The sequence below is a fragment of the Gopherus evgoodei genome, chromosome 3 (genome assembly GCF_007399415.2).
Source record: "Gopherus evgoodei ecotype Sinaloan lineage chromosome 3, rGopEvg1_v1.p, whole genome shotgun sequence".
Lineage (NCBI taxonomy): Eukaryota > Metazoa > Chordata > Testudines > Testudinidae > Gopherus > Gopherus evgoodei.
In genome coordinates this window covers 180110518-180327314 of record NC_044324.1, presented here as the reverse complement: position 1 = coordinate 180327314, position 216797 = coordinate 180110518, and the positions used below count along the sequence as shown (strand labels likewise).

The following is a 216797-nucleotide window of genomic DNA, read 5'->3' as shown; positions in this document are numbered from 1 at the left end:
TTTTAAAAAATTCCCCCTCCCACCATCTCCCAAGTTTGCTGCTTTCCATACTTCGGCCTCTGCTAGCCCAAGGACACCCATGATAGTCTTGTAACCATGGAGAGCATGGCTGTCGAGGCTGGAAGCCTGATCACCCCTTTTAAATCAAGTTTTGTCAAGGTCGGTTAGAAGTTATCAGATTTTAGTCTATCCCAAACAAAATTGGCTTTAGGAGAAAGCATTCCATACTAGCTTATTGACCTTTTATGGATGTAAATTGTAGCATAACTGTCTTGATGTTAGAGGCAGAAAAAAACACCCCACTATACAGAGTTTAGGTTGTAATACTAATATTAATGCTTAAAAGGCTTGGATTGGAGAATTATGTATATAATTGTGTCGTGTGATTATGGTAGGCTGTCCCAAATGGGATCAGGATTCTGCAGCTAAAGCTCTTTGTCACCATTGCTGGTTGTTCAGACTGAAACATCTTGCAGGTGCTAAAACGTAATGAAGGGACACTGAGATGTAATGAGCCAGACAGAATTCAAATAGATATGTTACGCTAATGATGATTAACTCACAAGTTACTTGTTCAATACAGGAGTAACTGGCTGAAATTCTAAGGTCTGTATTTTACAGGAGGTCAGACTAAATGAGCTAATGGTCCCTTCTTGCCTTAAAAATCTATGAAAGTCTGTCTATTTCAAGCCTCAGGATTGCAGACCTCCTGAACATTATTTAAAGAAACACAACAGAATTAAGTCACATTTCTGTCTGAAACTTTTGCACCTACTAATGTTAAATGACATATTTCTATAACTGAAATGGATTAGAGGAAAAAAAGTTGTATATTTTACTGGTTTATATTTTACTGTGTGCATTGGAAAGCGCTTGATGTACTCTGATTAACTGAGTCTCTTCTATCACCAGTTTCTCTTTACACAGCAAGGAGGGAGAGAAATACACTGTTGTTTTTTTTAAAATGTGATAGTAAACCTGCACTGTTGGCAGGAAGACTCAAAGACAGGTATAGAGCCTGAAATTACTTTCTATTTTTTGTAACATTGACTCAGTTTCAAATTGACAGCAGCCATCTAGCTTTGGAGAAATATCAAACTAACATTAAATTGGACAAGTAAAGTAAACTTCAGCCATTTATTAAACCTCACTTCAAAAACTGGAACCTTTAAGTGGTGTCTGAGTCAATCCAATATCTTGAGCTAACTAAGACTAAAAAAGCCTGACACTTTAATGTTCAAAAGTAGCTCACCATTAAACTTGACCTTAAAGGGTGGGAGGAATTGAAACTTAACATAGAGGGCAAACTAAAATCAGTAGGACAGTTTAATGTTCTGCTGAGTATCTTACACACTTATAAGCAAACTCTGCTGATTTGTATTCTGTATTATGAGCGGTTTCATTGGGGCTGCATAACAAGTATAAACTCCCACAGAAATTCCATGGGTGTCCCCCTGCCCCAACTTTGTGAGAGGTTACAGTTGTGAGGGAATAGGATGGTGAGGGTGAAATTCTGGTCCTTTTGAAGTGAATCCCTCTCCTACTTGTCATAATATCTTTCACTTCTGGGAATAACTCCCACACCTAAACCCTTACTCATCTCAACTTCTCAGCTGATTATTCAGGGGTTTAGAAGTATAAATGGGCAAATACCTGGCCAGATAATCTTCAGTGGGAATGTGAGAGCCCCTCTCCTTTCATGGCAGCTCTGCACAGCTTCTTACCCCAAGCACACAACATCAATTTGGCTAACATTATGAAGACACAAAACATAACTCAATCCCTTACTCTTATGTCGTCAAAGTGACACAGTCTGATCCTGACAAAAAGCTTGGCTCCAGGGGAATAGGAAAGGAATTGTTAGTATGAATCACTTGGTTTGTTTTCAGACTGCGGAGAATTGCATAATGTGGTTTAAGACAACTAGTGTCTTTACCTGGGGCATCTGCTTAAGCATTTAATATGTATGTCCCCAAGGAACTGAACCCACTTGCCTGTCTTGAAAGAGCCAAATGTATTTCTAAAACAGATTTTCTCCTACATGATCCCCAAATACTCTAGCCTCAGATGTCACAAAAAAAATTAAAAATTCTCCATAATAAATTATTCCAAAATCCTAGTATTCTAGCTCTCTGCCATTCCCTGCAGAAGTGCTGGTTCTCTTCCCAATAGTCTTATGTGGTGTGCCTTACATTCTTTGCCATCTTTTTCACGCTGGGAATTCTGCTGCAGATGTCACACATCCAGTCTGAATTGTCTGGCCTCTTAATTATGCCTTGGTTAGTCCTCCTTGTATCTTCCCTCTCCCTAGAGATTGATTTCTATAAGCCATCTTTCAGAACTATACTGTTATGGTATTTGGTGAATATTTGCACACCTATTCTGTTGAACGCGGCAAAGATATTTGCAAGAATTTAGATTGTGATGTGCTTCCTGAACCACTGGGCAAATAGAACTTCTTCAGAAATGCCTAAGTGAGACTATAGGTAAAATTTTGAAAATGAGACTTAAGAGCCTAAATCACTTAGGCTTTTTTTAAAGTGTGACCCATAATTGTGCTGACAATGATATTGTGTTTCAGATGCACATCCCCTTTTAAGACTACTTATTTGTTTCTTTTACCAACTGAGAGACTGAAAAGAATTAGAGGCTGACAATTTACCTCTCATACAGACAAGTGCTCAAGTCAGCATTAAAATGTCTTGAGCACAATAGACCTGGGGACAGACAGACTCCCAAACCCTGCTTCCCACCTCATGCCAAAGCAGTGGAATCTACACCTTTGGAACTAGTGTCCATTTTCCTGTTAATGTTTGTCAGATTCTTCTGGCTGGTTAAATTAATTCGTTCCCATATGACAGTTTTGAATGGTTGAACCTAGGATTAAATATCTATCCTGTTCTGTATTTGGGAATTTAATTGTGTGATACAATTTTGCTTTGGAAACAAGCATTCCCCAACCAGGAATTTGCCACGAGAATCCATCAGACACCCCCACGTGCCACCATGTTCAGAGGTCCCTTTGTTGCGGTCACAAGCACTTGGAAGTCTCTTCCAAAAGTGTCTGATCTTTCAATATTTGTCAAGGTCAAGTCTTAAAAAGACTTGTAGATTCCACTGCTTTGGCATGAGGTGGGAAGCAGGGCTTGGGAGTCTGTCTGTCCCCAGGTCTATTATGCTCAAGACATTTTAATGCTGACTTGAGCACTTGTCTATATGAGAGGTAAATTGTCAGCCTCTAATTCTTTTCAGTCTCTCAGTTGGTAAAAGAAACAAATAATTTCTTACCCCAGTGGAGCATTTTTGTGCCATCATGCAGAAAACTATTGCTCATTGACCTCCTTTGGATTTATTTGACTTTCCAGCCTGCAAGATAGACCAAATGTCAGATTTGGGGCATAGAAGGTGTTTTGTTACTCAGTAATCTCTTTCATGGGTTTGGAATAGCCATAGAGTGGCTTTGACCATAACCAGTGCTCTGATTGGACAGTGGAAAAAGCCAGAGATCATAGAAAAAAGTGAGTGAATAAAGCCAGTCCCAAGGATAGGAGGGAGCACACTTCCATGGTTTATTTTAAAGTAGTTTGTCTAAAGGGATGCTGAAGGGGAATAGACCCAAAGTTCACTCTGGGGATTTTTTTTCTTTGAAAAGGGGAGGTGGGGCGAGGAGTAATGCTAGTAGCTTTCTAGCAATGAGCTCTACCCGGGACAGCTCCAGGCACCAGCTTAGCAAGCAGGTGCTTGGGATGGCCACTCCAGAGAGGGGTGGCACGTCCAGGTATTCAGTGGCAATTTGGCAGAGGGTCCCTCACTCCTGCTGGGAGCGAAGAACCTCCTGCTGAATTGCCGCAGATCAGCAATAGCGGCTTTTTTTTCTTTTTTTTTCTTTTTTTTTTTGGCTGCTTGGGGCAGCAAAACCCCTGGAGCCGGCCCTGAGCTCTACAATACTAAAGCAGCATGAACCTAGGAAGATGAAACCAATATTCTGCTTGGGAACTACATTTCATTTCTAAACTTCCAACTGGTTGTTTTTAAACAGAACAAAAATCTCTTAAAATTATGTAATTTTTTCTTTTTGCTTTTTCAGGTTAAGGAAAGAACTCTCAGTCTGAGGCAATGAATCGATTACTGTAGAAAGATCCTGTTATCCCAAGCTTTCGCAGATATTCATAGATTTTGAAGGCCAGAAAGGACCATTATGATAATCTAATCTGACCACCTGCATAAAACAGGACCCAATAATTTCTGCATCAAACCCATAACTTCTGCTTGAGCTGTAGTACCTCTTCTAGAAAGATGTATAGTCTGGATGTACAGACTGCAAGTGGTGGAGAATTCACCACATCCCTAGGTAAGTTGTTCCCATAGGAACTTTGCTGTTAAAAAATCTATACCTTATTTCTAGTCTGAAATTATCTGACTTCAGCTTCCAGTCACTCAATCTCATTCTGCCTGTTTCTAGGAGGTTGAAGAACTGTCTTATTGTCAGAAAATCTCTTCCTTATGTAGGTATTTGCACACTGTGATCAAATCACCTCTTAACCTTCTCTTTGAACTAAATAGTTTGAGGGTATTTCAGTATTTAGCAGTTTAAAGGCTTAAGTGAAGTACCTGAGGGCCTCCCCACCCCCTGCCATAATATCACAGCTGAATGCCTCTGGTGTCAATGAGAAGGAGCTGCTGGCAGGTCTCCTGGGGGGGTCCTACAGCTTGGGAATTGCTTCCCCAGTGTTGGTCTGAAAAAGTGCAGGAGGACTGGGCAGGAGGTGAATAGTTGGGTAGTGAAGCTTTAGCTATCCAGTTGCCTGGATTTTTGGTTTGGATCACAGAGCATATAGCTGCTGTCTAGTTGCATGGGAGGTCTATTGCCCATGTATTTAATGCTGAGGATGCTCAGAGCACAGGGATAAGTATGCCCTTTAATTTCTATATATCTAAATAAGTAAAGGCCAAATTGACCTAGCAGAATATAGAATGTTGCAATACCTATGCCTATACAACAAGACATTCCTGTTATTCTTGGCTCTCACCCTCCCAATTGTTTCATCATTGCGATAAAACCTCACTTCAGTTTATTTTTCTATTATTGTTCTTGCAGAAGGTATTTTAACTTGCATCTTATAAAATCATTTAATAGTAATCAAATAAACCCACCCTTCCCTGTAGTACTATAGCCCAGGCTCAGATTGTATGGTACAGCAATAACAGAGTAGGCCAGGAGGCCTTGCTGTGTTGACATGAGTTTAGCAAATATTGTCACACCACATTCTTGAATTATTCAGTGTCTCCATTATTTTATCTGTCACCAACTTACTCGGATATACTGAGGGAAGAGAGGGAGAGTGTTTACTAAGTGTGATTATGAAATCCAATGGATTCCAGAAAACACCATGTGACAGATAAAAAATAAAACAAGCCTTGATTTGCTTGAGCAGGCTCTGCATTTTGCTGTAGGTGCACTTGTCATGTGTCGTCATTGGTGGGTAGGTAACAAAGTTAGAAAAGTTGCATCATCAGAAGCTTAAAATGCAATCATTTTTAGACAGGAGTAATGAAGCAATCGTGTGAAGTAGACAAGAAAGATGCCTGGCTATGCAAGAATCAAACTAAAGTCAACAACAAAGTCTATGCGAGACACAGGTAAGAAAGTAGACAATAAAATTCCCATTCAGATACTTATTCCAGTGAAGCTGCATTGTTTAGCAGTAAGAGCAAAGGAGTGGAAGGCATGAAGTCTAGGCACTATTCCTGTATCTGACTCTCATTCCTGTGCATTGGCTTCCCCATCTATGAAATGGCAATAATGGTTATTCACCTAAGTAACGTGGCTTGAGATTGTTAAGTGAAAGCTACTATGTAAGTGCAAAGTATCAAAGTACAATTCAGAGGAACAAGGCATTAGGAAAACTTCCTCCTAACTGAAAAGGAATTTGCTAAGACATGGCAGTTAGTCCCTGACAGACTCTGGAGCAGTACCCAGGAGCAATCATGGAAACACTATTGTATATCAGAAAGGAAACAGTAGCAATAAAAACGGCTTGATGTTGTAGCATGGGCTTGGCAGTTAAATGTTAAGTATCATGCCTAGGTCATAGTTGTTTGCAATGTTCTAGCCATGTTCGCCCCAAGATATTAGAGCAGGGGTGGGCAAACCACGGCCCACGGGCTGGATCCGGCCCTTCAGGGCTTTGGATCCGGCCTGCGGGATTGCCCCCTGTGGCGCTGCGGGCCCCACACTGGTCTCAGAAGCGGCCAGCACCACTTCCCTGCAGCCCCCCGGGGGCGGGGGGGCAAAGGGCTCCATGTGTTGTCCTTGCCTCCAGGCACCACCCCCCACAGCTCCCATTGGTCGGGATGGGAAACTGTGGCCAATAGGAGCTTTGGGGGAAGTACCTGGAGGCACGGCAAGGGCAGCGCATGCAGAGCCCTCCGCCCTCTTTTCCCCAGGGGCCGCAGCGCTTCCCAGAGCTGTGTAGCGTGCGGCCAGGTCAGGCGTGCAGGGAGCCTGCCCTGACCCCAGTGTGTATCGCTGCCTCCCCAGAGCTGCATTAGGTAAGCGGCACCGGGCTGGAGGCCAAACCTCCTGCACCCCACCCCACAACTCCCTGACCTAAACCCTCTGCCTGCACCTCTCACCCTTCCTGCACCCCAACCCTCTGCCATGAGCCCCTTTCTGCACCCTGCACCCCAACCCCCTGCTCTAAGCTCCCTGTTGCACCCTGCACGCATGCACCTCAATCCTCTGTCCTGAGCCCCCTGCCGCACCCCACACCCCTCCTGCACCCCAACTCCCTGTCCTGAGCCCCTTCGTACACCCCTCCTGCACCCTAACCCCCTGCCCTGAGCCCCCTTCTGCACTCCGCACCCCTCCTGCATGCCAACCCCCTTCCAAGCCCCCTCATATGCCCTGCACCCCTCCTCTGCCCCAGTCCCTTGCCCTGAACGCCTTCCTGCACACCACACCCCCTTCCACACCCCGCACTCCCTCCTGCACCCCTGCCCTGGCCCTGCATACAATTTCCTCACCCAGATGTGGCCCTTGGCCCAAAAAGTTTGCCCACCCCTGTATTAGAGAAACCAGGTGGGTGAAGTAATGTCTTTTATTGGACCAAGTTCTGTTGGTGAGAGAGAAAAGCTTTCAAGCTCCACAGAGCTGTTCTTCAGATTATAGTGACTAATATTTGCACCTTTCTTACTTCTTGGCTGAGAAGGGCCTATCTCACTTTTGGATTTATGTAAATAATATTACAGTCTGTCCTACCATGTGCATTCCTGCAGCAGCTAAGCACTCGCTGTCTTGCTACCACATTTCCATTCCTGATATCTTTGTACTTGAATTTTCTTATAGGAGGGGAGAAGAGGCGTTCATTTGAAAAGCACTTTTGTGAGGTTAGTGCTTGTCAAAAGAGTGTGCTTGACAGCCCTGGATCCTGGAGCTCTGCTTAGCTGTAGTACAGATACCCCCCGGGGGCAAAAGCTTCCCCAAACTACCCTTATGTGAAGAGACCATTTCTAGAGCAAAGAGGTCTAGTATTCAGGCTTACTCATTCCCTGGCAACAAAGCTGCTACTTGATGAGTTGTGGCACCGTGACTGGTTTGTTTTTTTGTGAGGTGGATGCGTGGCACCTTAGGCTAAATCCTAGCCTAAGCCCAGTCTCACTTCACGTACCTCATGTGGCCAGCAGATGGTCACTTGTCCCAGTCCCTTTTGGCACCTAGTTTCCTAACATCTTCAAATTTTAAACAAGGCTTTCAAAAGAGCACTACCCAGTTTCAACCCCCCCCGGCTTTGCTGCCATGCTGAAATGCTTCTTTCCTACACTTTCTAACTGGGCCAAGTTTATGATAAGTTCAAATTCAATCAAGTTTACAAATACTATATTTACATTTCATAATATACTAGAGCTCCTTCCCTGTGTATAATAGGAGCAAGGTCTTACAACACAGAAATTCCCCAGTATATACTTTAGACAAGGGCGGTTCAGAATTAGCAATGAAAATTATTGCAGGTCCTGAAGGCAAAATTATGCTAGTGAGAAGACACAATGTAAGCAAGATTAGGTGGAGACTTGACTGTATTCTCTAAGGCCCTATTCAGCAGAAATGATACATACCCTTCCACATTAGCATAATGTAGGTGTGTGGGAAGTACCAGAACATGTTCCCAGACCTCTTCAACCCTTTCATTGGAAAATCTAGCCACTTGTGCGTATTCTATTGAATAATTAAAGTGATGGAGATTGTGAGAGTGCATCCTTTCACGTACACATATGGCAAAATGCAGCCCTCTGCAGAACAAAATACAGCCTCTTCTGCCCACAAAACTTCATTTTTCCAGTAATTCTGTCTAAAAACTGGATTAGCAGTCGATTATCTTTGTGATAAGTAGGGCATAGACTTGAAGGCTTGCTGTTCCAGGCCAGGACCTCAACTCCTAGTAATCAGATGTTGCTCTCATTGATAATATGTTCTTTGAGATTGATCCAAGGCCTTTTACAAGCTATGTGTGTATAAATTATATAAAATAAATGGTTCATTCACTACTGAAGGGCAACTTCCTTGGGATTGAAACGTAGCTATTGTTTAATAGCATAAAGTAACCTCACACACTCATTTCTGTAGCAACCTCCACTCAGGTCCATGAGTTATAGTGATATCTCTACGCTTTGAACGTTTGGCTTGTTTGCTAAATAATTGCTTTATAATGCTGCTAGTGATCTCTCATTTGTAGAAAATCCTGCTGCCAGATCAGTCCCCCAGCTGTTTCATTATTCAATGACACTGAGGGGCCACCAATCATTCCTATAGCAAAGAGGTTCATTCAGTGTTACAGCGACTAGGTCCATAAACCATCGTGCCGCTATGGTTTGTAAACTAATTGATGCAAGCCTCTGCTTTCTAAATAGTAAGCAACTAGCTGAAAGCTCATGACACAGATTGTGCAATGGGGCAGCAGCAAAGACAAAAAAAAGATGTAGATGTTGATTCTGTCTGAGGAATGTCCTTGATTGTATGGGCTTTAAGTGAACGCAAGATCAGAAAACAGATCATTTTGCTCTTAGCTACTTCGTCACTTTTTAAAAAATTCCCAAGTTATTTAGGAGCTTAAGTCTTATTGATTTTTGTTTTTAATGAAACTTAGGCTCTTGATTCACTTTTGAAAATGTTGCCTCCAATCAACACTAAAGTCATAAGCTTGGGGACAACCATAAGGATACAGAACCTGCAAGTGCCTCTGTGTAGATCTCCTGCAGGCCCAAGAAACATGCATGTTTTCCTCTCCTACAGGCAACTTCTTGCTGTCACACATGACTGGAGAGTGTTCCCCTTGTATGTTAGCTCTTGTCCGGCACCTTGTACATAATGGGGGTGGAGGGGGCAATTTTCTGTCCTGGGATAGAAGATGAGACTCAGCATTCTGCTCTGCTGTGAGTTGTTGTCCAAGCCTGCTGTGTGAATTCCATAAACAAAGGGCCAGACTCTCAGCTGGTGTAAATCAGCATCTCTCTGCTGGTCATGGGAGTTGCACCAATTTACACCAGTGGAGGATCTGGCCCACTGCATACGAAGTTGGGATTCTAAATTCCATCACTGTCTGCAGTCCCACAAGCCACAATCTATTTAATTCCAATCTATTTGAATAAAGCTCTTAAAGATTACCTCCCATCTCCTTTAAAGAAGTAAAAACCATTTTACATAGTCCTTCCAAACTATGGCATTCATTCAAAATACATAATAAAGCTTAAACCACTGTAAAAATACTTACAATGCTAATATAGGCTGGCAATTTAAGAGCTGTTAAGAGATGAAGCTTTTCCATGATCATGTTTGTTTGTTTTGCATATTTTTGTTTTCAAATAGGTTCAGAGTTCAGTGCAATGAATTGTCATTTCAGATTTTTAGTAAGACCAAACACCACCAGATGGCAGTTCTTAGTTTAAATTAAGCTGTGCTTTCATGCTCCATTGCAGTCACCTGTCTTATTTGCTAAGCCTCTGGCCTATGCAACCTCATCATAACTGAACCATGGAAACTTTTTTCACAATAGTAAATTATCTGTTTTTATTTATCTTGTTTTCCCAATAAAAATACAAATCTCACCTCAGCAGATCGGCAGGAAGCAAAAGGCTAGTGTCTTCAGATAAAAACATCTGCAATTTTTCTGGGTTATTTTAAAGGTAAAAGCTATTGAACTCTGATGCAATAGTGGAACAGCACACAGATTACATGCATGAAAACATTTGCTTCTCTCTCATTTTGATTTATCTATGCCCTGCATTTTGCTAATTTTTCATCACTGCAGTTGTTGGTTTGCAAATCAAACATTTGTCTGTGAGATTGTGACATTTTTCCCATGGAGAAATGATGCCTTAACGGTGTCTCTTTCAAACATATGTGAAGTACTGCTATATAATTTGGATGCTTCCACAATTACTATTTACTAGATTCATACATAAAACAAAGGACAAATAGACTGGTAATTTGCAATCACTGCACTTTTCATTTGAGAATCTCAAAGTTCCTTACTACGGTGGGAAGGATTAGCTACATGTTACAGATGGAGGAAGTGAGGCACAGTGATGACATCAGTGCTGTGTAAACACAATAGATTAGTCCAGAGTTGAAGATGAATTTCCCTGTCTTTTCTTTGTTTGATTTAAAGCTCAAACCTTTTGTAGCACATCATTAGCATGAAAGAGAACTGCTGCCAACATAGTTTGAATGCCTTTTATGGTACTGTATGTGACTCTCTTTATTTATACCACCTTTGCTGCACAAGCTATGAGATTCTATCAACAGAGTTCACGTTTTTCACGGCAAAAAGCTTCACCTTTGTTCTTTCTTGCCAGAGTGCCTCTGCTTAAATTGTGCCCAGCTTTTAAAAGACAACTGGGGAGGGAGGGAGAGGATATTTCTCTTTGTGTTAAAGCGAATCATTTCAAAAGGTTTATTTGTTCCAAAGTGCATCAGAGGCATGTTGGGAAACTCGATGGAAAGGGGGAAAAACCCATGTGAACAAAAGGCACAGTTTATATTTCAAACTCTATCTCATGTCAGCGGTAGTTCTGCTTTATCTGTGAGCCATGAGATAATCACACTGCAGGCAGCTAAATAGGAAGTACAGTTCCGTGGTATTTCAAACCCCACCTTGAAATAGACTCCAACGCCTACCAAAAACTGTGTGTTAAATTAGGTCTGCTGTAACACAATTTTTCCTCTCATGATTTTCCTCCAGGCTCTATTTGTCTATTGAATTTCTCTCCCACTCACTCACACAGCAGGAGGCCATGGCCCATATTTGCATGTATGGTAAATATTCTTCCTCGTTACCCTGCCTGCTGGTAATTAAATTAACTAGTTCAAGGGAGCAGCATCTGATGAAGTGGGTATTCACCCATGAAAGCTTATGCTCCAACACGTCTGTTAGTCTATAAGGTGCCACAGGATTCTTTGCTGCTAGTTCGCGGGAATATCTGTTGCACTCCTTTAAATCCTGCTGGGCTCTCACCTTCAGGAGCCATGGAGAGGATGGTTGTGTAGATAAGGTTCAGGTATGAAAGCAAGGAGCTCTAGGTGCTATTCCTGGCTCTAGCAAATGCTTAACTGTGTGACCTTCAGCACTGTAGTTAATTTCTGTATACCTGTTTCCCCATCTGTAAAATGACGATCATGCTGTCCTACTTAACCAGCATGTCATGGAACCCAATATTTGTAGAGTGTTTTAAGATCTTTGTACAGAGGGAGCTATAAATGTACAATTATTCTATGTGGGTAGATAGTGTGACATCCAAAGGACCGAGGCAAAATCACATTATCTAAAAATCCAACAAATTGTCAGCGCCTGCCTCCCTTAGAGCCAGGGATGGCAAAAGAACACTGTTTCAATTCCCAATCCCCCAGCCTTCACCCCAGCTAATAGAGAGGGGTAGGCCATTACAATGGATTCCTTCATACTTGGATTGATTACAATTGATACATGATATTTTAAGAGAGTAAAAAGGAGATTAATTTACAGTATAATTTCTTCATGGTGAAGATATGCATTTTTTGGTTGTTAAATTGTCCAGCAGAATCTTATGGTCAAAACGCCAACTCTGCCTAGTGAGTGGATAGGTCCCGTGTTATACTCTATTCCATAGGAAAGCTAACTTCTGGAGCAACAACACAATTCCCTGTTCTTTGGCCCCTTTAGCTAGAAGAACATTGCTGAGATGATCCTCTTGTCTGTGATAGCAGGGTCAGTTTCTCCAAGCTGCTGCTCTTAGGTCTTCACCATGCAGCTGTGTGCTGTGCCTCTAACTGCATAACTGGCTAACACCACAATTTGTGTCTGCATGATGTGATAATAACTGGTGACTCTGCATTGTGCTCTGGCCCTGCTAGCTGCCTACTCCTCTCTGGCATTGTTTGCAGGAAGCGGCTAGGTGATTCTGCTGTATGGATAGGGAATCCCCAGCCATGCCACTGTTACCACTAAATTTTGTCCTCCTTTAACTGTGCTTCCTTTGCCTCTCTTCAGCACAAAGTTTCATACAAGCAGGCTGAGCATGTTTAATGGCAGAGCTACTTTTGCCAGCTGAAAACAGAGTTCATTCATCTGAGCACTGCTTGCTCTCCAACACACTTCCTGCTGGTTGCCAGGCAACAGTATTAGTACTGTTGCGCTTGGATGTTATGCAACCTTTGCTGTTCTGCTTTTTTTTTTTATTATGAGAATCTACATATTCCCAAAATAGGATGTGTCCCTCCTCCCTCTCACATCCCGGAAAAACATGGAAATGTGTTTTTTAAAAGCCAACACAGTGAGCAATTGCATTTTATTAAATGCATCAGATTTTTTACAAAACCCTCAAACATAAATAAGCCTCTTCCTGGAATTGCTTTGCAGAAACCAGCACCCTAAATGGCACTCTAGGTTCATGTTGTCAGAGCCCACAGTAAGAGGTTCTCACAATAACATTTCCTTTCTCCTTTTGCACTGCCTGGATGTTGTTCACATTATACATTTGCAAATAATGTATTTGCTTAAAAAGCAACACAGGAATAGAAACTGCAAGATTTAGATAACATGATTTATTTACAGTGATGCCCACTACATGCTTTCCAAACAAGGAGGATGGTTGCTGCTCCCAGGAACTTACTTTCTCAGAATAGACAGACAGACAAAGATTTGGGAATGGACACACCACCAGGCAACTTGTGTACAAGTCTACTCAAGTCTCCCTGTAAGCAGCACAGCAGAAGTGGGTCCTGAAAGGAGGAGTCTCATAAGTCTTTCTTTGTTGCTTGACTTGCATTAAGTTTAGATCAAGCAAGATATAACATTACAAAACCTTCTAACTTATTCTTATGGATTGGATTGGATTGGATGTTACAGGTGTTACAGAGAAAGAAAAACTACAGCACTGATAGGCTGGAAACATCAACTGAAATTGCACTGAAGAAATGGGAGTTTAGGAATAAATCCTACCCCTCCATTTATGGGTGCAGAGGCCCTTGAAAGTGAAACCAGTACAGTTCTGCACTGCAGATAAGTGGAGGTAGGGGAGTAAGGGAGTCACATGGGGGATACTTGGGAGCAAAGCCAAATGCCTTGTGTAAATCTGCATGACACTCATATATTTGATAGTCCTGTCACACCTGCCTGCACTCAGATCAGAGGGCATAAGGGAAAGAGATCCTCCCCCTCAGAACACCTTTTGGCCTACAGGAAGGTGCACTGGGCTGGGATCAAGCAGACAATCATTACTGCTAACTGACTCGTACCCAGGGGCTCCAGGAATCAGCACGCCAAGTGCGTGCCTGGGGCGGCAAGCCACGCAGGGTGCTCTGCTGGTCGCCGTGAGGGCAGCAGGCAGGCTGCCTTTGGCAGAATGCCTGCGGAGGGTCCGCTGGTCCCGCGGCTTTGGCGGACCTCCCACAGGCTGCTGCTGAATTGGCGGGACCGGGGACCTCCTGCAGGCAAGCTGCCAAAGGCAGCCTGCCTGCCATGCTTGGCGCGGCAAAATGCCTAGAGCCGCCCCTGCTCGTACCCATACTCCAAGAGGTGAACAGACAAATATCATTCTTCCCATTTTACAAATAGGGCAAGAGAGCTTGCACAAGGTCACTTCAGTCACAGCTGGGAATAGAATTGAGCTCTCCAATATGACAGAGCCAAGTCTCATTCACTCAGTCACTGCCCTTCAGACTCAAATCTATGGACTTGGCTATCTTCTCTCTAACCAGTGATATAATGACTAGACTACACTCTGCACTCACAGCCCGGAACAGAACCCAGGAATCCTGGTGCCCAACATTCTACCCATTTCAGAAATTATTGTGCAGCTCTGTGGCAAAATGCCTTATTCCCCTTTAGAAGGTGGTCCACTCCGAGAAGAATAGTCTACTTCTGCTACAAGCTGTTTCTTTAGCTCAAGTGGAACAGGTCTGTGCCATGCATCTAAAGGTCTTGCCTGGGTTCAAACACCACAGATGATCCCTTTGGGGGAAAGTAGCATGTAATCATGTAACTAGAGGCTGTGAGATAATACAGAGAAAGAGGCAGAATTATGGTTTCACGGGCAACCATAATCGTGGCATTTCCTCACTTCTGAGCACTTGACATTGTAACTTTAATATGATTTTAAATAGTTTTAACTATAGCATATATTACATATAAAAATGTCAAAGGAACATTAAAATGTAACTACTTCCCAACCTCTATTCTAGAACTTTTATTCCATTTTTGACCCTGTTGTTAATGGAACATTTCTTTATTTTGGTTCTGAAATATAAAAGGGATGCTGGGTTCTATGATTTAGGAGTAAATCCATTGTCCAATTTAAGTAACATAGCTCCTTTACTGGGGGTGAGGGTGGGGAGATGGGCGAGGAGTAATCCTCTCCCAAGCATAGCTGCTGAGCTTTGTGCAGCTGTCACATTTTATGCAAATTATTGAAGTTACTTGTAAATTTGCCACCCCACCAATGCTCTACGGATGAGGAGTTTAGTCTCTAGACCCATTTTTTCCTGAGGTATCTGTTGAGACTGTCAGTAAAGGTACCCGTTGTCTCATTAGGAAGTGTGCACTGTGGAACAATGCACTAGCTTTTTCCATTCAATTTCCACTGTTGGAGACAACTGCCTGGGTTCAAAATCCTAACTGTATTTACACGTGACAATGAGTTGGATAGCCTCATCCTAGTCCTGATTTGTGCACCTCAGAAAAATCCATGCTGCGATTAGCAGTCTGCTAAAGTGAAGTCTGGAACTGGCCAGTAATGTTGTGGCTAATCAATAGCAAGGTGCATTGACAGAGGTAAGTGAAGGAAGTTTACACAGTTCCTTCCTAAACTATTCCTCGTTCAGCACTTTATTGCTTTAATTTTAAGGGTACACATGTTGAAAATAATTTAGAAATTGCATACGCCAGCCCATGTGCAGCTTGAGAACTCCTCAGATTTGTCAGACTGTGCGTAGGTGAATTTTTTAAAGAGTAATGTACTGGGGTTTTTTTTCCGGATATAAAACAAAATTTCTCAAGCACACTAGCTCATAGTTCTTACAGAGAATCGTCTCATTCTTCAGCTTTATGTGCACTCTTTACTCATAGTAGGAAAGATTTTTTTTTAAGACTATAGGGTGGGAACATTTAATTGGTGAAAGCACAATGTTGGAGGCTGATCAGTTTGAAAACTTGGAGCCGTTCAGTGTACGAACAGAGAGCTACTGTAGGTTCAATATATAGAAGCAGATTTAAGACCTTTCAGAAAATCAAATAATATACGTTTGAAGGATTGTTTACTGATCACAGCTGTTTTAAGGCTCTTCCTGTGTGCCCTATTAAATTATTACTCGCCATCAGCATGTGGGTGCTGACTTCTTCACAGCGGCAGACATAGTCCCTAACTCTAAGAAATTACATTCATGGTTTCCTAAAGGTCACTGAATATTATATATTGCCTCAATACATCAAGAGATCACAACACTCATTTATAATAAACCACTTATTTATTTTAACACCAGTCATTAAACTTCTAGACATACCTGTAAAGTTACCCATTTCCTTTGATTTCATATTGCTGTAGCACATCTATTTGGCTTAAGCAAGGATATGCATGTATAGTATATGTCAGGGGTCAGCAACCTTTCAGAAGCGGTGTGCAGAGTCTTCATTTGTTCACTCTAATGTAAGGTTTTGCGTGCCAGTAATAAATTTTAGAAGGTCTCTTTCTGTAAGTCTATAATATATAACTAAACTATTGTTGTATGCAAAGTAAATAAGGTTTTTAAACCATTTAAGAAGCTTCATTTAAAATTAAATTAAAAGGCAGAGCACCCTGGATCGGTGGCTAGGACCTGGGCAGTGAGTGCCACTGAAAATCAGCTCACGTGCCAAAGGTGGCATGCATGCATAGGTTGCCTACCCTGATATACGTGAAAGATACTGTTAGGCTTATATGTTCCCTCAACTTGTTTCTGGAACCCACTGGCTATTTTGAAACCTGTGTGCTGTTTCTTTGTCTCCCACACTCCCCAAGTAACAATAGCATATGTTCAGTGACAATGCAGTGTGATGGCTCTCTGCATACAGTACATTTTAACTACACAGCATTCAGACATCTTTTCAAATGTTAAGGTACTAAAGCACGGTCTACACTAGACAATAAGTTCAGATTAACGATGTTGGTCAGTGTGTGAAAAATCTGAAACCCCTGTGCAATGTAGATTAGCCATTCTAAGTCCTGATGTAGACAATGCTAGGTCAACAAAGGAATTCTTCTGTCAACCTAGCTCCCACGTCCTGAGGAGGTGGATTACCTACATGGACAGGAAACTCCCTCCTGTCAGCTTAGGTAGTGTCTACACTGAAGTACTACAGCAGCAAAGCTGTGCCACTGTAGCATTTTACGTGTAGGCAAGCCCTAAGACTCATATCAGCCCTTGTGAGGTAGGCAAGTAGTGTTCTCCCCCTTCTTATATCTGGAGAAATTGATGCAAAGATAAGGCAAGTTGCCCAACATGTCCTTTACACAGCACTATTCAATCAGCATAAACGGGCCTTTAATGAGTTGGGCAAAACCTCACGGAAGTGGGAGGGTGTAACTGTTGCCCTTCAAATAAGATAGCTGTAAGAAGTCATTAAGCTCATTTATAGAATTAGGTAGCTAAAACAATAGGAGCTTTCAGCCAAAACACAGGCACATGCAACAACACAGAAATGGAGCCATGTGAGCAGAGAGGATTTCACTGGTTATTATTTAGTGGAGGGGTATGTGTGTGTGTGTGAGAGAGAGAAAGCAGGAAGGCAGCAAAAAGAACAGAGAAGCTCAAAGAAAGAACAGAAATCCAAGGGCATGGCCTGAATTAACACTGGGAACACGGTCCTGAGAAAAGACTAGAGAGAATGCATTTTTGGTCTCAGCACTGGCTGAAATAGCAAAACCGATACTTGCAAACAGTGACTCAGAGTTGGCTTGCTGACTGTGAACAGTAAAGGGCAGGAGAGGAGAGTTGGGACTATTGGTGTATCAGGGATGTCTTTCCCCACCCAAGACAGCATCACCACCCTCCAGACTGAGGGTGTCCTCCTGCAGGGATAGGAAAAAGTGGAGCCCTAACTGGGGAAGATGTCCACTGACACCGCTCCACTCCAAAAAAGCAGTGGACATTGATGACGGTCAATTTTTTATCAAAGTCAACTGCAGCACCACCTGCACTGTTGTGGCTATCTCTTGTGCAGATGTGCTGATGGGGCAGAGGGGCTTCCTCCAACCTCTAACACACCTGCTACAGTTTGGCTCATCTCATTAGATAATCCAGTGCAAATATCGATGTTGCATTGTTCGCTTCACTAAATCTGTCACACCCTTCCTTCCCCCTTTGTGGCATTCTTAGGTTACATTACTGTGTTGATATTAAAACATACCCAATGGAGTTGCTTGGACCAAGTCCCATATTTGTGTAACACAGATATTATTGCTATTATCAGGAGCCAGTTATGTCTGCACACAAATCACTGGAATGTAAATACCAAGATATCAGTGTCCTGCATTGTCACAGCTCTCATTAACTACTCATAGTAACATACTCTGTCTGCTAGTCAGCTTCAGGGGTCGTTTTATGTATGTCTACACTGCAATAAAAGACCTGCAGCATGGCCGCAGCTAGCCCAGGTCAGCAGAGTAGGTTTTGCAGGGTGTAGCACGGTGGACCCCTGCTCCTGCCCTGAAGAGCTTAAAACAGCCCAGGAGAGGGCTGTGGCTGGGGCAAGAAGCCTGGGCTGATTGGGGAAAGTAGGCTCAGCTGTGGCCATGCCCCAATCAGGCCCAGCTGGCCCCTATAAGAGGCTGTGAGCCAGAAGCCCAGACAGTCTCCCTCTGCCTGTAGAGGGAGATGGGCCTGGCTGGGAGCTAGAGATCGGGTACCTGAGTGGAGCAGGGCTGGGGAAAGGCAGAGGAGCTAGGGAGCCCTAGCATTGGGCCAATAGGTACTGGGGTTGCAGAGGGCAGCCCAAGCGTAGGCCAAGGCAGCAGGTCCAAACCCAACCTTGCCAGTGATGAGTAGGCTGATACTGCAGTCTGCCCCAGGGCATGGGGCTAGATGATGACTGGCAGTAGCCTGATACTGAGGCAAGGTGAGGATAGTGGGTGGGAGTTTCCCAGGGAGGGGAGACTCTGAGAGAAAAGGGTTACTGCCAGGGGGCAGTACCCAGTTAAAAGGGCACCGGATCCAGGGGAGTCAGAGGACAAGTGGATCACCGGCCTGCAGAGGGTGCTCCGGGTGGAAATTGAGCTAGTTCCCAGAAGTCACCAGCAGGAGGCACCATGGTGGTGAGTCTGCACGTCTACACAGGGCTATAAAATTGCAGTGTAGACACTTGAGCTCTGAGACCCTCTCACCATCATGGGGTCTCAGAGCCCAGGCTGGAGCCCAAGCCCAAACGTCTGCAATTTTATAGCCCACAGCCTGAGTCTTGTGAGCCTGAGTCACCTTACCCCAGGACTGAGAATTGGTGCTGTGGGTTTTTTATTGCAGTATAGTCATTCCCTGCGGGTATGTCTATGCAGCACTCTAAGCCTGGACTTTGGCTTGGGTTTATGCCCAAGCCTCCCTTCCATCCACACAGCTATCAGTCTGACTTGGGGCAGGACCCCGGATCCTGCTGAGGGGGTGGGCAGAGCCCAAGTCCTGTTGTGATGCAGGTCAAAGCCCAGGCATGTAGACGCAGCTCAAGTGAGAGTCACCAGATTCATGTGTGGAGTCTCCCAACACTATTTCACAACCCTCTGGGGCTGTGCTTCCTAGCTCGTCTGTGTGTTGATGGGCTAAAACCACCCAAAACACATCCAGAGAACTCATGCAGGCTGGGCAGACTTGTGCTCCCACAACTCATTATGACTGAAGCCCTAGAGCAGCTACAGCTGGCTAGAGTGCTAGATATGCTAGGACGCAATGGCATAAGCCCACAGAAGCTGAAGCTCTCTCAGGTTTACATAGTGCAATATGGATGTCTCAGCACAACTGGGAGGTGTGGGTTTCCAATGCAGTGTGGACGCTCAAATGTGGGCTTGGAAACACTGAGTCTGCAGGTGTGGGTCTCACAGACCAAGACTATGCTGGGTGTACTTACCCTTTTCCTCCTTCAGAATGCTATCAGCACAAATTCTAGTGACAAACCCTAGAAAAGAGCTTGATGAATCTCTTTGCTTTGCAGCATTAGGTATTTTGTTCCCCAGCTCTTTTACGCTAACTTCCTTGTAATACTTGAGAACTACATCCTCTAGGTGGCTGATGTGAAACAAGATCCTGCAAGCTTCCAGGCTGCTGCAGAGGAATAGGCAGAGACAGCATCCCAGAGCTTTGCTATGTGATGATGGATTGGTCCAAACAGATTCCAGACAGCCTTGTGCTTTGGCAGCTCAGTTGTGCAGCATTTGGCCACGAGCATGCCCATGTTATCAGGAACATGTGTGACTCAGCAGAAGATACAAATGCAATTGAAGTAATGGCAACATTTGCCAAGTTAGACTATTTGCGTCAAAGTGGTATTCACACAAAATCCTCTGGGTATTACTGAAGAAATGTAAATCAACAGACATTGGACCAGACTGAAACATACTCTCCCCTTTCATGTTGTTGAAGGAAAGCTCTGGTAATCAGCAGATATTTTCTTGAGCTGGCTTTCGGTTAGCAAAGTAAGATTTTCTCCAAGTTATTTTTGTAGATGTTTTTGTAGCAGTTTTTAAAAGACCCATCATTGTTTCAGTACCTCCATGAAGTGAACATCCAGGTTCTCTCTCTCTCTGTGGGGGCTTCCTTTTTAAGGATACAGCACGTTGCTTCCCAGCAGAGCCCAGTTTAAACCAAAATAGGAGTGGCTTTACGGTTAGAAAACACGGGGGTGGGGAAGAGAAAGCTGGATTCAGAAAGCTTCAAGAGTAACATGCAGTTCCATAATTTTCTATTATCAATTAAACAATTCTTAAATTATCTTTTTTTAAAAAAACCTAAGGCTTATCTACTTTGAAATCTGGCAATTTTCCATACTTTCTAACTAGTTTGCATCATTATATTGTCAAGATGTGAACTTTCTAGTAGATTGTAAAGAAAAGAAAAGTTAAGATATGTAGTTACTGGAATCTCTTCTATTCCACTGAATTTTCTTTAAAGCTGCTAGCAGTCCCTGTAAGCCCATGTTGGTTGTTGTAGCTTTGGAGGAGTATATCATTCTAACCATCCTCCAAAGAGGATGATAAGTATGTATTCGGACAAGCTCCATCCCCCTTCAGTTTCCAGACTGTATTGGTGATGTTCCTCAATTGCATTTTGAAAAGCTCTTCAGAGGTCAAAAGCCATGCCCACCCTGGAACACTGCATCATGCAACCTGCAAGTTTTCAGAAACTGATGTCAGCTACAATTCTGCTGCATTATAAAGCAATATGCTTAAGAACTGCTTTAGACATCATAAAGCAGCAAAAAGGATTCAACCATCTCATTCCCCCTTGCAAGTCATCTTTTCTACACAGCAACTTTACACAACTGTTGAAGGAAGGAAGTGAAGAAAAAGTGGATTGTCTTATATATCGTACCAACAACTCTCATAGCTAGTAAGCCCCTGTCCTCATTATGGCTTGTAACAATGTTTGAAACAACTTTAAACACAGATCTACTCTAATAGGATGTATGTCCATATATACAGCACAATAACACTGTTTAGAACTATGTGGGGATAATTAGAGCATGATTTCCACTAGCACAGTAATCTCTAATGCCATTTTATCCATGTTCTACAGTCAAACTGTACTAAAATGTTACTAACTACAAACATATATGAAAAAGATTATCACCATTGAACATGCCTGTAGTTAGCACATTTCTGCTTTCAGTAGGAACTAAATAGTTTTATTTACACTAGTCTTTTCTGAGATGTCTCCAACTAGCACAGCTCCTCTGGTAGTAAATATGGGAGTGCGAGAGTAGATGGGCACAGGAAACCAATGATGTTTTTTACCACTGCATCTGCTAGAACTTCTCTGAGCAGATCTAAAAGACAAAGTGGTAAAAACATCACTTTCCTCCCTACACTCCCACTTCCACTGATGTTACCACCAACACCGGTGGAGCTGCACAGTTGAGAGATTTTTGAAGAAAGATTGTCAACACATCAAGGGCAGATCTACCTGAGCATAAAGCACTGCAGATTTACATGACAGAAAGTGAGTAGTGACTCTGTAGTATTAGAACAACTTGTTGTTATTATATATTATAGGTAAATATTATGTGTTTTTAATGGATCTGCACAGCTGACCACAACACTTCAAGGAAGCCACTGTGACATCTCAGGTTGTTAATGCTTGGCTTTGAAACACATTTCAAAATTGGTCTGAAATATGCAACTCATCTCCACATTCGTATTTTTAAACAAACATTGAAAACCATCCAAAGGAAACTCCAACACAAAACAATGGTAAGACTCTGGCTTCAGCTGACTGAAGCTAGGAAATGAATGCAGGCTGCAACTCTGTACTGTCCTGTACTCTTGCCATACCTAGGTGTGGCATTGGTATGGTGCTTTTACCAGGGGACCTCCATTTTGAAGGGGGGATGGTCTTCTACCATGTGTGCTAAAATACTAAGTCAAACTGAATAGCACGAATCAAAAACATTAAGGAGACTCTCAGCCATAACTAGGAGTTTCCTCTCGTTATCCATTTAAGCCACTCTTTAAATTTGCTTTCAGTATAGCTGATGTGTATGCAAACATCAGAGACATGAACAGAAAAGCATGTCACATGTAGTTCCTTGACTAAGCTTCTGAATGGGAAGAAGGATAGTACCTAGCAAGACTGCTGCCTGAACTTGTGTTTATAACTTAGACCAAATTCATCCATAACATAAGCAAGCACAACTCCCACTGAAGTAAAAGGGAGATATACATGCCCTGTGGGACTAAATTCAGCCATGGCATATGTATCAGCTTAAATGTATCAGGCAAATTTGCAGCCAAATTGGGGCTGCTCACCCAGTTGCTGCAGTGAGTCAGCTCTTGGGCATGCGGCTGCACCTATCCCTGAGCAGAGCATGGGTCATATGACCCAGGGTCAGGTATTTCTGCAACCTCACCAGAGCTGCAGATCAGTCTAAGCAACAGCACTACCTGAAGTAGTGAGGTTTTTTTTACCCACGAAAGCTTATGCCCAAATAAATCTGTTAGTCTTTAAGGTGCCACCAGACTCCTTGTTGTTTTTGTGGCTACAGACTAACATGGCTACCCCCGATACTTGACACCATGTAGGTACTTAGTCTGTTAAGTATTTTAGAATGAAAGACAAGATGTAAAATATTATTTAGTGAGATTTAGTTAAATTGATTGTTTAACATTTTCACTAACAGAGATGATTTTACCTGCACAAACATTTCAAGATTCATGCCTCACTTAGTTGCCTGCTGCAAGTTTTCACATAAAAATGTTCTCAGCATCATGGCATAAAATAGGCTGTTGCCTGCAAAAAAAATATATTTTGTATTTAAATGACTTTTTGTTGTTGTGAAAAAATAGCCAAAAGTTCATGGTGAAACTACAAAGTATTTTACTGTTCACGAAATGCGAGAAATGCTACTTTTTTCCTGGGCTTGTCAGCACTGCAGTCATTAAAGATGTCTTAAATCAAGAAAGAACTACTGTCTAACAGTTTCTTTGAATAATATGGATTAAACACTCATCATTTCTGTAGTTAACAAGGTCTGAAAAGCCAGCATTAAGGAATGACTTTCATGCATTACCACCACCAGATTGTTGACCTAATTCCTCAAGACAACTGGACGCAATATAGAACCTGACAAAAAAACAAAACAAGAATGTGTGCATCAAAAAAGCCAGCCCCACCTTTACGACCTCTATCGTCTGATTAGCCATGGGAGAGTCTGTTAACAAATACTCCCTCCCTCTTTTGGAAATAAATGGGAAAAGTGAAAGATCAGTATATCCACCCTTTCCTGAAGTAGCACAGGGAAATGCTTCCAGGAAGTTTCTGCACATCCTTTCTATAGATGAGAAATAGGCAGGTTTACAAAACCATGGGCTGTGCTCTACAGGGTTATAATGAAAGTGGTCCAGGGGTGGCATGCAAAAAAATAAAGCCTCCAGGCTGCCTTTATTTAACCACAGGGGCTACCACACCTACTTGTAACCACTGATTACACTACCAGGTTGCCTTTTCTTACTGGAATGATTGTGGATACACATATACATACACACAATTTTGGTCTGGGGGTTTCTGTTCAGTGCAGTGCATACATTTTTTATATTAACGTTCTCTTAGTTTAGCATATCAGTTATGTTCTGAATACTCTATTGCTCAAATTAGCTTTCTCCAATACACTCAGACTCTGAATTCCTATTGTCTAGAGCTATCATTTAATACACCATTTATAATGTCCATCTTCAGTGCTCCTCATAAACAGTAACTAATTAATCCTCACCATACTTCTGTGAGATATAGGGAAACTAATGTTTTGACTACACTCTTATTTTCTATGGTGTTCTGAAACTCTTTTAAAAATAAGTTACTTAAAACTTGCTTCAGTCAATACAGTTGTGCCTGCCAGTGTGGATGGGGCATAACTTATTTTAAAAACATTTTAAGAAGTGGATAGCAGTGACCTAGTCTCACAAGGACATGGAAAAAAAAGTTAGACAAAGAGTGACAGGGTGTATCAGCTCCGCACTAGTACAGCAGGGGTTAACCCTTCTCTCTTAGCTGAGGAGGCCACACATCCTTGACTCTGCTGGGCATGCTCCAGCTGGAAACAGGGTATAAAAGCAGGCAGAGCAGCTCAGTCTGGGCTGACCGCTGGTGGGGAAGGAAGTGCATTGTTAGCTCCTGAGGAAGGACTGCTGGCGCTCGAAGGTGCGGAGGCCAGCCAGTCAAAGACGGACCCTGACACACCAGTTTGGAATGGTGTGGAGAGACTGGAGAATCCCAGAGACAGATAATCCCTGAGATTAGGGTAGGAAGTAACCCAGGAGGTTTTGTAGGGGAAATGGTCACAGAACCGGAGCAAGGCTTGGTGTGTTTTTGTTGGAGCCCTGCCACCGATAGGGCCCTGGGTTGGGACCTGATGGAAAGGGTAGGCCAAGGTTCCCATATCCTGGCCGTCACCCAGACTCTGGCCGCTAGGCTGCACTGCCCTGACAGTAAGGGCCTTAGCATTGGCTCTGGCCATTCGTCTGCACTGCCCTAAGAACAGGGGCCTTAGTAATGACTTTGGCCACTAGGTAAGACTGCCCTGATAACAGGAGCCGTATCATTGACTCCAGCCATCACGATGTGCTATCCTGATCACATGGGTTGTTGGACTAAGGCCACAGGGCCATGCAGCCCTGAGACTAGGGGCAGCCCTACAGACACAACTGTGGGGTCGGAATCCCCATCACCACCCTCCAAAGGGCGATGGGTGTACCAGCCCCATAACACAAAGCCATTACACATTCATGGTTTTTAAAAAATATATGTATAATAATATGGCAGAAATTGGGTATACATGAGACCTGAGAGAGAGGTAGGTTAAAAGGACAGGCTCAGAACAACACAGCTTTCTGGGATGTGTCCTTAACTCATTTTAAATGAAACCCACAGTCAGCTAAAACATTAATATCAGTATTATCTTTCTTGTCATAACTATCACCAAAACAAACTAAAAAATGCAGTCATTTCTCACCCTTAACAGTTTGTTATCAAGGTAAGATAGCATTTGCATAAGTCATCTTAAGGTCTCATTCTTCTCTGTGTAGTCATCATTTTTGTTTCCAGCCCTCAATGTAAAGCTCCTATGCCTTTTCACCCACATAGATTTGCTCAGCTGAATATACTAATACCTCTTCTTAAAATAATTTAAAAGATATGTCTCATACAACAGCAAGACTTGATTTTATTTTTAACTATTGGTGGATGTGTTTAAACAGTTTTCTAAATTTAGGATTATTTTAATTTATTTGTGGTTACATAATGATAAATCCACACATGTACCTGATACCACTTCATTTTAGAATTTTGCTCCATTTCAGGCAAGACTGTAAAGCTCAGGCTGAATTCTACCCTTTCACTGGTGTTGCTCTGGAGTAACAACTGCTGAAGACAGTGGAGTTACTCCAGATTTACACTGATGTACCCGAAAACAAAATCTGGCCTCTCAGCTTTGAGTCACAGGCTATGGCTACACTTGAAACTTCAAAGCGCTGCCGTGGCAGCACTTTGAAGTGCGAGTGTGGTCACAGTGCCAGCACTGGGAGAGAGCTCTCTCAGCGCTGCAAGTAAACCACCTCCTCATTGGGTGTAGCTTGCAGCGCTGGGAGCCACGCTACCAGCACTGCACCACTGTTTACACTGGCGCTTTACAGCACTGTATCTTGCAGCACTCGTGGGGGGGCGGGGTTTCACACCCGAGCGAGAAAGTTGCAGCGCCGTAAAGCGCCAGTGTAGCCAAGGCCACAGTCATTTTTATTTAACCTCCACTGCTGCGATGAAACTATATGAAGAGATTTTCAGTGTGAGTACTAATTTATATGTTGTGATCTAGGAAAGCAAGAATATAACTTGCCTTCTACACCCACTATGAAACTCTGACAGATTTCAGAGTGGTAGCTGTGTTAGTCTGTATCAGCAAAAACAACGAGGAGTCCTTAGAGACTAACCAATTTATTTGGGCATAAGCTTTCATGGGCTAAAACCCACTTCATCAGATGCATGGAATGGAAAAAAACAGAGAGGTATAAATATACAGCATATGAAAAGATAGGAGTTGCCTTACCAAGTTCAGGGTCAGTGCTAACAAGCAAATTCAATTAAGATGGAAGTGGGCTATTCTCAACAGTAGACAAGAAGGGAGGAAAAATCACTTTTGTAGTGCTAATGAGTTCAATGTAATCAAAGTGGCCCATTTCAAACCGTTGACAAGAAGGTCTGAGTATCAGTGGGGGGAAATTACTTTTTGTACTGAACCAGCCACTCTCAGTCTTTATTCAGGCCTAATTTGATGGCAAGAAGTTTGCAAATTAATTCCAGTTCTGCAGTTTCTCGTTGGAGTCTGTTTTTGAAGATTTTTTGTTTAAAGTCTGTTATTGAGTATCCAGGGAGATTGAAGTGCTCTCCTACTGGTTGTTGAATGTTACAATTCTTGATGTCAGATTTGTGTCCATTTATTCTTTTGCATAGAGACTGTCTGGTTCGGCCAATGTATATGGCAGAGAGGCATTGCTGGTACATGATGGTATATATCACATTGGTAGATGTGCAGGTGAACGAGCCCCTGGTGGTGTGGCCAATGTGGTTATATCCTATGATGGTGTCCCTGGAATAGATATGCAGATAGAGTTGGCACCAGGGTTTGTTGCAGGATTTGGTTCCTGGATTAGTGTTTTTGTTGTGTAGTTGCTAGTGAGTATTTGCTTCAGGTTCGGGGGCTGTCTTTAAGCGAGGACTGGCTTGTCTCTTCACTCTCACAGACCTTGGGAATCATCCTTCAAGACGAGTTGTAGATCCTGGATGATGCACGGGAGAGGTTTTAGCTGAGGGCTGTAAATGACAGCTAGTGGCATTCTGTTACTTTCTTTATTGGGCCTGTCCTGTAGTAGGTGACTTCTGAGTACCTTTCTGGCTCTGTCAATCTGTTTCTTCACTTCACCAGGTGGGTATTGTAGTTTTAATACTTGATAGAGATCCTGTAGGTGTTTGTCTCTGTCTGAGGGATTGGAGCAAATGCACTTGTATCTCAGAGCTTGTCTATAGACAATGGATCATGTGATGTGGTCTGTATGAAAGCTGGAGGCATGTAGGGTAAGTATAGTGGTCAGTGGGTTTCCAGTATAGTGTGGTGTTTATGTGACCATCAGTTATTTGCACTGTAGTGTCCAGGAAGTGGATCTCTTGTGTGAACTGGTCCAGGCTGAGGGTGATGGTGGGGTGGAAATCGTTGAAATTCTGGTGTAATTCCTCAAGGGCCTCCATCCCATAAGTCCAGATGATTATGTCATCAATGTAGCGTAAGTAGAGTAGGGGTGTCAGGGGATGAGAGCTGAGGAAGCATTGTTCTAAGTCAGCCATAAAAATGTTGGCACACTGTGGGGCCAGGTGGGTACCCATAGCAGTCTGAGGATCCCATGCCCAGAATAGCTCATGAATCTGCATCAAAAGCACTCCCAACCTGGGTATGGATTCCTTTTGGAACCCATTAATGCTACTATAGAATGGCACGGTGAGACTATGGGGCCAACAGGGGTTCAGTTTTGAATTGGCATGTAATTCCCTGGCAAGTAATTTGGGATGTAGGTCAAAGGAGTGAGACCACAGAACTAGGAATTAGACCTAGATCTCTTAAATGACAGTACTGATTGAGCACTCAATGAACCAGATCATTGCCAATCACTCAGCTGAGGCAGAATAATCACACATTCTTGAGTGCAGATGAGCAATTCTTGGTTTTGGAGGAGATGTAATATTCAATATATTAAACTGATTGCTGAAGTATTCATGAAACAAAATCTGCTATTCTTGGCAAGTCAGGAGCATTACCTACTGTGTTCCTCGGGTGGCAGAAACTCTCAGCTTCACTTCGCACTTCTCTCACCTTAAGAACATGCAAGACAACACCCTTGATTTTGCCAAGAAATATAGAAACCTGTTAATTGGCTTTTATGTGATTACATATTAATTCATGATTAGGAAGTAGGGGGAGGTGTGAACACTGAGGTGGCAAAATTTTCAGATGACAAAGTAATTTAGTTTAGTCAACACTAGAGAAGACTGAGAAACATCAGACGGACCTAGCAAAGCTTAATGCATGAGCATCATGGCAGTAGATGAAGTTCAGTGCTGAGGAAATGACACTGACAGCGAGGTAATGCACAGTGCATGAGTAGTTCAAGTTATTCCTTCTGGGAATTCCTGGTTGGTCCCAAATAAACTGTCATCATTCCAGGAAAAGATTTAGATGTCATTGTGGATCATTCACTGAAGATCTCAGCTCAGTGTCAGACGCATTCAAGAGCAAACACAAATTTATAAATCATAGAACAGAGTTGAAAATATTAAAATGCCATTATATGTCAATATATACCCTCACCCTGAATATTGTGTTTAGTTCCTATAATCAGATCTCAAAAAAATCCCACCAGAAAACAGAAATTCAGGAGGTCAACAGTACACAACAAAAATGACTAGAGGCATAGAATGACTACCATATACAGAAATATTTAGAGGAGGAGAATAAGAGGATTTGATTAGGTATATACAATAAATGGCATAGAAAAGGTAAACCAGGAGTTCCTACACACTTTATCATGATACAAGTTCAAGACAATATATTACAATTTATAACAGAAAATTGGGTTTTGTTAAAAAAATAAAACCCACTTATTTGTGGAACTTACTGCCCCAACATATCATTGTCCCCAATAAGTCTGCAGAATTCTAAAACAGGATAGTCCATTTATATGGATGACAACATCCACAGTTATAGGACAAAAAAGTTATAAGGGATATGAACTCTGATGTTTCAGGGTATATTGTTAGAGGGCTTTCCCTGAACACTCCCACTTCCCCGGTTCTTGTCAGGCAGATAGCAAGCAGCAAGAGACCAGAAGGCCGAAGAGCAGACAATGCAATGTTTATTGGTATTAGTTTCCAAAAGAGCATATTCCAAAGCCCTTCACATCAGTCAGGCTTATCTCTATATGCTGATAGTCTGTTTCCCAGTGTCCCCCTTCCCAGCTCTGACACCATAGAGCGTTTACCCCGTGTTCCCCTTCCCAGCTTTGATGCTGCAGAGCCTTGCCTGTGTCCCTGTTCCCCATACCTGTCCCCACCCTTAGCAAACACGACTCCAATTTCCCTTCCCCCCATATGTTTGACCTCAGTTTATATAGTCATATTCTCAGCTATATCTTAACCAATCATTTTTACTGAAATTTAACTAACCAATCCTAACATATTGTAACAAAATTCTCTAACCAATTATACCCCACTACCCTAATTAACTTACACCTAGCAAAATTAATTATACTGCAGACAGAAATAATTAGAGAACCAGAGATTAACAATAGAAACGTGGAGGCCATAAAGATAAAATATACAGAAACGAGGGTTTCACAACCACAACTATTGATAAGTGATTTCTTGCCAGACAGGATTGTATTCCTAACAGCCCAATACCACCTTATTTCAATGCGACAGGTTTGGAATGTGAGGATGTGACCATTTGCTTCCCAGTTTATGGCTGTCCCTGCTGCTTAGCCAAAGACCTTAGCCTAAGAACCAGACCTCACTCTATTCTAGTGAGAGAAGGCCCATGCACATGCAGATTTGTGATTTTGATTCTTTGTTTTATACCTTGATAACCAACTAAGTGATAAAAATACACCCAAGTTCTTAAAGTATAGGCCTTTACAGGCAGGCCTGCATATCTATATTCTAACATATATGTCAACCCCTTACTGCTTGGGATTAAGAAGAAATTTCCCCTAAAGTCAGATTATTCCATGGTTGTCATTAGGGAGATTTTTGCACCCTCTGAAGCGGAAGGTACTGGCTAGATACAGCATACCTACCTAGAGGGTTTGTTGATTTGAGTCATATGGCAAGTCCCATATTACTCCCCACTAATGTAGTGGGATGAAAGCATGAGTGCTACTGAGGGTTTCAGCTTTTTCCCGTTAGCGGAGGCACAATATGCCTCAGGTGGCACATGACCAAGATTCATCACCTAATTTGTTCTGCTGGTTGGATCGTTAGCATCCCCAGCTTGGGCTGGGTACCGATGAGGAGTGCGATATGAATGCTGATCCATGCCCTCTAGAGTTTCAGCTAATAGCAGGTAATCTTGCCTGAATGATGGTTAATAAACTAACTCCTATTTGTTAATGGTGATACTGCAGTCAGCATTTTTCAGAACTGGCTTCACACAAACCAGAAATGATTTAAAAAAAATTGGTATAATTTAATTGGTATAATTACAGTTGCAGCAGAATTCAGATTCTCTATTTTTTCATATTACTTAAGTGGCATTTCTGTCCCAGCATACACACACACACTCTTACTTTGCACAATAATTCTAGGCACTGTATTATAACATACAAATGTCCATTTTCAAAGGCTTGTAAATTCTCTGTGCCTTAAACCCAGCTCTGCTCTCAGATTCCCTGGTACTATTCTTGCCAGCTTATTGGCACTTGCAGTATGGAAGATTTCCATTATTTCCACACACCAAATACAATAGAGGAGTTAAGGAAGGGTGGTGGTGTCCCCTCCAGTGCTGGGTGTTCCTATTTGAAGTTCAAAGCCCGTTACATGGCAGCTGACTGGGAGGCTTTCCAAAATCTACAGGAGGCTGGGAAAGAGTCCAAAAAAAGCAAGGAGTGTCCCAGCTGAAAGAGGTCTGGCAAGTACATATACTTGAAATACACCCCTCCTACAGTCATTTCCCTAAACAGCCACATTGCTCTTATAAAATAGTATTTACTAGATTTCCAGTGTGCTTGACTCAGTTGACCTAGCCAAAGACCCTCTAAAGAACAACTGAACAATCCTTTCACCTTTTACATTACGGTACTTCTATCTCTGTCTTCCATCCCTGGTGTTGCCAATAACAACAGCTGATTTGTTCTAAGAGCTTGATCCTGCAGCCCTTGGTAATCCTTCTGAAGTGGGGTTATTTGCATGAGTAAGAACTACTCATATGAGAATGAATTTTATAGGATCAGAACCTAAATTTCTTCCTGAAGTGCTTGCAACACTTTAGTCCCTGCCAAATCCAACTTCCCACTCTGTTCACATGCTGCTCTTACATTCAAGCTCAGTTTCCTGCAGCTTTGGTTTGGCTTATTTTTTGCTCTTTCTTTTTCTGCTTAATCCCTCAATTTTCTTTTACCATATTTTTCTGGCTCTAGAGCTTGTGAAAGAATTTCTGTAGTCAGACTTTTTTTTGCAGGACTCCTAATTGCAAAACTAGATGTATGGCTCACACTTGAAAGAGCTGATCTGTGAACTTGGGAGAGTAAAGGGATACACTCCATGTTTACCTTAAAATCCAACCATTCTTAGCATTACTACAGAGGGTGTTGCAGAGGTGAACTAAAACGCTTTAAAAAAATAAATGTCAGAATCCTAAATTCATGCACAGACTTATAAATCACAGCTACATTTTAAAACTAGTTCCTCCTATACTTCATACCCAAGACCAGAGTTCAGACCTGTACTATTCTGCATTTCACAACTACAGTGGCTAAACAATACTTAAGGGCAATTTAGAGAAGTCAGTCTGCTCCTGATTAGCTTTATATATTAGTTAGAGGCCCAGATAAGGGATTGGGGCTACAATATGTCAGGCATTGTGTATACATAATGAGAAAATGGTCCTTGCTCTAGGGGGCTTGCAAAGTTAGTGATGCAATTGTAGCAGGAAAAAAGTCATAGAAACCTGGGGATCAGAATTCATGTCTTGCCAAGTAAAAAACCTGTAAGTTTACCTTTAAATTATAATACTGATTTATCTAGAGCCTTTCCTCCCAAAGGAATGCTGTACCATATGCTGAATTGAGTCTGTGGTCACCTAGCATTCCACAGATGTCCTTTTGCATACTCAGCATACTATAGGGATGCAAAACTTTTACAGCACCAAGGGAAAAAACTAAGATCTTCTTGCTCCAAAAGCCAAACCCCAACCACTTGAACTAAAAGCAAATCTCCATTAGCTGTTAGCAGTATCTGGCCTATAACAGAGTTGGGCAGCTCTAATTCTATCCACTAGGAGCTGTATCTCTACCTGTAGTCAGTACATTTCTTGCTCTAAAATCCTCCCAACTGCTTACTGGTTCCTTAACTAAAATCCCTTTAGTAGCTGTTTCTAGAACTCCTCCTTAACAGGTTACATATTTCTTAAGTGCCTCAGAGAAAAATATGTCGTCTGTTCATTAAGGATGTACAAATACCAGTCATACTTTCTTGAGCTAGCTTATCTAGTCAAGTGTTGAGGCACAATGGCTCCTGGTCATTCTTTCAACAGGTTTCCCCCACTGACTGCAAAGGAAGTAGGAAGTTTTAAAACAAAAATACAGTAAGTTATAGTATTTCACATAAGTTATTTACGACAAAGATTTTTTAAGATATCTTGTCTTAGGATAGATTTTTAATGCCTTATAATATCAACTTTATTATGAATCATCTAAATGTTTCCTTTGAAGCCAGAGATATGGCATAATGCTTGGGATCTTGGGAACTGCCAGTGTTTAACATGTATTTGTTGATAGCATTTCCTTCAGGAACTTCAGGTTTCCTAGCCAGTCTTTAGATTCCATTATTGGATTCCTCCACATCCAAAACTCCCAGGAAAGTTAGGATCTGGTTAATCTTTGACTTAATTATTCCCCTTGTTTTATCAATCTTTTCCCCAGCTCTTTAAAAACTGAGTCAGCATTTTCCTTTATTTAAAAAAAAAAAAAAAAAAAGCATCAGCAGCCCAGCACATCAACAACCCCACAATAACAAACCAGCAAATGCAGTTAAGTACATACTGCAGAGAAGAGTGCATTTTGCTAAAGAAACATTTTAGTGTGATAATAGTGAAAAAAAAATCTTTGAAAAAATCATTACAGAAGTACTATGTAAGCAGGGTCTTGTTTCCCACCTGATGCCATACAAGACTCCAGGTTCTTCAAGATTTTGTCTACACTTACAAGTTTTGCTGCTTTAATTGTGTTAGTATAGTTAAAGCAGCAAACTCTGCCCAGACCCTCCTAGCGTGGATGCAGCTGTGCTAGCATAGTTTTTTCCAGTTTCACAAAGTAAAAAAGGATAGCAGTATAAAACACCATTGTATTGGTATAACTGCCTCTATAATAGGATTTTTCACTATGTTAAAATTTAATATCTATCTAATTTCTATCTATCTATATCTACAGATAGATATATATTTATCACACTCCTAACTGACATAGTTATGCCAGTAAAACTTTTTAACCATAGACTAAGCCCAAGTCTTAGCTGGGTCCTTATTCACAAAAGACACCACAATATTAGAATCACAACTCCTGGGTTATGGTCTGTTCACCCAAATTACCCTCTATAATTAAAGTCCTCCCAAAAGTTCTTCTCAGAGTCATCCTTCCTTAGAGCTTTTGGTTTCCCAGAGCACTATACTGCCATTGTTACACCTTCTCCCCCAGGTTGGACCCACTCAGGGCTCCTGTCCCAACCATACTAGTATACTGCAGTCACAGCTCAACCCTCTCAGATCAAACAAGTCTGTTCAAACCCCAATTTTATTCCTGAGAGCGACTTTCTCTTCCTTCCAGTCAGGTGAGTTAACAAGCCAGCTGCAGAGGAGGGTCAACACAAATTCAGTTAACCCTTGCTCATCCAGCTTCAGAGCCACTACTAATAAGGTGAATGTTTGTTAGGCAACACTGCCAGCTTGTTCATACCGATCTTTTCCCTCATCAGAGTATATAGAATTGCTCTAGTTCAAATGTGAATGTAACTTCTGTTATAAGGGTTCAGCATTTCAAAGTCATAAAAGCATCATACCACCCGACTGGCCTACTTTTCATTACAAAGAGGTTTCTCCAAATATAGATCTGTTCCCCCACCCTACCCTATACAACCGGCTAAGTTTTCCTCCATACTTATGTCTAACTCTTCTATTGTTTTCCTGTTACTTGGTTCAATTATTTCTAAACATTCCAAATAATTGCAAATATTTTCCTACACATTCTCAAAGAATCAGTCTCAGTCATCAATAATAGTAATTCATTGTGGGGGAGGAGGGAGAGACACAAAGTTAGGGAGCCCAGACACTTATGTGTGAACTTTCCTGCTGCTCTCAAGTTACTAAAAAGAAACTCGCCACCACTAGATATGTCTTAACTTGAACTTGAGCTGATACTTCAAGCATGGTAATCTACACTTGAGTTAAGTCCTCTTGAGGTAGCCTAGCTCAAGTGAGAATGATCACACTGTAAGAGAACACTCAGGCTAAACAGAGTGGTTGTGTTAGCTGATATGTTGTGCTAACTCAAATTTTAGTCTATATCCCACGACTTCCAGCCAACTCGAGTTAAAAGCGCCACCATACTTTAGTTAAAAGTTTTTGTGTGTAGACAGGACTTGAGTGAGGCATAATTTCTGAGTTATAACTTGAGTACATTCTGCACCGAAGACAAGCCCTCTGGCATATTGGGCTAATTATTTAACTTTTTTTCTCTCTTGCTCACCTCACCTGAAGGTACCAGCCATTACACAGACTTGCGCATATGCTTAACTCTGTACACTGTGAGTGATCTGCAGGGCTATGCACAGTGTGTAAAGTTCAGCACATGCATAAAACTTTGCAGGACTAGGTGCTAACTTGTTCTGGAGCTTCATTAAACTGCTAAAATCATCTTAGCAGATGTCTACGGAGTATGTTCTGAAGTGACTTTTCAATTTGTAGTTTTCCCTCTCCCCAGAGGCCTAGCAAAGTCTCTTCTCCTTGTTAATGGCCACCGATACCAAAAGCTTCACTTCAGCCATTTTCACTGTACCTGTTTCCTCTAGTTTTTTAAATAAAATAAAAACTCACCTTTGAGCTCAGATCAAGAACAGATCATATCAGCCCATCAGACAAGTTTCTCAGAAGATTAAATGCCTCTGAAAACAAGGAACAATGGAAATCATTTTGTAAACTAAATGTATTGTAGTCTTTTCTACAAGCAAAAGCTGTCATGTAACATACTGGTGATACAGATTCTCTAGGTGATTCCGATGGTGGAGATGCAAAATATTTTCTAAGTGTACAGATGATGCAAAGGATCAAAAATATAAATGCTCAGGAACAGCATAAAATACAGAAAAAAACCCCAGACAGTTTAAGTACAGGCTAAATTAGGGCAATTATATTTGGATAGTGGTAAATGTAGAATAAATATAGGTGCAAAATTGGTGAAACAGCTGTGAAATGGAGAAGCCACAGCAGCATCAACAGTATATTGATTTGAAAAGAGATTTGAAATCCCTGTAGAAAAGTCTGTGCCCCATCATGCTGCTTCAATAAAGAAAGCAAACACAATGCTGAGTTATTAGGTTGCAGCAGATTGAAGAAAGATCAAAAGCTGAATCTGGCAAATCAAGCATAAGAAGGTATTTTTTCTGTAAATGTAGTGTTTTAGATCTCAGCTAGTATATGGCATGTGGGGTGAGGTGATCCAAAGTCAGGGCCGGCTCCAGGCACCAGCCCAGCAAGCAGGTGCTTGGGGTGGCCAACGGACCGGGGTGGCACGTCCGGCTCTTTGGCAGCAGGTTCCTCACTCCCTCTCGGAGTGAAGGACCTCCTGCCAAATTGCCACCAAAGACTGAAGCAGCAGCGGTAGAGCCGATTGCAATCGCGGCTTTTTTTTCTTTTTTTCTTTTTGCTGCTTGGGGCAGCAAAAGCCCTGGAGCCGGCCCCGTCCAAGTTAAGATTTTTCCAAGGGATAGTAAGCATTTTAGGGTAGGGACCTCCATCTTCCTTTATGTTTGTATAGCTCAATGAGGCTCCAGTCCTGAATGAGGCCAGTAGGTGCTACTGCAAAACAAATAATAATAAAGAGTGCAGTGGTGAGTAATGAAAAAGTTTATTAGTTAATTATCAGGGAAAAATGAATAAGAACTGCAGTGGTCCTATTTTCATCTACATCCTGAAACAGATAAGTGAACAACAGCAATATAGGTAACAAAGAAGCCACATACAAGTACTCTGTATCATATATGCAGACACAAACATACACCATACTTCGTACATTCCAATTCTACACCTAGCATAAATTATTTAAGGCAATAGTTGTTTAGCACTGAGATACTCTGATGGTTGTGGTGTACATGCTTAGCTGAAAAATGGAGAAGATTAGATACATAGTCATAGCTATTAAATTCTCTTTCCGTTTTTCTTTCAACCCTTGTAAGCTACAAAGGACCTCAATCAGTAGAGGAGATTGTTCAACAAGATTAATCTGTGGCAAAAAAAAGGTTGTTTTTTTTCTTGGCTTAGACCCTTTGGCAGCAAAGGGAGAGACAAGAAGTGGAGTATAATATATTTGAATTAGTCAGCAAGTCACGTTATAAACTGAATACTGGGGGAAATCCCCTTTGGACATCACAGACATGTGCATCATCCTAATCATTAATATGGCTGGCACACTTGAAAACACTAGTAGTCTATGGGTTAAAATCCTGAAGACTGTGGTTAGCTGCCCATCCATTTGGGCCTTTAGTTTTAAGAAGGGAACGTTCCCAGCTATGAACATGATGATTAAGCCTGAGAGCAGCAATTGCAAACCAAGATAAATAGTAACCAGCTGACACATTTCCAATTCAAAAATATCCTGAAATATAAATTAACAACATACAGAATAAAAGTCTTTCTTCAACAATTAAGCTTTTCTCTTTTTATTCTACATACAGAGAACTAAGTCTGCTATGAACAATTCAATAACCTCAGGAATATGTTTCTCAAAGGTCAGTCAAGGAGGAAACTGTGCTTTGAGAGACTGATAAACATAATATATCTTCCAAAACAGTTCTATCCAGCCAGGTGATCTGTAATTCACCTCTGTGTGTTGTTAGCACAGCTTTGTACCACTATTTTTGTGCACTAACTACATTAAGAGCAGCATGTTATTGTGGGGTTTTTTTTTTAATGACTCAGAACCAAAGGGATCAGTTTCAAAACAAAATTAGTTTGCTGCAAGAAGGTTCAGCGTTAAAGGCTAAGTAAATTTGGAGTATGACATAATCCACACCCTTTAAAGAACTCTGTTTGTGTTTGTGAAGGGCTACACCCTCACACAGGGCTGGAGGAGGCTAATAAGCTCTTCTGGGCCTGTAGTGTGCTAACAAGGCACACTTGCAAGGCATGTTCCGCTTGGAAGAAAAGGTGCTTAAAAGGGGAAATTTTCCAGAGGAAAGGGTGGTGAACTGGAAGAAGATTACTTCTCCCAAAGACTGAGGGTAACAAAGGCAGTCCAGCTGAGGAGGAGACAGCTGTGGGACATGCTACTCCCAGAGCCATCCTGGCTGCCAGCAAAACAATACACCGCAGGAAGAGGGGTAGGAGATAGTTTCTTAAAGTCTATTGCCCTTTTGCAGAGACTAAGCCAAACAGCCAGGGGGTGTCAGAGACTGGACTTTGTTCCAGCCAGCCCCAAGTGTTGCCAACTGGGGTAGAAGAGAGGGTAAATGATGGATAGTGTTAGGGATGGGCGTTAGGAAGCCCCCTTCCTCCCCCTTGCCCCGTTCAAGAGAGAGGATTATTCTTCTTCATGGCAACCTAGCTGTAGTGGCTGAAATGGAAAGGCTTCTCTGCAACAATTTTGTTTAGGAAAAAACTGCTTTTAGTAGTAGAAAAACAGATTAATTTCTTAATCTACTCTTTTGTATATGGGCATTGAGTGGACATAAAACAGAACTGACTCCTAGAAAGGGAAAAGAGGACACTTGTTGATATGGAGCCTTCCATACCAGTCACCACCAACACCTGAAGGTATTGTCCCAAAATCAGTACTGCAATCTTTTGACCAAAAGCAAGCACCTAAAAGGATCCAGAAATTGGTGACTACATAGTGAAAAATGTAGCCCAAAACATCTATGGCCTACAGAAAACAGGATGATATGCTGTCTCCCAGTCAGCAGGACAGATGCTACCAAATAAAGGTATCAGTTATTCTAAAGGATGCTGGACAGCTCCCATCAATTATAATCCAAGTTGCAGCAAGTGATGCTAATGAAGAAAGATTTTTATAATCAAAACATCACGTCGGGGAGCTGGAAAGAAAACTGAAAATGTGGTTAACACTGGATCCCTTGATACATCCTTCAGGGGACAAACATTAGCAAAGAAAGGAGGAGACTGGTACTGGAGACCAATTCATGGGTGCATCAGTGATGCAGTAAAGGGAGGGGTTGAGATTCTCAGAGTGCCAGAATACCAGCTGAGATGCAAGACTATTTGGGGTTAAACAGTCTTCACTTACAGCAGAACTGGTTCCAACCTGGTTGGTTCAAAATTGCCAGGGCTTCTTAAGTGGCCTTTAAATTATGTAGGAAATGAGAAGAGGGACTTTCTTTAGCCCCAAATAATCTGAACTATGCCTTGAAAAAAAACACACAGTACGATATCAGAGCCAAGTTTTTAGAAGTAAACTCTGTTTTTTCCTTGCCCCCACTCAGACACAACTTGCTGGTACTGATCAGCCAGCAGTACTATCAGGCTGCTTTCTTTGTAAGCATTTTAATGTGTAAAATGAATTTAAAGAACAAAACTCCCTTATTTATTAGGGATGAAATTCACTGCTGTGCAGAGGACATGTGCAAGACCTATGCATCACTGTCACACAAACCTTAATTTGAGTGCTTAAGTGGGACTTAAGTGCTCCATAGGTCCTGTGCTGGCCCTCTGCACAAGGTGAATTTCATGTTAATTTTTTTAACATATGTCACTCTGGTGGTATTCACTAGCGCAGATGCACCCACAGAGTTATTCAACATGAGAAAAAAATACATGATAAAGAAATTGTCAGGATGATCTAAACTATCTACTGTACTGATTTTAGGAGAATAAAATAAAACATGTTAACGTAAATACTTAACTGTAGAGTGTGGAGCAACAGTTGTAGCATCCATGGTACTCCTGTCTTACCAAAAAACCAGGTAACTTACTTTAATAGAACCTAGACCAAGGGAACATTACTCAGGATCTTAAATTAGAGAAGACAAAAAGATTGAGATTTTCTAAGTTATTTAAAGAGATGGATTCAACCTTGGAGAAATTCAGCTTGTGGGTTTGACCAATCTCTAGTCATGTGATCTCATTTTTCAGCAAGTGACAGTGGACTTCAGCACCATCTATTAAGAAGCCCATTCAAAATGAGGAAATGTTCGAATAGCTAGGGTAATCAAAATGACAAACTTAAGCAAAGAGAGATTACTACTGAATTTATGAATTAGTAGGTCCATTCTTATGTTTACATTTTAGGGAACTGGTGACTATTCCAGCATAGCATCATGTTTAAATAGAAGAACCAGTACCAAAATAGAGAGCAGAACAAAATACAGATGAAAGTCCTCACAAAAACATATGATCTAGTACATTTTTGGCAAATACAAGCAAGGGTGTGCTACTCTAATTTAAGATTATTATTAACAAGATTTTTGCAAATATTTTGGACTATTTTATCTAGTAAGAGAAAATAGACATATTAATATGCAGTAGGAACTGTAATGCATCTAGGGCCTTACATTAGAGCAGCTGCGGGGAGCAGAGCCCCTAAAGCTTCACTTACTCACCTGGCTAAGGGTCAGTTCCAGTGCAACCTATGAAATGTCCCGGTGTCCTGAACTGATCCCAATTCCCATTACCAGCTGCAGTGGGAGCCTACCTATCTTCACGCTCTTAGTCCCAGAACATCAGATTTGATATCTGGTTTTGAACTTTTAACTCTGTTCCAATCTGCTGCTGTTCAGTCTCCTGCTGGCACTTCCTCCCTTCTCTTCTCCCCTCTCGCTTTCACTCCCTACATTCTTCCCTGTTATGTAACTTATCCCCATTAAAAACAACAGCAAACAAAGAAAAAAGTTTCTGGATCTAACAAGACATTTGCTAGACACTCTGATCTCTTGTATGTTGTATCTCTTTCCCCCATCCTTCATCTGTCTTGTCTGCTTAGGTGAGAATTCAAGGGGCCTACTCACCAGCTTAGAGTTAAGCACATATGTAATGGCTTGGCTACACTTGTGAGTTAGAGAGCATTAAAGCAGCCCCAGGTCTCCTAGCTCACTTCCCGTCCAGACTGGGAAGGCACGTAAAGCGCTCTGACTCCAAGGCTAGAGCACTCCTGGTACTCCACCTCAGTGAGAAGATTAATGCTTGGTGCGCATTGGATGAAACGCGCAGGTGTCAGTGTGAACGAGGTGTTGCATTACTGTGCTTTGATCAGCCTCCGGAAACATCCCATAATTCCCTTAAGTCAAGTGGCCACCCTTGTCATTGCATTCCTGCAGCAGTTACAAAACAGATATGCCCTTTGAAAGCTCTGTTTCTGACAGCCGGCAACTTATCTGCTCCAAGACAAAGCAACCATTACTGTGGAATGCTGTGTGTGAGAGAGAGAGAGGCAGGGAGGAGGCAGGGTCCGTTGCTGTCTGAACTTACAAGACAGCATGCTGACATGCTTTCAGCCTCACAAAAACCCATTCTCTCTCCCCTTGCATACAACAACACACTCCCTGTCACACTCCACTGCGCCCCGCATTTGAAAAGCACATTGCAGCCACTTGCAAGCTGGGATAGCTATGACAATGCACTGCTCTCTGTAGCCATTGCAAGAGCTGCTCATGTCGCCACACCAGTGCACTTGCAGCTGTCAGTGTGGACAGATTGCAACGCTTTCCCTACTGTGCTCTGCGAAGGCTGGTTTAACTCAAAATGCTCTACATCTGCAAGTGTAGCCATGCCCTAAGTCTCTGGAGGATTGGGGTGTAATCTGGAGCCGTTACTGTATTTCTATACATTTGTAGAGCTCCCAGCATAAAGGGGATCCAATCAAGGCATTTAGGTGCTACTGGAATATAAATAAAAATGATTACAGTGCACAGAAAATGTATATAACCTACAGAAGTGCAATTTCTCAGGCTTCTGTAGGAGAAATGGTTTTTTTCTTCAGGTGTCTTCTGCACACTTATCTCATCTCAAAACCACATAGTACGGCTGGAGACTGCATGAAGAACAAGTCTCTACTGGGCTGTCAGCAGAGATCTCCTCAGAGCCTAAATTCTCCAATGTGAGCTAATGAAATGAAGGAACATTTCAGTTGGAAGGAACTCACTTTGTAGACCATCGATGCTATCAGCTGAGGAAAGGGAGGGAGATTAGTATTAAGAATCTTCTGGCACTTTCCCCATCACAGTCGAGAGCCCTGCTTCCATTCCACTTCCAGTCCTGCCCAGCCCTGACAATCAAACCTGGTTCTCTTATGTAGCCTTACAGTGATTACACACTAGATTACTGAGCCAGCCCCAAACATCTTATTTGCTTACAATCTGCCAACAACACTGAGATTTTGAAGTACACTCTGGTTTTCAGCTGTTCGATAAATATCACAACGGTTAGGCTGAGTCCATTCTATCAGGAAAGAAACCATAAAACAGCAAATATCAGAGCCTACACAACACAAAAAGAGGGCCAGAGTGAAAACTAGGGGTAAAGAGTGCAAGTGTAGCAAGGAGATGTGACCTCCCTCAGAGAGTGACAAGGAGGGACCACAACACGCCCCCTGCTGGGCTGAGCCAGGAGAGCCACATCAATCCTGATGGAAATGGAAGGGCGGGACAGCAAGCGGAAGTACAAACAGTGGGCCTGCAGCTCAATTATGGTGGAGCTGCCACAGGAGATGGAAACATCCTGCCTTTTGTTGGAGCCTGCAGAGGAGTTGCCTTCTGAGGACTGGCCAGAGCTCTCAGGACTGCTGGCCAACCAAGGCATCGAGGAGCTGCTGGGGCAGCGGCCTGGGGACTGGCTGGATTTCCCTGGGCTGCCAGCTGACCAAGATGCTGAGAAGCTGCTGCCTGGCCAGTGTTCCCTGAGATAACAGACACAAGTACACCTGAGGAGGAGAGTAGGAAGCAGCCCTGGGAAATCAGGCAACAGTTTCATTGGGAGCTGACCTGATACAAGGTCAGCATGTTGTATGTGGATCCCTGCTGACCAATGGTGGGCCACTCTGCCACTATTAGGGCCATGGACTGGGATGTGATAGAGTTGGGTGGGCCTGCATCCCTCCTGCCCTCTACCCTGGGGGGTGGCAGTACTCCCCTCTCCTGAGGCCTGTGCTCCTCAGGCAACTGTTACCTAAGCCCCTAGACTTTATTGGTGCCCTGCCCTGACTGGGACTAAGGCTCATAGACTGCCCGTCTGCTCTGCCCTGCTTCCAGGCCAGAGCCTACCCATTGCTTGGCTGCCCCACTCTGGCTGAGGGCCTGGGGCTCAGGGACTACTTAATCATTCTATCCTGCTTGTAGGTCAGAGCCTACTAATTGTTGGCTGCTGTCCTGTTCTGCATGGCTGGAGGGCCAGAACATTAGATGTAGCTAATTCACCCCCTGTGAGCTCAACTTTACAGGTACATGACCGTGAGGAAGAGTAGCCTCTGAAGAAGGGACAGCCATGCAGCCTACAGTAAGGCAACAACATAATCAAGAAAGGAATGAGAAGTGTAGCAGAGGATTAATGCCAATCCTTTAGTCAGATCTATATGGAAATAAGGAGTGAAAGGAAATGTGACTTTTCACTCCATGCATCTGAAGAAGTGGTTTTCTACCCACAAAAGCTTATGCCCAAATAAATCCATTGGTCTTTAAGGTGCCACCAGATTCCTTGTTGTTTTTGTGGATAAAGACTAACACAGCTACCCTTGATACTTCAACAAATACTGTTGCTCCTTTTTCTTCAAAGCAACTAGTCAAAGTTCAGGCTCTGGGATGTTCAAGTTGGAAGCAGAAATTGGAGTCTGATTATTTTATTTGCAATCTTGCTTATTTACAAGGCATATAAAAAGTCTTGCTTCTCCGAACACAGGGGGAACCAAGAAATAAATGAGCAATTTCTTAGCTTACAGCCCTAAACCTCTTCAGCTAACTACTTCTTCTTATATGGCATTTTCATTACTGGATGTCTGCAACCATGATAGCCCATTCTGTATGATCCTCTGTTAATTTCTTTGTGGATTAATAGTCCTTTTGATCCACTCAGTATACCACAACATGCATCCAAGATCTCTTTCTGCCTCGTGTTTTTCTGCTATCAACTTTTCCCCTTCCACTGCCCATAAACATGCATCACCCATTAAACCTCTTAAAATGGGCCCTGCAAATTGGATCTTTCTCTTCATAAGATTTCTAACTAGCGTTTGCCAAGTTCCAGTCATCGCCAAAAGTTTATTCAGAGCTGAGCTTTAGCAAACACCAGACCCAAAATCTTTCTCTAGCTTTTTCCAGAGTCACACTGTGCTCACAGGTTACTGCTTGTCATTCTTGCTTTTTACCTCTTGTCTGTTTGGAGTTTCTGTGTGTTCTCCTTCTCCTTTCTCTCTCTCCCACCCCACAGAAAACAAACAGAACTCAGTACAATAACCAAAAAAACCTCCACTCACTTAGTCCTGGGCAGGTTCACAACCCTTTTATCTTAGGTAGGGGCTTGTGATTAATTTATCCTTAGTTATGTTAATTGAAGGGTGAGTTCACACCCATCAGTCTCAGCGCAGTTTTAACCCGACCCTAATAAGGTTTCACTCACCTCATAACAGTAACATTGTCTGGCCACAAATTCAAAAATGCATGTTGTTTCTCTGTTATGAATGTAGATCCAAAGTGTCATGTACAGTACACCATGAAAGACAGCCAGTTTCTATCTGTGTTTAAGTATTCTGGACCTGGAACAAATCGTCCTAATAATCTAAAACCAATTCAGTGGAAAGACTCTGGCTGTTCATAGCAGGTGGGATTTGTTTTTAGAGAAACCAGTGTGTACTCTTCTCAAAGCAGATTTGATCCATCTCTTGCTAGTTTACAGGGATCAGCATGCAAATAATCAACTTATTTGATATCTCATAAGCTCTTATCTTTCGTGCCTCCAGACGTAAGGGCAGATGAGAGAAAATTACTTACCTTTGGAAGATACCTTGAAGGATTTTTACTCCTGGGTCTTAGCTCTTTAGCTATCAAGACTCTAGGAAGAGCCTAGCTCTTAAGTGTGTGGGTGGGTTTTGGGGTTTTTTTTTGTTTGTTTGTTTTTAAACTTTTGAGGGCAGTGGTAGCAGAACAGAGCAAAAGCCATATCTCGAACAGGCCACAGAAAAATCTTACGGGAAAAAGAATAGGCTAGGTTCTAACATCAATATCTTACTGCTTATCATAAAACATCTCCTAACGTTCCAGATCTCAGATTTTAAAGATCAACATCTGAGATAAAATTCTAGTTTACTGAATATATCACTTAATTAAAGCTAGAAGAATAAAAAGCTGATTCCAATTTTGGATAGGTGGCTGTGGTACCACGAATTACGCTTGTAAAATTTCCCACTAGGCACATGTGCTAAAACTGTCCTGGAGTTCTCAAAGATTAAAATTTAACCATATATTCCCTTGGTTATTTGGAGTATCCAGTACATCATTCTAAAATAGCTAGATTTATTCAAAATTACTAGCAGGTCATGTTTAAAAGCACAAATCCTTGACTTTGGCCCTGTTTTCAAAACAGCGTTGTGCCTCTACCTTGTATGTGAAGTAAAACCCTGTCTAGTACTGACTGTTCTTATCTCAGCCAGAAGGAATTCTGATTATATTTTTACAACTCTTGGCTTGTGAGAAATAAGAGCTCTACTAGTTCATAAAAACATTCTTTTCCTAATTCAATGTTAGATGCTGGATAAGTTTTTTACAATGATAAACTTACTTGTAATAAGATTTATACTACAAATCAAACACACTTTTGCCCAGTGCATAAGAATTATAGGAATTTATAAGGAACAAAAGAGTCTTGTTTGCAAATTTGGAAAAAAAATATATCAGCTCTGATAAATTAAATTGTGTATTTGAACAATCAGTGGGTTGTATAATGTTCCATAAATACAGATATGACATTTTCTTACTATGTGGATTGTTTTCAGTTCTTATGTAGATTTTTCTCATGTCTACGGACAAGAGTTGACATCGGCGCTGCCGAGAGCAGGTTCGGGCCCCCCAGCAAGGGCATACTGGCTAAATAGGGCCGACAGAGCTGGGGAAGTCAGGCACAGGGCCCCTTTCTGGACCGCTGGGCCGCAGTAATTAGTAGCGGCTCCCTTCCCCCCCCGCCCCGTCGTCCCTGGTTGACATGACAGCAACTTAGCCACAATATGTCCCTTTAAGGCAGTGTAAGTAATCTGAGGTAGGATTAATTTCCAAGTAGAATTCTTTGGTTTTCATTTAGGCTGAACAAAACAAGTAATTATCAAGTGATCCATTATTTGTTGCCCATTCCCAGCTTCTGGCAAACAGTTCCCTAGCCTCTGTTTGCTGGAAGCTGGGAATGAGCGACAAGGAATGGATCACTTGATGTTACCTGTTCTGTTCATTCCCTCTGGGGCACCTGGCATAGGCCACTGTTGGAAGACAGGATACTGGGCTAGATGGACCTTTGGTCTCAAATAATGGTCTCAAGTTGCAGTGGGGGAGGTTTAGATTAGATATTAGGAAAAATGTTTTCACTAGGAGGGTGGTGAAGCACTGGAATGGGTTACCTAGGAAGGTGGTGGAATCTCCTTCCTTAGAGGTTTTTAAGGTCAGGCTTGACAAAGCCCTGGCTGGGATGATTTAGTTGAGGATTAGGTCCTCCTCTGAGCAGGGGGTTGGACAAGAACTCCTAAGGTCCCTTCCAACCCTATGATTCTATGACTCAGTATGGCCATTCTTATGTTCATATTTAATGAATTATAGTTACATTATAAGCTTTCAAGGTTTTTCAGTATATAAAACCTGACCCCTATACTATATTTCAATCAAACAATGACACTTTATACATTGAAGTACCTTTATTTGAGGATCACAACCTATTTCACAAACAGTAAGCCTTATAATACCCCTGTAAATTAGGCACATATTATTATCCCCATGGGGAAAATGGAGGCAGAGAGAGGTTAAATGATTTGACCAAGCTTCTGCAAGTCAGTTGCAGAGCACTTTTTTTTTATCCACCCAATAAATAAAGGCAAGGAAATTCTCTGATTAGTCGTCATTAGCATAATTAACCTCCTTTACAGCTTCAGTACACATTACAAACAAACATCACAATACCCAAATGGAATCATATACTCCTCATCACCACCTCCCTTTTATTTTCAGATACAATCATCCACAGTACCCACTAATTCCTCAAAATCAGCCAAATGCACCTTAACTTCAACCTCAGAAAGCTTCTCATTGACACACATACTTTTACTTTAAAATCACTATTGTATTATTACCTTCTAGAGGAAATTAGAAGGCACTTATTTTTTCCTGTACTTTAACTTCCAATCTGCAGTAGAGCCTTTTGTAGTAATCTCAACAGAGAGCAAGACTGCAAAAAAGTGATGTCATGAACCCACTCATGCTTTAATGTGCAACAGTTTAAATAGATCGCCCACTGTGACGTTACATTATCTTATGATGATATTCTACTAACTATTTTAAAATAGTTTGTGTGAATGCCAGAAATTATCAGGCCCAATCCTGAAGTCCTTACTTAAGCAAAATTCCCACTGTTTTCTTACTGACAGTTTGCCTGAGTAGAAACTGAACTGGTAGTTCAATACTGGGCCCTACAGTGACCTCAAAGCAAACAAGATGATGGCATGAGGCCTGGTTCTGTCCTGTCTTGTTTCTGATGTAGTCATTTACACCTGTGTAAATTGAGGCTCAAACTCTACCATTCTCTCCTGATAGCATTTTGCACCCACTTTACATAGATATAAATGACTAAACGTCCTGCATCCGACGAAGTGGGTATTCACCCACAAAAGCTCATGCTCCAGTACGTCTGTAAGTCTATAAAGTGCCACAGGACTCTTTGCTGCTTAAAGAAAGGCAGTGGAGAATCAGGCCTATGGATTAAAGTACTGTATATCCTAACTCATAGAATTATTCAGTCACTTGACCCTATTATAGTAATGTGGAATTCAGTTTGCATTGAGAGCCAGATTCTGTTCTTCCCTCCCGTTAGCACAAGGAGCAGGGCAGCCAACCTCTTTAGTGCATAAGAGTGCAGTATGAGAAAAAGAGGGTGACACACCAGCCCAAGCATACCATCCTCAAGAGAGCATGAGCTGTTAGCTGATGTGTAGATAGAGTTTCTGGCTGGTTAGCATGTATGATGCAGCAAACAGCATCCAGGTCAGCCAGGAATCCCCGCTGCTCCTTTTCAGCGCTGCAGCGCATAAACTCCTGATTTCTAATGTCAGCTCTGAACAATTTTCTGGGTAATCTTGGCCAAGTCACTTAAACGCTTTCTTCCTCAGTTTCCCCACCTGTGAAATGGAGATAAAAATACATACTTGCTGGGAGACTTACTTAGGCCATGTCTACACTACCACTTATGTCAGCAAAACTTATGTTGCTCAGGGGTGTGAAAAAACACATTACTCTGTGTGGCATAAGTTTCACTGACATAAGTGATAGTGTGTACAGCCGCTCGTTGGGGGTGGTTTAATTATGTCGACGGGAGACCTCTCTCCTGTCAGCATAGGGCGACTACACAAGACATCTCATAGCAGCATAGCTGCATCGGTACAGCTGTGTGCCACTGTAAGGTTTCTAGTGTAGACATAGCCCTTTGCAGACACTTAGGCTAAGTATTCTTATTACATTACACAATATGAAATGCTAATCAGTGATTCAATATATATAGCCCAGTAAAATATTAGAGCAAAACAATACCCACATTTTATGGTCTACGGTGTCAACAGCAAAATTTAAGCAAATAGTGCTTCAATTTCAAAAGTCACAGACTGTTAGCAGTGAGAAGAGATCAGTGGTCAATGAAAACTATAAGTTTATTATAATAAAGATGATTTGAGAAGGAAGAGGAAAGAACTTTTTTGAGGCCCTTGCTATGAAAGGAGATATTGAAGATCCACAGCCATTGTAAGTCACTGGAGCTATGTAAATTTAAACCTGCTAAGGAAATGGCCCCAAATATTTACTAGAAATTAAATTGGGACTGAAAGATTTGACACGTAAAACAATAGGATGAGCAACTAGCTTCAGCTTGAATCATCTATTGGTATGATACTATTTTAAGAATAGTAGGATAAAACAGTACAAATCAGCTGAACAGAACTTTATTTGAGGAAGGCTACAGCTACACCAGGACCACTGGGAACCATGTCATATAAACCATTTAAAAATCAGTTCAAGCTCATTTGTATATTACAAGTTTTGTCCAGCTTGTGGGCATGGGATCAAATAGTGTTTAAACCAAGTTCAGAAACAGTGTTTTAGTCCCCTATCTAGAAAGAATACAAAACTCAGTTGTAAACCTGGTTTAGCCTTGTGTACAATGGCTGATCAAGTTATGTTTAAACCAAATTAACCTGAACTGGTTTTTAAAACTTAAGTTTGAAACATGACCTTTTTCTACTGCTGGGAATGGAATAGTCAGCAATGTAAATAAAATTGCAGAAATAAGTCTCATGGTATTTGAAATCCCCACTACTCAGTCAAATAAAGAAATATTCAAGAAAAATTTGACTTGCACATGACAATATGACTTGGTAATATTTAGCAGTTACAATATGAAGAATATTAACAGAATGTACAAGTATCATGCATTTCATGTTGCAGTGAATTTTTTTTTAAATGCACAAGAGCCTGTAGATCCTCTGAAATACCTCTGCAGTGAAAAGCCTTGCCAACAGAGAGTAGCAATTCATAAGATAGGACATATCAATATCCCAATGTAATTTCTAACCAGAGAGAGCAAGTAGGGTGTATAAAGTTTCTTGATGGTACCCTGGAAGTGCAGAGAATATAAACAAAAGATTCCATAAGATATACTCCCATCTTCGTATCCCATAGAGCAGTCTACAGAACAATCAAGCCTGTGTGTGTGTGTGTGTGTGTGTGTGTGTGTGTGTGTGTGTGTGTGTGTGTGTGTGTGTGTGTGTGTGTGTGTGTGTGTGTGAAATAGGAGACAGCCTTTTAAATAGACTCAGTCTTCTTATTTTTGAATCCTGTCAGTTTGCAAAGATTACACAATATGAGATCTGAGAAATGACCACGTAGAACTGTCAACGTTGGCAGGATGAATAAATACTACGCAAATAAATGCAGGGCAAGGTGGTACTACCTATCAAAATACTGTTCTCAATAAACAGACTCAGTAGTGGAACACAGATTCAGAAGGGAGATTAATCTATATTTGTGTGAGGAAAGACAATAAGATCCCTATGCAACAAAGTCTATTCTTGGGGGCTATGCTGTTGAAGTCACTGATAGATCTGACTAACAAAGTCTATTCTGGGGGAGCTACACTGTTGAAATCACTGACAGATCTGACTATCTCAAGAACTGATGGAGGTCCTGCTATGTTAGGGTATATTTTTAAAGAATGTATGACCTCTTTCTGCATTATTTTTCACCTACCATATACCAAATGCTAGCTCAGATGCACGGATACTTCTATAGTGATATGGTTTGGAACCTGTATGCAAAAATGTATTTAATTTACATCATTAAGGGTGTATCTAATTACAAAACAATCACATTCTTTCCTTGATACCAGAATGAAAAATACCAAACATACTTCCCAACACTTTATAGGCCAGGTTGTGCCCTGCTACTTCACAGTTGCATAAGGGAGGGCATAAAGAGACTCTCCTCTTGCATTATTGTGCAACAGTGAGATGCAGTTGGAGGCCCTGTGCTCCAAGAGGTCCTCCAGATGTTTCCTGGAACATAGCATCCCAAAAGCAATGAGAAGGAGATGGGGGTTATTCTTGGCCAGCAGAGTAGGCTGTTCACATGATGTGACTATGCTACCATCCATGTGGGGCTGTGCCTTAAAGACACAACTGAACCCTGAATCAAGGAACATTAGAAATGCTATATCTGAGAATACCACTGGCCCTTCTGGACAGATAGTCTGCCTCCTGGTTAATACCTGGTACTTCGGAGGAAGATGATTTTCTATCTTGCCAAGATTGCAATGGTGTATCATGGAGATGTAATGGGACTAGTCCTTTGAGTATTTTAGGACAACCAAGTAGACCCAGCCACTGTAAAATCCATATCACACTTTATAAGCCACCCAGTCCATGATGGGACAGTATACTCGGTGACCATTTAATTAACTGTAAGTATGTGTTCACCCATAATAGATGTATTGAATAAATCTGCCAGGTTTTTTTGTCTTATATTGAGTCTTACGGTATTATTTCGAGGGTCCTATACATCTGGGATACCTAGCACCAAGCTTTGCAAGTAATCAGCACATGCTCTGTAGTACAAAAGTTGTTTTCTTTATGCTATGCTATTTCATTCTATGCCATATAATTGAGGAGCTAGCTAAAACTCAACTAAATCATAGTAGGATAATGAAGGTCAACATAGAGTGTAAAATTAAAATAAAAGAACAAAGATTGAGCTATGCTGGTAAAATCAGACACTATGATGGGGCAATGTAAGCACTTACATGCTTCTAACTTGATAGCTAATGAAAGTGGTATTGGTCTATGAGGCCTGCTATATCTACATATCTGCTTCAATTCCAACCCAAGCCAGCAGTGAACAACAGTTGTTACCAGATGATTAATGTTTGGTGGCCTACATGAAAAACTTTTGTTGCCTCAATCCAGCTTCAACTCTGCTGGACAAGTGTACACATAAAAAACCACCACCACACCACATTTGGCTGTAATTGGCAACCTGCTGGCAGAAAGGCCATGGATTGAATGGGCACAGAGACTAAGTCACTCTAGAATGGATCTTTTCAGAAGAGCATTGAAGCATATAGGACCCAGCAATGTGGAAAATGGTGCTACTGTTGCCTACCTGTTCTGTGGATAAATAGATGACTATATTCTCCAGGGCTGGCAAACCAACACTTTTCATGAGAACTAAAAATCATTACAGTTTTTAAACAGAGAATTGTTTTTAAGCTCAGAAACTGCAGGATGGGGTACTCAGTACATATTTACATTTATTATTATAAAGGGTGGCCTCTTTCACATTAGAGAAGTTGGTCCTCAGTGGCATAATTCTCCTCTCATTTAAATTAATTTTATATCAATGTAACTCTCTTGACTTCAGTGGAATTACTTCTGATTTACACCAACAAGAGAGGAGAATCAGGTCTCTTACCTTTAGAGCAGAGAATAGCGGGAAGAAGAAGCCAAGATATCCCTAAGCAAACAGCTGAGAATATTTTTGCTTTACTCTTTTCAGGTCTGATTTGTGCTTTAACTGGTTAATCAGCAGAGGAAGTTTGAGAAAGAATCAAGGGAGGACATACCGAGGAGTCCTGATGAGCTGCACTATAACCCTTCTGCTTCCCCTCAAACAAATCTCAAGTATATTACAGAAAGAAAAAGTCCAAGAAGTCTTCCCTGTAGCCTCTTATTGAAAGTTGGTAGCTCCACTAGGAAGAGGAAGACAGGAGCAGTATGTATAGGGTCATTGCAATCTGTTACGATCAACTAAATGCCAATGAAGGCTTCACTTAATTGACTTTTGAAAAATTCTCTCAGTGGTAACATGCAAACCCTTGATTAGGAATATAAATTAGAATTAAAAAACATGTGTTAGTCCACAAATGACATAAAACAACACTTCTTTAAATAACATTAATGGAGGCTGCAGGTGGCACTGATGGCTGCTGACAGTTGAAGATATTGCAGTAACAATTCTGACTCAGGGCAAACTATCACCACAAGTGTGGAATAGCTCACTGATGAGCTAATAAGCCTCAAAAGGGGTGAAAAATATGGAGAAATTCTAACTAGGAGGAACCTGTGCAAATCTCGCTGATTTAGGGGGAAAATGGGGAAAATAAATTTATTTTGTCTGATACAGTAAAAACATGCATTTCATTACTTTCATTAGTGGTGCAGAATATTTCTCCCAACAACTCTAACTGGCTGCCTCTGCTAAGGAGATACTGATGAATGGAAAAGAAAGCTTCTCCAGGCATAGTTCTACCACTGTTCTCTGGTTTTGTCTTGGAAAACTAAGGAATAGTGGCAGAGCTGGGGCGGGGGGAACTTGCTCATTCTCCAGTGTCTGCACTAAGTCTAACTCAAGTCAGTGTTGTCTGTTCCTCATGAATATAATGTGTGAATTTAGTAATTAAGAAAAAAGAAACATTGGTTAAAGATAAGCCCTCTACCACTAAAAATGGATTATTAGACAATAAGTCCTATACAGTTCTAATAAAATCTTCTTCTGATTTATCAGCAGCACAGCAACAATGAAGAATCCATTGAAAGTATATTCTTAATTTGTTTAATTATATCCTGTCACTTGAATGCCAAAGAGAGGATATATATTGGCATAGAAACTAGACTACTTATGTACTACCCTACATTCTGATCCTGCATTTGACTCTAAGATCTTTAGGCACATCCCCTAAAATGCAGTTCCCGCGGGCGCCATGGTGCTCGCCGGGGCATTTATGTGCGCCTACCTAGTGCCCAGCAGGTGAGAGAAGCCATGGCCCTGTGCCTGCTGGGGACTGAGAACTCCGGGGCTGCAGGCTTCATTCTATGTTAAAGTAAGAATAATAAATAAAATATATTTGGACCAGCAGTTCAACAATGTTTAACTTTTTAAAAATAAATAAGATGAAAACTGTTTGATATTTATTTTGTAAAAACGCCTTAATTTTTCTTACAGGTACATAAAAAAGAGCAAATTCACATGGTAAGGTGAAAGAGTAATTGCCGAATAATTCAATTAATACCTTTTACATGTAAAATTACCCTTTTTATATTATGGATTCATATATTATGTATATTAAATATGATGTTTTTCATATTATTTAATGTACAAATACAAAATAAACCTTGAAAAATTGTTGGCGTCCACCACACTCTTCTGAAAACATGAATGTGCTACTGGCCACAAAAAGGTTGGGGACCACTGCCCTAAAACCTTTCAAGTTGATTCTTATGGGTGGAGTATTATGCCTGCACGGAATCTCATACACAGATTAGCTTGCACATTTAAGGCTTTAAAGCATATAAATGTAGGCCCCAATTTTGCAAAAACTTACATGCATGCTTAAAGCTAAGATTGGGCCATAATGTATAACCTTTGGGCCATATATTGCTATTGATATCAATAGAAGTTGCTTACAGATCAAAAGTAGAGCTGCTGTAGAAAATGGAAGGATAAATGTTGCAAAGATTTTTGTTTCTGATTTGTGCTGAAATTCCATTAAAAAAAAATTAACCAACTCAAGCAAAAAGCAGAGTATATCCCTTTGTTTCAACCAACTCTGCAGCTCGTAATTTATGAACAGATATTTACACAATCTTTTAACACAGTGCTGTGCCGTGTGGATACAAGGCTTCTAAGGTGAAGCAGCTTAAAATAGTGTACATGCAGCAGTGAGATCTTTCAATTGGTGTGGTTACACTGGTTTACTTAGCTCCATATACGCTCTATCACGATAACTTGTGCATAGACAGGCTTTAGATTTGAACACTTAGGGTTATGTTGTTTTCAGTGAAAGAAGGCCTTTGACTCTGGAATTAATTTCCTTTTTGGTCTGACAGAGCACAGATCTGTCGTCCTTCAGGACACAAACATCACCTTCTCTCAGTCTTTTGCAGACGTGGTGATAGAGTATATTTACAGCATAACTTCCAAGTTTGAATCTATTATATTTAGTTTGAGTTTGATCAACTAATTTTATAGTTTTAAGAATGTTATTTATTCCACAGATGTGATGGGCACATCTTTTAAGAATACATAAAGATGTGCTAAATAATCCCTCCATTTATGCTCCCTATTTATTTTCACATCACTCATTCTGGACAGTGAAACTAGACGGGTATATTTTCTAGGCAGTTTCACGCTCAAGTTCTTATGCATTAACGCAATACTGTTGTTCAGACTGCAAGCAGAGCAAGGAGAATGTTTAAGTCTCTGTCCCCTCGAAGCATCTGTTTAAATGTAATTACTTTTTAATTCATTAAAACGTTTCTATAAATATTAGGGTTTGTAAAAATAATAATAAATAATAAATAACAAAACCAGAATTATGAACCTAAATTACAGGGACATTGTGAAAGCTGTGAGTGAGTTATATTTGGAGGTAAAATTCATACTACATAGATACGTTCATTGGTGATTCAGGATTAGATTTAATTGCGTCTAGAATTGAAAAGGTGGCACACTATCTAATTAGCCATTTACAATATGAGGCTTTTTTCCCCTTGGATGTTGATTTTTTTAGTTAATATTGTTCCAAGATGTTAAAAATGACTGCAGTCTGCAGCAATATGGGAAAAAAAACAGTGGTTAAATATGTCTGACTGGTGGAGATAATTCAAATGGAAAAAAATCCAGGTCATTGGCCTTTTTAAACAGACCCCGGGCAATATTTACTCCTCCATAAATAGCAAAGTCACATGAATTGTGTTCAGTAAAGCCTGCAAAACAAAAAATAATAATTTACAGACTGAAACACAAACTGTGGCTCATGTGTTCACTGGGAAGGATTAAGAGAGCTTGCTGAATGCTCTGTGCTTAGTGATTGGGGTGTCAGGTCTGTTGGAAAGAGGGTGGATCATGTCACATCCCCATACAGCAAGATGGAAATGCTAGGGTTCTTCTGCAGATTAAGTGCCATATGGGAGGCAGTCTTTGCTGTTACATTTCAGTGTGGCCGAAACAAGCACTGCTGCTTTTACCACCATGACTAAGGCCTCTTCTACACAGGGAAATTTACCAGAGTATGTCCACACTACCCGCCGGATCGGCGGGCAGTGATCGATCTATTGGGCATCTCATAGACTCATAGACTCTAGGACTGGAAGGGACCTCGAGAGGTCATCGAGTCCAGTCCCCTGACCTCATGGCAGGACCAAATACTGTCTAGACCATCCCTAATAGACATTTATCTAACCTACTCTTAAATATCTCCAGCGATGGAGATTCCACAACTTCCCTAGGCAATTTATTCCAGTGTTTAACTACCCTGACAGTTAGGAACTTTTTCCTAATGTCCAACCTAAATCTCCCTTGCTGCAGTTTAAGCCCATTGCTTCTTGTTCTGTCATTGGAGGCTAAGGTGAACAAGTTTTCTCCCTCCTCCTGATGACACCCTTTTAGATACCTGAAAACTGCTATCATGTCCCCTCTCAGTCTTCTCTTTTCCAAACTAAACAAACCCAATTCCTTCAGCCTTCCTTCATAGGTCATGTTCTCAAGACCTTTAATCATTCTTGTTGCTCTTCTCTGGACCCTCTCCAATTTCTCCACATCTTTCTTGAAATGCGGTGCCCAGAACTGGACACAATACTCCAGTTGAGGCCTAACCAGCGCAGAGTAAAGCGGAAGAATGACTTCTCGTGTCTTGTTTACAACACAGCTGTTAATGCATCCCAGAATCATGTTTGCTTTTTTTGCAACAGTATCACACTGTTCACTCATATTGTCTTGTCTTGATGCAATAAATCAATTCCCAGCGTGCTCCCATCGACTCCGGAACTCCACCAGGTCAAGATGCGGAAGCGGACTTGACGGGAGAGCAGCAGCTGTCGATCCCACCCATGAGGATGGGAGGCAAGTCGAAATAAGATATCCCTACTTCAGCTACGCTGTTCTCGTGGCTGAAGGTGCGTATCTTACATCGACGCCTCCCCCCCCCCAGTGTAGACCAGGCCCCTGGGTTACTATACCAGCATAGTTATACTTATACAGGCGTATTTCCTTATGTAGATCAGCCCTAACATGAATGTATATTCTCCCGTAACTTCAAGAATAATGTTTACTTAACTTGCTGCAAATAATGTGTTATGGATGGTATGAAGGAGAAACCAGACTGATTGTAATTAATATCACCGGCCTCTTTATAAGCGCTTTTCATCCATTGATCTCAAAGCACTTTACAAAAGAGGTATCATAATCCCTATTTTACAGATGGGTAAACTGAGTAACAGAGAGTGAAATGATTTGCCCAAAATCACCCAGTAGCCTAGGGCCAAGCCACAAACAGAACTCAGGTCTCATGAATCTCAGTCCAGTGTTCTATCCACTTGGCCTAGCCTTACCAAACAGGCAAAAAGACATCCCTCAGAACTTTGATTGCTATTGTTAAGTGTTGCAAACTCTCATGATTTTATCCTGAGTGTCACAATATTTTGAGTTTAGGACCCAGCTTCTTGACTCATATTGTTGAGAATCTCAACTGTCTTTAAAAAAAAAAAGTTTCTAGCTCACTGTTGTGGAGGAAAACTTGAAAACATGAAGCAAGTGCACGCTAAAGGCTCAGAAACTATAGGGCAAATCAAAGGAATCCAAATTTATTTTTTAAAACATCATGATTTTTTTGGCCTGGACTCATGATTTTTTAACGCTGGGGACTGGCAATACTGCTTCTTGTTTTTATGATTCTGCAGAAAAGTTTCAAAAATATCCTTAAGCAGACTATGGAATAGGAGGTGGTCCATAAAAAAATTCTACATTAAGACATGATCTAAATTATGAAAGTGTTTGAAACCTGTGTATACTGGACTTCTGGCATCCCACCATGGGATTTACTAAGCATATCCATTCTTCTAGTTTGTTTCTCTTTGTTATGGCCTATATATCTATTTTATTTGTCCTGGCCATTTTTTGCTTTATATCGGCTGCCACAATCACTAAGTTTTCTGATCAGAACTTATTTCTAACAAGCATTAACTCATGTCAGGAACCTGCTGAGAGGCAGACAGAATTCCAATTGGTAAGCTTTTTGATTAGAACATAAGAGTGACCATTCTGGGTCAGACCAAAGGTCCATCTAACCCAGTATCCTGTTCCGACAGCAGCCAGTGCCATGTGCCCCAGAGTAAATGAACAGAACAGGTAATCATCAAGTGATCCATCCCCTCTTGCCCATTCCCAGCTTCTGGAAAACAGAGGCTAGGGACACCATCCCTGCCCATCCTAGCTAATAGCCAATGATGGACCTATCCTCCATGAATTTATCTGGTTCTTTTTTTGAACCCTGTTATAGTCTTGGCCTTCACAACATCCTCTGGCAAAGAGCTCCACAGACTGACTGTGCATTGTGTGAAAAAATACTTCCTTTTGTTTGTTTTAAACCTGATGCCTATTAATTTCATTTGGTGACCCCCCTAGTTATTGAGTTATGAGAAGGAGTAAATAACACTTTCTTATTTACTTTTTTGCTGTTATGGATTGTGTATGTATTGAAAACAATTAAACTCAGCAAAGCACTTAAACACATCACACATTAAGTATGTAAGTCCCATTGAAATCACTGGCACTTCAGCACATGCTTAAAGTTAAGCAGATGCTTAAGTTCTTTGCTGAATCCGAGCCAAAACTGTAAAAAATAAGAAAAACATATGCATATATAGCCAGTCCATCATCTGTATTTACATGACCATGAACTAAGACATTCAAATGTCTGTCTCAAAAGTGGGGCAATGTGTGTATGGGGAGGAGTGGAATCAAATTTTAATGTGGGTGTACACATTACTGTACACAAACACACTTTCCATGTAGTCTAGCAGTTAGGATTGCTGTTTTTCACCTAGAAAGCCCAAGTTCAACTCCCAGAAAGTGAATTACACAGGATTTCTACTTTTTGAGAGGAGTGTAGATTTTGTGTTTAAGACATGACAGGGATTCAGTTTCTAGCTTGTCATTGACTTCCTGTGTGACATTGGGCAAGTCACTTAATCTCTTATCCTCAGTTCTCCACCTGTAAAGGGAGACTAATGCTTCCTTTCCTCCACCCTTTGTCTGTCTTATCTATAGACTGTAAGCTCTTCAGGCCAGGCACTGTCTCTTAATACATGTGGGCTCAAGCCTGCAAGATGCTGAGCACTTTGGCCCAGCAAAGCATTCAAGCATGTCTGTAGTTCCACTGACACCAGCAGACTATTCATGTCCTTAAAGTTAAGCATGTGCTTTGCTGGACTCAGGCTAAAGTGCTGCTGAGCACTTTGCAGTGTCAAGCATGTGTGTACAGCAATTAACATCATGGGGCTCCATCTCACTTAGGGGCTCTAAGGACTACTGTAATACAAACTAATAACTCACACTGCCTAAGTCACTGCAGTCATCAATGAAAGTCACAGTCAGTATGTAGGGATAAGAACAAAAAAAGTACAGCACAAGAATAGCGAGCTACAGGAGTAGCTCCACTAGGCCAGTTACTGGAGAGAACTGAGAAACACCTGAAGATATCGGATATGGGGCTAGTCGAGGACAACAGTAACATACACACAAGTCAGTCCATCCCTTCTACCATAACTAACCGTGTACACTCTTCTTGGTCACTCAATGTATGAGCAGCCCCTGCAGTTGATGCTGGAGGCCCTGGATTCCTTCTAGGATGATTATAAGTGACGTGTGATTTCACTGCCAGAAATCTCCGCGTGCACTGCCGTTTGGGACACCTCGCATCATACCGCAGCCATTAGCTCTGCCTCGCTCAGCACTGAGCGACGTGCTCCGCACACCCCTGAGAGGTGCTTGGCATAGATCCAACCTGAGGCCTCGGATACGCTGGCCACGATCCCTGCAGCCGGCGCGGGGCAGGTGCCTGACACCCGGGCGCACGGCGCTGCTGACACGCCTCACCGCTCCCTGAGGAGAGCAGCCTCCTCCGGCTCCCTCCCTCCCTGACAAGTTTGACAGACGCGCCCCGCCAAGAGGGACCGAACCATACAAACACAAAGTCTCGCTTCGAAGAGTTCCCCACTCTGGATTGGCTCCCGCACACCCCGCCTCATTACTGGGTTCCTATCACTCTCCGGCTCACCACAAGACATGCCGCCCACATTGCCACCTTCTGTTGGCCAACCCTGTTGTCGATCACTAAGGCCGGAGGTCGCGCGGCATCGGCGCCCCCACCGCCATCTCGGTCTTTTAATTGGTTGCTCTTCTCCCGTCAATCATTCACGCGCATGCAGCAACTGCCACCCCAACCACTCCCCCTCCCGCCAATCTATGCCCCGCCTCTTCCCCCTCCCACCTCTGGCAAGTTCAGCGGGCGCTCTAGCTCGCCGGCTCTGGGGGTTTCACGGCGCGACGGGGTCGGTGCTACCGCGGCCCTGGGGAGACACGGAGATACTCGGGAAACCGCGGTCTGAGCTGGCCGGGCCACGTGGGAGCACGATGACAGCGGAGGCGCGGGGGGCTCCCGGCGGTGGCTGAGGGGCGGGCGGGGGGAACGTGCCTCTCAGGCGAGCTCGGCCCATGACAGCGAGCTCCGCGCGCACTGGCACAGGCGAGCCCGGCGGAGGCGAGGAGGGCAGAGGCGAACCCAGCTCTCGCGCTATCTCTGGCGGCTCGGGTGGCGCTCGCTGCGGGGAGAGCGTGAGCCGCGCGGATCGCTCCGCTCCCGTCCCGTCCTGTCCCCCGGAAAGTTTAGCGTGTGACGGCCGTGCCCGCCCCGCGGCTCCACTAGGGAAAGTTTCGGGAGCCGGTGTAACGTCACTTTGAGCAACCCTCCCGTTTTCCAACTACACCGGCTCCGCAAGGAGGAAGTTACACGCGAAGCAGGAGCTTGGGAACGACGCGGCTCGGACTGAGGAGTCTCCCAGCGCTTGGATAAAGTAGGCTTCGTCAGCGAGCCGGGCCGGGATTGGGCCGCTCGGAGGAGGGGGGGAAGCGGGCCGCTCGCCGTCGGGATCCCCTCCGTTTTTTGGGGGGGATCTTGGCTCCTTTTCCCGCCTCTCTTCCCCACCGCTTTGATATATGCTTCTGGGGAGCGGCGCCCCCCTCTTCACCGCCCAGCCATGTCGGCGGCCATCTCTGCCTCGGAGAAGGTGGATGGCTTCACGCGGAAATCGGTGCGCAAGGCTCAGAGGCAGAAGCGCTCGCAGGGCTCTTCGCAGTTCCGGAGTCAGAGCAGCCAGGTGGAGCTCTCGCCTCTGCCCCAGCTCAAAGGTACGGCCCGACACTCGCCAGCCCTGGGCTACAGGTGCTGCACTGCTAACCACCTTTCCAATTCCGAGCTCGTTCTAGTCTGCCCCCTTTCTCCGTCTCTGGGCTTCTCCCCGCTCCAGTCCCCAGCTCAGGCTTATCTTCCCTCCTTTTCCTCTCCTGGATCTCCCAGCCCCGAGCTCGCCTTCTGCTGTCCCCTTTAGTCCTCCTTGACCGTTCTCCTTGCGCTTTTCTCCCTGTATTGTTCAAGTAGTGACTGTCAGGAGGTGTAACCCTCCCACAAATACTTCCAGACCCAGAGCTTGTCTCGCCGGGGGTCCATATTCGTCTTATGTAAACAAACGTCCAGCAGCTCTATTACAATTTGCTGCCCGTTGAAGGATTAACTCAGCTAGTGGTTCAAGATTACTTGCAACCCCTTTTCTGAGTAATTGGGATTAAATGCTTGGCTTTGACCCGGCAAATTAGTGAAATTCCAAATCCTCCTTTCGTGACTGCAAGTTGTGCTTGGGGGGGCGAGGGGGGAAGGAAACTGACTGTTTTAAAAATCATGGTGTGAATGGAGTTTCCTCTTCCTGTGAGATTTTAAACTGGCAAACACTGTATTTGTGATATAGTATTCTAATTTATCCAAGAAAATGTGTTCTAGATCTGTGTCACTTGTTTTGGCCTAATTGCTCCTTCCCACCAGTGTTAGAGGATTTTGAGTGAACCATTTCTCTTGTTTCAGTTTAATTCTTCACAAATTACCATTAAAAGCTCTTCTACTGGTACAGTCTCACATAGTTCACCAACCTTAAATTGGCCAAATTACAAAGTATTTGTATGTTATCTTTTAAGGTAATATTGGAGATATACCAATCTTCTAGAACTGGAAGGGACCTTGAAAGGTCATTGAGTCTAGCCCCCTGCCTTCACTAGCAGGGCCAGTTTTTGCCCTAGATCCCTAAGTGGCCCCCTCAAGGATTGAACTCACAACCATGGGTTTAGCAGGCCACTGCTCAAACCACTGAGCTATCCTTCCCTCATATTTAAATGTTACATGGAAATTAGTTTCATGAGGCTATTGCAGGACAGACTCTAGTTTCTTACCAAAACAAACCTAAATCTCCATAGTCTTGCACATATTTTAAATATAAAATTAAAGTTATGCGTGGTCTTTAAAGCCACAATCATACAAAAATGTTATTAGATGGTGAATACAAATTTGATTAAGATAGTGGTTGACAAAATTCAAAAGAACCTTAGAGGTAAAGATGAGTTGTATTTTAAAAGTTATGCAGTTTATTGATAGCTTCAAAAGAGTATCATGCTTGTCTTGTAAGCAGACTAGTAAAGAGGGGAGAGGGAGGCTCAGTGGCTTGAGCATTGGCTTGCTAAACCTAGGGTTGTGAGTTCAGTCCTTGAAGGGGCCATTTAGGGAACTGGGGTAAAAAACAAAAAACAAACAAAACCACTGTCTGGGGATTGGCCCTGCTTTGAGCAGGGGGTTGGATTAGATGACCTCCTGAGGTCCCTTTTAACCATGATATTCTATGACAAAGCTCTTGTGAAAAATCCCACTATTATCAGGATTAGACTTGCTGCAAGGTTCAGTATAACACAGTTAACATAAAAGTTTCAGTTACTTGATTTTCTCTGAATCTCCCTATTTAATTTTTTTGCAGTCACAGTTGTATATTTTAAGAAAACACAATGAGAGAAATGTTTAACAGACCCACTTAGAGGAAAGTGACTGACTGTAGGGGAAAAGAGTGAAACAAACTATCCAAGTGCTGCTAAATGCAAATAAACAGAGTGGGGGATTTTTTTCCCCACATCTGTTAAAGTCATTACAGCTCATAAGACAACAGGAGAGGGAAAAATATGTTCAGACAGTTGAGTATTTGACAGATCAGTGACTTTTTCCTGTTCACTATATTATGCAATTTTTGCTAACTAGTATAATTTGCAGGCAAGATAGTAAAAAACCTGGAAAAATTGTTTGAAACATGAACTAAGTTCCTACAGTTCATAAGTCTAAACTCCATTGTGCTTTAATAGTCAATACTTGATACATTTTGCTCCAATGGTTTCTGATTTTTATATCTCTAGTAAACCATATTAAAAACTCTCAATAGCTGATATCAGAGCCCTTGAATTAGAGATCACGTATGGGTGACTCTTTCAGCAGTATGGTGACATTTTACACAAATCTTAGGCCCTCATCCTGCAAAGACTCAAGCACGTGCTTAACTTGCATGTGTGGTCCCATTGAAGTCTGTGAAACTACGTACATGCTTGAAATCTCTGCTGAATTGAGGCTTTAATGCCAACTGTTCAGTCTAGTGAAGCTTTCAATTTTGTGTGTGCAGTTTTGTGTCCACAATTACTTGTACTTGCAGTTTAGGTCACTTAACCATCTCAATCCCTGAAAAGTGCCAGAATTGGGCCAGAAGTCTATAAAGCCTTAAACCTGTAAACTGAATCTGCACGGGCAAACACCTGCAAAGAGCTTTATGATTGGGTTTGAAGGGACCTAAATTAAGGGTGTGAAATTGTATTTATTTGTGCTCCCAGTTTATACCTGTTTCTGTGGATTAAAATTAATCTCAGCTGCTTCAAAACATAAATTGACCAAAATGTAGTTTCTTTTTAAAAAGACGCTGTCATTAAACTATTTTTTCAAAACTACAAACTATTGCTCTATGCTAAGTGCCCCAAATAACCAATCTGAGAGGCAGGTGGCACACTAGTAACATAAAACTTGCATATTCCCACCCACCCCCATTTCTTAGGAAATTTGTCTAAACTGCAAATCACTGGCTCCTGCTCCATGTGATTCTCCTGAAACATACTCTGTACTAATAACAGCACACTTCTCTCCCCCTCCCCCTCAAATACGCTGGGCCTCCAAAAACACATGGTTTCATAGAACTTTTGTTCCCAATCATGCATTCCGCGCCCCCTCCCCCCCCCCCAAATAGTTTGACCTCACTCTAAGACCAGTTCCAAACAGAGTTCTGTGGTAGGTGTGATGCTAAGACTGTAGTACATCCTGGGTCATTGCATACAGCAGAGGTCCGTGGAAGGGGCTAAAAAAGAAAAATGGCATTATGTTGGTTGCCTAGGGGCATTAAGTGCACACTTCTGAAATTAGGTACATTTTTGTTTTCCCAGACAGGTTATGTTTTTAAAGAAAAGTTAACCTGCTGTGTTAGGAGGAAGTATTAGGTAAATAAAGTGACACTTGACTACTGTACTCTTCTTTATACCAAATATATAGTTAACCTAGTTTAGTCACAACTACTACATCATTTTACAGAAAATGCGATCATAATAAAAATTCCAAAACAGCCTGTAAGTTTCTGCCAGACTAGTCTAGAATGCTCATGCACCAAAACCAATCAGGCTATCATTATAAATGTGTTTGGCTAAAATAATTTAAAAAGAAACTAATCTAGGAAATGTTGGTGGGTGACTGGAATGTGAACCTCCTTATCAAAAATTGTCTTGTACGTTTCCACAAGGATATATGTAGTACTGTTTGAAAACCTGTAGACATTTGTTATATTTACTCCTGGGGGAATTCTGCACCACTGTGCATTTGCAGAATTCATGTCTCCTGCAGATTTCTTTGCTTCTCAGCCCCCCCCCAAAAGAGACTGGCAGGGAAGCAAAGAGAAGCTGCAAGAGCAGTCTCGCAGCACTCCCTTGCAGTGCGGGTACATTGCTGGACCAGACGGCACAGAGGTAAGTCACCGCAGGGCTAGGGATGCCCCAGCCAGTGGCTCCTACTCGGATCAGGTGCTAGTCCCAGTTTGGTTGGAGGCAGGAGAGGATGGGACTTCCTCTTCCCCTGCAAGGAGTGGCTAGAGCTGGATCAGAGACACCTCCAGAAACCTCCCCCCCGACTGCAGGAAGCTCAGCTTCCTCCCCTCCTTCCTGTCCCCATTGCTCCCCAGCTGTGGGGGGCAGGGTCGCTGTATAGGGAGCTGCTCACCTGACCCTCGTGCATCTAGACCTCCCATACCCAGTCACACCTGCCAAGCCTCACCCTGTACACCCAGGCCCCCCCCCCAAACCCAAACTCCACCCCATTGAACCTCAACCCTTGCCTCCGGAGCCCCACCTCTGCGCCCAGACCAACCCCACTGAGCTCCCTGCACTCAAACCTCCACTCTGACTAGCCCCACCCCCCTGCACCAACCTGAGCCACCACATGCAGACTGACCTCCAGTTAGCTGCACTCAGATCCCCACCCCGGTAAGCTCCCCACACCCAGACCTATCTGCTGAGCCCCAACCACTTTCACCTGGAAGCCCCTGCACCTGGAACCTCCTCAAGCAACGAGCATCCAGATCCCCCCATGCCTAGAACCCCCACTGGACTGCATGAACCCAGATTGTCCCACACAGAGTCCTCTCTCCCTACACCTGGACCCCCCCACACTTGGATCCTGCCTGGTTGAGCCTGCCTGTCCTATATCTGGTGCTCCTGGAGCAGAGGGGCAGGGCCCCAGAGTGTTTCTGGGGCAGGCCCAGGCTTGTGCTGGGTCAGGGTTGGGTACAGCCTCACCACTGAGTCCATGTGTCCGGGAGAGAGAGCGGGGGCTGCAGGGTGATCTCCACCTTCATGTAACCAGTGGCCTTTGCTCCCCACTGTCATGCTGGAGCCTCTGCATTTATTTAACAAATAAAACTTGCAGAATTTTAAAATATTGTATGCATAGTTTTTAGGTGCAGAATGCCCTCAGGAATAATAAATATTGAGGTTAAACACATTACTATGGCTGGGCAGTACCAAAATCTGTTAACTCAGATGTGTGTCACAAGAGTGGGAGAAATCTGCTCAGGTAGTATGTAATCTGCTAGTTACCGGTATAACGAAGACATCCTATGCGAAATAGCTGTTAACTTGATTTTTTTATGAATGGTTTCATTCTGGATGTTCTTTCAGGTTGTGATTGTGTGTTGGAATAAACCAATTTTGCCTCATTTTAGACAAGAGGTCAGCAAGACCTTACTAGTGGCAGAGTATTAAAAAAATAGAATTATGCTCTCCTTTAGTCAAATTGTCTTATGTTTTCCTTGTACATACATGATGCAGGCAGAGTCCACTTTGTGATATTATTTAATCTCAAGAAGCCAACTGTTCCTGGGTAAGGCTTTAAAAATAGTTAAAACTGTGGCAGACTTAAGAAAATTTACATTAAAACAGTCTTCCTGTTCCTGTTCACTTTGATTTTTGTGAAACTTTAGACAAATGAGGAATTTGTATTATGTACTTATTCTAAAATACAGTGTTGGATAACACCCACTTTCAAAACTAAGTATCATCTCTCATAGTGTTAAGGTTAAACACGTGTATTGTTAAACATGTATTATGTAAATACATGTATTTGATATATTTAAAACACATACTGCAGTTTAGCAACATACAATCATTGAATTCTTAAACTTTTCTTTAGAAAGAATTATTGTAATTTTACATCAAAATCTGCTATGAGCAGTTTTGAAAGTAGTGTATTGGCTTGTGTTTATGAATTGAAGCAAGAAAACTTTTTTTTACTGATTTTAAAAAAAGTGGTGAGACATCAGAAGCAATGAGACAAGCCTTTTTGCAAAGCAAGCAACTCATTGCTTCTGGAGAGCAAAATTATTTAAGATTAAGTACAGGCAGTAAAGTAGATGTACATATTTCCTATACAACACTCTCCCTTTGTACTGTATTTATAAAGAATAAGAATTTCCTGATGGCTTTTTGTAATCTTCTCAAACTGTAAATCTAGAAAAAACATTTTCAAACACTGCATGATGGAAATAAAAGAATAATTAAAATAGTAAAATCTAATGTTTGTTTACTTAAGTTTGTTTACAAATGAGCCTGGCTTCTGGTGGAAAACGGATTGGCTGTTACAGTGGAAGAATTGGAAGCGGGTCAAAGAATCCATCAGCTGCAAGGCTTGGGAAAGGCAATAGGATCTCTGTGCTAGGGATGATGACAGTTGGGGGAAGAGAATCTGTAATTAGAGACTTAATAAGATTTTTCCAGTATAAAAAAAACTTGAATATCCAAATATGGGAACTAAAAAATAGTAACAATAGTATTTACTCCTCAACCCTCCAGGGAGGTAGTTTAGACTTCATTGAAAACCAGATGCTGCATCTCAGCTAAGCTTTAATGGCTACATTACAAAAATGTAAATATGTAGAACTTACATTAAAGTTGAACTTGTACACAACTTAAATCCATCAAGATCAGACAACCTTAAATTTATGTTTTGGATATCCGTAATCCATTGTGTTTCAGAGTAACAAATAGTTCTATTAAAAAAGATAGCTATAAAAGTTGTGTAGTGGGGTCAGCCTCCACAGCACCCCATTGTGGCTCACCACCTGTCTCAGCATCATCAGGCAGGGCCAGGAAAACAAACTTAAAACAATAGTACTAACAGAAACATAACATAGCAGGTCTTCCAACCCGATTTTTTTTTTAATAGAATTCTGACCCTCCAGACTGTCCTTGGAGGTCCAGCTCCTGCCTGAGCCATTGACCCTCAGGGCTTTGTTCCTGGAGTCCTTCCCCAATCTGGTTCTCCACAGGCTGGAGTCTTATTCACAGTCTACCTCAGGCTATTGGCCTGGACTTTGGCCTTCTCCAGTGCTTGCTGTAGGAATCTCCTTCTCTTGTCATCCTCTCCCTTCAGGGCCAATCATAGGAGACAACCTCCCCAGCTGAGGTCTCCCAGCCTTTTATGGGCATCAATTGATGCTTTCCAGCTGGGTCTGATAACTTAACCAAGCCATCTGATCCACATCTAATTAGGATCAGTTGGGTATGTGTGTATGTGAGGGATAACTGATCCATAACAGGTAAGGCTGAGCCCAACTCTCCTTAAAGGGCTGGTGAGCCTGTCACAAGTTTTTGAGTAATGTTGTGTTGTCTTGTGCTTCCCCAAAGAAAGCATCCATCAAAAACGCTGGTCTGGTCCACTGTAATGTCAACTTAATAAAAGTCTGTCCATTGTACATTAAGGAAATGTCTCTGATTGGTAGCTCTTTCATAGATTTGGTGAATTGTTTCCTTTCCTTCGGATTCACCCTATTATTTCTCTATTTTATATCTTTTATCATGATGGATAAGATTTCCTTTGAGGGGAGAAAACTCTTAATTGAGTGGAGGATCTGTGAGGTTTTTTTATATAAATGTTACAAATATATTTACAATACACACAGATGTAGCAAAAGTTGCTCTTCAGTCTAGCAAGAAATTCATAATTTTGAAAGAGAACCAAGAACAGTTCTTTAGCACTTGATGCAGAATTCTTTTTTTGGATTGGTATGGAGTGCTGTACAAAAACCTGAGCAACTGAATTTCTTCCAAGTTAAGAAACTATTACTAGTTTATCAGGTAGAACATCTGGGCTCTAATTCTTACAAGAAGTAGCCTTTCTTGTCCTTAGGCTTGGATTTTTTAGTTTTTAGAATATACTTCCATCAAGTGTAATTCCTAAATATAGAGCCTAATGACAGTCTTCACATGAAGAACTTTTCTATTTAAATCTTTTGCATCTTCTACGTGCCAACTTAGTATCAGATTTCTTTTCATATTCATTGCTTTATAGTTTTAGTCAGATATTGGGTTTACAGGTGCTAGGTTTAAAGTAATTTAGCTGTCCAATCAAGAAAGCTAATTGTAATATTTATTCAAGACATGCTGCATTTATCTGATCAAAAGAACATTACATGTGGGAAGGATATGTGGAACTCTCTAATAAATTTTAAGTGAATTCTGTGCTTTTAAACAGTGCCACATTAACAGCTCTTGTGGATAAACAAAAATGGTCTCCCAACAGGTGTAGGATGCACAGCAACTTTTCAAGATTCCTCACCAATATTCTTCTAACCTGGACTTGAAAGGGCCTAATGGCCATTGAGGGATGATGTAGCTCCTCTTTTGTGCCCATGTAATCTTGACACGGTTATCTTGACTGGGAGATAATGCTAAGGTTGCAGGCCTAATGGCAGGAAGTGAATTTTGAAAAGGGACTTAGAGAAGAGGGTGGGGCCATTGCTTTATTGGGATAATAAATATTAAATAATGCCAATTTTCTCTGTGGTGGTGTGAGAAAAACTGCTAGGAATTGGACTGAACCCATCAGCTTATTTTTCATAGGCAAATTAATAATATTGGTCACTGTGTAATTGGGCTATTGCTTTTCCTTCAGTTTTGCTGCTTTCATGTTCATGGAAGTTTATATGTCGTAAGGATATTGCTAGTGGAATACCTCTTGACTTACTATATGCAGATCAAGCAGGACTGTCTATGGTAGAGTTTTGTAACACTTTCTTTTACAAGGTTCTAGTTTTCAGTTGCTTATAACTTTGCTATAACTGTTTGGACTGAAGTTTTCCATGCCAAGTATGGAAAACTTTTTGAACCATGCCTCCGGTTAATTTTTTTAGGCCTTTTCTGCACTACACAATTTTGTTAAGTCTGCTTTTGTCAACAGAATAGTGGAGGAGTACACACTGACATGCTCCTCCCACCAGTGCCGATGTAACTCCCCTGCTATGCCAACATCATAAAACCACCTTAGCAAGAGGTGTAGGGCTTGTGTTGGTGTAGTTAGGGTGATGCAGTGTAGACACTGAGTTCCTTACAATGACTGCTGTTCTTATCAATTTCAGGTCTCTGCTGGAGCTGTGAAATTGACAAGAAAGCTGGCTCCTAACTGCTGCCCAGCCTCTGTGCCAAGCCAGGCTACTGCCTGGGCTCCCCATTGGGAGCCTGCTGTGCATACCCCTCCCCCCCCTTCTCAGCTGAGAGGGCGGAGGTGAGAAACCCAGGGAGGCAGCTGGGCTCCCAGTGGGGAGCTAGCTGTGTGGAGCTGAGAGGGTTGTCTCTCAGTTCCCCTTGCTTCTCTTCTTGAGTTGGTGGAAGTACTCCTGGTGAGGACATGCACCACTGACAGAAGGATGGTAGTGTGGACATCAGCTACTGTAGTAATTAATGCGGTGGCTGTAAGTCGACCTAACGTAGGTCAACTTATCTTTGTAGTGTAGACATAGCCTAAGTTTCAACAGAAACAGTTCAGCTGTTTCTCGGAATGAGGTATAGTTAGAGTCATAGAGTTTAAGGCTAGAAGGGTCTACGAGACAATCTAGTCTGACCTCTTATATATTAGGCCACTAACACCATCCAGCCACCAAGCCCACTTGGAACTATCTTGGAGGAAACTAAACTGTTACGTGCCACAGGTAGAGAATAGAAAGGATTATGGTGCATCAATGCCCAAGGCCTCTGCGATGACAGGGAATTGATTATTTGAGAGAGACCCAGATTCTAACAAGTGACCTGCTTCCACACTGCAGAGAAAGGCAACCCCTCCTCCACCCTTCTCCAAGATCCCTGCCAGTCTGACCTGGGAGAAGATTCCATTCCAGGCATCACTTTATGGCAGTTAGTTTGACCCTGAGCATGTGAGCAAGAGCCAGCCAAGCACCTGAGAGAATTCTCACTACCACCTCAGAGCACCGTTCCACCCCATCCAATGTCTCATCTCTGGCCATGGCCATCTCCAATCCTTCAAAGGAAGGAGACCAAAAAACCCCTCAACCCAAAATACATTATGGGTGAAAAATTCTCTTCCTGATACCTATAAGTGGCTGGCTGAAGTCCTCAATCGTGAGATTTTTAGGACATAAGACATGAACCAGAGGAGACCCCCTATCTCCTCCTGGGATGCTGAGCCCTGTGCCCCACCACCTTAGGCAACGCTGTCATACAATCTAACTATAATTACCTTTAGAGCTTGACAAATTTAAGGTTTATCCCACAGATCCTATTGGGAGGCTGTTTTAGAGCCTTACTCTCTTGTTAGAAACCTTCTGATTTCCAGCCTGAATTTATTCATGGCCAGTTCATACCCATTTGTGTTTTTTCCAACAAAAAAGCTCTTCTTCCTCCATGGTATTTACCCCCTGATAGATTTATAGAGTGCAATCAGATCTCCTCTCGCTCCATTTTGCTAGGCTAAACAAACGAACCTCTTTAGTCGCCTCTCATAAGACAGGTGCTCCATTCCCCAGATTGTCCTTTGAGCCCTTCTCTGCACCTGTTCCAGTTGGAATTAATCATTTTTGAACATGGGTGGCCAGAATTGTATACAATATTCCAAATGAGGTCTTACTAGTTCTGTGTGCAATGGTATTAATACTTCTCTATTGCTGCTGGAAATACCGCTTCTGATATATCCTAAGATCACAGTTTTTCACAGTTGCATCATGTAGGTGGCTCATAGGATGGCAATGATTGGCCCATACACCCAGGTCTCTTTCCTCCTCTGTTGCTTTCCATTGATGAACCCTCTGCTTATGGCAGAGACTCTTATTAGTCCCATTTCTATTACTCCGGTCTTCCAGTCCTTCCTGTATGATATTTTGATTCTCCACTGTATTGATAATGATTCCAATACTTAAAAAAAAGTATTGGAAAACTTACAACTGTTTTTGTTGTGAAGCTCTAGCACCGCTGTACTTTGGGGGCAGGGGATTTGAGGTGCTCCATGAAAATCAATCCAAATTTGGCCAAATTATACAACTCTGCTATGTAGAAGCTTCTTGGAGATTAGCAACAAAATTATCTGAAGATTCCATCTGTACTGAGCATGTGTCATCCCCCCTTCAGGGGTGCTGCAGTTGCTTCTCTCAACTTCTGACAGGTCACGCACTGGAACAGAGCTCTTATTGCTGATTGCTGCTGGAGCTCAGGAATAGGAGGAAATAGCTTGACTTAAATGCTAGAGGAGAGTGTGTTTGGGAATCAGGCAGGCTGGGATGATAGCAGCAGAGGGAGACAGGCATGAGGAAGAGAAGGACAGAAGGGTCTTACCACTACTAGCCCATACTCCCCTCAGGAACCTGAAATAAGACCAAGGATTGAGAGTTTCAGCATTTCTCTGCTGTCAGAAGTTAGCAGTTAAACCTTCTGGCAAAGTGGTTGTCATCTCCCTCTTTGTTAGACTCTGCATAGTTTTCCATTATGAGTCTGATTTTGAACTTCCCATAACTTTTAATAAAGCTCAACCAATCTGTCTGAAATTTCACAGGCATTTTTCTTATGCCGCTGTACGATTTTTCTGTAAATCTTTAAAAACAAATCAGACAAGGTGTTTGGAGATACAAGGCTTCATAAAATGAATGAATTTTACTTAGCATTGTTCTAACTCTTTGTTTAATCATAACTTAGAAACCTCATGGTTTCAGAGCACCAGATTTGGTTTCATCTGTTTGTTTTAGTGAGAACTGGTGCAGTGTGTTTGTGAGTGAAGAAGAGTGGAGAAAGGAGGAAGGTTGATGGAAAGTTAGATCCAACATGCCAGATCCTAGTCAGCTAAATATTGTCACTACTAGCCAGAGGTCACTGTCAATTTAAAAAAGGAACATGAGAGGGGCCAATACCAGTGATGACCAGGGCAATAGCATGGTGAGAATTGTAGGGGATCCCTCTATCTGCTAAAAAGTGGGGCATAATGCTGTTATGAATGCTGGAAGTGGGGGGAACAGAGGATTAAGAGTTGAATTATTCTGTGTCTACTGGCTTCTAGCAAGAAAGGGGCTTCACTCTTCAGCCTCTGTCTTGAGTCCTCTCACCTCACATTGAATAAAAATGTACATTTTGCTTTGTTGCTGAAAGGAAAATCTGTACCAAGCATAAGTACTAGAGCTGACTGCAGATTTCAGAAAACAGCACTGCATCAGTTAATATTTGGAAAGTTTTTTAATTAATGTATTTTCTGAAGAATTTAAGATTACATTTGAGTTATTCCTTCAGTTATTGGTAAAAGTTTTCTGTTGTTCATGAGTGAGTGTTGAACGTTGACTAAAAAAAATTTCCTCATGAGTAGTGGGCCCTGATGAGGCATTTATAAACTTCCTGATGGGAAGAGCAGTAGAACAGAAAATTATGGATATGCTTAGGAGAAGTGTGTGTGTAAACACATGTGAGAGAAAAGGGGAGGGATGGAGGATGCAGTTGGGTGGGTCCAGAGGAGAATAGGTGTTGCATGGGATGGGAAAGCTTGTCTGAAGAGGAAAGTAATGCTGCAGCAGTTAGTCTAAGAAGGAAGAGGGGTCAGTTTTTCCCTTACCCCTAACAGCGCACAGAACAACTGAAAACCAGGGGATATGCTTATCTTCAAACAGTTTCACATTATTACATAAGTGATTGAAAATTGAGATGTAATCTAACTGGGCTACTTTATTCTTGCTGTTAATATATCACATTGCTACATTTAAACTGAAGTGCATCTTTCATGACAACTACTCCTGCCTTCTTTAAAGCTTTATTGGGGAAGGGGGGGAAGGCTTTTAAATCTCTTTACTAGAATTTATTACGTTCAGGATAGCTGTTAGTTCCCCAAAAGTATATGGGGGTTCAAATAAAAAACCTTCTGCTTATGTAAGATTTGGCATAGGCACATCTCTACTGTATTTGGAGTTAAAAAGCTCAGGAAGATTGGATCAAAAATTAGGTTGCTTATGTGTGAGAAACACAGTGGTGGGGAATTACTTTTATGATTGTATAAAACCAAAGCTGTAACATACTTCAAGGTTGCTTGAGTCCACAGGCAAACCACAAATAAAGTAGACTTAAGATGTCCTTGTCAGAACATCCTTACCAAAATGTGTCCATGTCCGCATTTTCATGTGGACTTCAGAGAGAGGCCACTGGAGAGAATGGAGAGGGCAAAGTTCAGGTTGTTTTTGTAACTTAAACTGGGTATTTCTGTACTCTTAACTTTTTTTGTTACTGTAGCTTTGAACTTACAGCCTTTCAAGTGTGTTTTTTGAGACTGTATTATTCTCTAGGGGTTTTCCCTTTAATAACGGGATAGTTGAGATGGAGTTAAGGTTGTCAATAGCTAAACTTTGTGCTTTGGATCACTTCCATAATTTGAAAAACTAAAAAGGTTCCAGGTTTCTATAGTATAAAGGAATGAACCATAATGAGGCACCTTAAAATAATAAAAATATGGAATATGGTGTTACTGGTGGGGGTGGGGGGAGAATGCCTTTTTTGCTTTCTATGATGTGTACAAGCTGCCTTGAAGATTATTGTTCAAAGATTTTTTTTTCTGCCTGTTTTGTACTTTAGGGTTTAACTGACCTAAAACCTCTTGATGATAGAAGAACTAGATATCACAAAAATCAAAAGTGAAAGCGAGTAATTGAAATAGAGAAGGAATTTTTAGTTAATTTCATCTTTTTATAAATGCTGATTAAAGGATGGCTTTGTCAAAGATTCACCACCATGCTCTCAGTTAATATATGAGGGTCTACAATAAAGATGCACAGAGACATCCAGCAGGCCTGCTAACAAAAGGTGGGAGGATCAGATTTGATGCTAATATTTAAGATAAAAAATAAGGGAAAATAACTTTAAGAAAAAAAAATCTAAGATGTCATCTTTATGTGACATCATAATGATCACAGGCCCAATTAAAAAAAAAATCCTTTGCAAGCCACCCTTACAAATTTGAATCTTATTTACGTGCAGTATCCATCACTACTGAACTCTGAAGAACCATTGTGAGTGTGGGGAGGGGAAAGGTGGACTTCAGTGCTGATGAAAACTAGTTCAAACATAATCTCTTGTAGGACTGGATGCTTAATTTCAGCCCCATTTGTAATGAGGTCCTACACTGATTTAAAAAGATTGTGCATATTTATCTGTGCGTATTTATCTGCTAAAGTATCCCTCATTAATGACCAGGGATGAAAACTTGTCCCCACTGAAGTCAGAGGGAGTTTTGTCACTGGAAGCTAGATTGATACCTGAGGTGAAATTCTAATCTCAAAATTCTTGTCTACTATAATGAATTATTCTCTCTTTTTTTGTCTTGGAAATATTTTGAAAATAATTATATTTGGCTATTTTCTAAAATTGATCCAAAAAGTCTGTTTTCTCCATATTAAGATTCATATGTAGCGGAGTGGGGTGGGGGAGAAGGACAGTTTTGCAAAACAGCTCAGGAAAACTGGATCTTTCCTCTATTAGCAAAATGTTTCTGCTAGATTAGACCACATGCTTCCTCTTCCATGTTGATTTTTAAGTACATCTGCTAACTTAAATAGAATCCTAGAAATATAGGCCCTAGAAGGGACCTCGAAGTCACCAAGTTCAACCCTTACGCTTAGGCAGGACCAGGTAAATCTAGACCATCTCTGGCAGGTGTTTGTCCAACCTGTTCTTAAGTACCTCCTGTTATGGGGATTCCCCAACTTCCTTTGGAAGCATATTCCGGAGCTTAAATACTCTCTTATACAATAGTTAGTTTTTTCTACTATTTAACCTAAATCTCCTTTGCTGTAGATTAAGCCCATTACTACTTGTCCTACTTTCACTAGACATGGAGAACAATAGATCACTGTCCTCTTTATAACAGCCTTTAACATATTCAAAGACTTTCGTCAGATCCCACCCTCAGTTTTCTTTTCTGAAGACAAAACATGCCCAGTTTTTTTAACTTTTCTTCATAGGTCAGGTTTTCTAAACCCTTTATTATTTTTCTTGCTCTCCTTTGTTCTCTTTCCAATCTTTCTTAGGGCTTATCTGCACTTGAATTTTATAGCATTCTAACTTGCTGGCTCAAGGGTGTGAAAAATCACCCTCTGAGCACAGCAAGTGTGAGCGCTTTAAAGTGCTAGTGTAAACAGGCTCTGAGCAGCGCTCGGAGCTAATCCCCTCTTGGAGGCGGATTACCAGAAGCATTGGGAGAGCTCTATCCCAGTGCTCATGTGTGACCACACTCGTACTTCAAAGTGCTGCTGTGGGAGCATTCTCGTGGCAGCGCTTTGAAGTTTCCAGTGTAGCCATGCCCTTAAAGTGTGGCGCTCAGACCTGTACACAGTACTGCAGCTGAGGCCTCACCAGTGCCAAGTGTGGTACTTTGCGCTTGTCTTTATTGAATTTTATCTGGTTTAATTCAGATCAATTCTCCCGTTTGTTAAGGTCTTTAGAATTTTAATCATGTCCTCCAAATTAGTTGCAGCTTCTTCCAGTTTGATGTCCTCTGTGTATTCTGTAAAAATACTCTCCACTCCATTATACAAGGCATTAATTAAAATATTGAATAGTACCAGACTCAAGACTGATCCCTGTGTGATCCCAATAGATATGTCTTCAGAGTATAACAGCAAACCATTGGTAATGATACTTGCAGTATGGTCTTTCAACCAGTTGTGCACCCACCTTATAGTAATTTTATTTAGACCACATTTGCTTTTGAGAATGTCATGTGGGACTGTTAGTATCCTTACTAAAATCAACATATAGCTATTGCTTCCCCCCATCCACTAAGCCAGTAACCCTTTCAAAGAAGGTAATTAGATTGGTTTGGCATAATTTGTTCTTGACAAATCCATGCTGGCTATTCCTTATAACCATGTTATCCTCTGGATGCTTACAAATTGATTGTTTAATAATTTGGTCCAGATTGTGATTCCCCAATTCCCCTTTATTCCCGTTTTTAAAGACAGGTACTATGTTTGTCCTTTTCTTATGGGACCATACCCATTCTACCTGAGTTCTCAAAGATAATGGCTAACAATTCTGAGATTGCTTCAGCTAGCTCCTTAAGTACCCTAGGATGAATTTCATCATGCCTTGCTGACTTGATTACACCTAATTTATCTAAATATTTTTTAACCTGTTCTTTCTCTCTTTTGGCTTGCTTTCCTTCTCCCTTGTTAATATTAATTGGGTTAATTATCTGGTCACCATTCACTATTTTAGTGAAGATTGGAACAAAATAGACATAAAATACTCTAGGGGCAAGAGAAAGTTTAAGTGTAGGCCCTCTACTCAGCTGGGCAGGACTGCTAATTGATAATATCAAGAAGGCTGAGATGTTGTTGCCTGTTATGTCCCTTGCTCAGTGTAACTCATTCTGTGCCTTAGCCTTTTAGATTTTGTCCTTATATTCTTGTGCTGTTCATTTGTGTGCCTCCTTAGCAATTTGTTCATGTTTCCATTTTTTGTAGGATTCCTTTTATATTTCCAGGTCAGTAGAGAGCTCCTCATGGGACCATATTGACCTGTTGCTCTTCTTCCAGCCTTTCCTTTGCATCAGGATAGTTTGCAGCTCTGCCTTTAATATTGTCTCCTTAACAAACTGCCAGCTCTCCTGAACTCCTCTTTCCCCTTATATTTTCTTCCCAGAGAACCTTACCTACTGGTTGTCTGAGTTTAAAATCTGAAGTCCATTGTCCTTATACTGCTGCTCTGACTCCTTTCTTTCCTTAGAATCATGAAATCTTTCATGATTACTTTCACCCAGATTGTCTTCCACCTTCAAATTTGTTACCACTTCCTCACTGTTTGGAATGAAATCTGAAATGGCAGTCTCCCATGTTTCCTCAATTTCTGAAACAAAAAGTTGTCCCCAATACATTCCAAGAATTTACAGGAAATTTTGTGTTTTGCCATATTACTTTTCCAGCAGATATCTGGGTAGTTTAACTCCCCCATTACTACCAGGTCTTGAGGTCTAGATATTCTGGAAATGCATCATTCACCTCCTTATCCTGATTTGATCATCTATAGTAGACCCTACCATAACATCACCCCTATTTTTTTTTTATTTTTTTTTTATCCCTTTTATCTTTACCTAGAGACTTTCAACTGGTCTGCCTCTCACCTTCTGAATCAGAAGAAGTGTGTATATTGATGATGTATAATGCAACAGCATCTTTTTATCCTGCCTGTCCTCCCTGAACAAGGTATACCCCTCTGTACCGATATTCCGGACATGATACTTATCTCACTAAGTCTCTGTGATGCCAGTTAAGTCATAATTTAGTTTATGTACTTGCATTTATGTATAGATGTAGAATCATAGAAATTTAGCACAGGAAGGGACCTTGATAGGTCATCCAGTCCCCTGCACTGAGGCAGGACAATGTCTAAGATGTTGAGCAGAGTTCTCCACGAATTTCCCTCTTGTTGCTCCTATGACTCTATTGTAATTTTCCATGTCCTTCCGCTCCCAACATCTAGCCCTCTTTACTTACCTGTGAGGTTTTGTCACCTGCCCCCTTTGAACCTAGTTTAAAGCCTTCCTCACTAGGTTGGTGAGTTGGTGTAGGAAGATGCTCTTCCCTTTCTTGGTCAGGTGAACCCAGTCTCTTCCCAGTAGATCACCTTCTTGGAACATCATCCTGTGGTTGAGGAAACCAAAGCTTTCCCATTGACACTATCTGCACAACCATGCATTCATCTGCAGGATGTGCATGTCTCTGCCTTAGCCCTTACCTTCACCTGGGAGGATGGATGAGAACACAACCTGGACCTCTGATTCCTTCATTCTTGCTCCCAGAGCCTTGAAATCACTGCTGATCTGCCCAGGGTCATACCTGGCAGTATGACTAGTGCCCACATGGATGAGCAGCGTAGAGTAGCAGTCGGGAATGGATGAACCTCTGCAGCCTTTCTGTAATCTCTGGAACATAGGCTCCAGGTAGACAGCACACCTTCCAGGATATCATATCAGATTGGCAGATGGATGCCTCTATTCTACCTCAGAAGGGGTCTCCAACCACCAACACACTACTCTACCTCCTCGTGGATGTGGTGGCTGTGATCCTCCCAGCCTTGGGGGGTAGATGGCTCCTCCTCAGCCATTCAGGTCTGCTCTTTACCTCCTGTTGCCAGTACAGCATACCAGTTCTTCACCTTGATGGATGGAGGACCTGGGTAGGGGGTGGAGCACTGTCTACTGCTTGAGGTGGCCAGCAGCCAGTGTCCTCCCTATAGAGCAGCCGATTCCCCTTCCTCCTCTAGTGCTGCTATAGTTATCGCTATTTAGCTAATATCCTGTCGATGAAGTTCTCATACTCCTGGAGGCTTCACCGACAAGCCACCTTCTCCTGCAGCTCTCTTACCTGCTTTTGTTGGTGAAGTACCTTAGGAAACCTCTCTCAGAAGGGGTGATTTCCCCCTGCCTGGCTTTCTTCGGTGGGAACATGCAGGGCCACATTCACAGGAAATCAAGACCAGGGCATGGGTGAAGCCTCCAGGGTCAGCCTGCCTGTCTAGCAGGGAGGGGGCTCACAGGTGCAAGCAGAAGAAGAGCTAGCAGTGATGTTAGTGACGTGCTGTCTTCCTCACATTGCAGAATTATCCTTGTAGAGTACCTGTGAGTTAAAGATTTGTGTGGTATTTTTTGCTATCTTCCTGTACTACTGTGAGCTGTCACTGTTGCTACTCCTCCCTTGCAAAAGAAAAGGTTCTTCTTTGAGTGGTTGTTCATGTCCATTCAAAGTAGATGTGTGCACGCCAGCCTGAAGATTTTCCCCTAGCAGCGTCCGTAGGGTCGGCCCTGGCGCCCCCTGGAGTGGCGCCACTACGGCACCCTATAAAAGGGCCCGCCGACCCTCCACCCCCTCAGTTCTTTCTTACCGCCGGTGATGGCTAGCTGGAACTTCTCTTGCGCATAGCAAGTTAGCAGTGTCCTATCCTTGTGTATAGACCATGTATATAGTTACATTATAGTTAGTTTACTTAAGTCATTGTATATAGTTCTTGGTAGTTGGGGGGCATCCTCTCCCAAGTTTTCGTTGCCCACTGGAGCATGCCTGGGTCCCTTGGGTTTAAATTCTGCAAGGACTGCGGGAAATTCATGCCCAAGAGTGACCTGCACTCTGCTTGTTTGAGGTGCCTCAGAGAGAGGCTCCAAAAGGACCGGTGCTCTGTCTGCAGAGGCTTCCGCCCGAGAACTCTCAAAGACAGAGCTCAAAGATTTAAAGTCCTCCTGATGGAGGCTGCCCTGTGGCCACGCTCGGACCCGGAACTGGCCGAGGCGGTGCCCAGCACATCTTCCTCTGTGCGGAGCGCCCCGGCATCAGGACTTAGGGCCCAGCCCAAGTCGTCTAAAACCTGGCACCGGACGGAGTCGGGTGATAGGAAGTTTGCCTCAGTGCGGCACCGCTCACTGTTGCCGGTGCCCGCTAAGAAGGGAAAGCCGGTAAGGAAACGGTCACCCCACCAGGACTCGAGGCTGACACCGTCCGCGGGTGCAAGTGGACAGGCTGGGCTACAGCCCTCGGCTGCTCCGTCGACTCCGGCACTGCAGAGAAGGCAGTCGAGTCCAGACCAGCCTAGATCCCTGGACCTCAGAAGAGACTTGTGCCTCCCTTTGACACCGGAGGCGTTCGAGGCAGCCTTAGACTTGATGGGACTCCCGGCGCCGGCCTTCCTGCACCGTAGGGAGTTGCCTACCGCGGCCCATCTCCCAATACAATCAAGGGGCAAGCAGGCCGTGCTGTCGTCCCCCTCCCCGCATGCGCCGCTAAGGTGGCACCGGACCAGCGCCTCAGCACTGCTCTCCAACGGCACCAGGTGCTGCTTCCCCCCAGGTCCTCGTACTCAGAGACTTCAGACTCATAGGCAGACTCCTACCGCTCCAGCTGGTTGCGGAGCAGGAGATCGGTTTTGGGGGCGAGTCACCAGCGTTACCCACAGTGGCAGCAGCAATGGCATCCGCCCTTGTAGTGGCCGTTTTGGACCCCCTGGGCCTACCACCAGTTGGTAGGACAGGCGTTTGATCCTCGATCAAGGTCGGCCTCGTCTCCTCGGCGTTGGTGACCCCGGCGCAGCTGCCTCCTCCACTGGCACCGTCGCCGGGCAGGGGTGTGCCGTATCCAAGTTCAGCACCCCCTAGCCGAGCAGCGGCAGCAGCTATAATTCAGGCACAGCAGGCACCGCCTGATACGCCAAGCCGCTCACTAACGACCCCGGTATCAGTCGTGGTGCCGCATTTAGAATCGGAACTGGCCCCGCAACCACGGTACCATGTGCCACAGGACCCCGAAGGACTGCATACACCGGAGGAAGGGCCGATACATGTCATTTCCTTGTCTTCCTCCCCAGACGAAGCGGTCTCGGGCACGGCTGCGGCACTGGCCCTGGAGGACACTCGAATCCTCCAACAACTGCTCTGGCGAGCAGCTCAGAGCCTCGCAATCAAAGCTGAGGAAATCAAGGTGGATGGGGACCCTGTAGTAGACATCCTGGCTCCCTCAGGGCCATCCAGAGTGGCTTTCCCGCTGATAAAGACCATAGCGGATATGTCTCGCACCTTATGGCAAATGCCAGCCTCACTGGCCCCTATTGCCAAGAGAACGGAGCAGCGCTATTTTGTTCCCTCTAAAGGGCATGAACACTTGTCTTCCCCCCTCACCCCCCTGGACTCCCTGGTGGTGGATGCAGCCAACCAACGGGAGCGTCAAGGGTTTCAGGCGTCAACACTAAAGAGCAGGGACACTAAAAGACTCGACCTCTTCGGTAGAAAAGTGTACTCCACGGCAGGCCTGCAACTCTGCATTGCATTGCCAGCCAACAGGCAATTATAAGCCAATATGGTCATAACACGTGTTCAGCCATGTCGAAGTTTACGGAGCTCCTTCCCCAGGACTCAAGGTCAGAGTTTTCAGCCCTGGTGGAGGAGGGGAAGCTGATCTCCCGAGACTCTCTCCAGGCTGCCCTGGATGCAGCGGACTCAGCCTCATGCACTCTGGCCATGGGCCTGGTCATGCGGCGGGGAGCCTGGCTTCAGGTCTTGGGCCTGCCCTATGAGGTCCAGCAGACCATTCAAGACCTCCCCTTCGAGGGGCAGATGTTGGTTTCAGAAAAGATGGACAAGCGTCTGCATAGCCTAAAGGACTCGCGGGCCACACTTCGCTCACTAGGCTTGCATACCCCTGTGATCCAGCACAGGCAGTTTAGGCCACAGACGCCCCGATGCCCCTACTAGCCTCAGACTCGCCAGGAGCTGGGGCGCAGGCGGGGCAGAAATGGCAGGAGGCGTCACCAATGCCACCCCTCTGGCCAGGCGTCCGGTCATCGAGACCACCATCGGGGCCTAGACCCCCTATTTGATGGTACGGTTGAGGGCGACCTACCTATTGAGACTCTGGATCCTTCTACCCCTACCTTTTGGGTCACTTCTGTCCCCCCTGTACTGTGCCTGGTCCTGAATCATGTTGGACAGCTGGGTGCTCTGCACAGTAGAGAGGGGATATTCTGTCCAGTCCTCCTCCCTCCCGCGCCACCAGCCCCCCTCCCCGTCCCTCTTCAGGGGCCCATCTCATGAGCAACTTCTAAGTCAAGAAGTGAAGTCCCTCATGGAGGCAGGGGCAGTGGAGGAAGTCCCTCGGGAGCTCAGGGGCAAAGGCTTCTACTCCCAGTATTTCCTAATGCCGAAGGCAAAAGGGGGCCTGAGACCCATCCTAGACTTGCGGCGGCTGAACAAATTTGTACAAAATCTCAAGTTCCGCATGGTCTCCCGGCCTTAATTATTCCCTCCCTGGATCCAGGAGATTGGTATGCCGCCGTCGACTTAAAGGACGCTTATTTCCACATTGCCATAATTCCCCAACACCGTCGGTACCTCAGGTTTGTCATGGCCGACGCCCATCTGCAGTTCATGGTGCTCCCATTCGGCCTGTCAGCTGCTCCAAGGGTCTTCACGAAGTGCATGGCAGTCGTGGTGGCCTTCCTGCGCAGGCGGGGCATCCAGGTATTCCCCTACCTGGACGACTGGCTCATAAAGGGCCGCTCCAAGGAGCAGGTGGAGACCCAGATGTCATTCATCAGGCGGACCTTTCTCAATCTCTGCCTCCTCTTGAACGAAGCCAAGTCCACCCTGTCTCCGACGCAACAAATAGAGTTCATAGGAGCTGTTCTGGACTCCACTCACGCCAGAGCGTACCTGCTGGAATCCAGGTTTCGTGCGATTTCTGAGGTCATCCTCGGACTGCACTGTGCCCCAATTACCACGGCGCGAGTTTGCCTCCAGCTGTTGGGTCACATGGTGGCGTGCACCTATGTGGTAAACCATGCCAGACTCCGGCTTCGCCTGCTACAGTCCTGGTTAGCGACAGTATATCGCCCGGCCAGGGACCCCTTGGACTCAGTGGTGTCCATTCCTCACTTGGTGCTAAGCTTGCTGCAGTGGTGGCTCGACCCGCAGAAAGTGTGCATGGGTGTCCCCTTCACTGCCCCTCGACCCTCCCTCTCCCTGGTAACGGATGCCTCAGATCAGGGTTGGGGAGCGCACTTGGGACACCTCAGGACGCAGGGCTTGTGGTCGCCGGCGGACCTTGAGTTGCATATCAATGTAAGGGAGCTGAGAGCGGTTCGCTTGGCTTGTTTGACCTTCTGGTCCCACCTGGCGTGCAGATGTGTTTCAGTCCTCTCAGACAACACGTTGGCAGTCTTTTATATCAACAAACGGGGGTGCACGCTCCTCTCTCCTGTGCAGGGAAGCCTTTGCGCTGTGGGATTTCTGCGTCCACAATCCTACCCACCTGACAGTATTCTACCTTCAGGGGGAGCAGAGCTGTTTGGCGGACACCCTCAGCCGCTTGTTCCAGGATCACGAATGGTCCCTCTGATGGAACGTGTTATGTCCAGTTTTCCAGCTCTGGGACTTTCCCCGGTTAGACCTGTTCGCCTCGAGGGAAAACAGAAAGTGCCGACGGTTCTGTTCCCTCCTGGGCCGCAATCAGGAGTCTCTGTCTGACACCTTCCTACAGTCTTGGGGGGTCGGTCTGCTCTACGCCTTTCCTCCGATCCCCCAATACACAGGGTGATTTTGAAGATTCTCAGGGACCACGCATGGGTAATCCTGATAGCTCTGGCATGGCCGCGCCAACATTGGTACACGTCACTCCTGCACATGTCTATTCAGGCGCCCCTGACACTGCCCCTGCTCCCGGACCTGATCACACAGGACTGGGGCTCCCTGCGCCACCCGAACCTGGAGTCCCTTCACCTCACAGCATGGATGCTCCATGGCTGAACCCGATGGAGATGAGTGCTCCCAGCAGGTCAGACAAGTGCTGCTCGGTAGTAGGAAACTGTCAACTAGGGCCACCTACCTGGCCAAATTGAAGCACTTCTCCATATTGTCAGGTAAGCGAGGTCACAGTCCGCTGGGGATCCCAATCCCCATTGTCCTAGACTATTTGCTCCACCTCAGACAACTGGGCCTCTCCCTCTCTCGATTTGTGTTCACTTGGTGGCCATCTTGGCTTTCCATCCGGGAGAGGGGGGTACCTCGGTGTTTGTGAACCAGCTGGTCGGGCGTTTCCTCAAAGGTATGGACAGGCTATTTCCACATGTTTGTCATCTGGCCCCTGCTTGCGACCTGAATCTGGTCCTCTCCGCCCTCTTGGGACCTCCCTTTGAGCCTCTGGCTTTGTGCTCCCTGTTGTACTTGTCATATAAGACCGCCTTCCTCATGGCGATCACCTCCGCCAGGAGGGTGTCGGAGCTCAGAGCGTTAACATCCGAGCCCCCGTATGCTGTGTTCTGTAAGGACAAGGTCCAACTTAGACCTCACTCAGCTTTCCTACCCAAGGTCGTCTCACAGTTCCACATGGGTCAAGATATTTTTCTCCCGGTGTTTTATCTGAAACCACACTCTTCCAATGAGGAGCGGAGGTTATATTCCCTGGATGTCCGCAGGGCCTTGGCTTTTTACATCAAGCGTACCAAGCTGTTCAGACTCTTGACTCAGCTCTTCACTGCAGTGGCGGATAGGATGAAGGGGCTCCTGGTCTCCTTTCAGTGAATCTCTTCGTGGATCGCGACCTGCATCTGGAAATGCTACCGCATAGCTAAGACCCCTATCCCTCCGGTCACGGCCCACTCTACTAGGGCTCGGGCCTCTTCTGTGGTGTTCCTGGCTCAGATCCTGACTCAGGAGATTTGTAGAGCAGCCACATGGTCCTCCATCCCCACGTTCTCGTCACACTATGCCATCACGCACCAGGCTTGAGATGATGCAGCCTTCGGTCATGCAGTACCCCAGTCAGCAGTGATCTCTGACCCTGCCACCTGAGGTTAGGCTTGTGAGTCACCTACTTTGAATGGACATGAACAACCACTCAAAGAAGAAAAAACGGTTACCTACGTTTTAGTAACTGTTCTTCGAGATGTGGTGTTCATATCCATTCCAGTACCCATCCTTCTTCCCCTCTGTCGGAGTGCCAGCAAGAAGGAACTGAAGGGGTGGAGGGTCAGCGGGCCTCTTTATAGGGCTCCGTAGTGGCGCCACTCCAGAGGGCGCCAGGGCCGATCCTACGGACTCTGCTAGGGGAAAATCTTTTGACTGGCGTGCACGCGGCGCGCGCACGCCTACTTTGAATGGACATGAACAACACATCTCGAAGAACAACAGTTACTAAAAGGTGGGTAACCGTTTTTTCTTTTTGCCTTGTGAAAAAAGAGTATAGGAGCATTTCTTCACTTAGTAGTTTTTTTTTTTTTTAAATTTTCCAATACTATAGAAACAAAGTAATTGTGACCTTGACTTGTATTTTCCAGTGTGTTTCATTTTGCTCCTGCTTTTTACTTAAAAGGTTAATTATATTCTTAGACTGTGGGGACAGTTATTGTTTGTTTATATAGGCTTTCAGAAGCAACTTTTAACTTGGAAAGGTCCGTTTATGGCATGTTTCATTGGCAACACGAGTATCCTTATGAAATGTGCTATGATTTCAGTCAAACTGGAGTTTTACAGTTCACTTCTTAATGAAGAGAATGTATTCAGATGGTGTAAAGAGTTCCCTCTTTCAAGCTTAAATGATGCAAAGGAAGAAGCAGTTCACTTAGGCCATGATTCAGCAAAATATTTATGCATGTACCTTTGCATGAAGTACATGGATTTATGCATATGCTTGAAATTAAGCCTGTACTTAAGTACTTCGCTAAATAGAGATGGACTTAATCACATGATAAAGTGATTTCTGAATCCAACCCTTTAGGGTGTCAGACACCCAGTCCTTGGTGTCATTTTTGTTTTCTTAGGCCTTTCAGGCTTTGTCTTCACTGCTAAAAGTGCAACTTTTACATTATGGTAATTTAGGATTGGTCTAAACTGAAAATTTTTACCAGCCTAGCTATGTTGGCTAGAAGTATGGGGGGGAAAATCACCTCTCCTAGTCAATATAGCTCTGCCAGCAATACCTTGGTGTAGACCCAAGTAAAGTGACTGAATAGTGCTTTTGTTAGGGTAGCTAATGTTGTTCAGGGTGATGCTGTAGCTATGTTGGTCTTCCTTATGCTTAGAGTTTCTCTAACCACATAGAATAAAACTTTAAGACTGTTGTGAAACAACCTATGCTCTCTTCCTACCCTATCAACTTCTCCACACTCAAAAATTCTGTAGCATGAATACTGTCACCATTTGACTATAACAAAGTGTATTGGGGACAGAGAGCTGGGCTGGTGAGGAGGGCCCTCTATAAACCACATAGCATCCTTTACTTGTCCTCAGTTCTCTGCAAACCCACGTAACTTAACACCATCTCCTACCTAAAAACCCTTTATAATGGCATAATTAAAGCTACAAAAAGTATAGGCAAGGCCTTATATACAGTTAAGCCCATTGTCTAAAATGACTCCTGAAATTCCATTTGGTGACTACCATGGTGTCCTCTCATAGCAACCCAAGATAAATGTGCCTGACCCTCTGCCAAATGGGAATTTATTGTGCATAAAGGCCTTGTCATGGAGCAGGTAGCATGCTGACTTGGCAGTACTAGCTTCACAAGAGCATTTTACTTACAGTGATTGCAGTTTAAAAAAAATTCTAACAGTTGGGGAAAAAAAAATTAAATGATATTTTTTAATGTGTGTATAGGAAATATATAAAGGAAAATATTCCCACTGGTGTTAGTGGCATCACTGTATAAGATTGATGGCAACACTGAAGAATTCAGTGTGATAGGAGGAAGAATTTCTCTTAAGAGAACATGTGTGAGAGGTATATTAGATCTCTAGAGAGTTGGTGAGGACAGATAATGGTCATTTCAAACTGTCAAGTGCTGGGTTCTTCTTCAAGTGGTTGCTCATATCGATTCCAGTTAGGTGTGCGCACGCTGTGTGCACGGCCGTCAAAAATCTTTCCCCTAGCAGCATCCGTTGGGTTGGCTGTGGAGCCCCGTGGAGTGGCGCTTGTATGGTGTTCAATATATGACCCTGCCGGCCCAGTGCCCCCTTGGTTCTTTCTTACCGCCCGTGACAGTCATTGGAAATGTGGCATCTTGCTCTGCAAGTTCTTCATATTTCCTTAGCTTTGGTAGATAGTTTTTGTTTGGTTTTTTTTGTTGTAGTTAATGGCAGTTGGGTTGGGGGTTACCCTCCACCCTGACTATTTTTCTTCGGAGCTTCATGCCCAAGTCCCCTGGCTTCAAGCCCTGGGAGTCCTGCTCCAAGCTCGTGCCATCGGGTGACCCCCTTTGACTCTTGTCTGGGGGAGGCTCACCAAGCCAAGAAGTACAGGATCTACAAGGGATTTTGTCCTTGGACTAAAAAGGAATTATAAAATATTAGGGTTGGAAGAGACCTCAGGAGGTCCTCTAGTCCAACCCCCTGCTCAAAGCAGGGCCAATCCTCAGACAGATTTTTACCTCAGTTCCCTAAATGGCCCCCTCAAGGATTGAACTCACAACCCTGGGTTTAGCAGGACAGTGCTCAAACCACTGAGCTATCCCTCTCCCTCCTCTTTTGTCTGAAGCAGCTCCTTATGGAGGTGGCACTTAGTCCCTAGCCTCCTTCAGCATGGCAGGACCTGGCATTAAGTTCTTCGGTGTGCAGTGCCCTGGTGGTAGTAGTGGAGGCGGCAGTAATCCAGTGGAAGCACTTCAAGTCCCAACAGCTGCAGCAGTGCTCCTAACCTCCTTGGCCAAGACGGACTTTTACAGGCTGGGGGGGTGGAATGGCAGGAGGAAGCCATCCAACCCCCTGTTTTGGTAAAGCCAGGGACCTACCAAATCATTGTCAGGTTCTAAGCAGGCGTTTTGAAGGGATGCCTGAGGATGGTGTACCGGACTTACTCTTGGATCCTTCCCCATCCTTTTTTAATCGTTTATCCCACTTCCACCATGCATAGTCCCAAATAACCTCGGACTGCTGGGTCCTTCGCACAGTGGAAGTGGGATACTCTCTCCAATTTTGTTCCTTCCCACCCTCCCACCCCCCTTCCTTGTCCCTCTCATGAGCAACTCCTTATTCAGGAAGTTCAGGCATTCCTCGCCATGGGGGCAGTAGGAGGTTTCACGGGAACTAAGGGGCAAGGGGTTTTACTACCGATATTTCCTAATCCACAAGGCCAGAGGGGACCTCCGGCCCATTCTGGACCTGCGCGGGCTCAACAAATTTGTGGTCAAGTTGATGTTCCGCATGGTCTCCCTGGGTACCATTATCCCTTCCCTGGAGACTGGTACACTGCCCTTGACATGAAGGATGCGTACTTCCACATAGCAATTCATCCGGCACACAGGCACTTCCTGCGCTTTGTGGTCAACTGCAAACATTACACCTCTACCTCAATATAACGCTGTCCTCGGGAGCCAAAAAATCTTACTGCGTTATAGGTGAAACAGCGTTATATCAAACTTGCTTTGATCTGCTGGAGTGCGCAGCCCCGCCCCCCCGGAGCACTGCTTTTACAATGTTATATCCGAATTTGTGTTATATCAGGTCGCGTTATAGCGGGGTAGAGGTGTACCAGTTTACGACCCTTCCATTTGGCCTTTCCACAGCCCCCCCGAGTGTTCACCAAGTGTATGTTGGTCGTGGCTGCCTTCCTCCATTGACGGCGGATGCAATATATCCCTACCTCGATGACTGGTTGCTTTGGGGCTGCACCAGAGAGCATGTGCAGTCCCATCTCTGCCTGGTCAGGTATATGTTCGAATGGCTGGGTCTCCTCCTCAAAGTAGCGAAGTTGACCCTAGAACCGACCCAGAGGATAGAGTTCATCGGGGCAGTCCTGGACTCCGTTCAGGCGCGGGCCTCCTACCAGACTCTCGTTTCCAAGCTATTGTGGGCATCATTCAAGGCCTTCAGCACTTCCCGACCTCAACAGCAAGGGGATGCCTGAGTCTTCTCAGCCACATGTCTTCATGTACATACTTGACCCAGCATGCCAGGCTCTGGCTCCGGCCGTTACAAGCATGGCTCGCCTCAGTCTGCCGCCTGGGGCGCGACAGCATGAATTTGGTGGTCACTGTCCCGGAGCAGGTTCTTGCCTCTCTCTGCTGGTGGCTCAATTCCCAAGTGGTGTGTGAGCGAGTTCCTTTTCACAGCCCCCACCCTTCCTTGTCCCTGTTCACGGATGTATCAGCTATGGGGTGGGGTGCTCATCTGGGGAACCTTTGGACTCAGAGCCTGTGGTCGCAGTCCGAGCTATCCCTCCATATCAATGTAAGGGAGCTAATGGCGGTGCGCCTTGCTTGTCAAGCCTTCCAGGTGCACCTGTAGAGTCATTCTGTGGCGGTTCTCACTGACAACACCACGGCCATGTTTCTCCCCTCTCTGCCAGGAAGCCATTTGGCTGTGGGAATTCCGCATGGCCCGTTCCATTCACTTGGTTGTGTCCTTTCTTCCCGGGATCCAGAACATGCTGGCAGACCGCCTCAGCAGGTCCTTCCACTCGCATGAGTGGTCTCTCCGACCAGATGTCGTCAACCCCATCTTTCAAAGGTGGGGTTTTCTCCAGGTCAGCCTGTTTGCCACCCGCAGCAACAGGAAGTGCCCAGCATTCTGCTCCTTCCAGAGTCGCAGCCTGGGCTCCCTCTCTGACATATTCCTGCTTCCCTGGACGGGTCGCCTGCTCTGTGTCTTTCCTCTGTTCCCCTTCATGCACAAGGTCCTGCTCAAGATCTGCAGGGAGGCAGGGAAAAGGTGATTGTGATAGCTCCAGCATGGCCTTGCCAGCACTGGTACACCACGCTGTAAGAGCTGTCGGTGGACGTTCCAGTCCCATTGCCTCTTCTTCTCAACCTGCTCACTCAGGACCACGGTCGCCTCTGTCATCTCAATCTGTGGTCCCTCTACCTCATGGCTTGGAAACTGCATGGCTGAACCCCACGGGGCTTCTGTGTTCGGACCCAGTAAGGCAGGTCCTGTTAGGCACCAGGAAGTCCTCTACTCAAACCACGTATCTGGTGAAGTGGAAACGGTTTTCATGTTGTGACCAGCACCGCACACTCCCCCTCCAGGTGCTGGTGCCCCTCATTTTGGAGTACCTCTTGCAAGGCCTGGCGGTGTCCTCTGAGAGGGTTCACCTCACAGCCATCTTGGCCTTCCACCCGGGTGTGTCTGGCTGATCTGTCTTCGCCAACCTGATGGTTGGTTGCTTTGTCAATGGCTTGGGCTATCTCTGTGCTCAGATCCAGCAGTCTGTACCTGCATGGGACCTTAGCCTAGTCTTTTCACGACTCATGGGGGCCACGTGCTCCCTGCTGTATCTTTCCTGGAAGACATCTTTCCTGGTCACCATTACGTCAGCGAGATGCGTCTCTGAGTTGAAGGCCCTAACCTCAGAGCCGCCTTCCACAAGGATAAGGTACAACTCAGACCTTTTCTCCCGAAGGTGGTGTCGGCCTCGCACACCAGCCAGGATATTTTCCTGCCTGTCTTTTACTCCAAACCTCCTGCTGGTACCTGGGAACAGTGACTACATTCCCTCGATGTCTGCAGGGCCCTAGCTTTCTATATCGAGTGCACTAAGCCGTTCAGGAAATTGACCCACCACTGCAATGAAGTGCCAGGCTGGATGAAGGGCCTCCCGGTCTCCTCTCAAAAATTTCCTCCTGGATCATATACTGCATCTGTGCTTGCTTTGCGGCTGGCCAACATGCCGACCCCAACTCTCACCGCACACTCTGCTAGGGCCCAGGCCTCATCAGTGGCATTCCTGGCTCAGGTACCAATCCAAGAAATCTATAGGGCAGCGACTTGGTCCTCGGTGCATACTTTCACCTCGCACTACGCCATCATCCTGCATGCCAGACACGACACGGCTTTCAGTAAAGCAGTACTGCAGTCAATATTCCTTCACTTAGACCCCACCTCCTAGGTAAGACTTGGGAGTCACCTAATTGGAATCAATATTAGCAAGCACTTGAAGAAAAAAACGTTTCTCACCTTCGTAACTGTTGTTATTTGAGATGTATTGCTCATATCCATTCCAAACCCACCCTCTTTCCCCTCTGTCAGAGTAATTGGCAAGAAAGAACTGAAGGAGAGCCGGGTGGCAGTCGTCATATATGTAGCGCCATTCAGGAGCCACTCCTGGGGACTCTACAGCCGACCCAATGGATGCTGCTAGGGGAAAGACTTTCCGACGGCCATGCACGCAGCACGTGCACACCTAATTGAAATGGATATGAGTAACACATCTTGAAAAAACAGTTTCAAAGGTGAGTAACTCTCTCCCTTTTTTTTTATTACTGTCTGAGTTAGAGATGTTAGTGCAATGTGTTTTCAAGGCTTTCTTCAATATTTTAGGGAAGATGACCAAATATTTGTTTTTGTGACTTTCTGAAAGTTGCTTCTAAAGTTGGCTTTTTGTGCACTGTAACAATTAGTCTTGACAGTTAAACCACTGGGACTGCTCAGATGTCTTTATCTGCTTTTTTGTTACTAATTAAATTACAATTTGAGAATTAAAACTCAGTTTCTTCATTGATAAGTTCAAATGAGTAAGCTGCATTACAGTTACAGCTCTTATGTGCTTTCTAAACTATTTTATAAGAGCTTCATTATGTTGTAGGTACTACGCAAGTGAAAACAGATTTCCATTTGAGGAATGCTATCATTTTAGGGGCTTTGCCAAGAAAAGCTACATGTCCTGTACTGCTGTGGCAGTTTCCTAAATTAGCCTCTTTGGATTGCATCTTCAACACGTCACTGTGATACGGTAATACTGTGCTGCTATGATCGGATACTTACTCAAACCACCCATTGTAGAATAATAGAGGAGACCCTAATCCTAACTACATACATTTTAATTTAGGAATATCTGTAAAAATACTCCTCCTTTGAGTGCTTGCTCATGTCAATTCCAAGTAGGAGTGTGTGCGCTGCGTGCACAGTTGCCAGAAGGTTTTTCCCCTAGCAGTACCTGTTGGGTTGGTCCAGGCACTCTCTAGAGTTGTGCCTTCATGGCTCCGCATATAGGGCTCCGCCAACCTACCTTCTCTCCAGTTCCTTCTTACCACCAGTGATGGTTCTTGGAGTTTCCTCTTTCTCTCTCGTTTCGAGTGATTCCCGTAGTAATTTTCTTCAATATCTATAAATAGTTAAAATACATTAGTTAGTTATAAGTGTTAGTTTGAATCCTGGTTAGTATGGGTTTCTCCCCCGTTCCCTTCCCTCTCCCAGGGCCAGGGCATGCCTCGGTCCCAGGGGTTTAAACCATGTGGGGTCTGCCAGAAACAGATGCCAAAGGGTGACGCACACACCTCTTGCCTGAAGTGCCTGGGGGAATCCCATCAAACAGACAGGTGTAAAATCTCTAAAGGATTCTGCCCCCACACCAGGAAGGAAAGGGACCACAGTGTTTATATTGCAGATGGAGGCAGCCCTACAGCCACAGTTGGAGTCAAACCCCATGGACCCGGCAGTGCGCTCCTCAGCATCGGTGCACAGCACACCAGCCTCAATCATGGATGCGGCACTAAGGAAGGACTCTGGGGTTAGAGACTGTCAGCACCAATGCTCCCAGAAACCAAAAACTGCCTTGCAGTTGGAATCTTGGCACTGTTCTCAAGCACTGGTGCCATGCAAGAAGTACAGGAAGACTGGCAGGGGTGCTTCCCTGCTTGAGTGCCTGAGCATGACTTTGCTGAAGGAGTGCGACCTGTACCAGCCCACTCCTTGCCTGTACAGCAGCTGGCACTGTCGACTCTGGGCCCACAGAGGGGTTGGTCGAGTCCAACGCCAGTGGAGGACTTAAACCTTCCCTCCACACCAAAGACCTTTGAGGTAGCCAGGGACCTCATAGCCCTGATGGGTCCATGCTCTCCTGACCAGCATGAGAGATCATCAGCACCGAAGCCTCTGGCACTGTAGAGACCACCGGTGTCGTCCAGGTGTAAACAGGCAATGACAAGACATTGCTCATCCTCTCCCCAGCACTGCTTGGCACCATGCAGCCTTGGTCGCCGCGCCCAAACCCCTGGGCATCTGACTCTGAGGCGGACTCCTACATGTCAAGGAGGACCTGGCACCAGGAACAGTGACAATCCCAGAGACTGGAAATGGTACAGGCCTCTCCACCTGTGCCATGGCCAGTGCAGTGGCATATGCCAGTGCAGTTGCCCTTCTGGACCCCATGGGCATACTATCAAACCCAGGGGTCCGTTTCCAGGTGATCCTTCTCAGCCACATCTGATGGATGAGCTGCATCCAGGACCAGGGAGCACTCTCGTGGCACTGCTATGGCTACCACTACCGGCGCCGCCAGTAGTGCATCACCATCACCATGGCGGGCATCATGGCCAGTACTGCAGTCAGCAGCACAGCCGGCGCTGCATACAGCATCAAGTTGGGCACAGCCACAGATGACTGGGATTGTTTCAATGAGCTGGATGGGCAGAAAAGTCCCACTCTGGCCCAGGCCTCCTCATCATCTTTGCCGGATGAGGCAGTGGCAGGAACCTTTTTGGGGCCTCCCTCACTGAACAGTACAGCCCACCTGGAACTTTGGGCACAGAATCTAGGTATCCAGATGGATGAGGTCACTGAGGTGTTGGACCCTATGGTGGACATCTTAGCGCCCGTGGGCCCCACCAGGGTGTGGCATTCCTCTGATTAAGACCATTCAGGAAACTACTAAGACCCTATGGCAAACACTGGCCTCTCTGACCCCTGCAGTGAAAGGGGTCAAAAGGAAATATTTTGTGCCTTCCAAATTGTACGAATATCTCTTTACACATTCCCCACCAGACCTAGTGGTAGCGGTGTGGTCAACGAGCGGGAGACATAAGGGCAGCAGGGGCTCGCTCCCTGGGCAAAGGACGCAAAGAAGCTGGATCTCTTTGGGAGGAAGGTATACTCCACCAGAGGGCTTCAGCTTTGTATTGCAAACCAGCAGGTGATTCTCAGTTGCTACAATTTTAAATCCTGGGATGCAATGTCTAAATTTATGAGCTTGTCCCAGCAGGCTCCAAGTTCGAATTTTCAGCCTTGGTGGATGAGGGCAAGGACCCTCACTGCAGGCCACAATGGACTTGGTGGACTCAGCAAGTCCTCAGGGATTGCAATGTGCCATTGCTCCTAGCTGCAGGCCTCTGGCCTCCTGGGGGAGATTCAACAAACTATTTAGGACCTCCCTTTCGAGGACTCCACTTTGTTTTCAGAGAAAAGGGACTCAAAGCTGAATAGCTTGAGTGTCTCCTGAGCCACTCTGAAATCTCTGGGGCTGCATACACCAGCCACCCAGCATAAACACTTAAGTCCAAGCCTATGTCCCAACTGTATCAAGGGAATTCTACGCAGGACTACAATAGGAAAAGGGGCAGAAACCAGAATCAGCATTGCCAGTCTCAACCCCGTAGCAACCGGGGGTCAGGGTCATTGAGACAACCCCTGGGCCCTAGACAGGCCTTTTGAAGATGTGCCTGGGGTGACATACCAAGCCAAAGCCTGGATCTCTTATTACTAGGGCTGTCAATTAATCGCAGTTAACTCACGCGATTAACTCTCTAATTTTTTAATCGCGATTACATTTTTTATCTCAATTTAATCTGAGTTTTAATCACACTGTTAAACAATAGAATACCAATTGAAATTGATAAATATTTTGAATGTTTTTTCTATATTTTAATATATATTGATTCCAATTACAACACAGAATACAAAGTGTATATTTTTTATTACAAATATTTTTGTTGTAAACATGATAAAGTATTTTTCAGTTCACCTCATACAAGTACTGTAGTGCAATCTGCTGCTTATGATGAATTAATAGGTCTTAAGTGTGGTAGATGGCAAAAAGAGAACAGTCCACAAACTTAGTATGCATTTTATCCTTTTTGCTTAAATAGTAACAGAGAGCATTCTAACAGAGGCAACACGTTCCTTCTTTGAATTAATATCAAACGGTTGGCGTCATGTTGCTGGTTTAAAAATGATTGAAGTTGGAAAGTTACTTTAGAACAAAACAAAACAGTGAAGGGAATGGTATTTACCATTTTTTTTCAAGTTTATATCAGATTACTCAACTGAATACTCTTATTAAACTATGGGGTTTTGTACCTTATGCTGTGCTTGGCAAAAATTTGTATACAAGATTCAAGTTATGCTTGACTGATCCAATCAGCAACACCAAGTCAACATTTACATTTTTTCTACCAAGAGTACTTAAGTCTATGAACAAGCAGAGGTGAATAGCTGTTTCTTGAAAAGTTAGGAATTGTGCATTTGATTCACCATCTCTCTGAAACTTGTCTTTTTCAGAGTTTTGCAAGGTTGTTGAAGCAACAAAAAACTTGAAGGTTTTAGGGGAGGATTTTCAAAAGTGTCTGTTACTTTAGGAGAACAAATTCCATTTACTTACTGGTTCTTTCTGGAGCATTCACAAGTGTGTTGGAGGTAGCGATATCACATGGTGTGGCATAGGAAAGGAAATGTGAATAAGTAAAAATGAAGGAGTGAGAAATTAGAAGGATAGAAATGAGGATTTTGTGATAGAGTGTACACAGAAATAAGAGATTCTGTGAATGACAAATATTTTAAATCAAAAATGGTATGAGGAACATGGTAGCAAGGAGAGTCAAAAGCTTGAAAGGGCACATGGCTGTTTTTTACTTACAGGCAGTTGTACAGCATTATCACTATAGAATCCAAGTACATCATAAACTAATCATAACTCTCATTTTCTAAAATTCAGTAACTTTCACTTTCCATTTCTTTACTTGAAGACTCGGAAGACGAAATGCAGTTATTTCCCTGTAGTCATCTTTTCTCTGTACAAATTCTGTTTATTTCTGAAGCAAATTGTAATCTAATTTTCTAAATCTATTATACATTTTTCCACTGTCATGTGACTGACAAATCATGAGTGGGTTTGTTCATTTCACTGTTTTTAAGAAGCAGATAAGATTTGTAATTCAGCTTTATTATATGTGGTTTTGCCAGAGTCTGATAGAAAGATTTAACTCCCAAGCGGAGATTCCAGGATTCTTGGTAAGATGCCAGCCCTTTTCCCTTTCCAGCACCTGGAGAAGGACTAAACTGGCCTTCTCCAAGACACTGTTTCTGGGTCTTGGTGGTGACTCCCCATGCCCCCAAATCTTTTTGTATGTGCATCTAGCTAATACATATCTGATAAATTGTTCAAATATTATGTATAGAAGCTTTCTATCAATAGAAACATTCTATTGGAAGATGTGGGAAATCACGAAAACCATAAGGGTGGACAGACTTTGTGCTATTCTAGAACTAAAAATAAATGTTCTACATATTTTAAGATGTGTGACTTAAAATCACATTTGCATTTTGCTTGCAGATAAATTTAACAGTGACTGGGGCATTATTGAAAAATTGGGCTTATAACATTTTGCAACTCGATAACAGAAATAATAAACTTTAGTTTTGACTCTCATTTTAATGCATATGCTATGAAAAACGCATTCTAATTACTCTCTCAGAATTGCCTCTTATTCTGAGAACTGTTGAGGCTTTCAGATTGAGTGATAGTTTTGTTTGAACTGTGATCTTCAGTAAAGATCTAAGAAGAATTTTTTTTCTTGTGCACAGTAGTGTTCAAGATGTTAAGTCATCCTCTCTCAGTATAGTTGCCAACTGTCTAATGGCACAAACTGAAATGCCCCTGCCCCACCCCTTCTCTGAGGCCCTGCACCACGCTCATTCCATCCCCCTCCCTTTGTTGCTCACTCTCCCCCACCCTCACTCACTTTCACCAGGCGGTGGCAGGGGGGTTGGATGCAGGCTGTGGGAGGGGGTGTGGGAGAGAGTTTGGGTGTGGGAGAGGGTGCCACTCTGGACTGGGGCAGAGGGTTGCGTGCAGGCTCTGGGAGGGAGTTTGAGTGCAAGAGAGGATGTGGGGTGTGGGCTCTGGACTGTGACAGGGGTGTGGGAGGGGATGAAGTGTGCAGGCTCCAGCCAGGCAGCGCTTATCTCGGGCAGTTCCTGAAAGCAACCAGCATATCCCTCTGGCAATGGCTCCTAGGCAGTTCCTGGCCAATGGGTGCTGTGGAGTTGGAGACTCGGGGTGGGGGCAGTGCAGGGAGACTCCCAGGGATGTGCCAGGTGCTTCTGGGAGTGGCAGGGAGTCTGCTTTAGCACCGCTGTGCCGCCGGACTTTTAGCGCTTAAAATCTCCCCGTTTGGCTTCAGTAGCCTCTGGGAGATAGCCTGATTCTGGGAGACTCCTGGCAAAACCAGGAGGCTTGGCAACCTCATCTTTCAAACATGCAGGGTAGCTTACACTGTACTTGCCTAGTGTAATACTTCCAGTCAGTCTACCTTTATGGATCAACTGTTAACTGAAGCTAATGGGTGGTTACTCCATTACTTCTGCAGCAGAGAGAACTTTTAATTACCTGCCTGAAAACATATTTAAACAGAAGCTCTGGGCAAATAATAAAAATTATAGGTCTGATTTGGTAAATACTCTTCTAGAAAGGAAAGGCTTTAAAAACTAATGTAAGCTTTTTATTTAAACTAGCTAGTTACTTTAGCCTCATATCAGGAAATAAGTCAGGTGAAAAGTTTGTATAGTGAATTTTTACTTTAAAAACCCTTAAAACCCACTGTAAATACAAATTATTTTAATAGTGAGTAAAGTAATTTAATTCCTCTGTGTATTGAAAATATTTAGGAAGCTCATATCATTTTAGTATCTTGGTATCATACAAAATACATTGAAGTAAATAGATATTTGTAGTCTACCACCAAAATAATTTGACAGTGAAAATAGAGTGCAGCAATGTGGTTTGTTTTACTTTTTGCCTTACTTTCACTTTTTAGAAGCATCTTCCCCAATTACTGTATTTCAATTTTTTAACCCCCACATTTAAATTGAAATTTTTTTTTGGTTGGCAATCTCTACCTTAAAATAAATATTGATCTGTTTTTCCCTTTTTATGTAAGGCGTTGTCTTTTTTCTGAAAAAATTCTCCCCATGATTTAATATGTGGTGGCAGCGGTGGAAATACTAATTTAGACAGGTTCAGTTGGCCACCAGTGCTTTTACCACAGTATATCATATGCACTTTCATATCCATTCATTCAGACTATTTTACCTCATATGCATTCAATTGAGGAAGGAGGCTCAGACAGAAAGGATTTTCTTTTTTCTGGAGTCACCTGGGGTTTCCAGAAACTGTAACTGTACATCAAGGCTCTGAAAATGAGGCAGCCAGGAATACACAAAGGGGATATGTTTTATCACAAAACAAGAGAATCATTGAGTCATTAGACTTCTGTCTTCTATATCATTCAAAGATACTGGTCTGTCCACCTATGTAGATTACCCTCCGGAGTGAGAATGGACTCTCACAAAACTCTTCTGGTGAGTACTTACTCAGCAAGATGGACAAGAAATATCTCACAGAATGAGTAGATCTGTGGTAGACCCGTGCTGATGGTTTCTTGGTCTTAGTGACTAGAGGCTTGCCACTCACATAAAGAGACACCATCACTGATCTTTGTTTCTCTTTGAGGGAAAACTCTGCTAGTGAGGGATGCTTTCGCCATCCACAGGGAAAGAAGGCATGTGTGGCAATTCACCTGTACTTCTGGTATCAAAGTCTTGGTCAAGGTCGTGGGGCATGATTTTATTATTCTAGAGTGCCAGATGGATGATTCTCCTTAGAACGGCAGAGTCCCATCCTGATAGGCTGAGAATGTTGCTTTGGACAATTAGAATGCTTCACTCTGTCCCAGTGCATGAATGCAATTAATTCCAAATAGGGTACAGAACAGTAGATATGGTATCCCCAGGGTACATCTACACTACCCGCTAGACACGATAAATAAATCCCCGATTGCTCTACCGTTGACTCCTGTACTCCACTGTGGCGAGAGTCAGAAGCGGAGTCGACGGGGGAGTGGCAGCAGTCGACCCCATGCCGTGAAGACGCGAAGTAAGTCAATCTAAGATGCATCAACTTCAGCTACACTATTCTTGTAGCTGAAGTTGCATATCTTAGGTTGATTTCTCCCCCCCACTCCCCCGATCTGATATAGTTGGGTCTGGAGGTCAATGGTAATCCTAAACAGGAGAGCTCCGATTCCTTGTCACAAGAAGATTTCAGTCAGCCACATTATCCATGCTAAATACATTTTCAACCATTTTTATTCAGACATGACCTGTAGGAAGGAATCCCACTTCATTTTCTTCTGATAGAATCTATTTCTGAAGAATGTGGAGCTTGAATTCTTCTTCCACCTTCAGGGGTTATCTTTCAGGATGACTCCTACTGAACTGAGCCGAGTGTGGGGGTAGGGTGGGGAACAAGTTGTTTGCACTCTTGTCCCTCACTGGATTTAAGTATTTTCACTCTACAGCTTTTATTATTTCACATTATTGGGATATCACTGTTTACTTTTCAAGAGTGAATTTTGCAATGATGGTGTCTGTACAAACTTATTTGTATGTAACTGGAGTCTGAGAACTCTTATTTCTCCCTTTAAAAAAGAAGGAAATATTTTGGGGCTTTTAAGATATCTAAACTCCTCCTTCTGAGCATACACCAAAGCCCTTCAGCTGGCCTAACTGTAGAGGGCCAAAAATCTTAAGAGCAAGGGGAGTTTCCTGCATGGCCCACTCTGGCAGCATGTGTCACAAGAGTAAGAATTCTGTATATCTTCAGCGAAGCAGTTACTAAAGTAGTTTTTCCTTCTCTTGATTTGCTTATATTTTATGATGTGGCAATACCAATTTGGACACTCCACAGGACATGCCAATATTGATCAGATAGTCAAGGTAGTGTAGGCTAACTTCAGCTGCTTTTCATTTCTGAAAACTCTCAATTGGGTAAGCCTGCCTGTGTGCCCAGAGAGAGAAATAGGAGTGAAAATTCTGCAGCGTGGCACACAGTATTTTAAAAGACTGACAGGTGAGGGGACTCTTCCATACTGGTGTTGCCAGAATACAAACAACAATTAGTGAGAAAAGGGACCTGACCCACCCCAGGCTTGAATTCAGTTAAGTGGTGTGAAATTGAATTGATTTGTCATTAACCATAACAACTCTGCCTGCTTTTGTTGTGACTTTGTATGCAAAAGTCAGAGGGTCACAATATTTTGAGCAAAAAATATTTATTTTCCAGTAAGTTTAATATGGTTTAGTAAGTAACTGGTACTCTAAAACTATTAAAATCACTCTGCCATAGATCCAAATTGTAGCATCAATGGAAGAATTTTGCTCAGTAGCAGGCTGGGAGGATGTGCAAAGAGTGATGCTTTATGAAAATGCTATCATAGTCATGACAAACATATGGTCTTAAGTGATCACAAATTGTTCAAACTGTAGAATTTAAATAGTAAAATAAATTAATTCATTAAATTTCTCTAGTCTAAGATGTGAAAATCCAGGATAAAATAGTTTCTGTGAAATACCAGGGTCAATTCTCCACTGACACATTGATCCTATGATTGCAAGAGCTTTACCTTGGTTTTTTTAAGCCATATGTATCTGCTCTGCAGATTTTTTAATTTTTAAATCAACAATGTAATAAAGAATTAGTGGATGGAATGCAACAAATCCATGGTTAGTGGTTAGTTTCATGATAGTGGTGGGAGGTGTTGATACTTGTTTTAAGTTTTTTGTGTAGAATACATTAGTTTTTTAAAAAGTATAATTTCTCTATTCATTAATTACATTTTATATATTTCCCATTTAAAATCTCTTACTCATTGTGGATATATTATCAAAACCTCAGTTAAATTTCATGTTAGTGGCACAAACAATTTTGATTTAAGATGTGACAGTATTGAACATTGATCTCTCGTGCTTGCCACCCAAAAGTAATCTTCCTTATTAATACTGAGTTATGGCTGATACGATATTTAGAAATCAATGCTTCAGTTTCTAAAATCTTAAGTGGCTTTTTTCTTTTCTCTGCTTATAGATGCCACCTCAAATGAACAGCAAGATCTCTTTTGTCAGAAGTTGCAGCAGTGTTGTATACTGTTTGACTTCATGGACTCTGTTTCAGACCTGAAGAGCAAAGAAATTAAGAGAGCCACATTGAATGAACTGGTTGAATACGTTTCAACAACTCGTGGGGTGATTATTGAGTCAGCATATGCTGATATAGTGAAAATGGTAAGTAAAAACTGAAGTTGAACAGTATTTATTTGATATATTTTAAACAAAATATTTCTTAGTGATCATTAGCTTCTGTCTGAATTTATAGTAGTTGCAGAGCATTGCTGTGGCTGACACTGCCTGTAAATTTAGTATAGTTCATTAGTAATCAACTCAAACAGCCAAAAAAATTATTCAGAAAGCTTTGAATTTGTCAAATCTGAAAAGTTGCTTTATTTGATATAGCACAGTAAATGTAGTATAGCTGCATTTTTAGATGTGACATATGAAGAAAGGTAGCTTCTGGATAAACTGAAAAATTATCCCACGGTTGAGAAAATTAGAACTTTCTGAGTTGTTCTGCCAGTGCTTCCTCACTTGAGAACTGCAATAGGTGTTTGGACTCTTAAGGGTGAGTATCGGAGCTAAAACTCCGGGAGAGATTCTCACTGAAGTTAGAATCAATAGAAGGGAAGTTTCTCTACAAGGAGGAAGGAACTTGTCCTACTGAGAGTAAATGAACTTACAACTACCTTAAATCGTTTAGGTGTAACTGTATAGTCTAGAGTCAGCATAAACTGATGAGTACTGCAGAGCTCTTTCTGTAAATTACTGTGGTTATAGAACAAACAAGGAATTATTTACAATTGTTATCCACAGTAACGTCTGTTTTTTCTATTTGATGTTCTTCTCTTATGTAAGCGAGAGATGTTTGTGTTTCAAAGCAATCTGTGCGTCTCATTCAGTTTTTGACATATATATTCCATGTATTTAAATCTTGATTGACTGATAGCTCTTTTAATTTATCAATCTATAGCCTTCTAAGCAACAGTTTGAAGACTTTTAATATAGGAGAAAAAAATTTGTTCTTAGCGCTCTCTTAAATACAGGGATCTGTAAAACCTCAGTCTGTCATTGTGACTTGAAATGTAGTAGTAATTCTGATGGATTGACAACTTCATAAGTATGGTCTACTATCTAGTTTTAGAATAATTCTTCCCCATACCTTGTTGAACCTATTTTTTTCCCACTTTCCTGTTGTAAAACTAGCTAAATTTTCCTTTCTCTCCTCAGTGATTGAGAGATTCTAGCTGGGTGTTTAAGGTGAAGAAAACTGACATTAGGCAGTAGAAGAGGGTTAGGTATAGTGAAGAGGCCAATAGGAAGACTGTTGGATGGAGGACAGGCGTATAGGGGAGTGGAATGAAAAGTTGATTGAAAAGTGGTCAAAGGGAAAAAGGTATTGAGCTCAGAAAGTTGAGACAGAAGATAGCATGATGAATCAAATTCCTGGAGATCTACTGAAGATATGATCTGGGAGAGTCACCCAGAAATACAACAAGAAGCATCTTCAATAGAGTATCTCCTCCACCCTTTTTGGATCTCATGAGAAACCTCTACCCTGGTTTCCACCGATATAGCCCCTAGCCACTTATCCTTAAAACATACTGTCTTGGCCTTTTTGGGCTCCTTGGGGACAACCAGATAGGAAACCTTCCTCAAAAAAATGTTTTTTGAATGCAAAAGAATAGCACAAGCATGTAGGGACAAAATCAGAAAGGCTAAGGCATGAAATGAGTTACATGTAGCAAGAGACAAAAAAAGCAGTAAGAAGTTCTTAAATATGCTAGAAGCAAGAGAAAGATGAAGGAAAGTGTAGTCCCCTACTTAATGGGAAGGAGAGCTAATAATGAAATCAGGAAGGCGGAGGTGTTTAATGCCTGTTTTGCTTCAGTCTTCACTAAAAAGACTAGATGCTTAACACAGTTAATATTAACAAGGGGGAAGAATACAAACGAAAACAAGGAAAGAACAGGTTAAATTATATTTAGATAAGTTAAATATATTCAAGTTGGCACAGGGCGTAATGGAATCAACCTAGGGTACTTAGGAACTAGCTGAAGAACTCTTGGAATTGTTAGCAATTATCTTTGAGAACTCATGGAGGACTGGTGAGGTCCCGGAGGACTGGAAAAGGGCAAACATAGTATATCTATCTAGCAAAGGGGGGAAAAAAGAACTGGGGAATGATAGGTCAGTCACCCTATCTTTGATACTCAGAAAGAGACTGAAATATATCATTTAGCAATCAATTTGTAAGCACCTAGAGATAACATAAGATAACATAATAGCCAACATGGATTTGTCAGGAACAAATTATTCCAGCCAACCTAATATTCTTCTTTGACAGGGTTACTGGTCTAGTTGATGGGGGAGAGCAGTAAATTTGATAGATTTTATTTTAGTAAGGCTTTTGACACAGTCCCACATGACATCTCATAAAATACAGAAATGTGGTCTAGATGAAATTATTCGAAGGAGGGTACATAACTGGTTGAAAGATCATAACCAGAGTAGTTATCAGTGATTCACAGTCTAACTGGGAGGACATATCTAGTAGGTCCAGAGTCAATGGCCAGACCCAGGACAGACATTTTCAATAATGACTTGGAAAGTGGAGTGGAGAGTCTGATTATAAAATTTGCGAATGACACCAACTGGGAGGGACTGGAAGCATTTTGGAGAATTGGTCTGAAATTAACAAGATGAAATTCAATGAAGACAAGTGCAAAGTAGTGAACTTAAGAAGGCAAAGCAAATGCACTTAAGGGAGAAGTGGTGGATGTGATATACCTAGACTTTAGTAAGGCATTTGATACGGTCTCGCGTGATATTCTTATAGACAAACTAGGAAAGTACAGATTAGATGGGGCTACTATAAGGTGGGTGCGTAACTGGCTGGATAACCGTACTCAGAGTAGTTATTAATGGCTCCCAATCCTGCTGGAAAGGTATAACAAGTGGGGTTCCGCAGGGGTCTGTTTTGGGACCGGCTCTGTTCAATATCTTCATCAACGATTTAGATGTTGGCATAGAAAGTACGCTTATTAAGTTTGCGGACGATACCAAACTGGGAGGGATTGCAACTGCTTTGGAGGACAGGGTCAAAATTCAAAACGATCTGGACAAATTGGAGAAATGGTCTGAGGTAAACAGGATGAAGTTCAATAAAGATAAATGCAAAGTGCTCCACTTAGGAAGGAACAATCAGTTTCACACATACAGAATGGGAAGAGACTGTCTAGGAAGGAGTATGGCAGAAAGAGATCTAGAGGTCATAGTGGACCACAAGCTTAATATGAGTCAACAGTGTGATACTGTTGCAAAAAAAGCAAATGTGATTCTGGGATGCATTAACAGGTGTGTTGTAAACAAGACACGAGAAGTCATTCTTCCGCTTTACTCTGCGCTGGTTAGGCCTCAGCTGGAGTATTGTGTCCAGTTCTGGGCACCACATTTCAAGAAAGATGTGGAGAAACTGGAGAGGGTCCAGAGAAGAGCAACGAGAATGATTAAAGGTCTTGAGAACATGACCTATGAAGGAAGGCTGAAGGAATTGGGTTTGTTTAGTTTGGAAAAGAGAAGACTGAGAGGGGACATGATAGCAGTTTTCAGGTATCTAAAAGGGTGTCATCAGGAAGAGGGAGAAAACTTGTTCACCTTAGCCTCCAATGATAGAACAAGAAGCAATGGGCTTAAACTGCAGCAAGGGAGATTTAGGTTGGACATTAGGAAAAAGTTCCTAACTGTCAGGGTAGTTAAACACTGGAATAGATTGCCTGGGGAAGTTGTGGAATCTCCATCTCTGGAGATATTTAAGAGTAGGTTAGATAAATGTCTATTAGGGATGGTCTAGAGAGTATTTGGTCCTGCCATGAGGGCAGGGGATTGGACTCGATGACCTCTCGAGGTCCCTTCCAGTCCTAGAGTCTGAGTCTATAAAATGGAGAATAACAGGATAGGCACTAGTACTGCAGAAAAGGATCTGGGAGTTATAGTGGATCACAAATTGAATATGAGCCAACAATGTCACAGTGGCAAAAACGGATAGTATTTTGGGGTATATTAACACAAGTGTTGTATATAAGTATAGGACGACGGTTGGCAACCTACGGCACACTTGCCAAACACGGCACGCAAGCTGATTTTGAGTGGCACGCTGCCACGGTCCCGGCCCCCAGCTCTACTCAGCGTCCCCCCCCCACTGCTCTCCCCTGCGGGGGCAGGAGGCAGAAGCTTGGTCCTGCGGCAGCCAAGCTTTCCCCCCCTCCCCCACTTCACCACGCTGGGGTGGTGTTTTCCTGTTCCTCCCCCTCTTCTTCCCTGCGCCCGTCAGCTGATGGCCCTAGCGATGGGAAGGGGAAAAAGTGGCAGCGTGCTCACGGCTCCATAGAGGAGACAGAGAAGAGGTAGGGACAGGGCCTTGGGGAAGAGGGTGGAACAGGGCATGGGCTGGGAGCACCCCTACAAGCCAAGCACCCCAGCCCTCTGTCTTGACCCTCCCACACACACACTCAGCCCTCTGCCCTGACCCTTGAACCCCCAAACACCCAGCCTTCTGCCTGCACCCCCAGCCCTCTTCCCTGAAGCCTCCCCACACACCCAGCCTTCTGCCCTGCACCCCCCACCCCCTCTGCCTTGACCCCTGAACCTCCCCCCCCCCCCAGGTCTGGAGTCCCGGTTGCAGGCCCCTCTCAGCCCGCTGCTGGCCTAGGTGAACAGAGCCCCAGGCTGGCAGCGAGCTGAGCAGGCTGGCTGCTTAAGATCAACATTTTAATTTAATTTTAAATGTAGCTTCTTAAACATTTTGAAAACCTTGTTTACTTAAACAATAATTTAGTTATATAACATAGACTTATAGAAAGAGACCTTCAAAAATGTTAAAATGTATTACCGGCACATGAAACCTTAAATTAGCGTGAATAAATGAAGACTTGGCATATCACTTCTGAAAGGTTGCTGACCCCTGGTACAGGAGGTAGTTTTCCCACTCCTCCTGGCACTGGTGAGGCCTCAGCTGGAGTATTGTCCAGTTTTGGATGCCACACTTTAAGATGTGGGGAAAATTGTAGAGTCCAGGGGAGAGCAATAAATGTGATAAGATTTAGAAAATCCAATTCATGAGGAAGAGTTAAAAACACGAGGCAAGTTTAATCTGAGAAAAGAAAACTGAGAGGAGAACCTGCTAAATCTTTAAATATGCTAAGGGCAGTTCTAAAGACTACTGTGATAATTCATTTTCCCTGTCCACTGGAGGTAGGAGAAGAAGTAATAGTCTTAATCTGCAGTAAGAGAGTGTAGGTTAGATATTAGGAAAAACTTTCTAATTTTAGGGATAGTTAAGCACTAGAATAGGCTTCCTAAGGATGTTGTGGAATCCCTGTCACTGGAAGTTTTTAAGAACAAGTTAGACAAACAGCTGTAGGGAATGGCCCAGGTATATATGGTCCTGCCTCAGCATAGAAGTCTGGACTAGATGACCACCTGAGGTCCCTTCTAGCCCTACATTTCTATGATTTTGTTTTTCCTTCAATCTGAGAGCCTGTTCTTTCCTAAAACCATAACATACTGTTATCTGGCTTAATGGAGACCGGTTTTTGAACCCGTAGCAAACTGCTTTTATTCCCTTCTCCTTCTCTCCATTGGTCTGTGAACACTGACTTTTTAGTATCCATAACTGACATCTGTTACAGGGTAGGGGAAATTCACACCCTTATGGCAGGTCCATTTTACAGTGTTCCATAAAGGTAAGGTGACTCTTAAGTCTCACTCAAGTTCCTGCTGAGGACAGTGTCAGATTGAAATCAATCAACTGATTAAAATGATACAGTTTTCTTCCCCAAGCCCCACCGAAACAAGGGGCAAACACAATTGTTGTAGTTAGGGCTTTTCATGCTACCTGGACAAGATGAAATCATTCAGAAGTTCCCATAAGGCTGTCTGTAGCCTTTGCAGATAGTATTAAGAGTCAAAAGCCATTTCCTCCTAAAGGTTGTGTAAATGAACTTCTAACTGTATTGGATCTTATTATCCATCATGTCCCATCAGTGAGAATTGCCACATAGTTTGATAAAATCTGATGTAAATAGTCCAGATGAAGCTTCAGACAGAAGACTGAATTCACAGTATATGTCATTGGCTGGCATTATCTGTACTGTTTGTTTTTTGTCAGCAGAAAGAGCTGGGAGTGTATTGTATTCCAGTGACCTTAACATTTAGTGATACCAGGAGTGTTTATGCATTAGGCTTTTGTGCCAAAAATGTCCTCCTGTTACCACTGCCATTTCAGCCTCGCTGGTTGCAGTAAACAATAGCAATGTTAGTGTAGATGAGATTTCAGGTGGCTACTAGTAATTTAACCATCTAAGTGTACTCAGTGTAGGTTGGGCATTTGACTGGTCCAAAAATAATCAGTCAGTTGGCAAGTCAGACATTGGTCAGATATTGTTGAATGTTGAAAACAGTCAACTATTTTAAAGCACTAATGTATTAGAATAGTAACAAAGAGTAAGACTTTATGATCTCCAGTAGGCTTAGCCTTAGCCTAATAAAATAACTAAGTTAAGTAACTTAGTTTTTGTAAACTCAGAAAACTGCGAAACACAATGAAATTATGTTCTAAAAATGAAGAAATAATTACTACTTTTTTTAGCAATGTTAGGTTGTCATTTAAGTGTTAACATTATTCAAGACTGAACAGTTACAAAAAATAAAATAAAATTAAACAGAAATAAACTAAACACACAGGAAGTATTAAAGAAAAGTCATTTAAAATGTATTTGTATGAGGTAGGCAGCAGGCCAGCTCTACAGACAGCTTAATGGCTTTTCATTTTTTTGTTGTGTTAGAGGAAGGAGGCTTAATAACTGAACCCTCTTCTCCCTCCCCCATTCCTTTCTGAGTTAATTACAACATGTTTATCTAGTCATTTTAGATCCTATGCTCTTCAGGATAGGAACCATGTCTTTTAACTTGTTTAATGAGCTTTGTAAACCACTATGTACATTAATGGCCTGGTATACAAATAAAGATATACATATATATGGTGCTTATTCTAGAAGATTGCAGACAATCAAGATGTTCAATTTTTTTCAATACAAGTAGCACTAGCATGTAATAAAGTGAGTGATCAAGCTGTTTAGGTCAGCTAGCAACAGATAGCACCATGATGCAGTCAAAATGGCAGGCCATGGCTTGCATCAGCATTGTTGCCCAAATATTTGACTGTGATCAAATAATAAGTGGTCTGTTGACATTATTTGACTAGTCAGTTGACTGTCTCTTGCTTTATATTTAATCAATAGACACACATGGGGGAGTACAAGTGAACAATGAGGCAAAATTGGCCAGTAATAGAGGCAGTGGGCTCTGCAGACCAACAGCCTAACCTTTATCAAGTATTTTTGTAGACAAAAGAGTGTTTTTGAGGAAGGTTCTGAATTTGGTTAATGAGGTAGCTTTGCAGCTGTTTACAGGGAGCACCTCCATGCATGTGGCAAATCATGTGAGAAAGCACAAAGATGCTTGGTTGTTGGAAAATTTAACAAGTGAATGATAGAGGCTGGTATCATGGGCCGATCAGAGGTAAGCATCCACAGCTCAATAGTGAATAAGAGATGACAAGTAGGGTGGGGATTGACTATAAAGCGCCTAGAGAGTGAATACAAGCAGCTTATGTTTGATATGATAGAAATGCAGGAGCCAGTGTAAGAAATCACAGAAAGAGGTGACATGATTAAAACAGACTAAGCAAATGATGTTTGCAGCAGCACTCTGAATGGATATGGGCAAGATTGCATTTGTCAAGGCCAGAAAAAAGGAAGCTACAGTAATCAAGACACAAGATGAGAGCTTGGATGAGTTTTAACTGGATGGATGAGAGAGATCTTATTTTTGAGCAGTTCAGAAAGAATCAGCAAGATTTAGACATAGCTTGGATGTGAGGATCTAGCGAGAAGCCTGAGTTGAGGATGATGCACATGTTATAGGCCTGAATGACAAGTAGGATGGTGGTAATGTCCACAGTGATTGAGAGGTTCAGGGGCCAAGGTCAGTACTTTTGGTGGCAGATGCTCAGTCTTTTTCTCAAGATAATTCCAAAGGAGCCTGCAAGAGTAACAAAAGGATCTCACAATACTGGGTGACTGGGCAACAAAATGGCAGATGAAATTCAGTGCTGATAAATGCAAAGTAATTACATGGCCAACTATACTTTCAAAATTATGGAGTCTAAATTAGCTGTTACCACTCAAAAAAGAGCTCTTGGAGTCATTGTGAATAGTTCTCTGAAAACATCCACTCAATGTGCAGCAGCAGTCCAAAAAAATAAAAATAAAAATGCTACCAATGTTAGGAACTATTAGGAAAGGGATAGATAAAAAGACAGAAAATGTCATAATACCTCTGTATAAATTGATAATACACAGAAATACTTGAATACTGTGTGCAGTTCTGGTCACCCAATCTCAAAAAATATATATTAGAATTGGAAAAGGTGCAGAGAAGGGCAACAAAAATAATTAGAGGTATAGAATAGCATCCCAGTCTTTTTAATATCTCCTCATACAGACTTTTCAGCTTGGAAAAGAGACAACTAAGAGCAGATATGATAGAGGTGTATGATATCTTCACTGGTGTGGAGAAAGTGAATAAAGAAGTGTTATTTACTCTTTCACATAACCCAAAAAAACAGGGGTCACCTAAGGTCCTCTAAGCTGCACGGCCACGCAGCAGGCTATCAAGAGTGGCACAGGCGGGGAGAGTGTCGCTGTGTTGGCCCAGCCCGGCCAGAGCTTCCGCAGCTGGGAAGAGGTACCCCTCCCTCGGCCCTTAGCTGCTGTGGCGAGAAGGGGCTTCGGGGAGACCCCTCTCCCAGCCGCAGCCCCAGGGCAGCCTGTACCCCAAACTCCTCATCCCCAGCCCCACCTGCAAGCCTTCATCCCAGCTGAGCACTCACCCCCGGTACCCTAATCCTCTGCCCTGGGCCTGAGCCCTCTCCTGCACCCCAAACCCCTCATCCCCAGAGCCTTCACCCCCAGCTGGAGCCCTCACTCCCTGACCCCCTGCCCCAATCTTGAGCCCCCTCCCATACTCCAAACTCTTCGACCCTACTCCCGCCACACATCATCTCCATATCGGAGCACATAACAAAATTCATTCTGCACATGGACATAAAAAGGTAGAGGGAATACTGGGGTCACCCAATGAAATTTAAGAGGCAGCAGGTTTAAAACAAAAAGCACACAACGCACAGTCAATCTATGGAACTTTTTGCCAGGTGATGTTGTGAAGGCCAAAACTATCACAGGGTTCAAAAAAACTAGGTAAGTTCATGGAGCCTAGGTGCATCAGTGGCTTTTAGCCAAGATGGTCAGGGATGCAACCCCATGTTCTGAGTTTTCCTTCCCTCTGTTTGCCAGAAGCTGGGAGTGGATGACAGGGGATGGATTGCTTGATTGCCTGTTCTGTTCATCCCCTCTGAAGCATCTGGCATTGGTCACTGACAGAAGACAGGATATTGGGCTAGGTGGACTATTGGCCTGACCCCGTATGGCCGTTCTTATGTTACGTTGCTCAGTCTTGCTCACTATTGCGCTGCTTAAGTGATGCAATAGGAGTGGAAGCCACCTACAGGAAGAAGGTCTTGAAGGGGAAGCTACCCTTCAAGCAAACTTCTCATCTCCACCAGATGAGGCTGTAATGCCCCTCACCCCCATCACTAGGTGATAATTTTAAGAACTTTCTGGATCTTACCAAGAGGGTAGCAGATGATCTGCAGATTCCCTTACAAGAGGTGGCAGATACACATCACAGGCAGGTGGATATTCTGCACACCTCGTCATCATCCAGAATTGCCCTCCCAATTAATAAGGCGATTCCAGATTCTGCCGAAGTCATCTAGCAGACACCAGCCTCCATTGCACCAACCAGCAAGAGAGCCAACAAAAAATACTACATCCCTCCCAGAGGCAGACTTCTTGTTGCAACATCTGCAATTCAGCTCTATTGTAGTGGATACAGTTAATGCACAAGGCAAGCAGCATCATACAAAGTTGACTCCATACAATTGGGATTGAGAGGATGGCGTATATGTCGGTGATGTTACTATTTAAAGTCTTGAATTACCAAGCTGTCGTAGCCAAATAAGACTTTATTAATTATGGGAAACTCAGTGCATTTCTGGAACATTTACTGAAGATGCAGGAGGAGAAGTTTTCAGGCCAGTGTCAGAGAGGGTCAGTTAATCACCAGAATGGTGCTACAGATGGCACTAGACATAGCCAATTCAGTGGCCCACCTGGTCTCCATGATAGTGGTAACTGGGCAGGCTTCTTGGCTACACCTTTCTGGGTTGCCCAAAAACTTCAAAAGATCTTCAGTTTGAAGGGCCCAAGTTCTTTGTAGAGAATACAGATTCTTCTCGCTACACCTTGAAGGATTCCTGGGCCACATTAGGCTCCCTGGGAATCTACACTGTGGGACAGAAGAGAAGATATATAGCTTTCAACCACAGCACAGGTCACAACCTCCTTAATACGCACCATCCCAGTGCTGTTATGAGCCGAAGCGTAAGAGGACCAGGGCTCAAAAGCAGAAGCAGTCAGCACTCCAATCAATGACCTCTCAGATCGCATCGTCTAAGCACTTTTGGCAGGTTGGTCGAGGGCCTGAACAATTATACCTTGCAACATCAGCTGCCATCTACACACTTGTCATGCCCCTTCAGCAGTCGCCTGGCCCTCTTTCACGGCAGTTGAGAGAATATCACCTCTGACAGATTATTTTGAAGGGTTACGTCATTTAATTCATGTACATCCCCCATCCTTACCCTCCTTCCCGTCCCTCTTCCGGACCCTTCTCACGAAAACCTACTTCATCAGAAAATGGATAATTTGTTGTGCCTAGGGCATAGAACCAGTCCCAGCACAACTCAGGAGCAACAGGTTTTACTCCTACAGTAACTCTGCACTTAACGTCATCTCGTTTTGTTGTTACATTGTTGATCAATTAGAGAACATGCTCATTTATAGTTGCGCAATGTTCCCTTTATAACATTGTTTGGCAGCTGCCTGCTTTGTCCACTGCTTACAGAAAGAGTAGCCTATTGAAGCTAGCTGGTGTGGTCTTGGAACCACAGTGGACCCGCAGCTCCCCTAAGTTTCCTGTGCAGCAGCCGCCCAGCAGGCTATCAGTTGCCGGGCAGTTCAGCTGTCCCTCCCCCCACTGTTGTGTGCTGCTCCTGCCCTCTGCCTTGGAGCTGCTCCTGGGAGCCTCCTGCTTGCTGTGCAAGAGTGGTGGGGGGGGGGAGTGCTAATGTCAGGGTGTCCCTCTCCTGCTACTCCTGCACCCCATCACCATAGAGTGTGGCGGGGACATGACAGGGCTCAGGATGGAGGGAGCTTGCTGGCAGCAGCTGCTCTCTCAACTTGAGGCAGTGTACTTTAAAAGGGGCAATGCATGGGTCACTCTCTCGCGCTCTCTCACTCACACTCATACACATGGTGTCTGTGTGTGTGTGTCTCTCTGCCATGCTGTGTCTCCTCCCTCCATTTGTGCTGCCTTGTAGAGTGTGAGGCTACATTAACAATATGTTAACCCATGAGGGCTCAGCTGAGTGCTAGTTCATCATTTAGCAGTAAGGCATTCCCTGGGAAATATCCCACCCTCTGATTCCGCCACCACAACCAAGCTTCACAATCGTCATTACTGTCTACAGTATTAAGTTGTTTAAAACTTATACTGTGGGTGTTTTATATATATGTATGTGTGTGTGTGTCGGTCTGTCTGTCTTGTTTTGTGGAAAAAAAATTCCCTGGAACCTAACCTCCCCTATTTACATTAATTCTTATGGGGAAATTGGATTTGCATAACATCATTTTGCTTAAAGTAGCATTTTTCAGGAACATAACTACAACGTTAAGCGAGGAGTTACTGTATTATTTCCTGATCTCCAAGGTGAAGGGAGATTGGAGGCCCATTCCAGATCTAAGGGCATTAAACAAATATGAGAAGGTGCAGAAGTTCAAGATGGTCATGCTAATAGCCATTATTCCAGCTCTAGAGCGAGGAGATTGATTTCCAGGCCTCGACCTACAAGATACCTTCTTCCATATCTTGATACAACTGTCGTACCAGAAATTATTCTGGTTTACCTTTTGTACAGGACCATTATCAGTACAGGCTGCTTCACCCAGGGTATTCTCCAAGGTTCTCTCCATCATAGCAGTGCACTAACCCTGGTACAGTGACTGGAGTTTATCAGCGCCAACCTCGATGCAATACAAGTGAGAGCGTTCCTCCCACTACACAGATTCACCACCCTTACAAGTCTCCTAGAGACAATTCAGACCAGCCCCAAACGTGGGCCAGGAATTTCCTGCAGCTGCTAGGTCATATGGCATCATACACCTTTGTCACCCCAAATGCCTGGATGTTCATGAGGTGTCTTCAAATGTGGCTCACTTCTATGTATTCCCTGAATAGGGATAGACTAACCAAACTGCTATCGCTGCCCTCCACAGTAAAGCACTTCCTGGATTGGTGAAAAGAGCCATCCAGTGTCCAAGCAGGTGTTCCATTCATGTATCTGCCACCGACACTGACCCTAACAGATGCCTTTCTCCTCAGATGGGACGGATGCCTCCTTAACAGGCTGGGGAGCTCACTGACACAACCACAAGGTTCTGTGCAAGTGGCCTTCCACAGAAATGGCCCTCTATGTCAATCTTTTGGAGCTAAGGGTTGTCAGGAACACCTGTGCACACTTTCTGCCTTTCAGCAAGAACATCCACACAAAGGTCATGACAGACAATATGACCTTTATGTTTTACACAAATCATCAGGGCGGTGCCAGATTTTCCTCCTGCTGCACAGCAGCACTCAAACTTTGGAATTGGTGCATCTGTCACAATGTGCTTATCTCAGTTGTTATATGTCTGCCAGGGATACAGAATATGACAGCTGATAGTCTGTCGGAATTTTTCTCATGACCATGAATGGGAACGTAACTCTTCGATATATTCACCCTTTGAGGAACCCTGAGTACAGATCTCTTCGCTACTTACCAGAATAAGAAATGTCCTCATTACAGCTCCAGGGCTTGCCTGGAGAAACATTCACTGCGAGATGCCCTCATCCTCCCGTGGGACTGGGACCTCTTGTATGCCTTTCCTCTTCTATCCAAGGTCCTGTTGAAAATTCAGCAAGACAAAGCGAGAGTTATTCTGAGTGCTACCTCCTGGCCAAGACAAGTCTGATTCCCTTACCTGACACAGATGGCAGTATGTCCTCTGGTTTCTCTTCGGCCCATTCCTCACCTGCTCTCTCAAAACAATGGGCTGATCCTTCACCCCAGGTCCTCTGCCTCCAGGTGTAGCTCCTTCTTGGTTCCAAGGCTTAGAGGCAGAATACCCTGACAAGGTGAAAGGTGTGTTGCTACACAGCCAAAAGTTGACCACTCAGTTTACTTATTCACAAAATGGAAACCATTCCAAGTTTGTTGTCATTCTAAGCGCACAGACCCAACCTCATCTTCCCTCCCTCTGATTTTACACTACATTTTAGACCTCAAGAGATCAAAACTCTCACTCAGTTCCCTTAAGGTACATCTTGTGGCGAAAACAGCTTTCCACTGCCAGTTAGATGGATATTCTGTGTGTGGTCACCTTAAGGGTATTCAGAATCTCTTCCTGCATGTGAGACCACCTGCTCCAGTCTGGGATCTTAACCTAGTCCTCAGAGTTTTTACTAGACCTCCCTTTGAGCCCATGGCAACTTGCCCTCTCCTACACCTGTCCATTTCAAATTGCCATCACCTCACCTAGGCACATAAGAGAAATAACAGTCGTGATGGCACACCCAACATGCACAGTCTTTTTTGAAGAGACAGTGCTCTGAGGCTGCATCCCAAGTTTCTCCCTAAAGTTGCCTCTGCTTTTCATATGTATCAATAGATCCATCTTCCTATTTTTTCCCCGAATCCACATTGTAACATCAGGGAGGTGATTCTGCATATTCTAGATGTTAGAAGAGCACTAGCATTCTACTTGGACATAACTAAGTCCCCATAACTATTCCTTTCGCTCGTGGAAAAATCCAGATGCTCCACAGTATCGGCTCCTAGACTATCCAAATGGGTGTCTGGTTGCTTTAATTGCTGTTATCAAGAGTGAAACTTGCTGCTTCCATCCAGAGTCCTCACACACTCCACAAGGTCAATTTCTACCTTGATCACATTCCTTCAAGATGTCCCTATCTTGGAAATCTGCAGAGCAGCAACTTGGGCCTCTGCCCACACTTTCGCAGAACATTATGCAATCCCTGGAAATTCAGCCTCTGATGCCATCTTTGACTCCACAGTACTCTCTGCAGTAACAGACTTCATTCCAAAGTCCAGCCTCCAGTGGTGGGTACTGCTCGGGAGTCACCTACAGTGGAGCACACATAGGGATACATACTCAAAGAAGAAGATGAAGTTGCACACTTTGTGCAGTAACAATGGTTCTTTAGATAGAGTACCCGGGACAAGTAAAAGGAGAGACTGTTTTCTTGGTATGAGCAAGAGTGACTGATCCAGGCAGGACGATTCTGGGGAGGGCCATTTTCCTTGAAGCACTTTTGGGAGAAGGCTCCCTTTCTTCAGATCTTCTAAATTCAGGGGAACACACAGGGAAAGGCCAATATGGCCACAATAGCTATGACTATATCTCCTCAGACTTGCCAGTATTCAGAAGGGAACTCCTTAATATACTCCACATAGGAAGGAGGGTAATCTCACAGTCAGAACAGAGTGCCTCGATAACACTCATAACACCATCTAGTTTCCCTGATCTACTCCCTGGAAAGGGAACAGTACCTACTACCCTGCTTTAACTGCTAGTTCACTCTCCTTCCTACAATGCCATGCATATTAGATGTTGAAAGTGAGAAGCGTAAGAGAGAAGCTCAAATGGACAGTCAATTCATCTATCAAGAAAAAGTTTCTATAGCATCATTAATATATTTATGAGGCAGTGGGGAAAAAAAAGAGAAAGCTCATTTACTAGCAATATACGGTTCAAACAAAATGAAACTATGAACAATTTTAAATAGCCTCCAAAATCCACTTGTCCATTGCAGTCTTTTTCCATTATTAAATAAAGTATTGAAGACTTCTCTTTCTCAAACTGAGTTCTTCAGGCAGGCAAGCTGTAACTTATTATTGTAGGAAGGGAAAATACGGCTTGTTGGCATTTTCTCGCTGAGTATTCTCTCTACCAAATCCATTGCCATTCCCTTCTTTTGTGTTTACTCCCCCTTGTAAGGTCTCAGAGCTTGGGCTCCAGTCTGAGCCTAAACATCTACACTGCAATTTTACAGCCATGCAGCCTGAGCCCCATGAACCCAAGTTAACTGACCTGGCCCGAAGCAGGTGTTTAATTCCTGTGTAGACATACCTTAAGGGAGCACTTAACAAAAAAGAGGACATTACTCATCTGGTGCAGCAACAGTAGTTCTTTGAGAGGTTTGTCCCTGGGGGTGCTCCACTGTAGATATATCTGTATCCCTGTGTCTCTAATCAGAGATTTTTGGTAGCAGCGTCCATTGAGCCTGCACATGTGCTTTCCCTCACTTGTGGTCTGCTTCAAAGCTATCTAGCACTGCGTGGGCGAACTCCCCTCAATTCCTTCTCTGCTACAGACCTCTTATGGAGAACTCTGAAGAAGAGGAGAGGCGGGGAGGTTGTGGAACACCCATAGGGAGACACATCTCAAAGAACTAGAGGTATCTGTCAAACATCTGTACATCGATATAGATCTTGATGATAAAAACATCTTCAAATGTGTGGGGGTGCATCATCTCTCTTTCCTGGAAAGCTTAGAAATGATAACTAGTATCTTAAAGATCCCTTCAGTAACATCAGAGAAAATGACACACCTGGTTCTGGATATTCTGGGTTCGCCTTCCAGAAGTAAGATACCTTACTGCTTCTTGACACAAAGTATACCTAAATAAACCTGGTTAAATCCATCATCTAAGAAATCAGACACATTTGCATCTTCAGGGCTTCTTGTTCTTCCAGACCTACTCAGCTTCAAATTACTTGGTAGTGGCAACTGCCATTCTAAGAGCAAAAGGGAGCTGAGTCCACTCTACCCTTTCAGACAGAGTAAGAAGGTGGTAGATACTCTGTGTAGAAAAGTGTTCTGTGCCACACCAGGCAGTATTAGAATGGCAAACTATGAAGCGGTAGTGTCCAGATATCAGTATTACCAATAGGAGGAAATAGTACTGTTTTGCTGGAAGTCATTGCTGGAAGACCAGAGAAAACTGGCCAAAGCCCTTATCATCAAAGGTCAATTACTTGCTTAGCACATATTCAGATCATCCTTCTGTGCTTTTGATGCACCATTCACAATTACTTTGAGGGGCTTCTCCTTGCCATGTTTGTGAATACTCCTGCAGTTGCTCCAAAAACAAGAACCCCAAATAGATCTCCATTTAATGATAAAAATGAGGAGTCAGGTGGCACCTTAAAGAGTAACAGATTTATTTGGGCATAAGCCTTCATAGGTAAAAAACCACTTCTTTAGATGTTTTTGGGGATACAGACTAACACGGCTACCCCTGTGATACTTGACAGCATTTAATGGTGTCTAACTGTTCAGCTGTAGATCAGATGAAGTTCTAGAGAAACTGAAAAAGACATCCGGCCTATTGCAAGATCTATAGGATTTCTCAGTTGACTAGGAAAAGATTTGAGATAACTGTCTCTCTATTACCTGTTCATTTAAAAAGAAACAATTGTAAGATGCTCATGTTCGGCATCAGCAGACCCTACAAACAACAAGCTAAAGGGAGATTTGCTCCATAATCTTCCTCTGCACTAGCCTCAGGTTTGACAAGATGAACGAGAATCCCAGACCAGTTTTAAACTTGTCTGTCTCCCCTTAAAATCTGAAACTTTCTTAAATGACTATCACCACATCCAGTGATCTTGGAGATCATCCAATAGTGCTGCTCCATTCAATTAAACACCATCTTTTTCTCCATCACCGCTTGTTCATTCCTTATCTCTCTTCAGGGATCCTCTTCATGAGAATTTACTATGATCAAAAGTTTTGCTGCTTGAGTCAAGTGCCATAGAAGAAATGTCCTGAGGAATTTCAGCGGAATTTTTTTCAGATAATTTCTGTCCCCTGAGATAGAGGCTTCCTACCCATTCTGGACCTTCAGAGAAGCTCAATTTACTCATCAGCTCACATTCCACATGCTTACCCTAGTCTCTCATATCTGTCATATCTACAGAGCACTGGTTTGTGGCATTTGAATAGCAGGATACATATTTTCACATCTCAGACTTTCTTATTGAAAAGGTTAATTACTGTTGTGACTAAGATAGAGGAGATCATTACAAAGTGGCTTCCCTTTTGCCCATCTAAAGCATCTTGAGTATTCATAAAGTACCTTGCAGCAGCACATAGGAGATGTCAAAGTATTCATGTCTACGCTTATTTGGATGATTGACTGAGGGGTTCTCCTAGGAGAATCAAGCAAAAACTATGATACAGACAACACATTTCCAAACACCAGAGTTCAAGCTATATTGGAAGATGTCATATCCAGCTATAACCCAAATGATAATTTTATTGGGGCATCTTCAGAAAGATGTTTAGAGTAATAGTAATACTCAGGAGAACTCATTTTAAACAGTGATGTTCCTCAAGCTGATGGGCCTTATGACCTTGATGTACATATCTGCATATGCGTGTCTAAAGGTGAGGCCTCTACAATACTGGCTAGCAAGACATGATGGATTTGAATGCAATTTATTTTAAGACATTTCAGTATTAACTCCCTGGCTCCATTGGCCACAGTCATCTTGGATGTTTCTAATTTTTGCTGGAGAACTCATTACAAGAATTTGATCATTCATGGTCAGTGGAATTTCTGGGAGGAAAAATCCATATCCGTGTTCTAGAATTAAGACCAATATATTGATATCTCAAGTCCTTTCACCTTCGACATGGAGAGTGTTTCAGGTAGCTATCAATAACGTCACAGCAGTATTTTATATGAACGTACTTAGGTGAGGATACAAAGAGATTGTGGAAAAGGTACATAGTACAGCAAACTTATCTTACAGCTCTCCACTTTGCAGACAAGGAAAATATATTCTACTGGCAGATTATGCTATGGTTGCACATTTTTGGTTCTCTCTGTTTTGTTTTGTTTTTTTAAATTTGGGGTATACGTTTAGTTTGAGCCTTTCTTATGGTGTTTTTAAATAGTTTCCTTGCAGCTTGCAGGCATTTCACTCCTGTGACTGTTCCTTGTAATTTCTGTTCAGTTATCTTCCTCATTTTTATGTAGTTTCCCTTTTTGAAGTTAAATGCTATTGTGGACCCTGAACCAAGCATGAGAATTTAGGGTTCGGATAATATGCCTAAGAGTACTTCTCATGTACTAACTAATCTTTGAGATTTTTTTCAGCTTTAAAAGTAGTGAAATCAAATTTGGACATCATTTTCCTCCAACTTTCTGCAATTTTTTTTAAATTCCCAATGTATTATAAATCTTCTTTCTGGGTAAGACTCTGTAATGAGTTGTATAACTCCAATTTCTAAAAGGGGATTTGCTCGTTCCATAGTCATGTCTTGGAAGAAGGGTCACTGAAAAGAGGGGGAATTTGATTTTGGCATGGTGTTCAACTGTAGAGATTAATCTGTCTGATCACTCTGGGCACAAAGGTACTCTGGGCTTCAAAGGCACAAGTGGCAGCTTTTGGTGCCTGACTGCCATTTATCCGTTTTGAAAATCTCTCTTTTCGTGGAACCAATAGGCTAAAGAAATTTGAAAGTTATACCTGGAAAAATTGAGCCAAATGTTTTTTGAAGCAATAATGGAAAGGGCAAAATACAAAATCAACTTGGGGATTCTCTAGCAGATTTTCAAAAATACTATTTAACATGAACAGTGTGAAGCAGATTCCCTCAGGAAAACAAAGATATCTGTTTCCTTTTTGACCACCAAAACATTTTTGTTCTCTTGTCTAAACTTCAATGGGCTTGAGAAAATTTCAAGACTCCTTGCATTTCTGAAAAGGTTCTTGCACTATCCCTTCTGTAAGATGACTGGCTTAGATCTGAAAATGTGCTTGTAAAACTGCATTTTTAGTTTTTCTAAATTGTAGTCTGTCCTAAAACTAAGACTTACAGCTATGTGTAACCTAATTTTTGGCATTCTTCAAACTTCGTAAGATCTTCAAGCAAAGAGACAGTGAGGATCTGATATTTCTAATGTATTAACAAATAGAAATATTTGTGGAAGGGTCTCCCTTACATTCAAATGTAGTGCTGCTAACTCACAATTTTTATTGCAAATCATGTTTGGTGTTTTACTGAAAGCTCAGGTTCTTGCAATCATGTAATTATGTGAAAATTTCAGCTTTTCATTAAGAAGAAAAGTTTCTAGACCTCGTGTTTGCAAATAACTTGAAAATGCAGCCTAAATGCCCAGAAAACTGAAAACCTGAGGACAAAATTAACCTAATTTTTAAAAAGTCTTGTGATTTTCTGGGGTCTGACTCATGACTTTTGAATATTTGGGACTGATAATAATGCAAAGGTGAAAAGAAAAGGGCAAAACAGTTGTTTAAAAACATTCTTGTTTCAGTTCATCTTGATAGATAAAGGCAATTGTTTAGTTTGGGCTTTTGAAATATGATGAGCAACACTACAAGTAATGAACTTTTTTTTCTTTGCAGATTAGTTCTAATATTTTCAGAACACTTCCACCAAGTGATAATCCAGATTTTGATCCAGAAGAAGATGAACCTACTCTTGAAGCCTCCTGGCCTCACATACAGGTATGGAATTACTTTTTCAACCATTTGAAATATAGAAACTAAATGGTAATGTACTCCTATGGATATTTCTTGGAAAGTACAATTTATTGCATCTTTTTATCATTTTCCCTTCTAAATTTAGAAACGTTTGGATTATTTTTTGAAAAAGTTTAAATGCATCTTTCTGCCACACTTGCACACATGAGCCCCTCAGAAAGGAGTTAGGTGTGTTTTGATTCTTGAAACCAAGCCCCTATATTTTTATTATCCTGTCATAGCTGAAAACCTGGCGCATGTGTTTCATGTAAATACAATATAGCAGTATTTTGGCTTCACTTTTATCACAATCGTATTCAAACGTTGCACATTCTGTATACCTAATAGCGGGTTTTCTGTATAGTTTAGCTAAAGTACAGATGTATATCAACAAATTAGTTTTCCTTTTGACAGTAAAGGAAAAGGAGCAATAGACTCACTTGTCTTGCTCAAAAGAAAAATTTTCTTCTTTTCACCCCTCCCCCCCCCCCAAAAGCCTACAATACAGGCATTGTAGTTGGATAACAGTTGGCAAGTTATTTCATTGTTTCACTCCTGTACCACCCTCTTTGTAGCAGTGCTCTATTTATCAGGATTGATTTGTGGTACCGTTGGCAAGTTATTTCATTGTTTCACTCCTGTACCACCCTCTTTGTAGCAGTGCTCTATTTATCAGGATTGATTTGTGGTACCGTTTTCTTTCACATAACTGTTCATCTGAACAAGCAAACATAGGTTGTAGTCAGAAGGGTTTTGATCGCATGTAGTGACCATACAGTAGCTTCAGCAATAAAGTATCTAGTATTTAAAGCCTGGGTTTGTGAGAGGTATCCTCTTGCAGTAAATCAATAGGTAGCAGATAATTATACTACGTGGCGCACATCATTACGTATCATTTGGTGATTTCAAATGCCACTTTTTGACTATATAATCCAACAATTGTGCTACATTAGTTAAATAACAGAAAATGGTGCCATGAATATTCCCTACAAAAAGTACCTGTTCAAGGCAGTATTTGGACACTTAGTCAAGTTAAAGATACAAATTTCCCTGAAGCCTGACCATTCAGCCTTAGTTCCTAACAGCGATTAACCTCCTGGAGGAAAGGAAAATGTCTTTGACTGAATTTTACCTGCATGAGAAATAGCTATAATTGCAATGGGTCAGAGGTTTGATGAAAGGAAAGAGATTAGAGCAGATTCCTTCTATGTACAGTCAACACACAGATCAGCTATATCAAAGGACTTTGGTTGATCAGGAGTAAGAACTGAGAAATGCCTGTGAAGTTCACTTGCAGGCATAAGACAGACATCTCCCTCTCCCTGTAGAAGTGATATGGTTCTCTTGACATGCTCAGCTCTTTTTAGAGTATATGTTTTTGTGGGTCCTCCACCCTACGATTTTTTTGTGTGTGTGCGAGTGTGCGCGCTCTCTGCCAGAGCCTGCAAAGCAGTGTCTGTGGGTCTGTGCAGAGCAGCATCTCATGCTTCCAAATAAGGACATATAAACAGTCACGAAGCTGCTGCCACTCACCGCCTTCTCAACCACCTCTGGCTTGAGACAGAGCAGTTGCATGTCCACTGTTCTCGGCTTCCCACTTTTCTTAACCATAGACATTTTCTTTTCTTTTTTTTTTTTCTTTAGTTCAGTTATTTTATTTCTTCACTCCTGTTCTGTTTAGAAGGGGACTCATTTACATCAATGGGGCTTAGCAGTATTCCCATACCTGGACATTTGGCTCCTCAGGGGTCAATCAGCTCTAGTGGTCTAGTTGGCAACTTCTAAGGCTCTAACCCTATATCAGTCTCTGGGCCTTTGTATCAATCAGCATAAGTCTGCATTGACCTCAGTCCAAAGAGTAGACTTTTTCAGAGCCACTGTAGACTTCCTTACTGCCTATCTCCCCAAAGAGATTTTCTACTCTGTCTAGTCTTATCTCAGCAATACAGCACAGTCTGCAAACTGCAAGAACCTGCCTACAACTCAGACCACAGGTCGGCCTCCACGTTCGTCACGCCTCAAATGAGATTGCACTTAAGGTGCCTTCATGTAGCTTAACATTGTGTACATCCCAAACAGTGACTCCAAACTCATCACAGTACCTCAGTTTTGGTCTCTCTCAGGTAGTGGAAGGACCCACTGAAGGTCTCCATAGGAACCCCTTCATCAGACCCCCCCCCCACCCTCAAAAATCCTCCCAATAGCTAAATATCTCTTCTCTTTTGAGATGCAGGAGGAGCTCACCTCCAAGAAGCCACAGCCCATGGCAAGTGGTCTACACCAGAGGTCTCGTGCCACCTCAGTATCCTGTTCAGTATGCTTATCAGCACTTCCTACTCGCCATACAGGGCCAGTTCATCAGAATAATGCTGGACAACAAGGAAGCAATATAATATAGCAACCACCAGGGTGAAGCCAAAAGCCAAGTCCTTCCTTGCAGATTCACTAAAACTGTGGAACTGGTGCATTTCCCATCAGATGGAAATCTCACCATTTTATCTTTCAGGCCTACAGAATACAATTGCAGATTTCCTGAGCAGAAAATTCCTTCATGACCATGAATGGGAGTTCAATTATTCTGTCTTTCACAGCATCTGCCAAACCTGGGATCTCCCAGAAGCAGACCTTTTGGTCAGCCCAAAGAACATGAAATGTCACCTTTTCTGCTCCTAGGGAGCACATGGCTGCAATTCATTGGGAGATCTCCTAATAATACTATGGTCCCGTATCCTGCTGTATGCTTACCCATCACTACCCCTCATTCTCAAGATATTACTCAAACTGCAACAGGAAAGAGCAAGAGCTATCCTCATAGCGCCGCCCTATCCAAGACAAGTGTGGTACTCTAACCTCCTTCGTCTATCTGTGGCAGTGCCTCTCTGTCTTCCTCTCTCTGGAAGGATCTTTTGTCACGGAATTCCATGACCCATATCCGTCTAAACCCCTCCTCCCTGAACCTGAGAGGATGGTTCTTGAGCCTGGGGCTAAGCTGTTAAGATAAGTCCAGTCAGTTCTCCTATCTAGCAGGAAACTTTAGTTTTGCAAAACTTATCTTACACATCCATTCCCGGTGTTCTCTTCTCTTTTCTTAAGCATCAGAAGTTCCACTGTCTAAAATCCTAGATTACCTGTTTGATTTAAAGATTCAAGGTTGATCAGTGAGCTCAGTCAGAGCACATTTGGTTGCTATAATAGCCTTCCACTCACTCATTGAGGGCTTCTCAATTTTTGCCAACAGTACTACAGCCAGATTCCTCAAGGGCATATATAACTTGCTTCTCTCTGTACAGAACCTGGCCCACCAGTGGGACCTTAATTTGGTTCTCAGTAATCTGAGGAAACCCTCCTTTTACCAGTGGCTACCTGTTCCCTCCTTCACCTCTCTCTCACACAATCTTATTCCTTATAGCTATCATTTTGACTAGACAAATGGAAAAGCTTGGTGCTCACATGGCAGACCCACCATTTACTACCTTCAATAAAGATAGTTATACTATGTGTGCATCCTTACTTCCTCCCTGAGATCTCTTTGAAATACCGTATTAATCAAGAAATCAATATACCAGCATTCTACCCAGAGCCTCATGCCTCCAGAGAGGAAACTAACCTACATACCTAGATGTCAGAAGGTCTCCTGCCTTCTACCTTGACAGGACTACGATATTCAGGGCGTCCAGATTGATTGTATGATTTGCAGAGATGGTGAAGGGACAGCCTATTTCCACGCAGACTGTCGAAGTGGGTTTCAGGATGCATTTTAACTAGGGCTGTCAAGCAATTAAAAAAATTAATCAGGATTAATAGCATGATTAAAAATAATTGTGCGATTAATCACTCTGCTAAACAATAATAGAATGCCATTTATTTAAGTATTTTGTGATGTTTTCTACATTTTCAAATATATTGTTTTTGGTTACAAGACAATACAAAGTATACAGTGCTCACTTTATATTTATTTTTGAATACAAATATTTGCACTGTAAAAAACAAAAGAAATAGTATTTTTTCAATTCAAATACAAGTACTGTAGTGCAATCTCTTAATCATGAAAGTTGAACTTACAAAAGTAGAATTATGTAAAAAAAAAACTGCATTCAAAAATAAAACAATGTGAAACTTTAGACCCTACAAAGCCACTCAGTCCTACTTCAGTCAATCACTCAGACAAACGCATTTGGTTATAGTTTGCAGGAGAGAATGCTGCCCGCTTCTTGTTTACAATTTCACCTGAAAGTGAGAACAAGTGTTCGCATGGCACTGTAGTAGCCGGCGTCACAAGATACTTACATTCCAGATCTGCTAAAAATTCGTTATGTCCCCTCATGTTTCAACCACCATTCCAGAAACATGCATCCATGCTGATGATGGGTTCTGCTTGATAATGATCCAAAGCAGAGTGGACCAACGCATGTTCGTTTACATCATCTGAGCCAGATGCCATCAGCAGAAGGTTGATTTTCTTTTTTGATGGTTCATGTTCTGTAGTTTTTGCATCTGAGTGTTGCTGTTTTAAGACTTCTGAAAGCTTGCTCCACACCTCGTCCCTCTCAGATTTTGGAAGGCACTTCAGATTCTTAAACCTTGGGTCAAATGCTGTAGCTGTTTTTAGAAATCTCACATTGGTACCTTTTGCGTTTTTGTCAAATCTGCTGTGAAAGTGTTCTGAAAATGAACAACATGTGCTGGGTCATCATCTGAGACTGCTATAACTTGAAATATATGGCAGAATGCAGGTAAAACCGAGCAGAGGACAGACAATTCTTCCCCAACAAGTTCAGTCCTAAATTTAATTAACGCATTATTTTTTTAATGAGCGCCATCACTTGGAAGCATGTTCTCTGGAATGGTGGTTGAAACATGAAGGGGCATATGAATCTTTAGCAGATCTGGCACCTAAATACCTTGCAGTGCCTGCTACAAAAGTGCCATGTGTATGCCTGTTCTCACGTTCAGGTGACATTGTAAATAAGAAGCAGGCAGCAATATCTCCTGTAAAGGTAAACCAACTTGTTTGTCTTAGCTATTGGCTGAACAAGAAGTAGGAGTGAGTGGACTTGTTAGCTCTAAAGTTTTACATTGTTTTGGTTTTGAGTGCAAATATGTAACAAGAATCTACATTTTTAAGTTACACGTTCACAATGGAGATTGCACTACAGTACTTGTATGAGGTAAATTGAATAATACTGTTTCTTTTGTGTATCATTTTTACAGGGCAAATATTTGTAATAAAAAATATTAAGTGAGCGCTGTACATTTCCTATTCTGTTGTAATAGAAATCAATATATTTGAAAATGTACAAAAATTTCCAAAAATATTTAATACATTTCAATTGGTATTCTATTGTTAAGTGTGATTAATCGCGATTAAATTTTTTGAGTTAATCGCATGAGTTAACCATAATTAATTGACAGCCCTAATTTTTAACCTGTTGTGAATCTACTGGAATGTAGCCCCCTCAGAGTCGATAGCACACTTCACTAAGGCTCAGCCTACATCTGGATCTCTACTGAAAGATGTTCCTGTAGCAGAAATCTATAGGACTGCAACTTGGTCTTCCATTCGCACTTTTGCCAAGCATTACACCAACTTGCCTGTTTCCAGAGATCACCTTTGGTGACACAGTCCTCCTAACCATCTTGGACTTGCCTTCTCAGCACCCACCTTCTCACTGAGTTTACTGCTTGAGAGTCTCCTACAATGTAGCATTGATAGGGACACATACTCAAAAAACATGGAGAGGTTACTTACAGTAACTTGAGTTCTTTGAGATGTTTTGTCTCTATGGGTGCTCCACTTCCCACCCTCCTTTCCCCTTGGCTGTAGTCAAACAGGAATTGAGTGGCGGTGGTTTCACATCTGCTTATATTCCCAAGGTTGGAAGCATGAGGTGCTGATCTGCATAGGCCTGCAGATACTGCTTTGCATTCTCTAGTTGAGAGCACACAGACATGCATGCATGCTATGATGATGCACCCACAGGGACAAAACATCTAAAAAAATCTCAAGTTACTAGGTGAGTAACTTCTCCTTCTGTGCTGTATATTTGTCTAGAAGGAATCAGTTGAAGAGTCTGAATTCCACAATTGTTGCCAGCTCTTCACCCTTATACTGAGTTACGCATCCTGATGAACAGGTTTTGGCCAGGCAACTTAATTATTGATTCAATATTTTTCCTGTACGTGGTCATTCATTAGATTTGGATGCTGCTCTTTCGTTAGAATTGTTCATTCCACCATAATGGAAGCAGTTCAGATGTCTATGGCTGGACTGCGGCAGCACTGAGCCCTAACACCAGCTTAAACTGCCTTTCATCGAGAGCGCAGTTTTAGGATTGCTGTTCTTTAAAATTGAGTGCTTTCAAGTCGAAGAAACTCTGACTGCTCGGAGAATCAAATGAATTGGATTTTCAGTAATTGGAACCTGTTGTTGCTTGTAGAATAGCCTGAGGATCTGGTTTCTTGTGCTTTGTGTGTCAGTGCATCCTGTCCCCACCCATGACTGGCTTCCTTCAACAATATAGCAGAGTTCTAGCCCATAGCTGCAGTTTCTCTACCAGCAGACATTTCAAATAGCTGGGCTCTGCAGAAAAAAGGAAGTCTGAATTTTTCTTGTCTCCTCACCAATTCTTCTGTGTGAGCCACATCAACCTGTCCCAAGTTGTCGTTTTATTGTGTCTGTTTGCAGTTATCTACAGAGCAATGCAGTAATGGTGTAATAATTTGTACCACCAGTCTGCTAGCACACAATCCAAAAGGCTGTAATCTTTAAATAAAATAATCAGTATTAAAGACACAATTGCCCCAGATGTGGCACAGCTGTTAAAATAGTGCAATAAGTCAAAAGCAATTCTGAGATAGTTTGGTTGAACTGCTAGGGTCTAGACCAAGAAGGTTTAAGATGAAACCAATAACTATTTCTCAGTATAAGAAATTGTGGGACTTGCTAACAGTGGAGTTATTCGCATAAAAGCACAATGGCAATATACTAGTGGTCTCCCAGGAAAAAACATCAAGGCACAAAAGCAGTAGATCTCTAGAATTTCTACAGAATAATCCTCTTCCAAGGGCTTCCAAAGAAAGCATTCTAGAAAGCTCAAGTTACCAGTTTTGTGTCCCAGAAACAGCAAATGGTAAGTCTGCCTAGATATCGGAAGAAGAGCCAGCAGAGCTACCTAAATTCTCTTCAAGTGTTCAGGATTCTCATCTGGCGTATATCAGAAGTCTGATTTTTGGAATGCTGAAATCGTTTTTTTCACTTTGAAAAGTGCGTTCCTTGAGAACAATAGCAGTAACGTTGGTTCCAGAACTGTGTAGTATATGAGGAAATATGTAAAGCAGCCACATGGTCATTGATGCAATTAGTAGAAGTCAGACATGCAGAGGGGTGTGCCATGCTGTAGCGTATCAGGAATCTTCCATTGGCATCAGTCTTGTTTTATAGGCAGCACATGTAATGACACCTATAGTTCAGGTTGCCTACTACTACCCATTGCAAAACCATATAACTTTGTCACGTTTGAACAGTTCTGGCTGGAATTTTTCATGCTAGGTATCTGCCTGGGTCTTTTTTTTTTTTTTTTTTAAGGTGAAGGATGGGTGGGAATTTCAGCAAAAATGATTCAGCTGTTTACAAGAACGTTAGGGAAAATTATATTCTTCTAACCATGTTGACAAATTTTGTTGTAAGGTTCTTTGAGCAGCTCTAGAGCCTCCATCACAAAAATATTATGTGACCATGTAATTAACTGTCTCATAATGCATATACACAGGGGAGTAGAATTAGAATTGCATGGGCAAACTTTATTCTGGCATTTCCTAACTTTTGCATGCTTGATTTTGCAATGTTTTCTCTTTTTTAATATAATTTTGTTTTATGTAATGTATATCGTTTCAAATCCCTTGAATTTAGCAATAGCCATTTACCTTTTGTCGGAATCTAGGAATTTGTTGGGGGGGCGGAAAGAGGAGAAATATTGGGAGAAATACTGCAAATTTCCTTTCTTGGGCCTATCAGGTGAACTGATTGATTCAAAACCCCTTAACTGAGAAGTGTTATGATAATCACAAACACAGATATAGGCACTTAAGCATTTATCATGTGTTTCATGATGGTGCATCACAGGCATTTTTCTACTACCTTATTTGTTCTTTATTTAGGAAGTCTAGTTAATTTTTTAGGTATTGGTTCTTTAAAAGGATTTGACTAGCCTTCAGTAGGATTCCATCCATGTATCACCAGATGTTCTAAGGGCTGTAGTTTAAATATGTGAATAGAAGTATTACTCCTCATAGGTTTCTAAGGCCCACTCAATAGTTGCCATACAATAGCATTTCAACAAGGTTTTAATACACACAGCAGCACTAAAATGGTAGTTGGTTACAACCAAGGCCTCATATCTCTGATGATACCGTATACCTAAATTTATGTGCCACACTCTACCTCTATGAAACACATTTCCACCTCCAGCTCTCACTGCATAAAGAGTCCCCACTCTTGTGCATCTAGTGGGTTGGGAGAGGAGAAGCAGATTGTAGTTGCCACCCTGCATTTCCCTCCCCTTCTACTATGACTTGAAGCATGCTCTTTTCTATATTGAGCTTCTAAGGATCTCAAGGGTGAGGCATGAACTCTGGACCCTCAATACCTCTCTGGTCTGTTACAAGTCTTTTGCTCCCCTCAGTTCCTTCTTTCCTGTGGATCTGTCAAGGCCCATGGGAGGGGGACCAGCCCTTCTGAACACTTTAGGGGTAAAACTCTATATATGCTGTATCATGTTGGGTCTGAAGTCTGCAACAAAACTGCTCTTTGGATTGGGGTATCAGGCATAGAGAAGCCTAATTCATAGTAAAGATTAAACTTCAGTGCATTTGTCCAGGTTTTTTAAATACGGATTAATTTTTAAAAATTATAGTTTATATCTATCTCTGGGAAGCAAACTTTAATTACTTCCCTTTTTTAAAAAATGTATTCTAATGATGCACTCAGGTCTGTTTGTATTTATATTTGAGTCCTTACCTCTTAAGTTATACAGGCTCTTAATTGTACCCTTCTTGATGCTATAATATGTTCAATATCCTATTTCCCCATTTAAAATAACTAGAAATAAGAATATATTTGGTAGTTTGGATCTTTACTAGTTTAGTAAAGAGTAGTGGTAACTTCTACAAAGTTTTCATTTTAATGTTTGTTTCTAGTTGGTGTATGAATTTTTCCTGAGATTTTTGGAGAGCCCAGATTTCCAGCCTAGTATTGCAAAGCGATACATTGATCAGAAATTTGTACAGCAGGTGAGTGTAACATTTTTATATTTAATAGTCAATCAAATCTTAACTGAAAGGGATGCTGTTATGGTGTTCGTTTGTATTGCACAGCTGAATATCTAAATAATACAGCATAATTTCACTTGTGTAGGTCATAAAATAACCAGCTTTATTAAAATGGAATTCTTTGTATTGTAACATGAGAATCCTTTGTTTGCCAGCTATTATGTTAGCAGAGGAACATCTATATGGACTACATGTAATCTGAGAATTCAGAAACATATAAAACATAGAGATAATACTGAGTTGTTACAATTTTTTTTCTTAACATACAATAGTTTCAATTTGTGGAACAAACTGAAGTTTCTTAGTGATATATACTGTACTGTTCTCCCATGAAATAGATAATCCTCAGTGCTGTGCTATTGTAATGGCTTTGTGACTCTCACTATATAAGCTAATATTTTTGTGATGGTTCTCGGGGCACCCAGGACTGTAAATTGCCTTGTTACCCCTAGCATGAGGGGGACTTGTCTGTGCCTAGCTGGTTGTTAGCTCCGTAACACTACCAGCCTTTCAGCCACTGAAGCACTCTTCTGCGCTCTGCCAGCCTTGTCTTTGCGTTGCATATTAACAATAGATGCATCCCAGTCCCCAAGTCCCTTTTGAAACATTCTGTTGTGATATCCAGCCCCTGACACTAGTTAGTCACAGAAATTCCAGGTCCTCTGCCTCAAAAGTACCCCAAGGGTATATCTACATCTAAAATTTTGCAGCGCTGGTTGTTACAGCTGTATTAGTACAGCTGTATAGGGCCAGCGCTGCAGAGTGGCCACACTTACAGCAACCAGCGCTGCAAGTGGTGTTAGATGTGGCCATACTGCAGCGCTGTTGGGCGGCTTCAAGGAGGGTTCGGGGAACGCGAGAGCAAACCGGGGAAGGAGACCAGCTTCGCCGCGGTTTGCTCTCGCGTTCCCCGAACCCTCCTGCAAACCGCAGGGAAGGAGACCTGTTTGCACGGAGGTTCGGGGAACGCGAGAGCAAACCGGGGAAGGAGACCAGCTTTGCCGCGGTTTGCTCTCGCGTTCCCCGAACCCCCCTGCAAACCGCAGGGAAGGAGACCTGCTTGCACGGAGGTTCGGGGAACGCGAGAGCAAACAGGGGAAGGAGACCAGCTTTGCCGCGGTTTGCTCTCGCGTTCCCCGAACCCCCCTGCAAACCGCAGGGAAGGAGACCTGCTTGCACGGAGGTTCGGGGAACGCGAGAGCAAACCGGGGAAGGAGACCAGCTTGATTACCAGAGGCTTCCTCAGGTATGCTGGGATACCTGCTTATTCCACGGAGGTCAAGAAAAGCGCTGGTAAGTGTCTACACTTGATTACCACTGCTGGATCCTCTACACCCGAGACAAAACGGGAGTACGGCCAGCGCTGCAAACAGGGAGTTGCAGCGCTGGTGATGCCCTGCAGATGTGTACACCTCCTAAGTTGCAGCGCTGTAACCCCCTCACCAGCGCTGCAACTTTGTGATGTAGACAAGCCCCAAGTTTACTAGTTTTACCTTAAAGCACTGCTCCTGTATAACACACAGCACTCAAATAAAACAGAAGCTTTATTTAAGAAAGGAGAGAATTATGCTACAAGCAAGAGGCAGTGATGGAAACAAATAGTTACAGTACATAACAAAATAATAAAACTCAAACCTGGGTCAACTCTTTATATTTATCTTTCCTAACTAAAAATAGGTTTTCCTCCCAAAGTTCAATCTATTGCAGAGCTGGCTGCCTTCACAGGAACTAGGATCCAGTTTTTCATGAGAACACCCCTGCTCCTCACGATGTCTCCTCAATAAAAAGATCCAAAGTGCCTTTCCTCACTGTGTTATGTTGAAAACAGTCTTTCGTCTTTATTCATAGGCAGGGTGATTCTCTGTTTGTTGTAATGTTCCTTTTTTACCTTCAAGTGGTTTCGATTACTTCAGTTGTCTCTGATGGTTTTCCATTGAAAGTCTTGGAATGGAGCAAGGCTGGACAGTTGAGCCTTGCATTCCCTCATTGGCCAACCAACACAGGGTGACAGCTCTCGCTTGCTTGATTGAGTGGGCCATCACTGATGAGCCCACGTCCAGACTAACCCGCCGTATCGGCGGGTTAAAATCGATTGCTCGGGGATCGATATATCGCGTCTAATCTAGACGCAATATATCTATCCCCGAGCGCGCTTACATCGATTCTGGAACTCCATCAACCCGAACGGAGTTCTGGAATCGACACGGAGAGCCGCGGACATCGATCCCGTGCCGTCTGGACGGGTGAGTAATTCGATCTTAGATATTCGACTTCAATTACGTTATTCACGTAGCTGAAGTTGCGTATCTAAGATCGATTTTCCTCCCCTAGTCTGGACGAGGCCTTAAGATGTGTGTAATCCCCGTTTGACTAACTTTTACTCCCAAGTCCCTAAAGCATACTTCCAATATAAATACATTATTCTCTAAATATTACCTGTACTTGCATCTCACAGGATTATGAATCTTGACAAGTTATGAACAAGAAACCAGTTAGTATAAACAAAAGCATAAAATGTGTAATGCATCATATTTGTTTTGAATTGAGAAATCATTTAGGTATATTTTCTGTTACCTACCAATGAGCTTTTTTTTGTTCTACAGCTTTCTTTATAAAAACACCATAATTCTGTCAGAACCTCACTCTTTCCTTTCTCCTGAGAAAATGTACATGATTATCTTTTCATTTTACAGAATGTAGGCCCTGATCCTGCAAACACTTTATATATGTGCTTAACTTTAAACACATGAATAGTTTTGTTGAAATCAGCAGGCTACTTGTGCCTATTTAAGCATATGTATGTCTTTGAGGATAGGGGCCTTAAATAAATACCTCACCATCATTTGTGAGAATTGTTTACACATTTTTGAAGCTATAAAGTGCAATACTTTCTAAATGTTGAGTTATTAGATAAAACTATACAAAACTGTAATCAAAATGATTTATCTAAGGACATTTAATCCTATTTGAAATGACTTAACTGAAGTGCGTTGTATAAGAAGCTTCATGTTGGGTTTGGGTGTAGTTTTTAGAAGATTAAATGCCAAGGGACAGTAAAATAAAACTTCTGAGTTATTAAGTTACATTAATTTATTTAATATTGAATATTTGAACAGAATTGTAAGTAACAATGTTTGCTTCTAATAATACTTTAATGATTTGTGAATTAGAATTAACAATGACAGATTAATTCTTTTTTAAAAGGTAATATCTCAGATTTATTTTTTTTTAAAGCTGTTGGAGCTTTTTGATAGTGAAGACCCACGAGAGCGTGATTTCCTAAAGACAGTCCTTCATCGAATTTATGGAAAATTCCTTGGATTAAGGGCATTCATCAGAAAACAAATTAACAACATTTTCCTCAGGTACATTTATAGATTTAGTTCTTTATATAGCCTAGCCTGATGCGGGATTCAGTGTGGATATTACAAGCCTGGCACAGATGCTGGGTAGGTATTCGGCTTGCTAGTTCATTCTGACTTCACTGCTGTTGGTACCCACACTAGCTGGATTCAAACTAGCATGGGTAGGCTAGCCTAGCCTAGCTTTTGATGTGAAGACATACCATAAACCCCAAAAGAGCCAACTGACTTTGAACTTTGAAGAAAAACAAATGTTAGAAATAAAATAAAATACATTTGATAAGGAGTTTCACATTTAGAAATTATTTCTCTCCTCTTAGTTTCATTTTATTAGTGTATTGATTGCTATTACATCTTATTTTTAACAGGTTTATATATGAAACAGAACATTTTAATGGTGTTGCTGAACTGCTTGAGATATTGGGAAGGTAAGTTTGGTTCAATAATATAAAATGAACAGTTGAACATTGTTTTTTGTGTTCCTATCCAGTTATTTCGGGGGTGGGGTGAAAGAATTGTTCTGATGCTTATAGTGATGAACTGAGGTCATTGATATATTTTTATATTTCCGTGTTGCTATGCAAATATAGAATTAGAAAAGTGTACTTTTCTGTAAATCTTAAAGATGATCTGCAAAAGATTTCTTTTTAAATTGGGCGTCTCTTTTTGGCTTTGGCATGATGCATGAAAAGAATGAAAGGTAGCTTTCTCCTTAGAAAGGGCTTTGTTTTCCCTTGCTTATGCTTTATCTTTAAAATATCGACATTTCTCAATCTTGGCTTTGCTAAGAGACTAGTTGTGTATTTTGGAGGAGTATATTGTTAGCTCTTACACCTAAACTGAAGATATTAAATCTTTAACAGGTTTTTCCTTCTCTACCATGTTAGTCATTAAAGCTTTGTAGGTGTTAAAACAGTCTGACTGAATATCCTTTCCCCTCACAGTTGCTCATCTTTCCCCCTCTGAGATTTTTGTGATAGTACTCCACAGTTGACATAGATCTATTCTGAATTGGTGAAATTTACCAAAAAAATTCCTATCGGTTCAGCTGAATACTTGTTAAAGTTAATGAGAGCTGGAGGGAGACTGAACTTCAATGATCAGAAGCATTTTTATTATTGCTTCAATTAGACTTGCCTTTTAGCAGGTTTAACTAAAACACTGATTCTTCCTGCAAGAGCATGTCTACAGTAGGGCTCCCATATAGAGGATTAGCTGTGTCATTGAGGATTTTTTGGTAAATTTCACTGGTGTACACACGGCAATGATGTCTACCCTTAAGAAGCAGGACCTGAATTTGTAAGGTAAAAAGCATACTACTACCTCCTCTCCAGCCCCCATTTAAAAAAAAAGCCACCAAAACAAATAAACTTTCAGGCCTTATTTAAAATAGGACACAAGTCTATCTCTTCTCTTTCAAGGTCACCTTTTAATTATTGTGGGTGGACAGTGTCTCATCCTCACTAAGCTCTATGGTTAATGTGCCTCGCTAAGCTTCACAGTGATTTCAAGATGGAAAAATCTTAGAAAGTTGAGTCTAGATTATCACCAGAGATCACAAAAGGACTGAACTTGTCTACTACAGACATTGATAACTGAGGTACGGCCTTATACCTATTGATAATAGCGGAGGATGGGCTTCCTGCCCACTTCCCAGTGCCTAAAGTCATAGGCACATTTTGCAAAGTACATTATAAAAAATAGTCAGCTTTGAATACAGTAGTTCTCAGTCTACCAAGAAAAAGTGAAAGTTTCCCCCATTTTTTAAAGATGAAATAATTATGCTTATTTATGTTTTTCAGCATTATTAATGGTTTTGCACTGCCATTGAAAGCAGAACACAAACAGTTTCTTATGAAGGTGTTGATTCCTATGCATACTGCTAAGGGATTAGCTTTGTTTCATGCACAGGTAGGTTTTTTGAAAAATTATTGGAACAGAATATATTTTATTAGTATATAAGTATATTTCAACCTTACAATTTTTTCCATACTTGAGGGGGAAAAAGAAATTGAGAAGTTTTAAATGTTCTTTCTGACATAAAGTTGTTTAACATACGCTGTTAAGAGTAGAAGAGCACAACAATGTGGCTTAGTCATGGCCTGCATTTGAAAACTTCTTGGTTTTTACTGGTTTATCGCAACTCAGACATTGATTTAAGCTTGGTACGTTTTTATATTGTCATCTTCATGTAAACAAATACTGTTACAAATACTGTTTACAAAAGAATAGAGGAATCTTGAGTATCTTTCTTTGAGAAGTATATTTTTTTCTTCAAGTGCTTCTTCATGTCAGTTCCAATCAGGTGTGTGTGTTCGCAAGTGCACAGTAGCTGGAAGATTTTTCCCCTAGCAGCATTTGTGGGGTCAGCCTGGGCGCCCCCTAGAGTCGCACCTTCCTGGTGCCCAATGAAGGGCCCTACCGACCTACCACCCCCACAGTTCCATTTTACCGCCAGTGACAGTAGCTGGAATTTACCCTTGCTCTTGCTTTGGCAAGCAGCTTAGCAGTACTTTAGGTTTTTGCTGTAGGTAGTTAGTTCTAGTTAGATAATATAGCATAGTTAGTTCACTTATAAGTTTCAGTTATGGGGGAGTCCTCCCCCCTCATTTTTCTTCTCCCCTTATTTGATACCAGGGCATGCCACGATTCCCGGGCTTCAAAACTTGCCAAGACTGCACGAAGCACATGCCTAAAAGTGACCCCCACACCTCCCGTTTACGGTGTCTGGGCGAGGGTTACCAAAAAAAAAAGTATGCAAGATCTGTTGCAGATTCTGACCGAGAATTCTTAGAGAGGGAGCAGTGGCTTAAAATCCTCATGAAGGCAGATCTCCAACCACAGTTGGACCCAGGCACTGAGGAGCCCGGTCCCAGTACGTCATCTCTGGCGCAGAGCACTCCAGTGCCGTCTTTGAGGATCCGACATTGAAGAAAGATGCTGCCAGGGAGGCTCGGCACCGTCATGAAGCCTCTTGAGAGCACTCCAGCCTTTGGCACCAGTCCCAGTCGCTGGTGCAGAAGAAGAAGAGGACAGAAAGAGGCCAGTCCTCCTTGGTAAGATCCAGGGACCAGCTGTCAGTGGCACCTCAATTGGGCCATGGCTCCGAGGCTCATCCTGGACTTGTGAGAACTCAGCAAGTTTGTGAAGAAACTCAAGTTCCACATGGTCTCGTTGGCCTCCATCATCCCCTCGCTGGATCTAGTAGACTGGTATGCCGCCCTCGACTTGAAGGATGCTTACTTTCATATTGCAATCACTCAGCCCCATAGGAAGTGCCTCAGGTTTGTGGTGAACAATACCCACTACCAATTTACAGTTCTTCCATTTTGGCCTGTTGGCAGCACCTTGAGTCTTCACCAAATGCATGGCAGTCATCGCTGTGTTCCTGTGCAGGCACCAGTTGGTGTTTCTATACCTCGATGACAGGCTGATCAAGGGCCACTCCAGGACCCAAGTGGAAGTTCAAATCAAATTCATCAGGGCCACCTTCGACAACCTGGGTCTCCTTCTAAATGAAGCAAAATTGACTTTGTCCCCTGTTCAGAGGATAGAGTTTATAGTGGCAGTACTGGACTTGACCCAAGCCAGGGCATACCTGCTGGAAGCGAATTTCCGGACCCTAGCTGGTATCATTTGTGGTCTCAGACAGTTTCCCATCACCACAGCAAGAAACTGCCTAAAGTTTCTAGGACACATGGCTGTCTGTACCTACGTGATGCAGCATGCCAGACTCAGGCTCCAACTGCTCCAGTCATGGTTAGCATCAGTGTATCGACCAGCCCAGGACAGATTGGACAGGATTGTGACTCTGCCTTGTCCGGTCCTTGATTCCTGAGAGTTGAGCCACCACAGAAGGGAGATGTGCTATGGGGTCCCCTTCGCCAATCCACAGCCATCTCTTTCACTAGTGACGGACACGTCAGAGTTGGGCTGGGGAGCACATCTAGAAGACCTCAGGACTCAGGGTGTCTGGTCTCAGGTGGATCTGGCGGATCAACGTCGGAATGCTGAGAGCAGTATACCTGGCATGCCAGACCTTCCGGGTATACTTAACGGGACAATGTATATCAGTTATGTTGGACAACACCATGGCAACGTTCTGTATCCACAAATGGGTGCACAGTCTTCTCCCCTGTGTCAGAAGCCCTCATGCGGTCAGAGTTCTGTATAGAACATTCAATACACCTACAAGCGGTGTATTTTCCCGCGGTACAGAATGAGCTGGCGGACCACCTCAGCAGGTCCTTTCATGGTCACAAGTCATCCCTTCACCCAGATGTCGTGAATTCAGTCTTCCAGAGGTGAGAATTTCCCCAGATAGACTTATTCACCACATGAGACAACAGGAAGTGCCAGCAGTTCTGCTCCTTCCAAAATCACAGCCCAGGCTCTAGCGCGGATGCGTTCCTCCTCCCATAGGGAGGTTGTCTTCGATAAGCCTTTCTGCCCATACTACTCATTCATAAGATACTCCTCAAGATTCAGAGGGAACGAGCTTAGGTCAAATTGATAGCTCCAACCTGGCCCTACTAGCACTGGTGCACATTTCTCCTAGCTATGTGTGTGGAAACTCCAGTCTCCCTGCTGCTCTTCTCAGACCTTATGACACAAGATCACGGTCCTCTCCAATGTACAAACCTTGGATTGCTGCACCTCATGGCGTGGAAGCTCCATGGTTGAACCTGGTGGAGGTTTCCTGTTCAGACTAGGTTAGAGAAGTCCTCCTTTGCAGCAGGAAACCCTCTTCGAGAGCTACCTACCTTGCCAAGTGGAAGAGATTTTCGATCTGGTCAGCACGGCACCATTCGTTCCCCAACGCTAGCCTCAGTGCCACTTATTTTGGACTACCTCTTCCATCTGAAGCAGCAAGGTTTTTCATTGTCATCAGTAAGGGTTCACTTGGCCATCTTAGCCTTCCACTCAGACGTGGAGGGCTGCTCTGTCTTTAGAAACTGGCTGACCATCAGGTTAGCAAAAAGTCTTGACAGCCTATACCCTCATGTCCGGCATCCTATCTCGGCTTGGGACCTCAATCTGGTTCTTTCTAGACTCATGGGACCACCCTTTGAACCCTTGGCATCGTGCTCCCTGCCCTACCACTCTTACAAGGTCATGTTCCTGGTAGCGATAAGCTTGGCCAGGAGGGTGTCTGAACTTAAGGCCTTAACATCAGAGCCCCCTTACACCATGTTCAGCTCATACCTCATCCTGCTTTCCTACCGAAGGTTGTATCACAGTTTCACATTAACTAGGACATCTTTATCCTAGTATTCTACCCTAAGCTGCATTCCAGCAGCAGGGAGCAGAGACTTCACTCATTGGATGTCCATAGGGCGCTAGCCTTTTGCATTGAGAGAATGAAGCCATTCAGAAAATTGGTCCAGTTAGTCGTGGCAGTGGTGGACAGAATGAAAGGTCTGCCTGTGTCATCGCAATGCATTTTGTCATGGATCGTGTCCTGTATTGGGAGTGCTACATCTTGGCAGGGGTTCCTGCACCTCCAATCACTGCACACTCCACCAGGGTGCAGGCTTCATCAACAGTGTTCCTGATTCAGGTTCCCACTAAGGAAATCTGCAGAGTGGCAATGTGGTCCTCCATTCATACTTTCACCATGCACTATGTGATTACCCAGCAGGCCAGAGACGATGCGGCCTTTGGACGAGCAGTGCTCTAATCAGTGGACAACTCTTACCTCACCTCCTGAACTTGGACTTATGAGTCGCCTGATTGGAATTGATGTGAACAAGCACTCGAAGAAGAAAAAAACAGTTACTCACCTTATTGTAACTATTGTTCTTCTAGATGTGTTGTTCATGTCCATTCCATACCCACCCTCCTACCCCTCTGTTGGAGTAGCCGGCAAGAAGGAACTGAGTGGGTGGCGGGTCTGCAGGGCCCTTTATTGGGCGCCACAACTCCAGGGGGCACCCAGACTGACCCCATGGATGCTGCTACGGGAAAAATCTTCTGACTTCTGTGCACATGCATGTACACACACCTGATTGGAATGGACATGAACAACACGTCTCGAAGAACAACAGTTACAAGAAAGTGAGTAACCCTGTTTTTTGTACGGGCTTAAACAATTAAGATAAAGCTGCTCTACTCTGCCTAGTGGATATTGTACATTTAAAAATATATTAAAGCAGTGATATATAATAATAGCTTTTTGGTTCTGTTACAAGTTATGTAGTTCTAATGTTAATTAAGGAGTACCAGTTTCAATTCCATAGTTAAGGTTGAGTTCTGTTTTTGCAGGGATTCACACTATATTTTTCAAATATAACTAAGGGTACGTCTACATCTACAATTTTGCAGCGCTGGTTGTTACAGCTGTATTAGTACAGCTGTATAGGGCCAGCGCTGCAGAGTGGCCACACTTACAGCAACCAGCGCTGCAAGTGGTGTTAGATGTGGCCACACTGCAGCGCTGTTGGGCGGCTTCAAGGGAGGTTCGGGGAACGCGAGAGCAAACCGGGGAAGGAGACCAGCTTTGCCGCGGTTTGCTCTCGCGTTCCCCGAACCCCCCTGCAAACCGCAGGGAAGGAGACCTGCTTGCACGGGGGTTCAGGGAACGCGAGAGCAAACCGGGGAAGGAGACCAGCTTCGCCGCGGTTTGCTCTCGCGTTCCCCGAACCCCCCTGCAAACCGCAGGGAAGGAGACCTGCTTGCTCGGGGATTCGGGGAACGCGAGAGCAAACCGCAGGGAAGGAGACCTGCTTGCACGGGGGTTCGGGGAACGCGAGAGCAAACCGGGGAAGGAGACCAGCTTCGCCGCGGTTTGCTCTCGCGTTCCTCGAACCACCCTGCAAACCGCAGGGAAGGAGACCTGCTTGCTCGGGGATTCGGGGAACGCGAGAGCAAACTGCAGGGAAGGAGACCTGCTTGCACGGGGGTTCGGGGAACGCGAGAGCAAACCGGGGAAGGAGACCTGCTTGATTACCAGAGGCTTCCTCAGGTATGCTGGGATACCTGCTTATTCCACGGAGGTCAAGAAAAGCGCTGGTAAGTGTCTACACTTGATTACCAGCACTGGATCACCAGCGCTGGATCCTCTACACCCGAGACAAAACGGGAGTACGGCCAGCGCTGCAAACAGGGAGTTGCAGCGCTGGTGATGCCCTGCAGATGTGTACGCCTCCTAAGTTGCAGCGCTGTAACCCCCTCACCAGCGCTGCAACTTTGTGATGTAGACAAGCCCAAAGAGATTATCTTCCCGAAATTTATAGCACTTTGTGAATTTACAAATAAATCTAATAATTAGTTTATAACTATTTAAAAACTGGCTCCTTTAAGTTAGTATCTGTTGGTCTTTCCTTTGTCCTGAATGATATGAAAATACACAGGAAATTTGAAGTTCCTGTTATTTAATTTCCTGAAATCTTGGGCTTAGATTATACCTGAAGACCTTAAATTGTAATTAAGCTAAATTGTTAACAATTGTTGAATCAGCTTGTTTATTCAGGCTACAGGTAAGGTCAGCTCAACAGCTAAAGTAACCCTTTAATTGGGTCATTGTGGCATCAGAAGTAATCTAACCAATCACCATTCCTCAATAGCTGATTGGCATGCAACAGTTCTGTTGGTTGTAAGGAGGGGGACTAGACACATGTCAAGATAGTAGAGTACTGTGCAAAACTGTCCCTATTTTTAAAGGTTCTATGGCTGCCAGCTATTTGGACATCAGTGCCTTAAAGACTCTGTGTGGTACTACTGCCTCAGCTGTGATGCACACTGAAGTAGTACTGCTGGGGAAGTGAGGCAGGAGCATAGGCAAAGCTCTTAAAAGTACAGGGACATTGAGACTCTCAGGGCTTGTCTACATCAGAAAGTTGCAGCGCTGGTGAGGGAGTTACAGCGCTGCAACTTTGAAGGTGTACACATCTGCAGGGCATCACCAGCGCTGCAACTCCCTGTTTGCAGCGCTGGCCGTACTCCCGTTTTGTCTCGGGTGTAGAGGATCCAGCGCTGGTGATCCAGCGCTGGTAATCCAATGTAGACACTTACCAGCGCTTTTCTTGACCTCCGTGGAAGGAGGAAGCCTCTGGTAATCAAGCTGGTCTCCTTCCCCGGCTTGCTCTCGCGTTCCCGGAACCCCGAGCAAGCAGGTCTCCTTCCCTGCGGTTTGCAGGGTGGTTCAGGGAACGCGAGAGCAAACCGCGGCGAAGCTGGTCTCCTTTCCCGGTTTGCTCTCTCGTTCCCGGAACCCCGAGCAAGCAGGTCTCCTTCCCTGCGGTTTGCAGGGTGGTTCAGGGAACGCGAGAGCAAACCGCGGCGAAGCTGGTCTCCTTTCCCGGTTTGCTCTCGCGTTCCCGGAACCCCCCTTGAAGCCGCCCAACAGCGCTGCAGCGTGGCCACATCTAACACCACTTGCAGCGCTGGTTGCTGTAAATGTGGCCACTCTGCAGCGCTGGCCCTATACAGCTGTACTAATACAGCTGTAACAACCAGCGCTGCAAAATTTTAGATGTAGACATGGCCTTGGACTGGGCTCTCCTATCTGTCCTTTCATATAGTGCCAGTCTTTGTAAAACAGCCCTCTAAACCAATAAATCACTTGCAAATTAAAGGGCAGATTCACCAGTACACTTTGGCTGCTTTGTACTGTTCTGGAAATGCAAAGTAGCTGCAAATCTGGGTTAACTACCTAGTGCACTCTGGCTGCCTTGTGTTTAGGGGCGTACCAAATTCACAGCCATGAAAAACACATCATGGACCATGAAATTGGGTCTCCCCCAAAGGAAAGATGTGGGGGAGGAGCAAATAGCTGGGGATGGGGCGTTAGAGGTTTACAGATTGTTGTAATAAGACAAAAATCCAGAGTCTCTATTCAGTGCATGATTTTTTAGTTTCTAGCGAAGTTATGAAGTTAAGTTCACAGGCTCATCTTTTGAAAGTATGCTGCAGGTTTCCTGATGGGGACTGATAGGTCAGATATAGCATGTTCGCTTTGTGAAAAGTGTTCACTCATAGGTGATGTAGTGTTGTAGTCTTTTGTCATTTTCCTGTGAGAGTTCATTCAAGTGCATAGTGATTGTCTGGTTTCACCCACGCAGTTGTTGGGGCATTTAGTGCACTAGATGAGGTACACCACATGGACTGAGTAGACACACTGGATTGACGGTTTATTACAACAATCTATAATTAACAACCTCCTTCCCCCTCCCGCCCAGCTACCTCCCCACCGCTGCTCTGAATGGTGTTAATGGGCCACTTCAACTTGAATGGTCCCTTGAAATATGTGTCAACTACTTATGTTAAACGATCTGTTCCACCTTGTATTTAGCTGTGAAGTTGAGTTCTCTTCCCAGAACTGAAGAAGAGCTCTGTGTATTAAGCTCAAAAACTTGTCTTTTTCTCACCAACAGAAGTTTGTCCATTAAAAGATATTACCTCACCAATTTAAAGGCAAAATCTAGGAAACTGGAAATCTAGGAAATGGGATGGGTGATCTATATTCCCAACCTGAACTCAGTGTTAACATAGCTTTTGGGCTAGCAATAGTTTTGAATGTGTATGACATTGAAACGCAGCTTATTAGTACATACTTCCTAATTGAGGAGCTGATGTCTAGAAAAGACTTTGTCTAAATGCTGGATCTGCATTACAGCAATCGAATCTCCTAGTTAATGAAGCCTTTTCTAGGGTAAGAAACTAAGCATCCAGACATACTGAAGGCTTTTAAAAGATAGAATAGTCTGAAATATATTTAGCTTTTTTTTAGTTAAATTTAGCTATATCGGGGTCAGCAACCTTTCAGAAGCGGTGTGCCAAATCATCATTTATTCACTCTAATTTAAGGTTTCGCATGCCAGTAATACATTTTAACGTTTTTAGGAGGTCTCTTTCTATAAGTCTTTAATATATAACAAAACTATTGTTGTATGTAAAGTAAATAAGGTTTTGAAATGCTTAAGAAGCTTTATTTAAAAGTAAATTTAAAATGCAGAGCCCCCCGGACCGGTAGCCAGGACCCGGGCAGTATGAGTGCCACTGAAAATCAGCTCGCGTGCTGCCTTCGGCACTCATGCCATTGGTCGCCTACCCCTGAGCTATATCCTTCTCTTAGGAAGAAGAATTAAAAAGACCTACATCTGATAAGGCTAAGATATTTTGCTGATTAAAGTGTTCCCATTATCATTTGTGATATTTAGTTATGTTGTGTTGTTGTCTTAATAGTCAGTGTCAATTTAAAATAGTTCAATAACTGTATTACTTACATTTTAGCTGGCCTATTGTGTTGTACAGTTCCTGGAAAAAGATACAACATTAACAGAACCAGTAAGTGTTTTTCAACTGAGTATTTTATTTTTGTATTTCTCATCTGAATTAATGTCAGTGCAACTCTCTCATCAGTGATAGCGTTATTTGCCAATACTAAGTTTGAGTAATAAACTGTAGACAGTTCTGGAAAAAATTAGGGTTTGTAAATCCAGGACACGTGCCAAAAAAGAGAAATATTTTTTGATTTTGAAAGCACAGCTATATCTATTGGTAATAACTTGTGACAAAAATGGGAATATAGACTAGAAAATAGTTAAATTGCTGAGATCATGTGTCTGATCTCAGTATAGGGAAAAGATCCTCAGTGTTCTTGGCCATGCCTTCCCAGTTAGTTTATCAGAAATTGGATTTTTCTGTCCAACTGGAAATTCTGATATTTTAACATTTGTTTTCATTCTTAACTGGGACAAAGTCAAAATATTGAAATGTTTCATGCAATGAAAGATCCTGAAAAACTTTGATACGCAAAATGTTGACATCTTTATTTCAGCAAAATGAAATCCGGTGATAGGGTGACCAGGTGTCCGATTTTTTTTGACCACAACACTCGGTTAAAAAGAGATCCTGGTGGCTCCAGTCAGCACCTGTGACCGGGTCATTGACTGTCCAGTTGGCAGTGCCACACAGCGGGGCTGGCAGGCTCCCTGCTAGCCTCTGCACCATGTGGCTCCTGGGAAGCAGCTGGCATGTCCCCCCTCCAGCTCCTATGCATGGGGCAGCCCAGGGGCTCTGCACCCTGCCCCTGCCCCAAGCGCTGCCCCCGCAGCTCCCATTGGCCAGGAACCGCTGCCAGTGGGAGCTGCGGGGGTGTCGCCTGCGAACAGGGAAGTGCTGCCTGGCCGTGCCTCTGTGTAAGAGCTGGAGGGGGAACATGGTGGCTGCTTCCGGGGAGCTGCTTGAGGTAAACACTGCCCGGAGCCCTCACTCCTCTTCTTTCCCCTCCCCACTCCCCTCCCGCCCTGTGCCCCAACCTGCCCCAGCCCTGATCCTTCTCCTGCCCTCAGTCCCAGGCTGGAGTACCCTTCCATACCCCAAGCGCCTCAGCCCCACCCCAAAGTCTGCACCCCCAGCCAGACCCCTCACCCACTCCCACCCTGCATCCCAGCTCAGAGCTCCCTCCCGCATCCTGAACCCCTCATTTCTGGCCCAATCCTGGAACTCTCACCCCCACTGCAGCCCCCTCAGCCAGCCCAGTGAAAATGAGTGAATGAGGGAGGGTGGGGAGAAAGGGATCAGTGGGTGGGGGGCATGGTGTGAGAAGGGTCGTGGCCTTGGAGGAAGGGTGGGGTGGGGCAAGCGTGCTCAGTTTTGTGCAGCTAAGTTGGCAACCCTATCTGGAGACATTCCAATAGAGCAGGCACTAGGCATAAACAGACAAAGCAATTGCATAGGGCCTTGAGAACCTCAAGAGGGTCCCCTTATAATAAAAGGTGAATAGAACTTGCCTATTTTAGTACTGGGGGGGGGGCAAAAATATTCCATCTTACGGGCGGTCCCCAAGGGGCTAGTACCCACTCCTATTCCAAAATCAAAATGTTTTGTTTTGAGGTCAGTTCAACATTTAACTTTCTGAGCTGCCAGAATACCTCATGGGAGCTGTAGTTCAGGTGCCCTGGGCCCCCATTCTCCTCTATGGGCTTGGCCAGACTCCCTCTCCCATGATGCACAGCAGCAGGTCAGCCAACACTCTGAAATGTTTCAATTTGGGATGATCTGATCCAAACCAAAATTTTCATCTTGTTTTTCCCCAATGGAAAATTGATATTTTTTTTTGTATAAAACTTAAATTTTCCAACAAAAAAATTTGAATGTTGTTGAAACCACATTTTTTTTTAAAGCAGAAAATTACTGACAAGCTCTGTTTACAGTGGAGGATTGTTGTTCACTTGGTCAGTTAAGCTTGGTTCTTCTCAATAAAAGAAAAATGAATCGTGTTTAGATAGTAATATTGATATGTGCACAGCAAATATTTTTTAGATATAGTTGTGTAGGTACTTAAAGTTGGAGCAAATGACAAAAGTTAGAGCTTCTCGGCATATAAGACTCTATGGACACAAACTGTAATCCAGAATCCATACTTTTAAAAAACAGTTGTCTGATCTTATGGTTGAAGAAAACCTTGAAAAACTGAACAGATTGCAAATCAATGCAGTGTTGTCTTCCTGAGACTTCAGTTAGTCTGAAACAGTAACTCAAGAAGAGGTGTGAACTGCCTTATTCAGATCAATGGATTAAGTCTGAAATTTTAAAGATGAATTTAAATATCAACGCTAATTATTTCACTGATCGTTTTTGCAGAAACATTCAGCAAATTTCCATAACCACAGGCTGCATCTTGACACTGTCCCAAGTGTCAAGAGCCCCAAATGTCCCTTCCCTCAACTGTTAAATCTTCCAACCGGTCCTTAACAACGTCAACATTGCGATTATACATCATCAAAACAAAGAGACTAAAAAGATGGAGACAGCATAATATTTAATATAAAAATAGGATACTATGCTGATTGTATTTTTAAAATATTTAAAAAGTTGTTTTTAAAGGGATAAATGAAACAACTGTAAAATTTCAACCCTGCTTTAGCAGTGTGCTGCAGAATTTACTTAGTGATCTTGTCGCAGATTTTAGGTCCCGGTAGCAGTATGTTATGTTCAGTGAGGGGGACACAACACAATCGAGCTAAATTATCAAACAAGAACACCAAATTCTGCTGCAGTGTTAACTTATTCTGTCTCTTTGAAATAAACTTAATTCCAATCCTCTTCACCCCTACAGAAACACACAATTATGATTTATAATTGTTTACTCTTACACAAAATTTGTCAGATTATTTTCTGAAAATGAGATTTTTATGTTCTTGAAGCAGGTCCTTACCATGGCTCAGAGTCCCCTCGTCCCTGTCCCATATACGTCATGGAAGAGAGGGCTTGCAGCAGGCCCTGACTGCAGCCGTAGGCTCCAGATAGCCCTGCTAGCCAGATGCCACAGGTGCAAGCCACATTCCAGTTCTGGTTCCCCAACTCTCTCCTGTCTGTCTCCACAGAACAGTGCAGAGAGCATGCACTATAATCCAATTAACTCCCCATTGTGGGAAAAGCTTTAAAGCAAGAAGAAGCAAGCAGGACAAAGAGATTGAAAGTGAAGTATCAGGCACCTGGCTTCAACATAATGTCAAATTTCAGTGGCAAAAATGTTAAATTCCGTGGCCAGACAATCCACAGAGCTCTGAGTGTATGTCTACACTGGAATTCAACACTTGGTGATGTTTGGGCTTGGAGCAGTCCAGCCTGAGTATCTGCTCCACAATCGGATAGCCCTATGAGCCTGAGTCAGCTGACATAGGCCACTGTTGAATTTCAGTGTAGAAATACTGTGAGATGAATGGAGCATTTTACTCCTTTTGAATATTTATTTCATGTTTTTTGTATTTTTGACGAGACAACATTGGCTTACACTTTTATTTTTTTTAAAAAAAGGCTGAGATTCTGGAGTACAGTTCTTCAGAAGTGGGATCACAAAGTCCTGGATGTAGATGACAGAATTGTGCAACAGCTTAACGGAGAAAGAGATCAGAAATGTAAAGCAACTTCAAAAGATTACAAAGCTCCACAGTAGATGAAGCAGCACAAAAACCCTGTAACTTCCATCATGTTATACTGTTTTCAATTCATGTCTTGCCATTGTCAAAGAATGTGCACAGGTGTAACATAGGGCAGAATTTAATCCAGTGATCAAAAGAATTTTAACTAGATTTTAGAGATGTGCGAGTCTGAACAGAATCCAGCTCAATGTGTTAGCAAGAATAAAATGTAGTAAAAATTTACTGTTTTAAATACACAAATATGATTTTGACTGAACATGTGGAACAGATACATTAAGTGAGAAGATCCTATTTTTGCATAAAACTGTATTTTAAATTGAATAACTGCATATGTACAACTTCCACTTTCCTAAACAAAGTACTGTCAATTTTTTTTTAAAGAAAATAAGGCAAAGTTATAATAAAACATTCATAGAATATCAGGGTTGGAAGGGACCTCAGGAGGTCATCTAGTCCAACCCCCTGCTCAAAGCAGGATTAATCCCCAGACAGATTTTTGCCCCAGATCCATAAATCCCTCAAGGATTGAGCTCGCAACCCTAGGTTTAGCTGGCCGATGCTTAAACCACTATGCTATCCTTCTCCATTAACATACTGCGTCATACGTTAGTTATTACTTATGATCAAGTTAATATTCAAAGCACCTAGCTGAAGATTCTGGCTTGCTGGCTGGGGCCCCTTCCTCTCCTGAGTACACTAAAAAGGTGACTAAATTTCTAAATACCTATCCTCTGTTTGGTGCTTCTCATGTGTACGTACTTGGTGTGAAACCTTTTCCATTACAAAGACAGTCAATATTTTACTATACCACAAATCATAGGTGAAGTCACATTTTTCCAGTAATATGCAATACAAAATCTTACTGCTAACCATAAAAAAAAAAATAGTCATTTTGTTTAAAGTGAAGATCTTTTACTGGACCATTTTGTACGCAGTTCAGGAGATCTCTAGGAAGCTGGAATTTTTCTTATAAAATGAATCTCTAATAATTTCCACCCAAAACTGTCTTTACTTTAATACAACTGCCACATGTGCAAGTATGCTCCCTTTTCTGTGCATCCCCTCCAACAGAGTATGTCCTGAGTAGCAAAAATATGATGGGGCTAACTGGAGTCAAATGCCATCTATACAGTAATTTATAAACATTTTCTTTGTGAGCTACACAAATTGAAGATGTATGTCCCCTTACCCATGCAGAGACTCACTCATCTAGATCTTTTCATCTGGATTGTTTTCCTAGCAATATCTTTTTTGCAATCAAAATTGTAGTTTTCTTATAAATTAAACCTTTTGTTCCAGCTTGCTCCCCAGGTCAGCTCCTCAAATGTGGTTAAAGTTCTAGTGTGGGAGGGGGCTCAGGGCTGGGGCAGAAGTTTGGGAGGTGTGGGGGGTTGAGAGCTCTGGATGGGGGTGCAGGCTCTGGGGTGGGGCAAGGGATGAGGGGTTGTGGGGTGCAGACTGCCCTGGGGCTGCGGTGGGGAGAGAGGACTCTCCCCCAGGCCCCTCTCATCGCAGCAGCTCCAGGCCGTGGGAGGGGCTTCTCTCTCCTGGCTGTGGCAAGTCCGGGGCAGATCTGTGCTGGGGCCAGCGGGGAAGGGCACTGCAGCGAGGGAATTTAGAGGGAACTTAGTATAGTAAAAGCCCCCTGATTGGTTGTTAATTAAATCACAATGTTTTCATATCATGTGCTTCAAAGAGTCATAGGAGACACTTTGAGTGTCACTGCACTGTAGTCTTGACACTTCAGGAATGTCTGCTTCTGTGAGCAGCAAGCTTGATACACAATTCCTGTAAATAATGGGGATTGTCCAACAGGTACATACGACTGTAGTTGTGAACCCCTGTGAAGTCTAAAGCAGCCAAAAGCAGCTGTTAAGATTGGAGTATCCAAATTTTATAAATGCTTTGTCTAACGTGAGCACTAGGCAAATGTTTGTATGCTAGCCTTAGTAAAGAGACTTTTGGGGTTTTAGTATGTTTTGGAGAAAACACTTAAACAGTAATGCTTAAGCAGCCCTTTAAAATATTCAGTATATGTTAAGTACCTGATCTCTGTTCTTTGTAGGCTTCCTTAGCATTGTAATTTCCAGGCATGGGTATCTAGCTGATGCACACTTGAAAAATAAAAAAATCTATTTTTTTATGCAGCTTTCTCTGAAAGTAATATCCCCATAGGGACACACCTAACTTCTTAAGCCTGGGCATGACATATTTACTCATTCCAGCTGAGAAAGAAGACATTTAAAGATACTAAATGACACAATTAAGTGTCCTGGTCATTTTGACTCTAGGAAATGATTAAAACTTTAGACTTTTTAGTTAAGCCTTAGTTTCATGCATGTGAGGACTTGAGCATAAAGAATTCATACTCCAAGTAGAGATGTACATAGTAATTTATCCCTATTCTGTTTTGTTTGGCAAATGTTAACTGTCTGAAAATACACCTCTACCCCGCTATAAAGCGGTTGTGGGGAGCCAAAAGTCCCTACCGCAGTATAGCTGAAACCCCGTTATATCGAAGTAGGGGCGGCAGGGCTCTGGCGGTGATTTAAAGAGCTCCGGGTTCCAGCCACTGCGGGGAGCCCCAGGCCCATTAAAGTGCTGCCGGAGTCCTGCTGCTACCACGCTATATGCAAACTTGTGTTATATTGGGTCGCGTTATAGTGCGGTAGAAGTGTATTATCTGTTTTTCTCTTGCATTGCTCAGGTTGTTTTGTGCCTGGGGAGGCAGGCAGGCAAGCGAATAAGCTATTATGCTTGTAAATTTTCTGTTATGTAACCAAGGAACCAAAGTCTCAGCATAATTAAGTAATTAAGCTGTAAGCTAATTAAGCAACAGAAAAATTACCAAGATTTCATTGAAAATGTATTTATGTAAATAAACTGCTTAACATTGTAAATCCAGCAAAACTAGGACAGCTAATTTAAATAAGAGTGACTCACTTTCCACACCTCGAGTGTGGTGGGAAGCAGATAAATGGTAACCAATAAAGATCTGTGTGAAGGAAAATCAGAGGTTAGTCTCAGTAAAATGTAAGAGTTTAAATCCCCGGTGCCCCCCTCCTTTTTTTTTTTGATATTGTCTTTACTGTTCCGACTCTGGAAAAGTAGTGGATGAGCTCAGAAGCCTTTAAAAAGTAATGCCATTTGGACTAGTACCTTGCAAGATAGCCCTTAGTTCATTTCAGGTTGCAAGATTGTAACCCCATTTGGTTTGGCTAAGACCCTCATTTCATACAATCAGAAACAGACCTCAGGAAGTCATCTAGTCCAGCCCCCTGCTTAAAGCACAACCCATCCCCAGACAGATTTTTGCCCCAGATCTCTAAATGGCCCTCCTCAAGGACTGAACTCACAAAAGATGGTTACTCACCTTTGTAACTGTTGTTCTTCGAGATGTGTTGCTCATATCCATTCCAAGTAGGTGTACGCGCCGCGCGTGCACGTCTGCCGGAAACTTTTTACCCTAGCAACTCCAGTGGGCCGGCAGGTCGCCCCCTAGAGTGGCGCCAGTATGGCACCTGATATATACCCCTGCCGGCCCGCCGCTCCTCAGTTCCTTCTTACCGCCGTGTCGGTTGCTGGAACTGTGGAGTGTGGCTTGCTGACCTCCACGTCCCTAGCTCTCCTGACGTGCGGCGCGTACACCTACTTGGAATGGATATGAGCAATCACTCGAAGAAGAACCCTGGGTTTAGGGGGGGCAAGGCTCAAACCACTGAGCTATCCCTACCTTTTTTACCAAGTATCCGACAGAGTGGTGACAGCTTGTTTCAGGAGTCATGTTGTCCATGTTTGCCCTTTCTAGATATCTGACTTATTGGGCAAGTTTACACAGCCCACAGAAGTGAGCCTCCCAGCCTGGGTTGATAGACTTGGGCTGGCAGGGCTTGTGCTAGTGCTCTAAAAATAGCTTTTAGATAGACAGTGCGTTGAAGTTGCAGGTTAGGGTGGAGCTCAGGTTCTGAAGCCCACCCCCATTCCCTAAGCTTCCCATGAAGACTGGTCTTCACAAGGGAACTATTGTTCTCTGCATATAACTTGCTTCCTTTTCATGAATCTGAACTTGGGACTTTCCTGGTTGATACCGTGAGAATGTTCATTCTATTCACTTTTCATTGAAGTGATACTCAGTTCTGCAACAGCAGCAGGTGCTTCTCTTCTAGAATGAGGACTTTAATAGACCTCCAAAGTTGGAGACTATGGTAATGTTGAAAATATGAACCAGTGCAGTGATACACACCAGACTACCTGAATAGTTCTAAGAGATGTGACATGCCCTATTTCATCTTCGACAAGGTCCTATAGCTTGAGTGGTTGCCGAATCTGGCATTTTTCCAAGATAACTTGGAAGTTAGCCTTTTTAGTCATATGCCATCCTCTTCCCTTATGAGAAGAGAAGAGGGAACGTGCTGTGGAACATCCTGTGCTCTGCCAATCCCTCTGCCACAAAAGCCCCTTAATTTGGCCAGACCAGAGCACTGGGTTTAAGGCCTCTTACATCTGTCTCCGTTAGTCCCTTTTTCACACATCTTGGAATGCTTGCTTTTGCTTTATATGTTACAATCTAAACTAGCTCTTGCTGCTGCTGCAACTTATCCTTCCATGCAAAAACCTCCTCTTGTATTTACCCAAAATATGTATTTCTCACTGATCTGGTCCACATCTGTTTTCTGTGGTACTGTCTGTTTTAAGAACTTAAAATTACTAACTTTCCCATTGAGCCCATAGGACAGTTTTCTCTGTACTATCTCTGCATGAGCATTGCATTGAGAAGGAAGGTGAGGTTAATCTGCTAATGGAAAATCCTCAGTGTTCTATTAAAAATAAAATAATGTGCCCATAGACGACCTCAGGAAGAATTACGCCTCCTAAGAAGATATTCTCTGAATTTCTATTTCAAACAGTTCATCAGTCTTTTCTAAAACTCACAGTTTACTTGGAGAGCCCAAGATACAGACAATATAGTAGATTACAAAAGATTTGCGCTATTATCTAAGTAAAACAAAACAAAAAAATCATGAAGCCTCCAAGCTGGCTGCTACTGGGGACAAATCCAGTGGGGGAAATCAGTTCTGTTCAAAGATTGTCCAAGTAGATCAGGCTTTCATTTCAGTCATGTTTTGATCAACCTGGTCTGACCATAGCAGAAGATTGTGGGGCCCTTTCCTTGAGGTCAGAGTCTGTCATGCCTGATACGTCTCCATCTCTGAAAAATGTAAAATTGCCACATGGAACTCCTGTTTACACTTTTTTTAGTCATCACTACTTTCTCAATTAAGAGGCAAAGTCAGATGTTTGTTTTCAATTTTTAATTTATTGTTCAACCATCTGAAACAGGATGTAACTTCTAATTAAGTCTTCCTAGGGTCTCTACCAATCTCAGGTCTCAGAACGGTAAGTCCCAATAGAGTTATCTGAATATATTTTCCCTACATAGTTATCCTTTTCCAGTCTGAGTCTTTTGCAGGGCCGGTGCAACCATTTAGGCGATCTAAGTGGTCTCCTAGGGCACTGGGATTTGGGGGGCGCCATTTTCTTCGGCAGCGACCGTGGTGGCCGGATCTTCCGCTGCCCCAGTTGCCACCGGCATTTAGGCGGAGGGAGCTGGGGCAGGGTAGTGCGGGGCAGGCCGCCTGCAGCAAGTAAGGAAAGGGCGGCATGCAGGGGAACCCTCCACCCCAACTCACCCCTGTCCCACCTCCTCCCCGAGCATGCTGGGGGCAGGGGTGAGCTGCTTCACTTCTCCCGCCTCCCAGGCTTGCAGCGCCAATCAGCTTAGGTGCCACAAGCCTGGGAGGCGGGAGAAGTGAAGCAGCGACGGCATGCTCGGGATACTCATGCGCGGAGCAGGGGTGAGCTGGAGCGGGGGGGGTGTGCCTCAGGGTGGAGCTGCTGCAAGGGGGGCACCTCAGGGTGGGGGGGAGCTGCCTCGGAGGGGGCGCGGGGGGGCGCAAGGTGGAAGTTTCGCCTAGGGCGCGAAACATCCTTGCACCGGCCCTGATCTTTTGGCATCTCAGATAATAGAAAGGAATCAAAGGTGTTTGGGGCTCGGATTCCTCTATCTAGCCTTATAAGACTTTGGAGCTGAGAGAGCATGCATGACCCACAGCTGCAACTTTTTAAATGGTTCCAGGTCTTGAGTTGCTGGGGCAAGTGCTCCCCAAAGAATGGATCGTTAGAGGGAGATCTAGCTACATGCAGTATTGGGGCTGTTTGGATGCTCAAGAAACTTTTTGAAGCAGTGTGAATTTGAGAGTAAAGTCGTTGAAGTATTCTGAACACAAGGCAAAACACGTGAGATGACCCAAAATGGTTCAATCCCCTTTGAACTACAGTTTTGGATAAGTCGTATAATATTAATAGGATTCTGATATTTTAATGTTGTTAATATTAAAAATCTAGTTGAATACATACTGGAAACTTATTCTGATTTTAATTTTTTATTATTTTTATTTTTATAATAGGTTATCAGAGGATTGCTCAAATTTTGGCCAAAAACTTGCAGTCAGAAAGAGGTTGGTCTTGTTATGTTTTAATAAATTATTCTCTTGTAACTGATATAAAAAAGTGGTGCAGGCTCAGAAGTGTTTTACACCTGTTGCGCTGTTTCTGGGATCTTGCATGATTCATTTTGTGGTTCTCGATTTCGTAGGGCACTGAAGTTCGCTGTAGAAATTGTGCAAACTTACTACTTTATTTTAAATCTGACAGCACTACTAATAGTAAATGCTCGTATATATGTTCAGCACTAAAGATTCCTAGGATAATGTATTATCATTGAGAGGAATGTTCTAGTTAAGCCCCCTGTTCTTTGGTAGGCATTAGTATAATTTTTCGAAAGAAACGTTAAAGCTTTTTTAAAAAAGCATTTTAGTAGTTACAGAGAGTGCAGTCCATCTGCAGTGAGTGCCGACTATGAAAGTTTGACCAGGTCTTTGTCAATGGCTAAAGCATTAAATAAAACGTTCATTACTTTATTACAAAAATGTTATACATTGTAATTTCATGTGTTAGTACAATATGTCTAATTCTTAAAATGTACTTTTTAAATGGTCTCATGAAATCCATTTTTCTGATTGGCTCTGTCCCGTGTCATTACAAGTAAGTAGTTGGCAGCTTGGTGGCTTCATTTGTCAAAGAAACCTCTTAATTCTATATGAAAGCAGCGTCCTTTAAGACTCTTGTATGTATCAGTTTTCTTCAGTTTTCTGGGTTACCTACATACTGTTATACTCCTGGCATTTTAAAACTGAAATGAAGCATTTGTAAAAATAATCCAGAATGGAGAAGAATGAGTCTCTGCAGCCAAAGCTGAAGAAATAAAATTTCTTCTGGTTTTCTTCAAAGCATCATTTAAAATCAAATGATTTTAAAAGCAAGCAAGAAGAAGAGGTAATAAAAGATGGTTGTTATATTCTGGTAACTGAAACCAACAAGTAAGCCCCCTTACAAAAATTAAAAAGAAAAATAGTAAATTGCAATAAGGAATCTGGCACAAGGTGATAATGTGCAATAGCAGTAATGTGCCATGTTTCTTGGAGCATATTTGTCAGTGTGTACTCTATTTTACTGATTATTTAGTTGGTATCCTCAGTCTAGCTATGTGATAGATTATATAAACTTTCTATATACCTTCTGAATGGCATGCATGAATATACAAACTTTTTCTTTATAAAACAGGTTATGTTTTTAGGTGAAATTGAAGAAATCTTAGATGTAATAGAACCAACCCAGTTCAAAAAAATAGAAGAACCTCTATTTAAGCAGATATCCAAGTGTGTGTCAAGTTCCCATTTTCAGGTATTAAATAGTATTTTCAATAGTGTTGCATATTTGACTTCTACATTAATTAATACTATCATGTTTTGTGGTTCTGATTCTGAAATGTGTATTTCAGGTTGCAGAAAGGGCTTTGTATTTCTGGAATAATGAGTACATTCTTAGTCTGATTGAGGAGAACATTAACAAAATTCTACCAATTATGTTTGGTAGTTTATACAAGATCTCCAAAGAACACTGGAATCCGTATGTATTGCTTATTTTGATGTCATTTTTTAAAAAGTATTACCAGAAATAAATTGTATTAGCCTTCGTTCCCGTCTTAGACTGTGATCATGCAGACACTTATGCAGATGTTTAACTTGACAGAGGTGAGTAATCCCATTGACTTCAAAATGAGATGAAGTGCTAAAAGAATGCTCTTTATATTAATAAGCATACTTTGAGGTATCATGTCTAGAGGAATTTATGTTCTCCCAGTTACCACAGATAGAAATGATTACTTAGCTGAAGTAAGATGTTTTCCAATAATTTGATTTAAGATATTGGATTTCATTCATGTCTACATCTTTCATTGATTTGTACCTTTATGGTGAAAAGTTGGAATTTAATGAAAAAATGTCCAAGGAAATTGTATGGTGGTGTGGATGTTACACAGATTTGACTTTGTGTATCATTTGTAACATGACATATAGTAACATATAGCACATTAGGAAACTTCTGATACATCAAAATCCAAGGAAAGGACCATGAAGCAGTGATGTAGATGCAACATCTACATCAATAAGTTTATTGTCGTCCAGGGTAATGAAGGAAAATTTTAAACTCTAAGCGGGGGGCGGGGAGGGATATTTTGCATATAAAATGATGCCCACCATCTGGTTATACAAAAGGATGTGAGAGAAATGACTGCTGAATGCTGTCATGAATATATAACTCCTAAATGTTAAACAATGAGGCCTATTGTGTGAAGTTTCACTTAAAAAGTAAAATCACTAATGCACATAAGTATTAAGATACCAAAGGGTTGGGTTTTTTTTTTCCAGTTAGTGAAAAGTTTTGGAATGAAAGAATGAGAAGATTACATATTAGATGACTTAGAAATAACAGATGTGGGGCTTTCCAATATACTACCGTCTTTAAGTGATACCCTCCCCTCAGTGTTCACTAGTAAAACCTTATTTTAATCATAGCATAAGCAACTGACACCAAATAAACACAGGAAGCTGCTCAGAGGGTTGGTTGTATATATCTTTATTCTGTTGGCCACTACAGAATTGTGCAATTGTAGGAGAATGAGCTGAATTCTGTTCTGGCTTATGCTTAATCAACAGAACTGTTAAGTTCTAAATGCAGAAACTTTATTGCTAGAGATGCAGGAGTTACGAAGAACTCACTTGAAAAGTTATAGCTTTAGTTTGATTTAATATGAAAAACAGAATTACTAAATATGAGCTAATGGATTGAACCATTAATGCTTCAAGGAGAAAGTGTCTTCACCTACACATATTCAAGCAGATAGTAAAAACTGGAGCTACCCAACATACTCTGGTATTAAAGAGAAACAAAAGTATATCTAGTTCTAATAGTGTGTGAGTTGGAGGATCCATTTTACTCAAAACTGATAGGTCCCTTTTCTAACACTGAAGTGAAATTAATTTTATAGAAGAAACTAATTTACTTTTTGGGCTTCTGCATTGGTATGTCAAAGGTACAAGTGAGCAGTATAAGAGGAGTTGATAAACGTATTAGTTCACCCACATAATACAAAGTCTGTGCGGGTAGACAACATTTTAAATCATCACAGATGCCCAGTATAAACTTTGAACCAGACTATATGGGCTATTGAGACCAATATTTGAACTTATGAAATGGATCTTTCCACGTTTATTAGGACTGTATCTCTAGCTGCAAGAACATCAGCTTGTGAGACTGAATTATCAGTGTTAGACAGAAGACTAGTTCTATGTCCTTTGTGTTTCTTTGGACCGCATCAAAATTCACACCTGAAGTGAATCCCCCTTTTCATCAGTCACAGGAGAAGTCACTATTTTGCCTCAATTTTTCTCATAAATTATTCCATAAACTAGATGTCAAATACCTAAAGTATACTTAAAGGACTAGTAAGTTTCAGAAGGGTTTCTTTTATTCTGTTTCCATCCAGCTAATACAGATAAAATTGAAACCTTTCCCTGATACGCCTGGATACAGATGTTTCAGAATTATATAATTCAAAATGATTTTTTCTGTTAACAGAAAATAAGAGCTTACTCAGCTTTAATGTGATCTTGAAGGAGAAAGTTTATGCTGTGAGGAAACTTTTGTGGGGATGCAGTCAGTAAACATACTAAGTATTTAAATTGGATTTTAAAGTTTCTGCTGGTGTTGTGTTTGGGACATGTTTCCATTCTGGTACTTTGGGAGGGTCAGGGGTAAGCAAGCGAAATACGGTGAATTTTGGCTTCCTGTTTAGTATGATACACTTGCCGTTTGCACTTCCTAACGGTGAAGGATAACTAGACATAGTGTGATGAAAACAGAAAACCTGTCATACCTTTTTATTTCCTTTGAAATTAATTTGTAAATATTTGAAATTATTTAATTGTATATACAGTGTCATAAGTGTATATGGCACTCTAAGCTCTTCAAAGCTGGGACTATTATTTGGTTGTAGTTTAAATTGAGACGTAACTTGACAAGCAAAGATGAACGTTAGTAGAGAAAGTGAAAGGGGCAGGATAAGGGTTATAAAGCTGCTTGAATTAGTAATATATGTACCATAAATTAAAATATATCCGATTCTACCCTGAAAATGTTTCAGTATTTCTTTTGAAGGATTATTAGTTAACTCTCAAGTGTAGTACTTACTTTAAACTTGCTGAAGGGGAATTAAGGGAGATGGGTCTTAATATATCTGAATAGCATCTTTCTCCCTGGTACTGGTAGAGGAGCATAATCCTAAAACAGATTATTGATAGACATACAAGAAAATAAATGAAAAGCCTAAACCCACATCTCTGAGCTCTGTTTTTTACCTTGTTACCTACAAAATCAGACATGAAGCTGGTGTCTTGGTGCCATGATTATACATTAGAACAATTTTCTAACAGAGAGTGGCACAGATCACCCCAAAATAACTTCCCCTCTCCAGGAAGCATTTTCTGTAGTGTAATCAGCAGCTGTGTCAAACCCTTTCCCTTGCTTGAGGCTCATTAGTCTATAGTTTGAGGATTTTATCTATGCCATCTTTCTCTTTTGGGACATTTAAATTACATTAAAAAGTAAAATGGGTAACATAATACTATTCTATTAAAACGCTGTGACTGTTACCTTAATCAGATTCCAGCCTTTCAGCCTTGGCGATATTAACATTTAAAAAATCATTCACTATGGCTGGTTTATGTGAAGCCTTCAAGCGTTAATGTTGTATAAACTAAGGCAATGAACCAAATGTACTAAATGCATGTTTAATAAATCCTCACATTCATGCATACAGGAGACTAGAGTAAACATCATCTGCATTTAAAATTTAGTTACAATACTGTCTAAATGCAGTAGGGCTGGAACAGAAAGAGGAAGTCAAACACTTAAAACAGATGCTAGTAAACAAATCTTATATCCAATAATTTACAGTGCCTTCCTTTTGTTTTAGGACCATTGTAGCGCTGGTGTATAATGTGCTGAAAACACTGATGGAAATGAATGGCAAGCTATTTGATGAACTTACAAGCTCATACAAAGCAGAAAGACAAAGGTAATCATTTTCTTAGGTTTTGTTTTAGGTGATGTATTTCTGAAACACAAAGTATTATGTACTGAATTTATTAATGTGAATAAAACTGCAGTATTAATAATGAAATTAGTTGCTTATAGAAGACTTGCAGTTGGCTGATATGGTTTTTCAAAGGATGGTATAATCTCTAAAAAAGATGTCATTCTGCCACTGAGAATCAATAAGTTGAGCTTTGATATTTGGCATGGGGAAAATCCTGACTCCTTATAGGAGTAAAAAGTGGTTAAAAAAAAAAATTCCAAGAGGAATTTATTATACAAACACTCCCAGTGCATAACTCAAATTTTGCATAAGTCAGAAATGTATCTCCGACCATTATGCAAAAAAAAAAAAAAAAAAAAACCACAACAACCCCAAAACAACTCCTAGTTCTAGCTTACGGAACTTTTTCCATATGCTTGGATTTGCATACATTGGGTTTATGTAACTCGGGGAGTGTCTGTAAATAAGAATAGCATATGCTGTTTCATCAAAGTAATTATAATGCACATTGTATATGAAACCTAGACATGTCTAATCTTTTACTTGTTCTGTAGAGAAAAAAAGAAGGAATTGGAACGTGAAGAGTTGTGGAGAAAGTTAGAAGAGCTAAAGCTAAAGAAGACTCTGGTTGAAAAGCAAAATAGTACTCACAACGTGCTAAATGCACACAACAGTACAAGTGCCAAATAAAGAAACGATGACCTCTGCTTGATAGACATACTTTTGTACACATTTTTGGAATATGTAAAAATTGCAAAACAGAAACTTCATCAATATAGTAGAAATGGCCAACTTTTTTTCTGGCAAAATGTAAATGGAGAAAAAAAAATCTATGACTTTAAATACAAGAGTTGAATGATATATCATTACCATAGCATATTGTAAATTTGTCTAATCATTGATACGTCACTTCTGAAGTTTCACAAAAATGAATTTTATTCATAATATGAGTGAGAATTATGGGAGTGATGAGACTTATGACTTGAATTTTCTTTTTGATTGTGTTGCACATAGGTGGTGTAGTCTATGTACATTTCCTTTGTTTTATACATGCTTTTTACATTGCTGCAAACCTTGGTTGAGATTCTAGAAAAGGCTTCTTGTTCTACTGTATTTTCTCAAATAAAACTAAGGTACATTATTTTTTACCTGTAACTTGATGGGATACTGTGTGTGCCCTTTATTGTTAGAGATCTCGAAGATACTGTTGTATAGAATTCCACTGAGTGAAGATGCCTATGCAGTGGGTTTAAATTTTTAAATATGAAAAGCACAAGTTAGAAATAAGATGAAGTATGAAAACAAAAAATAAAACTCTAGTTTGAACAGATAACTGTATATCTTGTGTCTGACCTTCCACTTTGATAAATGCCTTGCTGTTCACATGCCCCCTCCGTGCTTCTCTCTGCTGGGTCTGTTTAAGTTTTTCATATCCTGCAGCTGAGGATGGAGCTTCCTTTACAGCCCGTCAATGAAGCTCTTATGTCAACCCAAGGAATCTCTGTGGAACAATGCAGTTCCCTCCTTCAGAGGCTGATTGAGCTGTTTCTGCAGCACTTTCAGCTTCTGCTGGCCTGGAGAGTGAGACAAAATCTGGCATTCCAAACAAGGTTTCTCTATGGCAGTGCAGAGCATTAACCACAAATGCCTTGTTTTATTTAGTGAAAATGCAGTATGCTGCTTAAATATGGGAAAAGCTGACTATAGAAGTTGTTTGTTTTACTTAAGATTAAGTCTTGCTCACATCTTTTATCAGACGTACCATTCCAATCTCTTAAATTGCAGTTGTGTGAAAACTTTTGTAATAAAAATCTTCACTAGGGGATTGAGCAGCATTCAATAAAGTCTTTGTTTGTATTTAATGCTGTATATCACCTTCTTTTTGTGTCTCTCCACGATGACCAGAAGGCTTATGTTAAGTGAGTTATGCAGAAATGTGTGCAATATTCAGCCTGAATGAAAAGCTTAAGGCCTTGTCTACACTGCCACTTTACAGCACTGTAACTTTCTCACTCGGGTGTGAAAAAACACACCCTTGAGTGCTGCAAGTTTCAGTGCTGTAACGTGCCAGTACAGACAATGCACCAGTGCTGGGAGCTACGCCCTTGTGGGGGTGGGTTTGTTTTTTTTTAGGGCGTTGGGAGAGCTCTCTCCCAGCACTGTGACGTGACTACACAAGCCATGTTAAAGCGCTGCCCCAGCAGTGCTCTAAAGTTGACACTGAAGATGTGCCTTTAGCTATTTAAACTCCAGCTCTGGAGTAGAGTTAAATCTTGGCTGACAAAGCAAAGGTTGTTGACCAATGGTACGTTTCTACAGCTCATTTGTGTCCAGGCCCTGCAGTTGATCAATATTGAACATTCAATGCCCTATTCTTAGCTGCTGAACTACCTCATCAGCAGGTGATACATAAATGAGGCCAATACTTTTAGGAATGTATCTGCTTAGGTGTGAGAACTGCTTGCTATCTAGAGAAGATAATGACTTGTTTTCCTTGATTAGTTCTAAAGAGATTTCTTTGCTGCTTGCAAGTTCCAGTTTGAAGAAGAAAGAAAAAGGTGCATGCAGGCTTCAGTGGGCAAGTCTGTACAATATTTGAATTAGGAGTGCTGCTTTTCTGTAGAGAAACACTTTTTTTCCTAACTCCTTTCTTTGTCTTGGATTGTTGTATTTCAGAAAGGAAATGGGCCTGTGCAGCAGCTTCAAGATGTCTAAAACTGACTGACATGACCCTCGCCTCTAATTGCATGGGGAAGGACTCAGTGGGATGCAGGATCTACCAAAGAATGTTTTCCTTGAACAGCCTGGTTCTGGATAAGCATTTGTGCACTGTCTGGGTTCCCTTAGAATGACTGCTGATTTGGTGGACTTGAAGTTCAAAAATATGTGAGTAGTGTTTTCCTTGGGAACCAGGACTACACTGAGGCAGAGCATAGCAATGTAGTTCTGACTTAGGGGTATGTCTTCACTAGCAACATTAAAGCGCTGCCGTGGCTGTGTAGTTGTGGCAGCAGTTTTAAAAAAAACCCACCCCCACGAGAGGCATAGCTCCCAGCACTGGTGCACTGTCTACACTGTCACTTTACAGCGCTGAAACTTGCAGCACTCAGGGGAGAGGGAGGGTTGTCACGCCCCTGAGTGAGACAGTTGCAGCACTGTAAAGTGGCAGTGTAGACAAGGTCTTAGTCTCTTAAGCAGTATACACAACAAATCTTAAATCAAAATGGACAAGTTTACAGAGCAAATGCTCTATTGATTCTTGAGTCGAAGAAAAGTAATGGTAGACTTGCAAAAATAGGAGACACAAATATACCTGTAGTTGTTCACATGTCTTTGGAGGACAAAGTGACCTTCAAGAAATGTAAGTACATTTTTATAGAAAGTTTATATTTAGAGCAAATATCATGCATAATTTCTTTTCATTATGTATTAGAGAGTCTTAGTCATCTGAAAGGGGGAATGGAATTGGCTTCAAGTATAAGATTTGTTACATAAAAGTAAGGTTTGCATAATCGGTCCCTATTTTATGCTCCTACTACCTAAACAATAGCAATTTAATATCAGCATTGGTTCCTTTTTCATTGCAGCTGATTCTGTGCTACTCAGTGTTTTGCAGTGAAATGTTACATTTGAGACCTCATAGAAGAAATTCTTGTCTGAGATGCTTCAGGACTCCAGAAACTACAATCAACCTAGCTAGTTAAAGCCATAAGAATATGTTCAAACACTAACAAAAGATAGCTCGTCTGGCAAACTAGGCTATGGTAGAAGACGTGCATCCCAAACATTTCAACAAATGAATGCTAACAGAGCTATACACTGTGTTAGAATTTGGAGGGAAGTCTTCAAATCAGCACCAGTACATGGAGGGGCTCTACTTTCCTGTGCATCTCCCAGGCATTACAAAGAGCTTATTTTTCAATACAGAAATGAGGATTTTTTCCTCCAAAACTGATTTCTTTTAAAGAAGACTATTCAAGTGTTTAGTTATGTCTAGATGTCACCTGCAGAGATTCTTTTGTTGGTTCACTTCTATTTCACAAAAACAGAACTACTTGAATATTTAAATTTCAGATTTTGCTGTAGTACAACTCCTGAGTAGAAAGAAAACTGGTTTTTATCCCTGTGCAACTGTTCCAAAAGAAATGGGGTGAAATCTTGACAACTGATTTCACTGAGGCCAGGATTTCCAGCTTAAATGCATATACTAACCAGCTGGATCACTTGGTACTGATAATCAGAGCCCTGCCCAGAAACCAAATTTGTATCTGCATCCCATCTGCAAACATGGTCTGTGGATATCTGCAGATTTGCATGGCTCTGTTGATGATCTCCTTCCTCCCTTCTAATTAGAGGAAAAGTAGTGTTACAATTGCAAATCTGTTCTTGTTGCTTAGAAGGTACCCCAGAACTGTCAGTCACAGGGAATTGAGCAAGACTCCCAGTTTGTTCTGCCTCCTGGAACATTAGAGTAATGGAATTGCATGGAGCACAAGTGGGAGCTGAATTCAGTCCTAAGTCTTAGCAAGAAAAGCTTTACCTTTTCAGCATTTGATCGTTCTAAACAACCAACATTTGATATTCTTCCTGACTTGTTAGTATATTTTTTTGAGTCAGATACATGTTTTGGTTTTATGAAAATTCTTTTATATCCCCTCAAAAATGAATTCCAGAGGTAAAACCGGCAAGAACTCAGTATGGGTTCTAGGAGACAGAAATGGGGATTGGGTTTTATGGAGAAAGTGTGTATATGAGGTCAGCATAGACTTAAGCAGTATAAAGTGTGTGGTTGGTTGTTTTTTTTTTTAAGCTCTAAGGCTAGGTCTATATGGGGGGCAGGGGGGGTCAACCTAAGATACTCAACTTCAGCTACTTGGCGTATCTTAGGTCGATTTACCTGGCCGTGAGGACAGCGGCGAGTTGACCGCTGCCACTCCCCTGTCAACTCCGCTTCCGCCTCTTGCCATGGTGGAGTTCCAGAGTCAACGGCAGAGTGATCGGGGACCGATTTTATCACATCTACACTAGACACGGTAAATCGATCCCTAATAGATCAATTACTACCCGCCAATCCAGTGCGTAGTGTAAACGTACCCTAAGTACAACAGAAAACATACCTCTCAAAGTAGAACGCTCAGTAAATGGACTTTAAGTATTATACTGTCCTAGGCCATTATAGGCTCTATTTCCTTTTTTCATTCCTAAATTATTATTCCCAGCAATTAGGTTCTGTGTAATTGAGGTTCAGAAATTCACCAGCTTGAGTTCTACAAACCTTTGTGCTGTCCCCAAACTTCTTTGGGACAGAACTCCACAGCTTTGTGTTACAGCTACTAGAATGGTCAAATTCTGCTCTCATTGACTTCAACACAAGTTGTACATAAGTATTTGTGAATCTGATTTATGGAAGAATCATTCTACAGATGAAGTGTCAAGGCAAGAGGCTTTGTTTAAGTAGTAGTAACTGGCTGTGATCCATGACATATTCCATATGGCTTACACATACATAACTTGCTTTTAAAGTAGCTTTAATACATAGTGCATTTTAACCAAATGTGAAATGTTTGATAAAAATCCCAGGTATTCTGTGTTCTAGGTAACAGGCTAGAGATTTAAGAGATTAAACCTTTTGACCCATTTTTACATTGATCTTGTAAGTGCTTTGCTCCTTACTATTCATAGATGTCATCCTCTGTCTGATCTTCCCAGGCATAGTTAAGTCACTTTACTGGTTCGGGGCACTCTTATGGTAGCAGGGGCAGTCCATTTAGCTCATGGAGAGAAGCTTAAACTACTGTCTAGATGCCAAATAAATACAAACATGTCTGTATTGTTCTAAGCTGACATTTTGAATATTACTTTATGAATTCCATTCCACCCCCAATAAATTGACACAAGCTTGGTAAAGATGTTCATAACTTACATTTTTAAAAAGACGTGTTTAGTAGTCTTATTCTTCAGAGTTAGCCTCTTAAGGTTCGTGTCAGTTCTTTTATGCTGTCACTCCAGCAAAGGTAAGTAGTTCTCCTTAAACACACAACTCTCTTTAGTTTATGTAACTACTGCATTGTTGTTTGAAATTTTATCCCGTGTACTAAAAATGTTCTAAAGGTGGTTTAGTCCTCAGCTTATGTGATTCATTGCTTGACTTCTCCTCTTCAGGTGCCTCTTGCGGATTTTGATCATCCACTTAACACTTAGTTTGGCAAAGTCTGCTGCTTTAAACAGAGCCAAGAAAATACCACATAGTAGAGCAATCATGTTCCAAGGATTGGCAGTGACAATCTGCAAAGGAGTTGAGACAAAGTTATAGTTTCTCTTACACTCAACATATGTTACAGCTGTTCAATATTTGTTAAATTCCATTTCAAATTGAATTGTGTTTTGCCTTATACATTTTATACAGTATTAGCTCCTAGTCTCCAAAAGCATCTTCTGATTTGGTGTTTTATCCTCTAGCCAGGAAGAACACACTGATTGTAGGAGAGATCTATTCTCAAACAAAAGTTCAGTTTTGTCCTAAACTGTGTGCATGCACAGCCATAGTAGGAAGTGCTGTCATTATTATGCAAATTACAAGGTCAGAAAGAGGCAGAAGATGGTCTTGAGCTCAGCAATATTCAGGATTAGTTTGAGAACTCTGAGAATTGCAACCCAATCTCTCGTAAGTGACATCAGCCTTCCCCTAACTTTTCTGAGCACTGTATGCTGAATTTCTACTTAGTTTTAAATTAAATCATGCAAGAGGCTGAGGAGTGACTAAAATGTACTTACAGCTTGAACTTTTTGTATAAAAGGATCTTTCCATTCAAATACCACAAAAAACAACTGGTCACTTGCCGGCTTATGCCTCTGGTCAATGTAGTTAACCACACTAGTCTGGGGTGGGGGGAAAAAGGTAGTTAGCAGGTTCGACTTTTGATGGAAGAGAAAAAGTTATTACACTAAATGAGGAAGTTGCCAGACAAGGTTGATTTTAAAATGGGGCTTTTAAATGACTTGAAGCGTGTATTGGTCTTGTTTAACTGTTAGGTATTGTATGAGTAGAAAGGTACAGTTCCTATAGCTGTTAACCTAATCGACCTCTTCTTTTCTACTTACCTTAAAACAAATGTGGCTACTTAATCTTTGAGTGTCCAGGTACCCCAATAAGAAAGGCTAAGTTTGTTCCAAAAGGGTCAAGAAACATTCTCATTAAATGCAACCATACTTTACCCTTAGTCATTTTCAAAGCTAAAGGCAAACCAGACTTATCTGCAGGTCCTGATTTCCCCCAAAATGTGTGCAATTTTGGTTTAACTGAAGGACTAGATCTACATTGGTACATTGAAAAGTGGGATGTAAATTGACTATGAATAAATAGAGGTAGATTTATCTTTAATCTCACCTACAGAATTGACTACAATTTTAATGGGGGAAGAGCCATACTTAGTAGAGTGCTCAATGCCAGGCCAAAAAAAGCTCAATTAGAATTTTGTCACTTCCCAGTATGGGCCCCCAACAGCTAATGTGGACAAGGTGACTAGTTTTTCCTGAAGCATGTAGTGACTGATGGCAACAGGTCTCTTGCAACCTGCAAGCTTCTGTTGACATAACGTGTAGAATATGCAATACCAAACCACAGAACAGCTGCTCTGGCCTGCTGAAAGAGGTGGTTTGAGGGAACCTGAATTTCACTGATGAGACACTGTTGTTTAGAAAACTCCTTGATGCTAATGCAATTTATGCACTCTCCCTGCAACCAGGGGCAATAACAATGTAATTTGCACGTATTTTGTGAGCTGACCTTAGCATATGGAAAACAAAAAACTCGAGAGCTAACAGAGCTAAATATCAGAGTTGAACATTGTGTCTGAAGTAACAAGTAGAAAGCACTTGTCAAGACTTTTGGAGCTAGGACATGTGCATAAAATACTAATTCATGACAGACAGTTTTGAACATAGACTCTGACTTTAAGGTCAGAAGGGACCATTAGGATCATCTAGTCTGACCTCCTGCACAATGCAGGCCACAAAAATCTCACCCACTCACTCCTGTAACAAACCCCTAAACCCATGTCTGAGTTATTGAAGTCCTCAAATCATGGTTTAAAAACTTTAAGGTGCAGAGAATGCTCTTGCAAGTGCCCTGTGCCCCACGCTGCAGAGGAAGGCAACAAACCCCCAGGGCCTCTGATCTGCCAATCTGCCCTGGAGGAAAATTCCTTCCCACCACCATATATACTATTAGGATTAATTTTTTTTTTAAGTCAGTACAGTAGCATGTATTAGAAATTTGAAAACTATACTAGAGCCAAATTCAGGTGATTTGAATTTTAATAATGGAAAATTCCTAGCTACTCACAGCAAGGTACACCTCTACCCCAATATAACGCTGTCCTCAGGAGTCAAAAAATCTTACCCTTAGAGGTGAAACCGTGTTATATTGAACTTGCTTTGATGTGCAGCCCCACCCCCTGGAGCGCTGCTTTACTGTTATATCGGGCTAGAGGCTGTTTTATTAAATACACCTCTGTATTTTAATTTTCTCTTCAGCAATACATCAAAGATGTGACAAATAAGCATAGTCTGTGCCTTACTAAAAACTACACAGTGTGTAGTCTGGGTTTACAGGTTATAAGAAGTAGGTGTTTAAACTGTATGGGGGTTGACCACAGAGAGGTTTACCATACATTTTTGCTACAGGCTAGAGAGAACTACTCCTTCCAGTCTACTACAATATCCTGTCCAGTTACAGAAGTGTACTTCCAATTCAGCTACTGTCATTCAAGAAATCTGTATGACAGGAAAGGAGTAGTACAGTAGAAATCTAAGTCAAGGATATGGAAGAAAGGAAAGAGACACAAAAAGAAAATGGGACTAGTTCCAAAAACTAACTTATTTTTCCTATTATCTGGCTAAATTGGTCTGGCATGCAGTTTTCTAAACAAACATTTGACTCCCTAAAAGGCTAAATGTACTTCTTTGTCCAATCCTACAAATAAGGACAAAGTCAGAAAGCAGGTGATTTTTCTTTTACCATCAAATTAGGGCAAGGGTAGTTATGGCTCAGCTATTTAACTTATGGACATGCCAACATCTTTATAAACAAGAATTTGAAACATTTCAAAGCACATGCTTGTGAGCTTAAAAATCCTACTACTCTGTATTTGTATGAATAGTGGCTAGAGTTCTGCTAACACAGGTGGTCAGAGACTACATGACATCTTTGGACTAGAGGGATGCTTAATCTCACAGACACACAGGTCTTCCTATTGGAGATTTCATTGCCAATTGGTGCACTTCATAAGCTCAAGTGTCTCAAAGGATGACTTCAAAAAATAAAACTTGTAAGTGCTAACACTATGCAGATGAGACATCTCTATATATCCTTCACCATGTCTGACTATACTATTGCCACCCCATGCTTGGATCAGATCAATTAATAGATTGAGAACATCTGGTTGAACCTGAGCAAGATAGAGGCTAAACTACTGGGCAGAGGAAAGTTCTTGGAGGAGTTTGCAGCTTTCTTTGATTGAAGGTATATGCCCACAATTAGTCAATTTAGTCTGTAGTTTCAGCATGCTCTTGGGTTCCTCGCTGAAGCTAAACTCTCATAGAGCAGCGTCCACAAGTAATGTTTTATATCCTCTGCAGCTGGTTAAGAGACTCCACCCCATCTTGGCAGCTGCCCTAGCCTTAGCTATACACTCCTTCGTGGACTACAGCAATGCAATATACCTGGGCATGGAGACATCACTCCATCTCACAACATGGCTACCATGAGCACATCAGACCTGTCCTTTGTTCCTTACGCTATCTTCCCATACAATACTGAATCAAGAACTCAATCCATGGCCTGGCTCAAGGCTATCTAAAAGTTTGTCTTAAAGCTCCACCATGCCAAGTGTGGTCCACAACTCCACTGCTCAGGCATAATGACATTTTTGAACACAAGGGTAAATCTTGCCTATGCAAGAGAGAACTCTCTCAGAGGCTAGTCTGAAGCTGGAATTAACTCCCCATTCAGAGACCGCACCGTCCAAGCACTCTCCTTCCCTTCTTTAACACCATAGCAGCATGTATATAAAAATAACATTACCAAACTGAAATGCTACATTCTGCACTGCGTGAGCAGTACAAGTCACAGGGGACAGAAGTTAATCACATCTCAATGCATTATTAGACACTCATACTACAGTAATGAGGGCAGTATAAGAAGCTATATAGAAGAATATATAAATGTAATAGCAGCCCTCAGAATAGTGGCATAAATCTCCTTATTTAGATGACATTTTAATAAAAAGCTCATTCCAGGAATCAGTGGAAACCACCTCAAGGGTTTGCTATCCCTCCAAGGAACATGGGTTCAAACAGGAAAAGAATGCCTTGATCCCAGCTCAGAGGATGATCATTAAAGGTCAAAAGTTGACTCCACCTCCAAAAGGTTTTCTTGTTCTCTTGCAGAAATTCAAGATCCTGCAAGAACAGATTCTGGAGATTTACCAGGCAAAAACAGCTTCATGGCAGATCTTGATTTAAATCAAACTACCCTGAGTTCGGGCACTATTGTATCCAGAAGCACCTTCAATCAAGGACAAATACCATTACTGGCTGAATAGATCACATTTGATTTATTCAATACCAGGATTTCTCTAGAATCTCAATATAAATTGTAGCAAGGTCTAATTTGCACCCATCTCAACTGTTTAAATCTCAATAAGGAAAGGAAGAGAGTCTTGTTTCTCATTACCTCATAGCCGGATTCTTAAGAAAAATAAACTTAACTCATCCTCCAATATAAGGATCTCTGTTGGAAGCTCAGTTTAGTCATCAATACCCACACCATCTATACCTATGAATCCCTGATTTGCTTCTGTGTATTTTGTTGCTTTCTAAAATGACTTTTCTAGTTTTATCCTGTTGCTCAACTTTTTTTTAACTGTTACTATATTCTGACTATCATTTCAGAATTCCTCTCCCCTAGGAATACCCTACGGGGCATCTCCTGACATCACTGCTTTGCAATTGCCCCCATACTGCTTCTGCACCTAGGAAGCTACAGGTGAGAACTGGAAGACATGCCCTTCAAAGAGCAAAACAGCATGTTATAATGAGCATTTCTCTTTCCAACTGTGCGACAGACTAACACACACCGGCTTTTCTAAAAACAGAAGGATATATTCTGCTGCTCTTAGCAAAGAAATGTTTTACGTACTAGTCACAGCTGCCTTTCCCCAAATCAATTGTTTCATACAAGGCAGTTGCAGTTCTATTGATTTTGCATTGGAACTACCTACACAGATGGGAGGGGTTCTCTCATCAGCACAGGTAATCCACCTCCCCAAGACATGGTAACTACATCAGCAGAACAATCTTCCATGGACCTAGCGCTGTCTCCAGGGGACTTAGGTCAGTTTAACAAGTGTTGAGTTTTTCACACCCCTGAGGGATGTCGTTAAACCAACCTAATTATCTAGCGTGGACCATCTCTTTATTACTCTGCCCCTTCAGCATCTTAGTGCTTGGAGAAATTCAGGGTAAAACCATTCCGTAGGTAGAGATGAAAATAACTACATGGGTAGTCATCTTCCACCATTGAACTGGTGTTCACTTCCATGTTTTCTGAAGTGCACTGTCCATTCTACTTCTAAAAAGACCCAAGCATCCTTAATTTCCTTTATCTATTCTACAGTTTATTTGATGATCTTTTAAGAACTGTTTCTTAAAATTCAGCCTCAATTTTCCTTTCCCTTTACTCTGATTTCCATCCCTAGGACAAACCTAGACAATTCCTCTCACTCTTGAAAATATCTGTAGGTGCTCATTGTAGCTTAGGCTCCTTTTGAAAGTCCCAGCCTTAAACTAATATTTATTAGTATTTTCTGGTAAGTCAATCACTCCAGCTCCTTACCTCTGATATTCTAGGTCTAGTCTCACCAGTGTAACATAAACAAGGACAATCAGCTTCCTGGCTTCTCTGTCCAACCAGGTTTTTACAGGCCACATCAGTAAAGCCATACGGGCAATATAAACTCTCTGCTGTGTTATTCTTTTATGAAACGCGGGAAAGCAACTTTGAAATTGCTTGCTGGTGAGCTGGAATAAGGGACCAATGAAACATGAAAATCCGTCATATGTCACTATGTATCACAGCAAGCTTCTTCAAAGACATGCTGCCTCTTGCTCTGAGGAGCTGCTCTATTAGACAAGGTTACGATTGCTGCACCATATGTATTGAATGGTTCTCACAGCAACTACAGAATGACAATCAGCTAAGGTCTGCCACGTTCAGAAAACCCTTACAGAGGACTACCTACCTCCTGTTTGAACTCCACAGTCTCACGCCCATCTTCCTCTTTTGTTTTCACCAAGGACATTTTGACCCAGGTTCGAAAACCACCAGAGAACTTCCAGCTGGAGTATGAGCTTTCGCAGTCTTTCATGAATTCTGTTTTATCTGGACTGGGGGGCAAGGAATAGTGTTACTTCTCTGAACTAATTTGCACCAAAATATTTTACTACTTCAGGATGCTCAAATTGCAAAACAGAAGGTATTTTAAAATGCCTCGGAGTTACTTTTAACTGGGATTTGCTTGTTTGGACTCCAGATACAGCACTCCTAAAACATAACTTGTCCTAGGATTTTAATTTTTTTATCTGTATTACACAATTTCGATCCAATCTGCAATGTATTTTCCCCTCACAATACCCCTGTGACGTAGGGAAGTGCTGTTATCCCCAATTTACAGACTAGCAACTGAGGCACAGATTACATGATGTCCCAAAGTCACAGAAGAAATTCTGAGTGAAGCTAGGACTTGAAGCGAGGTCCCCCACGTCCCAGCTATGGCCCTAACCAGTAGACCAGCCTTCCTCTCTGAATGACGTTGCTTGTCAGTCCTTCTTGGTAAAATACCTCCAGGATGCCCACCGATCAAGTCTCCACTCAATTATTAGCCTCTATTACAGCAGCCCCTAGACACCTCAGTGAGGCCTTGGCTACACTCACACTTTACAGCGCTGCAACTGGGGTGTGAAAAAACACCCCCCTGAGCACTGCAAGAAACAGCGCTGTAAAGCGTCAGTGTAATCAGGGCAGCAGCGCTGGGAGCGCGGCTCCCAGCGCTGCACCCGTAAGGGATGAGGTTTACATGCAGCGCTGGGAGAGCTCTCTCCCAGCGCTGCCGCTCTGACTACACTCACACTTCAAAGCGCTGCCGGGGCAGCGCTTTGAAATTCCAAATGTAGCCATACCCTCAGACTCAGAGTCCCCCTACTCATGCTAGGTTCTGTACGTGCCGAGAGGTTCCTCTCATATGCTTGCAGAGCATTCTGTGTACTTGATAAGAATGTGTTTTAGTCTGTACATTGTTGTCTTTAACGTCTCATTTCCTTGCTTTTAAGTTCTTGGCTTTTGTTGGTGATGTGATAGGGTAAGTATGGTGTTGTCACTTAGTTACCTTAACTTGTGAAACTCACATTCTGTTTGTTCCTGGAATATATACTGAAGGCCTGATTTTAAAATGAAACTCCCATTTTGCAGTAATAGCAGTTGTTTTCATAACCTGATTGTTCCCAAATCAAGGCACTACCACCTAACTGCAGTGACTCGTAGTAGCAAAATAGATTACTTTTTAGTACTAGGGGCCTGACTTTTTTAAAAACTGCTGGTACCTGTTTGAGAGTGAATGGGAAGAAGGCCTAATTCTTCTGCATGTAGCATCTGTTTTCTACCCAACCTCTGGTCAAAAAGGTAAAGAGCTGTGGTGTCTGATCAGCCCTTCTTTGGCTTAACATGAATATGCATGGAAGGGGGTGCCCCCAGGGCTGGCTTTAGGGTGATTCAGCCAATTCCCCAAAATCAGGCCCCGCAACGTCCTAAAGGAGCTGCCGCTTAAGTCCTGCCACTGTCTTCAGTGGCAGCTCAATCGCTGCCGCGGAGGAATGTCCCTCCGCTGAAATGCCGCCGAAGGCACTGGCAGCCAGTTGAGCTGCCGAAGAAGTCCTGGCACTATTGGTAGCAGCGGCTCAATCGTTGCTGCTCTCTTCAGCGGCATTTCGACAAAGGGTCCTTCCTCCACGGCAGCGATTGAGCTGCCGCCAAAGACAGAGGCAAAACTTCGGCAGCAGCTCCTTCGAATTGGGCCCCGCGGTGCCTAAAGCCAGCCCTGGATGCCCCATCCAAAAGCGACACCCCTGCCAGGGAGGTGAGGCAATATGTTATAAGCTCAAATGTTCAAGAGAAACCCCTGTTCAAATTTCACTAGACACATGAAAGAAGCAGAACTAGGGGCAAAGAAAACAGTGCTCCAAGGAAAAGCATTAGATTATCTTCTACCCCACCTTGGCAGATCAAATCCCAGGGCATTTAGTGGCTCTAGGAACATTTAGATCAGCTGTTTGTTAAGGCACTCAAAGAAAAGGACTAAGCTTCGGATACGAGAAACCCACACAAAAAGGAAATGGGCAAAACATCAAACAAAAAGCAAAAGCAAGTGAAACACAACATGATTCAAGGGAGACGGTCTCACAATGGCTCATTTTCCATTAGCTGTAAGAGACGGTAATGAGCAGTACAGTCATAGCTCATGGGGACAAATCCAGAACAGTCCAACGCTTTATCACTTTGCAGCGGAAAATGTATAATTAGAAGTTTACCAACGAAACAGGCCCATCACAAGCCTGAGGAATGACTAACCTACAATGTCCTGGAAGAACTTTCCAAGCCAAATCATACAAGGAAATGGAAAATCTAGGCAGTAAATTATGAAACCAATCTGCATGCTACAGCCCTAACTTTTCATAATGAAGGGACATGGAATTGAACATTTTAAAAGCCCACTAGTGCTACATTTTGGGCCTAAATGATCAATCAGTGAATTTGGGAGTAGCAATGAGAAAGCATTTATCTATGCTCCTGCCTGTGTCTCCACTCTAGACCACTGTAGCACTGTACTAGAGCATTAGAATCAGAAAATGAAACTGACTAAAAAAACCAGACCAAGTTGTTGTTTTTTTTTGGGGGGGGGGGCGTGCATTGCTCCCAATTACATAACAATGAAGAGAAAATTAGCATTTTCAATTCACTTTTAACTTGTATTTAGTGAGGTAGGTAAAATTTTGTTGTATTTTAAATACATAATTTAAACTGACTAATTTCCTTTTGACTCTCCTACAGTACATTTCCTGAAAAGTCCGCTCTGTCATTGCTTCAGTCAGTGGTTGAAGTAGATAGACAATTATGTGGGGGGGCATGTCTGACATTCCACATCTGCCCCTCCCACCCCCCAAATTAATTCTGCCAGCACCTCTGCTTCTCCTACGGCTTCTGGATTTCTTTATCACACTCTCCCAGGCTGTGTGGGTGGGGGGAAGCCCTGCAATTGGGTCCTTTTTCCCCCTTCCAGGCTGGAGAAGTAGTTCTGGGGCTCTTCACCATCCCTTGGCTAAGTGCTGCTGGGGAAAGGGCAGAGGAACCAACCCACCCCTGTTGCTCATAGGAGGGGGAAAGAGGGAGCTGAGCTGCTTTGAGCTGAGCTGAGCTCTTTCTGGTTCTGGTCCTGCTCCTGTGCGCATGGTGTCCGTTCTGGAGAGAAGTGGGAGAGAGCTCTGTCTGCCTCTTGCAGCAACCCTGACTGGACGCTCTTCCCCAGGAGACAGGTAAATGGGGAAAGCAGCCAATCAGACAATACAAAAAACGTGTGCCCCTCAGCACCGCCACCCCGCTGGTGAGAAGCGTTATTTCCCACACTTTAAGCATTGGCTTCAGTTTTTGCCAATTAAACTTTTCTACATATTACAGCTTTGAAACCTTGAACTTGCTGCAAGTGCTCTGTAATACAATTCCTAGCGCACTCTGCAGCTGAGGCTCTCAAAGCACTTTAAAAATATTAACTGAACCTCTCCCATGTAAAGTAAATTATTGTTACAGTTTTACAGATGAGGAAACTGCAGCACAAAAAGGTGGTGGCTTGCCCAGGGCCAGAGGCACAGAAAATTGCTCTCTCGATCGCCAGTGTTATGGCTGGAGTGCCAGACAACACCTCCCATGATAATATACCTGCTTATTATGGGTTTATCTAGATGGATGCTGACTAACCTTTGACCCCAAATACTAGACACATGGGATACTGCCTAAAATATTTTGTGACTAAGGCATTGATCTTGCATTAGGATCGTCTAACCTGAAGCCCTACTGAGTCCCACTGAAATCAAAGGGATTCAGCAGAGCACCAGGGTCTGGACTAGCAAAACCTGGTACGAGATCCTGTCCCAAAAATGCCAATATATTGAACCAAATTTCTGTTGATTCCTTTCATTATTGCTCTAGTGTAAGAGTCTCTTTTAAAGTCAGCAAGCCAGAAGGTACAATCGAGTCCATTACATGGGAAAGCCATATTTTTAGAAGTTCTGTTCCTTTTGTGTTATAATTCACTAATCTGTACAACTCTGTGCGTGGCAATCCAGGCACTAGGGACTAGTGGTGAATTCTATTTAGATCATTGAATAGCACAGGCTCCATTCCCAAGTGGGCAGTTATGATTTAATTCTGCTGTTCATCTTGCAACACTACAGAGATAAGGAAATCATTTTGTTTTAGATTTGCTAACATGATACCTACCTTCTAGATTTTCGGTGAAATTTCCTTTTCCTTCCTTCTAACCCAGATGTTAAACTAATAATAAAGGAAACAACCACTCTTCTCTAGCTTCACTTTTTATAAATAAACGTTTCCTTAATTCTCCTCACTGCAATTAATATTGGCATGTACAGCAGCAACCTTAAAAACCGCACACGCGTGCACACACACGGCAGAACCAACAACTACCCCGGCTCCAGAAACAGCCTACATTGTACAAAGGCATAAAGAGCACAACAAGCAGTGAATAAATCTGTGATTCTGACATCTGGTTAAATTCAGCTAGAGACAGTCATGCCCAGCACAGGTCTCTACATTTGGTTAACCACAAGACTTGGGATACAAATCTCCAGACACAACAGAGGCCCGCGGCAGCCTTCACTGATGTTGTTCGCTGTAGAATATTAAGCACAGACACACAATATATAATAAAGACTGACACTGCATGGAATTTCTGCCCAAAGGCAATCATCCAAGCCCACCAAAAAGTCAATAGGAGTCTTTCCACTGTCTTCAATGGGCTTTGGATCATGTCCATAGATGACAAGAGTTCCCAAGAACAGAGAACATTTCACAGCAGCCAGTCAGTTATTCTCCAAAGCAACACAAAAGCTAAATGCAGCCCTAGCATAGGAATGCAGGAATTCTATAGGATACAACATATCAGCCATGATATTGCACAGTGTCTTAAACTAATTCCTGTTAAGGTGAACAGTTGTGCATATCACTGATGAGAAAGAATGCATTATCAGAACTAGCATCATCTATCATTACAGTGAGTGAATATTATTAACAACACTGAGCAAAACCCAATAACTGGAGTTTTAAGAGACAATATAAAGTGACACAAATAAAGAAAAGATGTTTTATAAATATTTCAGTGCTGATTCCTGCATCAGAGTGCAAGCTGATTGGACAGAGGAGAGTGAATTGTATGGAAATGATTTAAACAAAATCCGTGATTAAATAGACATCTACTGGAAATCTGACCAAGTCAGAGCAAGTGCATATATGAATCTATAAGGTTTTTAGATTTATTTCATGGTCAAGCTTGGACTCTTCAGTTATTCAATCCACTTCATTTCTAAGGCTCTCAATACTGTAGCTAATTGTAGGTTACCAAGGCAGCAATATCTAGTACATAAAAAACTAGAATAAAAAGAAAAGCAAATTATAATCTAAATGATTCATGCTAAGCTTAATTTATATTGAAAGTTACAAAGCAGATCATTACCCAAATTAATTTAAACCCTGACTCTCAGCTAGAACACTCACTGTGTTAAGGCTCTGTTCACCCTAACCGAACCCATCATACACTGCCAAGTTTACTACAGGACTGTGTTAGTTTGTTTAAAGTCTATACCAAATCCCGCTTGCCTTACTGCTGCAAATGGACACACAAGTCTCTTCGGAGTCACATTCTGCAACCAGGGGCAGGGGAGGCACAATGGGTCGTTGGTGGTAAGATGGAGAGTGAAGCAAGCCCAGTCCACAGTCACCCGGCAGTGACAGCTCCTGTCATGTGGGGCTGGGCCTGGCTCTCCACTCCATCCATGGCACGATGGTGCACAGGATCACAGTGCCATCCAGGCCCAGCCACTCCCCATCATGATGGAGGGATGACCGGACCAAATTTGAGTGAGTGGCCACACAACCCCGTGCACCATGTTGCAACCATTGAAGCAGGGAGCTGGAACCAGCCCCACAGAACAGGAACCACTGCTGCCAGGGGAGCACAGTGCAGGCTTGCCCCATGTGAAAAGGCCCCCCATACACCCAAAGGCTGCAGAGGGGGCATTCACCCACTATTAGCTCTGTCACTGCATCAACCCGATTACATGTGGATCCAATTTAAACCATTTGATTTCTCTACCTTTGCAGCTCTCGTGCATTCCAGTGCTGAGGGCCAGATGGGTCAGCAGGCAGCTTCTATAGGTGTGGTGCAACTTGCCCCTTTCCCATTGGTTAAGCAATTATGTCATCTCTGATTTGCCTAATTATGGCAAGCCTGGGGGCCAGGGTGTAGAATCGAGTTCCCTCAAACACAATTCCCAGCTACTGTGCCTACAAGCTGTCTGACATACTGTGTCATTATGTAAACAGTACTTAAATCCTACAGTGCACTGGGACTCTTTGTAATGTTCATTTTTAAGCAGTTGACCTACTCACTTGGACACATACCGACCCTTGCAGACCTTGAATATGGCACAAAAGGGGCAGGCATCTGGACATGCCAGTATTCAGACTTTGTACGCTGTCAGCAAGAGACTGGCTGGCTGGCTGACTCTATATGGTAGAAACAACGAGGAGCCCGGTGTCACCTTAAAGACTAACAGACTTATTTGGGCATAAGCTTTCATGGGTAAAAAACCCACTTCTTCAGATGCATCTTTAAGGTGCTACTGGATTCCTCGTTGTTTTTGTGGATACAGACTAACACAGCTAACCCTCAGCAACATATATTACATAAAAACTAGAAAAAGAAAGCAGATTGTAGCTTACTGTGAATCATATATTTTACAAAACAGTGTTTTCTTCTACTGAAATAGCAACAGTACATTTGAAATACCTGGATATTGATACTTTCTGAGATGTTCTAGCACTAAGTAAGATTACAGAAGATCAGTACTTATTATGAAAGCGTTTTCCCTTAACCATTGAAGGACAAATGCTTTGTGGAAAATTTTTCAGAATTTAAGGCATCTGTTCTATGTTTGTGCTGGCTGCTGTCCAATCAGGCCCCAACCTGGCTGAGGCCTCTAGATTCTACAGAAATACAAATGTTGAGGATGATAATACTAAAAATATTATTTCCCCCTCCCCACCTCAGAGGACCGGCTGTCCCCATAATCCATATGAACTATGCTGTGGTGTGTGTTTTTCCTGGCTCTGCTCTCTTTTCTCTTACCACCTGTGTGAATATTACTGTTTTCCCAATGTAGGACCTGATTTAAAGCCTACTGAAATCATTTGACTTCAGTGGGCTTTGGATCAGTGCCAGAGAGTGAGCAGCAGAACCAAGTAATTGTAATTAAATGCAAAGGCTGAATAAAAATAGCCCCCTACCCCACCCCACAGGTAAGGGAGGCGCAATAAAAAGGTGAGGTTTTCAAAATGCTCAGTGCTGGATTAATTCTGCTCCCACTGCAGTCAATGGGGATATGGCTACATTGCAACTGGGAGCGAGCCTGGCAGGTCTCACGCTAGTGCACTAAAAATAGCTAAGTAGATGTTGCAGCTCAGGCTGAAGCTTAGGCTCTCAAGCTGGGGGGGTGGTCTTCTGAGCCCAAGCCACATCATCAAAGCAATGTCCACACTGCTATTTTTAGTGCGCCAGCGTGAGCCCCACAAGCACAAGCCCGGCTTGCTCCCAGCTGCAGTGCAGAGATACTGTGGGAGTTTCATCATTCACTTCAATGGAAACAGAGTTTGTCGGATGCTGAGTGCTCTTGAAACTCCCACCCAAACAGGTGAATCGTTTTGTAGAGCCTTACACGAGGGTCTGGAGTAACTATGTTTAAACTTTCAGATAAAACATCACTGATTCTTTTTAATCATTGATTTAAAAAACCCCTAAGAAATAAAAACAGAAAAATAATCACTCTTTAAAATGTATTTCCTGTTTGTTCTGCCCGCTGAGATTTACTTCCAGGTCATCCATAGCAGCATCAAAGACACTGAATGGCCAAAAGGCACGTGATGAGTGGTGGCAGCATTGATCAGAGGTGATTTTTGCCAATGAAAACCATTTCCACAGCTCACAATTCTTCAGTCACCAACATTCATGACTAGAAACCAGTTTTTCCAAGGCATGAGAGTGCCCCAAGCTAGCCCAAACACACACCTAAAATCAGTAAAAACAGAAATGGAAAACAAGAAGCCCTACTTTCATTCTACTAGTAACAATATGCATCTTACAGTATATTTGCTAGGCCACACCCTTTATTCCTGTGCATACCTGTTGAGGAACTCCTGGAAAGAAGAGAACAGAAGATAGTTTATTGCACTGAAATCCTGGTTTGTTTCATTTAAATGGAACTGCAGAAACACGAGTTCCCTTTTCTTCACATCTCGAGGTCCTTGGACAATCAAAGCATGTTTCTATAAGCACAGAGAAAGAGAGAGAGAGAGTTATTGATAGAATTATGAAAAAAGTAAAGGAATCCTCATTTCCTGTCACTGAACTTGCCACCTGTCACTAATGTACGGCAGAAAGCTAGCATACATGCGGATTTGCATGCCTGGGGTAAGTACACAGCAATTAAGACGTCCAGTGAGAATGCCAGACCAGACTTAAATTCCTGCTTGCTGATTAAGGGTCTATCCACACAGCAAAGTAAAGGTGTGATCATAGCACAGGGAGGCATATTTGTGTTAGCTTTACATTTAGCTAGCATGGGTAATGCAGCAGTGTAGTAGCATGGGCTAGCAACCCAAATAAGTACCCTGGGTCCCTGGAGGGCCCGTACTCTAGAGCCTGGGCCACCATGTGTTCGCTCTTTTTGCTACCTGAACTAACTCGATTAGAGCTAACTCAGGAATGCCTACCCAGACCACGATCATGTCGTCACTTTGCAGTGTAGACATTGCCTGAGATTTGAAGGCTTTAAATCAAGACTGGATGTCTTTTTACAATTCTAGTTTCACTACAGTCATTACACTTGATGCGGAAGTTACTGGGTGAGGTTCTATGGCCTATGTTACGTCTGAGGCCAGATTAGATTATTATAATCCCTTCTGACCATAAAATCCGTGACTCTGATTTTTCAGCTCTTGGAACCTGAAGAGTGATCTTGGCTAGTCTCGAAGTATGTCTACATTTCAAGCTGGGGGGAGCAGGGCAGGGAGGGGTAAGTACAAGTTCCCTCTAAACTGTGCAGCCACGCAGCTGCCTATTAAGCCCCACCCAGGGATGCATCTCTCCCAGCATGGACTTGCCACGGCGGAGAGAGGCGCCCCTCCCTGCTGGCCCCAACATGGACATGCTCTGCCCCGGACTTGCTGCTGCGGAGAGAAAGGAACCAACCCCTCCCTCAATCTAGCCTGGCCCAGCCCCGCTGGAGGTGCCAGGGAACGAAGCCCTTCCCTAGGCCCACCAGAGCTGCTGGGGAGAGGAGACCCTCCCTTGGCCTAGACCAGGCCTGCCGGAGTTGCCGTCGCCAGGGAGAGGCGCCTCTCCCCCGGCCCCAGCTGCTGCGGCGAGAGAGGGCTGGGGGAGTCATCTCTCCCCACTGCAGTCCCGGGGCAGCCTGCACTCCAAACCCCTCATCCCCAGCCCCACTCCAGAGCCCATACCCCCTGCACCGCAACCCTCTGCCCCAGCCCTAAACCCCCTCCCACACTCTGAACCTCTCAGCCCCACCGCATGAATTTTGTTATGTGCACCAATATGGAGGTGTCACATATCACCTCCATATTGGTGCACATACCAAAATCCATTCCACACGAGTGGAAAAAATTAGAGGGAACACTGGTATGAGTCCCAGTTCAAGGAGCCATACCCATGTCAGCTCTCCCAAAATAATACCCTAAAAATACAGCGCAGCCCCAGCAGCACGAGTGACAGGAGGGGCCAGCCTCCCCAGCACATTCCCACCCAAGGCTCAAAAATGTGGACATATCCTAGGTGGAGGCCCATTGGAAGAGAAGTGTTCCATAAAATACTCTAGTAAAAGTCCATGACATTGCAGTAAGATTATTGTAAGGTGAGAGGGTACAATCTAGTGGATTGTGAGTCCAGGAACTCTGGTTTGTCACCTGGGGCAACATTTAGCCTCTATACCCCAGTTTCTCCATCAGTAAAAGAAGTGGTAACTAAATAACACTTGTAAAATGGTCTGAGATTTGGATGAAAGGTGCTATGTAAGTATGATACTGTTCTGTGCCACTGCTAAAGGCTGCTGATGTATGTTATAAAGGCCAGTACCTTGTCAGGGCCCAATCATACAAATCACACCTCCTATTGACTCCAACCTGCCTTGAAGTCACTGGGAGTTGCATGTGCACAAGGAATGCAAGATTGGATCCCAAAAGCCTCTTCCAGCAGCCCCTGGATGACTTGAGAGCCTACTTGAGGAGAAGGTGGGGATTCCCTGTAAAAAAGAATGTCACTCATCTAGCCCAAACATCTCAAATGAACCTAATTCTAAAATCCAACACTGAGGACAGACAAACCTTGACTGACAGGCTTTGAAAAGTGATGTCAGGGAGCAGAACCCCACTTTAAACACAGAAATGTAATATTGTACATGAAGCTGCATACCAGACAGCATGTTCAATACACATCCCTGATCCTGCAAGTTGTTGCCCGCAGGAGAAGTCCCATTGACTCCAGTGGGACTCTCCGCACAGGCAGAGAGGTCTGATAGTTTGGAGTCAAGCACAAGATCAGAGCATACAAGAGCACCAAGATTCTTAAAGGTATCTAATACATGCAGCACAAAATGCAGGATTTTAGCAGACTGACAAAGGCAGAGAGAGAGAGAAAGAGAGAACACATTACAACTGAAACTAACAGCCTTTGCTCTGAAATAAATATCAACACAAAGAAGAGGGGTGGGGGGCACCTCCCCAGAAAGAAGTGGACAGATCATGGGAAAAACAAAGAGGAGGAAAAATGGTTGGCATGAAGGGTTGTTTACACAGACAGCTTTAAAAAGAATAAATTAAACATGAACAATCATTTTAAACTCAACAAACAGGCATATTTCAGTCTGGTTTTAAATAAAAAGTATCTAAATACGATCAAAAATTGCTCTTGCAAATGCAGCAAATAAAGGTGGACTACAACTCAATTCCTTTTTATGTGAGCATCGCCACTATGGGTTCACTTGTTATTCAGTGCATCTTCCTAATTCTAATCAGTTTAGTTGGGCACCGAATTCACATGAAGATTCCAGCAAGTTTGGTAAAAATGATATTATAATATATGTATGTACATCCACACGTGGAATATGTAAAAAAGGAATCTAAGGACCTGTCCTGCTCCAACTGAAAGTCCATGGAAAAACTTCTGCCTTCAGCCAAAGCAGGATTCAACAAATTGAACATCTCACAATCTAAAGTTGCATGTCAGTTTTGATTTTTATAGGAAATGAACCAAAAGTTGCACTGTCTAAAATATCTATTCTGTTCCATTCTGTTCAGATTCTTATGACACACATATCACTCAGCTATCTGAGCATCCACAATAAAATAACCAACTGATCTCTGTCACATTTCTAAAAATAAGGACTGATTGTTCAACAAATGTTAAGAAAAAAGAAAGCAAGTATTTCACAGCAGTTCCTGCATAACATATACTGCTACTTTGGAATGCTGAAGTGCACAAAACAACCCCATCTGCTGAACTCTGTTCCTTTGTCTTTTTAATTATTACCATGGTTTGATTAGTAAAAGGATCTGTGTAGTTGATTCTCTGAGTGGTGCACTCAATTTCTCCTGGCTGACCTGGGTTTATCAGAGGCGGAATGTGATCATAGTAATGATGCTTGCAGCTAAGCAGCTGAGCCTTGCCTGGGTAAAGTGCAATACCTGTTTCAGGGGAAAAAAGTTGGAAGAAATGTAAATGAGAGTTGATTTCTTGCCCAAGTAAGTGGAGTGTCATTCTAAGATTTAATCCTGCAAGGTGCTGAGCTCCCAGATCCAACAAAGCATTCCAAATTAACATGTGCTTAAATGCTCTGCTGGATCAGGGCTAGAGTGCTCAGCACTTTGCAGGATTAAGCTCTGAGCAGCAGGATAACAAAAACAAAACAAAACCCTTGCCTGTTTCTCTTTCAGGGCCTGATCCAAAGCTCACTGAAGTCAACAGGAATCTTTCCATTAACATCAGAAGGTGCTGGATCAGGCTCTAAAACCCCAATCCAGAAAAGCACTTGAACATGTGAATAGGCCTACGGAAGTCAATGGGAGTCCTCAAATACTTAAAGTATTAACTGTTTTACTGGATCAAGACCGTAAACCATATTGTATAAACGCATATTGGGAATATACAACAGATGTAATGTACTGTCCATGGAATCTCTAAAGTCACTGGCTGACAAAATAAAAGCAAGAAGATGTTCCTTCCTATGGCATCAAATAGACATAATTACTAAATACTATATCAAGCTAAATCAAAGGTATCAAACGTGTCAACAAATTATCCTCTCTCATCACTTTTGTTATCAGGTTGGCAGGCTATTTTTTTCACCCATGCTGCAACTAATATATTTAGCATAAAGTACAACAATGCTCAAGTCCAATGATGGGTATAAAAACTTCATGTGTTTCTTTCTGACTTTCCCCTCATGAAAACCAGCAAAGCTCTTAGGCCACATTTAGTCTAGGAAACACAGATTTGCTTGAAGATAATATAGATCAACTACTATAAATAAATAAAATGCTACATGTGATAAATGACTATATGATTTATAAACCTACACCAATTACTGAAATAACTTTATGTGAGGGCATACAGAAGTCAAAAAGGATAGTGGAGAGCATCTAAAATATATTTTGCAGATCTCCAGTGTTCCATGCTTGGAAGAAAAATCTGGTTAGTTTTAAAAAAAAAAGTTAAAAGTAATTTCAGGTCCTACAACTGCCTCTGGGCTCCCTGCCAATTTTTGTGGTTTTACAATCAGATTTTTTTAAAATTTTTTAAAATGTCTTTCTCCCCTGTCCGTGTGTGATAGATTCACACAAACCATAGGGGAAAACAGACAAAGGCCCTGACCTTACAATCAGATCCATGTCAGTAGACACCTCAGCTTGTGAATGCAGCTCTTCACAAAGGTCTGACTGCAGAACTGAGGCCTAACTGACTACAGAGGAAATAATTAAATTAACTATACACAGAATGCTGTTAAATGCACACAGTATAGCTGCAAAACCCCCAAATATTTTCTCTCTAATATTTCAACAATAGTGATGGGAGGGATTACTCCTAACAAGAGTAGGTGGTAACATTTTCAGACAGAAGTGTGATTTTTAAGTTGACTGTGTCCCTTTGAGTAAGCCGCTGCTAATGCTGATTTGAACTGTATGCTCTACAGTGAATATTAAGTGGTTACATTTTTTATATATACACCCACCCACAACTACTCCAGAACATTTTAATAGAAGTAATAGTCACCAAATAACTGCCATATGATGCTCTGATGTTGTGTTGTGATATTGATACGGTGGAGCTATTTCATTGTCACTGCCTACTGATGCAGTGCCGGTGCAAAAGCAGACTATCACATGATGATTTTGTGGCTGCCTATAAAATCCTTTTAATGTAAAAGCTCTGCCTTCTTTTGACCACCACCATTTCCTTGATACTTCGAGGGGCAGGGATCCTAGCAATCAACCGTGCTGCTCTGGCTAGGTTAAGTAGCTTAAGGAGCACTCCTGTGGTCAATGCTCTTCTCACTCCCAAGAGATCAAGATGAGCCCATTCAAGTCTATGGACTGCAAAAAAGCCTCATATGAGCTCCTGAAGAGCTGAATGAGCCTCTAAAGCTAGTATTAACATGATATATGTTCAGATTCAGCAAATCTGTCTCATAATAGCTGAGAAAAGGTTCCATGCATTGACATCACCACCACCATGAGTTAAACAAAAAAAGCAGCAAAGCCCAAAGCATTTTTTGCACCACTTGGACCCACACGGAGAGTAAATGGCACCAGCACTTGTTACATGCAAAATGCTGTCAGTAACGCATGCAAAGATTTGAATGACATCTTGAGATATAATTGGACTTCACTACTATGATGATTTGTTTCCAGAGACTTACCAGGTGCATCGTACAAGGGCACTTCTTTGTAAGAGACAGACATCACCGGGTGTTTGAGCTTTTCCCTGAAGTCAGTGATAGTTTGGTAGACAAGGAACACAGCTACAGCCATGAGCAGCAGATAAATGAAGAGGAGGATTACTGAAAAGACATTCTTTAGGCAGGTCTTGCTGAAACGCACAGAAGGGCTACTGGTACCCGATTCACTATCTAGGACTGAACAAAATATGGGATTCAAATTTGTAAGTATATTTACTTACAGTCTTCCACACTGAATCGTGCAGAGCATTAATTTCAAGATGAACCATTTGAAATGAGAGGGAACAAGAGGTTTAGTTTGATTTAAAATACAAGAACAAATAAATAATGTTTTTTGACAAGCAGTCAGCTGTTACTTCCCATTAACATGATGAGGCGTAATCAGTAAGGAGAGGGTTCTGCCTTTGTTTTACCCCCTGCATTAGGGATTGTGCTTAGGGACACAATAGGCAGAAGAAAAACACATTTAAAAGAGGCCAGTTCAGCTGAAAAATTCAGAGTTCACAGTGAAAAGTCCCCTGATGGAGCCTTTTTTTCCACACCATAAAAGACTCCTCTCTCCCAAGTTTGAACCAACTGATCCTGACCAAATTTAATCTATGCATCAACACAGAGGCTTTGAGCACTGTAATGCTCTTATGTAGCTAGCTAACTGCAGCGTGCATGCACGGGTTACTAGGTGTCCAGTTTTCGACCAGAACACCCAGTCAAAAAGGGACCCTGGCGGCTCTGGTCAGCACTGCTGACCGGGCTGTTAAAAGTCCAATCAGCAGCGCAGCGGGGCTAAGGCAGGCGCCCTGCCTGCCGTGGCTCCATGCGGCTCCTGGAAGCAGTGACATGTCCCCCCTCCAGCTCCCACATGTAGGGGCAGAAAGGGGGTTCCGCATGTTGCCCCTGCCCCAAGCACTGGTTCCACAGCTCCCATTGGCTGGGAACTGTGGCCAATGGGAGCCACAGGGGTGGCACATGCGGATGGGGCAGTGCACAGAGCTGCCGGGGGGGGGACGGACATGCTGCTTCTCGGAGCTGCTTGAAGTAAGCGCCGCCTGGAGCCTACACTCCTGCCCCAATCCCCCTTCTGCCCTCCGAAACCCTTGGTCCAGCCCAGAGCCTCGTCCCATATCCTGAACCCTCATTTATGCCCCCCCAGCCTAGAGCCCTCACCCCCCTCCCATTCCCCAACCTCTTGCCTCAGGCCAGAGCCCCCTCCCATACTCTGACCCCCTCGGCTCCACCACCCCCCGGAGTACCCTCCTACACCCCAAACCCCTCATACCCACAGTCTGCACTCCCAGCTTGAGGCCTCACACCACCCCCCGCACTCCAAACCTCAGCCCCACCCCGCAGCCCCCTCCTGCACCCCAAATCCCTCATCCCTGGCTCCACCCTAGACCTCACACCCCCAGCTGGAGCTCTCACCTCCTCTCACATCCCTATCCCCTGAGCCAGCCCAGTGAAAATGAGCGAGTGAGTGTGGTGAGAGTGAGCGATGGGGGGGAAGGGTGTGCAAAATGAGCAGGGGCAGGACCTCAGAGATGGGGCAGGGCAAGGGTGTTCGGTTTTATGTGAGTAGAAATTTGCAACCCTATGCATGCACCAGGCTAGAAGTCAGTCAATTATATGTTATCCTCACAGTTTTAAAGACTAAAGTCTAACACCTAACTCCATATGCATATTATATAAAGTTGCACATAAGAAGGATTCCAGTTAACTCTAGAAAAAAAAATCTCTCTAACACTTTCACTATCGTTATCAACAGGATGGGTAATACTGTCCAAAGTCCTTTAATCAGCTTCCCTTAGTATGTGTACACGCCCACGACTTGCCTGCACAACTTTTAAGAACCAATACTTGACTTACACACAAGGAGGTGTAACTACGTGCGCTATACAGTTGCACATACAAATGGGTGCTATAAATGGCACATGCAAGAAGTGATGGCTATATTTTGACAATGGTCTTTTACACAAGGGGGCCATATACAAAAAATCAGCCTTTATCACGCCACAGTATGTCCTATCCTTCAAATGTAACAACATGCTGAGGTGTTTGTTCCTTACCATAACAAATACTGACCCTTTAAAAGCTCCCAATGAACATGTGCCTAGTCAAATAATGTGATTCTACTGTCACACAGGCCATTCCCACAAAGTTACTGTCAGGAGAGGACAGCCTAAAGAAGTAGGGCCTTATCTGCATAAGAAAATTGCACCAATTAAACTCCCCTACACTTCAGTTGAAAGGCAGCTGGAAATGTATAGGATGCCCCTGGAACCATGGGATTGAGATGTGATGTGACACTGCACCTGCCCCATGATGTGACACTGCACCTGCCCCATGAGGCATTGCAAACCCTTCCCAAAGCACATTGCAGCCAGGTGCACAGTGGGATAGCTACCCACTGTGCACTGCTCTCTGTGCAGATGCAAGAGCTGCTATTGTGGATGCGCTCTACCAACACAAGAAGCATAGTGTGGACATGCAAGAGCAGTTTAATTAAAGCGGCATAACTTTTGTCGACAAAACTCTGTAGCGTAGACAGGGCCTAAATTGGTTTAAACCACACCTTCTGTTTAACCAGTGCAACTTGCTTAGGTAGACAATGCCTATGCTGCAAAGTTGCAATACACTAACTCCCTGGAATTGCACATTCAAATCCTAGCAGGGTCAGCTCGGCACTTCACTCTTCTGAGGCAGAGAAGCATTTCCTTTCAAATGGATTTTGCTGGGTTTTCTTTGGCTTGGTTCTAACTCCAGGTTAATATCTGTAGCAGAGGAGACACAGTGATGTGGTCTCATGGGTAAGGAACTCTTCAGCTTCCCTTTGGCACAGTATGTCATTCCTGACAATGAGCCATTTATGATTTCAACTGCTCCCCAAAAGACCATTCAGAACAAGCAGTTTTTATTAGGCACTTGATAGAGGACTTTTGGATCGGCAGCTCTCACCTGGTAAAATAGCGGAGCTGGTATCCTCCTGATCATCATCCATTTCCTCCTCCTCCACTGGCTCTGGATGCTCAGCTACGTGCTCCACTTCCTCACTCAGCTGAGGAAATACATTCCATTTTCAAATGTACTTTGACATGATTATTTGTTTGCATTATAACAGTGCAGTGGGATCCAACTGAGATCGGAGCCCCATTGTGCTAAGTGCTGCACAAATACATAGGAAAAGAGCTTACAACATAAAGAGACAAGACCTGAGGATGGGAGAAAGGAAATATGATCTCAATTTCTGAGAGATTAAATTACTTGCCCAAGGCAACAACGCAAGTGTGAGAGCCTGAAATTGAAGCCTGATTTTTCGAATCCCAGTCCAGCATACCACCACCACCCCCGTTTAAAAAAACTGCACTTTTCAATGGCATCTTCAGCCCACTTGAACCCTCAAAATTAAGGTAGCATCTCATGATCTCAACATATTCTTGAGTGGAGAAGGTCCATGTTTCAGCATATGTATTATTACAAATCACAATCTATGCCACAGGACAAAGCATTAGCACATTGCAATCAGAGGGGAATGCAAGAAATGTTATTGTTTTTAACAGATATTAGTGCAAGTTACTCCAGAGCGCAGCCCAAACCACCTCAGCAGATGCATCATTACAAATGAACAGTTAAAAAGTCCACAAGTCGCTGCTCTATTTTTCAGCTCAGTGCACCAGCTTTGCAAAGAACTAATAGCTATCACACAATGTGTTGTTCCGACTCAGAGCCCAAACTGCCAGGACATTTTGGTCAATGTCGTAAGCTTGTCACATGAGATAGGCATCAATATATACCATAAAGCATCTGGACAAAGAACTGGGGAACACATGGAATGCAAACAATGAAACCTTGGTTTTCCTTTTATTTAAGAAAAAAAGTCCTTCCATCACCTTTTCCCCAGGTGTCCCCCATGGAAGCTGAAGGGCTAAGGATCCTTCCTTTGTACCAACTTTTGCCTCTCTCATTTTAATATAATATATATATATATATATATATATATATATATATATTTTATTTTAAACATTGTAATAAAATATACTAATTGATCATTTTCACTTTATAGCAATTTTTATTCCATATCTCAAATATTATTCATTTTACAGACGCAAAACCTTCTTAGGTAAAGAGCTTGATTCTCCACTTTCTTCTCACAACTTTGTGTAGTCACTCACACCTGCACAAAGTGAGCGCAAAATGTTACCGCTGTTTCACACACACTTTGCACAAGTGTGACTGACTTCTCAGGGTGTGAGGCAGCAGAGACTCAGACCAGCAGAGAGAGAGAGAGACTGGTTTTGTCAACAGATGTTTTGTTGCCCCTGTATAACTTAAGGTGTGAATTTCAACACACTAAGGGCATGTCTACACTAGCGAGCTTACAGCAGAACCGCTGTAACATCGCTCGAGTAGCCGCGCTATGCTGATGGGAGAGCACTCCCCAGCAGACATAAAACCACCTCCACACAAAGCAGTGCGGACTCTTATTTCAGTTTAAGGGTGGATTATTGCAGGTTAGCTTGAATAGATTAGGAACAGGTTTAGCTAAACCAAAATAAGACACTCTTATTTCAGCATAAGAGTGTCTGCAGAGCCTTTAGCACCAGTTTAATTAAAGATTACACTATAGGAACATTTCGTTTGCCGCAAGGTCGGGTGTGACTCTACCCGGCACAAGATTGCTGTGGACTAACTGTGTGTGCGGACCCTGCTGACTCCCATTAATAATTCATTAATGACCTTTGATTTAGTCCTTTTTGATAAGGGGCTAATCAAAAGGCATTAACTGTTAATACATTTCAGCTGGGTCCCCTCACAGACTGTTGCAGAGTAGTCACACCACTGCTTGCCATGAACTGATTGTTGCTGTAGACAAGCCTTTTATCAGTTTAAAAGTTGACTCAAGTTATACTTGTGCAACTTCCTCATGTAGAAAAGACCTAAGGGACTCATCAAAAGTCACAGACCCAGTCAGTGACAGAACCAGAAATAGTTTCCTCAACTCCTGACTTCTAATCTTCTCTCACCATTAAACACACTTCCTCCTAATACACAGAAACTTCATCTACCTATATTGTCTAGTTAAGGGGTTAAAGGCATTTGGTACTCTGGGCTCTGCCACTGCCAGACTGTGTAACTATGGACTAATTACTTAACCTCTCCAAGCCTCAGTTCAGCTGTCTGTAAAATGAGAATACTAGTCTCTACTCTACACAGGTGTTTGAAGATTTAATCCATGTAAAACGCATTGAAATCCTGAGATGAAAGGTCCTACAAAAGCACAGAATATAATTAACAGATGGTTCATTCTCTCTTTAAACCTGCAACTTGGTCACACCAGGTCTAAATACAGAAAACCAAGTGCAATGAGAGATTTTGAGTAGAGTGAAACTTGGAAAGCTGAACACTCTGCAATTGTTTCCAATTCACAGCAAATTGCAGTGAGAGAGAACTTCCATGTCAAATTAAATTCACCTATGGAAAAAATGACTGCAAGAAATTTCAGTATAATATCAAAGTAGAAAACATATTATGATACAACATTTATTACACACTCAGGGGAAATCTACAATGACCCATCTTTAATATGCAGGAATGGGAGAAAGATGAAAAATCAAAATATAGAGCATTTCAATGCACTTCAGAAGCAAAATACAACATTTTGAGTTCTGCACTGGTGAGACAGTTCTATTTTTACAAGCCTCTTACACTTAAGACCGTCAAAGGGCTGTCAGTCCAAAGTGTATGAAGCAGTAACCCCTGGACCCAGATCCACAAAGGGGTTTAGGTGCCTAAGTCCCTTCGTGGATCGCACCCTTAGTAACTAGGTGGTCTGATGCCTGTAAGGGCAATTGACTTCACTGGAAGTCCAGAAAACTCCATTTGATCACAAACGTGCATACAAAATTCACTCCAAACCACTAAGAATCACATATAGCACTAGACTTCAAAAGCCTAACTCGAGCATGGGGAAAGCCATTATATCTTGGGAGCACAGCATTCAATCCAGAATGAGTGTACGCAACCTGACAAGACCTATTTCGTAGCCCGTCCCATCTGCATACACACTAAGCTATAGTCCACCAATAACAGGCTAGCAGGAGCAGTATTACCATGCAAGTTTATTCTAGTTTCTTCAAATGTACCAGTATATGCCCAAATGAATGAAAATTGTGTTGTAACTATTCATAGATGCACGAGTGGCAGTCACCTTCTCAGACCAACATCTTACGTATACTACGTATGTACCATGGACCAGCCAAATATGGTGATAGCTGCGCAAGATACAATATTCCACCCCATACTTTGGTGACAGGCAAGGACATTAAGTGGGGGTAATTCAGGACACAGGGTTCCAGCACCATGCAAGACCCAGCACTGGAACTGATCTCAGCACTGACATTTCATTCCCAGTCTCCAGCAGCTGGGAGAAGTGGGAGAGAATGGGCTCTGCACATGCACACCACTTAAAAGCATGTCAAAGTTCTGTGGCAGTCTCAAGGGAGAGATAAGCACTCTCCAAGGAATGCAGCACTCCTAACTGTTGTTGGTACAGAGGGGGGAAGTAGAATTACATGAGGAAACTGGCAGCCCAGGATAAAACTAAAGGTGACAATTCTAGGATCTCTATCTAAGCTAATATAACTCAGGTCATTGGCGTCGTGGAAGGAAATCACTGTTTAAGTGTGGAACCTTGCTGGAGTCAAATGAGCAAAGGAAAGCTCACATTTAGATGTTCTATGCCCCTCAGCTGAAAAGAAAAAGAAGGATAAAAGGAAAAGACACAGATAAAATGAGGAGCCACGGTGGATGAAATTCATTCTAGTGTGAAACATCAATGTAAGGGGGCGCTCTGCACTGAGCGGAGGAGGGCTGCTAGCAACCACCTAATGGGTGTCAACACTGACTTGGGAGATAGGGGCAGATCAGGGGGGATACAGAACCCACGCCTCAGGGGTGGTTACAGAAATAGCAGCACCACATGCTCTTCACCCACTTCCTACCTTCATGTGAGTGAAGTGAATTTCATGCAGGGAAAACCCTCCTGGGGGCTATAAATAAAGGGAGAAATGTTCTGTTTCACTTGTTTGTGCATGAGGTTATTTAAATCTTTAAATGTCTTCTAGTCTAACATGAGAAATGGGAGAAGAACTGATAAATGTTGATAGGCTAAACTAGAGATTCCTACAGTGCAAGCCCAAGGACAAATGCAGCCTGCAACTTTCTAAAATGAGATAAACAGCTGTGTGTGAAGGCAAAGGAGACCCGCTGCAGGTTTTTACTGCTGATTAACTTGACCAAGACAATTTCTATGCATCTACCAAGAAAGATACAAGTACAAGCAAGTATAATATGATGCTAATATATGAGTTTGATAGGCAGACTAGGCACAGGATTACAACTGGGCCTTCAGTATCACTTTTCATGTCTGACAGGGCCTTCCTATAAAAGTGATAAAGGCACCTGTCAACTGTATGTACCTACACTTTCTACAATATTACAATCGACTGTATTTTAACTATTTCCTTGTTTTTAAATACAAATATATATTTGCCTGTACCAAAAAGCATCATGTTTGTTTCCTATGTATTTAAATACAAGGACTCTAGGGATCAGGGTTCCTTCATACAGAGAAAGCTGGTGGATGCCTTGGGCAGCAAAATTATTCATGAGGCGATCTCCTTGGGTGACTGCAGGTTGGAAGGAATGGACACTTTCCAGTTTGCAGAGGGCAACATAAAGCCAATCACCAGCCAGTTTTGCTATAGCTCTAAAATTAAAATGTGACCCAGTTGACTTTCTATGCCTTAGATGACTTATCAAAGCACTGAAGAACTGGAGAACCAGAAGATGAATGTTTAATAGAGGCCGTGACTGGAGCCAAGACGAATATATTGCAATAGCTTTTAAATTGACTGAAAGGGGACTAACACACATCCGCTCAAGTTATAGCGGCGTTCAGCTTGAGCACAGATACACGGCAATCACTGCAGTGTTATTTCATTGGCGATTTGGGGTTTACCATTAACGTGCACATTCCTGGTGTCGCACCTAGCTAGAAACGGCTGCACCTAAAAGGCTGCTATGAAGCCATCCGGCACCTCGTCGCTGTCTTGCCGTTTTTCAGCCACCGCCGCAACGCGTTTTGCGGTGCCCGGCTGCTCAGTGCGGTACGGAGTTTGCTCGGCAAACGAAAGACCGCACTGGTTCGAGGTGCGGCTTGCACGTGCACTCACGCGAGCAAATTCACTTTTCCCCCTTCGCCCCCGCCGCCCGCCAGTACCTCCTGGTAAGATGCGGCGAGCTCTTGCCTTAGCATGGCATCCGCGGCGGGAGCTGGAGCTGGAGCTGGAGCTGGAACCGGCACCGCAGCAGCCTCGGGGGCTGAGCCTGAGCGGGGAGCGCGGGCGCACAGCGGTACCAGACCGAGCCCGCACGGAGCGTCCACACGGCAGGCTGCCGCCGCCACCGCGCGCGCGCCTCCCCCGCTCTCTCTGCCCCCTTCTCTCAGGCGGCTCGCTCGCAGCACAGGCGTGCGGAGCGCAGGATGCTGGGAAATGTAGTTTGAAACCGACCGTGCAAGGCCCCTGCTCCGTCCCGACCTGAGCAACCCCCAACAAGCCTTTGCACTGCAGCCGCGGACGATTTAAAGCTGCCTATGGCCGGTCCGGGGTGCAGCAGGAAAAGAGCATTTCCGGTGCGTGTCTGCGGTGAGCACCGCGGCGCCCGAGAGACTGTCTCCACTAGAGCCCGCACTCAGAGGCGCCCCGTGCGTGAGCGCTAGGAGGGGCGGAGCAGAGGGGTGAGTGAGGGGAGACGTTACAATTGCCAGTCCCAGGAATTCAGAAATGATGTCTGCCCCCCGCCCCCGGATCACCAGCTAATATAAGAAGGACGGCTTCTTTTTGATTTGCCCTCTGGTTTTTGAACATTTGGGGTTGAGCGTTTCAAGTGTCTCTCTTTGTCTAAGAAAAGTGAAAGGTGAGGTTCTCACTAATCACAGGATTCTGGGAGCTGGGCAGTGGCAGATTTAGAGTTACCGGTGCCCTGTGCTCAGCTTCATTTTTGGGGGGCCCTGCTTGGGATCCAGCCAAGAAAAAGAACATTCTCTCTTATCTGCCCCCCGCCCCCGTTTTCATCCATTTTTTTCTTCATCCTCCTCCTATAAATAACAGGAAGTAAATGAAAATAAAGTGAGGTGCCTTGATTGTTTGTGTACTCTAACTTATTTTTCCACAGACCACTTGAAAGTCACTGAGGGTCTCAGCAGACCACTTAATGAGCCTTCCAAATATTGTTTGTACTGTTAGCTAACTATTGTAAAGTGCTTTGGATAAGCAGTTTATTAAAAAAAATGTAAGAAAACATTGGGGTGCAGGGTCTGGCCAGGAGTTAGGATGCAGGAGGGAGCTCAGGGTTGAGGCAGGAGGTTGGGGTGTGGAACGCTTACCTGGGACAGCTCCCATTTGGTATGAGGGGTGCAGGTAGGGATATGGGGGGAGTTGCAGGAGTCAGGGTGGGCAGGGAGCTGGTGGTGTGGGGGGTGCAGGCATCAGGGGGCCAAGGGTGTGGGGAGGACAGAGGGTGTGGGGGGTTGCAGGAATCAGGGAGGGCAGTGCGAGGGGGGATGTGTGGGGTGCGGGAGTCAGGGCTGGGAGTGTGTGGGAGGGAGTGCAGGAGTCAGGGAGGGGACTCAGGGTTGAGGCAGGAGGTTGGGATGCTCCCATTTGGTATGAGGGGTGCAGGTGGGGAGGGGGGGTGCAGGAGTCAGGGTGGGTAGGGGGCTGGTGGTGTGGAGGGTGCAGGCATCAGGGAGGGCAGCGGGCCGGGGGTGTGGAGAGTTCAGAGGGTGTGGGGGGGGTTGCAGGAGTCAGGGAGGGCAGTGGGGGGATGTTTGGGGGTGCAGGAGCAGGGCTGGCTTTAAGCCAATTCAGCCGATTCCCTGGAATTGGGCCCCACGCCTAAGAGGGCCCCGCGCCTTAAGCGCCTTTTAAATTTGTTTTACTTACCCCGGCTGCGGTCTGCTCCGGGGTCTTCCATGGCCGCCGCAGCTGCCCCACAGCCGGGCTCTCCCAGCTGGAGCCCCTGCCGGATCCCCGACCGGAGCGGGGCAAGCCCTGCTGCAACCCCGCGGTCCCTGTCGGAGCCCTGGCCGGAGCAGGGCAAGCCGCGCTGCAACCCCGCTCTCCCGGCCGGAGCGGGGCAAGCCGCGCTGCAACCCCGCGGTCCGGGCGGAGCCCCGGCCAGAGCGGGGCAAGTTGCCCCGCGGCCCCGGCTGGAGCCCCAGCCAGAGTGTAAGGCCTACCCTGCAGCCCTGCTCTCCCAGCTGGAGCTCTGGCCCTTTAAATAGCCCCCCCAAAGCCCTGGGATAGTGGGGGCTCCGGGGGCTATTTAAAGGGCTGGGGCTTCAGCTGCCTCTGCCACCCCATCCTTTAAATAGCCACCGGAGCCCCCCCTACCCCCATGTATTCTCCAGGGCTCCCGCGGCTATTTAAAAGGTCTGGGGGGGGGGGGTAGAAGCAGGGGAGCCCCAGGCTCTTTAAATAACCCCCAGAGCCCTGGGATAGCGGGAGCCTTGGGGGCTATTTAAAGGGTGGGGGCTCCAGCTGCCTCTGCTGCACCCCCTGCCCTTCCCGCACCTGCCCTGCCCCCCCTGCCTGCAGCCAGCTCTGCACCCCGTGCCCACAGCCAGCCCCTGCCAAACACCCTGCCCTGTCTCCAGCCAACCCCTGCCACACACCTGTGGCCCTGCTCAAAGCCAGCCAGCCCCACACACAGCCCTGCCCGCACCAGCCCTGCACACCCTGCCCGCCCTGCCCACACCCAGCCCCGCACCCCCTGCCCTGTCTCCAGCCAATCCCTGCTGCACCCCCCTGCCTGAAGCCAGCCAGTTCCGCACTCCGCTGTCTCCAGCCCTCTCAACTCCTGCTGCATCCCCTTGCGGCCCTGCCTGAAGCCAGCCCATCCCACACACCCCTGTCTCCAGCCAGCCCTGCACCCCTTGCCCTGCCTGCAGCTAGACCCTACCTCCAGTCAGCACCTGCCCTGCCTCCAACCAGCCTCATGTCCACAGCTGCCCTGCAGTTCCCAGGGCAGTAACCCTGCACACCTCCTTCAATGAGGGGGGCAGGGAGCAGCTGGGACCCACACATGTGCATGCCTGCAGGGAGTGGCAGGGACACACACATGTGAAATGGCAGTCATTAATAAGTAGTCAACAGCATATATGATGCAATGTACATAATATATAATTGTATTATTTATATAGTTATGGAAAGTAAATAATACATGGAAGAAATAAAAGGCTTTTTTTTTTTACACTTTTTTTTTTTTAGTCATCCCTGCCAGGGCCCCACCGAAAATGTTCGAATTAGGCCCCGCACTTCCTAAAGCCGGCCCTGTGCAGGAGTCAGGGCTGGGAGTGTGGGGGGGTGCAGGAGTCAGGGAAGGGTCTCAGGGTTGAGGCAGGAGGTTGGGGTGCTCTCATTTGGTGTGAGGGATGCAGGTGGGGATGGGAGTGCAGGAGTCAGGGAGGGCAGTGTGGGGGTGATGTGTGAGGGGTGCAGGAGTGTGAGGTGGAGTGCAAGAGTCAGGGAGGGGGCTCCGGGTTGGGTTAGGAGGTTTGGATGTGGAGTGCTTACTTGGGGCAGCTCCTGTTTGGGGCAAGGGGTGCAAGTGGGAATGTGGGGGGGAGGTGCAGGAGCTCCCATTTGGTGCTCAGGATGTGGATGTGGGGGGGGTGCAGGAGTCAGGGCATCAGGGGGCTGTGTATGTGTGGGGGTGCAGGGGGCATGTGAGGGGTAGTCTGGGCCAGGGGCTGGGGCGGGTATGTGTAGGGGAGTGCAGGGCCCCCACTTTGCTCTGCACTGCCCGGATTCCATTTCCTTCCCCAAAGCTACACCCCTGCCTCTTCCCTGCCTCCTCCCCAGAGCAACCTGAGTACTGGCAAACATCTGTTTGGTGGCAGGGGGAGCGCCGCATGGGAGGGGCAGGAATGCAGCAGGCTCGGGGGAGAAGGAGGGGAAGAGGCAGGGGATGGGTGGGGCTTGGCTGCCAGTGGGGGCGGAGCCTGCAGTAGAAGCCCCAGGAGCCAGCAGGACCAAACTTCTGCCCTGAAAGCTGCCTGGCCCTGGGGCCCCCTGGATTTTACTGTAAATCCACCTCTGGAGTTGGGGCTTTAATAAATACACCAAATACTGCAAGATTTGCAATAAAATCACAAGAGCTGTCAAAAGTGATTTTGCTTTCTAAACTTCTTTACTGAGTGCTGGTGAATCCTGCTTTGGGGCTGAAGATGGGAATAAAGTCATCACAGAGAGCAATACAACTCCAACAGACTAAAGAGGGTTATACATCTTTTGTAAATGCTACATTTTAGAGGTGGTCAGACTGATTTAAAAATATTTGTAATATTTAAGGTTATAGTAAGTGCCTCAGTCTGGTAAAAATGCACAGGTTAGCTAGGAAGCATGTGTGTTAATTAAATATTTTAAAACACAGGATGTGCTGCTTTTCAGAAACTGTTGGAAAAGCAATTTTACAATCTCTGTCCAAGATAGAAATAATGTGTGTAATTCCCTACTTACCTTGCTAGGGTGTTATATCTAGTTAATGGACCCTGATTCTGCAGTCAGGCCCAGATGGAGTCCAGAGACTACAGTGGGGCTCTGCAGAGATTCACCCACACAGATCTGACTCGAGGATCAGAGCCAATATATGTGACATGCTTTGGAGATGGAGGGTGCTACATAAATGCAGACTGGCAAGCTATTCATATGCAAATAATATATAATACATTCTAAATATCATTATCGCTGCTTCTCCTACCATGCAACTGACTGTTACATTTCAAATTCAATAATATATACAAACCACTCCTAACATTAGATCCAAACTGATTCCATCAGCAGAATAGCAATAAAATGGACACCTGAAGGTAAGCAAAAATGAGGTCGCCTAAAAACAACTTGGCGAAGAACTGTAGAAGCTGAGCTGAAAAACCTGGGGCACAGCTGGGTAACCATTGAAAGACTTGCTAGAAACAGACAGGAGTGGAGGAGCTTCGTCACTGCCCTTAATGCCAGAACTGTAAGGGGTACTTACTAACTAACTAACCAGCCTAACATTACAGCAGCATCACTATAGGATAGCTTACTGCTTAACAGCTTTTTCTAAAATCCAAAATGCTTAAGTGCATTGTCTTGAAAATTCCTGTGCCAAATGGGGATCTGGGGTAGAGATAGTGATCTAAATATGAGGTTGTTTGAGCAAGGGGTACTTGAGATACAGCTCTGCTCTAAAAAAAAAGAGTGAGATCAACATTTTAAGAGTTCTTATGTTTTTCTGTGCACACTTAGGGCTCAAACTAGAGTTCTGATCCTCCTCATACTGATATCACCTGCTACGGATTGATCTCAGCCAGTGTCCAAAACCCACTCCTCCCACAGGAATCACTATTTTAAAAGTTATTTGGGGTTAAAGTTGGATCTATAAACGTAGCTCAAGCCAAGCTGATGAGCCAGAGAAAGTCATTTGAGCATTTCACAGCAGGACTAGGATTCTGGTGAAAGCCAGATTGTTTGCACATAGGTAAACAGAGTAACATGCTGTGGTCCAGAGGACATGCTGTGGTCATTGTACCTAAGCAGCACCCATGAACTTAGAATTTGAGTCCTACTTGTGGCAGCTTTCTAACACTGTATGCTATGCACATTAGTTTTGTTGTGCAGGGGATTCATCTGGAATTTTTGCTCTCAGAGCAAAATTTTTGGTATGAGCCAATATTTCATATTGCTCTGAAATCCATATCCATACTCAGATTTTACTTTAGAAGTATTCAGGGCCGGTGCTACCATTTAGGCAGCCTAGGCAATCGCCTAGGGTGCCAGGATTATTGAGGGGGCAGCATTTTGCCGGAAGGGCGGCAGGCGGCTCCGGTTGACCTGCCACAGGCTTGCCTGCGGAGGGTCCGTTGGTCCATGGCTCCGGTGGAGCTGCCGCAGTCGTGCCTGTGGATGGTCTGCTGCTCCCGCGGCTCCGGTGGACCTCCCACAGGCATGCCTGCGGCAGCTCCACCAGAGCCACGGACCAATGGACCCTCCGCAGGAATACCTGTGGCAGCTCCACCAGAGCCGCGGGATCAGCACGGGGGGCAGTGAAATGGCTGTGTGCCTAGGGTGCGAGAAACCCTGGTGCCGGTCCTGGAAGTATTGTGAAAAAGCATTAAACAAACAGGGAAAATGAAAGACCCTAGTAGGCAATAGATTAGGGTAATGTAATCATATCTCATAATCCATACCCCTTTCCATAATCATATGATTGAGTGTGATAAAAGACAAGAAAATAGCTGTCACACTCATCAGTTCAGCCTGGTAAAGGGGTTTCTGATCATTAGGAAACACCCCCCACCCCACCAAAAAAAGAGCCTTATTCCAAGGACATGCATAAAGTTAACAATCACTAATATGATGCTGAGGTACTGTTTTGACTGATGACAGTATCCTATGAAAAATAAACAGATTTCAACCATCTACACAAACTAAAGTTCATACCTATCAAATTTACTGTTCAAGCATTGTAATTGCTGTGAAAGAAGGGTCCAAATGAAATGTCAGACATGATAAAAATTAGTCGCATAGAGTTATAGGACTGGAAGGGACCTTGAGAGTCATCTAGTCCAGTCCCCTGCACTCATTGCAGGACTAAGTATTATCTAGACCATCCCTGACAGGTGTTTGTCTAACCTGCACTTAAAAATCTCCATTGATGGAGATCCCACCACCTCCCTAGGCAACTTACTCCAGTGTTTAACCACTCTGACAGTTAGGAAGTCTTTCCTAATGTCCAACCTAAGTCTCCATTATTGCAATTTAAGCCCATTGCTTCTTGTTCTTCTTAACCTCTGAGGATAGGACAATTTTTCTCCCTCCTTCTTATAACAACCTTTTATGTACTTGAAAACTGTTATCATGTTCCCTCTGTCTTCTTTTTTCCAGACGAAACAAACCCAATTTTTTCAATCTTCCCTCATAGGTCATGTTTTCTAGATTTTTAATTATTTTTGCTGCTCTTCTCTGGACTTTCTCCAATTTGTCCACATCTTTCCTGAAATGTGGCACCCAGAACTGTACACAATACTTTAGATGAGGCCAATCAGCATGGAGTAGAGCGGAAGAATTACTTCTTCTGTCTTACTTACAACACTCCTGCTAATTCATCCCAGAATGTGGTTTGCTTTTTTTGCAAAAGTTACACTCTTGACTCATATTTAGCTTGTGGTCCACTATGACCCCCAGATCCCTTTCCACAGTACTCCTTCCTAGGCAGTCATTTCCCATTTTGTATGTGTGCAACTGATTGTTCCTTCCTAAGTGGAGTACTTTGCATTTGTCCTTATTAAATGTCATCCTATTTACTTCAGACCATTTATCTAGTTTGTCCAGATCATTCTGAATTTTAATCCTATCCTCCAAAGCATTTGTAACCTCTGCCAGCTTGGTATACTCTGCAAATGTTATAAGTGTGCTCTCTATGCCATTATCTAAATCATTGATGAAGATATTGAACAGAACCAGACCCAGAACTGATCCGTGTGGGACCCCACTCAATACGCCCTTCCAGCATGACTGTGAAGAACTGATAACTACTCTCTGGGAACGGTTTTCCAACCAGTTATGCACCCACCTAATTGTAGCTCCATCTATGTTGCATTTCGCTAGTGGCCATACTAATCCTCAAATGATATCCCCTGAACAGCCACCTAATTTTTTTTTAAATCAACCAGTGCATAAACTGGAATAAACATGTTCAAAATGATAATCATCCTGAGATGAATAGCCACCTCACACCTCTGCATTCATTCCGCACTGCAGAGGTTGTGTTGAGTCTTTTCCCCTACATTAGCCCCAAAGTGGAGTGCAAAAGTCTGGAGCAGCCCTTCATTCTCTCCTGCTGCCTCCAGTGGGTAGATGGAACCAACAAGCTGTGAAGACCTCTCTTCCTTCCCCTCTATGGGCCTCCAGCCCTGCTGGCTGCACGGAGAGGCCAGGACCAGGGTGCGCACACACACACGTGCACGCACACACTTTCCTCAACAAATATGGGAAATTCATGGCCCCAAAACTTATTAATGCAGAGTTCAGGCTGCCTGCCAGTGCCTCACACCTGGGCTTGGCAGAATTCAATTGTGTAATTTCAGCAAATAATACTGATGTTTATTTTTTTCTATTTAAGTTTTCACAGTTGTAGAAAATTATTGGGTATTTGGGGAGTCGGTTAAGATTCAAAAAGTGAAAGGTTTATAACCATTAAAACACAAGTTGTCAACATCACATCAAAATATACCAAGTAAATATCCTTAAAGCAAATTCTCAAGTAGCATTTTTCTTAATTTGGCTATCTGTAAATTTTGATTCCTACTGATGGAAATATTTTTGTTGGGCTGTGTGTGCCTACAGTGAAGCTGATGTTTATCAACATTCACTGCTAAAAATCTAATTCTTCCAAGCCTACCAATACCCTTCTAGAACAAAGGTGCCTATATTTAAATCTCTAAAAACGAGGGAATAAACAGTTATGGTAAAATAAACTTGAACCTCTGAAAATCAGTACTTACCTCCCCCCTCGCAACCTTAGTTCTGCCCTCTTTGAGTCATGCCTCAACCTGCTGTTGACCAATATATGCTGGCTAGAATATATATGTTATACTGATAGTATGTTTTATCTGCACCCTACACATTAAGCATAAATATAGCAGTTACATAGCCTAAATTGGCCTGTACCTTTATAATGTGTTTACTTATGCTAAGTATCCCAGAACACCTTGCATTAGTTAAAGTAAGCTTAGGCTTAAGTAGATAGGAAAGCTGTCAGGATCAGGATATAAGTTAACGTTATCATAGCAACAGAAAGGGAGTTACCCTCACAACCCTATCTACCCTGGGACAGACCTCGGAGGTGTTTTCATGCCCCTTAGTACCTGGAATTGCATACATTCGGAACAAAGCTAATGGGGACACCACGGTACTAGAAAAGCAAGGTAAAAAGCTAGCTGATTAAATCTAGTTTCAGATGATGTATATAGTACATTTTACTGGCAAACAAGGAGGATATAAAGAGAGGGCTTTAAGTGGTATACGTATACCTTTGGGACCACATCTTCCACATAAGGTGAATATAACGTCACTATATGAGACAGCCTCCCCGAGACTGGTATCATATAGAACAGCGGTTCTCAAACTTCAGCAACCTGAGGCCCCCCCATTTTGATTTAAAATTTTTCATGGACCCCCTGCTCCTTCACCGAGGCCCCGCCCCTGCCCTACCTCCTCTCTGAGCCCCAGCTCACTTCATCCCCCCTCCCTCTGTCGCTCGATCTCCCCCATCCTCATTCACTTTCACCAGGCTGGGGCTGGTGGTTGGGATGTGGGGGAAGGTGAGGACTCCACCTGGGGGTATGGGATCTGGGCTGGGGCCAGGGATGAGAGGTTTGTGGTGCAGGAAAGGGCTCTGGGATGGGGGTTGAGGTGCTGCGGGAGTTTGAGTGCAGGAGGGGACTTGGGGTTGGGGCAGGGGGTTGAGGTGTGGGGGCCTCAGGGGTGAAGGGTCCTGGCAGCACTTACTGCAGCTCCCAGGAAGTGGCCGCCAGGTTCCTGCAGCCCCTCGACAGAGGCGCGGCCAGTAAAGCTCTGCACGCCACCCCCACAGCTCCCATTGGTCACGGTTCCTAGTCAATGGAAGCTGCAGAGCCAGCACTTGGGTGGGGGCAGTGTGCGAAGCCTCCCTGGCCACCCCTGTACCTAAGGGCTGCAGGGACCTGGTGGCCACTTCTGGGAGCTATGTAGAACCAGGGCAGGTTGGGAGCCTGCCTGGGAGGGAGGGGGAGGAGTTGAGCAGCAGAGCCTGCGGACCCCCTGCCGTTCTCTCGCAGACCCCAGTTCGAGAAATGCTAATATAGAACCTTTTTCCTTCACTATATTATTATTGTCTTAGACCAATAAATCTGATGTTGGTTTATTTGGCCTCTGGAATATTTTTCATAATGAACCAGTGTGGTCAAGCAATTGACTACAAAACTTATCAACACCATTCCTCACTGACAAAGTAGCACTCCATCCTTTCAGACTATAAAGAGCACCATGGGCATGCAGCATATTGGTACAGGAGGAGAAATTGTCCGACCATATCATCAGTAAGGCAAACGTCTCATTTAGAGGGCAGGCTTAGTGAATGCCAGTTGGCTACACCTTACCTGTACTCAACCACTTTACCTGCTCTGCCCAAACTACCCCATAGTTGCCAGACGTTACTACCCCCTGACCTTTGTCCTAAGGATTCCTTCTGGAACAGCCCCTTTGCAATAACTTCTGCCCTGTAGTCATGATAGATTATTGTGCTCCTCTGCTTGCACGACCAATGTAACAGCACAGAAACGAGGGATCTGTGTTGTGATTCCTTTGGGCGCAGATACACTTCTCATATTGCCATGTGAGCTGTGGCAAACTGCTGCAAATAATCTTTTATCAGTCAGTACAGTTGTCCCCTTACACAGTGAAGTGCAGTTGGGAATGCATGCAGACAAACGAGAATACAATCCTGTGGGGCACAACATATCATATGAAATGGCACATTTACTCAGTCATTCCTTATGCCTGATTATAGGACAGTCCAGGCTGAAATATACAGTACATCCTCAGTTCCAGGGAGCCAAAATGTAAGTTGCAAGGCTGAGCTGTGTGCACTTCCTTATTTCCAGAGGTTTAAGTATAAGTGCACTTCCCATTCTGCAAGGGCATGAGGCATTGCCAGTCAAACTTATTTTAGGCAGTGAATATAAATTCTAGCCTTTACATAATATTTTTCATTCAGAGACATCCCAAAGCACTTTAAAAGTTCACAAGAATATGTTAGGAGGAATTGCTGACATCTAATAATTTCAAGATCTCTTTCAAGAAACTCAAGACAATCTATGATATTTCTGGGCAGTGCAAAGCTTTCCCCATGCGCTTCCTTCCACCTCAGTAGCATAGTAGTGTAAGCTCAAAAGTTTGCCTCTGTCACCAACAGCAGTTGGTCCAATAAAAGATATTACCTCATCCAACTTGTCTCTATAATATCCTGGGACCAACACAGCTACAACAAGACTGCATAGGCCTCTCCAGTCACTGATATGCTGATCAGTCACCAGGTGATAAAATATCTCCTTAGCATAGACAGATGGTCATCTTCTACCAGAGGTCTGGAAAAATTGTTCCTTCTTCTAACCAGGAGTCTTCAGCAGATTAACATCTTCTAATGCTGCCTGTGGGGTAGAAAAAGACGGTTACTCACCTTTGTATCTGTTGTTCTTCGAGATGTGTTGCTCATATGCATTCCAATTAGGTATGCGCGTGCCGCGTGCATGTTCTTCAGAAGATTTTTACCCTAGCAACACTCAGTGGGTCGGCTGGGTCGCCCCCCAGAGTGGTGCCGGATATATACCCCTGCTGACCCAACGGCCCTTCAGTTCCTTCTTGCCGGCTACTCAGACAGTGGGGAAGGAGGTGGGTTTGGAATGGATATGAGCAACACATCTCGAAGAACAAGAGTTACAAAGGTGAGTAACCGTCTTTTCTTCTTCGAGTGCTTGCTCATATCCATTCCAGTGAGGTGATTCCCAAGCCTTACCTAGGCGGTGGGGTTGGAGTGAGATGTCGCAGAATGTAGAACTGCTGATCCAAATGCCGCGTCATCTCTGGACTGTTGAACCAGAGTGTAATGTGAGGCAAAGGTGTGGATCGAGGACCAGGTAGCTGCGTGACATCTCTCCTGGATGGGTACATGAGCCAGGAAGGCAGCAGATGAAGCCTGAGCCCTGGTAGAATGTGCAGTGAGGTGTCTCAAGGGAACATGAACCAACTCATAACAAGTACGGATGCACGCCGTCACCCAAGATGAGATCCTCTAGGAGGAGACAGGTAGGATCTTCCTTCGGTCTGCCACCGTGATGAAGAGTTGGAGCATTTTACGAAAGGGTTTTGTCCGCTCGATATAAAATGTGAGCGCTCTACAGACGTCTAGGGAGTGCAATTGTTGTTCCCGTCGTGATGAGTGTGGCTTTGGGAAGAAGACCGGAAGGAAGATATCCTGGTTGATATGAAAGGCCGATACCACTTTAGGGAGGAAAGCCGGGTGTGCTCACAACTGCACCTTGTCCTTGTGAAACACAGTATACGGTAGGTCCACGGTGAGAGCCCTAATCTCGGAGACTCGTCTGGCCGATGTAATGGCTACGAGGAAAGCTGTCTTCCAGGACAGGTATAGTAGCGAGCATGTTACTAACAGCTCGAAAGGGGCAGACATAAGTCTGGTTAGAACCAGGTTGAGGTCCCAGGTTGGGGCGGGATGGCATACTTGGGGGTATAGGCGGTCCAAGCCCTTGAGGAACCTAGAAACCATAGGGTGTGAGAACACGGAGTGGCCACTTTCCCCTGAGTGGAAGGCAGAGATGGCCGCCAAGTGCACCCTCAGTGATGATACCACTAGGCCCTGTTTGAGAGACCAGAGGTAGTCCAAGATGGTGGGGATCGAGACCTCGGTGGGAGTAACATTATGCATTTCGCACCAGCAGGAGAAACACTTCCACTTCGCCAGAGTGGAAGGTTTCCTGCTACCCAGGAGTACTTGTTGTACTGAGGCAGAGCAATGTAACTTGAACTGGCTTAACCACGCAGCAGCCATGCTGTGAGGTGAAGGGACTGCAGATCTGGGTGGCGAAGTCTGGCGTAGTCCCGAGTTATGAGGTCGGGGTGAAGAGGCAGGGTAATTGGGTTGGCTATCGACAGGTCGAGCAGCATGGTGTACCACTGCTGCCTGGGCCACACTGGAGCGATCACGATGAAGCGAGCTCTGTCCCTGCGGAGCTTTATCAGGACTCTGTGAACCAGCAGGAACGGTGGAAAGGTGTAAAGCAGTTGGCTCGTCCATGGCATCAGGAAAGCGTCTGAGATCGAGCCCGGGAAGAGGCCTTAGAAGGAGCAGAACATCTGGCATTTCCTGTTCTTGTGGGAAGCGAAGAGGTCTATATGGAGAAAGCCCCACTTCCGGAAAAAGGAATGAATAACATCCGGATGAATCGACCACTCGTGAGACAGGAAGGATCTGCTGAGTCGATCTGCCAGAGTGTTCTGAACCCCTGGGAAAATAGACGCTACCAGGTCTATCGAGTGGACTATACAGAAGTCCCAGAGCTGGATGGCTTCCTGACAAAGGGGGGAGGACTGTGTCCCTCTCTGCTTGTTTATGTAATACATGATCATTGTGTTGTCTGTGAACACTGAGACACAACGGCCTTGCAAATGCTGTTGAAATGCCTGGCACGCAAGGCGGACTGCTCTCAGCTCTCGGACATTGATGTGCAAGGCCAGCTCCTGAGATGACCAAAGCCCTTGAGTGCAAAGATGGCCGAGGTGAGCACCCCAGCCGAGAGATGACGCGTCCATCGTCAGGGACATAGAAGGCTAAGGTGGATGGAACGGCATCCCTGCACACACCAGGGAGGGCGTCAACTACTAGTCGAGGGAGCCTAGGATGCTCGGAGGAATCGTGACGATCATGTCTATTGTGTCTCTGCCCGGGTGGTATACCAAGGTGAGCCAAAATTGGAGGGGATGGAGGCGTAGCGTTGCGTGTTTGGTCACGAACGTGCAGGCAGTCATGTGACCAAGGAGACCGAGACAAGTGCGAGCCAAAGTTGTCGGGAAGTTCTGTAGGCCTCGGATAATTTTTACCATCGCCTGAAACCGAGGCTGTGGTAAGCAGGCTCTGCCGAGATTGGAATCCAGGATGGCCCCAATGAAGTCTATCCTCTGTGTGGGAACCAGAGTGGATTTCTCTGTATTGATCATGAATAGGCCTAGATTCATCGTCCTTGACAATGTCTACATGATGGGTGACTTGTGCCTCGGAGGTCACTCGAATGAGCCAATCATCGAGATACAGAAAAGCGTGTATCCAACGGCGGAGGAGGGAGGCGGCGACTACAGCCATGCACTTTGTGAATACTCTTCAGGCTGCAGAAAGGCTGAACGGAAGGACCGTAAACTGGAAATGTTGACAGTTGGCTACAAACCGGAGGTACCGTCTATGTGGAGGATAAATGGCGATGTGAAAACAAGCGTTCTTCATATTGAGGGTGGCATACCAGTGTCCGGGATCCAAGGACGGGATGATGGTCCCCAGGGATACCATGCGGAACTTCAACTTTATCATGAACTTGTTGAGTTCTCGCAGGTCTAGCATAGGTCTGAGACCTCCCTTTGCCTTGGGGATTAGGAAATAGCAGGAGTAGAACCCCTTGCCCCTTTCGTCCTTCGGTACCTCCTCTATGGCTCCCATGACAAGGAGTGTCCATACCTCTTGTAAGAGGAATTGCTCATGAGAGGGGTCCCTGAAGAGGGATGAGGATGAGGGGTGGAGGGGGGGGGCAAAATAAACTGGAGGTGGTACCCAAGTTCCACCGTGCGTAGGACCCAATGATCCGAAGTTAGCTGGGACCACGCAGGGAGGAAAAAGGAGAGGCAGTTGTAAAGGGGAGGGAAAGGATGCTGGAAAATAACTGGTATGCCGTCCTCGGGCGCACCTTCAAAAGTTTGGCTTTGGCCTCGTAGGTGGCTTGGAGGGACCCTGATTTTGGCCCCCTTGAGGTCCTGACTGCCATCTATGACTGGCTCGACCACGCCTTCTGCCAAAGTCCTGCCTCTGTCTAGGCGGAGGGTAAGGGCAGTGAGGCTAGGGGTGGAAAGGCCGGCGCTGAGTCACTGGCGTGTGCATGCTGAGAAAGCGCATAACGATCCTGTTGTCCTTCAGGCTTTGCAGCCTAGGGTCAGTCTTTTCAGAATATAGGCCTCGACCATCAAAGGGCAAGTCCTGTATGGTATGCTGTAGTTCTGGCGGGAGGCCTGACACTTGAAGCCATGAAATGCATCTCCTGGCAACTCCCGAGGCCAGAGTCCTGGCTGCAGAGTCTGCTGCATCCAGCGAGGCCTGGAGGGAAGTCCTCGCCACATTCTTCCCCTCCTCCAAGAGGGCAGCAAACTCTTGATGGTAGTTTTGACGGACTAACTCCGTAAACTTGCCCACCGATGCCCAGATGTTGTAGTTGCAGCGGCTAAGGAGGGCTTGCTGGTTTGCCAGCCGGAGTTGGGGAGCCCCTGCAGAGTATACCTTACGGCCCAGTAAGTCCATGTGCCTAGCCTCCTTCCATTTTGGAGCCGGAGCTTGCTGGCCATGGCGTTCCCTCTCATTGACAGACTGCACGACAAGGGAGCAGGGAGGAGGATGGACGTACAGGTACTCGTACCCCTTAGAGGGCACCATGTACTTGCGCTCAACTCCCCTGGCAGTGGGTGGAATAGAGGCTGGAGACTGCCAGATGGTATCAGCATTGGCCTGGATAGTCCGGATGAATGGTAAGGCCACTCTTGTGGGGGCGTCAGCCGACAGAATATCCACCACTGGGTCCTCTATCTCTGGTACCTCCTCTACCTGAAGATTCATATTGAGTGCCACACGTCTCAGGAGGTCCTGATGGGCCCTCAGGTCAATTGGAGGAGGGCCCGTGGAGGATGTCCCCACCACCGCCTCCTCAGGAGAGGAGGAAGAGGAGAGGCTAGGGACAAGCGGGTCCTGTGTAGACTCTTGCTCTTGGACAACCTCCGGCTCGAGTGGGATCTGGGACTCTGGTGGCTGAACAGGGGCTTCCTCCATACTGATAGGAGGGGGGCGGCTGATAGTCGCCTCTGGCACCCAAAGCTCCGATGGAGCAGAGCGAGATGGGACTGGAGGTACACCTTGGGCCTGGTGATACGCCCAAGGTGTCCAGAATGACCACTGATGGGGGCCTTGATCTTGGGCCTTGGTCTCCTGGAAGATTCTGGTGGGCACATCGGAGTCATGGTCCTGTGCATAGGAACTGTCCACATGAGAGGACAACAGTGCGTTTCAGGATGGCCAAGGAGGGGCTGAAAACCCCTGGGAAGAGTCTCCCTCTATGATTGATCTCGCTCTGTGTGGCACCAGGGATTGGTACCGGGAGCCATACCGGTACCGGGAACAAGATCGGGACCTATAACCGGAGCGGTGCCGGGAGGTCGACCGGGATCTCGAAGCTTGGCGTCTGGAGTGGCTGTGAGAGTCATGGTGCTTGGAGCGGTGCCGGGAGCTGGACTGGTGCCGAGAGTACCCGGCTGGCGAACGGGACACTGATTGGTGTCGTGAGTGTGACCGGTACCGAGAAGGAGATCGGTGCAGGGACTGCGATCAGCGTCAGGACCGGGATCAGCGACAGGACCGAGAACGCCGGCAGGATCGCAATCGTCAGTGGTGCTGCTCTGCAGTGCCGACAGAGGGTGGTCTTATCAAGGCCGGCTTGCCTACAGATTGTATGACCCGCACCGGCGGTGCCGGGGGTTGAGGCAGGGCAGACTCTGTCATCGCGATCAGCTCCCTCGCCGTGGAAAATGTCTCCGGCGTGGAGGGAATAGTGAGCTCAACCATGGCTCTCGCCAGGAAGCTTTCAGGTACCGGACTCGATGGCCCTTGCGGGACTGGAATAGACGGTGCTAATGTTGTTGATGCCGCGGCAGGTGTAGATGCCAGGTGGTCCGATCTAGCTGGGTGCTCTGGCTGTGGTGCAGGTGGCACGGAAGCAGTGGGAGTCTTATGTCTGTTCACCTGTGGGGAGAGAGAACAGTGCCGAGCAGACATCGGTGCCGGCGATGGTCGGTGCCGAGAGGCCTTAGCAGCACCGGTGCAATCCGGTGCCGAAGAAGCGCTTCTGCCAGTGGATTGTCCAGCGCTCGGTGCCGAGGGTGGAGGAGTGAGAGCTGCCTCCATCAGGAGCTGTTTGAGACAAAAGTCCCGCTCCTTTTTCATCCTCGGCTTGAAGGCCTTGCAGATCCGGCACCTATCGGTGAGGTGGGATTCCCCGAGGCACTTAAGGCAGGAGTCATGGGGATCGCCAGTTGGCATCGGTTTGTGACAGGCCGAGCACGGTTTGAAACCCAGTGAACCGGGCATGGCCCCCGGCACCGGGTGCAGGGAAGGGGCTAATCCCCGAACCCCTCTTAACTATATACACTAACAATGTTATAAAAATGAATAAGAATTAACTGCAACTATAGAAATTTGAACCATATACACAAGAATAAGGAGAGAGAACTACGAGTAGCTAGGGAAGTGGAGATCAGCTAAGCCATGTTCCACTGTTCCAACGACCGACATGGGCGGTAAGAAGGAACTGAAGGGCCATTGGGTCAGCAGGAGTATATATCTGGCACCATGGCGGCACCACTCTAGGCGACCCAGCCGACCCACCGAGTGTTGCTAGGGTAAAAATCTTCCGACGAACATGCACGCGGCATGCGCACACCTAATTGGAATCGATATGAGCAAGTACTCAGAGAAGAAGGAATGTTCCAAGTCGTAGAGCACCAAGTGATTTTATCTAAAAAAATCAATGAAAATTTAGAGTTTAGAGAAACGGTAGGCCAAATCTTAGTAATCGTCTCTCAACGTGACTTCAGAGATGTGACTCCCACTATTTTAGTCACATGGGATTCTCTCCCATTGTAATGCTAACAGACCCTGGTCATCAGCAGGCAGGATCAAACCAGGGACCTTGGTGCATAAGCCTCTACCTTATGAGCTAAAAGCCAACAGGCTGTTAGCTAAGGCTGTAGAGTAGATTCATTTTATCGCTCTAAGTGATCTCAGCATCACTAGATGGGACAGAACACCACACCCTGGTGGTGTGTGGGTTACACCATGCCTTAGGGATACCATGATTAACCAAGCAAAATAATAATAATACAGTCATAGGTAACAATTATGATTAAAGAAAGAAAACCCACAAGCAAGCAAAAATGGTTCTGTCATAGATAACTAAAGCAGTTTATAGATGAGCAAAATAATGTAATTTAAGGGTTGGTGAATGCTTTTTGATGTATTTGTCATGGGATCCCCAGGGTTCAGCATGGACTGTGGAACCGCTGTGCCCCTTTATCTCTCCAGCCTGGGCTGTCTCTCACAATGCTTTGATAGTGACAAGCAGCAAGCCCCTCCAGGCGCTGTTATCTCTCAGCACAACCGCATGTGGAACCCCACACCCAGCTAGATCGCATGAATGCTCCCAGAGCCCTAATATCAATATTATTGATAACGTAAATAGCTTATTACTGATTAATGGTGAGCAATCTTAACTAAGTCCTATGAAACCAAATAAAATATTTAACTCAGCTAAAAAAAGTCATTCAGGGAGTTGTCTTGAGACAAGTAAATTAATATCAAGTATCTTAAATCCAAATTAAATCCCATAGTTTCTGCCTGTTTACTAAATTAGCTTATGTCTCCTCTCCAGAAACACATTATGTAAACAATTTGGTATTTAACAACAGATGCTATTAATACCTTAAATTACAATAGCATTTCAATATGCCATTAAAATCATGACAAGAAAACGTATATCTGATTCCTTGGGGTGTTTTGCTAACTTAATCTAGCCCTGGATGCTGAAGGAACAGTGCTGAACTGGAAGTTGCTGCTTCTTCTTGATGCTCTTCTGTGCTCCGTTTTGCTCTTTGGCTAATTGCTGTTCCTTGTTTGCTTGCAGAGATGAACACGAGGAGTTGTGAGGAGTCCTGCAAAGCTGAGGAATGAGAGCAGCCTGTGCTGGTGGTTTGCTTAATTCAGTAAGTTTTATACTCCTTTCCTTTCATAGCTTTACTGGAGGAGGAAAGCATGCCTATTTCAGAGCTTGGCTGACTTAAAAAATTAGCAGCTGTCATTCTTCCATTGGCTCAGCACTTTTCTGAGATTGTCAGCAGTTTCAGCTCATGCATAGATGATCTACTACAACAGATGCAGCAGGGTTGTAATTTTTCCTCAGCTTGATAGTTATACTGCCTTTGTTGTGGGAGATTATCAGAACATCTTTGAAGTTTGAGTTTTCTTTTATTTGGTCCATTTTCTGATATATCCCTTTAGTTCCTTGCTAGCTTATTGGAGTTGAAATTCTGCTTCAAATGGGTGCAAATACCTGTATGTCGTATATTTGTTTTCAGTTTTCAAAAGTATTTTTTAAACTTTATTACTCCTTAAATAAAGTTTTTAAACTTGAATAGTCATTAAAGAAGTTATTGTCCCTTCTCAACAATCTTTGGATACGTGACTTGTCTCTCTCAGTTTGGTAAAGAAGTAGTTTAAGCCAGATAATCAGTTAAATTCCCTAATTAATATCAATATTCTATACTAAAATGGCTTTTACATGAGTAACCAGTTGTAGCATCAAATGACCTTACTATATTGCACATAAACCATGCCACTGTTCACATACAATGATATAAGGAAGTTATTACATTAGAAGGTTTGCAGTTAGAGACAAAGCACTTGCAAATATACATCTCAAAAGAAGCTGATGAATTCTTAAGCATTTAAGTGACAGGCATAGGTTTTTCAGCTTCAAGTGGAACATGAATTTAGAAGTTACAAAGATCTGCTACAAAACATTCCCCATCCATAAATGTTTTCCATAATATTTGAAGAATTAAGTCTTTAGAGAGTTTATAAAAGGGGTTAATTTTAATAAGATTTTTTCAAGCATACTTTCTGTGTGTTTGAAACCAACATTTTTTTCTTGCAAAGAGAGTGGGGTTGTAAAAGGCCTACTTTTATGGCTCTTGATAACACAATACATCCCTAAACTTTCCTACAAAGTTCTTTGCTTGAGATAAAACTCATCTCTATAGTAGACTTGCATCTCATACCAGATGTGCTTTGGTCCTTTGTCCAAAATGACCCTTAGATTTAAAATCTGCCATTTGCAGTACATTTACAACTTGCAATTAAAAACTTCACTAAAACATTCTATAGAAAATATAAAACTTAACAACCGAAGTTTACGTACATCTTTCAAAACATAACAATATAGAAAGTTAAGGCACGATAGAACTTATAAAAGCTGCATTTCAGAGTAAACGCAGAGATATTATGGTGGTGGGGTGGTTATCTTCCTTCGACACTTTGGTAATTTGTCAGTAGTTGACAGAAGGCAGATTTCTTTAACTTGAACATCTCATACAATTAAATAAGCAACTGATAACATAAGACTGTGTTATTATTTTTCTAAGAATCCTGTATAAATATTGAGTATATTTAAAATTCATAAAGGTGCAAGCAAGTTTGTAATGACCTAATATTATAAGAATAAATTATAATAGTTTTACTGATAACTATTTTTGACTTAATATTGAGGTCTGTCTCCTACATATCACTGCCTGAAATAGTATTAAGACTGCTACTGGTAAAAGGTCCTTGGCCTGTGGGTCCCAAGACCCTCCTCTCTAGGCCAAAAACATGTATTGATTTTTTTAAATAAAATAAATATAAAGATTTACTTCATGGGCTGGTGACCTGAAATGCAGCTGCTTCTGAACAGGCAAATGTGGGCAGATGGAATAAAGGCATGCTACCAGGTAGATAAAAGTATTAACTTGTGGCCTTATTTTGATGTGGAACATGAAAAGGGAAGGAACTTTTTTTTCTTTTCCTGGACAAAAATGTAATATCCTCTTTCATTGCCTTGGCAGGGCCTTCTATCTCTGCCGGACCAAGGCAGCCAACTAGCTTCTTTGGGCAAGGACAATAACCAAAGGGAGAAAAGACAAAGGGTAGGGATGACCGGCTGCAGGACATGCAGAGGGATTCTGACCACAGGTTGAACCAACAGCTGAAATTCCAGCAGCAAATGATGAAGCAGAAGAGGAAAAGGGAGGTAACGGACTGGGAGAGGGAGGAGAGGCTGGTGGCAGAGTACTTTGAGCATGACAGCGTGAGAATGGAGCAGGGGCTGACAGCAGCACAGGGAACTCATTGACCAAGACTGGGAGCAGCAGAGGTAAATGTTTGAATGACTGTTCACTGTGATGGTCAGCAAGCAACAGACCCTAATACCTGCATCAACACCATCCCCAGAGAACCCTCCTCCACACTCCACATCTTGCAGCCAATGTAACCACTGGACAATTGTGGGGGGCAGGGTAGGCAAAGATTCAGCTGATGAACTCCTGGAATGGAAGTGTGTATGATTAGATGTACCCTGTTCACTCTGTCCCCGTCCAGCCACAGTAGAGAACAGCTACACTGTTGGTGGCAATTCCATTTCCAGTGGCATTGCACAGATTGGCGTCACTGTTGGTTTTCATTGCACATTGCACTTTTCACTTTTATTAACAATTACACTCTCTAGTATTGGCAGTTGGAACACTTGCATTTGTTTTTAATAAAGTACTTCGTTGTACAATTCATTGGGGTCTTAGTACTTGGAAAACAAAGAGTAGGCAGGAAGTTTAAACCAAATTCTCATAATAATAGCAAATAGATAAATTCAGATGCACACTACAACACTACAGCATCACACTGCTCCGTGCATTTCCCAGCAGAAAGCAAGGATATGTGGGTGTACAAAGCATCCTTTACTCCCCTGTATCTCTTGGACCCAACCCCAGTGACCAGCTCTCCAGTACATATCACACCAGGTGGACAACTATCTTCACCTTCAGTGTTCACCCCACCTTTGGACTATTCTGAGCAGGAGTCCTCTGACTCCTGGATCTCTATTCAGGGATCTCCTACCTTCCATAGAAGAGACTTCTTCCCTGTTACCTACCCTAAAAGGGAAATTCCAAGGGAGAAACTATCATGAGCCCTGCCTCACTGGTATGACCAGCAGTGGATGCTTCATCTTCTACCTTATGGACCCCCTCAATGCCCTTCTTAAGACCCATGGACTCTCTATTACCATCAGTTCTGAACCACCCAAAGGCAGGCCTAGGTATCAAAAGAAGAGACTACCTATTGTGACTGCTACCACCACACAACTGTCCTCTTCATCCAACCATCAATTTGGATGGTTTGGTTGAGGGCTTGGAACATCCCCACCTCATGAATGTTCAGTTGCACTCACCTCCCTCCCTTTGGAGATGATTCTCTCATTTTCAACCTGCTTGGGGACAGATTACATCTGACAGATGGGTGTTGGAGGCCATAAAATCAGGTTACTCAATCTATTTCACCTCCATCCCCCACCCCACCCTCTTTACCGAGCCTGTTCATCTCATGAACAGTTACTGAGACAAGAAGTCATCTCTCTTCTATGCATAGGATCCATAGAAACAGTTGCATTCCAGCAGAGAGGGAAGGGATTCTACTCTAAGTATTTTTTGGTACCCTAAAAAAACAGAGGATGGAGAGACCAATATTAGATCTCACACTGATAAACACCTTTGTGGAATCACAGAAATTGAGGATGGTGACTCACAGATATTATTCCATAGTTAGATTCCAGGAATTGGTTCATGGCCCTCAACCTACAGGACATATATTTTCATGTCACAATTCTCCCCTCTCACAAAAGGTTCTTTGTTTTACAAGCAGTCAGGGTCACTTCCAGGATTGAGTGTTTCCCTTTGACCTCTCCTCTGTCTCAAGGGTATTCCTAAAGATCATAGCAGGGATAGCTGCTTACCTATGGTGGCCGGGGATAATAGACTTCCCCTATTTTGATGACGAGCTGCTCAAGGATCAGTCATACAATGACATTCTCTGCAGTACAGACAGCCATATCCCTGTTCCACAGGCTAGGACTCCAAGTCAACACTAAGTCCACTTTGAGCACAGTACAATAGACATTCTTTATAGGGCCTTCTTTGAACACCCTAACAGCTAGGGCTTACCTTCCCACAGACATTAAAAACCTAATTTCGAAGATTTAAATAACCCCACAGATGTTGACAAGAAATTGTCTCCAACTATTAAGACATATGGCAATTTATAACCCAACATGGGCAGGTTATACCTGTGATGCTTCCAGGGATCGGTCAAAAAAGTTTACACTCCAAACAAACACAGTCTAAATAAAATATCCCTTAATGGGTTCTGGACTCACTCAATTGGTGGAAAGACCCACCTAAAGTGTGTGCAGAAGTTCCTTTCAACCAGCCTCCTCCAACACTCACCATAAGTTCAGATGCATCCTCGTGGGGTATGGAGCACATCTAGGGGCACACATCATTCAGGGTAAATGATCTACCCAAGAGTCTCATCTTCACATCAACCTACTGGAATCCAGAACAGTCAGGAATCCTTACATATACTTTCTCCCCTTCATCAGGAGCCAATCCATAAAAGTCATGACAGACAATATAGCCTCCATGTTTTACACAAATCATCTGGGGAGCAGGGAAGAGTGATCCCTATCCTTCTGTGCTAAAGCAGTGAAACTGTATAGCCAATCACATCCTTATTTCAGACTTTTACCTTCCAGGCATTCCACACACCATCACCAACAATCTGAGTAGGCGCTTGTCCCAAGATTACAAATGGGACCTCGATTCTCAAACACATGTTTCTAATTTGAAGTTTTCCAGAAGTGGATATCTCTGTAATTCCCACTAACAGTAAGTGCTAGAAATTCTAGTGCTAGTCGAGACGGGGGCTGGGTCACCAGTCTCTAGGGGGCACATTTCTCACCTCTTGGAGAAAAAGTCTTTTTGATGTGTTTCCACGCAGAGCAAAGGTCATTCTAGTTGCTCCAATTTAGCCAAGACAAGTATGATATCCTTACCTGATTCGCCTCGCTGCTGATCCATTCTTCACCTGTTATCTCAGAACTCCAGGTGGATTTCCCCCCACCAATCTGGGAATTTTTCAACGCAGAGCCCGGTCTCTCAATGATTCTCAGAATAGAGGTTTCCTGCTTATCAGAAGAACAACAGGTCCTATTAAATAGCAGAAAGGTTTCTATTAGAACTTTTTATCTTCAAAAAGGAAGAGATTTCACCACTGATGTGACCAATGGCTGTTTTCACCAGTTCATTCTCTCTGTGCTGTTCTTGATTACCCGTTGGAGTTAAAATGTCAGGTCTTTCTAGGAGTTTGGTTAAAGTCCATTTAGCGGCTATCACACCCTTCCATTGGGGAAGACTGAAAAAATTGGGTTTGTTTAATCTGAAGAAGAGAAGACTGAGTGGGGACATGAGAACAGTTTCAAGTACATAAAAGGTTGTTACAAGGAGGAAAGAGAAAAAATGTTCTTCTTAACCTCTGAGGATAGAACAAGCAGCATTGGGCTTAAATTGCAGCAAGGGTGGTTTAGGTTGAACATTAGGAAAAACTTCCTGTCACAGTAGTTAAGCACTGGAATAAA

The 216797-nt window shown here is 43.3% G+C and overlaps 2 protein-coding genes across 8 annotated transcripts; one reads left to right on the top strand and one right to left on the bottom strand.

The window, feature by feature from the left end:
• Positions 1-59246: 59246 nt before the first annotated feature.
• PPP2R5A (protein phosphatase 2 regulatory subunit B'alpha) lies at positions 59247-160005 on the top strand. Its single transcript, XM_030557564.1, has 13 exons — positions 59247-60187; positions 100128-100324; positions 119892-119993; positions 129204-129296; positions 132570-132700; positions 133066-133125; positions 134500-134608; positions 142931-142984; positions 153054-153104; positions 154270-154389; positions 154487-154614; positions 158021-158122; positions 158698-160005. The coding sequence occupies exons 1-13, from the start codon at positions 60037-60039 to the stop codon at positions 158831-158833; spliced, it is 1434 nt and encodes a 477-aa protein (XP_030413424.1). The 5' UTR covers positions 59247-60036; the 3' UTR covers positions 158834-160005.
• A 3523-nt stretch (positions 160006-163528) lies between these two features.
• On the bottom strand, positions 163529-193045 carry PACC1 (proton activated chloride channel 1). Of its 7 annotated transcripts, none has more exons than XM_030557559.1 (8): positions 192871-193045; positions 187520-187619; positions 184532-184747; positions 182146-182300; positions 178726-178868; positions 170446-170590; positions 164918-165022; positions 163529-164428 (listed from the first exon to the last, which is right to left on the bottom strand). In XM_030557559.1, the coding sequence occupies exons 2-8, from the start codon at positions 187560-187562 to the stop codon at positions 164267-164269; spliced, it is 969 nt and encodes a 322-aa protein (XP_030413419.1). In that variant the 5' UTR covers positions 187563-187619; positions 192871-193045; the 3' UTR covers positions 163529-164266. The 7 variants fall into 7 exon arrangements, with proteins under 7 accessions (XP_030413419.1, XP_030413414.1, XP_030413418.1 ...); XM_030557554.1 differs by having other exon boundaries at positions 192843-192971; XM_030557558.1 differs by having other exon boundaries at positions 184532-184633; positions 192843-192971.
• Positions 193046-216797: the final 23752 nt, after the last annotated feature.

Excerpts from the sequence above, each read along its gene's own strand:
- PPP2R5A (XM_030557564.1), top strand. The coding sequence starts at position 60,037 with ATGTCGGCGGCCATCTCTGCCTCGGAGAAGGTGGATGGCTTCACGCGG. Across the intron at positions 60,188-100,127 it reads GCCTCTGCCCCAGCTCAAAG|ATGCCACCTCAAATGAACAG; the intron begins GTACGGCCCGAC and ends CTCTGCTTATAG. Across the intron at positions 133,126-134,499 it reads CTGCTTGAGATATTGGGAAG|CATTATTAATGGTTTTGCAC; the intron begins GTAAGTTTGGTT and ends TATGTTTTTCAG.
- PACC1 (XM_030557554.1), bottom strand. The coding sequence starts at position 192,878 with ATGCTAAGGCAAGAGCTCGCCGCATCTTACCAGGAG. Across the intron at positions 184,748-187,519 it reads CAGCTCCGCTATTTTACCAG|TCCTAGATAGTGAATCGGGT; the intron begins GTGAGAGCTGCC and ends TATTTTGTTCAG. Across the intron at positions 182,301-184,531 it reads GCCCTTGTACGATGCACCTG|GTATTGCACTTTACCCAGGC; the intron begins GTAAGTCTCTGG and ends CCCCTGAAACAG.